Here is a 288,358-nt window from a genome sequence, read left to right on the forward strand (position 1 = left end):
ACATGGGTATCCTGCAACAGGAAAAGGCAGAACAGGATATCAGAATTCTGGCCTTACAGAAGAAGAACCAAGAACATTTGGACTCCCTACTGCAGAGCCAGAAAAAGCTGGAGCAACAGATCAATTTCAACGAGGCATGCACAGACCAGGTAACCACCCTGCAAATCCAACTAGACAGAGAGAATACATTAATCCTGAAAGACCTGGATACCCAGGCAGATTTTGAAAGCTGGCACACTTCAAAGACAGAGGGACGACCTGGCGGCACAGAGGCAGGCTCTTGCTCAGGAAAGGAACACCTTACGCCAAGAAGTCTGCTATTTAAAAGAGAAACTGGAAGAAAATCACCTGGCCCTCCATGGACTGGGTGACCTCCAAAAAGACCATCAAAATATGTTAGAGCAGAGGGGGGCGTGGCCAGCATGCGAGCAGGCAGGACGCGAGTCCATGGAGCTCCAGCGGCCCCCTGACGAAATCCTGTTTAAACATCCTTTTCGGTGGAACATATTTGGCTTCAAACACATCTGTGGTGAAGAGGACAAGGTGCGGCACAGATACACAGAGCTGGAAAGCAGAAAGCCAGCCTCTCACCGAGATATTCGACGACAATGAAACCTGATCGGGCGTAAAAGCGTGAAACCAAGATGGCCGCCGCGACTTAGTGGAGCTGCAGAAGAGAGGTGTAGCATCCATGAAGGGGCTGGGAACGTGGCTGTGCTGTCGCCCGGTTAGTGTGCCCAACACTGAGGAGGCAGGCAATGTGCATGGAGCTGCGGTGCAGGACTGAGGGAGAGATGCTAGGAGCAGCGAGAGTGGCGGGTGATATGCGGAGCGGATGTCACAGCGCTGCGTGTGCCTCCCGGAAAGAAGGTAGGAAGGGACGCTGTTCCGAGAGGGAGCGGACGGATCCTCCCTTCCCCCAGCTGGAGTGCGCGATCCCCCAGACCGGAGAACATCCTTTCGACTCCTCTCCCCTCCCCCCAACCTCGTCAGAGTAACAGCTTGCCGTTGGACTGGCGGTGAGGCTGGGACTCCGCTCTGGGGACGAAGCAAGAGACTCAAGTTGGCGTGAAGCGGCCTCCCCCCGTGAGTGGCACTGGCTTTGCGGCCCGCGGCCGATCCTATCCTCACCCCCCGCCCCTGCGGGGAGAACTGGAGAAAATCTGCAACCCGTGGACTGGGCAGAAAGGCAACAATAGATCCGGAACCGGCGCCTACAGGGACACTCCTGAAAGTACTCAAACACAACTTCTACCTCGGCAGCTAACGAGAAGCGAAACAGGCACAGAATCACACCAGAAAGCATGAATCGTTAAACCCACTTCGCCACAGTCAGGGTGTGCAGGCACAGGGGTAGTGCGGGTGACACCCCCCATTAGGGAGAAGTGGTTACGCAGTGCCTGGACCAGACACTGCCAAGGCGAACTCACAGGAGGCCCCTTGCGGTGGCGCGGCAGCACAGTTCAGCCAGCATAGCAATCGCATATCTAAGTAATACCTGTGAAATCAGTTAAAGAGTTTAATAGAGCAAGCTCCCACACACTATACCGCCACCTCCCATGCTACAGAATGGGGAAAGACAAACTGCGGAAATCGAGCATACAAAGCAGAATGGAACAATATGCTTTCACCACGACATCTCAACTGACGGATCAAGCACCGCTGTCAAACTCTCCAGACGCGGAGGACGCCCACTCTCTGAAAGATGTAATGGTGGCCATTGCGAGTTCCTGCACCTCCATGGAAATGAAAATAGACAGTATAGCGGCGGATGTGTCCTTCCTCCACCATGACCTGCAAAAACTCACTTCCCGCATGGGGGAAGCGGAACAACGCATCTCAGGTACAGAGGACAACATTAGCAACATTAACCAACAATTGTCACAGACATTGCGCCGGTTGAAGACCCTGGAGGCCAGAGTGGATGAGCGAGAGGGCATGTCTCGCCGCAACAACGTGTGTATCCTCGGAATCCCGGAGGGGACGGAGGGACCGAGCATGGAACTATTCCTGGAACAGTGGCTAGCGGACATTTATGACCCACATTCCTTTTCCAAATTCTTCTCAGTAGAACGTACCCACAGGATACCTTCTGGCAAGCCCATCCCAGGAATGCAGCCCAGGACTGTAATTGCTAAGCTCCTTGATTATCGTGATAGGGATGCGCTGTTCCAGATGGCCTGTGCAAAGGGAACGGTCACTTATAATGGCTCCCAGATAGCCTTCTTCCCTGATTACACGAAATAAGTGCAACGCGCTAGACAGTCATTTGAACCACTGAAGCGGCAGCTATCCCTCATGAAAGTAAAATTCGGACTGCTATTTCCAGCTCAGCTCAAGATTTATCATAAAGGTACGACCACACACTTCACTGAACCTCAGGAAGCCTGGAAATGGGCAGAGACCCACATTGAGGGCGACTGGTCGGCGCGACCAAGGAGACAGGAAGGTAGACCCCGGCCCCGCCCAGACCGGGCCCCCCGGGGGAGACCTCCGGCGGACATGGAACCAGTGGCTCTAGAACAAGCAGTGGAGCCCGCTAAGCACCAGCCAGGATGATGCACTCTCACCCCGAGCCACAAATAACATCACGAAAACAACATAGCAATGGTGGCCGCTCAAGGCCACCTCCCAGGAACTTGAACTTAAATTTAGACTGTGACTATGAACAGTCAGTTTGGCAACGGAACAACCAAAGTAAGACAGTTGGAGATTGGTTAAAGCAGAAGCACAGAGACTTGGGTAATGGTTATTAGTTAATGAGTTACCTGTCCGTTTGACAAGGTGTTTGATTGTTGTATTGGACGACAGATGTTTCAGGTTGGGTGGAGTATAGGGTGGGGGTGGGTGTTTGAGAGTTGTTATGTTAAAAGTTGCACCAAGTTCAAGAAGTACATAGCAATAACTCCCTCGCGTATGACCAGCAGGGAACGAAAGAGCAAAGGAGTCCCGACATTGAACCAACAGATGTACGATCCAGCTCAATGCCTGCCCGGGTTGGTGGATCATGGAACACTCTTAGATATACAATATACTGGCACCACACATGCACAAGTTACATGGCGCAGAGCACCAACGTAGATAAAAGCAGAGCCATCCGGGTGATGACATGGAACGTTAACGGGCTCGGAAATAGTATTAAAAACGCCTAGTCCTACAAGCACTGAATCGTCACTCACCAGATATGGCCTTCTTAACAGAGACACATCTGGCAGGCACAAGATGCACACTGTTTAGACGCACAAACTACCGACAAGCCTTTCATGCCGGATTCACCATGGGATCACGTGGGGTATTGATCTTAGTACACAAAAGACTACCCTATAGCCCCACTGCAGTCACCCAGGACTAGGGAGGTAGATATGTACACACGACAGGAACCCTTTGGGAACGCACTATCTCTATGATCGCCGTATATGCACCACCTAACCTCCTAACCCCCCTGACTAACGATATTACACCCCTAATTGTTGACAACACTGAAGGCCTCACGTTGATTGGAGGAGACTTTAACAAAGTCATGAACACAGAGTTGGATAGGACACATGTACGATCCAGAAATCCAGACATATGCACTAAACTCGCCACATTTACCAATGCACTGGGGTTACATGATGCATGGAGATCCCTACATCCCAACACAAGAGAATATTCGGATCACTTCGGTGCACATGCTTCGCTATCCAGCTTGGATTACTTCTTCCTACCAATGTGTAACATACATGAGGCGTGTGATGCACAACTGCTCCCCAGAGGTATTTCAGATCATTCCCCACTCATGTTAACGATTAAGACCAGCAGGCCACTCCCCCCTCCCAGTTGGAGACTGAATGGTTATTACCTGGGATTTCCCGAATTGGTGGAACACATACAAATGGTTACCGAAACATACTTTGAAATAAATACTGACTCTGTGGACAGCCCAACAACGCTATGGGAGGCACTAAAAGCAGTATTAAGGGGTGAAATCATAGCCTGCACTACAGCCCACAAGAAAAAACACCTTGAAGCGATACGTGCAGCTGAAGCCAAGGTACGGAATGCAGAATCTGCTCACCTGGCCCATGACCTACCCGAGACACAACGTGCACTGCAGTTAGCACAGAAACAGCTACAGCACATAGCCTTAGACAATGCAAAACAAGCACATGCAGCAATGCGAGCGAAAATATATGAAACTGGGGACAAGGCGGGAAAAATTCTGGCATGGTTGGAGCGCAGGGACTTAGGCCTCACCCAAGTTAGGAAACTAACAACAGAACAACCAGACCCACTAGTAACAGACCAGGACATAGCAGAGGGATTTGCTAAATATTACACTGAATAGTATAGTGCACCACCTGCACCGCCCCCGACCGATATATATTAGAAGAAATTACCCTTCCTACCCTAGACGAGCAACAAGCGGTCCTACTAGAACAAGAAATCACAGAGGAAGAAGTAACCTGTGCAATGTCAGAACTCCAGTCAGGGAAGACCCCAGGCCTGAACGGTTTTCCTGTCGAAATATGGAATAAAATAGGTGCAAACATAATCTCTGCACAACTACTGCGCCTCTTTCAACACTCGCGCTCGCAGGGTTGCCTCCCCCCAGACCTCAGAAAAGCTACAATAATAGTTTTGCCAAAAACAGATAAGCCACCTGACAAGTCCAGTTCCTACAGACCCATCTCTCTTATAAACTGCGAGGCCAACATACTGGCGAAAGTAGTTGCCAATCGGCTGCAGCGAGTCATACACACACTAGTGCACCCGGACCAATGTGGATTTATGCCACAAAGATCCACCAGGCAAAATATATATAGATTACACACAGCACTAGAAAAAACACCTAAGCTACCAAACCCCCTAGCCCTACTGTCCATAGATTTTGAAAAGGCTTTCGACTCTGTGCACTGGGAGGCAATTTGGGGAATTATGCGACGAATGGGCATAGACCCTTACTTCATGAGTTGGGTTAAACTACTATACCACCTTCCAGTAGCAGTAACAAGAGTGAATGGGTATACTCCCAAACCCTTCCAGCTATGTAAAGGCGCACGACAAGGCTGCCCCCTGTCAGCTATGATTTTTGCATTAGCAATCAAACCTTTAGCAATCCTGTTAAGATCCACGCAAACATGGAGTGGCTTCAGGTGGGCGGACGGCTGGGAAGACAGAGTGTCTTTATACGCGGATGATCTGTTAATTTATTTGGCGGACCCGCGAGTTTCCTGTCCCGTTGTGTCGCATTTACTAGAGAGATATGGTGCGTTCAGCGGACTCCGCGTCAACTGGTCAAAGTCCATACTATTCCCGGTGAAGCATATAGATATTGCAATACCAGACGTGTGCCCCTACCGTATTGAAAAGGAACAATTCAAATACCTTGGTATACAAATCACACACAAACTAACAGACTATGTGGGTTAAAACTTACATCCAGTGGTGACCAGGTTCAAGGATGATGTTCGCCACTGGATGACCCTACCACCCACATTACTGGGACGCGCAGCACTCTTCAAAATGATGGCCCTTCCCCCTTTTCTCTATGTACTACAAAATGCACCACTAACAATAGCACCCAATGAGTTCCATAAGATAGATCAAACACTTAGGAGGTTGTTATGGAAAGGGGGGCACCCACGAATGGCACTTACTACCCTACAAAGATCCATATGGGAGGGCGGGATTGGACTCCCCCGGGTACAGACCTACTACCGGGCCAGTCAAATGGCAATAGTGAATGATAAATTGCATGGGGATACCACTCTATCGCATAACATAATACAGGACACCGACGCACAGGAAAGACCCATCATGAGCCTCCTCTACCGGAAAAAAGAGCGACCCGCTGACCCATCCATGTTGTCGCATATAACCCTAGTCTGGGCGGATACACATAAGTACCTAGGTTGGGATAAAAAACGAACTCTAGCACAACCACTCTGGAACAACAGACATCTCCCGGAGGTGAACAAACTCCCTAAATGGCAAGCATGTGCCCAACTAGGTATTGAGAACATTGGCGATGTGATGAAAGAAAATGTAATAATAGCATTTGCGGATCTAGCTGCCACCTTCGCACTCCCACCCAACGAACAATACCATTATATCCAGCTCAAACATGCGTTGCCGGCTCATCTCCCTGAATTGAGCGACATACCTGATTACTCTCCACTAGAACGTAATGTATTCCCCGAACTGCTTAAACAGAAAGTCACATCGACTATGTACAGTGCTATTAACTCCTGTGCTACGAAAGAGCTGTCGAGCCTGAAAGCCAAGTGGACGAGGGAGGTAGGTGATATACTCCCAGAGGAATGGGTGACTGCGTTGATGTACCCCAGAGAATCAACTATCTCCTCCAGGCTTAGATTAATACAACTGAAGATACTACATAGGATTTATTACCCAAGGGTGGCACTGTTCAAGTGGGGAAAGGCTACAAATCGATACTGTTTGCGATGTAAGAGGGAGGAAGGCTCATATTATCATATTCTGTGGGACTGTGCCATCATTCAACAATACTGGCAACAGTGCTGTGATGAACTGTCAAGGGTAATGGGCAAGAGAATACTTGTAAATCCAAAGCAATTACTGCTGGGGATAGAAGGAGACACTGATCTTATGAGGTATGAGAGAGCGTTCTTATCTACCACCACAGCAATACTTAAAAGCAACATAGCGCAACTTTGGGGCTCTGAGAGGCCACCGAGCCTTGAACAATGGATCACGGATGTGGATATCTGCATCGCGATGGAAAAGAGAGTTTATACTGCCAGGGGGAGCCCAGAAAAAGTGCAAAAAATATGGTAAAGCTGGGAAGAGGCGCACTAAAAGTAACTTATAATACTGTACCGTTACGCTATCCAGAGACTTGCAAACAAACTGGTGGGTGTAATACGAAAGGGACAAAATGTTGAGGGATGTTTTGAAACTCGTTGGTAAGGGACCACAACGGGGAGTTGTTGGCGGGCGGGTATGGGAAGTTTTGTTTACCCTGCTGTATGGGGCTGTATGTTTTGTGTTTCCAAAAACAATAAAATCTTGTATTAAAAAAAAAAATGTTAGAGCACACCAGGAGGGCGGAAGAGGCTCTAGCAAGAAAGGACCAGGCCAGTATGGACAGGACTCAGGAGGTAACCCTCCTGCAGCAAAGACTGTCCCAGTACTCTAAAACAACCCAGGAAGCACAGAGAGCAAATGAGGCTCTCTGTGAGAACAATGGCAGGCTCCACAGGCAGGTATCCATGCAAGAGAGACTGATAGAGACTAGTAAGGCCTTGATTGAGGAACAGAAAGCTCAGGTTCTTGCATGGCAACAGGGAGCAGGGGCTGATAGAGATGAGGTTCCCTGGGAGAGTGAAACACCTGAGTATAACCTCAGGAACCCTAGTACCAGATTCCTTCATCTCTCCCAATCCCTGGACTCTGCCAACCCCATGTCCACTGGCGCACATGAGCCCAAGGCCACGGGAACCCCATGAGAGTAGGCCCATTAAGGGCATCTTGAAAACCTCTGCCCAGCTACGACAGTGGGGGGGTACCCATCAAATCCTGGGAGCAAGGAGGAATCAGAAGACTCCTCTGAGCGCCCAGGACACAGGTGTTGGGTGTTCTGACCTACGTTTGGACTATTATGCTACAACATTTGGTGCTGTGGGTTTAGGAAATCCAAGATGGCCGAAAAAGCCCACATGTGCGCCAGAATCTATGAAAACCACGCAGTTTGTGCGCACACCAAACTGGTCGCCTGACTTGCCACCCCCCGGTGCGGGTGTGCTGGGTCAGAAGAGCCATGAGTGAAATGGGGTGCCAAAGAGAAAAACAGCAGTGCCTGTTCGCTAGAAAGCACTTTAAAAATCACCCTTTGTTTCTCTGAAGGCAAGCTCAGAATGCCCATTTCAAACATTGCAGAATATCCAACAATCTCACTGAACACCAGCAGACATTTGACAGAATAAAGTCTTGTGGGCATACAAAATCTGGAAAGAGGATGAGCCTAAAATAATGTTCATCGCAAAACTGGCTGAGCTGTGGATTTCAGCAGTTTAAGTAAATTTGGACTGAAAGACACTAAAAATCTAAATGTTTAAAAGAAATGAGTGACCTACTTTTGAGTGTCACATAGGTTGCAAGTGTTTAAATGTCATAGTTTTAAACTTAGAATCAGCATTCTAGCTGCATGCGTAAAAATTGGAAGTTTGATTTGGACAGGAAAACTGGCAGCCAAAGAGACATTTAGCTGAGGCCTGGCTTCAAAAGAGAGGGAATTTTGCCCACCAGCTACCCCCGACAGGAGTTGAGACTTGCACAACAGCTGTGTTCCCAGGCCTAGCTGCCTTTTACTGTTCCCACCAAAAGGGATATGACACTTCTCTTATTGAATTACCTGGGCTCTGCAGGAAATTGAACAAAGCCCTGTCCTGACTCAGGCAAATGTTTATTGGGGGGGGTCGTAAAAGTGGCTTCCTCCTGGAAGGAAAGGGGAGGAGCACTGCCTGTGAGAGCAAGCTGGCTTGGCAGAACTGGAAAAACCAGAAATTCAACCTTGTGCTGGGGGAAACCACACCCCTTTGGGGCCAGAACATAAATCTAAAAAGATGGATCATTCATAGAGCGGACTTGTGAAAATTTTATAAGTGATATCATTATTCTTGTGATTTTTCTGTGCACATTTGAAGACGTGTTAGGACCCGCTGGTATGTTCAGGGGGGATTTTAGCGGAAAAGAGGATATTACTCTAAATGTATGTATGTTAAAAATCTGACACTCCACCACCTAATGCCCACATGCTTTGCGAACATTTGTGTAAATGCGGGGACAAATCCAATATTGGTAACCCGACCAAAAAGTGAAATATGTTGCCATTTTTGAACCCAAGCTCCTAGAAACGACAGAATTGGAACAGGGGCTACCATCAGTAAATGTGATGGGTGCATGTAATTTCAAACCACTGTGTATCTATGAAATATGTCTTTAGGTCAAATATATATTGTGTGTAAAGTTGACAGGGGTGGGTTCTCTGTATCATAAACAGACCTCATCATGATGACACTTCATTTCATTCCCCCAATCAAGGGGAAGAGGAGGAAGTGGCCAATGACAAGTGGAGAGGGGTAGGGCCTAGAAAGCTAGCCTCTCCACCCACTTTCAAAACACATAAAAGCAGACAGTCAGGACAGATAGGGACATTCTATTCCATCTGCTGCGGGACGCTCTGCCGGGAAAATCCATACTTTACCTCCATCAACCTCCAGGGAGCCAACACAGAGACTTCAATCTATCCACCTTCAGAGACCAAGACTTTACTTCAGAATTTGTAGCAGAGAGGTCAACTACAAGCTAAATCCCTCTTTAGCAGGCCTCAAATCATTGCCACTATTCACAGCCAGGGGAGCTGTTTGAATTATTTGCAAGAACTCTTGCCATTTGCCAGAGAGCAGTGTTGTATCCAGAGAGAGACCAGCTGAACCGGAGACCACTGTTAGCAGAACCAGAGAGCTGACCCTGATCACTGTGAAGTGCCGAGACCAGACCGGAGTCCTGTCCACAACCTGACCTAATCCGTGGCGAGGCCTAATTCAAAAATATATTGTGAGTACCTAGCAGAACTGTGCAGAACCCAATCTCTTAGTTAAAATAATCTAATGCAAGCTATTTTAACTTGAGTAGAACTGTCTCCTAGAGATCCTTTCACCTGTCATTCTTAAGCTGCGAGCTGTCATATGTAATTCCAAAGTTGCACGCTGTCACTTGTCATTTTGAGTTGTTTTAAATCCGAAAATCTACCTTTACTAAATCGTTCATAACTCCGGAACCGTTTGGGTTAGGAACGAAATTTAACTTTCATCTGGAAGCTGAGATCCTAGGCTACTAGTGCTACTCCTTGTAGTTCCTCTGTAATCGCGCCCGGCGCACTCGGAAAAATCTGCCGCGATTTGACATTTTGACATTTGACATTTTGCCGCAAATTGAAAGGTTAGCTCACGTGTAAAAATCTGCAGCTGCTTGCCTTCCGTTGCAAAAATTCGTTTGCAACCTGACAACCATTCATAGAGCATTGCTAAAGTGATCCTGAACTCATTCAAAGTATCTATCACTCACCCTGAACCTCTAGAGGGAATTAAAAGCATTTTAGCATATTTTTCACTTCCTTGCAAACCACATTCATAGCATTTTGGGCCTGTGTTTAAAACTCCGACCTGTTTTCCTCTAAGCTTGCTGGGGGGGAACTGAATTTCGTATTGTATTGATTGCATTCCTGAGAACTGTGTGCTCTCCTTTCAATCTCCTTATATTGCATAAAGGGGGGAGTGAATTTTCAAAGAAAAGTGATTACATTGTTTTTTGCTGAAACCCTATCAAGTTATTTTCTGTACTGCATTTCATTCCACATTGCATCCATTTGAAACCATAAAAGCATTGTTGCTATCGTATCCATCCTATAACCACTCATCATTGATTATAAAAAAGTGTGCCAGTACCAGACTATCCATTATTGATTACTGCTCAGATTAAGTGTGATATTCAATTATTAATTTATTATAAAGTGTGATATATATATATATATATATATTGTTTAAATTATCAAATAAACCTTTTAACTTGCAAAACAGAACTACTTCTTGGCTCAGTGGGGTCAGGGGGATTCCAAGAGAGGGGTGTTATATAGGGGTAGTCATCCAGAACTCATGAACTGGACATAAAGATATATCAATAAGGGTTTCCATTCAGTATCCCAGACTAGGCATTGACTTAGCTGTAGTGTTGAATTGAATCCTCTTACACAGGAGACTAGGTCCCCACATTCCGCCAGCCATTCCCAGGCTTGTAGAATCCATGAAAACCTAGAAGATCACATGGGCACCTCTGGGAGCAGTGCCTTTGAGCCAGAGGAGTCAGAGGAGGAGTGGACCAGGGTTCCCCGAACCAAGAAGGCCAATAAGGCAAAAAAGGGCCTTGCTTAAGGACCCCTTAAAACAAATCAAGGCGATAAGGAGCGTCATCACGCCTTATCATAAGAACGCCAAATATTTTGTTTGGGAGCACTTAGAGCTCTTTAAGCAGATGATGGAAACTTTCCATTTGAAAGACAGCAGTAGCTGCATTCAGTATGTGAAATGGACCTTCTCACCAGAATACTCCAGTTTCTTTGCGGGGCTGGAGGACCAAAATCATTCTAGATGGTCCACCTACAGGGCGGCCATCTTGAAGCATTTTCTGTTCTCAGAAATCCACAGGAGGATCGCAAGGCAGCCTACAACTTACGATGTGGGGAGGATCAGGCCCCACAAGAATTTGTGCAGGAATTAAAGCGTGCCTTTGCGCTGACTACCAGAAGGGTGCGCACAGACAGCAGAGAATTTGTCAATACTTTTTTCCACGCTCTAACAAAGTACATCATGACCCAGCTAGTGAGAGATTTTCATGAGAAAAGATCACTAGACTGGGTCATTGAACAGGCCACACAAATCTATGAGGTGCAAAAGCCCACAGAAAACAAAATAATGCTAAAAGCCCCAAAACAACCAACACCCCTGCTGCTGCTAAGGTGGCAGAGGTGAAGGTTGCCCCCATTTTAGATTTGGAGATAGGGGGGCCTAGAAACCGCCTGTGCAAAATCAGAGCAATCCCAAGCCCAGAAGGTCCTCGGGCCAGTCCCAGACAGGGAGCCAAGGAGGTAGTCCCACAAATGGGATCTCTCACTCCCCTGACTATATTAGTCCCCGCTACAAGGGGAACAGACCAATCCTGGGTTATGTGTGGACCCCTCCAGCCCAAGGGGGGGGGATCCAACCAAAGAGCACCTAACAAAGGGAACTTCCCTCCTCACTTCCCCCAGGAGGGAAGAAATTCCCCAAATCCTGGGCAGAACCTTTTCCCCAGGTACCCACAAAACATCCAACTCCAGAACAATCCATCCTTCTTTCCCCACTTTCCTGAGCCCAGACAACCTAATCCGGGAGAGGGGAGGCCAAGGGTGGAGGGGTACCCAAATCTTCCAAACCCGGGGTATTATCAGAGAAGGGATAGCTACCCTTCCCGGGATCAGCCCAGGGGAGAAATTAGACCCCTTATCAGCCTGAGCGGGTGTCACAGCTAGAGCGCCAGGTTCAAAACATGGCACAGGATCTGAGTCGCATGCTGAGGTCCCAACAAAACCCTCAGATGAGCATGCTGGCACAGAATGCCCCAAACTCTGGACCTGGTTCTCCAGAGCAATGACAGGGGCAGAACCCCGACAACCCACCGGTTCCCAAGGGAGGCACAAGGGAAAGGGGGGTGGAAAGCCTTGGAGGAAGCTTCCTTCCCCACTTGTAAAAAGCCCCTGGAAACCCAGGAACCAGAACCAAAATCTCCTGCCCCTGAAAGTCTGCCATCCAAGGAGCAGAGATGGGGTAGGAGAAACAAAGAACCCAAACAGACCCATTTTGTGGAGGAGGTACAGATCTTCCAATTTGAAGGAGAGGGGTCCTCGGAGGATCCTGGTAAAAGGATCTTCTCCTTCAGAGATGGGGAACTCCTCCCAAAGAAAATTTGTCCCAAAGGATTCAAATCCAGACTGGGTAGATGTGGGGACTGAGCTAGCGCCGCCCATCATCCAATCCCAGAAACAACCACATGAAAATCCCCTGGTTCAATCCCATCCTGGTGACTGCCTCCAAAAGGGGAGGGGTTGCTCAGAACCAGGGGAACCCAAAGCTTCACCCATATCTAGTTGCCACCTTTTCTTTGCAGATTCCCAAGACTCCCCACAGAATTCTGCCCAAATCACCTCCCTATCAGTGTCCAAAACTAGAAAACTAACCCACCAGTTGTCCAAAAATGTACATTATCTGTACCCCCTTGCGGAGAAGGAGGGAAGATTCTATGCCCCGGTGCAAATACAGGGGCAGAGTACAATTCTGGCACTGGTGGACACTGGATCCCAAGCTACCCTTCTGTCCAAAAAGGCCTTTGATCAACTGAATTCGGTAAGGGGGGAGACTTACCAAATTCCTCTCACCCTTCTTCCTGGACAACTTCAGAACTTTGACAGGAAGGAAATTCCCGTCGAGCGGACTGCGGATTTGGATATCAAAATTGGGCGACACAAGGTGAAGCACCCGGTCATAGTTGTGACTCCAGAGGGCACCCCTTGTTTACTAGGGAAGGAACTCCTGCGAAGGTTGTCACCCCTAATAGATTGCGTAAACAAGGTCCTCTGGACCCAGACTAGCCGACCAATAAAATTAAAACAGAGTGTCAACCATGTTAGTTTAAACGGCACCTGCCACATGTTTGAGCAAAAATCTGACCAAGTAGAATTTCAGTTCCAGAACAACCAAATACCAGACGTGACAGTAATAGCAGTAGGACAACAAACTGGTGATGGGGGGGTCCTCTCTATTTCTGAAAATCAACCTTACTTCCAGTTTAAGGTGGCATTCCACACTGGAAGGAAACACTCTGAAATTCTTTACCAATCCACAATCAGACATTCCCACTCCTATAGTCCAGAAAGATGTGAAATCAGCTCAGAGCCTGGCTGATATTCAGCAAATTGGAGAGCAGTTGTTCATCCCTGTTCAGTTAAATGAAGGGAAGGACTCTGTTTCGCCCGAGTGTGTGTGAACAACGATAAGAGCTTCATCAGCGAAGCCATGTTCCGCCAACTCCCAAAAGATCCAGCCGTTCCCACATTTAGACTCATAGACAAATGGGAAATGGATCTGGAAACACCCAATTCCAAAAATCTCCTGCCAAGCAGGTGTATGCTCAAAATCTCCATAGGCAACAAGAGCATAGTCCACAATTGTTGGGTTGTGTGAGACTTCACTCCCGCCTTTTACTTAGGCAGTGACATTCTCAATCGCATTGCCATTAGTTATTAACCAACTAAAGTGTTGCCATCTACAGCAACTAGAGGAGACTTCTGGGACCTCAGAGGGGGTCACTCCAGCTCCCTAGAACCTAACTATAAAATACTCCATATAGAGTCCATGATTTACCATAGAAAAATGTGTCCTGATTTATCAAAATGTATGTGTCCGCCCCACTTCATTAATAGTGGTGTGGAAATGTTTACAAATATGCTTTTGCTTTGTCATCCTAGGATTGGAAACCATAGTTGATTGGAAACCATGGAGACTAACCAAGGAGGACTACTCGGGGACCGGGAGGAAAGATCTGAGGGGCCCAGAGTATCGCTCCATACTCACATCAGGACTGGGCGAGGAGAACCAATCGATCCACCCCTGATGGAGGAAAAGATGATGAACTTTGCCATTTTGGGAATCAAAAGAGATGAGACTGACATCCCAGTCTTGTGAATTCCCATTGATGGACGATCAACGCCAAATCACAAGAGGGGGGCTTGTGGGATGTTTTAACCCACTAGTCTGTGCCCTGCAACATTACTGTGCGCTGTGTGCATCAGGAACATCAGAATGGCCACCGGAAAGCATTATGCGTGCTAAAAATCACCCAGAAGTGCGCAGGAAACCTGAAAAACAGGCCACCAATCCATGTTGCCTATGTCTATGGTAACACAGGAGACCACTGCCAAAACCTATCATTTGGCTGCCCACAGAGGAAAATGAATCTACTTGAAAAAGTAGCGCTGCATTGCAAGAGAAACACAGAGCTGCTTGAAAATCTGTTTTTCCTTGGCTGTTAAATTTGCAAAAACCATGGTTCCCAAACCTCACAAAAGATCCAACCTCCTTGTTGGGTGTTAATCATCACTTTACTTTAAGTACAATGTCAGCAGAAACATATTTATCAGAAGAAAATCCACATTTAAAGATGCGTGCTTGGAAAAATATGTTAAAAATGGGTGCAGTACTGCTGCTCGTCTGTGTCAGAAGCTGGCAATTACTTAAGCTGTCTTTTAAACTGGTACATTAAAGTCAAAGGGCCTCATTACGACCCAGGCGCTAATGGGTTAACGGCGCCATAAAAGGCTACGGCGCCGTTAACCTATTAGCGCCTAATTACGAGGTCTCTTTGCAGGACCCGACCTTAACGACTGGTGTAGACCAGCCGTTAAAGTAGGGACCCGCAAAGGGACCTTGGTGCTAATTATGGTGCCGCAATTTGCGGCACCGTACTTAGCGCCTTCCCCATTCCCATTGAGCCCTATGGGGAAAAATGGGAATGGTGAAGGGCCATGGAGGAAGGGGGAATTACCGCCCCGCCAACCTTGTAATGGGGTGGTAATTCCCCCTTTCTCCATGGCAGAGTCGGTAATTTACCGGCATGGACCATGGTGCTAATAGCACCTTGGTCTTCCGCCAGGGTCAGTGTGGGGAAAGAAGAGACTTGCCATAAAATGCAATATAGGTTGCCACTATTTAATTTCTATGTTGAAAAAGACTGAAATTGAAGATGTGTTTGCTTGTTTTTAAATTTGTAACTTTAATTTTCACAAAGAACAATGTCACAATTTACTGTAAGGTAACCTGATTCAGCTAAACTTCAAAGAGGTTTCCCCCACTGAGGAACACACCACCCTTCTCCTTCCCACCAAAAGGACACAATCTCTCATTTGGATGCTAATGAGAGGAAGAGGAGATTTGCTTTGCTGCTCTGGTAAAGAGACAATGGGCTTCTTGAGCTGAAAGGGAATGCTAATTTGGGGTGTCAACAGAAACCAGCCCAGGCAGGAACAAGCTCATGTTACTCTCTGGCTCAGCCAAGCCTTGGAGGTGGGGATAGACTGAAAATGTGGATTTGGAACTGAAGAAACTATATGTTTGAGAAAAAGACTTATAGAAAATTGTGCCGAACTGGTAAAAATGTGGAATTTAGAGGTTATTAAAATGAAAATGTCGCTCACAGTTTAAAACTACTCTGGAATCTGTGCAATATTCTGTCAAGAATGGCACTCTGTCAAGAGTGGCACAGGGTACCCAGGTAGGGTTTGGGTGGCTGTGCTGAAGTAAGGTAGCAGATAAGCACACACAGCAGGAAGTTCTACAAGAAAGAAGAGTAGGAAACAGTAGCTGTGAGCCAAAAGGGGCAAAAGATACAAAGGTACAAACAAACTGGATTCCCTCTTGGGGTGTATGCTGAAATGGGAAAGAGTGTTCTACGAACCTTAGGAAACTCCAGCGTTCTGCACAGATTGCTATAACAGAGGCCCACGCTGTATGCTTATGGCTGGGAACAACAGCAGTGGGTGTCTGTAACACTGAAAACGCGACAAAGGAAGGGGCAGAGGTTGCCTGTCGGAAACCAACAGGCAAGCTCTGTACAAAGGGATTACATAAGACACATGAGAAGACAAGAACAGAAATATCCAGCGAAAAGGAAGTCAATGAGCAATCTAGCAGAAGGAAATGAAGGAAAGGCAGTAACTGAAATAGATAACCTAAGGTGGAGTACAAAGGACTCAAGGAAGAGAACAAGGAGCAGCAGTCAGGAAAACAGAAGGGCTGCAAAGTAGGAAGCAGGTCTGCAGTCAAGAGTGGCACTAGGTGCAGGCAAACTGTATTGGACTGCGGAGGACTGTAGTAGGCTGCAAGGCAGGGAGTCCAGAAGAACAGGACAGAGAGAGATTAGTAGTAGGCGACAGACAGAGAGCCCAAAAGAATAGGGCCGCAAGGTAAGGAGCCCAGAGGAGCAGGGCTGTAGGCAGCGGAGGGAGACAGGCTGCAAGGAAGGAGCCCAGAGTCCATGGGCTGAAGGCAGCAGAGGGAGCAGGCTGCAAGGAAGGAGCCCAGAGGACAAGGGCTGTAGGCAGCGAAGAGGTGCAGGCTGCAAGGTAGGGAGCCCAGGGAACAAGGGTTTGGAGACAGCAGAGGGTTGCAAGCTGCACGGTAGGGAGCCCAGAGGACAAGGGCTGTAGGCAGCCGGAGTGAGGCAGGCTGCAGGGCAGGGAGCCCAGAGGACAAGGACTGTAGGCAGCTGGAGAGAGGCAGGCTGCAAGGCGGGCTGCAGAGGCCTAGGACTGTAGGCAGCCGGAGTGAGGCAGGCTGCAGGGCAGGGAGCCCAGAGGACAAGGACTGTAGGCAGCCGGAGTGAGGCAGGCTGCAGGGCAGGGAGCCCAGAGGACAAGGACTGTAGGCAGCCGGAGTGAGGCAGGCTGCAAGGGGGGCTGCAGAGGCCTAGGACTGTAGGCAGCCGGAGTGAGGCAGGCTGCAGGGCAGGGAGCCCAGAGGACAAGGACTGTAGGCAGCCGGAGTGAGGCAGGCTGCAAGGCGGGCTGCAGAGGACTAGGACTGTAGGCAGCCGGAGTGAGGCAGGCTGCAGGGCAGGGAGCCCAGAGGACAGGGACTGTAGGCAGCCGGAGTGAGGAAGGCTGCAGGGCAAGGAGCCCAGAGGAGCAGGGCAGCAAGGAGTGAGCCCAGAGGAGCAGGGCCGCTGACTGTAGAGGGCTGCAGAGGACTGTAATAGCCTGCAAGGCAGGAAGCCCAGAGGACAAGGGCTGTAGGTAGAAGGCAGCGGAGCGTGATCGGCTGCAAGGCAGGGAGCCCGGAAAGGGCACTGGAACAAAACAGGATAAAGCAGCAACAGGACCAGCATAGAAAGTAAAGGGTCAAGGCAAACAGGAGCGGGGAGAACTCAAGATGCAAGACACTGTGCTCCTGCAGGCAGCTGCTTATATACAGCCCTGCCCTGTTCTGAGGCAGGCGAATTGACAGCACCTGGAGCAGCACACCTGAAGACAATCTGCCTCCTCCCTCTCTGGTCCTGAGCAGGTGGAAGCAGCACTGGCCGCTAGGGCTTCTGGGGATTGTGGTCCCAATAACGATGAATGAGAATAGCCAGGAATTGAGGACTGCAGCCAGGTGCATTATGGTAAATGTAGTTAATTGAATAAAATAAGAAAGAACCAAAGTTGAGGAAATGGAAATAAAAGACCAAGGCATGAAAAGGAGTTGTTCAAGGAGTATTAGGAGGATAAATGAGTACCAAGTAGTCCATGATGGTTGCCAATGCGTGCGCCAGCGGCGCGGGCATGACATATTCAGAGACTGAACCACGAAAATGTTGATATTGTAGCTATTGCGATCATGCTAGGAGTATGAAAATTTACAGGAGTATGCCCAGATGTTATGTGCATGTATCTGGAAATAATTGTACAGATCTGACACTGGGCAAACAACCAAAAGCGTGAAAAACTGTCATTTGTGAACCAAAACTCGTAGGAAGTTAAGACTTTGACAGATGCGTGCCTTATTTAATCTGTAATGTAAATATGTATTATTAACAAGTTGTTGATATTGGAAATATTTTTTATATGAAAAACAGATATACTGTACGGAAACGAAGGGGAGGGTTTATCCCTGGATCATAAACATGACACATCATGACACTCTAGTTGCTTCTCAAATCAGGGGAGAGGAAATTCTCTGACCTATCAGCTTCTTAGAGGGTTGGGCATAGTATAATCAGCCTCCCCACCCCCTTGGGCAATACATAAATATGGACTGTTGAGGGCCCAGAGGGACACACACATTCACCCATCAACTGACCTACCGGCGAAGCCCTCTGAAGGAAGAATCCAGATCCAGACTACAGAACTCTGAAGCAGAAGGCCCAATCCAAAAAGCTGAACCCTTCTCAGCTGGCCTTTCAAATCTTGCAACTTGATTTTAACCCCAAACTTCCAAGGGCCACCAACCAATTCAACAGCCTGGATGTGCTGTTTTGGCTGCTTCTTGCCAAGAACCTTTGCTAGAACCCAGAGATCCAAACCAGTAGAGCAGAGCTGTACCCAGAACCAACCCGCCAGATCCATTCCAGGAGGCCGTGCAGACCAGAGTGCCTTGCTGAGAGCAGAACTAAGCACCTGAATCCTGTCTGGTGGCTAGCAGATTCCAGTCCAAAACCCTTGACCAGATCCTGGCGGGCCTATTCCATTCCAAAGCCATAGTTGTGAGTATTTAGCATAGAACTGTCCATAGCCATCTCTTAGTTTTAAGTAATCCCATCCAACCCATTCCAACATATCCAGCTTGTATTGTAGAATCTATTTTGTCTATCCTGAATCCTTCTCTCATCCACATAGTCCTCTGATAATTGTAGTGATAAATCATCTTTGCGCTAAATATATTTGCTGAAGAAAGACAAGTGTCTCGGTGGGCAAAAGTCAGAGCGGAGGCGCCACTGTTCTGGTGGCTGACCGTTGGGTATCTTGCATCTTCATAGCCTCTTAGTGTAAGTCAATCTTTGTTTCTAATCTTCAAAAGTGCATCTTTCATTTGAGATCTTGACTTATTTTGAGAAAAACCGACCTTTACTAAAACCTTCATAACTTCTGAACCATACATGCTAGGAACAAAATTTAAATGTCAAATAGAAGCTAACATCTGCAGCTTCCAATCTAGCACTGCATTCCAACTCCTTATGGTTTTTCTATAATCGTATTTCTCGCGCACTTAAAAGTTTGCCGCAATTCTGCATTTGGCTGAATTTCATTCCATATAAAATAGCTATTTCTTGCATTTAATCTCTGAATTCAGTTTCCCATCTATTAATCATTCAATCATCATTGCTAGGGTCTACCTGAACCTATCCAAAGTGACTCCCGCTAGTTCTGAATCCAATTTAGCAAATTAAAATCATTTAAACATTTTTCCCATTCATTTCAAATCACATTCAAAAGCATTTGACCTGTTTAAAATAATTCCTGTTCTCTCTAAGCTTGCTGGGGGAATTGGGATTGAATTTGCATTTGTTGATTGTACATTCCTGAAACCTGTGTTCCCTCATTCCATCTCTTCATCTTGCATATTATGGGGGGATTGAGTAGTAACCGGGGAAAAGAGTGATTACACTGTCTTTGATTGAATTCTTATCAAGTGTTATTTCTGTGCTGCATTAATTTCATATCATTGCATTTCATTGAACCCATACAAAGTTTATTCTCTGCTACATTATTCTTCTCACCCATACTCCTATTGATTAAAGAGATTGTTGATTATTGTCATATTACCCATTGCCGATCATTGTATAAATATTAATAAGTGTGATATTTAGATATTATTCATATTCATAAAAGTGATATATATATATATTGTTCAATTCATAAAATAAATCTTTTAACTTTGCAAAACAACCTTCTTCTTGGTTCAGTGAGACTGGGCGGATTCAAAGAGAGGGGCGTTATATAAGGGTACATTATCCCTAAATAAAAGAACTTTAGACATAAAAATATATAAATAAGGGTTCCAGCTGGGCATCACACACTAGGAATTGACTTAGGTGGAGTGCTGGGTTGAAATCACTTACAGGGAGCAGTAGTAATAAGATATGTGAAAGGCCAGGAGGAAGAATTCCAAAGAGTCATGCAGCAGAGATTACCCACACATTATTCAGCGCAGGCAGCAAAACTTGTAGCACTCATAGAAACCCTAGAAATATCAGCATATGACAATGTACCCATATACTCTGACTCTGCCTATATGACATTTACAGTACACTCAGGTTTATGAAGATTGAAGAGTAAAGTGTACAGAAAGACAGGTGGGCCACCAGTCCAACAAGCAATTTTGTTAGCCAGACTAATTGAAGCAGTGAAAGATCTCTTACATTAATCCATAGTAAAGTGTGCAGCACACTCTAAAGGGAAAGACCTGGTTTCACGTGGAAATGCAGGCAGTTTATATGCCCTTTCCAGAGGAAAGCCAAATGTCTGTTACAGCAGTTCAACAAGGAAGACTACAGAAGCTTATAGGGCATTATGAAAGGGAAATGTAATCGAATTTCAGAAGAAAGCCCTAGCAGAACAAAAAGTATAATGGGTAAAAGAGGATGTACTCTATCACCCACAGATATCATATGGAGACAAAACTGCACAGGTAAAGAGGTGATGCCAGTAGAGCTTTTAAACAGTGCCTTAGAGCAGCTCCATTGTCCTACGCATGCACCTAAGCAGCACATAGCTATTGCTCCTGACATTAGGGAGGACTGGTTTGTGCCTAATTTGGCCGAACAAGTTGACACATTTGTGGCAAATTATACCACATGCCACAAATGTCATCCTGGACATGCACTGAAGACCCTGAAGGCAACATTGCCCTACACCACAGGGCTGTTCAAGGTACTCCATATCGATTATATCAATATGGTGAACCAATGCAAAACATACAGGCATATACAAGTGGTAGTGTACTCATATTCCCGGTGTATAGAGGAGGTACCTTGTGTTAATGCAGATGCCAAATCTGCTGCCAGGTTTCTCGTGAGGGAGTTACTCCCGAGATGGGGCACATGTGAAACTTTGAGGCACGATAATGGTTACCTGATAATATGAGGATGGCCTTTGTGGGTGATGTCACAGTATATTATTATGCAGCACAAGCAAGTCAGAATCGCTTTCCTCTGCAATGAATGAGGCACAAAATAAAATCGCTTTTTATTTTTACAACCAGATTTTTTTTTAAGGAGGCCTCCAACCCATCTCACACCAACCTCCACAAGCACCATGAGATCAGTAGACCAAGAACTAGGCTGGTGTGTTGTCAATGAATATTTTCTTAATTTGTGATTTAATGGAAGATTTAATGAACAGTTACAATGACCACCAGGGGGAAGCAACACAAGCTTCAGAGTATTCTTAGTTAAATGGCACCCTAAAACAACTCATACATGAATGGCACACAGATTTACTTGACTGATTTCACCACTACTATCAACATTTTAAAACCCCATGAAAATGAAAGCAACCCACAGGAAAGTTCATGCACACACAAAAGACTATTGATTCCCAGAAATCCTCATGCCCCCTAGACCTCCACTAGGCTTGTCAGCTTTGAAAGGAAGGCAGTGTCAAGGACTGGGAACACCAGGTTAAAATGTATTTAAAATTGGGATTTCAGAAACAATATGGGAACAGCAATGAATGGGACAATTTGTTTTCTGCACCAGGTAAAAGGGTTTTTACTTTATTGGGATAACAGCTATGGCCCAGCACATAAGGGCACTTCCTGCTGCTGGCTTTTAGGAGACAAATACGGCTTCAGAACAGACTAGCTAGCACACAATAGGAAACTCGATTTTAGTACATGCAACATATAAAAAAAATAAAAAGCGGATGCAATTGGAACATAATCCTCTTAGATGAGATCGGAAGCACAGAAGAAGAATTGGAGCGAAACCCAACCAAAGGAAAAAAAAAGATTCAAAGAATGGGATCTGATGAAGTCATTGGAAGCAGCATCCAAGAAAAGGCTAACTCTACACCTTCCAACAAATACACAAAAAGTAAATCAGGTAATGGAATACCTGGCTAAATTTCCTAACAGAATGAACCACGTTTTTACGAGTTCGCCTGAACCTTCTAGAGACCAAAGAGATTAAGGCCATAATGGGGAATATCTAGTACAAACAGCTGCAGATACTGTAACAAAAAAGATCAGGTGGAAACAGCTAGACACCTGCTATTGTCTTGTCAAGGAACAACTAAAGCAAGAACAACTTACCTGGGCCATCACTTAACAGCTTCGCAGATTTATGAGGAAAGGGATTGGTGGTCTCGACTGATGAGAGGTGATAAATCAACCTTGGTGATAGCAGTAGCACAATTCTTCCTGAATATTGGTTTGGAATATAAACCAGCTAAGAGTTGACATCTTTTTTATTTTTCCTGAACTTGACAGTGGATCAGTAACTTGGAAGATTGTATAAATGCAATTAAACCAAGAAATAGAAAATACATAACAAAGAATGCAATTGTAAATCCGTTATCAGAATATAATAGGGGAAGAGGGATAGACTAGGAAAAACGGTTTTAAACAGGTTAAGTGAAACTTACAGGAAAACTAAAATGCAAAGGACACTCCTTTTTACCACGGCTGCAAATGACAGACACCCTTTAGGCAATGGGAAACTCACATAGGAAAATTGGTTTTCAGTTAAAATGACAGAGGCACATAACAGTTAGGCTCAGGGCAAAGGGATTACTCACAATAGGAAAACTGTATTGGGTTTAATTTGACAGATGTAAATAGGACTTCACTTTGCAAAACATCATTTAAACAAACAGACAATTCATTTTTTAGCTTGCACTGAATTTAATTCTTTGGGGAACCACTTTATACGTATAATGGCTTAGAAGATACTGAATAGGAATAGTTAGTTTAGAATGCCAACTATTCTGATTTCGCCGTGAAATAATGTGGAAATTAATTGATTTACTCAAAAATAAACTTGCGATCTACACAAGCAACAAGAGATTCTTTCAATGGAAAAGGACAGAAATGCACGTGCAAACAACAGATTTTCAATTGAAAAAATTACTACAATGCACAGACAAGTGAAATATTTTTCAATGGGAACATGGCTGAATTACACAAACACAAAGGATTTTCACTGAGAACAATTACCACAATGCACAGACAAGTGAAATATCTTTCAATCGGAAAATTACTGAATTACACAAACACAAAGAAGATTCGGGCTTTTACCAGGGGGATTCTCTATGGCAATGCTGAATAATATAGGGCTAGTTTAATCTATTGCTGTGGATGTATTTACTTACAAGAGAGGGCTTGATGGACATCAAGGGAGCACCCGGGCCTCACTGCAGGGAGAATCAAGGGGTCATTCAAGGTCTCTCTCTGTCCTCCAAAATAGTCCTGCTCCAGCTACTACAGCTCCTGGCTTCTCTCCAAGAGTTAGGTCCAACGCTGCAAGGATGGTTTCAAATTTGGTCAGCTGCACACCTCAAGAGCTGATAGGGAGAGCCCTGATTGAGGCGGAGTGACTTATTTATAAGGCAAATCACATCATGGATGTGTCATCTTTCTTGCACAATTGATAGGGCAGTGGGCAAGGGTTCCCTCCCATCTGTGGGCCAATAGGTATAAAGAAAGTGGGCGTGTTTTGGGAAGCCAAGGGAGGATACCCCATCTATCATCTACTTAGACAAGGGGTTGGGTCTGGCTTATCTCACTTATGACAAATGCCCTTTCTCATCATATTTTGACACATACATCAGCATTTTTGAATACTCCAAGTTTCAGGGAATCGCATAACCCTAGTATTTTTTTCATTTACGCCAAAACTATATTAGTGATAAATCTGGCACTTGGTGGGCGGAATATGAATAACATTTTACATATTTTTTCTAATTTTCAAGATTCTCACAGTTATACAGAGATCACCACCAAGTTTTCCATCGTAACTTGTGTGGTGTGTTGGTGTCACAAGAAACGGGTCACTGACAGCTTTTCAGAAATCCGAACATGAAACGTGTACGATTAATATTTCCCAAGTTATCCGCTAAACAACATATCTCTCTTTCTGTGCACTGGGTATGAAGCTCCACCTCCACCCATGGAAGAGATCTGGTTTTAGCTCTGACGTCAAGAGGGAGGCTTTTGTTTATAGTAGCCCAGAGCTTCAAAGGACTGATGGGCAGTTTTTATGATGGCGGCCTAAGTGGTTTTAGTCATAAAACTTGGGAGTGGGAAAATTCCTCATCTCGTCCCCCTGACAACGGGGCCTTTGGAATTTAGTTTCACACTTGAAGAACCCACAGCAGAAACAAAACCAAGACTTTGCTTTTCCCCCCAATGCAAGTATTTTAATCTTAAATCCCCTCTTAAAATGACAGAGTTTCAACATATAAGACCATCGCTCAGTTGTTACTTACAAACAGTGCAGACAGAAAGGCAACATAAATATATGTGTCAAAACTTGAGCTGCACCTTTGAATGCTTAAAGTGTTACTGTTCAAGACACAATGGCAATGTTACTGGGGAAAGTTCCATCTGTGAAACCTTTCATTCTGTTGCAGTTTCACATTTCCTTGAAGATTCTTGGAACTTAAAGGATTCTTCTGTGATGAGCTCCTTATGAACAGAACTCCAGTTCATGTGTTGTACCTCTTGCACACATTTTAAGAAGCATATCTTTAATTGAAAGGGAAAAACTGATTTTTATATATAATGATGTTTGTCACAGTGGAAGCTCCTTTCTGCTGCGCAGGTTTGCACACAATCCTATATAACAAAGTGAGCAGGGTGACTAAACTGACATACATTCATCACATCGACCCTACTTGAAGAAAAACATTGCTCTTAATTGGAGTGTGAGCAAAAACAGTATTTTGCCCCAAAGCTTTTAATGCATGAAATGTAATTTTCTAAATCAACTTTTTCAAAGCAGGACACACATTAATAACAAAACTTTGTACATAATACATAGATGTTCAGTCCAGTTAAACTGACTGGAGTTGAATTCAGATAGACATGTATCAACCCTTACAAGATCTAGGGATTTTGGTCTAATGGCTAATGAATTGACCGAAACAGTAGTGTCAACTACATATCTTTGTCTCTAGTGTATATTACTAACACTGTAAATTGTGTACTGTTTTTGTACATCACATACATGTCATTTGTTCGCCGGAATCCCTAGATTGTGTAAGGGATGATACATGTCTATCTGCATTCATCTCCAGTCAGTCTAACTGGACTGAAGATCTATGTATTGCGTGCAAAGTGTTGTTAATGTGTTTCCTGCTTTGAAAAACCTGATTTTGAAAATTATATTTTATGCATTAAAAGCTTTGGTGCAAAATACTGTTTTTGCTCACACTGAAATTAAGAGCAATGTTTTTCTTCATGTAGGGTCGATGTGATGAATGTATGTCAGTTTAGTCATCCTGATCACTTTGCTATTTAGTTTCAAACTTACATGGGTAGATCAGGGCCTAGCCAGGAGCTCTTGTTTTTTCTATTGCAGACAATCCTGACACTTTCATTTACATGATGGACACTGCCATTTCTGCCAATAGGAATTCAGTCATATGAGACTTCTTGCAAACATAGCCTTGTGTCTTTCCCTTTGATGAGGCAATGAACATTTTAAGGCATCTGCAACTTTTGATGCATAATTTTGCTCCTTTTTGCTTTGACATTGCAAGGCCTCATTTTGCACATTAGTATGACTTTCTTGCCAATACGGAATCATGGCTACGTGCAGTAGCAGGCCCTGCCCTCATGCTTGCAGTACCAGACAACTGTACTGTTCTTAGAGCAGATAGAACTTAGACCCATGGAGGAGGCATTGCTATCATAGCCAAATCCAACCTAGCGTTGAGCCTAGTCGCCTCTCCTGATGTCACATCCTGTGAATCCTTCACTGCCAAACTTCCCATCTCTGACTCCCAAACGCTTACCATTCATCTGATTTACAGACCCCCAGACCGATCGGCCCATTAGAGGAGGATATTTACACTATCCTTTCCGACAACCTAAAAAATACCTTGCAGGTACTCTTGCTCGGGGATCTTAACCTGGACCTCAATGACCCAAAGACCAGCAAGCAGCAACAATAGCTAATGTCCTCACTGAACTTGGCTTCACTCAAAGAATGACACTACCACCTCATGACAAAGGTAGAACACTTGACTGGGTGGCAGACTACAATTGCAATACCTCTATTACTGCCATAACCCCTCAGTTATGGACTGACCACCATCTTGTAGCATTTACATTAAATGCTAAAATCCTCTCAACTAAAAATAACCTAATCGCTCCTCCCACCCTATCGAGGAACAAAAAAAAACATATCCGCAGATAAACTCCTACCCTAATACTACCTACTCAACTCACTACCAGATGCTACTGACCCCACTGTCCTAGTTAATGAATATAACAAAACCATGACCAAAACCCTAGACACCATTGCCCCTCTAAAAATTAGAAAAAGCAAACCCAAAGCACATCTGAACTCTTGGTTCACCCCACAACTCAAAACCATGAGAAAGGAAAAAAGAAAAAGTGAAGCTACCTGGAGGCAGATACCCTCCGATATAAATAGAGCCAACCTTATCAATTTCTCAACCATGTACAAAAATGAAATACTGCATACTAAGCATGAAAACGTACAACAATTGGATTGTGCAAGCTAGTTCAAGTACAAAGGAACTGTTTGTTATCCTAAGAGAACTAGAAAACCTGATCCCTGTGCCTGCCAACTATGTAAAGGACAGAACGTGGTGTTCTGACATACAGAAGGCCCTCGCTAACAGAATCAACACTCTCCAGGTTAAAATTGGCAATAAAAAACTAAACATACCCAATATGACAACACAGGTTAGCACTACATTGCCTCCACCCAAACCAGCACAACGCTTTTATTTTGCCAACGTCTCAATCCTGGAGGCCGAAAACATGATTCTCTCCCTCAAACCGTCTAACTGTCAGGGAGATAAATGCCCAGCCCAAATCATTAAAGATGCGGCTAGAGACCTAGCACCCTTCATCTCGAAGTTAATCAATGCCTCATTCTCTACCGGCACCAACCCAAGTAATCTAAAGGAGTCCTGGGTACTTCCACTCCTCAAAAAAACAATCATTAGATCCTACTATACTTACTAACTATAGACCTATTACAACAGTACCATTTCTAAAAAAAATTAGATAGGGTGCCTTACCTCCAAATACAGGATTACCTGGAGCATAACCAGTAACTAGGATCTCGGCAATCAGCATTCAGGCCCCAACATGATACTGAGACAGCGCTGATCGACCTCAAGGCCCAAACTGACGAGCTGAGAGACAAAGGGAAATTAGGCTTACTACTCCTTCTTGATCTCTCGGCAGCGTTCGACTTGGTGGACCACAAGGTCCTATGCAACCACCTCGATTCAGCAACACACTTCTCACAGAAGGCCATAGTCTGGATCCAATCCTTTCTAAGCAACAGGACTATGAGAGTCTTCTCGCCATCAGCAGCAGCAGACCCCATTCCCATTACCTGTGGAGTGCCTCAGGGCTCATGTGTCTCACCCACAATGAAGAATACATTCACTAAGCCCCTTTTCGATGATCTGGATCATCTCGGTATCACCTACACTAATTATGCAGATGATACACAGATTCTCATACCACTTACTGGGGATTATGATAAGGATTTGGCCTTGGTAAATAAAATGTACCTCATCATTCAGGCATGGATGGCAGTCCATGGTCTATGCCTGAATGATGACAAAACGAAACTCATAATTCTGGAAACTACGCCTAATCTCAATAAACTTGATAAAAAATACACCTCCTTCAACATTGATGGCAACACCATCAAGGTCGCCAAAGAGGTAAAAACCTTAGGCTTTTACCTAGACTCTAGCCTTACCTTTGCCAAACATGTAAACTGATTAGAGAGGGCAAACCATTCTTATATAAAAGTAGTTGTACTACTCTGGTCAGACCTCTAATCCTGTCCAAATTGGACTATTGTAACACCCTATATCTGGGCACCAATAAATATATCATCTGAAAAATCCATATTCTACAGAACAACGTTCTTAGAGCAGCACTGGGCATAGCTAGGAAAGACCATATATCTGAGGTAAGGAGACAGAATAAGTGGCTTACCACCAGTAACAGAATCCAGCTGCAAACTGCCTCACTAACTCACAAGTGCCTAAACAACACTGCACCTCACTATATCATAGATAGAATTAATAGAAAATCCTCCAACTGGCCTACCAGAGATGCCAATACCAACTGCTTGTCAGTACCCAGGTTCAAACTGATGAAAGCAGGAGGCAGCTGCTTCCCAATCAAAGCTGCACAGCTGCATAATTCCTTACCTCCCTTTCTGAGGCCGGACCACTCTGCTTACTCTGTATATATATATATATATATATATATATATATATATATATATATATATATATATATATATATATATATATATATCTTGTTGTTGTAATCAAACCTTGACTGTATTATATCTGTGCAACATTGGAACTATGTAACCATAAGCTGAAGATATTCTTGTACCTTTGTGCCCTGATACCCTTGGGTCTGGCGTGCATTACCAATGAATAAACAAACAAACAAACAAACTCCACCACAGGCCCTTCATTTTGGGGAGCCATCATACTGACTTTGGCCTGTAATTTTGGCATTCAGGGCTATTTCACCTCACGTCACAGTGATCCCAACTTGCTAGTTGGCCTCAGGCAGGCTGCCAACCAATCCTGCTACCTCATGCCAGAGTACCTCAGTTCGACCCCCTATTTAAAATAGTGGCCATCTTTACATCCTACCCTTACTTAACTTGTCAACCTACTTAACATTCCCTATAAACTTTCCCCCAACTCCTTACTTCCCCCTACTTAACATTGACCCTATATAACAATACAGAAATAAATATATACATATAACTGTATATACACATATACATTGACTTACAACATAACATGCTTTGTCCCAATAGGGTGACTGCTGCAGTCAGTCACCCCTTCAGAATACCTTGCAGTCTGTCCATTGGGAGCTGGCTCTGTGCAGGCTGCTGGCTGAGGGTAATTCTGGCTCACAGATGGCTGATGGAATTGCTTGCTGGAGACTGGGGCCTGTCCCCCAGAGATGATGTGTGGGCCGTGGCCCCTCTTCTCCCTTCATGGTGGCCCCAACCACCACATGGTGCCACCCACTCACTACACAGCAATGCTCTTGTTTGAAGTCCTGGAAGACCCCTGCATGAGTGGGGGTGCACCCATGCTCCATCGCTTCACTCCACACCCTTTCTTTAACTTCAGGGTGGGTCCCATTGACTGAAGGGCCAGGGGCATCCACCATCGCAGTCCACCGCACCATTTTGTCTTCGGTGGTGTTCCTGTTGCCATTGGGATGCATTCAATGCTGCTCCTGTGGTCATTTTGGGTTGGTCGGCATCCCCATGACAACAGGGGACACCACTGTGCTCACCGGCACACTCCGCGGCTTTTCCTGATATTCAGGGCCATCTGCTTTGCAATGCGTCATAAGACGCAGGGGGCTGGCCACTTACCTTCACCCAGGTTGCACTGGTAGGTGGCCCAGGGCTTTCTTCACCCAGGCAACTCAACGGAGCAGCCCGGGACTTCCTTCCTACACCTCTTCACCCGGAACCCGGGACTTTTGTCTTCACCTCTCCACCCTCTAGGTTGGAGTGGGCTTCTCACTAATTTGCTCCACCTCCCAGGCTGCATCTAACATAAGCAGCCTTGGAGGACTTTATAAAAGGGCCTGCCATGCTGTACACGAGGCAGGCCTTTGGGGGACTGCCAGACAGCCTGGTCTGGTCAGCACCAACATGTGGTCTGGGCCGTGCTGTTCTTTGTGGGCTAAGGCAGCCCTGACACAGTGCCTGGGACATGAATGTCTCTGAGCCCGTCCAGTCTGGCCCTTGAGCAGGCCGACAAGCGCCACAGCCCCCGAAGTGGCCAAGCTGCACCTGGCATAGCAACTCAGCCAACCTGAATCAGTCCCTGTGGTAGGCTCCACACTTGCCGCTTAGCACCATCAGATGAATACAGGCCCCCCACAGGGCTCTGCTTTATCCTCTATGCTTTTTAATATTTAAATCTGGGCTTTAGTGTGCCTTATCTGCTACTTTGATGTCAGATGCTATTCATACGCCAACGACACCCAGATTCTGATCCGTCTTGATCTTGATCTTAATTGGGACACGGTCTCGTCGAGCCTCCATCAATGTCTGGCAGCTGTGGGAGAGTAGATGGGCCGAAATTGGCTACAGTTTAATGGGGACAAAACAGAGATGTTGGTGGTGGATTCTCGCGTCTTATTGGCCTTCTTCTCTGGGTTCTCTTCCTATTCCTATGGCGAAGGTTAAGAATCTGGGAGTAATCATAACGGCCAACCTGTCTATGGATGCTCAGGTATCTTTTGTTGTTCAGACGGGGTTTTTTCACCTGAATATTTTGAAAATAATACTCCACATGATACCATCTTGCCTGTGTCCTGCATTTGTGGCTGCGCTCGTATCCAGTTGGCTGGACTACTACAACTCTCTTTACCTTTCACTGACCAAAGGCCTAATTTCCCGAATACAATGACTACAGAGTTTTTCAGCATGGGTGGCGACTTGTGGGTAATATTGACCCACTCAGTTGTGCTTCACCACATCACTTGAAAACAGCAAAATGGTTGCGCTGTTTCCTGTGCGCACCATGATCTCAAAATTGTGTTTTACAACTACCAAAAAAATTGCTGCATCACCCTGCCAAACACATTTCAGGTGGGGTGAAACAAGGGGACAGAATGCAGGAGCATGACAGTGTGCCTCTGAAACATATACATGGAATTAAGTAAATAGGCAGCATTGCTTTGCAGAAAACCCCAAAATTTCCTATCAAAATGAAAACGTGTTCACTCTTTGTAAAAGCTGCTTTGATGCTAAATCCATCCATTTACTATGAAACTGCTGGGATTGAAAAGGTCCCGCCATGCCCAGGAGAAGTCATGGTATCTTAGCAAAACCGGGCCTAATTCTGAATGGCAGGCCCTGTGAAAAGTAACTTTGGAAAAAGTAACCAAGAACTCTGCTTTTACTCGCACTGGAAAGCATGCGTATTTCTCCACAATGTTTCAAATACCAGCTGTCATCAAAAGAACTTTAAATATCTGAACCTGGTCAGTTTCATATAACAGCGTTCAGATAAAACTCATGCATTCAAAGAAAAATGACTTTTGCTGCAAAGACATTGTGGAAATCTGAGTGAGCTGCCCAAAGCCGAATTAAAGAAAGAAATGTCCGTTTGCACCACATGTGAAAATAGGCTGCTTATAAAATAAGGAAAAACGAATGCCTGTGTTTTAAAACAGTACACTGGTAAATAAAAGTTTTACTTGTCTTTAGAAATAAAATTTAAAGGGGTTTGTTACTGGGGAGAAAAGTAAAAGATGTTAAACCCAGGGTGGCTTGAGCTACCAAGTTGAAAAACAGGTTTTCTGCCAAAAGGGCTATCTCTCCCAGCAGATCCTGCCAAAACACTGATAATCATAAGGCGGAGCAGACTTTCGTCTCTGTTGGAATCCAGGACAATGCACTTCTCAGGGAAGTAAGACGGAGGTGTGAAGGGGCAATAAAACCTTCAAAAAAGACTGGAAAACCCCTTCCCTGGAAGGTAATGACAACTGCTTGCAGTTGAAGGAAGAAAAAAAAACAGGATCAAGTAACAAAGGGACTGCCTTTTGGTGCCAGAGACTAAGTTATTAATAAACTTTAAAGACTCTTATTTCTGTAGCAAGAATTAGCAGAAATGCAAAAGTTTGCAGTGTTCAATATAATATTGTGGGCCATCTTTTAAAATTTGGAAAAACCTCATTGCTGCATGGGGAATAGAAGTTACGAAATATGACAGATTCCCAGGAAAGTATCAATGTGGCAAACATAAGATTTTGTACATACATCAATGGGGATCATTTCCATCTGTGTACAAAGATGGGGAATTTTAGGCCAAATCTTTCATGTTTACAATTACCAAAATGTATCAGAAAAGCGAAACAAGGTCGCACAGACTGGAGGTTTGGACTAATCTGTGCTGCACATCATATGTAACTTGTGTGTATAATTTTCCAAGAGATTGCTAGTAAAGAAATGTAGGTTTTTGGCAAAATTGGATTTTAAGTAAAGTAAATGTGGGAGTTTTGGGAGATTGTAAACTTCACCTCAAAAACCTGACATCATCCCATTCAAAATCCAAACAGCAGAGAGCAAGGCGGAGATTACTAACCTTAGCCAATCCTATTGTTAATGGCGTGTGTAGTAAAGCCTGCCCCTGTCATATACTGTGATGCTGTCACCTGGCATCATAAATAAGAGCCCCTGACAACACACAGGGACACATTGATTCCTGACTGATTCCTGATTTCCTGCCCGGGTTCCTGTCTGTTCCAGTCTTCTTGCAATTATCCATCTAGAATCCAGATCCAAACCAGAAGGCTAAACCTTGCTGATCCTGCTTCAGCTAGGCCTCAAAATAGTAAAGTATCCTAATAACCAAGGGAAGCTGTGGTGTTTTGGGAAATCATCCTGAATTTAACCTGGCTTGCTGCTAACTAAATGCATGCCTGCTGCAAACCTGCCATCCAGCTGATCTGTAGTATCCGGTAACCAGAAGTGCCAGTCCAGTGCCAGTCCAGTGCCCTCCGGTGACCGAACTGCCCAGCTGTCTCGCCAGGAGCTTTGTCTTGTTATGACCAGAACCCTTGACTGTCCAATATCCTAAACTAAAGTGGACTGTGAGTATCAATAGGAACCATGGAAAACCATAGCATACCTTGCCTTGTCTTGTCTTGTCCCATCCCAATCTCTGAACCATCCTACCTTTACCTTAATAACTTGTAAAATTGTCAGACGCATTATTGCAACCCGATCATTGATTTATATTGCTAGCGCCACCTCTGTAATAATTCTATTTTGTGTAAATCCTAAGCTATCAATCCTATTTAAAGTGATCGGACTGGTGCCACCAGGGCAGGCGCTGGGGAACTAAGGTTGAATTCATGAATCAACCCTAGAGTTTACTGTGTCCCTCTTTGGTATTCTAGCCTGAATGCTCTAGCATAGAGTAAAACTGATCTTGTCCACACTGAGTTTCTTGCCTTTTTCATAGTCCAAAAACACACCTCATACTATCTCGCATATCTCCCTCAGTTTAATAGCTAGAGACTTCATTTCACTTCCAGATTGTACATAAGATCCATAGCTGTCCCTGTGCGCAGTCCTAATCAGTGAATTTCACCAGTTTCAATCAAAAACCTTCTGGTTAAATTCAGGCGGGAATTGACATTTTTGCAAAGTTTTACACGTGTTATTTCGATTATAAATTGTTTTAAACCTTCCATTTATTTTCAAATTGCATGATTTTGCTTAATCTATTGCTTATGGTTGCCAGTATCTTTCCAATGTTGCTCCAGTAAAGAATTGTACTTATTTAAGGATCTTTGCACACATTCATTGTTTTATTCAGCCATTTCCGAGTGTCATTTTAACATTGCAAGGGTTTCAAATTCGTTTTTCACTCTCATTTAGGGAGGGAAGGTTGGATTCAAATTGTGTTTCCAATTCCTTATTCCTGATTACCGGCTGCTTCAATATATCCATTCAGATTTGATTATTTGTGGGTTGAGGGAACATTGCAGGGAGAAATCCTAACTTGAGTGCTATCTTTCCAAAAATCAAAAGTGTTTCTATTCTCTGGTGTTTTTCTGTCTGTGTTCCTAAAGGGAACTAAGTGCATTGCTTACATACCTGTTGTTCTTATCACCCTATTGGTGATTGCTGCCCCATATTAAAATTTGTATGGTTTCTTTTGAATTTCTAAATAAATAAATAAATGATACCTTTACCAACCAGCCTGGTTCCTGGTCAAGTGTGACCCAGGGTATTAGAAAATGGGGTGTGATATGAGTGGCGTATCATCTCAATATTGAATCTATTCTAACATAAGCATTTCAATTGCGCACAGCATACTGGGCCGAGACTATGGTGTGCGTCGCCTGATTGAAATCCTTAATTTGGGGGCTCGTCTGGGATTGAGTTTGGTTACCACCCTTGACAGTCTAATACAGCAGACTAACCTGCAGAGTAGTAATAATTTGTGTGGTGTGAATACTGTGTTACACTGTACAAGCGCCCCCCAAAACAAATAATAAATACTCTAAGCGCCAGGCCTGTCTGTAAAAGTAAAATTAAATCATCCCCAAAATAATTAATAAAGAAAGAACGTTGCCAAGATGGCTGTTCCAGAGAAATCAGTATGGCCAGGGAGCACCTCCTGCACAAGCTTTTTGTCAGGGGTGAATGGCCAAAACAGGATGAAAATGTCTGGCTGCAGGAAATCACACAACAGGTCACCGCCATGATCCTGGATACATGGCAGGACAATTGCCTATTACACCAAGTGAATTATACATGGCCTCAAAAATTAAAGAGGAGCAAAGCAAAATTGCCAGACTTGTGGCCTACCTATATCACCACATAGGAGTGATCCGGGAAAAGCATGTTAAAGACACAGTTCTGGCACAGAATCAGATTGAATTATTAGAGAAAATCCAGACTGATCTAGACTCGGAAGAACAAAGGCTACAGAAGAGCCAAGAATTGGAGGCAGAATCTAGAGATTATGTCACCAAATTAAAAGAGGATTTGGCCCTCCTACAGCACAATAATGCAGATCAAGACACCCAATTGCAGGCATAGAAAGAGGAATATAAGGAAAGGATTGACTCTCTGCAAGAGAGTGAACACAAGCTGGCACAACAATTACATTTTAATAGAGCCTGTGCAGAGCTGAAGGTTATCCTTCAAGACCAGATAGACAAATTGAAAGAGGAAAATAATAAATTAATTGTGAAAGACCTCCACTCTCAAGATGAATTTGATCAGGAGCACCAGAAATCTAATATTATCAAAAAACAAAGGGATGACCTGGCAGAGCAGAGGCGCAACCTAAATCAAGAGAAAGATGCCCTAGGCCAGGAAATAAGCAAGTTAAAAACCGAGTTACGGGAAAGTAAGTTGGCCCTCCAGGAGCTAAATGAACTTTGAACAGAGCATGGGAAGCTACTGGAGTATGCCAAACAGGTAGAAGGTGCTCTGACAGAGAACACCCAAGTCAAAGATACACAAACCCAGGAGAAGAATCTCTTTCAACAGAAAATGTCTCAGTATTCCCAAAACATGTAGGAAGTGCAGAGAGACAATGAGGCCCTCTGTGAAAAAAAATGATGGACTCCACCAACAAGTGGCAGCGCAAGAGAGGATTATTGAGACCAGTAAGGCCTTGATAGATGAACAAAAGGCTCAGATCTTTGCTTATTACCAAGAAATAGGGGATGAAAAAGTAAAGCTAGGAAGGTTGGAGAAAGAGGGTGCTATGCTAAATCCTAACTGGAGGGACCCTGAACAGGTAGAGACGGAGAGTGCAACCCCTGATCATAGCATCATGACTTCTGTACTGAGGGACTCAAACCCATTCAATACCATGAACACTGCCAACTTCATGTCTACTGGATCACAACATATGTCAGGGCCACAACAGTAACCAGTGTGGATTTGGTGCATGGGAGGCAGCAGCCTGGACCCAAGAAAGGTTTGTTGTGGCGCAAACTGCCATATTATTGGACTCTGTTGTGCCCTTGTTGCAGGAAATGGACTGGGGGCAGCAGAAAGCACTATCCGGCATCCAGACCAGTAAAAGACTTCAATACCCAGCATGCTCATGTTCGCGAGCCAAAGAACTACACACGGGACAACGCCCAACGTTCTGCTCATGCGCGAGGTGCGTGCAAGGATCCCCGCTTGCGCTAGAGGATATGGAGCAGAGAAGACGTCTCAGCTGAGGGCTCCTACAGGCAGCGACCCGCGGGGCCACACCCCGCCTGTGAAGACTGCAGGCCCCGCGCACCCAGACAGATAAGTGCATTTCTCCTTCACTGTGCATGTTACGAACAAGCGATCGGTCGAGGATTGCTTGCTGTATAATTACTGACAACTCAGAGTGTATTGTCCCTTTGTGGGTAAGGCTCCACTTAGGATCCGGCGTGTCAAAAGAGAAATTATATCGTGCCTCCTATTGCAATAAATATATGTATATTGGCCTACGCCAAGCTGCTCGAAAGTCGCTTGCGAAGGAATCCGTGTTGCAAGGTCCTGACCTTAAATCAATGTAAGCCGCCATTTTAGATCAATCCGCCATTTTAGGATTTGCTTTGTAAAAGTCACCCTGTGAGTTAAAATGGTGGACAATGTCATTCCAAAATACAACATGGCTGTCTTGACCTCTGTACATAGCTAATATGTAACTTGCCTGCATGCCACTTGTTGAGGTCGTGAACTGAGACCTTGTCCTTCGTTGACCTGTGTGTAAAAGGATTACTTGTGCAATGAAACTAATCCACGAGCATATGTTGAAACAATGTACTCAAATACTGAACGTAGAACACTTGTTTAACTACATTGTATTTATGTTTGAGAAGGCCTGCATGGAAAATCTTAGAATACACAGTTATTGCATAGGCTTATTGATACATGTATTAAAGGCAAACCAGTTATATGCGGTTGTTCGAGACTAGGCACGAACCCTAGATCGGTGATGTATTAAGTGGAATATTAACCCAAAGTGGGGCTGGACATCGTGCCCACCAAGTGTATAAAAAGCGAATGTATTCTAATGTACAACGTCTCTCACTGAACACACCGAACCACGCTGGAGTTCGTTTTGTTGTACTGAGGGCCGATAGCTATCTGATTTTTCTCTGTTTTTGTAACTGGATTCAGTATAAAATAAAGTACTTTGTATGTTCCTTTGTAACCCGTGTTCGGTGTATTTCCTTTTGGGGTACTCAGCCTTGATATTTTGATTCTGTTTTCACAGTTGGCACCCGAATAGGGACCCCCAAGATTGATGCTGGATTGTTGAAGGTTGACACACGCTATCGGACCGGGATCGGACGGTGTGACAAAAAGGGGCCCCCTGAACGAGACGCGACATCTCAGCAGCTCTGCACGACCCGATCCCTGGACGATTAGCTTGTGGTCTGAGACGGCATCTTGACGAGGGTCCACTTATCGAGGCGGGCAGATTCGCCGAAATCACCATACACGAAGTAAGATTAGTTAGGTAAGATTCTTTGAAATTCGATTGGACCTCCTTAGGTTTGTTCAGGTGAGTCATGACCCGACTCTTAATTCAACCCTGAAAATTTGAATTTGGTGCGTTGTATCTGCAGACACAATTATTGACCAGGTAACACCAATAATTTGATATGCCTGGGAAATTGGCTCCCTGATTCAGGGCATTGTTCCGGAGCGATAGACAATCTTTGGAATTTAGCCGTCCGGTACCACAGGAGGGGTCGCCGGCATGTACTATCTACTGTAAGCATGGTATTGGAAGTATAGTATTTAATGACATTTGGCACAGACAAACCAGACATGCCTCCGAACTTCAGTGTCCAATCAGTGGTAGTTTCGAAATCCCTCGTATTGAGTATTTAGAGTCAATTCTATTAAGGAAAAAGGCTAGACCTGCAGCATTTGATGTTTTGCAGAATTGGAAAAAAGAAGCGTTGCATCAACTTAAAAGTAGAGAGAAGCATGCGCGCCATCATAAGACGAGCGCCGAAAAGGCATTATTGTATGACCAAGATAAACATTCTGAATCGACTAGAAATATGGACAAGGCTTTCTCACTTGGAATTCAAAAAATATATCCGTCCAAAGACCTCCATGCTTCCGATGAATTTATAAATAAATTATTAAATGAACGAAGGCCTGGTGCCTCTGCACCACCTCCGTATGTTCCTCTTCCTGCTGCTTTGCCTCTTCTTCCTGTTATTCCTGCTCCACCTGCTGTTGTTCCTGTTGTTCTTGCTCCTCCTAATGTTCCCTTTCCTCCAACTCCTCCACCTCTTTTCATTGCACCAGTTACAGTACCTCCATTGAATTTGCCTGCTCCCTCTCTTCCAAGTGGTCCTGAGCCGCTTGTAATCGATCGAGGTGCAGGGTCTAAGGTTGTTATTCGCAATACTGTACCACCGGAGAAGAAACATGAGTTAATTGCATGGGCTAAGCATTGTATGGAGAACAATGATCAAGCTAGTGTTTTTGCCATACTTTGCAATATGGATAATTTTCCTAAAAAAGAAAAATGTATTGAAGGTTTAGGGATTTAGTTACGTATAATGTGGGGAAAATTAAATTATGCGAATCTCCCGCAAGGGTTAAGGGATCTAAATACTCTAGCGTTTTCTAGAGACACTGTGGAGAAAGTAAATGAGCATGTTGAGAGGTTATTTGGGCATAGAAAGGAGTTAGAAAGGTTACAGAATGAGGATGACGAGGAGGAAAATATGTATGGACAGAAACTGTTCCTTCCTTATTGTAAATTGATATCTGAGGAAGCACGAATTTGTACGAAAGATGCACTTAGATGGATTTTGGATATGTCGATAACTCCAGTTGAAATATATGACACGCATAGTCAGTATACGCCAGAAATGCAGAGGAACGTGATGCAGGTAATGATAGAGTACCTACAGGATGATTGTGTAAAAAGAAATATTAGTTGTCCCACAGAGTTATTGAGTATTTACAAGAGATCTTTTTCACTTGACACTTCTTCGACTGCTTTAGCGCTCGATTTAGCTCTGTTGCTTAGTAAGCATTCAGAGTCACCTACTTCTCAGTTGCCTACGAGAGAGGTCCCTCTGACATTTGTCCCAAAGGTTGAGATTACGGCTGACGGTGCGCAGGGTATAGTTGCTGTGAACATTCCTGCACATTATGTATCACAGTTCATTCACGTCCCGTTCTCAAGACAGGAAGTGAATATTATTAGGCAATCCATTCCTGATATTAGGAAAAATCTGACAGGATTCTATAAAGAAATAGAGTCCGTCTTGCACTCCTCAGTGTTCACCTTAGGTGATATTGATTTGTTATTCCCTGTACTCCTGTCCATAGATTTGTGGAAGCAAGTTAGAACTATAGACGATGTACCAGGGTTGGGAGATACATGGGTGAATATAACTAGACTCGATGGAAAAAAGTTCAGCTGGTGAAAGACTGCCTCAGGTGATACTAACTTTGCCTGATAGAATTATTGCAAAATTAAAAACTATTATTCCAGAAAAAAGAATTGTATGGGACAAACTTACGGCCTGTGCCCAAGGAAAGTCTGAGGGTGCTACCGAGTTCTTTAATCAGTTCGAACAGGTATTTTCGGATTTCAGTGGACAAGATTTAGGCACAGAGTCTGGGAAAAAGTTGTTTGTGGACAAATTTGTGCGTGGATTGCTGCCTGACATCCAGTCACAAATTACGTCTTCTGAGAGCTCTTGGCAGGCGAAATCACAATCAGAGGTACTGCACATGGCTCAGTACTACGAGAACCGTGCCAATAATGAAAAAGATAGGGTTGAAAAACGAAAAAGCGATTTGAAAACTAAAGTGCTATTGCAGCAAATTGTTAGAGGCCCAAGAGGGGGTAGTTCTCAGGTTAGAGGTCAGTATGTCCCACAGGGGAATGTGCCCTTTGGTCGTGTGAACATTAACCAGTGTGCCTATTGTTGTCGAGAGGGTCATTGGCGAGCACAATGCCCTGTCCTTCAACAAAGGTCAAATAATACATTAGGAAACATGGGTAGGCGATCCAGAGGTCGCCCGGGTGTAGGGGGCACTGGTAGAGGTCAGTTTGCACAGGACCCTCAGCAACCTTTCTCGCAGGACAGTCAGACTCCGAGTGTGGACACCAGGAACATATTTGATCATCCGTCCGCTGCATATTTATCTGAAGAGCTTCCTTTTGATGACATTCTGTTTCGCTAGGATTGCCCGAAGCAGGGTTTGGAACCTAACCTATTCCCGTCAATCAGAAAGGTCCCTACGTTGCAATGGTGGTGGGAAATAGGAAACATCAGATTTTGATAGACACTGGAGCACAGAAGTGTTCCATTGATCATTCACACATTCCAAACATTCCACTGTCAGGGCAAACAAATGTTTCTGTAGAGTTTTCTGGCACACCAGTTGTTTGTCCGGTTTCTTTGCCGGTACCTATTTCTTTGGGTCCCTTTATGGACCATTGTCCATTTCTGTTGACTTCAGATTGCGGAGAGAACTTGCTGGGGTTGAATTTGTTAAAAGAATTAAATGCAGTGATTTATTGTTCTTCTGATGGAGTGCGCTTGACGATTTCACCACAGCAATTTTCTGTCTCGTAATTTTTGACTAAACCTTTGGCTCCAGAATTCATTAATGTACCAGAGAGCCTATGGGCTGTTGACGACAATGATGTCGGTGTTTTACAGATAGAACCTGTCAAGATAGTTTTGAAACATGGAAGTGAGCTGCCATGCATTCCCCAATATAAGATTTCAGTTGAGGGCGAGCAAGCCTTGAAATTCATTGTTTCCGATTTTGTGCATCGCGGGTGATTGAAGAAATTTCAGGAAGTTTGTATAATAGTCCGATTTTACCCGTGTACAAGAAAGGCGATAATGCAATTCCATTCCGTTTCATAATTGATTTACGTGCTATTAATAAATTTGTGGCTCCACAATTTCCAACTGTGCCTGATGTAATGACAATCCTAAACATGATTCCAGCTACAGCTACTTACTTCAGTGTGGTGGATCTAAAGAATGCTTTCTTTAGTATTCCTATGCACAAGGATAGTAGATACTTGTTCACGTTCACATTTACTCATCCACCTCAAGGGTACACAGAGAGTCCTAGCATTTATAGTAGGGCTTTGAAATAACAACTTGATACCCATGAATGGCCCTCTACCTGTCCTTTGCTTCAGTATGTTGATGATTTGCTTTTAGGTGCTGCTCTGAGAGTGCCTGTAAGGAGGGCACTATGTTATTGCTTATCCATCTAGCCAAGCATGGTCACAAAGCTTTGCTTAAAAAATGTCAATATTGTTGTCAGGAGGTCGCCTATTTAGGCTAACACATTTCTGGCATGTCTGTCCCAAATACACAGAAGGAAATTAGAGCCTTGATAGGTATGGCTCCTTACTGTAGGTCGTGGATCCCAACTTTTTCACTAGTGATCAAACCGATGTTGGCTTTGACGAAGAAGGGCATTTCTTCACCCTTGCCATGGAACGCGGAACACCAGCAATCGTTTGACTTGCTTAAGACTACATTATGCTCTGCACCAGTTTTGGGCACACCAAACTATGAATAGGCCTTTGTGTTGTTTGTGCATGAATGTGATGGATGTGCTTTGGCTGTATTAATGCAGGAACATGGAGGGAAGAATACGCCGTGCGGTTACTTTTCTTCCGCCCTTGATCCTGCAGCATGCGCTTTGTCAAGATATTTGCGAGCTGTCGCTGCTGCTGCTGCGTCTGTAAAACAGAGTGAGGGAATGGTCCTAGGCCATGATCTAACCCTGATGGTGCCTCACTCTGTAGATGTTCTACTGAACCGAACTCAAACACAACATCTCACTTCTGCACGGTTGACAAGATATGAATTGATCTTGTTTGCTCCTAACATTCAAATTAAGAGGTGTTGTGTTCTTAATCTGGCTGAACTCCTACCTTTCCCGCAAGATACTACTTGCGGCGATCGAGTGCCATATGATTGTTTGTATACGTCCGAACAAGAGACAAAGGGTAGAATTGATCTGAAAGATTCTCCTTTGGATAATCCGCAAGGAGAGCTTTTTTGTGATGGCTCCTGCTTTAAACTTCCGGATGGTACATCCACAGCTGCTTATGCGATCACTACATTAAGCACGCTTGTGGAAACTAAGAGAATCACGCATAATTCTGTGCAGGCCGCAGAGATTATAGCATTGACCCGAGCTTGTGAACTTTCCGAAGGGCTTGTGGTAAATATATATACTGATAGTCAGTATGCCTTTCGGGTGGTTCACAACTTTGGAAGACTTTGGTCAGGGAGAGGGTTCCTGACTCACATTGCACCAAAATCCAACATGGCTCCACAATAGTACACCTACTCTCAGCGCTTGCGCTCCCTACTCAGTTAGCAGTTATGAAATGTGCAGCACATCTAAAGATTACAGATGATATAGGGAAAGGGAATGCTTTCGCTGATCAGACAGCTAGACAAACTGCTACCGATCCCCTTACGGAGATGTATGTATCATGGGAGACTGTAAATGCTTATGCGATGGATGAGGGTGTTGGGTCTGTACGGGATATCCAAGCTGATGCCACGTTAGAAGAATCCAAAAGGTGGGCTGAACGCTTGGGGAAACTTGATGATGACGGGTGTTGGGTGGATATAGTGGAAAGGAAATGGCTACTCCCTGATGCGTATGTAATGATGATGGTCATCATGGTCCATGGTCCTACACATGTATGTGCCCAGAAGATGACAAAAATGTTAGAGAAAGTTTGGGTAAATGACAAGATTTCGAAAATTGCCCAGCGCTAAGTCCAGGATTGCATGATTTGCCTACAACATAATGTGGGAAAGGGGACAGTAACTCCAAGGGGAAGTTTTGGGCTACCCTCTGTCCCCTTCGAAGTGATCCACTTTGACTTTATTGAAATGGAACGATGTGATAATAAGAAATATGTGCTGGTGGTTAGGCCTCAACCCATTAGTAAATGGGTTGAGGCTTTCCCTGTTAAAGATGCTACAGCTATGACTACTGCAAAAATCATGTTAAGGGAATACTTCCCGCAGTTTGGGCTACCAAGAGTTATCTGGTCGGACAATGGTCCACATTTTGTCGCTGCTGTAATTCTGCAGATATGTACGGCATTACGAATTGACAAACAGTTCTATTCGGCCAGACATTCTCAGAGCGCCGGACTAGTAGAAAGACACAACGGTATCATTAAGACCAAGCTCGCTAAGGAGTGTGCTGGCACCAAACTAAAATGGCCGGACGCTTTACCGATCGTGTTGTTATCCATGCGTACAACCCCTCAAACTAAGACTGGGCTCTCTCCATTTGAGGTGGTAATGGGAAGACCTGCAAATATTTGGAACATTCCTAAATGTAATTCACTCAGAAATGTTGAAAATGTATTACTTTCAGATTATTGTAGCCAGTTGACTAAAAACCTGTATTTGATTCATCACCAGGTACGAGAATCTTTACCTCTGCAATATGAGGGTCCAGGCCACAGCATACGGCCTGGAAGCTGGGTGCTCGTCAAATCGTGCGAGCGCTCCTCTTGCCTTGCGCCTCGCGGCGTGGGCCATTCCAAGTTCTGTTGGTCACCCAGACAGCGGTGCAGGTTGATGGGAGAAAGAACTGGATCCATGCATCCCACGTCAAGAAACTTCCTCACCATGTGCCACATGTTACCGAAGAAAAAGAACCCCTCGCTGATACTGCAACCAACGATCCCAAAGCAGTAAGTAGCACCGAGAGTGTGTCGGAGAATCTCTCTGAGCCCGTGAGGCTTGGGGAAGCTGCCATTTTGTCTCCACACTCTCCAAAAGTTTTGCATCCGGAAACTGCCATTTCAAATTCGGCACCTTCACTTGCTTCGGACACGTTGCTTCCAGCAGGAAGCGACGACATATTGTTTCCGGATCAATCAGTACTGGGAAAAGTAAGGTAAAATCTATGTCCAAGAAAATAGACTTACGGCACGGTTTTGCTGTGCATTTGAAGAAGAAAAGGATCATTGAGGGCTTGTTTTTGCCCAAAATTTGAGAAAGGGGATTCTGTTGGCTAGGGTTGTGGAAGGACTAAGAAGTCGCTCGACCGGGAGGTCACCAGCAACGAACTTTGGAGTATCCGTTTGAAGACTACAATGCCTGCTACCGCTGCCGCTCGTATGGGACTTGTAAATAAGAGGGTGTAACCGGGACAATGGACAAAATGCCTCGGCCCCGAAATTGTATTGCTGTATCTTTATAATGATATTTGGTTTTTTAATAGTCACTGCCTTAGGATTGTGGTACCTCGAGGAAACTCATTCTTTACAACTTGTGTTGCCTACTGAAAGTACACCTATTGTTCCTACTCCCTTTGTACATTTGCATACTTTATCCCCTAGGGATTCTCAGCACAGACAAAGGTGCCACAATAACACTCTACTGCTTATCATGAATGCTACGCATGCCATTTTTAATAAATCTAACTGTTGGGTCTGCTCACATTTACCGCAACATGGGGATAAGGGGCTAGGTTGGTATATTCATCCTTTACCTTTGACAACTGATTACTATGCTTCTCTTAGAGCATTGTTCTCTGGCCAGTGGAATGATAGCATCTCAGGGAACTTTGATGGCACCAATTTGAATAGTTTTGAGAAACGTGTTTTGACTCCCCTGGGATGCTCGCTTTTTGCAAACAGAAGTAAACCAAATGTTGCTTCTATTAGGCCTTCTGATAAATTGTCTCGTCCTTTCCAATATTTGATTTCCTTTAAGATGGCTCGAATAGGCAATAAGGATGCCATGCCTCCTTCTTACATTGTTAACCATAGCCCCGATTCAGTTTCTTTTTGCATAATGGAACTCAGTCAATGGTAAACGTTGCAAATTTGACTCGGGAAAACAGACCTTTGTATGTCGGCGAACCTGTCTACTTTGTCTGCGATAATGTAGCATTTGCATGGTTGCCCAGGGATTGGCAGGGAACCTGTTATTTAGGGATCCTGTTACCTGGGGTGTTTATAGCTAGTACAAGAGAAGTTTCAAAGGCTCGTCCACGACGGGACAAGAATGGTGACACCCCAGCACAAATCTTGGGAGATATAGCTAAATCAGTTGTGTCATTTTGGGGGCAGATAGCGAATTGAGAAGATATCAGAAAACTAGCAAGAGTACTGGAGAGAACCATCAACCGGACCATGGACATACTCTATAATATGACGTTAGAACAAAAGGCGATAAGATTAGCAGCACTTCAAAACCGAATGGCATTAGATGTCATTCTGGCTGAGCATGGTGGAGTGTGTAAATTAGTGGGGTCCGCTTGCTGTATTTTCGTACCAGATTCCTCCCCAACTATCTTCAAGGCAATACAGAATCTGCATGTCCTTAGTTCCGAAGTGCATGTTCCCGAGGGAAACTGGGATCTAAGTGCTTGGTTCGGGGCTTCTTGCGATCTTGGGGTTGGAAGGTACTTTCGGTCTTGCTAATTATTTTGGGAATCCTGTTGTTTCTTTGTGCTGTATTCAGTGTCTACCTGGTATGTGTTTGATGCTAGGGGGATGTTGCGCACAAGCGATAGGTTTGATAGGACATAAAGTGTATGCCCCGGATAAAACTTCCAAAGAATATGTGTTGAAAGAAATTTTAGCAAACGACCTAATGGCAATAGATATTTCCGACAGTGATTCAGGGTGCATGGACGATGATGCATGGAGTTATTTGCAAGGGGATCCAAAGTAGTTTTTAGCACTTGGCATAGGCCAAAAGGAGTGTTTGTCAAAAGAGAAATTATATTGTGCCTCCTGCAATAAATATATGTATATTGGCCTATGCCAAGCTGCTCGAAAGTCGCTTGCAAAGGAATCCGTGTTGCAAGGTCCTGACCTTAAATCAATGTAAGCCGCCATTTTAGATCAATCCGCCATTTTAGGATTCGCTTTGTAAAAGTCACCCTGTGAGGTAAAATGGTGGACGATGTCATTCCAAAATACAATATGACTTGGGGAACTTTTTGATAGTCACTCTTAGACCTCCGCGACTTGATACAACATAATAGTATTACAGTGTCACACTGATGCGCGCAGAGAACGAAGACACAGAGTTCCCCTACTCCGTTTGTAGTAAGTGAGAAGGTGGTTACTGCACACATCTATTACTGCGCCACAGGAAGTTCAGTATCAACCAACACCAATTTCTCTTAGTTCATCATATATTTATTTATTTGATCGCCCATAAGGATGACACGTGTTTCGGCACCCTACATGTGCCTTTTTCAAATCTGGGCATGGATTGTTTATTAAAATATCGTCGGAGTACAAATAGCTCACTGATGTCGTGTTATCAGAAAGAGTCCCATCAGACTCACAAGTGCTGCATGCACTCAAAATTTTTGGTTTATGCTTCAAGCGTCGGGTTCTACTGTGAGCCTTCTCATTCCAAAATACAACATGGCCGTCTTGACCTCTGTACATAGCTAATATGTAACTTGCCTGCAGGCCATTTGTTGAGGTCGTGAACTGAGACCTTGTCCTTCGTTGACCTGTGTGTAAAAGGATTACTCATGCAATGAAACTAATCCACGAGCATATGTTGAAACAATGTATTCAAATAATGAACATAGAACACTTGTTTAACTACATTGTATTTATGTTTGAGAAGGCCTGCTTGGAAAATCTTAGAATACACAGTTATTGCATAGGCTTATTGATACATGTATTAAAGGCAAACCAGTTATATGCGGTTGTTCGAGACTTGGCACGAACCCTAGATCGGTGATGTATTAAGTGGAATATTAACCCGAAGTGGGGCTGGACATCGTGCCCACCAAGTGTATAAAAAGCGAATGCATTCTAATGTACAACGTCTCTCACTGAACACACTGAACCACGCTGGAGTTCATTGTGTTGTACTGAGGGTCGATAGCTATCTGATTTTGCTCTGTTTTTGTTACTGGATTCAGTATAAAATAAAGTACTTTGTATGTTCCTTTGTAACCCGTGTTCGGTGTATTTCCTTTTGGGGTACTCAGCCTCGATATTTTGATTCTGTTTTCACAGGCGCTTGGTGTATACGCCGGTCAGCTGGCGGAAGCCTTGGCACACTTCATTGTGTAGGAAAGACCAAGTTGCAGATAGTTTACTGGTGTACTTTACTCTGTGTGCAGTAACACGGCATCCTGCTAACTCTGACCGTGTGAAGCAACTTGGCCTTGACAGAAACTCATATTTGTTTTTGGTTCTCTTGTAGCGGCGCACCGCTGTACTGTCAGCAAGAACTTACCTCGTCGCCGTAGTGCTACGGCAAGAACTGGGCAGCTGCCTTGCACGCAACTCAGCAGCATAATACCAAGCTAAGTGTTGTTTGGTTATTCCAACTATTGTGCTTGGAAATAATTGCTGGGTGCTATAGAATGATTTAGTTGTGACTGGGAAAACAACCAAGGAAATGTTTTAAACCAAAGTGTTACAGGAACGCTTCTGCATTAGGTGTCATGTGTAAATACTGATACAATGTCATCGAATTGAGGCCACAGTTTGCATGGGGATGAGAGTGTGTGCAAGTGCGGAGTACCTTCGATCTCAGGATCCCCAGCAGGGCACATCAAGGCGGACCTTCCCCAAAACCCCCTTCCCTATCCATAATCACTCCCTAACCCTTTTCCCGGTTACCCTAATTCCCCTTACCTATCCAATCCATCGGACCCTAACCCTCTTTCCCCGGAGGGTCGCGGTGGCCTTTGTTTTCCACCAAGCCAGGCACCAAGACCCAACGGGGAGGTAGGTGTACGTGCTACCTCTGCGCAAGATTGAGAGTCTGACAACATAATTCAATAAATTTGGTAAGATGGGACTGACAAATCAGTGCCCCCCAGAAATTGATGGACGGGTGTCGCTGTACAGATACCCAGATACCCAAATGTTAGGGCTGATATCTCTGACAATGAAGACTCCTATGAGTGGAGGGTCAGGGAATCAGATCCACTGAAATACTGCCTTCCAATGGACCAGTTGGTTAAATTCGATGGGGACCTAAATGAAGTAAGGCCCAAAAAGCATCCTGAAGACCTCTACCCAGTTAGGGCAGTGGGGGGATACTCTACCAACCCTGGGAGCAGTGGGGAGTCAGAAGACTCTTCTGAGCATCACAGGAGTAGAGAAACTAGGTCCCAACATTCTGTGAGCCCTTCTCAAGATCGCGGAATCCGGGAGTGTCTAGAGGATCAAGAAGGGACCTCCAGTAGCAGCGCCTCTGAGTCTGAGGGCGAGTAAACTCAGGTGACTAAAACAAAGAAGGCAAATAAACCTATAAGAGTTATGAGCAAAGATCCCATTAGGCAGATTAAGGCCATTAGGGGTGTCATAACTCCATATCATAAAAATGCGAAGTATTCTGTTTGGGAACACTTAGAACTATATGAGCAAATGATGGATAGTTTTCGTATGAAGGACAGCCAGAATTGCATTGAATATGTAAAATTGACCTTCTCCCGTGAATACTCCAGTTTCTTTGCGGGACTGGAGGACCAGAACCACTCCAGATGGTCCAACTACAGGGTGGCCATCTTAAAAATGTTTCTACTCACAGAAACCCCCAAGAGGCCCGCAAGGCGGCCTACAATCTGCAGTGCGGGGAAGATCAGGCCCCCCAAGAATTTGTGCAGGAGCTCAAAAGCATCTTTGCACAGACCACCAGGAGGGTACACACAGATAGTCGGGAGTTCATCACCACCTTCTTTCATGCCCTCACGAAATATATAATGACACAGCTGGTGAGGGACTTTCATGAGAAAAGATTGCCTGACTGGGTCATAGAGCAGGCGACCCGCATTCATGAGGTTCAAAAACCTGCAGATAACAAAAATCCAAACAAAAACCCCAAACCAGCCAACACCCCTGTTGCTGCTAAGGTGGCGGAGGTGAAGGTTGCCCCCATTTTAGATCTGGAGATGGGGGGCCTAAAAATATACCTGTACCAAATCAACCCAATCAATGACCCAGAAGGCCTTTGGGCCAATCCCAGACAGGTGGTAGTCAGGGAGGTATTCCCCCAAATGTGACTCCTAACTCCCCTGATTACATCATCCCCGATAGAAGGGTAACAGACCAATACTGGGTTATGTATGGACTCCCCCAGCCCAAGGGGGGGGGGGTCCAACCAGGTAAGTGTTGCCCCAGGAAAATTCCCTCCTAACTTTCCTCAGGAGGGCAGTAATCCCCCAACTGCCGGGCTGAGTTTCTTTTCCTGGTACCCACAAAACCCCAACCAGCAGGACAACCCTCCTTTCTTTCTCTGCTTTCAGGAGCCCGGACAGCCCAATCCAGGAAAGGGGAGGCAAAGGGTGGAGGGTTACTAACATTCTCAATACCCAGGGTACTATGGGATAAGGGATAGTTACCCTTCCCGTGACTCACCTAGGGTTGACCAGAGACCACCCCATACCAGCCAGAACGGGTGTCACAACTGGAGAGCCAAGTCCAGAACCTATCCCAGGATCTGGGTCGCATGGTGAGGGATCAACAGAACCCTCAGATGAACATGGCGGCTCAGAACCCCACCCACCAAGAGTCTGGTACTCCAGAACAATGACGGGGAGAGCACCCTGACATCTCACCGGTTCCAGAGGGGGAGGTACGGGGGAAGGGAGGTGTAAAGCCCTAGAGGAAGCTTCCTTCCTTACCCATGAAAAGCCCCTGGACACACAGGAACCGGAACCTAAATCTTCTGCCCCCGAAAACCTGCCACCCAAGGAACAGAGGGCGGGTAGGAGAAATAAAGAGCCCAAAAAGGGCCATTTTGTGGAGGAGGTTAGAATCCCACAATTTGAAGGAGAGGAATCCTCAGAGGATTCTGGGAAAAAAAATCTTCTCCTTCAGGGATGGGGGAAATCAAGTGATCCAAATGAAGACTTGGTGAATGTGGGGACTGAGTCAGAATTGCCCATCATTGAACCCCAGAATGAGCATCAAAGAAACCACACTGTCTAAACCAAGTCTGGGGACTGCCTCCAAAAAGAAGTGTGGGGGGGTGGCCCAGAATCGGAAAAAGGGGATTCCCCCGCCCCCCAAAGACATTCTGGTGACTGTCTCCAAAAAGGGGGGGAGCCATGAATCGGAAAAGGAGGAGCCCGAGTGCGAAGTTTTCCTTTCAGATTCCCAAACTACCCAACTCGGTTCTGAGGACTGCCTCGTAGCAGGGGTGGATGCCCGGCACCAGCACAAGAGGAACCTCAGACCTCACCAACCATTTCTGTTGACTGCCTCCAAAAAGGGGGGGGCATCCCAGAATCAGAAAAAGGAGAGCCCCGAAACTCCCCAAATAGTGGTACGTCCAAATTTTCTGTCAGATTCCCCAACTCCAAAACTGAATAATGACCAAACTATCCCTGTGTTGGAGTCAAAAATAAGGAAATTGACTACACAACTTGCCCAGAATGCCCATTACCTTTGCCCATTGGAGGAGAAAGAAGGTAGATTCTACGCCTCTGTCCAAGTGCAAGGGCAATGTGAAATTCCAGCACTGGTGGACACTGGATACCAAGCCACTGTTCTGTCAAAGAGGGCCTTTGAGCAGCTAAATTCAGGAAGAGGGTGAGATACAAGATCCCTCTCACCCCACTTCCTGGACATGTCCAGAACTTCGATGGGAAGGAAATTCCTGTCGAGGGATCTGCAGAGCTGGAACTTAAAATGTGTCCACACAAGATGAAGCACCTGGTCATAGTCGTGGCTCCAGAGGGAACCCCCTGTCTATTAGGGAATGACATCCACTGTACATTGTCTCCCCTAACAGACTGTGTGAATAAGGTACTCTGGACCCAGACTCACAGGCCAATCAAATTACAACAGAGTGTCAACCATGTTAGTCTAAATGGCACATGCCACATGGCTGAACAAAAACCAGATCAAATTAAGTTTCATCTTCAGAATAATGAAATACCCGACGTTACAATAATTGCTGTGGGAAAACAAACTGGTGATGAGAAATCAACCTTCCTTCCAGTCTCAAGTGGCAGTCCACACTGGAAGGAAATATTTTAGAAATTTTATACCAATCCACAATCTGAAAATCCCAATTCCACAGCCAAAATTGATGACAATCCAGCACCAAGTGGTGCTGGCCCTCAGAAGAAAGATGAACACATCTTCTTCCCAATTCAGTTAATGACGGGAATCAGTCTGTCCTTGCTTGAGATGATGTCATGATGCCTACCTCCAAGGAGCCAGGTCCGACCCAGCAACCCCAGAGGCAGGCATTATTTCCCCCAGGGAAGTGCCAGCGGGCCCAAGCTGGGGCCCTTTGGACACGGTCCTGGCGCCTTATGCGCCAGGCTTATGTTGGACCCCTGTCCTGGCGCCTTAGGCGCCAGGCTCATAAAGCTAGACATGTGTTCAAGTGTTTTAAGGTGCACTTACCTGATGCAGACCATGCTGCTACATCCAGGCCCTCTTGAGGCCTGAATGGAACTACTTTACCTGTGCACCTACTTTCCCCTGGGTGTGGTCGGGGAAGGATACATACCTGATCGGTGGAAGGATACATACCTGGAACTTCTTCCAAAGCTATTTAAACCACGCCCGATCAGCAACTCACGCTTCGCGTTGTTCTGCTCCTCGCAGCTGGACGCTCACCGTGTCAGCTCCTGCATCTGGCCGTCAGCCACGCCTGTCAGCATCCTGGGTCACCTGCTAAGAGAGAATTGGAGAGAAAGAAGACCTTACCTGCTAAAGCTGCATCACGGAGACTTCACACCGACGATCCTGAAAGGGAAGACATCATTTTAAAAGCATTTTGCTTCGATCGCTGCAGCGCTGCATTTCACTCACCTTTCCTGGGCAACTCCATCCTCAGCAGCGATCATCCGGATCCGCAGCCACTTCCCAGAGCCTAGAGAGAAAAAGACAAGAACACAAGGTGAGAGAAGGAAGGGAATAGGAAAAGCTCAGTTTCCTTCTAAGACTTACCTGTTGGGTCATTCCCATTTCATTTCGGGTCCTGCCGCTTCCTGGCATTCCGGACCCCGGCCCCTATGGGGAAAAAAGACAAGACATTGAATGAGCGAATGCAAAGACATTACCCGAAGGCTCATCCAGAACTTACCTGTCATTTACTGGAACTGCACGTTTCACTTCGGGTCGGCGCCATATCTCCGGCATTCCGAACCCCGGCCCCTAAGGGGAAAAAGACATAAGCGTTAGCGCTTGCTGCAATAAGACAATGAACATTATTATTAAGCTTGAACTTTTGAACTTGCTACAGAACTCTTACAGCGCCTTACCTGAATAGTCAAGCTTATTTGAACTCCCATCAAACCTCAATCCAGTGAAGTAACTGGGTTTCAACGCGCCCCTGCATCAGAAGCAGGATGGAGAACTCATCCTTCCAGACCCTAAGGTGAGACTTCACGGGGAATCGAGGAATGGTATCGTGGAGGGTTGGAAGGGAGTGGGAGGCTTGAGCATTATTCCGTCAGTAGGTAATACTCCCTTTTCACGCACAGGGGAATATTCCTGCGAGCCAGTGAGTCCATATTCAGAGTCCTGCGCTTCACCATAGAAGAAGCATCAGCACTCGAAGCCAGACCTGCGCCTCCGTGGGAATCAGGTGAGCGTGACAGAACGCGAAGCCTACCCACAATTTCCCACCCGGGCACTATGGAGACTTCCGAGACAGATCAGCTGGCCCAGTTTTTGGGGGAATTACGGGCAGAAGTGCACTCAGCCCGCCAGGAGACTACTGCTCTCAAAAGAGAACTGATCCTATCCAAGGAAAGAACAGATGACCTGGCCAAAAGGTTATTGCAGGCCCAGGCAGGGCACACTCCCTTACCTAATTCTGGAGATACTTCCACATCAATGGGTTTGAATAACCCGGTACAAATCAATCTACTTGGACACATGCCTTTGGCCCCGCCTGAACGTTTTGCGGGGGATCCCAAGAAATATGCCGTCTTTATGAACCAATGTCGTTTACACTTTCTATGCAGACCCGGGCCTTCCCTAACGACCAGACCAAGGTAGCCTTTATACTATCTTACCTCAGTGGCAGTGCTGCCGATTGGTCTATTCCATTGGTAAATCAGGATGATCCCATTCTCCAGAATTTTCAGGGTTTCCAGGCCAGCATGGAAAGATTGTTTGCTCGACACTCTCAAGGACAGGCCCTTGATAACGAACTGCTAGCCTTACGACAAGGTAATCAGGATCTTCTGTCCTACATAGCCACCTTTAATAGACTGGTCGTGGAAACTGGATGGCCAGAAAACAAAAGGATCACATTGTTTCATCAAGGCCTGCGCGGAGAGCTTAAGGATGTTCTAGCTCAGATAGTAGATCCACCCCAGGTCTGCACAGACTACATAGACTTGGTGGTTCAACTTGATCACAGACTTCAAAATAGAAAAGCAGATCGGTTCAAGTACGAAACCCGAGTACCGATCAAAACCCACGCTAACTCCAAGAGTACCGACGTATCCGAACTTATGCAAATCGGCGGTGTTAAAGGACCATTAACACAGAAGGAACAAGAGAGAAGGCGGCAAATGCAACTTTGCCTGTATTGCGGGACTTCCGGTCACTTTCTTCGAAATTGTCCGGTTAAACCACCTAAGAAGGTGGTTGGAGCCACTGATAACGATTTATTGACACCTGATTCGGGAAACGACCTAGCCCGACAAGCGTAGGGGTCCGCTTGCCGAGCTTGAAAACAAACTCTTTGACCTCGCATTTTGTCATGCCAATGGTGCTCGTGGACCCAAAACAGCCTCAGCTGTTGCATGCTATAAAAGCATACATCGACAGTGGAGCTATTGGAAATTACATAGACCGTGAATTGGCTTCCAGGATTAAGCTCCCTCTCCGCCCAAAAGTAACCCAAGATGTCATTACTACAGTAGATGGAACCGAAATAGCCTCAGGGCCTGTAACGCATTCCACTGTTGAAATGACACTGGTGGGTCAGGATGGACATCGGGAAGCAATCGAGTTTGATGTGATCAAGGCCCCACGATTTCAAGTAATTCTTGGAATTCCTTGGTTAGAAACACATAATCCCAGAATTGACTTGCGAGCAAAGAAGATAAGTTTTCCTGATTGTGAACCAACTTGTTACCCAAGAAATCCAGTTATGGGTCTAGCCTCAGCAACTTCCACCCCTGTACAGCTACCGTCAGAATACCAAGAATTCCAAGACGTTTTTCAGAAGGAACAGGCTAACACGTTACCTCCCCATCGGTCTTATGATTGGCAAATCGATCTGGTACCCAATGCTCAACTACCTTTGGTTAGGATTTATGCTCTTACGGAACCTGAGAACCTACATTTGCGTCAGTATTTAGATCAGTACCTAGCCAATGGTTTTATTCGCCCGTCCAAGTCTCCTGTCTCCTCAGCTCTGTTCTTCGTGCCGAAAAAAGAGGACGACCTTAGAACATGTATAGACTATCGCGCCCTAAATCAAATAACGATTAAGAATCGTTATCCTCTGCCCCTGATCCCTGAGCTTATCGACCAGGTGAAAGACGCTTGTGTGTACACCAAGTTAGATCTCCGAGGAGCTTATCACCTGGTGCGTATAAAAGAAGGCGACGAATGGAAGACTGCATTCCGCACCAAATTTGGGCTCTTCGAATATCAGGTGATGCCCTTCGGTTTGTGCAATGCACCTGCCGCCTTTCAGTACTTTATGAATGATGTTCTTCGGGAACTTATCGACGTCTGTGTCATTGTTTATATTGACGACATCCTGGTGTACTCCTCTTCAGAATCCGATCACAGAAAACATGTTATGGCAGTTCTTGAGAAATTGCGCCAGCACAGACTATTTGCAAAGCTCGAAAAATGTGTTTTTCATACCACAGAAGTGGAGTTTCTCGGATTCATCCTGACACCTCAAGGAGTCCGAATGGACTCGCGAAAGGTGGACGCCATCCTCAAATGGCCATCTCCTAGCTCGGTGAAGGGGGTTCAGAGCATGCTCGGCTTCGCCAATTTCTATCCAAGATTCATCCCGGAATTTTCCCGAACAGTCCAACCCATCACAGCTCTCCTAAAGAAAAACAAACGCTTTGCATGGACTCTTGAGGCCGAACAAGCCTTTCAAGACCTGAAAACCAAATTCACCTCTGCACCTATATTGAAGCACCCGCACCCTTGATCTCCCTTACATTGTGGAAACCGATGCATCCAGTTCGGCCATGGGAGCTGTCCTGTCGCAAAGAGACCCAGAAACTAACCAACTATACCCTGTGGCCTTTTGGTCCAGGAAATTTTCTCCTCCTGAAATCAACTACGCAATTACCGACAAAGAGTTACTGGCTATTTAATCTGCTTTCAAGGCTTGGCGTCACTACCTTCTCGGGGCAAGACACACCATCACCGTAATTACGGACCACAGAAATTTACAGTATTTAAAGACGGCCAAGGCTCAATCTTCACGACAACTCCGATGGGCTCTATTCTTTGCGGAATTTGATTTTGTAATTACCTATCGCCCTGGCTGCAAGAATGGTAAAGCGGACGCCTTATCCCGGATTGGCATGGAAGAACCCAATTCGAGTTTAGAACCTGTGCCAATCATACCAGAACAAAGAATCTTAGGCCTAACTTCATTGAAAACTATTGAGGACATCCAAACGCAAGTAAAACAACTTCTAGACTCTTCAGCCTTACTGGAATGGAGTCAAAAGGGTCCTCATTGCACCGTTAAGGATGACTTACCCTACTTCCAGGAGTGGTTGTTTCTGCCTAGTAAAGAATTGCAAGAACTTGTTATTGCCCATCATCATGAATCATTAATGGAAGGACACCCTGGTATCGCTAAAACGGAGGAAAAAATCAAACGCCACTTCTGGTGGCCTTCTTGGAGAAAAGACATAAAGGCCCTCATTACGACCCTGGCGGAGGACCATGGTGCAATTTGCACCATGGTCCATGGCGCAAAGCTGCCAACTCCGCCATGGGGGTTGGCGGACTTACCGCCCCATCCCGAGGTTGGCGGGGCGGTAAGTCCCCAATCCCCATTTACCCTTCCCCATTCCCATTTTTGCCCCATAGGGTATAATGGGAGTGGGGAAGGCGTTAATTACGCCACCGTAAATTACGGTGGCGTAATTAACAACGAGTCCCGTAGCGCCATGGATTTTTCCGCCCGGAAAAACCAGGCGAAAAAAGCACCATGGCGCTACGGGAACTCGTAGTAAGGCGGAAAGGTACGCCATGCATTACGCTGGCGTAAACCCCTTTCCGCCAGGGTCGTAATGAGGCCCAAAGTCTTTTGTATTGTCTTGCGGAATTTGCGCCCAAAACAAGGGTCAAAAGAAAAGGCCAGCCGTCCTACTTCAACCCTTGGATATTCCACCGGCACCATGGCACACCTTGTCAATGGACTTTATAACTGACCTGCCTCCTTGTGCTGGTTACAACACTATCCTTGTAATTGTGGATCTATTCTCCAAAATGGCCCACTTTATCCCTTTAAAAGGTTTGCCTTCAGCTTCCACCTTGGCCAAGGAATTTCTGGAGAATATAGTTTGCATACATGGTTTCCCTTCCATATTAGTCTCGGATCGTGGAAGTCAATTTATCTCCCATTTTTGGAAGAAGTGTTGCCAACTAGCACAAATAGATGTGCGGCTATCCACCAGCCACCACCCCCAGACCGACAGACAAACCGAGAGAACCAATCAGACTCTCGAGCAATATCTTCGGTGCATGTTACAGCAATCCGAGTTAAATTGGAAAGACATCCTTTGGATCGCAGAATATGCATACAACAATTCAGTGCATTCTGGAACCGGTCAAACTCCTTTTTATACTTGGTATGGTCACCATCCTCGGACCTCTGATCTAGATCCACCTCTGACCCTGGAAATGCCCGCAGTAAATCATCTGCATTCCACAATAACCCAAGCCTTCAAAGAAGCTGCAACTCATTTACAGCAAGCCAAGAAAAGTATAAAGAAAACGCTGATTTGCACCGAAGTAAAACTCCTCCTTACCAAGTAGGAGATCAGGTATGGCTAGCAACAAAACATTTACCCCTCAAGGGCCCGCAAACCTTCAATCCCAGATTCATAGGACCTTATCCCATCAAGGCTATAATCAATCCCGTGGCCTTTAAACTGGATTTACCGTCTAACATGCGTATTCATCCAGTTTTTCATGCATCACTTTTGAAGCCAGTACAACCAGGGACCCGACTGTCCAAGCCTCCAGACTCCAAGGTGTTAAAGTCCAAACTCTTCTATCTTGTTGACTGAAAGGGATATGGACCTCAGGAGAGATTGTGGGAGCCTAGTAACCATGTTCACGCACCTCGATTAATACAAAGGTTCCACCGGAGATTTCCGAACAAGCCAAAACCCCCGGAGGGAACAACCTTGGGAGGGGCCTTGAGGGGGGTACTGTCATGATGCCTACCTCCAAGGAGCCAGGTACGACCCAGCAACCCCAGAGGCAGGCATCATTTCCCCCAGGGAAGTGCCAGCGGGCCCAAGCTGGGGCCCTTTGGACACGGTCCTGGCGCCTTAGGCGCCAGGCTCATGTTGGACTCCTGTCCTGGCGCCTTAGGCGCCAGGCTCATAAAGCTAGACATGTGTTCAAGTGTTTTAAGGTGCACTTACCTGATGCAGACCATGCTGCTACATCCAGGCCCTCTTGAGGCCTGAATGGAACTACTTTACCTGTGGACCTCCTTTCCCCTGGGTGTGGTCGGGGAAGGATACATACCTGATCGGTGGAAGGATACATACCTGGAACTTCTTCCAAAGCTATTTAAACCACGCCCGATCAGCAACTCACGCTTCGCGTTGTTCTGCTCCTCGCAGCTGGACACTCACCGTGTCAGCTCCTGCATTTGGACTTTGGACTTCAGCCACGCCTGTCAGCATCCTGGGTCACCTGCTAAGAGAGAATTGGAGAGAAAGAAGACCTTACCTGCTAAAGCTGCATCACGGAGACTTCACACCGATGATCCTGAAAGGGAAGACATCATTTTAAAAGCATTTCACTTCGATCGCTGCAGCGCTGCATTTCACTCACCTTTCCTGGGCACCTCCATCCTCAGCAGCGATCATCCGGATCCGCAGCCACTTCCCAGAGCCTAGAGAGAAAAAGACAAGAACACAGGGTGAGAGAAGGAAGGGAATAGGAAAAGCTCAGTTTCCTTCTAAGACTTACCTGTTGGGTCATTCCCATTTCATTTCGGGTCCTGCCGCTTCCTGGCATTCCGGACCCCGGCCCCTATGGGGAAAAAAGACAAGACATTGAATGAGCGAATGCAAAGACATTACCCGAACGCTCATCCAGAACTTACCTGTCATTTACTGGAACTGCACGTTTCACTTCGGGTCGGCGCCATATCTCTGGCATTCCGAACCCCGGCCCCTAAGGGGAAAAAGACATAAGCGTTAGCGCTTGCTGCAATAAGACAATGAACATTATTATTAAGCTTGAACTTTTCAACTTGCTACAGAACTCTTACAGCGCCTTACCTGAATAGTCAAGCTTATTTGAACTCCCATCAAACCTCAATCCAGTGAAGTAACTGGGTTTCAACGCGCCCCTGCATCAGAAGCAGGATGGAGAACTCATCCTTCCAGACCCTAAGGTGAGACTTCACGGGGAATCGAGGAAGGGTATCATGGAGGGTTGGAAGGGAGTGGGAGGCTTGAGCATTATTCCGTCAGTAGGTAATACTCCCTTTTCATGCACAGGGGAATATTCCTGCGAGCCAGTGAGTCCATCTTCAGAGTCCTGCGCTTCACCATAGAAGAAGCATCAGCACTCGAAGCCAGACCTGCGCCTCCGTGGGAATCAGGTGAGCGTGACAGTTGACTTGAATAGCAAAGAAAGCTTCATCAGCGAAGTATTATTCAAGAAACTCCCAAAAGACCAGACCCTACCCGCTGTAGAGTCAGTTTATCAATGGGTATGGTGCCTGGAAATTCCCTGTTCCAAACATCTTCTGCTTAGCAGTTATATGACCAAAGTTTCTAGAGGTGACAAAAGCATAGAACACAATTGTTGGGTTGTGCAATGTGTTCCTTTCGCCTTTTATATGGGCAGTCACATCCTCAACCAACTCGAGATTAATTTGGTTCCCAGTTATTGCCAAGCCTGGTTCCAACTGGAGAGTAAATCTCAGGGCCCTGACAGTCCTAAAGAAAGCCTTCCAGTCAGCCCAAGTGCTACGGTAGGAAAATGAAGTTGAAAAATGAAGAAGAGGTCACCATCCCAGGCCTTGCCTACAGAATCTGCATCCCCAAAGGTGACTTGACAGATGAGAAGTGGGTGCACATCAATCAGCTAAAGAATTGCCACCCCAGGCACACTTTGCAACAAATAGAGGAGTCCTTAGTAAACCCAGTGGGGGATACATCTCAAACATAGGAATAGTTTAATTGTAACTGAATGCCTGTGTATCCCACTGCTGTCAACCCAATTGGTGGGCAGTTAGTGGGAAAATGGTAGTAACTTGCGTATGCTTCATTTCAAGATTTGTATTATTTGCACCGTCATTGCCAAGGAGGACCACCTAGTGGACCCGGAAGGAGAAACCCAAGGAAATCCGGGGTGTCGCTCCACACCAGAAAAGAAAGACACAAGAGAAGGCTAGCGAGTATCGTTCCACATTCCAACCAGAGGCAGGGAGGGGAGCGTGTTGCATCATTCGCTGATGGAAGAAGGACTCGACTGAACCTGCTTTTTCAATGAAGAAATTCCACTTGCCCGACTCCCCCATGACTGGAAGTCCAGAAAAATTCGGGGGTGTGTGGGATATATTAACCCACTCAGCTGTGCTTCACCACATCACTTTGCTGCATTGGTGCAAGAAACAGCAAAATCGCTCCGCTGACTCCTATGTGCGCCAGGATCCCAAAATTGCATTTTGCAACAACCAAAAAAATTGCTGCATCACCCTGCCACACACATTTCAGGTTGGGTGAAACAAGGGGACACACTGCAAGAATGTGCCAGTGTGCCTCTTAAACTTATACATGGAATTAAGTAAATTGGCAGCATTGCTTTGCTGAAAACCCCAAAATGTCTTTTCAAAATTAAATCTTTTTCACTCTTTGTAAAAACTGCTTTGATGCTAAATCCATCCATTTACTATTAAACTGCTGGGATTGAAAAGGTCTGGCCATGCCCAGGAGAAGTCTATGGGCCTGATCAGGACTTCAGCGGTAACCCTTAAATCCGGCGGTAGCGCTAATACCGCCGGATTTAAGGGTCCGCCGAATCAGGGCTTTGGTGGATTTCCCCCCAGCTCTGAGCTGGGGGGAAATCCGCCGAAAATTCGTGCTATTACCGCCGGCGGGAAATCCGCCAGCGGTAAGAGCGCGAAAATTCCCCATTGAGCTCAATGGGGAATGGGGCATTCCCGAAAGGGCTCAATGGGGAATTACTTTACCGCCGAACTCGTGATCCGGCGCCGGGGAGTTCGGCGGTAGGGCTATTACCGCTGGCAGTAATACTGCTGGCGGTAATGGCCAAGTCGTGATCAGGCCCATTGAGTCTTAGCAAAATGCAACTATATGCAATAGGTTTGTACTGCACTCCAGTGGCTTGATCAGTGTGTGGCTAAGGCAAAGGTGTCTCTGAGGAATAATTGGCAAATATGAGCAAGTTAACTCAAAAAAGAGCAAGGCATCCAGTCAGGTATCATGCTATGATTAAGGCCACCAAAGCGACACACCAACATCCTTACTATGGTGCAAGATTCGTGGCAATGATACAGAAACTATAAACAGGTGCAACTGCTAGGGCCAGAATTACCAGACTGCTAACACGGATTCTTCCAATGCATATTGCACGAATGCAATGTGTATCCAAGTCCTATTACTTTGCCCTGATGCAAAAACGGGTTGAAAGAATATATTTTGCGAATTAGGGAAATAATTGCCTTAGTTCTAATTGATCCGGCTCCGGGGCAAATTGTTTAAGGACACATGTCCCCATCTACTCCGCCATAGCTGGTGGCGGCCTAGGCAGTACCTGCAATCGCCTCATTGCAGCACCAGCCCTGATTCTGGTGACCTTAAGCGTTTACTCTGGATCACCATATCCTTGTATGAATCGTTTGTGGACTATGTGCTCTATTCTGTGGCTTCTTTTTATGACAGATAATAGGGTCTAAGTGACATTGTATTTGTGCGCCTGTTTCTTTACCGATAGTGTCACAAATTGCATCTGCATGCTGGACCTGGCATATCCAGATCAAGCACATTAAAATAACCAACAGTGCTCCCACAACACAGAAGATATCTCTATCAGTTTTCACAATTAGATCATACAGTTTTGTTTACAAATAACTACGGTGCAGCTTCTTTAGAACTAACCAACTTGCCCATAACATATAAATTGAAGCAATTTTTTGATAATACATTTCAGAATTAAAACTCTGACATTAGTTAGATCTTCAATTGAAAAAGGTAATGGATTTTTTAATAAGAGCCGGGTCAAGATGTGCCCTTCGATGTTTGTATGTCTAGCCCATTTCTTGTTATATTGGTAGCAGGGTCTTGCATCAGCAGCCAGCTGAGACTGTGCTTCGGTTATGCCCAGTCTCTCATGATCACAGACAATGAGCACGTAACTACCTGAACTGTCGTGCAATTTTAATAGAGCTGTCCAGTCTTTAATGACAGAGGCGGGCTTTGTGCAGGCAGACAACATCTTCTATTCCACAAAAAGCCGAGCAGAGTTTAAAGGGAAACCTGCCAAAATCAGATCTGCTTTTGGTGCTAGAGCCTGTTGTCAGTATGGGTCTAAACTGAGGAGATATGTTTGGTTATATCCTTGCCAGATTACAATGTTGCTAGATAAGCAATATTTGTATAAGTACAATTGTACATAATGATTAAGTAATAATAATTACACTAGGCTTCTATGCTTAAATGTGCTGTCCAAGATCTGCATTGCATGCATTTCAACAGAATTCTAGGCCCGACACTGGAAACTGTGCGTTTTAATGTTTTTCCTGAATGTGTATATTTTTGCAATGGCAATTTTCGGCGCTATTCTCGTGAGCTTGAATCTTTGCATTGCAATTTTTTTTTACTCGACCTTCGCATGTTTGCCACTACACATATTTTGTTTCCTTAGCAATGCTTCGCAGAGACCCTACCAACCCCAGATTGTTTGCACCGTGCTTTAGGCAAATTTGCTCAGCTATTCTAAACAGGAAACAGTTATAAAAAAAACGGTGTTCATTTGGTTGCATTTCAAGGGCATCACAATTGTTGGTGTGCAATCGACAGTGCCCTGCCCCCTAACGTGTCTGTCCAATAATGTGAGCGTTAGGCGGTCTTGTGTGTGGATTGTGTAATAATTTCACAGCACATGCAGCGGCATTTACAACTCTTATTTTTGTGCCATGTTCTGTCTGGTATTGTTGTGCCAGTGACCGAATATTGCCTGCAGGTGCCTGCTGCAGGGATTTCCTGGGAACGGCTCGGCCTTTTAGGGCACGTGCTGCCTGGACCCTCTTTGCTTTATTGCCATTTGCACATTATTGCACGCGGGTGAATACTGCACTCATCCTCTGCTGTCATTTGCCATCACCCACCTCTCCGGCGAAAAATAGCTCTTTTCTCAGGCTACTTATAATTTTTGTGGGATGTCGCAGTGCATTCTATGAGTTACATTCCTTTATTTCTTTTGAAAGTTTCCCTATTATTGCGGCTTCACTTCTTGAGAATGGCACCATGCCACGTGCATCTGTTATTCCATATGGCAGAACACAGGGAAGCCCGGTGCCTTTGGTTGTGCCAACAACAGTTGTAAAACTGCAAAGTGCTTCTCAAAGGTCACGATCATGCCATAAAAAATCAGCAGAATATTGTTATTTGGAATACCTGACCCTCAAGTTTCGAAAGTGTACCAGTAGGACCAAACTGACATGTGCATCCTCAAAACTGCATTGCAGGCCATTCTGGATGGGAAGTATACTGTGCCTTCTCTGGAAAAGATGCCGCCAATGCCCGAATGTTGGCACATCTGGAGCCTATCAGGGACTGTGGCTTCTCAGCAGGCATTTTGCAGCCTGCATGTTCATTTCATAGATATTTTCTTACAACACTTTAAGGATAATGTTTTGTTCTCGAAAATATTAGAATAAAAACAATTATACTATGGTTTTACAGACTTGTCAATTTCTTTAAAAATGTTGGTGCTATTGACTGCATTCCTTTCAGGCTGGTTCCACCAAATTCAAGGGAACACGTGTTTTTCAGCCATAAACACCACAACTCAAAAATCGTCCAAATGCCTTCTGCACTTGAATTCGCAATTACCGATCTGACACACACTTTCTAGGATCAGTTTATGATGCCTAGGTTCTCAAGAGCAGCAGTGCACCTGACACTATGGCTACTCTTCCTCAAGAGAGAGCATGCCTGTTTTGTATCAGTTTGTGGTGAAGGTGTGCAACTCTGTAGGACTGAGAATGTTTTCTGACTGAAGTGCAGATGCAAGGGGGTGATGCTGGCAAATTTCCTGCACAGAACTGGAGTTACAGCAGGATGGACTTTATGATCCGTGGGCCATGCCCTTTCCAGAAATCACATCAAGATGACCTCGAACATTAGAAAGAGGCAGAATTCTTTGTTTCACCCTCTTCTTCATATTCTGGGCCAAGTAGCATGCAACCAAACATGTGGTTTATGTGAAAGCAAGTGTATGCTGAGCATTTTATTTACGCCATTTAGGTACTAAGATGTGACAGTGCCTACCCATTGAGGCGCTCCTCATAACCTATCCTCCACACACAAACTCAGGGAGAAGAAACATACAAATTGGCACATGCCTGGACGCACAATGTTGTTGAACGTCCTTTTGTTTATTGAAAAGTGTGTTTACTGTCAACACACCGCTGGCAACTTGTCTGCCACCTAACTTGATGTATGGAGCCTAAAGGTCTGCACAATTATTTTTATATTTTGGATGCTGCGTAACCCCACAATATGTTCCAACGCCCCTGATGATCCCCACATGCCAATACCTGATAAAACAGGAGAGGAGGATGAATATGAATAAGAAGCTGAACTAGATGGAAGACAGACACATTCTGACCACATTTAAAATTACATTCAATTACACAAGATATTTTGTTGTCAATTCTCAGTAAACAATCTTTTGTTATGATGCCATAAAGAAAGGCCTCATAAACGTTTACATCTGAAGTTCACATAATAACATTTAAAAAAAAAAATTAAATAAAGGTCCTTGCAGGGTCACAGATAAGTTATGTGAACTGAGAGTTACATTTCAAAATGTACCGTTGAACCTGTTTGCACACAAAAAGGATTCAACACAATCTCTGACTTCCAACAATTTGTGGTTGTTACCAGGCAAATCAATCATGCTACAGTAGTAATAACCTACTCTAAGGATTGACCACACGTTGAGTAATAAACACCATAGCCTAACACTTGTTCAGCTTTCCATCAATTAAGGCCACAAGTGTCATAGTTTTACTTTTCTTGCCATTGGCTGGGGTTAGAGGTGCGATCTTGAAGTACTGTTGCATCTTTTTCTGAACCTACTTCTGTGCTTGCACGTTTTCTGAGGTGCTGGTCATGTGATTGTACAGCTGCTTAATACTTTAAATTTGAGCATACCCTGGGGGCATTTCTTAGATGTACCACAATCACACAGGCATGACAGCTTGGTTTAATAGCACACTTTTAAAATGTCCTTCTGATCCTTTGATATTTCTTGCAGCTTTTTAGCACTGGATAATAAACATCAGCTAACAGAGGAGAGGGGTGCATTAGCATCTTAAAAATATCTGAAGAAAGCACCAACACCTGCATTGTGTTACCCTTGATGCATAACAAGTAAACACTCACACTGTCAAGTGTTATTAATACAAATATAACATATTTCATGGAATAAGGCACATTGTGTATGGCCTTCCAACCCTATAATGTTAATGTTAATGTCACAAAATGATGCTTTTCTCAACAAATGTCCGATGCATACAGTGTTGGTTTGTTCAACCATATTACACAAATGAACCATAAATCGCATTCTAATACTCTGTGAGAAAATGGCAAGTCAATGTATACTATGCATGATGCACATTGAGTTACATGTGTTAATAAGGCATGCTTTTTGAAGTTCTTATTAAGTGAAAAGTGCAACACCAGCATTGATCTTTTGCACAAATTATCTTAAAATGGTAAATGAGACTGGACCCTTGTAAATATGTTCAATGCTTTCGGACCTAATTTCTCAAGGAAGAAATCCCATAGGTTAGCTTTGTGGTAAACAAGACACACCAATAATCAATAACTAATCCATTAGCTTAGCTGAATAGGCACAGCGGTGTGTTTTCAGAACATATGCTCTACTCTTATACACACAATTGATGCCCTTTTAGAACAATAAAAAACATTTTTCAGTGGGGTTTTACAGTTTATGAGGATCTCGTGAGGAAATGTTATAAACCTATTTCTTTGTTAAAATATTACTTCAAAAGACCAGATCTCCACACAGTTCTGACCACTTCGACCTATGCACAGCAATAAACCATCATCTATTGTGTGTCTGATTCATGGCCCATGGTCTCAGAACATTTGTCCAGCAAATTTTTCTGTTAATGACTAACTACCATAAATGTGAAATGCACAGCTTTGGAATAATTAAGTAAATGGGGTCAATTTAAAAAATATTTTAAAAAAAACAAATACTGAAATCATGTTGTTGGCTGCAACCTTTTAGACAGTTGTTGGATTTTCAAACCGAAAATAGATTTACTTTATGATTTGAGTCACATAACACTATATTAATATGTTTGCTTTATTAATACATTTACATTTTTTGATAACTTGCTCATATTAACAGCTAATGGAACTTGTAGGATGTGCGCACATTCAAAATTCGCTCAAACTGAAGATGTAGATCTGACTAATGGTCAGGTCCATATGGGAGAGAAATATTAATTCCAATTTCATCATAATTTTGGAGGCGCAGAGAGAAAAATGTTCCCCATGTCACATAACAATATGTATTGGACCAATCAAAATAAAGTGGATGACAACTGGGGGTGTCATTATATGAAAATATCATACCATAACACCAGTACAATCAGCAAATGTGCACTAAACTATTCTGCATGGGTGGAGTTTATCAGGAATTTAAGGCCAAATGAATAGGGAATTGGGAGGGTTATTGGAGAAAACTGCAGAGGCAGGAGGCATGTCCAACAGAGTAAGTGCTGATTGGGGGTTCCACTTGGAAGTATCCAATGGAAACCCTCATTAAAAAGGCCTGTTCCAGAGGAAGCCACATGCAGAAACCTTTCCGAAGACAGAACCAGTGTGTCTGACAGAGACTTTTGAAAACAGTGTACAGACAAGTAACAGAGCTTAGTTGGCAATGCTGCATGGAGCTGTTGGTGTTCCTACCTGGCCTGGGCCTTTAAAAGAAAACCACAAAGTGAGTACAATAACGGTGATGTATTTAAAAATTTGTGCCAACAGCTAGTTAAACTCCAGATAGCAATTGAAAGTCTTTTGGGAAAACCTTTTAAAGCTGTTCCACTAAATAGTGACTGGGCTTTAAGGGAAGAACATTATGGTATATCAGACATAGGAGAGGGTCAGGAGGTCATGTTTGTATCTAGGTACATTTTGTTAAAGGAAATAAGGTATTTCTTGTCTCAGCTTCGGAGGAGTTGGTTTCCTTATTCTACTAATGCAAATAACAAAACAGTGTTCATCAAGATGTCGTAAAATATCAAAATATGTCTTCTGTCCAAACCTTATCTGCCATAGCATTTGACCATACCATTAATACAGATAGGTAACATAGCTCGACTAGAAGGTTCTTTAAGGGATTCTCTCTCAACTCTGTACAGTGTGGCTATTTTCTGACCCCCATCCAAATAGTTATCTGATTACACAGTTCAGAATGTATTAGAAGTTTTCCTCTTTTCATTGTGGTACTTGATCCTGGTCTCCACAAGAATAGCTTCATAATTTCTCCCAGACAGTCTGCCAGGTGGTGCAGCTCATATCTCAGGTTTGTCGTTTCTGTATTATTGTTCTCCTCCTCTGGTATTAGTTCTGTTCCATTGAGTTTGCCTGTAATTTCTCAGTCCTGTACTATATTGTCTTTCACTGTGTCTTGGTGTATCTGTTCCTCCTCCATACTAGGGTGACCTTTTGTTCACACCGTGCCTTGCGGTCCTGCTTCTTGCTCCCTCCTTGGTGTTCAATTTTTCATACCTTGTCTTGGATTCTTGGGGCTTCCCTCCACCCCCAACCCCATTTGGGGTATTCTTTCTCTTTTTGAATTGTGGTCCTGGGGCCTTCGGATTTTTACTGTGCCATGAGATTTCTTCTCCATCACCCTGGTTAGGGGTGACTTGATTCTCACCTTGGCTTGGAGTACTTTTCCACTCACCCTGGCGTGGGGCTGCTTTTCACTTTCCAAGACCTGGGACACTTCTCTCACCACAGCTTGGGTTTGCTTGGTTCTCACCCTGTCATGGGGTATCTTGGTTCTTCACCCAGCTCTGGATACCTGGCTTCAGCCCCTCTTAGGTTATCAATTTTGTCACCCCCTCATGGCGAATCTCTGCTTTCAGACCATATTGGGATATTTTGCTTCTCAGCGTTCCTGGAAGTATTATTTCTCTCACCCCCTTGAGTGACATCTCTAGTCTCAAACCGGTGTGGCAAATGTGGCTTCTCATACCTTCTGGGATTCTTAGTTCTTTCAGTCCCCCTTAGGGTTTCTCAGTTCTTAGCCTGGCCTGCGCTATGTGGCTTTTCACTCCCTCTGGGATTCTCAGTTGTTTCATTCCATTTTGGGGTATGTTGTGGCATTACCTCCCACCACACGTTCCTCAGTCTATACCGCATACCTGGTTCTCGGCAGCAGTGCACGTTGGGGCAGGATGGCTCTCTGGCCAGCATAAATCTGCATATCCCACTTCCGTCTGGTGCTCATTGTCAGGTTTCTTTCATCGGTTCCAACCATCTTCCATTGACCAGACATCAGCATCGGTTATGGAGGACACCGGTATGTTGCTTCTGGGGAGGCCTCACCTCAGTTATCTTCAGTAGCTCTGAACTCCCTGGGCTCCCTGTCTTACTGGAAGCTGCAGTGTTCTACAGTCTTCTGTTTTCTACAGCACAATGCACTGTCTGCATGGTGCTACCTCCTGGATCCTCCTGAGATGGAGACATTCCCTCCTCTGCGCTGCTACACAGGCTTGCCTCTCTCACCCTCTGGCTGGTTCTCCCTCTTGTTTTGGGATCTCTTTAATATTACTCCCTGTAATGAGATGGGAGAATCCATTGATTCCACTTTTTATGCAAGGACGGTGGCAACAACAAAAGGTCAGAAACAAAACCATCCCCTTGCACAGAGCCCTGTACATTACTGCCCTGCCTAATTCTGATATAGCAAACAAACACATGCGATTCTATGAAAGGGAGATGGATATATAACCCCTGGTTAAGGTTTCCTTGTCACATAAGTGGGGATTACCCCAGCGGGATCCTGGTTGCCCTGTCCTTTAGGGGTGTTAATTGTAGCATGCTCACCTCCCTACTACTAATTAAGGAGGTGGCTTCCCCTTGGGGAGAAGGGATGTATATCCTGGATTTGTCTGAATACTTCAACTAGAAAGCCCTAGAATGTAAGATTGCACAGGTCATAACTCTGGCAAGAGCCACATATTAATACATCACCATGTCTTTACAAGGACAGTTTACATTTGGATTTTTGACCTGATGTAAAATATGATTCACTGATGTAAAATATTGACTTCTTGACCTATGAAAGTCAGAGTATACACACAACAAGGAATCTGTAAGAGTTGTATACCCCTTATAGTGGAATAGGAAGGAGGATAGTGTATCCTCTTTATTTCAAAGGAAAAAACGGCAATTTAAATAATGAATGCCTTTTTTACAAATAACATTGCACAGGAACGAAAGGACTGCTTTAAGGGGACTCCTAATGCCAATTAACATGAAGTGTTGATTACTTTTTCTATCGCAAACATATACACTTGTACATGTGTCTCTCTTTAGAATAATCAAGAAATCACGCTCTTCAAAATAAAAGCTTTTTTCCAAAGTCATACAATTCAGGTCAATATGTTTATTTGGATTCAAAATTATCAAACACATACATAAACATAACACAAAATTAGTTACAATCAGTAAAATCCCTTTCCTTACACTTCCACATACATTCAACACAGCAATTCACAAACTACAATATGTCCATGCATTGTTGTCGCTATGAATGTGAACTACCACTTTTTGTGCTTCATGCTTTTCACATCAAAGTACCTCCTAGCATAAAACCAGAAATGGTCATACTTTTAGCTATCTGTACAATAGCATCTGCATAATCCCTAATTAGTGTTCTGTTGGCCTCACAGAGAGAAATCTCCCACAGTGACTATTGTATTGCTGTATACTGTACCCTTCTGTATTTCATATCTTGGGGCCCCTGGAATGGGATCTTTAGTTGTTGCATGAGGCTTACCACAATGTTTTAATTTTTAATACCACTCTGAAAGTGTTTTGCCACACAATATAATTCATGTTGCCTGCACCAATCTATCTCTAATAAAAAGTCTCGGATAGTTTTACATAATGGCTCACATCAAATAGCCATGCATTGCATCTAAATTGTGCTCTGCTGAGTTCACATATATTCATCCCTGAGGGGAGTCTTGAACCACTGTGTCTTGTGTCCTGTTAAGCTCACACTCAGGTACCCCTAGAGTAGTTCACTTAATTGATTCAACTTGTGCGCTATTGTTGTTTCATATCTGGGTGCCCGCCTTAAGGTATAAATGACATATCATATCATAGTATCATACATCAACATGTTTCACACTTTCTTGCTCACACCTTGATACCCCCAATTAAATTGTCTTAAGTACGGTCTCACATCTAAAATCCCTTAAAAAGTGCACTGCACAGTTTCAAAAGTGTACTCTTTTGGGCTCACAAATAGGAATCATTCAAAAAACAGATTGAATTGCTGTGAAATTTTCACTGCTGTCTTCCACATCTGTGTGTCTCTGGGAAGGTGTTTTTAATAGTTCCTTTAGATACTGATGTTTCATATTTGAGTGCTCTGTTTACTCATTGCATTGTATTGTACCAACTTCTAGGTATCTGTTAGAGGGATAATTGTGTTGTTCCATTTTGGATACCATTATGTCTCACAAATGAGAGTCCTTTTGAGTATATTTAAAATGTGGTTTGGGACCCTTCACATTCGCACTAGGTACTTGTAATGGGATTGAGAGTGTAGGCTCTCTAATAATGCATCCGAGATATTAATTTGGAGAGTGTAAGAAGAGTTTATTAGTGTTGCCTACACATGTGTGTTTCAACCATCAGAGGTAATTTTCAAGGCAGAGCAGTTATAATAAGACTACAGCCGCCCAACGAATTCAAACAAGTCAGATCAGGCTCTTCATATACTCAGGACTGTGGATTACACACAATATTGGGACCCTCCACAACTCATGGCAAGAGTTATCTACATGTCTTAATAGAACCGTTCTGCCTTGAAAATGACCTCTGAAGGTCGAAACACCTGTCAGCAACACTAATAAACACTTGTTACACTCTACAAATCAAGATTTCAGGTGCATTGTTAGAGAGTCTTCAGACCACATTTTACATTTTCAGCCTAGGACAGAGGAGCACTGCCCTTAGTGGTCCCAAACTGCATGCAACATGTTACGCAAGGTGTCCAGTCATTTTTTTCGAATAGAAAAGTTTCGAAAGGCAAATATTTGAATATTTTTTTTCAAAATACAAAAGGTTCGAATGACAATTTGATTGAAAAAAATTTGAACGTTTGCCCCTCGAAACTTGGGTTAGGGTTGGTGCTTGGGTTAGGGTTGGGGTGGGAGGGGGTTGTGGGGGTTGTGGGGTTTTGGGGGGCTGAACCCCCCCAACCCCCAATATACACTAAAACTTTGCAACGTTGCATGGAGCTGTCCAGTGCTGAAATTACAGGACTGGACAGGTCCATGTAACGTTTCAAAGATAAAAAAAGGCTTTAAAATGCCAATATACACAAAACACTTTGAAACGTTATATGGAGCTGTCCAGTGCTGTAATTTCAGCCCTGGACAGCTCCATGTAACGTTTCAATGTTACAAACAAAAAGGCAGTGAAATACTACTTTTAACATGTAAAAGTGCATTTCAGTTGAAACCAATCCATGACTATTGTCGATGGATTGGTTTTGAAGGAAATGCACTTTCCATGTTAAATATAGCATGTCGTAGCTTTTGATTTCGAAACTTTTGTTTCGAAACTTTGGTTATTCGAATCTTTTGATTCGAACAAATGACCATAAACCGCTACGCAACAACTCACAATCAAGCATGGCAGTCCTCTGTTTCTAGTGCTCTCAACAACCCTTTCAATAAATTGTCACATACCGTGCTCCTTCTTGCCCAGCAACTCATAACTGAAGGCATTGCATTATTATAAGTATTTAGCTCCATGAACACAGGCACACTGAGGTAAGAGATTGCAGATGTTATTAAAATATTGTAAGCAAACCTAACCCAGCCAAAATTCTGTTGAGCTACAAATACTGCAAACAGATGGAGCAAGTAGAGTCTAATAACTTACTAGATCAGTCACAAATTGGTTTCAGACCTATGAGAGGAATTGAAACAGTATTAGTTTCCATTTGGGAAAATCTCAAAATGACCGCGCATGACATCACCTCAGCACTAGTAATTCTTGACATCTCAATGGCCTTTGACACTGTTAACCACAGCACACTAATTAGAACGCTTGAAGAAACTCGACTCCATAGCACAACTTCCACAGCAAAACTCTACGATGGATGCTATACTTCCTAACAGACAGAACAGAAATCTCCTGCTTCTCCCCTTGTAATTCAAAGCCACAACCAATCACCTGCAGAGTTTCCCTGAGACAAAATGTCTTGTCACTGTTTTTCAATATCCATATGACCCTGTTGATGAACAGCATAACATTTTAAGGGTTCATCTTATGCAGATGACACATAACTCATATACAACATGACAGACGACGGACACTGCAGCACCACCCTCATGTGAATAAGCAAATGAATGACTGGCAATCACCTAATACTGAACACAGACCGAAGGGAAATAATGATAATCTCACCACATCTCACACCGGAAGCCCCTCTAACATTGCCTTTGGAAAGCGGTACTTGCCAGAAACCATCTAAAATGATCAAAAACCATGGCATTTTGATGGATTACGTACTCACGCTGAAACCTAAGACAACACAATAGTAAAGCATTGCTTCTACCATCAATGCTCTAGCAGATTGTGTCCCACGAACACTTCTTCACAGACAGAGCACTGGCCATCATCTCCCTGATTCTTTCAAGAATCGACTGCACAAACAGCATTTAACTAGGTATGCTGGACAACCTCACAAAAAAGTTAAACCGGTCAAAAACACAGCAGCCAAACTGCTGCTCAGACTTAACGGGGGTGAATAAATACCATAGCTCTCAGAATACTCAACTAGCTATGATTCAAAAAATGGATCCAGATAAAGTAATTCTGTATTGCCCAGTGAGCATTTGAAAATCAACGAGTAGAATTCCTCCAAAATATTTTCTCACTCTACCGACAAACCAGAGACCTATGATAAGGAAACCAGAAACTTAGAAACCAGAAGATTTTGGAAGATCTGCCTTTTCCACTACGAGGGCCCAACTCTGGAATGTTCTACCAAGGGAGACATACACAACATTTAGGACCTCATAAAATTCAGAAAAAGTCTAAAAACCTGAGCCTTCAATGTTTAACTTTTGGGATGTTCACCCTACACACATCAAGCAGTGGAAATCACACTCCCCAATAGTTGAAATGTAATGTGCAGGTACAACCTAAGGAGGGGTCTGCAACCTGCAGCTCTCCAGATGTGTTGGGTTAGAACTCCCAGTAGCCCTCAACATTAAATATAATGCATTGTGCTAGTGGGAGTTGCAGTCCAAAACATCTGGCGAGCCAAAGGTAGCAGACCCCAGATATAAGGGAACGCCATACTGGCTCCTGACCGTCCAGCAGAAAAATGGTTGTGAGATGCCATGCAGCTGGCCCATTGTGTGCTGGTAGGTGCCAGTGGCCAGGAAGTGGAGCACAGATACCACCTTCAGCAGATGGGGATGGTAGTGCGAATGTTGATCTGGCTGACCAAGTCTTCATGTATTAATTACACTATGGTGGTGATGGTGTCCCTGTCCAGGCGGTACAGGGTGTGGATCTGTTCTGGGGTTAAGTTGAATGGATTGGCCCTTATACGTGGAATTGGTGGCTGCCTGCGGGGAACAACTGCCTGCACTGGTGGGATTTGCTGGCCCAGTCTCACCCTCCTTCTCCTCCTGCATCTCCTCTGTGTTGCCTGTTGTACTGCCTGATCAAGGAGTAGCAGTGCAGGCATGTCCTCCAGCTCCAGTATGGCGAGTACAAGTGGTATCATTTTGGTCTTGGAAGTGGTGTGGTGTGTGGGTGTACTCCTTTTGTGCAGGGCCTGGCTCCATTGCCTCCACCTGTGCTGATTGTGTGCACCTGTGGCAGTTGGGAACACAGCAGTTTCCTATTAACTGGTGATCCGCGATGCCGGTATTGACGGCATCATGGTGGCCCTTCTTACCGGCATCTGGATGCTGGTATGTGCATGTCCATGTGACTCGTGATGTCCTCTTCTGCGGTATGCCGGTATTACGGGCACAGAGCCCGAGGCACGCACGCATGCCGGTACGGTAGTGCACGGCCATATTGTGTCCTTGTTGATGCCAGTAGAACTGGCATTGTGGGTCGTGATGGGCCAGTCCCACAAACAATGCTGGTAATGCCTTACTGGTATTGTTATTACCGGACCGCCAACCTTGGAATGAGGCCCAATTATATGAGAATCCAGTGTTTTACTCTGATGCCAACACTTGATGGGGTCAGAGAAAATTGTATTGCAAATTGAAAGGTTAATTCATGTTTCTGTGAAATGAGATGATAAACAATCTGGCATAATTTGAATGTTCATATTGAAGATGATTATATATTTGTGCCTTGAATAGTTATTCAACTTGCTTTTCTAGAAATGGATATTTATGTGCATTGTGAACGTAAAACATTAGTGGGATAATAGCAGGCAGGCTGTGTTTCTTTTCTATAGTAGAGCTACCTGTATTTGTGGAGTTTTGTTGGTGGCTTCCCCAGCATTCAAACGTAGGGGATCACTTTTAATTTTAATTTATGTTAAATAAAACAGAATAGTTCCATTTTTTAAAAAACTGTATTTCGTCATCAAAATGTTGGCATTGGACTGTCGTGGTGTGGGGGGGTGCAGGGAAGGGCTTAGATCATGTGTCATTTCTGCATAAAATGAATATTCAAAACGGAGATATATTCCATGGATGAAAATGATACAAAAACCACACCTTCCAAAGTGTACCCACCAGCACATTACACCTTAGTCATCTTCATCATCCACACATTCTACAGCAACACAAACAAGCACACACATAAATACACAAGCATCCTTTCAGCAAAATCTTTCACCCTCCCCTATCATTATGCTCGCCCAAATTTGACTTTCGGCACATGTTCTGTGCTGATTGGGCTTACAAGGACCTTCCAATCATGGATTCCTTGCATCCCACATTTGTGGTGTTAGATTTACAACTTACCAAACTCATCACTATTCAGAACTTCAAAGCATACAATGCAATAAGTGCCAAAACACGTTGCTGAATGAGTGTCATGAATGATTCTAGAAGAGACGATGCCTACTTTTCAAGTCTGCCAGCAACCAACCTCAGTTGAGATTTTCACCTTCTCTTGTTCAACATAAAATTCTGTGAATTTTAACAAAGATTTGATTCCAAGTAACAATCTCTACGACATTGTTGTTGTCTGTGATTTGGAGTTAAAGACCTCATAGGCTGCCACCTCTTCCTTGAGGATGTCAAGTTCCGTCTCTGAACATCTTTTCTTATACTTCCCTCATGCAATGTGAGACTTCCAACTAACGACAAAGCAATAGAAAAGACAGTAGAGGCAAACATAATTAAAAACGATGGCAGGCTTAGGCTTTGCTGGAAAATTGTTCAACCTTTTTTTAAAAACTTTTTCCACGTTTGTACAATACGTGTCTTTCTTTTTCAGCCATTTCTTTCTTCCTTATGCCTTTTTTCTCTATTTTTCTATTCAACTTCTTCCAGCCTTTCACCTTTCCTCCTTTCTCATTCACCTTTCTTTTCAGGCTTTCTCCTTTCTTCCTTTCTCCTTTTCTCAGCAGTTTTCCTTGTCAGCCTATTCCTGCATTCGTCCAGCCATTCCCCCTATGCTCCTTCATTCTTATGTCCAGCCTTTTCAATGTTATGCTGCTTTTCTACCCTTTTGTCCTTTTGCACCTTTTCTTTGTGGAAACATTTGGGGCAATTTCCACATGTACTATGAGTTTTGCCAGTGTAAAGTGTGGCGACTTTTCAAACATGTGAAGGTTATTTCTGTGCAAAAATGTTCGATAATTATTTGTGCAGAGCTTGAGTAGAACTATTTTGCAAAGACGCGGCGCTCATTATGAGTTTCCTGGTATCCTGCCGGTATTACCAACGGGATACCAGAAAATGCACTTACCATCTCTGCTGCCCATTAGTCTGGTATTGTGGGGATATTATAGGTGGTGGAGAGACGTTAAGTTCTCATTCCCATGGGGTCCCATAGAACTCAATGGGATGGGATTTACCAGTGCCAGTGATTCAGGCATTTTCCTGCCGGTGGGGCCTGATCTACCAGCAGGTAAGGCCTACTGGGAGATTATGTGGCCCCCACCAGCAGACTTGTGCTTTGCCGGTCAGGTAAAAATGCCAATGCTGGAATTACTGGCATGTTTTCCAACATTTTTTCTGGACCGGCAAAGTTGTAATGAGGTCCAATTAATCTAATTGCTTACTTATCTATTTCCTCTCCTTTTACAGAATACCATGTGAAGAAGAAGGGGATGCAGTTCTGCAAACACATTGACCCCTGGTGTGGATGGGTACACTGCAAAATGCTTTGGATACAATGACACTCTTCAAGAATTACTGGCCTACTGTGCTAAATTCTGTGCAAAAGAAATCGCTCTGCTCTTTGGGGCGAAATAAGTTGAAATTACACAGGGAATGCAAGTGGAGAAACCTACATTTCGTTGTTGCACTGATTAAAAAAACTGAATTTGTGTGTGCACATGCCTATGTGGATGCATATTCCGTCCTTTGAAACAGCACACCAGCAAAACGCATGGAAGTGTGTGTTGTGGGCTAGACTCCGACACATAACCATCTGCCCCAGTCCATGCACCCAATCCCCTGGGGTTGGTCTCCGCTTTCATGACCCAGATATTTTAGACCCTTGTCCGCATCTTCTTGCCCCATATTAAAATGGAGGGGACAATATAAAAATGTAATTTGAAGTGATGCGTCCATTTGCTGCTTGTCCAGGGCACCCGTTAAGTAGGGACCAAGAATCCAAAGCAGCTCCCATTACACAGCTGAGGGCTCCCCAGCTGCTGCCAGGTGCGAGAGAAGCAGTCCATGGCTGGCGGTGCTGTGGGGGAAGCCAAGTTTTTACCATGACTTAGAACACCCCAGCTCCTCATGCTCAATTGGCATGCACGACCAGAGGTGTTTTCCTTGCCTCTGGTCTATTGGTCATGCTGGCTGAATACTGGAGGCAATAAAGGCTTAGGGGGCTCCTGCACATCCACACCTTGATAACATGCCAGGGGTATTCAATTTCCAGTTCTCAAGCCATGTCGTATGGACCAGGATTCAGAGAGTTGTGCAATTGACACCTGAATCTTGCCTGATGAGTGAGAGTAGTGGGATATTAGGGAGGAGAGAGAGAGAGAGGCTGCACAAGGGCACGTCCAGAGCGTGCAGGTCTGAGCAAGCGCAGGTAAATTAATAAAATGTGTGTGTAACCATATGCAAGGCTGGATTTAAGGGCATGTGTGTTTGTGTTTGTGTGTGTTTGTGTATGTGTACCAGAGGCAACTAGATTAAATCCACAGGAGTTGGTTTCCCCGGAGCTCCCATTAATTCTACCTTTGGAGATATAAATAAAAACTCCCTATTATGGTTATGCTATCAGATGTGCATGGGGGGGGTTGGTGGGTGATCGATGGCTCAGTGGAAGCTGGAGCAAGCGCCGTGTTGAAATTCCGCTGCTGATGGAGATCAGTTTTCCATCTCAACTCACCTCCCCCCCATGCCCCTCAATCCTATGATCTTGCCTATGAAGCCCACTTTCATCCTAGGAGGAACACCTCTCCTTTACTAGTACAGGCTGAAGAGTAGGACAAAGACAGGGGTGATAGGCTTTCTACCACTTCAATATTGTTCCCTATTTCAAATCCTAACTCTCCGGCATCTGTGGAAGGGGCCCGAGGTGTGGACCAAGCTTTCACTGACAAGAGCGTAATTGGAGATAGGAGTGGGAACCTTGGAGCACACTTAACTCAACTTGAAGCTGGTGTGTCATGGGATGTGTTGAATTTTGCTGTAAAAATTCTGCTTAAATTATGTGGAAGTACTCATAATGACATTTTGAAACAGGCGGAGCAAATTTCATTGCTACATGAGGGAGTTGCAAAATGTATGGGGGCCATGCGGATGAAGTAAGACTGACGGGTCCACAAGAGGAATCTAATGGTGTACTGTTAAATGATGACCCCATACCAAATCCCTCACAAAGTTTGGCTCAAGACAATGAATGCTTGGAGTCTTTTATTCAATTCCCTGCAAATTTTCTTAGACATAAGCAGCAACGAGTACTGAATAAGAATAACTGAAGAAAATAACAAAATTCCCAGGAACAAGGGAGTAATGACAAGTGAGCCATCTGAAGCTGACTTATTATCTAACTCTACAGTAATATCAAGCAAGAGCCTACGTAAATTGAAGAAGCGCAAACGAATTGCCCTTGATGAAGAGTGTGATACACTCCAAATGCGTTGGGCCCCCATCGACTTCATCATCATGAATAAAATGAAGATTGGCTCTGTGACCTAAATTGACTGAAAGAGCATTTTTTCCTAATTCCTTTTTTTTCCTAATTGTTTCTTTTCTGAAATTGTTCTTTTTTCCAAAAGATGTGAAATAACTACTTACCTAAAATACTGTGCATTGAATAGACTAATTTTTGGTCTGATATACCAGACATACGGTAGCAGATTTATTGGCCAGATTGTTAGCAGGAGCAGGTTGTCTACCAAAGATTGGTAACATTAGGATCTGAGGCATGTTATATGATTTTTTATCATTTTTGATCATTTGGTGACAGGTCTGAAGGTGATGTATATACAAATGAGTTTAAACTATCGGTTAACCTTAGTAAGACCAAGGGGATGCTGGTGTTCTCCAAGAAAATCTGTAAGGTGAAACTGGGGTCCTCTATGGGGACAATCAAATATGTGGACAGCTACAAGTGTCTAGGGCTGGAGATGACCAGAGCTCAAGGGTATGCTGACATTATTGATGCCATGGTTGTTAAGGCAAGACAGATAACAGGGGTTTGTCGAAAGTTTGTAAGGAACCACTCTGGTTTCTCACTATTGGGTGTGTGAATGCTATACAAACAATGGTTATGCCCGATGGTATTATACGGGATTGAGGCTCTAGCTATGAAAGACCTGAAATGGCTAAATAGAGTAGAAGCTAGATTTTGGAGAACTGCATTACATCTACCCAGGGCAACCTCCGTAGAATACATCCATCTGGAAGTGGAACTTGTTTCTCTTAGAGCCCAGTTAATAATACAAAGAGAATGAAGTTGAATGCAAGAACCTCTCCCACCTGTCCTTTATTAAGTATACTGGCCTCTAGCTATGAGACCATACCGGAGGGAAAGAAGTGTTCTTGTCGTGTTCAGAAGTTGGATGGTTCCCTGATTATGGCCACTGTTCCAACTTTGAAGGGTGAAAAGGTGCCCTCAAGCGAAGGGTCCAGAAACATGATAGGGTACGAAACTATAATCACCTCAGTACCCAAAAAAGCTACTCAAGGGTGGCTCCAGCGATTCATCAATATATTTGAAGCCTGAGAGTTACTTTGAATGATGTCCTGGTCTACTGGCCAGAGATGTTCATCTTCGGCTACGCATTAACCAACTTCTGGTACTGACCATTTGTGGTGCACAGAAAATGATTCCACGAGAAGATAGATTCTGTAGTATCTGTCATATTTCTACCAACCTTGAAACAGCTAGGCATGTCCTGACAGAATGCCCTAGCCTTGGCTCTTTGTATAAGATTGCATTGGGCCATTTAGTTCACAATTTAGACACTATTAAAAGCGAGGTGTTTGTGGTGCTATGTGTTAATATTTCATCAGTAGGTGCTTTTTTTGGCCCTGTATAGGGTCTGGAGATCTATAGAGATGTTACTGGTTTAGACACTGTGAGGATTATGGCAGGAGTCAAGGGTTGGCAAATGTATGTAGCAGGGCCTTTAAGTGATATGTGGGACAAATTGAAAATGACTTGATGTTCCTTTTTTAATGTGATGTTTTAGTATTTTAAGTGAAACATGTTTTCTTTTTAAGTTTTGGTAAATGTTTTATTATGTATGAAATTGGAAAATGATATATGCGCCGAATTGTGTTAAGTATCTGTTAATAAATGTTATTATTGTAAAAGTTCAGTTCCTGAACTATTATACAATTAATATGAATAAAAGTAACACTTTAATAACTTTCTATTCATCAACTTTACATATACATATACGTTAAGTAAATTTGCAAACAAGGTTTTTTAAGAACAGGCTTATTTGGGGGAATGTGGTTGCACAGTTTCTTTTTATTTTACTTTCTGCTTATGATACATTGTTTCATTAGCCCAATTGTCTGCATTTTTAATGTGAATTATGGATCGAATTAAAAAAAAAACCTTACAATTCAAGGAAATAATTTTAGTTGCATATATGTTAAGGTAAACAATACATTGTAACAAAACCTTTGAATTTCAAGGAAAACTTTTAGATGCAATGAAGTTAAAGTGAGATCTTATTGCAACAAAACCCCTTGACATTCAGCTAAAGCCACCTTAGTCTCACTCCCCCTGTTGTGCAGAAGACAAGAGTTGTTAAGAGAGGCTTGGTGGTGTTGAAAGGAAGGAGGTGTCTGATTTTCCAAATATTCTGTAGGCTGATGCTAGCTGCTGATCCAGTTTTGGAGATGAAAGTGGAGAAGGTGTGATAAGGGTCATAGATGACACTGAGGTTTCTAGCTGAAGATGAGGGGAGAGGGTCTGGTGGGAATGGGATAGGCAGAGGAAGAGATGAGAGAAAGCTGTTGGCTGGGATGAAGAGCACCTCTGCTTTGGCAGAGCTTAACATCAGAGAGTGCAAAGCCATCCAATATTTAATAGCAGAGAAACAGTTGGAAATTTTGATTGAGAGATCAGAGGAGAGTTCAGGAAAAGAGAAGAAGATTTGGATGTCGTCCGTGAAGAGTTGACACGAAAGCTCAAAGGAGGAGATGAATGCCCCAAGAGCAGAGGTGTAGATTGCAAAGAGGAGCAGATCCAAGACAGAGCCTTGTGGAACACCAATAGTTAGAGTATTGAGTTGGGAGGAGTGGTTGTTCCAGCAGAGAGAGAATTGGCATGGTGCAAGGTAGGATTCAATCCAGGGAGGGGCTTGATCACAAATCCCAAGAGGAAAGAGAGTATTAAGGTGATCAGAGTGATTGACAGTGTCAATGGCAGAAAACAGGTAAAGGCGAATTAGGATAGAGGATAGGTTGGAGTGCTTAGCAGAGACAATGAAGTTGGACATATTCATTAGAACAGTTTCTGTGGAGTGACAGGAGTGGAAACCTTCTTGTAGGAGATCTCAGAGGTTGTTGAAGAAATTGGTTATACGGTTCTACACAACCCTTTCAAACACTTTAGAGTAGTGGGGAAGGAGAGACACATGGTCAAAGTTAGCAGGTAGTTTCAGGTCAGCCCCTTGTTTTTTTAGGAGAGGGATTACCAGGGCTGTTGTGAAAACAGAGGGAAAGCAAGAAGAGTTAAGGGCAGGTTGAAAATTTCAGCAACGTAAGAAGTCACCATAGGGGCAATAGGCCTGATTAGCTGAGGAGCAAGAGGGTCTGATGGGGCACAAGAGTGGCTAGCCTTCATCAGTAGAGCTAGCACTTAGTCAGTATTAGTGTGAGTAAAGAGGGAGAAAGAGTGAGAGGATGATGGTAGAGTAGACAGAGTGTAAAATGTAGGAGGAGGGAGTGTGAGGAAGGTCAGGAGATGGTCTCTAATTTTGGAAATGTGTGCATCAAAGTATTCAGATAGGACATTAGCTGTGAGATTGGAGTTGATAGTCATAGATTTAGGAGGAGTGAAGAGTGAGTTTAGGGTGTCCTGTAGCCAATGAGGATGGTTGGGGTGAGAGTCAATGAGGGTCATGTATAATTCCCTGTTTGCTCTGTGAAGAGTGGGCTTGAAGAGTTCATGACTGAGTGTGGGGAATGGGTGAGTGTGGGGAATGGCTGAGTGTGGGGAATGGCTGAGTGTGGGGAATGGCTGAGTGTGGGGAATGGCTGAGTGTGGGGAATGGCTGAGTGTGGAGAATGGCTGAGTGTGGAGAATGGCCGAGTGTGGAGAATGGCTGAGTGTTGGGAATTGACTGAGTGTGAGGAGCAGAGCGTACGAGTTGTGCCGATAAGTCGATAAACTAGATGAGTGTGAAGATCCAATGAGCATGCGGATTGACCAAGGGTGTTGACGGGTGTGGATGCGATCGAGTGTCTAGATCAGACGACTGTATGTAGCAGTCGATCGTATGTAGAGCGGACGAGAACATGTGATGCGGATGCCTGTGTGGAGCAGATAGCCGTATGGAGCGGATGCCTGTGTAGAGCAGATGCCTGTGTAGAGCGTATGCCTGCGTGGAGCCGACGCCTGTGTAGAGCAGACCGGATAAGCGTGCAGACCGGATGAACGCATAGACAGACTGGAGTGCATTCGCGGGGACGACGGGAATGCATGCATTTGGAATACATGAGAGCATGCATGAAGCACACTGAAAATGAGGGATTAACTAGAGCACGCAAGACGAACTATGAACGCGCGAGTGTGCTCCTGATCGCATAAATTGCATGACCTACATAATATGCATTGGTGTGCGTAAATTTGAATCAACATATATCATACCACACCCCACGCCTACTCTCCTCTTTACACCACCACTCAAATAGAACACAGGGATACTATGACACCATTCGGTATAACTGTTCTCATATCAACATCTCCCGCTCACTCCCCATCGCTCTAAGTAACCACCGCTGGTTTAACACCCCCAGCCTGGCGTCTCTCCTCGGGCCTAACGCAGCCACTCTGGAACTGGATAAATTCGGCCAGAGCGTACACATTCTCCTGACCTCTCAACCACCACACCTACCGCTAAGAAGCAGCTACCACATTAACCCCGCACCAGCTGCACACATACCTTGTGCGCACACGCACCTTTTGACTCTCTCCACCCTCTCTACTGACTCGAACCTCGGTTCCCAAGGGCGTTCAACCTACCAGCGCCTTCAGACCATACCAATGGTATATAAGGCGCTATATAAATGCAAAATAACAATAACAATAACAATAACAATAACAAAGAGGTAGAGATGCAGGTCCTCGTGCGAGTGCGTACACGTGTATTTGCGCAGCAGCCAATGCATGCCTGAGGGGAGAGAGTTTATGAATGGGGTGACCCATGGTTGAGGATGCTGAGATATAGGGATGAATGTAAGCAGTGGTAAGTGAGAGGAGAATGATTCATATAGAAGGGATTGTGGTGAGGTGGTGAGAAAATGGGATAATAAGGAAAGTGTGGATGTGACGGGAGGCACAAGCAAAGGTGCACTTTTATCCTCAGCTGTTGAAAATCTGGGATGATAAAGAATTGAGAGCATGGGTGCAAATGGGTAAAGAAAAGGCAGTGATAGTAATAATTAAAAGGGGTACAAAGTGAATTGTTGAACTCAACAAAGACAAGTTCAATGGAGTGGGCAAGCAGATAAGAGTGGGCTTGAAGATAAATCTTGACTCGTTCAAGATGGGGCACTATGGCTAACATGTTTATTTGGCGATAGCTGAGGGAGGGGGTAGTGCAAGTAGAGGTGGGACTAAAAAAGCTGGAGTGGATTATGAAGTGGATAGGAAGGGAGGGGTTGAGACAGCAAAGTAGTCCAAAATGGAGTAAAGGAATATCACATCCTTTGGTATGAGTAAGAATATTGTGTATGTTCACCAAGAAGGTGGATCCCAGCTGTAGGTGATGTCCCTGGGTCATATTGTATATACCAAGGTTTCCCCTTATAATGGTGGGGACATCAGCCGGGAGCATTTCAAGTAGCAGATAACAATCAGAAAAAAAGAGGTGCAAGCAAGAATGTGAATGGAGGTGCATTTAAAGGAGGAGGGAGTAGTTAATTTAGAGATGGAAGAGATTCCCATGGTGTATCCTTGGTGATCATAAGAACACCACCACCACCTTCTTTATTTAGAGGAGAAGAGTGGATAGGTTTGGGAAATCAGTGTGGCATCATTCTAGTTGGCAGTGTTGTGGGGGCATAGTAGTAGGTGAACACCTCACACTCTTAGTTATCTGTGGAAACTAGTAGTTTATGTCAACAATATTTTTGGGCTCTCTTTAGGGAAAAGAGAGTTATGTTTAGGATGATTCAAGGTGCAGGGGAGAAAGTTAACAGCCCTGGCATATGGGTTGTACGTATAAATAGAGACAAGTAAGTTCCCACTTTGGGAACTCCCGTCCCCTGCACACTGTTTTATGGCTAAAAAAGCTCAATAGATATACATTTTTATACATTTTTCCTAAATGGAAATTCAGTGTAAGTCTAGTAATCAGATTACATTCTATACAAGTACATGTTATTTAGTAGCATAGTTATTAAAACCAAATGATTTAGGTAAAGCTTCACAATAAGTTTGCTCTCAAAGATGATTTATTTTTCATATGCATTTGCCCAACGCGTTTCGAGATCATTTCTCTTCATCAGGGGCAGTAGTAGTTCATTAAATCATCAAAATATTCGTATTTTCCTTGTTTGGGGGTTGTTGGAGCGATGCTAAACAATTTGGCTCCCACTGAAAAGGGTTTCATAGGTCGTCGTGCCTGGCCAATGTCCGAGTGGACGATAGGTACTCAGTCCTTCTATTGGAAGTAGATAGTTCAAAGGAGCAATAATGCACGCGGCTTGTCATCAGCGACATCTAGTGTCAAGCCGAAGTACGGCTCCATTAACTTCCATATTTCAGCTTGACACTAGATGCCGCTGAAGACAAGCCCTGTGCATTATTGCTCCTTTGAACTACCTACTTCCAATAGAAGGACTGAGTACCTATCTTCCACAGTAATCTTCCGCAGTAATGGTCCGCTAGCCAGAGGCTACGCTTAAAGCCATTACATGGTCATTCATGTTTTAGGCCCCATCACACACCCTGGTGCTGTTTGGAGGAAAAACGTGTCAATGAAAGCATTGGGTCTGCATGGAGTCCCTCTTCCATTTCAATTAGTGCTGGCTGGAGTGGGCAGTGAATCAAAAGTTGCCCTGGGAATGTTTTTTAAAGTGGTCCCATATTACACTGCAAAAAAGCAAACCTACAGTTTCTTGGGCAATACAATTTCGACAAATGATTCAAAATGGTGATTTTTCAAGCACACATACAGGGGAAACAATATAAATAAATATATCAATGAAACTGTCATATAACATTGCTTAAGAGTGAGGAACAACATACTGGAAACTGTATTACAAATTCTTCACAAAAGAGGCCTCTGGTGCAGAGGCCCACTGAGAAATTCCCTGTCGGCTAGTCCAGCACTGGCTGCTGGGTGCACGGCCATAGAAGTAACAGTGTGGTTGGTGGCTGAAGCAAGGAGGAAGTCCAGGGCACAGTAAATTAGAATTGGGTGGTGTTGGGGCAGGTGGGGTAGATGGAGGGGCTGATGAAGGGAATGGATGTGCACGGACAGAAAGCGGCAGGGGGAAGTGGCCAGGCAGCAAAAGGGCGATGCACCAGGAAGGCACCAGCCATCAGGATGCAAAGGTGATTATGCTGACTAATCGAGCACACATTCTACAGCTGCTGATTGGATGGAAACTTGCTGGAGCGTGCTAATTCCCAAAACGTGTGGTTGCACTTAAGGATTTCCTCTAGCTCTATTATATGCTTTAAAGGAATGTAACACAACATACCGTATATCGCACCACAGTGAACATTAGGCACTCCGCCAGAGGTGTTTCCCCTAATCTTTTGAAAGCCTTTAGCTACACGTTGTCACTATGTTATTTCCATTATCATGCCGGTGGAAAAGCCGATTTAAAAATGTGGAGCTCAGTCAAAAATCGTGTGCAATGAGGAACATCTCTGCCAGCACGTTGTCTTCCCTGTGACTTCTACTGTGTGCTCCTGCTCCCCGTCAAAATGTCCTCGTGTGCTGTCAGGTTATAAGAGCAGGGCAACGGGATATACTGAAGTGGTTCTTAATACCATGGAAATCACACACAAATACTACTTTTCCCATGGGCGTGTTCGGGTGCTTTATTTAATTGTAGGTAATGTTTGTTAACGGTATTTTCCGCATTAATCATTGGGCTTTTGTTTGATTGTTTTGTATCTTTCCCCTTAACTTCTTTAGAATAGTTCCTAATGGCTCACGATCACCTTTCCCTTTTGATATGAGAATACAGGTAGGATTTTCTCCACGAAATGGACATCTTGCGCCACAGCTATCACCGTCGTTCCAACTTTTGATGTAGTAATCCCGGTAGGTCCATTACTTTTATGGTATTTAGAATTAGAAGAGAAAGCGGCGTCTTCTAAGATGCCGGATTCCCATTTCTTACGGGGCTAGAGTCACTCTGCACTATTGAAATCAGTAACCACTGCCCATTGAATCACTACATCCTCTGCTCCGCCCAACCCCCACTCGACCCAACATGCGCACTCGCGTTTCTCCTAATCACGAGGTTTGAAATCGTATAGCTGTTGCTTTGCTGACAGCAACCGATTCAATCACCACAACACATGCGGCTGTGAACGTGCCTTTCCGACTTTGTATAAAGTGTATTTATATTCCAGAACACAAGGAAACGGCCTAATTTGGATAAAGAGCACACACACCACTAAACACAACTGGACTATAAACCCACAGAGCACACGCAAAGTTTGACGTTTCCTGGCAATTGTTGAGCTGTGAAAGACAAGACCAGGTGGTTGCACACAAATCCATTAGCAGGCTCTTTTGTTGCTCTTTGCACGTCTAAAATAAGCAAATGTAGCAGGGGCTACTATGGTGTAAAGCTGGAGAGGCAGTTCACCAAGAAACATTTGCCATATCAACATGCACTGGGAAGTTATATTTCAACTTTACTGTCTCACAGAGACTGGTTTCAACATCACACAGTACAAGTCTGTGAGCATGCATATGGGCACAGTTTAATGTATTTCCAAAATGTCTGCCAGAGTAACTGTATTTTGTTTTCTGAACCAGATACAATAACAGTACATATCTCAACTATCACAGCATTTCAAAATTAAAACGAGCAATTAAATTGCAACGTAAACAAAAGCTAACAGTGGATTACCAATCAAAATGATCGTAATTGTTCATAGAGCAAGTTAACAGGCTACCATTTGTCATCTATTTTTCAATAAGGTTTATCCAGTAAAAACATTTATAATTTATCTTGAGTAAACCAACAAGTTTATTTTTTATTGGGCATTTTTATGGTGCCTATACAAAAGTGTTTTCAGGCGCCACAACACAAAAGGGGGGCGGGGGGGAGGACAGAGGAAAAAACAAACTGGTTATAGTGGCCCTGTAACAATCATACCGTGTAAGTGCAAAGAAGAGGTGATAAGTGCTGGGGAGGGTGGGAGTGGGGGGCAGGGATGAGAGGAGGTGAGGAAGTGCAGGAGAGGTGGGCCCAAGGGAGTGAGCAAGTGCTGAGTGGGAAAACGAGGGCAAGTGCCAGGAGAGAAGGTGGAGGGGCAGATAAGTGTGAAGGACAGGATGGACCAAGTTCCACCTATTTTGGGGATGGTTTTCCGAGGGCAAGTGTCAGTAAGGGATACTGGGGGAGACTGGTCGTGGTGGTCTGGCCCCTTGATGACTAAGAAAGGACCAGGAACCAGGCGCATCAGCAGAGGGACCTTAGCAAGCAAGGGGGAGAGGGAAGGAAGAGGAGAAAAGGAAAGTCTTGAGGAGTTTCTGGAACTTAAGAAGATCAGGCTCAATTCTGAGGGGGGGTGAGGAACCTGCTGAGGAAAGGGATCTACTTCCCACTCATTGCTTGTACAAATGCCTGGCCTGCAAAGAGTTGGATCTAGAGTACTGAAGAACTGTAGCTGGGAGGTATTTAGAGAGAGAAAGTTGGATGTAGAGATGTCCCAGGCCCCAGACAGCCTTGTGGATGATTCATAGGGTCTTGAAGTTGATCCTTGTGGTCACCTGAAGTCAGTGGAGAGATTTTAGAGCTGGAGAGATGCAGTCCATGGGCTTGAGGCCAAGGATAATTCTCGCTGCCATATTCTGGATTAGTTGAAGGGGGCAAAGGGGAGAAAGAGGCAGATTGAGGAAGAGGCTGTTGCAGTAGTCCAGGTTAGAGAGAATCAGAGCTCTGGAGATGCTGAGCTTCTGGGGGAAGGTGATGAAGTGGAGCATGCCTCTGAGGAGGTGGAGCTGAAAGCTGGACTTCTAGGCAAGGTCTGTGATGTGTGGAGAGAAGGAAAGAGAGGAGTCAAAGATGACCTCAAGGTTTTTTGCCTCACAGGAGGGTGAGGGGAGTGCGCACACAGAGCATGGCTAGAGAATGGGAGGGAAAGAGGGAGCAGGGGTCCCAATGAGAAGGATCTCTGTCTTACTGGCATTAAGGCAGAGATCATTGGCAGAGAAGCACACCTGAATAGCAGTCAGGAAGTCAGGTATGAGAGAGGAAGGATAGGAGGTAGAGGATGGAAGCTTAAAGGAGAGCTGTGTGTGATCAGCATAACAATGGAAATGAGGAGAGAAGGTGGTGATCAAGTGGTCCAGAGGGGCAAAGTAGATGTTGAAGAGGCATGGCGATAGGATATAGCCCTGAGGGACACCACAGGTAGAGACTGAGGTGGAGGAGAGGAAAGGGCCCTTTTTCACTTGGGAGGGTCGGTTTGAGAGGAAGGAGGTCAACCACACCAGTGTCTGGTCTGAGATGTCAAGGGTATCATGGAGATGATTTATGATGATGGAGTGGTTGACTGTGTCAAAGACAGAAGAAAGATCCAGGAGGATCAGAACAGAGGGAGAGTTTGCATTCAGGTTAGGGAACAGGTGTTTACCGATGTTAAGGAGAGCTGTTTCTGTGACTCTGGATGCTCTGAAACCAGACTGGTGGTAATGGAGGCAGCCAGCCGCTTCAGTGTGGAGGGTCAGTTGGGGGATGACCAGCTACTCCATGAGTTTGCCCAAGAATGGGGTGAAAGAGATAGGGTCGTAGTTAGCCAGACAAGAAGGTTCAGCAGATGACATTTTTAGGAGAGGGTGCACACGAGAGTGTTTGAAGGGTTGTGGGGAGGTGATGTTGTCCTAGATGGTTCTGGAAGAGAAGGGGTGAATTTGTTTAGAGTAGACTTTCAGAGAGCAGACTGACCAGATGTAGGAATTAGGTTTATAGTAAAGCTAATGCAATACTATGTAAATAGTCAGATTTCTGCATGGAGAATCGTTTCAGAGCCGTTCTAATAGATGTTATTGTTAAGATGGATTTCTGAACTCTGACCTGGAGGGGCAGAGGTTCAGAAGGCCAGCCTAGTTTCTTGGTACAGGGTAACCTCTGGACAAGCCAGACCAATCAGGGTAGCGATGGCGGCGATCAAGACTAAGTCTCAAGAGGGGTGAGGGTGACTGAAAGACCTCAATGAGCACACAAAGCAAGGACACTTACAAATTACTCCAGACAGGTGTTATATTAAAAATATATACATATTTATTACAAGGCCTTTGTAAAGTAGACCATAGCAAAGAATCACAGTAATACTAAAGTAAACCAACACATCACAATCAATACAATATATATACAAGACCGAGGGGTCTAAGGAGTTAAAAGCATGAGAAATGGGGACCACCTAGATGGGGACGAAAACAGGCAGTGCAAGTAATATTTAGACCCAGTTCATTATCAGAAATACACCTAACTAAGAGGAAGTCCAAGCCCTACAAAGAGAGGAGCCTTATGCTCAATAGTACCTGCACGCGCTGGTGCCAATGGACAAAATAGGTCTCTTCAAGGGTCTCTGACAGTTCAGGAAGGTGGGTGAGACGATGAAGAACTAGTCTCCACTACTCAAGCAGGACCTCCACTTGCGCAGCGGCAGGTTGAGAGTGGGGGATGGAGTCGCTGTTTCGCAACAGCGGTAGAAAATAAATGGGCTCCTGAGCTAGGGGCTACCGGTTGGGGTATGGACTATTCACCGGTCCCCCGACGCAGGCAGACCCAGACTTTGCCAGTTCAGTTCACGTTGCTGGCAGGTTCGGATGCGACAAGCAGGACGTCTCGACACCGTGTAGATTCCACGGTAGCAGGATTCAGGGTTGAGAGGGGTCACAAATGCAGCGAATGTGCACATGTCGTTACCACAGCAGGGCAACACGGCAACCACGTTTACTCTGGTCCGGGCGCACTCGTCTCACTTCAAACCTTGGAATGCCAAGTGTATGAAATTCGGTGTGAATGTGCCGTGGACACAGAGCTAGCAGTAAGCCAAGTTTCAAGGGCTTCCCAGAAATGGCGGCGGTGACAGATCAAACGTCCTGTGTAAGCTAGACAGCCCACTGGATGGCCCAGGGACACTTCCGAAGAGGCTTACTTGCAGGGTTTGATGAAGGTGCCGAGAATAGTTGGTCCCACTTTTCCAATGGGTTGAAGTTCCTTCACAGACCTTCTAGGATGATCAGATGCAGAGGGGTCTTGCAGGACGACAGCGGCCTCAGGGTGCCAAACCTTCCAGTGGATCACTAGCGGTTCCTCAACTCGACTTCTTGTTGCAGAATACGTCGCTCCTTATCCTTTGTTCAGTGTGAACTCAGGAGATCGACATGGTAGTGGTGTTTTCAGCCTCCTTCCAGCGGATCACTAGCGGTTCCTCAACTCGACTTCTTGTTGCAGAATACTTGGCCCCTTATCCTTTGTTCAGTGTGAACTCAGGAGATCGACATGGTAGTGGTGTTTTCAGCCTCCTCTTATCCAAAGTTCCCTTCACGCCAAAACAGAGAGGACACAATGGGAGATCTGCTCACAAACACTCACTCCATACGTGGACCAATCATGGACCATGGTGGTCCCAGGCATTTAAGAGACTCCAGACTCTCTGGCACCCAGGATGTGTATTGGGAGCAGACATCCCAGCTCACATCCTGGAGGCACACACAAGGCCTGTAGAAGCCAGCGAAAGCATCTGTGTTTCACGGGAAAGTACATGCCCAAATAAGTAAGGCCCCGGGTCGGTTCGACCTGAGGAAGGTGAAGGGAGCAAGACGGTCAGCGGACAGGACAAAGGAGCCTCATGGTCTGGCCATTTTGGGAGCCAGGCCACCATTTTGGGCTAAGCGCGAGAAACACGCTTAAAACGCCAAAAGGAGCTCAAAACACAAGAAACAATCGCTGCCACCATTCCCGTCCGTGATTCACTTGCACCGATCAGTTACAATCCAAAAAGAGTATCTAGGGCCTGTAGAAGGCTAGAGACCAAAGAGAGCAGTAACTTATTTTACAGTGCCCTCTTGTGTCATGTTGCACAAAAGCCGCAACATGATAAAGAAACTACGGAAAACAGCTTTTCCCGGTACTGACTGTCTTAAGGGCATGCCAGTTTCCCCGTAAGAATGGAGCGAAAGCCCAGAGGAGTGCAGCAGAAGGCTGCACTTCTCTGGCAAAGTCTAGATCATGGTGAAAACAACAGCAAAAAGTTCAGGGGTTGCCACATGGAAGGAAAATTACCCACAATTACGAAATCTTTCCTAACACTCGACCTTCCCAGACTATGGACAGGGGGAACTAATCCACCCCTGGATGAGTCTCTTGTTCAGGTCGGTTAAACATTCTGGACAACCCATCAGCATTGCTATGTTGGAAACCTGGCCTATGCTCAATAGTGAAGTCAAAGCCTTGCAGACTTATGAACCACATAAGCAACTTTGGATTCTCTCCCTTCATGTTCATTAGCCACTTTAAGGGCTCATGGTCAGTTTGTACAGTGAAGTGGGTCCCATAGAGGTAGGGCCTGAACTTCCTAAGGGTCCACACAACAGAGACACATTCTTTCTCTACTGTCGACCATCAGAGCTCTCTGTCCTTAAGCTGGTGAATAATGAAGCCAATAGGGTGCCCCTTACCGTTCTCATCTACTTGTTATAGTACAACTCCTATCCCAGTGTCAGAGGCATCTGTCTGCATGATAAAAGGTCTTTGGTAATCAGGGGCCCTGAGAACAGGGGCCTGGCACAAGGAGTCTTTTAAGCCATTGAAGGCCTTCTCACACTCTTCACTCCAAGTTACCTTCTTGGGTTTCTTTGGAGTGGTGAGAGCAGTCAGAGGGGCAGCTATGGTGCCATAGTCTGCCATGAAATTTCTGTAATACCCAGTGAGTCCTAAGAAGGCTCTCACTTGGGTCTGTGTAGTGGGGGTAGGCCAGTCTTGTACGGCTTGTACTTTATTGGGTAGAGGCTGTATATTCCCTCCACCTACTTCATGTCCAAGGTAAACCACTGAGCCTTGTCCAATCTGGCATTTACTGGCCTTTATGGTCAAGTGGGCCTTCTGAAGAGCCTGTAACACAATCCCAAGGTGTTTCACATGGTCTTCCCCGGTGGCACTGGAAACTGCTATATCATCCAGATATGCAAGACAGAATTCATCCAACCCATTCAACACATGATTCACAAGCATCTGGAAAGTGGCAGGTGCATTCTTCAACCCAAAAGACATTACCCTGAACTGGTAAAGACCCTCTGGAGTTGAGAAAGCTGTCTTCTCCTTGGCATGTTCTGCAAGGGCTATTTGCCAATATCCTGCAGTGAGGTCAAACGTGCTGAGGTACTTGGAGGCACCCAAGGTATCCAACAGCTCATCTGTTCGAGGCAAGGGTGTGCATCTGTTTTGGTGACAGCATTCAGAGCCCTGTAATCCACACAGAACCTCAATTCAGAAGTACCTGCTTTTGGAACCAAAACCACAGGGCTGGACCAAGGACTACTAGAGGGTTCAATCACCCCAAGATACAATATTTTGTTGACCTCTTTCTTAATGTACCGTACTTTGTCTGACATTCTGTATCCCCTACTTTTGGTAGGTACACTATCTCCTGTCTATGTTATGTTTGCACCAAGGTGTCAAACCAGGGGAATGTGAAAACAGGGGGGGAAATTGCCTTAGCAAACTTTCCACCTCAGCCTGCTGATCAGAAGTCAGGTGAGGGGCCACTCGGACACCCTCAAAGGATCTATCTGAAGGACTGCTTTGAAAAAGGTCAGGGAGAGGTTCAGACTCCTCCTCCTCAACATCTGAAGCCAATAGCAGTGCTGCGATTTCAACTCTTGGGATGAAAGTCTTCAGCCTATTTACATGGAACACTTTTGGGACCTGTCCAGGCCTTCCAAGGTCCACTAAATAGTTGGCCTCACCCAGGGGCTCCACCACTGTGTAAGGGCCTGACCACTTGTCCTGTAAAGCTCTAGGCCTTATGGGATTCATGATCAGGACTTGCTGACCAGGTGTGAGGTTTATGAGGGAAGCTTTCTGGTCATACCAATGTTTCACCAGAGCTTGTCCTGCCTTCAACTTGTCACTAGCCAGACCCATCAGGAGTACCATCCTTTTTCTCAGCCCTAACACATAGGCCCTCATTACGACCCTGGCGGAAAGCGAAAAACGATGGCGGAAATGCAATACCGCCATCGAATAGCGCTCGGTGCGACTATGACCCGTCACCGTAAAGTACGATGCCATTAGCGACACCGTAGTGAACGCCAACGCTAACTGCACCAAGTACGCGCGCGCGCGCCATGCCAAACCGTAATTAGCACCATGGCGCAAGGGTACGCGAATTCCGACCCTAGCGGACATGTACCTAACGCCATCAAGCACGGCGGAAAGTACCATTCCGCCATGGTGAGAAGTACGGCATCGCGAATCAACCGTAAACGGCCCCACTGAGTGCCTGTACACCGCTCCCTGGCCACATAGTACAACTCCCCGTAGGTGCAACGAAGTCACAATGCAACCAGTGAAATGTACAAGTCACCCATGCATGCCAACGAACAAAAGAATCACAAGAGGGGCCAATGGGAGCTGCAGGGCACAGATGGCACGAATACAGAAGCTATACCAATGGACGTGACCTCAGTCTCCCACCAAGAAACGCACGCAAACACAGGCAGCATAATTCCGATAATCACATCATTCCACCAATCCACCTGGATGACCGGCATCTGTTACACAAAACCTAATCCCCCGCCCCTGAGCATGACATCATCCAAACAGTCATATTGGCAGCCCTCACCCCTGACCTCACTGGGCTTCGTAGGCAAACGCGCCCAGCACAGTACCACTCAACTATACTCCGAAGCTGGAACCCAATGCAGATCTCCTCACAATACATCGCTCCCCAAATAGGAATATGCCACATCACTTGCAAAGAAGAACGCTACACGGCCCATATCAGAATAGAAATTTAATGCACAACAGATTCACCAAGCCCATACAGCCATTAGGCCATGAACTCCAAAACACATTTCACCATTGTGGGCTGCATCCGCAAGAAATGACCAGCTACTTCCTGTGTGACGCCCTGTTCCTTCATGGTACACAGGGGCTACATTCCGTACGAAAAGGCAACATGGAAGCGCCTAGAACCGCAGGGCCGTCCCAATAGGGAGGCACTAGTCCAGCTGAAAGGCCGAAATGTTGCTCCGAGCCACTAGTACTGCGTAAGGGCATGTGGCCCATTGGCGATCGTCCCATAAGATCGTAATGCTGCTCCACTGATTAACACGAAGCAGCAGGTGTCGGGAGTAAAAGCCATCTGCAGGAGTGGCATACAGATGGCAGTGGCAAAAGGGGAGGAGATACCTGTCAACCAAAAGAAAAGAAAAAGAATAGAATGGCCATCAGAACTACATCCGAACAACTCACCTCAATGATCACACTAAATCCACAGCCATATGCATGCAAGCCCACTCCAAAGGATCATCACCACCCCAAAACCACTTGCGACTCATAACTATCATATCGAGGTGAAAACACCATCACAAACGAGTGTACCTGTGCATGCGTCTGTGAAAACAGAATCCATCAGATGGGATTGGTAACGTGCATGGACACAAGTGTCTGAAGGCGCGTCGAGACAGGGAGGGCTCAACAAGGCCAGATAGACGATGGTCCCACTATGGCAGCCCTGCATCACATAGCGCAGGGGAGGCGGACAGATTCTAAGAAGCCCTGTACATGGCAAACACCGTATCAAATCATCTGCCCATGCATCCATTCATCATTCCCTCATCCCGTAATGAGAACGCCTGTTACCATACTCACATAACATATGAGAATTCCATTGAGTCTGTGCGTTATGCAGCCTGCAAAATCCACTGTGCCCCAGCCCGTAATTCCAGTGTTGTGAAGTAACATGTATTTGGGAACGTCCGGCCTCATCATCCACTTCGCTATTGCGCATCCCAAACTATTCATATCAATCATTGCATCCTCGCCATGGCCCCTGTCCCAAGGACACTGAACAATAGAACGTTATATTTGCAGTCAGACCTGTGGGCATCTCCTCGCCGCTAGCTGAAGACCGAAAGCGCCGCCCTTCGAATTCCTCATTTGCAACATCACGTCGAAAAGGCATCTGTGGCCGCTTGAAATCACAAATTAAACCATCTAGTGCGGCTGTGTGTGAAAATGGCAACTGCCTTCACCCACAAATGGGACGCCCCGCCCGTCGGTGCAACTCGGTACAGTGATGCATGAGGGCCCACCGTTACTCGAGTACTACGTTCCACTGACCCTTCACAAGTCTGTTCGCGACTGCAAAGAATGCATGTGAAACAAAGGGACCATAGCCGAATGAACATATCAACCAATGTTACACGGCCATCGGGTACTAATACATGATTGTAATAGCAAGATGCCATTCCTCGAATTGCAGCGTTGTGTGCGGGACGTGCTCGCCCAAAGGGGAGAGCAGCTTGCACAGGTGGAATGAATCACCACAGGTGGAGGCCATACAGCCTGAAAACACATAAATTGCACGCCCAGTCTCCTCCCACAACCACTCCGAAATGCTACCGGCAGGACTCGCGATGTTGGCCCTGGGGGACCTGATAGCACTGCAAGTACTCCAACTCCAAGAAGAAGACGAACACCAACTACAACCGGCCGCACGGAGGAGACGCAGGAGGAGGAGGAGGGCAAGGCAGGGCCAGCAAGGGCTGCCAGCACAGCCACTACCACCACGCAGGCAGCCCGCAATCCCACGCCTCCGAGCACATCCGTTCAACCTCACTGCTGAGCAGATCCACACCCTCTACCGTTTGGACCGGGACACCATCGCCGCCATTGTGGACATGACACAGGCTGACCTTGTCAGCATGATAGATAGCCCAACCGCCATCCCACCCCTACTGAAGGTGGTGTCTGTACTCCACTTCCTGGCCACAGGCACCTACCAGCACACAGTCGGACAGTTGCATGGCATTTCTCAGCCACTGTTCTCATGGACACTATTGCAAGTGCTCGATGCCCTCCTGCAGCACGCAGACGACTACATCTCTCTACCACGCTCGGAGCAGGAAATAACCAACACAATAGTGGGATTCCATGCACTTGGCGGCATACCGGGTTGCATTGGTGCCATCGACTGCACCCATGTGGAATTGGTCGTCCCACATGCCATGGAGGCCCAGTACCGCAACCGAAAACAATTTCATTCACTGAATGTACAAATGGTGTGTGACTCCAACAGGATCATTACACATTGTTGTGCCCGATTCCCTGGATCAACCCATGATCCTATGGTCTTGAGGAACTCTACAATACCACGCTACATGGAGCGACACGCAGGGAACAGATCCTGGCTACTCGGTGAGTCTCATTTCATGCATGATGATGTGGGGTATGTGATGCGGCAATGACCTGGCAGGAAGGGGGGGGGGGTGCGTACGTAGCAATGGCATTCCACATAATTCGTTTATCGTCCACATACAGGTGATGCCGGATATCCACTGAAGAGATGGCTCCTCACACCAGTCCGGAACCCACGGGACCAGCATGAGGAGGACTACAACCATGCCCCCTGACGCAGAACTGCAAGCACCTGAAGATGGTCATGATGAGGGTGGGGATGTGGCAGCACCTCAAGGAGTCTGCGAGGCACAGGAGGGCCGTGAAATTCGTCAGCATCTCATAGATGCATGCTTCTAGCACTCACGCCTGGTGGCTGATACATGGACACGGGACTCGAGGCACTGTGTGTGTCTGGTACATGCACAAAATGGACTGTACGCCTATGATGGCCTAGTACACAAAGATCATTGTCCACACATCTCATTGTTTGATCGTGCATTGTTTATGGCATATGTGATATCATGTTGAACACCCTATCGACCCGCCACCCAAGTGAGCCCAACACACCCCCTCCACCCTCCTACCTCCCCCCCGAACACCAGTGTCCAAAGATGCTCATTGTCAGTGGGCAGTCGCTATTGCAAGCCCCCTCTGCGGGTATCAGGGGCACCCCTGCCTGTGGAGCGCAGGTTCCTCCCAGATCTACGTTGGGGGCTGCCCTGGACGGAACTTGCAACGGATGATGTCTCTGCCTGCTCACGTCCATGCATGTCCCTAAGGGTTTGTGAGAGCTCAGTGAGCACACGGCGCACTGCGGCAAGTTCGGCACATACGTCTTTGGACGTCGCATGCAGTTCCCCCCTGAGGCTCTCGGTGCTTCTCTCCATTTGGACTCTCAGGCTCTCGGTGCTACTCTCCATTTGGACTCTCAGGCTCTCGGTGCTACTCTCGATTTGTGCCCTAAGTGTCTCAGTTGATGTTTCTATGTCTGCCTTAGTGCCCCCACATCCATCGGCATGGTCCTTGAGGAGCGTGGCCAGTTGCTGCTGTTGCACGATTAACTGGTCGAGGGACTGTTGCCTCTGCTGGGCCATGGCCATTTGCGGTGGTGTCACAGAGGGGCTGTTCGCCTCATGTTGCCCTGCCACAGGGCTTGTGGGGGATGGCCAGTCGTCGTCTTGTGGGTTCCCCTGCGTGGTATCCTCATGGTGTACGGGATGGAACAGACAGGGGGATTGGGACAGGTCATGGATGGATCTGACTTCGACATCCCCGTCTTCTGTGTCGGAGCATGCTGCCATTAATGGGGTGTCACCTATGGTGCTGCTGCCACCAGAGGCAGTACCTTCTGTGGCTTCCATTGGGGGGACCTGTGGTGGTGCTGTTGTGGGCATGCTGGCTGCTGGGGTGCCTGTTGATGTTCCCTCCTGTGTGCTGCCACTTGATATGTGCTGCTGCCGTGTCTTGATGCGTGCAGCTGAGGTGGAGGGTCTTTGGCCGTCGGTCTTGGCCCTCTTTGCAGGTGTGCTGGTAGGGGTGTCCTGGAGCTCGTCGTTTGGATCGGACCCTGTGGTGGAGTAAAGGAGGGCGAGCGTTATTAATGGGTCTGTGGGAATTGGAATGGCAATGTATCACATGCATTGGGGTGGTACCTGAGGGTGATTTGGGTCGGGGCCTTGGAGGTGCTTTCATTTGTGTGTGGAGTGAGGGTGCAGTTGTTTGGCAGCCTGCAGTTAGGGTGTGCCTGCTGCACGTGTAGTGGGTGTTTTTTGGGTTTTTAATTATTTATGTATTTATTGTGGTTTTAAAGTGCGCTATCAGGCCAATGTGTGTGGACGTTCTCCTGGCCATGTGTTTCTGTTGCACTATGTGGGCACGTGGTACTTCACATGATTGTACATTGTGGTTTTGGCATTGTTTTATTTGGGCCACCTACCTGATTCTCCGGATGTCTGCACTCCTTTCTCCATCCCTCCGACTCCCTCTATGCTCTCCATTCCAATGGTGGAGGCACAGATTTCTTCCCAGGGGGTCAGCTTGATGGGTGATTCCGACCCTCCCCCGGTGGCTGTGGCAATGTTGCGGTTGGCAGAAAGTATGCTACGGACGCGTATCCGCAGGTCGTCCCACCGCTTCCTGCATTGCTGTGGGTTGCGGGGTGTGGTCCCCACCGCACTTACCCGCTGTGCCACCAGGGCCCATATGGCCTTCTTGTTCGCAAGTGCCGTCCTGGTCATTTGCGTGGAGAAGACGGCGGCGGCATTCTCCTGGAGGGTCTCTGTTAGCACGGTGAGTTCCTCACGGGAGAAGTGGATCTGCCGCTTGCGGTCGCACGCTTTCTTCGCTACTTTTCCCATTTTTCTTGGTTTCCCTAGGGTGGATGACGGGTTGGGATGTGTCTCAGGGTGGTGTTTTTAGTGGTTGTGTGTATTTTGTGGTTTTATAGGTGTACGGGGTGTTGTTTCCCGTTCCGGGCCCATGTTTTTACTTCCGTTTCCGTATATTTACGGTCGCCGTACTTTCCGGTTGGCGCTCACTGCGGTGTCCGCTATGATGGGTGGCGGTATTGCACCTAGGGCGCCGTACGGCGGCGGTGTGGGCCGTTTTGGGGTCATTTCCGCCATCGCGGACTTTGCACTTCCGCCATGGCGTGGTGCTCGTGCCCGATGGGTCGGAATGGGCCGCACTTTGCTCCATCGTGCAATGGCGGAAACGCTATTTACGCTGTGGCGGTCCGGTCAGTCGCTTTCCGCCAGGGTCGTAATGAGGGCCATAGTCTACTACGTTGGTAGTAATAGGGGGAGTGGGCATCTCCGATCCCTCCTTGACTATGGCTAAGGGTCCCCTTACAGGGTGACCAAAAAGAAGTTCAAAGGGGCTGAAGCAAACACCCTCTTGTGGTACCTCTCTGTAGGCAAACAGTAAGCATGGCAATAGAAGATCCCATTTTCTTCTTTGAGGTTCTTCCAGAGCCCCAATCATGCTTTTAACGGTTCTGTTAAACCTTTCCACCAGACCATTGGTCTGGGGGTGGTATGCAGAGGAAAATGTATAGGTGACCCCACATTCTTTCCACATAGCCTGCATATACTTAGACATCAAGTTGCTGCCTCTGTCAGACGCAACTTCTTTAGGGAAGCCAACCCAGTAAAGATGCCCAGTAAAGCTTTTGCAACTGACTTGGCAGTCACAGTTTTCAAAGGGATGGCCTCAGGATATCTGATGGCATGGTCAACCAGCACCAGGATAAACCTATTGCCTGAGGATGTCTGAGGGACAAGGGGACCAACAATGTCAATCCCTACCCTCTCAAATGGTACCCCACAACTGGGAGTGGTACCAATGGAGCTTGGATTGTTGAACCACTCTTACCATATAACTGGCAGGAGGCACAACTCCTGCAGTGACTTTCTACTTGCACCCCCATCTTGGGCCAGTAGAAGTGCATGGATAACCTTTGCTTGGTCCTCTTAATGTCAAGGTGACCAGCCAGGGGCACTTCATGCGCTAGCTTCAGGAGGAAGGGTAATACAGCAAGGGGAACCACCAACCTCCTATGGTTTCCTTCTGTAGACTCTGTGGGCTCACTATACAGGAGTCCACCTTCCCAATAAATCTGATGCTTCCCAGGAGGTTCACCCTCAAGCTGGGAGCAGGCCTGTCTCCTTAGGCCTTCCAGAGATGGGCACTTACATTGGCCTTTACTGAATTCTGCCCTGTCAGGACCACTTTCTACTAACAAATCCTTTAGTTCAAGATGGTCATTGGAGTCAAACACTTCAGGCATCACCACCTCATCATCAGGTCCAGGTGATTGACCAACTACCTCCACCTCAGTGGTAGGTGAGTTAGGGGGAATATTCTCTTTCCCTCTTTTTACTTTTTTGACTCCTTTAGCCTTGGGTTTCCCCTTTGGCTGGGGCAGTGCAATGGTCTTGGCCAGTGCTGCCCTTGTTTGAGAATGTGTGCAGGGTCTGTCAGCTGTATCTCCCACAAGCCCTAAAGCTCTGAGATCCTTTCCCAGCAAGACATTTCCTGGGACACTCCTCTGTATGCTCACTGGAGTCCTGACAGCTGTACCATTGATAGTAAGATTTACAGGTATTACTGGGAACATGAGAGGTGGTCCATCAGCCAACTTCATGGGCATCAGAGTAGCTCTGGCAACTTCCTCTGGGTCTACCAAGGTAGAATCCACTACAGTGTGACTGCACCTACTATCCCTAAGAGCTGGAGTATCTACTCCATTGATCAGCACACTGTCTTTAAAGTAGTGCTTGGTGTTATCTGGAATCCTAGCATAAACCTCTGAGACTTTAGGCTCCCAGGAATCCAGGGAAACTAAAACTACCTCAGCTTCTATCCCACTGGGGACGGAGACTGAGGAGAAGGATGCTCCAGTAATCTCTTCTTCTTCGTAGGAGGAGAAGGCCAGATTAGCAGAGTGGACGCCCAAGGTTTTGACCTTACATCTGGGATCCCCCTTCACATGGTCAGTTGCTCCACAAGCAAAACAAGATCCATTGGGTCTGTTCACATAGGGAGGCTTATTATAACCAGAGTTCGGTTTCTGAGGCTGACCTCCACTACCCTGTGAGGTCTCTTGTGTTTTACCCTTATTTTTCTTTTTTGTGGCCCTTTTGGGAAGAAGATTTATCAGTTTCCCCACCCTCCTTATCTTTGGACTTTTTCCCTTCCTCCTATTTGCCAGGATGAGTCTTGTCCTTATGGGACACTCGATGTGACACCCATAAATCTGCTGCAATGGCTAGCTTCTTAGGATCTATCTCCTTGGAATCTGCCAAATGCTGCTTAAGCTCAGGGAAAGAAGATGCAAAAATATGTTCCAACATGACAAGACTTATCATACCTTCAAACGTAGAAACCTTATAACCTTCGACCCAGCCAGTCAAGTTTTTTAAGGATTCAGTTTCATAAGATACCCAAGTACCACCTTCTTTTTTCTTATACTCTCTGAATCTTTTTAAGTATTGGGCAGGAGTTTTTCCAAACTTTAAGATGAGAGTTTGCTTCAACATTGCAAAATCTGCTCTCTGAGCTTTCAACATTTCCATAATGGCACTGCAGCCAGAATGGGGCAGTCGGCTAAGTAACCAGGCAATTTTATCAGCATTGTCAACTTGTTAAACTTCACATGCATACTCAAATGTCTTCAGCCAGTCCATAATGTCATTCTTTTCCTCATACACACCGAGCAGATTTTTTGGAAACCTTGGATGAGAGGAGGCCCCAGACCCATGTCCAGGACCCTTGGATCCATTGGCAACTTGAAGCTTGGCCAGTTCCAACTGGTGATCCCTGTCTTTCTGTTTTTCTGCCTGCTCTGTTTTTAGTTTGGCCATATTGAACTCAAGCTCCTTCTGCCTAAACAGCAGTTCTTGCTTCTTGAATTCAAGTATGGCCTCCCCATCAGCACTGGCAGAGGAAACATTAGACATTACATCCTCCATGTCCTCATGGTTACTGTGGACCAGTGCAGTGGCAAAACTATCAGTTCTACCAGTGAGAGCAGCCCCACCTCCTTCTGCACTGTCCTCTGAAGCTATGGCACTAAGCTGAGCTTCTTGTCAGGCCATGATTCTTTTGATCATTTCCATTATTGTGCCCTGAGAGGAGACACCTCTCTCAGCACACATCTTTTTCAATGTTTCGGATTTAGAAGCATTTAAAGTTAACAAGGTACGTGTTTCCATACTGTTAGATAGGACTATGGCCTTTAAAAAGTTATGCTACAACAATTCACTATGTGTCCTGTTAGAAATAACTCGAAAAAATGCCTTCGCTCATGCGCAACACTGGATTCCTTCAGTCCTATCCCACCACTGTACACCAATTTGTTAAGATGGATTTCTGAACTCTGACCTGGAGGGGCAGAGGTTCAGAAGGCCAGCCTAGTTTCTTGCACCAGAGTAACCTCTGCACAAGCCAGACCAATCAGGGTAGCGATGGCGGTGGTCAAGACTAAGTCTCAAGAGGGATGATGGTGACTGAAAGACCTCCTTGAGCACACAAAGCAAGGCAACTTACAAATTACTCCAGACAGGTGTTATATTAAAAATATATACACATTTATCACAAGGCCTTTGTAAAGTAGACCATAGCAAAGAATCACAGTAATACTAAAGTAAACCAACACATCACAATCAATACAATATATATACAAGACTGAGGGATCTAAAGAGTTAAAAGCACGAAATATGTGGACCACCTAGATGGCGAGGAAAACAGGCAGTGCAAGTAATCTTTAGACCCAGTTCATCATCAGAAATATACCTAACTAAGAGGCAGTCCAAGCCCTACGAAGAGAGCAGCCTTATGCTCAATAGTACCTGCACACGCTGGTGCCAATGGACAAAATAGGGTCTCTTCAAGGGTCTCTGACAGTTCATGAAGGTGGGTGAGGCAATGAAGAATGAGTCCCCACTACTCAAGCAGGACCTCCACTTGCGGGCAGAGGCAGGTTGAGAGTGGGGGATGGAAATGCTGTTTCACAACAGCGGTAGAAAAGAAATGGGCTCCTGCGCTAGGGGCCACCGGTTGGGGTATGGACTACTCACCGGTGGCCGCCGCAGGCAGACCCAGACTTTGCCAGTTCAGTTCCGGTGCTGGCAGGTTTGGATGCGACAAGCAGGACGTCTCGACACCGTGTAGATTCCGCGGCAGCAGGATTCAGGGTTGAGGGGGGGTCACAAATGCAGCGAACGTGCACAGGTCGTTACCACAGCAGGGAAACACGGCAACCGTGTTACCTCTGGTCCGGGCACACTCGTCTCACTTCAGACCTGGGAATGCCAAGTGTACGTAATTCGGTGTGAGGGTGCCGTGGACACAGAGCTAGCAGTAGGCCACGTTTCGAGGGCTTCCCCGAAACAGCGGCGGTGACAGAGCAAACGTCCCGTGTAAGCTTGTCAGCCCAGTGGATGGCCCAGGGACACTTCCGAAGAGGCTTACTTGCAGGGTTTGATGAAGGTGCCAAGAATAGTTGGTCCCACTATTTCAATGGGTCGAAGCGCCTTCGCAGACCTTCTAGGATGATCAGATGCAGAGGGATCTCGCAGGACGACAGCGGGCTCAGGGTGCCAAACCTTCCAGTGGATCACCAGCGGTTCCTCGACTCGACTTCTTGTTGCAGGATACTTGGCTCCTTATCCTTTGTTCGGTGTGAACTCAGGAGATCGACATGGGAGTGGTGTTTTTAGCCTCCTCTTATCCAAAGTTCCCTTTGCGCCAAAACGGAGAGGACCCAATGGGAGATCTGCTCACAAACACTCACTTCATACGTGGACCAATCATGGACTACGGTGGTCCCAGGCATTCAAGACACTCCAGACTCTCTGACACCCAGGATGAGTATTAGGATCAGACATCCCAGCCCACATCCTGGAGGCACACACACAAGGCATGCAGAAGCCCGCAAAACCTTTGGGTTTTGCGGGAAAGTGCATGACCAAATAAGGACTGACCCGGGTCGACTCGACCTGGGGAAGGTGAAGGAGCAGGATGGCCAAAGGACAGGACAAAGAACCTCATGGCATGACCATTTTGGGAGCCAGGCCACCTTTTTGTGCCAAACGCGGTAAGCGCGGAAAACATGGCAAAAAAGGGTTCAAAACATAAGATAAATGATAGCTCCCACCAGTCCTGTCCTTGACACACCTGCACAGTTCATAACAACTCCAGCAAGAGTTTCTAAAGCCTTTGGAAAGACTAGAGACCCAAGGGTGCGGTAAAGTAAGTTACGTTGGACTCTTGTTACATGTTGCACAAAAGCTGCAACATGAGGATAGGACTAAGGAAAATGAGGTCTCCCAGTACTGACTGTCTTAAAGGCATGTCAGTTTCCCCATAAAAAGTGAGCGAAAGCCCAGAGGAGTGCAGCTGAGGGCTGTGCTTCTCTGGCAAAGTTTAGTTACAGGCATTTAAACAGCAGCAAAAAGTTTGGGGGTTGCCACATGGAGGGAAAATTACATTTAAATATGAAATCTTTCCTAACAGTTATCATGACACAACTTAATGACCTAGAATTAAAGTGCTGATAGGACTCTCCCAGTATTTGAACTTTTGAATTTCAAACGTGTCACTTGTCAGAGGCAACCATTAGTGCAGTAGTGCGCCTGTAGTAGTCCCTTTAGAAATAAGACCTACTTACTGAAGGTAGTATTCTTCAGACAAATCTTTTGGGAATCAAACCTAGCTTGGAGATTGTATTTTTATCACCCACCTGGTAGCTGTTGGCTATATTCCCCAGAAATACCAACAGGATAGCACCACTTTTACCACTCTGCTGAATTAAACCTTAGTGAGAATGGGTTCAAATTCTGCTGGCAGAATTAGCACCGGTGGAATTGGTACTGAAAACCTGTGAATTACACCTGCCAGTAATTCTGACAGCAGAATTAGTACCACACACCAAAAACTGTAATTCCACTTTATTACAAGTAGAAGTACTGCTGAATTGCCATCAAAGATGGGCAGTAATTCTGCTAAAATCACAGTGTAGTTACATCCACCCAGAAGGTGGTGGTAAATGCAAACAGGTGTTGGAAAGGAAGCCACGAGGTCACCCAATGAACTCAGAAAGGGTATGGGAGGCCCACACCTTTCCTAAACACATTTGTCAACACCATACTGCCACTGGCAGTTACAAACATGACCATAGCAGAGCTACTTACCCGGACACAGGATGATCTACAAAGCAGGATGAACATCAGACCAGCAATACCACCACTGCTGAGGCTTGGGCCATTGCTGCACTTTTTAACACAGCAACCATCCAGCACACTGTGTAGATGTTGTATGGCATTTCACAGCATGCATTTTCCATCATGCTTTACCAGGTACTGGATGCACTCATGCATTCCAGCACATCTCCCTGCCCACCACCCGGCACAGCGAAATGCAACAAAATCATGCTTCTACAGAGCGGGCTACTTCCTTAAAGTCATCCCTGCTCTGGACTGCATGCAAGTGACATTGAAGGCCCTACAAGCATTAGAAGAGATGTTCAGCAACAGGAAAAAACAAAATTCCCTTCTTGCACAGGTTATCTGTGATGCAGACTACACCGTGTGACAGACTGCACCCACTTCCAAGGTTCCACCAGTGTTGCCATGGTCCTGCGAAAGAGTACATTGTTTGCATATGTGGAGACCCACAGAGGGCAACAGACCTGGATCCTGGGTAAATACAATCACCAACATAGAACACACAAGTGCTTCTCTAGTGAAAATGGTTCAGATGATGGGGACGGGGCAAACACCTATTTGATGTCAATTCAATACCTTCCCTGTTACAGCCTTGTGCATGATGACCTGCCCTCTAACAGAACACATAAGAAGCACCACCCTAACTGACATGGCCCTGTTGGACAGTGCCATAGCATGATACAGATTCATGGTCCCAAATGCACTACGAAATCTACTAAGAGTGAACTCCAGGTACAACTATGCATGTAGAAATGATAGCTACACAGGCAAGAGCACAGTTCTCCAGTGCACGATGATAGCACAACACCGGTGCTGATGGCATGTACACTTCAAATCATGAATGTAATTTCCCTAGAGCAGGAACACTAACACAAAGTGAACTCGATTAGCAGTACACACATCAGAGCAAATGCATGAGAGCCAAATAGAGGGCTTCTACAGGCAACATGTTCATTGCAAATCCAGTTACAGTGAATGACTGTTACATCTGGTGGTTCAGTGATGTGTGAAATGGGGGATTCTCCAAGTCACATTGCCCATTTACCCCCATAGTACATGATGCATCATTTAATGTAGGGATATACAACCGTAGTGATCCCAAATGTGCCAACAGTACATATAGTAAGAGACATGTTGACCAATATGTCATGACCAGTTGACACACTTGGTCCTATTTCTTTAACCAACACCTATACCGATTTACTCTACAGGTGACTATGGATATCCAAAGCTCCAGTGGCTGATGGTACCCTTGCAGAACCAAAACACAGCAAATGAGGAGGACTTCAATGAGGCACATATAAGGATAAGGCTCTGCATAGGCCGTACATGTGACCTACTGAAGGGACGGATCATATGTCTCAATCAGGCAGCAGGCACCCTCATGTACTAGCTGGATAAGGTAGGCACATTTGCTGTTGTGGTTGCAATGCTGCACAACTAGTGCATCCAGAGACATGCCCCTCTGCTCCCAGATATCAACATGCCTCCACAGGTGGTGATGAGGCACATGCTGGTGACCACTTTCTGCCACACAGTGACCTCGATAAATGCAGGGACTGACATCTTGTTAGGAAGAATTGATTGAGAACTTCTTTTAAGGACAATGGATTTTACTTACCTTGCATATTTGTTTACAATTACAGCGTAAATTTGTCACATCAACAAAAATAATGTTCGAGTGTATATGCGATTTTATTTTTGTAGCAAAAACTCCCATGCCCGCCCTCTTCCTTCCTTCACAACACCTTGCCCCAACACCCTAGTCCTCCCTCATCCCCAACACAAATGCCCTCCTTCCTCCCTTATGCCCAACACGCTTGCCCTCCTTCCTTCTGCATCCTCAAACTACTTTACCTCCCTACTCCCCAAAACACTTGCTCTCCCACCCCCTTTATCCCCATGTCCATTATCAGTCTATATTTCCATGAGTGTTTGCCATGCCAATGCAGGGATGTTGAGGACCACAACAGTACTCGGTGAGAGCGCCTTAAAGGATTGCTTTGGCCAGACCACTCTGTGTGAGTGACAGATATGAAGCTGGCTTAGTACACTCCCTGGATGTGCAGGTGTGTGAGTGTGATGGCTCTGATCACAGTCTCATTGTTTACAGCCATGGCCTCTGCCACCTCATGCACACTCTGTGCAACAAGAGTAGCAACAGCTAACCCATTGCCAATCCTCCTACTCTGCCTCTACACAGCCCTGGCCACCTATGTTATGCCCCTTGAACACCCTCCTTCACTGCCAGAGAATGTGCCAGATGATCCTGTCCATTTTTTTTCCAATTCTTTCCAACACATTCCTTTCCAACACTTGCCTTCCGAACTGCAACCTAGAAGCATCCTGGGCTGGTTGATGCTCATTGAGAAGTTTTAAATTGATTTTAATAAGTTTATGGCCTGTTTCATGTGCTCCTGTCGAGGGGTCTGTATTTTTTTTAAATTGTTTTTTGACTAGTGTTTGCTATTCTGGTGGGTTTATCTTGTGTTTTTTTGTGGCCTTCAAACCCTGGGGTGTAGTCCTTTGTTTGTTGCTGGGTTTATTCCTGTCACCGCCCTCCCCCTTGAAATTGGTTGGAACAGTTAGGTGTCTCTCTGCCTCTGTTCCTGGCAGCCATATCTACTTCCCTTCTGGACTGCAATCTAGAAGCATCCTTTAAGATAAAACACTAGAGGAGCAATCTCAGGTGCTAGTTGATGTTCAGTGGGTAGTTGTACATTGATGTTAATGCGTTTTTGGCCTGTTTCATATGCTCCCGTGTAGGGTTTTGTGTGGTTTTTTCGCTTTTTGACTAGTTTGTGCTACCTGGAGGGTTTATCTTGTGCTTTTTGTTGCCTCCTACTCCATTTACTAAGCTGGCCTAGATCTAGAGGGTGCAGTTCCTGGATGTAGTCCTTTGTTTGTTTCGGGCTTTCTTACATTCCCCACACCCCCCCTTGAAATTGGTTGGGGCACTCAGGTGTCTCTCTGCCTCTGTTTCTGGCAGTCATTTCCACTTACCTCCCAGACTTCAATCTAGATACATCCTTTAAGGAAACCACTAGAGGAACAGTCTTAGGGTCTGGTTGCTGCTCAGTGAGCAGTTGTGCATTGATTTTAATACATTTTTGGCCTGTTTATGTGCTCCTTTGGAGGGGTTTGTGTTTTTTTCAATTGTTTTTTGACTAGTTTGTGCTATTATGGTGGGTTTATCTTGTGCTTTTTGTGGCCTCCCAGCCCATTTTCTGAGCTGGCCTGCATCTAGAGGGTGAAGTCCCTGGGGTGTAGTCCTTTGTTTGTTTCCGGCTTTCTTCCTGTCCCCATCCAATTGCAATTGTTTGGAACAGTCAGGTGTCTCTCTGTCTATGTTCCTGGCAGCCCGTTCCACTGGCCTTCCGGACTGCAATCTAGAAGCATCCTTTAAGGAATCCTCTAGAGGAGCAGTCTTACGGACTGGTTGATGCTAAGTGAGTAGTTGTACATTGATTTTAATCCATTTTTGGTCTATTAAAGGGGAGTCGGATGGTCATGGAGATGAGGGGAGACGCCTTACAAGGAAAAACAACATCGTGCCCTCCCTCTGTACAGTGAACAGTATATGAACCTTTAACATAACATACCACTGGTCTTTTGCAGATATGACTTTCTCACAATACCACTGTTAAATCATCTCTCTCTCTCTCTCTCTCTCTCTCTCTCTCTCTCTCTCTCTCTTTCTCTCTCTTTCTCTCTCTCTCTCTCTCTCTCTCTCTCTCTTTCTCTCTATCTTTCCATTGTTCTTCATGTGCAACTTAGATCTCTGCATTGGTAATTGATTGAGGGTCGGGTGCAGTTCCATTTGTATAGGAAGCAAGGCTATTTGGTATAGAGAAGGGGATGCTTGAAGTAGGATGACACCAAGCAACTATTTCACTTCGCTTAGTATGTTGTTTGGCTGGCTGAGGGGTGCCTTAAACTTCTCTCTAATTTGCTCAGGTACTATGCTCAGTAGTCAGATGGGATTTCTGCCTGTCAGGGCAATGTTTGTTGGTGCAGTGGAACAGTGTTAGTCAGGAAAATAGAACAGGGACCAGAATCTCTTTTTCTTTCTCACAGCAGTCTACCCAGGTGTAACCCACAAGCTTCAAACCCCTGCCACACAGTGCACGCAGTGGGATGCTAAAAATAAATCTTCCCAGCCACTGTGGACACCACTCACCTGGTGCTGAGGGAGTTCCTTTTCTTTGGTTTCAGATTGGTGCTGCAACTCTGTAATAGTTTGCTAAAACCTGACTCTTCCGCTAAAAAGATATAAGGGAACACCCTGACCACTCAATTTATCAGCACAACCAAGAAATGGTGTGGTAACACATTCAATACAGTCCCTTTAATACACTATCAGCCCAGATGTTATTATCTGCACCCAATATCTGGGGACATTGCCTCAGACTTAAAACCCGAATCCTAGTAGCATCTACGTACATGATGGAGTTGAATCATTGTCTTCTTCCATCAGGAATACTATACACTCTGATGTCTACAGATACATATCTCCGATAATCTGGATCGACTGCACTAGACTCGTAACCCAAGCTCTAATTGCACTTATAAGCTTGATAATTGTCCTGCAAATATGCACTACGCTATCAGTCGAGGAATTGCCCATATATGCTAATCTTACTGATATGGAAATTCACAAGCAGAACTTCATACTGAGGACCGTTTAGCACTTCTTTTTTGCTAATCCCATCTATCTGGGAATTAATTTAAAAGATCGACATACTGGGAAATCTATTTAAAAACGGAGGGTGTATCTCTAATGACATGATTTTGGACAGATCTGCTTGGCTTTGCCAAGAAACAACTGACCCAACAAGACACAGGGTGGACCTTAGCCTAACATCCTGAAGCCAAACGGAGATATCATCCCATTGACAGGCACTGGAAGCTCATCAGGGAACAGAGTCACACAAACACTCAAACATACTAATATGCTAACTCTTTCCTCTGCACCAACAAAAAATAGAATGCAGCTTGTTGGGTGTCTTGACCCACGTTCAAGTTATTATGCTGCAACATTTGGTGCTGAGGGCTTAGGAAATCCAAGATGGCGAAAAAGCCCACATTTGCGCCAGAATCCAGGAGAACCGCGCAGTTTTGCGCACATCAAAATGGTCGCCTGACCTGCCACCCACCTGTGCAAAGAAAGAGGGTTCTGTTCAAAATCCGTTTTTATTAATGTCAAAAATTGCTAATATCATGGGCCCGAAACCACCAAACAAAAATCCAACTATGGTTGAGTGTTTTACTTTACTCTACTGCAGATCTACATCAATGCCATGTCAAGCAAGGATCATATACTATCAAGTAAAATCCTTTCTTTTTGAAATGTATTAATTCAAGACAGCTGTCAAAAATAGGTGCAGTACCGGCATTGGACGCTGACCAGCGCTGGCGCTCTATAAATCCTGACAGGAGAGCTGTCTTGCAGAACTGTGCAATGAACAGAAGGGGGTCTTATGTAATTAAAAGTTCGAAAGACTTGCTTTTCCTGAGAACCATTAACACCTCAGAGACACACAACAGCTCAGGATATCAGATGGCCCTGTTGATTGAGAGGGAGGTATTTCTCTTGCAGCCTGCAGGATACAACACAATAGACCCTTTCAATTGAATAGAAATGCACATCAGGGTGTAGCTGGCAACAGCTGCCCTGCCAAGAAGGAGAGGCCTGTGATCTCTGACTCACCAAGCTTCTGGGGGTGGGCCAGACTGGATTGTGGATTCATATTGCGGCAAATATATGTTTAAGTTAAATTGCTTATAAAATCTTGTATTAAGCTCACAGAAATGTATAATTTGGGGATCCTTAATATGGAAAATGGCCTCACGATCTGAGACCAAACTCCACTTTGTGCGGTGTTCTGGGACCGAACCCCGCTATTTATGAATATTGCAGACACTGTGTTTAGGATAGAGACATAGTAATTTCCAGTAATATGCTCAGGGAAGGGGTGCAGGTCTTTGTAAATTTTGAGGAAAAACCAATTTGGCGAAAGTCACTAAAAAGCACAAAAGGTTAACATTTTTTAACCCAGGTTCTGAGGGGGATCAGAGTTGGCCGTGAGTGTATCTTAAATTAATCTGTGAAATATGTATGTAATTTCAACGACGTGTGTATCTGGGAAACCTGTTAGTTATGAAAAATTAATTTTCTAAGTAAAAGCAAAGGGGCGTTTCCTCAATAGACTGTAAGACTCTGACTCACTCTGACACACTATCCCTTCTCAAATCAGGTCACAGAGAATCCTTGACCTATCAAATCATGAGAGGCTTGGGCATGCAGAATGAGCCGACCCACCCACTTTCAAAACACATAAAAAGAGACTGCTTGGACAGGCAAGACATTCATTTTCCATTTTCTTGCAGAGCATTTTGCCAGACCACACAACATCTAGAAGGAACATCCAGAACTTAGACTCCAGATAGACTACAGAACTTAAAGCAAAGGCCTAACCCACAAGCTGAGAACTCTTCTCAGCAGGCCTTCAGAATCCAGCAATCCAACCAAACTATTCTACAGCTGGGCAAGCTGTTGGATTCTTTGCCAAGAACTATTGCCAGAACCGGTAGCAGACCCAGAAAGCAGTGCTGTATCCAGAATCCACTTGATCCAGACCAGCAGAACCACTGACCAGACCGCTGTGAAGTGCTGACAGCAGAACCACAGACCAGACCAGTCCAGAACCAGAGAACCAGTACCAGAAACCGGCCGGAGTCAAGTCCAAACCTGCTGACCAGACCCTGACGACCTATTTCAAATTCATAGTGTGAGTACTCAGCCAGAACTGTGCAAACCAATCTCTTAGTTTAAAATAATCTAATTCAAACTATTTTAACCTATTTAGAACTGCATCATAAGAAATCGTGTGTCCATTCTGCAAAACTGTCATCTGTCATTCTGAGCTTTACTTTTATTTCCGTAATCGCGATCGACGCACTCGGAAAAAAGTGCCGCGAATTGACAGTTTTCTTCATTTCAACCACGTGTAATAATATCTGTCTTTTGCTTCCATTACTGAATCTCGTTTTCACCCTGATAACCATCCCCGAATCATTGGTAGGGCTGACCTGAACTGATTTAAAAGTATCTCTCACTCACCCTGAACCTCTAGAGGGAATTAAAAGCATTTTCAGCATATTTTTCACTTCATTGCCACCACATTTAAAAGGATCTTGCCTGCTTTAAAATCATACCTGTTTTCCTCTAGGCTCGCTGGGGGGAACTGGAAATTTGTATTGCATTTTGTATTCCTGAGAATTGTGTGCTCTACTTCCATCTCCTTATCTTGCATAGGGGGGGAGGGAATTGTTAAAGAAAAAGTGATCATATTATCTTTTGTTGAAGTCATTTCAAGTTTATTTCTGTGCTACATTTTTCCCTCATTGCTTTTCCTTGAAACCATAAAAGTATTTTCTGCTACCTTATCCTTCCTATACTAACTCCTCATTGATTGTAAAGAAGTGTGCTAGTGTCAGATTATCTATTTTTGATCAACATTATATTCATAAGGGTGCTATCAAATATTAATTTATTATAAAAGTGATATATATATATATATATATATATATATATATATGTATATATATATATATATATACATATATATATATATATATATATATATATATATATATATATATATATTGTTTAATTTTTCCAATAAATCTTTTAAATTGCAAAACAAACCTACTTCTTGGCTCAGTGAGATCAGGGGGATTCATAGAGAGGGGTGTTATACAAGGGTTTATCATCCAGGGTATAACTTGCTATAAAAATATATAAATAAGGGCTTCCCTTGAGCAATCCCAGACAAGGCACTGACTTAGTGGGAGTACTTGATTGGAGTCACTTAACAGATTAGGGGCTCGTCCGGGATTCTGGATTAGATCTATCACTTGTGCAGATTAATACAGTGTGCCAGCTGACAGGATACATAATCCGGTTAGATCACCACGCTGTTTTACACTGTGAAAGCACTCCTCAAAGGAACGCTATAAGGAGACGGTCTGTTTTGCAAAATAAAATACAAACTTCTGTAAGTCAGGAAGGAACTCAATTTCCAGAATGACGACACTGGTAGACATCAAAATAGCCAGAGAGAACTTCTTACATAAACTATTTGTGAGAGGTGAATGGGCTCATCAGGACCAGGCGGTCTGGTTGCAGGCAATCGCTCCCCAGATCACTGAAAGAGGGTCAGACATATGGAGAGATCAGGGTCCATTACATGTGGCCCTGAGTGAACTATATATGGCCCCGAAAGCCAAAGAGGAGCACCACAAGATTGTCAGGATAGCAGCATATTTATATTTATATATGGGAGCCATACAGGACAAATGTGCTGAAAGCCAAGATCTGGCAAATAGGCAACTGATGGCATTAGAGAAAGCCCAATCTGACCTGGTCTCTTCTGACCAGAGGAGCCAGGAGTCAGAAAATGATAGTAGGCAGTATATTATTAAAATAAAGGAGGATATGGATATCCTGCAACAGGAAAAGTCTGACCAGGATAACAGATTTCTGGCCTTGCAGAAGGAGTACCAAGAAGGTTTGGACGCCCTACTGCGGAGCCAGAAAAGGATGGAGCAACAACTGGACTTCAATAGGGCATGCGCAGAGCAGGTAGTCACCCTGCAAAGCCGCCACCTAGATAGGGAGAAAACAGAGAGCAATAAACTGATTTTGAAAGACCTGGATACCTAGGCAGAGTTTGATCAAGAACGCCTGAAAGCTGGTGCCTTTCAAAGGCAGAGGGACGACCTGGCGGCACAGATGCAGGCTCTTAGTCAGGAAAGGGACACCTTAGGCCAGGAAGTCTGCCAATTAAAAGAAAAAATTAAAGAAAATCACTTGGCCCTCCAGGGACTGGGTGACCTCCAAAAAGAGCATCAGAACTTGTGAAAGCACACCAGGAGGGTGGAAGATGCTCTGGCAAGAAAGGAACAGGCCAGTAGGGATGGGACTCAGGAGGTAACCCTCCTGCAGCAAAGACTGGCCCAGTATTCCAGGACCAACCAGGAAGCGCAGAGAGAAAATGAGGCTCTCTGTCAGCTCAATGATAGGCTCCAGCAACAGGTAGCCATGCAGGAGAGACAGATAGAGTCTAGTAAGTCCTTAACTGAGGAACTGAAAGCGCAGGCTCTTGCATTGCAACAGGGAGCAGGGGCTGACAGAGATGAAGTTAGCTGGGAAAGGGAAACACCTGAGCATAACCTCAGGAGCCCTAGTACCAGAGGCCTTCATCTCTCACAGTCCTTGGACTCTGCCACCCCCATGTCCTCTGGCGCACATGAGCACAGGGCCACAGGGATGGCAGATTACTATCCAGCCAAAAGTATGGGGTTCATAGGCCAGTACCTCCCAGGAATGGATGGGCAGGCATCCCGGTATGGGCACCCAAACACAGTGCAATTTAGTGGGGAACATCAGGAAAGTAGGCCCACTAAGGGCATCCTAAAAACCTCTGCCCAGTTAGGTCATTGTGGGGTGGTACTCATCAAATCCTGGTAGCAAGGAGGGATCTGAAGACTCCTCTGAGCGGCCCAGGACACAGGAGACTAGGTCCCCACATTCTGCCAGCCATTCCCAGGCTCGCAGAATCCGGGAAAACCTGGAAGATCGGACGGGCACCTCTGGGAGCAGTGCCTCTGAGTCAGAGGATGAGTGGACCAGGGTTACCCGAACCAAAAAGGCCAATAAGGCAAAAAGGGCCTTGCTTAAGGACCGCTTAAAGCAGCTCAAGGCAATAAGGATTGTCATCACCTCTTATCACAAGAACACCAAGTATTCTGTTTGGGAAAACTTGGAGCTTTATGAGCAAATGATGGAGACTTTCCATTTGAAAGACAGCAGTAGCTACATTCAGTATGTAAAATGGACATTCTCCCCAGAATACTCCAGTTTCTTTGCGGGGCTGGAGGACCAAAATCATTCAAGATGGTCCACCTACAGGGCGGCCATCTTGAAACATTTTTCTGTTCACAGAAATACCCAGGAGGCTCGCAAGGCAGCCTACAATTTGCAATGTGGGGAGGATCAGGCCCCACAAGAATTTGAACAGGAGTTAAAGCATGCTTTTGGGCAGACTACAAAAAGGGTACGCACGGACAGTAAAGAATGTGTTAATACGTTTTCCATGCCTTACCCAAATACACCAGCTCGTGAGAGACTTTCACGAGAAAAGATCTTTAGACTGGGTCATTGAGCAAGCCACCCGCATCTATGAGGTGCAGAAACCGGTGGAAAATAAGAATCAGCCCAAAAACCCCAAAACCAACAGCACCCCTGCTGCTGCTAAGGTGGCAGGGGTAAAGGTTGCCCCGTTTTAGATTTGGAGATGGGGGGACCTAAAAACCTGCCGGCACCAAATAATTCTAAGCCCAGAAGGCCCTCGGGCCAGTCAAAGACAGCGAGTCAAGGAGGTAGTACCACCAATGGGGTCCCTCGCTCCCCTGATTCTGTAAGTCCCTGCTATAAGGGAAACAGTCCATGTGTGGACTCCTCCGGCCCAAGGGGGGAGATCCAACCAAGCACCCAACCCAGGGAACTTTCCTTCGCACTTCCCCAAGGAGGGCAGAAATTCACCAAATCCTGGGTAGAACTTGTTCCCCAGGTATCCACCCAACTTCCAGCCCCAAAATCATCCATCCTTCTTTCCCCAATACCCTGAGCCCAGACAACCGAATCCAGGAGAGGGGAGGCCAAGGGTGGAGGGGTACACAAATCTTCCCAACCCAGGGTACTACCAGAGAAGGGATAGCTACCCTTCCCGGGATCAGCCCAGGGGAGAAAATCGAACCCCGTATCAGCCTGAGCGGGTTTCACAGTTAGAGCGCAAGGTTCAAAATATGGCACGGGATCTGGGTCACAAACTGAGGGCTCAACGGAACCCTCAGATGAGCATGCCACCGCAGAATGCCCCAAACTCTGGGCATGGTGCTCCAGAACAATGACGGGGGAAGCAACCCGACAACCCACCGGTTCCCAGGGAGGAGGCACAAGGGGAAGGGGGTGTAAGGCCGTGGAGGAAGCTGCCTTCCCCACTTGTAAACAGCCCCTGGAAGCCCAGGAACCAGAAACAAAATCTCCTACCCCTGAAAGTCTGCCACCCAAGGAGCAGAGAGGAGATAGGAGAAACAAAGGACCCAAACAGACCCATTTTGTGGAGGAGGTACAGGTCTTCCAATTTGAAGGAGAGGGATCCTCAGAGGATCCTGGGAAAAGGATCTTCTCCTTCAGAGATGGGGGAACTCCTCCCAAGGAAAAATGGGTCCCAAGGGATTCCAACCCAGACTGGGTAGATGTGGGGATTGAGCTGTCGCCGCCCATCATTCTATCCCAGAACCAACAATACAGAAAACCCCTGGTTCAAACCCATCCTGGTGACTGCCTCCAAAAAGGGAGGGCGGCCCAGAACCAGAACCAGGGGAACCCAAAACCGCATCCATAGACTGGGTAGATGTGGGGATTGAGCTGTCACCGCCCATCATTCTATCCCAGAACCAACAATACCGAAAACCCCTGGTTCAAACCCATCCTGGTGACTGCCTCCAAAAAGGGGGGGTGGCCCAGAACCGGAACCAGGGGAACCTAAAACCGAATCAATAGACTGGGTAGATGTGGGGATTGAGCTGTCACCGCCCATCATTCTATCCCAGAACCAACAATACCAGAAACCCCTGGTCCAAACCCATCCTGGTGACTGCCTCCAAAAAGGGGGGGGCGGCCCAGAACCGGAACCAGGGGAACCCAAAACCATATCCAGTTGCCAACTTTTTCTTTCAGATACCCGAGACTCTCCACAGAATTTTGCCCAAATCTCTTCTCTCTCAATGTCCAAAACCAGAAAATTAGCCCACCAGTTGTCCAAAAATGTGCATTATCTGTGCCCCCTTGAGGAGAAGGAGGGAAGATACTATGCCCTGGTACAAGTACAGGCGCAGGGTACAATTTTTGCACTGGTGGACACTAGATCCCAAGCTACTCTTCGGTCCAAAAGGGCCTTTGATGAACTAAATGCAGGAAGGGGGGAGAATTACCGCATTCCTCTCACCTCTCTTCCTGGACAACTCCAGAACTTTGACGGGAAGGAAATTCCCGTCGAGGGGACTGCAGATTTGGAAATCAAAATTGGGCGACACAAGGTGAAACACCCGGTCATAGTAGTGACTCCAGAGGGCACCCCTTGTTTACTAGGGAATGACCTCCTGAGAAGGTTGTCACCCCTAATAGATTGTGTAAACAAGGTCCTCTGGACCCAGACTAGCCGACCAATAAAATTAAAGCAGAGAGTCAACCATGTTAGTTTAAACGGCACATGCCACATGGTTGAACAAAAATCTGACCAAGTAGAATCTCACTTCCAGAACAACCAAATTCCAGACGTAACAGTAATAGCAGTAGGACCACAGACTGGTGATGGGGGGTCCTCTCTATTTCTGAAAATCAACCTTCCTTCCAGTTTAAGGTGGTATTCCACACTGGAAGGAAACACTCTGAAATTCTTTACTAATCCACAATTAGACATTTCCACTCCGATAGTCCAGAAAAATGTGAAATCAGCTCAGAGCCTGGCTGATATTCAGCAAATTGGAGAGCAGTTGTTCATCCCTGTTCAGTTAAATGATGGGAAGGACTCTGTGTCATGATCTCTGCTTCCAAAAGATCAGGACTTGCCCGACTCCCTTGGAAGCAGACCCATAATCCCGGTTCCGAGTGCCAGCCAGTCCCAATTGGGACCTTTTGGACCCTGTCCTGGCGCCAGTGGCACCAGGCTCATAAAGATGCCCAGTCCCAGCGCTGGAAGCGCCGGGCTCATAATGCTTGGGTGGACTTACCTGCAGCAGACCATGCTGCTTACTTACCTGCCAGTTGAACCCCTGATCCTCTTCTGTTTGGGACTACTTTTCCTGTTGGGTGGGGCAGGAGCCACTCCCTAGGTTCAGAACACTGGAACTCTTCTGGAAAGCAGGAACTCTTTTCTTACCTAGGCGTGGCTGTGGAAGGAGACACCTAAGCACTACAGCAGGCTATTTAAACCACACCCGATGGATGAATCTTGCTTTGCGTTATTCTGCATTCTCTGCAGCAGAACGCTCATCGTGTCTTCTGCTTCTGATCCTGGGCCTAAGGGAACAAAGGCTTACCATCCTCGAATCCAGTCTTCAGCAGCACCTGTAAAGACAAAGAAAGAACAAGTTAGCACTACGGTCTTCAGTGGCAGCGCATCTCTTACCTGGTCCATCGGCTGTCACCAACGCCTCGCGCTGCAATCCGGCATCTGAAAGACAAAAGCTTACCAGCTCTTCGCACGCTCCGGAGGCCTTCGGCGCTGCATCCCGCATCTGAAAGACAAAAGAAGGTGCGTTTAAAGACATTGGGCAACTTTATTGCTCACGTGCCATTACTCCTTCCCACGCCGAATCCAGTGGGTATTCCAGCACCCTTCAGCTTCTCTAAAGCTCCGAACTTGTACCTGCAAGATAAAAGGGACAGTTAGTGCGCATCGTGAAGCAGGCTATAAGCGCTTACTTACGTGCTTCCAGGCGCTTCTATTCCTCACGCGGGTTCGATCCTCAACTCTCATCAGCCCGCCATCCGCCATCGCCGGGACCCTGCAAAACAAGAGATATCATTATAAAAGACTTTTAAGACATTTGAAGTGCCCAGAACTTACCGTTCGTGCAGTTAACGACCGACAGCAGTCCTCTGAGGTCAAGAGGCCTGCACCCTTATCCAGTGAAGAAACTGGTTACGGCACCCTGCCCCGAGGCAGATGGAGAGCTCGGAGTTCACTTATCTAAGGTGAGGGCGTTAACCTTTGGGGTTCTACAGGAAAAGAGAAAGGGAAGAGGAGAGAGGCACCCAATAACCCCAGTTCATTAATCCCATATTTTCTATCTGCAGACATCTTACTCTTCGAGTCAGACATACAGTGCACAGAGGTCCAGCCCAAAGAGCCAACCGTGTGTTACACATCACCTTTTAAGATACGGCATTCACCCAGTCAAGACCGGCGCCTCTGCGGGAATCAGGTGAGCGTTACACTCTGTTCTCGCCCGAGTGTGTGTGAACAACGGTAAGAGCTTCATCAGCGAAGCCATGTTCTGCCAACTCCCAAAAGATCCAGCCATTCCCACATTCAAACTGATAGACAAATGGGAAATGGATCTGGAAACACCCAATTCGAAACATCTCCTGCCAAGCAGCTGTATGCTCAAAATCTCCATTTGCAACAAGAGCATAGTCCATAATTGTTGGGTCGTGCGAGATGTCACTGCCGCCTTTTACTTAGGCAGTGACATTCTCAATCGCTTTGCCATTGGTTTGGACATAATAAACTTCAAAGCTTGGTCCCGATTAGCGGATAATCCCATGGGCTTTGATGATCCAGAAAAAGCATTTAGGTCAGCTCAATTGCTACCTTATGCAGTTGAAATTCAGATCAAAGAGGAAGTCACCATTCCAGAAAGGACCCGACAATTCTCCCTGGAAGTGAAAGTTAAAAGAGGACAAAAATTGAAAAACCCTGATGCTTATATTCATCTAAATGCTTCTCTCCAACAGCAAGGGTTGGGGGTAAACCCAACACCATTAGTCAACATAGAACATGACACCATTCCAATAGAGGTGGATAACAGCGACTTAAAGAGTGTCACTCTAGCCGCAGGCACCATTATTGGAATGGCGGTTGATGACCGACATTTCTCCATTGATTTAGGAAATGAACTGTTAGGACCAATCCCCAAGGACTGTTTTGACAGTGACAGTGATGACAATACAACACCAGACAGGATCTTTACCCGGCATGGGGGAACTTCCTGGTGTACACTTCCTGCCCTTATGGTAAGGAAGATGTGACTTGTGACTTCAGGAGGGATGAGGTGATTTTCCAGGTCCATGAGGGCTGCCTTTCCCACCTGAAACCTCCAGTCCAAATCAGCACTCTGACCAGGGACTTCTCCACCCAGCTGGAGGAGGCCGCTGAGATAGCAAAACCAGAAGTCTTTCCAGGCTTCAGGCAGATGGTGGAAGAGAGAGTCAACCTAGATGATGCCTGTGTGACTCTGGAACAGAAGCAAAAGTTGAAACAAGTTTTCTTGTATTTCCAAGATCTCTTTGCGGTAGACTCATATGATTGTGGTCGCAGCGACATCCACACAACAACAATTCCCACGGACCCTGCAATGACTCCAGTGTTTGTGAAGCAATATCGCTTGCCTCTCGCATCCATGGAGTCCCTTACTGAAATAATTAAGAACCTTGAGTCCCGGGGAATAATCCGTCCAGTCCACAGCACCTTCAAAAATCTGGTGCTGGGAATATTGAAGGCAAACGGCCAGTGGAGACTCTGTGCCGACCTTAGGGAGCTCAACAAACGGGTCCATAATTCCTGATGGCCTCTGCCCTACATTGACCAAGGGCTGGCCCAGATTCAGGGGTCACAGGTATTCACTGCAATAGACCTGACCAATGGATACTGGACCGTGCCTGTCAGTAGGGAGGACCAATACAAACTGGCTTTTACCTTTGGGGGCCAGCAGTACACATTGACCTGGACTCCCTTCGGATACCTCAACTCCGGCAATGAGTTCAACATTTTCCTACACAAGGCCATGCCCGACCTGGGTGAAAGGGGTAACTTGGCTTATGTAGATGATGTCCTCATCAAAGGTTCATCTGTGGAGGAACATATAGCAGAGATCCGTTATGTTCTGACACAGTTGAGGGCCGCCGGAGCAAAACTTTCCTTTCAGAAAGCACAGTGGTGTAGAACCCGTGTTAATTTCTTGGGGCATGAGATTACTCCTCAGGGTCTCTGTCCCCAGGAAAAGAAAGTGGAAGCACTCCAGAAAATGAAAGACCCCACAACTCTGCGGGAACTAAGGAGCCTCCTTGGACTGACTAATTACAGCAGAAAGTTCATTGAGGGCTACGCAGAGATCACCAGACCCCTGATTCATCTCTTGAAGGGGGGGGTTAAGTGGGAATGGGGTCCAGTACAATCCGAGGCAGTAAGACAGCTCAAAAGAAGCCTCTCACAAGCGCCTTGCCTAGCTTGCCCTGTCAGAAACAAGGAATTTTTCCTGGAGACAGGGTTCTCTAATACGTGCTTGACAGCAATATAATACCAAAAGCATGACAAGGTCAATAAAGTAATCTCCTATCCGAGCAAAACTTTATCCTCTGTGGAGGAAAAATTCAACGATTGTGAGAAGGCCCTCCTGGCAACGGTGTGGGCATTGAAGAATTACTGCCCGTTCATCCAGGGGGAACACATCATAGTGGAGACGCCACGCCAGCCTCTGCAATATCTCCAAAGTGACAGAATCCGGCCCGGAAATTTGAGTAATTCCTGAATTACTTCCTGGATCCTGTCAATGCAAGGCTTTCCTGTGGAGGTCAGATATAGCCAAAACAAGAAGTGTCCCCTCGCGCAAGGTCTGGCTGACTTGCATGATTGTGCCAGAGAAAACTGTCTCGAGGACGAAAGTCTAAAAATCAAGGACAACATGGAGGCATACCTTAATTCCCCACACAAAGTCTTTGAAGAGGACAAGTGTGAGGGAATGCCCACTGTCTATGTGGATGGATGCTCTTACCATGTTGAGAACAACCGGGAAAAAGAATTGGTGGCTGGCGTAGGGAATGCATGGGTGAAGGAGTCCCCAGAACCCTCTGCTGGGTACAAAATTGGTCCCCGAAGTAGTCAGGTGGCAGAATTGATGGCTGTGTATCAAGCCATCCTCACTGCTGTCCAACATCAACTCCACGAACTGGTCATAATCACTTATTCAGATTATGTACGTAATGGGTTCGTGGAGCACCTGGTTTATTGGAAAACCAAAGGCATGTTACGTGCTAATAACACACCCTTGAAACATGGGAAGTTAATTCAAAACATTGATGATCTGGTCACATCGAATGGGATGACCATCTACTGGAAAAAGATCAAGGGTCATTCCAAAGTATAGGGACCAGACAAAACTGTAAATGACTTAGCTGATCAGCTGGCCAAAACCGGGGCCATCCAAGGGGATCCAATAGAGATTCAGTCCCTGTTGGGGGAAATCCTGGTCACTGCTATCACTAGGTCCCAGACAAATGCTCACAATGATCTTTCAACTGCACAATGGAGTAAGGAGACCCCAGATGCTGATTTGATTACGGCTCAAAAAGGGGATCCAATAATTGGTAAGTTTTACCAACACATTGAGGACCCTGAGAACTTTCCCCTGACGGATACCGATTACATTGGGAAAGAGGACCTTAGAGTGTTGATAAAATGTCCAAAAAATGTTCTGAATCCAAGACGGATTGTTGGTAAGGAAATCCCAAGCTGGCCATGATCAGTGGGGGGTCCCTACCTCATTCCAAAGCCTGATGTTAAGTCACGCCCATGATGCCACCACCACCGGTTTTAGGGGGTTTCATCCAACACTTGAGATCTTAAGAGAGGTTGCTTACTGGCCACACATGGGGCAGAACCTCGACCAATACTTGAAGGGGTGTCTTGTGTGTGCACAATTTCAGCCAACATTCCTCACAGACCGTGCGCCTCTCCAAAAGAGGGGGATGACACTGCCATGGTCAGATTTGCAAAACGACTTCATAGGCCCCGTGATTCGCTCCTCTAGGGGAAACAGGTACATGTTGACGGTCACATGCTTGTTTACCAAGTGGGTGGAATGTCTCCCGGCCCCAAACTGCAAGGCAGAAACAGCAGCTGCCCTGATGATCAACCACATCTTTTCGCGTTTTGGTCTACCCCAAAGGATTGAGTCAGACAGAGGTAGCCATTTTACCAGCGAAGTAATGACTAAGATGTGGGAGATAGTGGGGGTTAAAAGGAAGCTACATATTGCTTACCGGCCAGCCTCTTCTGGTGCAGTGAGAGATACAACAGAACCATAGTGAGCACCTTTAAAAAGTTTGTGGCAGATTCTGGGCCAAGTTGGGATATCCGATTACCTCTGGTCCTAATGGCCATCAGATCTACCCCTTCATCTGTAACTAAAATGTCACCGTTTCAGCTGATGACTGGACGCAAGATGGTGTTTCCCCAGCATTTGCTCTACAGGACCCAAGAGCAGACATTGATAAATGCCTCCACAACTCATGAGTATGTGGAGAATTTAAGGAAACACCTTCAACATGCTTTTGCCTATGCGCAGCGGAAACTAGAAAGATCAGCTGATAGCATGAAGACCCATTACGATTTGAAAACCACCATGAAAGAGTACAATGTGGGAGACCGGATTTATCTATACAATTTTCAAAGAAACCAGGCCAAACAGCGAAAATGTTTGCCTACATGGAAGGGACCTTTTCAGATTATAGACACGATCTCCCCAGTTGCCTACAAGATCTGCATCCCCTAAGGTAGTTTGGCAGAAGGGGAAGACAAGTGGGTCCATATAAATCAGTTAAAGTGTTGCCATCCCAGGTACACTCTGCAATACCAGAGGGGGCCGCTCCAGAGTAATTCAGTTCCAACCCTAAAATATCCCACATATAGTCTCTAAAATATTATGATTCTTGAATGAAAATGTCTTCTGATTATATCTTGTTTTTAAAAAAAAATAAGAATGTAAATGTCTATTGATTTATAAAATGTATATGCCACCCCACCCCACTATATCAATAGTGGGGGAGAAATATCTACAAATAGGTATTGTTGCTTTGCTTTGTCATCCTAGGAGAAAGAAAACCTGGAGACTGACCACGGAAGATGACCTGGGGACAGGGAGCAAAGATCCCAGGGGCCCGGGGTACCGCCCAAAACTCCCATCAGGACCGGCGAGGAGAACCGATCGATCCACCCTGATGGAGGAAAAGATGCTGAACTTTGTCATCTGTGGAATCAGAAGAAGATGATGCGGAGATCCCAGCGCGTGGATCAAAATATCCTTTGCACCCGACTCCCCCTCGACCCGAAATCAAAGCGCAGTCGGGCGGGGGGCTTGTTGGGTGTTTTGACCCACGTTCAAGTTATTATGCTGCAACATTTGGTGCTGTGGGCTTAGGAAATCTAAGATGGCGAAAAAGCCCACATTTGCTCCAGGATCCAGGAGAACCGCTCAGTTTTGCGCACACCAAAATGGTCCCCTGACCTGCCACCCACCAGTGCAAAGAAAGATAGTTCTGTTCAAAATCCGTTTTTATTAATGTCAAAAATTGCTAAGATCATGGGCCCGAAACCACCAAACAAAAATCCAACTATGGTTGAGTGTTTTACTTTACTCTACTGCAGATCTACATCAATGCCATGTCAAGCAAGGATGATATACTATCAAGTAAAAAATAGGTGCAGTACCGGCATTGGACGCTGACCAGCGCTGGCGCTCTATAAATCCTGACAGGAGAGCTGTCTTGCAGAACTGTGCAGTGAACAGAAGGGGGTCTTATGTAATTAAAAGTTCGAAAGACTTGCTTTTCCTGAGAACCATTAACACCTCAGAGACACACAGCAGCTCAGGATATCACATGGCCCTGTTGATTGAGAAGGAGGAATTTCTCCTGCAGCCTGCAGGATACAACACAATAGACCCTTTCAATTGAATAGAAATGCACATCAGGGTGTAGCTGGCAACAGCTGCCCTGCCAAGAAGGAGAGGCCTGTGATCTCTGACTCACCAAGCTTCTGGGGGCGGGCCAGACTGGATTGTGGATTCATATTGCAGCAAATATATGTTTAAGTTAAATTGCTTATAAAATCTTGTATTAAGCTCACAGAAATGTACAATTTGGGGGTCCTTAATATGGAAAATGCCCTCACGATCTGAGACCAAACTCCACTTTGTGCGGTGTTCTGGGACCGAACCCCGCTATTTATGAATATTGCAGACACTGTGTTTAGGATAGAGACATAGGGCCTCATTACACGGAAGGCGGTGAACCATGGCACTATTAGCGCCATGGTTCATGCCGGTAAAATACTGGCACCACCTTGGTGGAAAGGGGAATTACTGCCCCATTCCAAGGTTGGTGGGGCGGTAATTCCCCCTTCCACCATTGCCCTTCCCCATTCCCATTTTTGCCCCATAGGGCTCTATGGGAATGGGGAAGGCGCTAATTACGGTACCGCAAATTGCGGTACCGTAATTAGCTCCACTGGTCCATTTTCGGGTTGGTTTTTAATGCCTGCAAAAAGCAGGCGTTAAATTCCCCAACCCGCAAAGGGACCTCGTAGTAAGGCGGTAAGGATTTACTGGTACCGGTAAAATACCGGTACCGGTAAATCCTTACCGCCTACCGTGTAATGAGGCCCATAGTAATTTCCAGTAATATGCTCAGGGAAGGGGTGCAGGTCTGTGTAAATTTTGAGGAAAAACCAATATGGCGAAAGTCACTAAAAAGCACAAAATGTTGCCATTTTTTAACACAGATTCTGAGGGGGATCAGAGTTGGGCGAGAGTGTATCTTAAATTAATCTGTGAAATATGTTTGTTATTTCAACGACAAGTGTATCTGGGAAACCTGTTAGTTATGAAAAATTCATTTTCTAAATAAAAGCAAAGGGGCGTTTCTTCATTAGACTGTAAGACTCTGACTCACTCTGACACACTATCCCTTCTCAAATTAGGTCACAGAGAATCCTTGACCTATCAAATCATGAGAGGGCTGGGCATGCAGAATGAGCAAACCCACCCACTTTCAAAACACATGAAAAGAGACTGCTTGGACAGGCAAGACATTCATTTTCCATTTTCTTGCAGAGCATTTTGCCGGACCACACAACATCTAGAAGGAACATCCAGATCTTAGACTCCAGATAGACTACAGAACTTAAAGCAAAGGCCTAACCCACAAGCTGAGAACTCTTCTCAGCAGGCCTTCAGAATCCAGCAATCCAACCAAACTATTCTACAGCTGGGCGAGCTGTTGGATTCTTTGCCAAGAACTTTTGCCAGAACCGGTAGCAGACCCAGAAAGCAGTGCTGTATCCAGAATCCACTTGATCCAGACCAGCAGAACCACTGACCAGACCGCTGTGAAGTGCCGAGAGCAGAACCACAGACCAGACCAGAACCAGAGAACCAGTACCAGAAACCGCCCGGAATCGAGTCCAAACCTGCTGACCAGACCCTGACGGCCTATTTCAAATTCATAGTGTGTTTCAGCCAGAACTGTGCAAACCAATCTCTTAGTTTAAAAGAATCTGATTCAAACTATTTTAACCTATTTAGAACTGCATCATAAGAAATCGTGTGTCCATTCTGCAAAACTGTCATCTGTCATTCTGAGCTTTACTTTTATTTTGAGAATCTACCTCCATTAAATCGTTCGTATCTTGTGAACCGCGTGTGCTAGGAACGTGGTTTAACTTTCATCTCCATAATCGCGATCGACGCACTCGGAAAAACATGCCGCAAATTGACAGTTTGCTTCTTTTCAACCACGTGTAACAATATCTGTCTTTTGCTTCCATTACTGAATCCCGTTTTCAACCTGATAACCATCCCTGAATCATTGGTAGGGCTGACCTAAACTGATTTAAAATTATCTCTCACCACCCTGAACCTCTAGAGGGAATTAAAAGCATTTTCAGCATATTTTTCACTTCATTGCCACCACATTTAAAAGGATCTTGCCTGCTTTAAAATCATACCTGTTTTCCTCTAGGCTCGCTGGGGGGAACTGGAAATTTGTATTGCATTTTGTATTCCTGAGAATTGTGTGCTCTACTTCCATCTCCTTATCTTGCATAGGGTGGAGGGAATTAAAGAAAAAGTGATCATATTATTTTTTGTTAAAGTCATATCAAATTTATTTCTGTGCTGCATTTTTCCCTCATTGCTTTTCCTTGAAACCATAAAATTATTTTCTGCTACCTTATCCTTCCTATACTAACTCCTCATTGATTGTAAAGAAGTGTGCTAGTGTCAGATTATCTATTGTTGATCAACATTATATTCATATGGGTTCTATCAAATATTAATTTATTATAAAAGTGTGATATATATAGATATATATATATTGTTTAATTTTTCCAATAAATCTTTTAAATTGCAAAACAAACCTACTTCTTTGCTCAGTGAGATCAGGGGGATTCATAGAGAGGGGTGTTACACAAGAGTTTATCATCCAGGGTGTAACTTGCTATATAAATATATAAATAAGGGCTTCCCTTGAGCAATCCCAGACAAGGTACTGACTTAGTGGGAGTGCTTGATTGGAGTCACTTAACAAGCTATACCTCTCGATTAATTTGACCTAGCTGGACACATACCTATAAGACTCCATGATTACCTCAACAGACTTTAGAACACAGCTATGACTCTCGAATATTGTCCTAGCTGCACACATAATCCCATTCACAAACTCCAGCACCACCAGAATCCAGCTACCCAATCCCATTTGGGCTAGCTGCACACATTCAAACGATCTCGCACAACCACCACACCATGCCTAGCACTAGAATGCAGCTACATAACACTAAGTCTGCACTGGCTCCACACATACCGAGTGCACCCTATCACGTTTTACTACATTCCTCTCTCCACTGACCTGGACTACTGTCCCCGAGGGTGTTCAGCCCACAGCACTTTGGAATCATACCAATGGTAAAAAGTGAAATACAAATGCCCAGCAACATAACATAACATAACATAACATAACATAACATAACATAACATAACATAACATAACATAACATAACATATATAGGGCCTCATTACGACCCCGGCGCTAAACCATGGTGCTATTAGCACCATGGTCCATGCCGGAGTCCGCCATGGTGAATGGCGGAATTACCGGCCCATTCCAAGGTTGGCAGGGCGGTAATTCCCCATTCACCATGGGCCCTTCCCCATTCCCATTTTTGCCCCATAGGGCTCAATGGGAATGGGAAAGGCGCTAAGTACGGTGCCACAAATTGTGGCACCGTACTTAGCACCAAGGTCCCTTTGCGGGTCCCTACTTTAACGGCTGGTAAAACCAGCCGTTAAGGTCGGGTCCCGCAAAGGGACCTCGTAATTAGGCGCTAATAGGTTAACGGCACCGCAGCCTTTTACGGCGCCGTTAACTCATTAGCGCCTGGGTCGTAATGAGGCCATAGTGTTGCAATGAGTGTTCTGGTGCATCAGTGTGTGGATTACAGCACGAATGGGGTTCTCTAAGGTGGAAATGGTTGGATGGATTCGGGATGCATCATTGAGTGTTCAGAAGTGGCTGGATGTGGCTGTTGCTTTGGGGCAGCTCCCTATACCATCATCTGGGTTGGTAAGTCTTGCATTTCTTCTATACATCTGAATTATATTTCATGTTACCAATATATAACATGTTTGGCAATATCAATGTACTGTAATAAAACAAATAACCTTTTTAAGGAAACACACATCGTATGCATTCGCTATGAATTTATATTTCTAAGGAGGTAATGCTATTTTAATTGGATGCAGTTTGCAGCTTTAGTTGGAAGTAGTGCGTTTCTTGCCTTGTTAAGTAGACTGTTAAAAGGCGATCGTTTTAGAGTCTTCTTAATTAGAGAAAGAACACCCCATGTGCTGGAAAATCCTTGCAAAGATCAAAGTGTGTCTTGCTTTTATTGGATATTTGAACATGGTGTCCAGCCGTTTATGATTGAAAGACCACAGAGCAAAAGTAAACCTGTAATTAATTAACGAATCTTCTAAGCTGCCACACTAGCCATTGGTTTTATTTCTTTAATAAATGCCATTTCTTGTAGAAAATACAATCGTAGGTTTTGCAAATTTGACTTGCTCAGTCTGCCGCTGCAGTGCGCTATTTTATTACTTAAGACACAGGTTTTGCAGTTGCTGCCCTTAAGCACCTCCTGCCGCTCCCTGACAATCAGAGGCATAATGTGTTCTTCTACTTGACAGCACTGCAAAATTGCCATTGGCTGACTTCAAGTGGTGGCGTCCTATGCACTCTGCATAACACCAATTTCCAGCATAATTATCTCTGCCTGTTCCCTCGCTGCTTCTACTTTATATCACCATACATGTATTTATTTATTTACTTTCCATTTGTAAAGCATGCGCAAGCCCGCAGGCAACTGGACACTAGTTACATGAGGTACAATTGATGAACATGAGGGTAGCAATGTATCAATGAAATGTCAAGTTGCAACGTCAGGGCCTTGTGGCACCATAAATGAGTTAGCGAAGTGTCATGGCAGTGGGGGAATAGTCAGCTGGAAAGCCACATCTTAAGTTCTTTCCTCAAGGATTTGTAAGACGTTTCGGTTCTGAGAGTAAGTTGTAGGGAGTTCCAGTGCAATGGGGTAGTGACTGGGAACCTTGATCCTCCCGCTCTTTTGAAACTGGGTACGACCAGCTTGTGACTGATGCCGGAGCGTGTGGGTCTGATAAGTTTAGTCGAGGCCAGTCTTTATGAGAGGTAGTAAGATGCAGTTTTGGAGAGGCATTGAGGGGTGAAGGCCAGGCTGTTGAATTTAATAGGGTCTCGAATTGGAATCTAGTGGACGTTTTTCCTGTCGGTCGTGATGTGATCGTATCCTGAGAGGTTGAGGGCAACCCTGATGGCATTGTTCTGGATAACCTGTAGTTTTTTTAGGTTTTGTTCAGTGGTGCCGGCAAGAAGAACGTTGCAATAATCCAGTTTTGAGCTGATGAGTGCTCGTGCAATAGCATGGCGGTTGTCAGAAGTGAGGAAGGGTTTGCAGGTGTTCAAGAGTTTTGAGGTGTGGGTAGCAGAAGAGGCTATGGTATTTACATGTTGTGTCATGCTGAGGGTAACGTCGAGGTATACACCTAGTGTTTTGATGACCTGGGATACAATGATAATGTTCCCGTCAATCAGGAATGGGGGGTAGGCTGGGTAAAGTTTGGTGAGGGTGGTGTGACTGCCAATTATCAGGGTATGCATTTTATCATCGTTCAAGCAGAGACTGTGGAATGCCATCCAAGCCTGGATGGTCTCGTAAATTGAGATTGATGGTGTCTTCTATGTAGGTACCAGAGAGGGTTATAAGGATCTAAGTGTCATCTGCATAGCTAGTGTTGGAGATACTCATTGAGCCAGGGGGTGAAAGAGGGGTTTGCTGTAAGTTTTGTAAAGGTTAGGGTGTACACAAGATCCTTGAGGGATACCACAAGAGACAGGAGTCGGGGGGAATCAGAGTTGATGAAGTAGACCCGAGAGGATCTGCTGGCTGGAAAGGGGGTGACCCATTTGGTGGCTGGGGGGAGAAATTAGCGGCTGTGCTGAGGTAATGGCAAAGTGGGTTGTGGTTAACCATTTCAAAGGGAAATAAGAGGTCCAATAGAAGGAGGAGGATGACTTTGCCAGAGTCTTGGAGGTCATTTATCTGGTTTGTGAGATCAAGTAGGGCAGATCCTGAGCAAGGCTAAGGATAAGACGTGTCCAGCGCTGGTGTGAAGCCAAATTTCAGTGATGGCTAGAATAGCAAGATTATTGGAGGTGATAATGTCACAGATGTTGAGGGCATGTGCCAAGAGTGATCAAGGCACAGTTGAGGGCAGAGGAGGAGTAAGGAGGTTTCCATTATAGTGTTGGGGCTGCTATATTTGTCAAGGTTGTTGCAGAGCCCTATGACGGTGTATGCATGTGAGTGTCAGAGTCAGTGTTGCTTTGTATGGCGGGTTCCGTGCAGGCACATCCCTGAGAGTTTCTGGCATGACATGCAGCAGGTGGAATCAGGTTGCAAAATGTCATCAAGCAGGAGGGCCGGAGCATTACATACATGCAAATCTGTCATCAAGAGCTTAGCTGCCACTTTGCATCATCCTAATTTTGCATGCTGTGGTTTCTCCTCCATGAACTCATACTCTTACAATTACAAGTCTACCCTATCAAGATAAAGGACTCTATTTCAGTAATAGTCCGTTCTATATGATTACTCTTGTAAACGGGTTATACTGTGAGGAAGGAGGTATTGCTGGTCCCTGTGTAGCTGTTTCCTTCTTCTCCGAATCTCATGGTAGTGGGAGCCACTCATTCTTGTGGCGTTGTAGGTGTGCAGTCCCATTGCTGGCATCTCCTTTGTCCTGCTGCCTATCCCTGACTCTGACACTGATAGATCGTGATTGGCTGGAAGGATTGTCTGTCCATTTCATCACATTATTGGACCAGACTGCCTCAGATATTATTTTTATACTGTGGGGAGTAAGATGTTGCTGGCCTCTCTCTACTGTTTGCCATCTGTCTTCAATTGAGAAGTAGAGGCAGCCATGTATTCTGCTGGCCTTAGATGCATGCAGCACCCTTGGAGGCATCTCTTTTCTGACACTGACAAACAGCAAGCTTGATTGACTAAAAAGACTGTCTAGGCATCCAATATCATGCCTTCCTATTCCCTGTTACCAAAGCGTCCCTTGGTATCCATGCCCAGGTATACATTTAGATACTTAACGTTTTTTTTTCTTAGTTGTACCTAGCAATTTAATTGCAGTTGGTAAAAATTCTTGTTTTGTTGGATAATAATTATGTCTAGGTGTTGTTTAAAATGCAATATTTTCTGCCACTTAAAGTTTTTTTGTTTGTTGTTGTTGTTGTTGTACCTAGCAATTTAATTGAAGTTGGTAACAATTCCTGTTTTGGTGGATAATAATTATGTCTAGATGTTGTTTAAAATGTAATATTTTCTGCCAGTTTTGCTGTCTAATGAGCCATACATTTTAAGCAATATGACAGGTACTTTAGATAGGCTCAGACTCTGGGCATATATTTACTTTTGTTACATCTACATCTATTGGTTATGACTGAAACGTGGTTTCCATGAGACTGGCATGCTATTGCTAATACTTTATTGCCACCAGGGCTTTCAGATGGCCATAGCAATGGCTTGGGTCAAAGAAGAGGGGTGGGGGCTCTCTCATGTGCTGCCCCCTTGCTTGCTTAGAAATGTTCAATTTACTTACAGTTAAATGCACTGCTTGTAAAGATTGACCACCCCAAAGCAAATGTCGACATCTACAAAACACAACAGCAAACATCAGCATGAGTAGAGTGCACCCAAAAGGAAAAGCATTTACATTAGTTAGATGATGTTAATGATGAATCCTCACTAATCTTCTACACCTTGAGAGGTGTGATGTGTGTCTCACTGGCTATGAGAAACAATTCTGATGTATGCACCTCGTACTCAGGGCTCAAGTCGAGGGTACACGCGGGGGGACCTAGTCCACCCACTTTTTTCAGAGGGTGGACTCAGTTCCCCCCAGCTAAAATGAGAAACATTGAATGTCCTCTTTGAATTTATGAATTAAAGCCGAGCTCGGGGATCGAAAGCAGTTGTCAGGTTGGACACTTCACCACTGCACTATATAACCTGATGAAAAATGACAAACAACCAAAGGTAAAATGTCCCATTTCGGTACTGCAAGTCCCAGGGAAAGGAATACTACTGGATCTTGGAGTTTAAAACATGCACACCTTTTGGAGTTTTCAAAAACACTAATAGAAGAAATGATCCTCTCTTGGTTTTATGTGTGTGTTGATTTTATGAAAGGCAAATGCCATTCCTCCTGTCCAATTTGGGTGGCTATGCAAAGCAAATTTAATGAAATGTGCATATTTCACCTCGATATGCTAATTTCTGGTGACATCACACCCCATTGCGTTTGTTGATGAGTCCCCCACTTTAATTTTTAGGACTTGACCCCTGCTCGTACATTGCTCCCTGCTTGACTTAGATTAAACCTTTAACTGCCAGTTTAGCAGCTTCCGAGGATTCAAGGATTCTTGGAGGAGTGTCATATTGAAAGAGTTCAGACATCAATATTTTCAGTAGAGACGTTTCTGTGCCAGAGTCCTCACCTTAAACATAATACGTGCTGGTTATGGGAATCAATGCAATTTGTTAAAGATCAGAGTGTCCACTCTGTTGGAGGGAGCTTTGGCCACTTATGTATTTGTGTGTAGTTGATTTGTAAGACTGCCTCTTTAGGGTGCCTTAAACATCAACAATAAATACATACATACATACATACATACATACATACATACATAAATAAATATAAATAAATACCATGTATGGGTATTTGGGATGTGGAAAATACCCTTTATGTCTGCAAACTATGTATCCTTTGCGGTAAGGGAACATGGATTGAGACTTTCTAAACTAAGAAATGGCATATTCCAATGAGAAGCCATCCTGGCACTTGTTGATATGTATTGTTCTAAGTTACACTGCGTTATTATGTTGCCCCAACTAAGGAAATATATATCGTACCCTCTATTTGAATTACATATGTATCTGATCCCACTCAGCTTTGTAACATATAAGCCCGGATTAGGGATATTTCCTGTATAATATGTAATGCTCAAGCCACATATTATCTACTTCGGATGGCGATCCGTCCATCATCCGTGAAGTATGTATGATCTAATGCTGATCCTAGAATTAAGTCTCCCATTGGCTAAGGTAGTCGCTTTTGTGTAAAATCTTTGCTAGGGGCCGGCAAAATCATTTGAAATGTTTTACTAAAACCTTATGGGAGCTTGCTGTCCTTTCCATCTTTAAAAACAGGGTTTACTTAATTTTATTTAAAATACCCTATTATTTGATGAACTCTTGAATACCCTTTTCGTTGACCATGTGCTGTGCATAGGTTTCTTTGCAATGATGAGTTTAATGTTGTAATATTTTTCAAATGTAAGTCTTTACAATTTTGCCACTTATAACTGATATCCTGCGAACTTGTAAGAGCTTTATAAAGAATGAAAAACAAACAGAAATAACAATAAATACTAAATGGTAAATAAATGCATATGTCAGTGTCTTACATTGAGGCATTTGTTATGCATAGGTTCCATCTGCAGGTGAGTAAATTTCCCTAGGGAGACCGTGGTAGCAGTATATTATTTAAGGGACAATGTGCCTCATTACAACTGTGCCAGTCAGGAAACACTGGTGCCGGTAAGCCTACCAGCACCAGTGTTTGTGGACCGGCACCATTGTTAACGGTGCTGGTGCTTCCGTGGTCCCCATTCCCATGGAGTCCGATGGGACTCCATGGGAATGGGAACTTACAAAATTACTGGCGCCTGACTTCCCGGCCGCTGGGGTCGGAATACCGCAGTGTTACCGGGAAGTCGGGTGCCAAGTTTCCAGCGGCAATCTACCGGCATGGTTACCGCCAGACCCGTAATGAGGCCGAATACCAGAAAAGATGCTGGGGCAGAATTGTGAGCACCTCAACTGTAATACCAAAAGGCGGTCCTTTGACTGCAAATACTACCATTTTATGTGTGTGCAGAGGCTACTGAATTGATAGGACACCTCCAGATCTGTACAAATGGCAAAAAAATAAAGTGCGTAAATCAGTATTTAAATGAGGGTGAACTTCCAAATCACCTGGGTTTTGGTCAGTTCAACCAAGTAATACAATAGTGAAATTCTATCAGGGTTTGAACAAAGTGGTTTAAGCCTGTTTTGGCTGAATTGATATGAAGAAGGTATATAATTCACATTTGTGAAATGTTTACTATTTCCAAATTAAAATCTATTGATTTTCGTTCAGATAGAGAGAAAGGTAAACACTGGCATGTATTTTGTGGTAAATGGCAGCCATTCTTGTTGCACCATAGTACTATTTTCATTGGCCAACTTTGTGAGCACTCATTCGTAGCTGGAATCTCCAAGGTCTTCCACGCACTACCCATTACCACTCTAGCTACTAGTAAGAGGTTACACACCATGAGGCTCGCCCTTACATACCTTGCCTCCTCACTCTCCAGGCTGTAAAGGACTAAAAGAGGCACGACACACCAGCTATGCAGTCCAGATCACACCCCAAGACAATACCTCACTCCAAAAAAAAGCAGCATCCTTGGGCAGGACTGTAAAGACTGGAGGGGGGGTCTGTACGTCTGCTCTCTATATGGTAGAGGAGAGGCACAGAGGACCCCAGCCAAGATTCTCTATTATTGGTAAACGTGGGAGAGCAATAAAGGCCTAGCTTCTCAGGAGGTGATGCATGCTGGTTCTTAAGTACAGTGTAGTCCCCAAGCCCCCACAAAGGAATGTCCACAACTGTATTAGTTAAAACACAGTCTTTATATAATTAAGTTCAAGGTTATGTACACAATCACAATAACTCACTTTGTGCTTACTTAATCTACAATGGCAATTATATACAGTTCTAAGTGGTACCACAATTATTATTAGATCTCATTCAAGTGTATTAACTGCACTCTGGTTAAATGTCACACACATCACTTAATAAAGGTAACCAACAATAGATATAGGAGGAAAGCAGTTGGTTAGAACAATAGGCAGAATACTTGCCCTGCTACCTAGGCACAGCTCTGTGTGGTGATCCCCCCACCTGGGTCACATGGTGCAGGCACCCAAAACCCTGAAACTGGTGGGGCAATCCCGGACTCTGGCCCCCTTGGGGGCTTATCAGGCCCCAGCCAGGCTCACCTGGACTCAGTCCTGGCACCGCTGGCACCACGCTCATGGAGGTGTTAGTTACATGGTCCATTAACTTGGCTCTGAGAGGCTGAGCCATTCAGTTCAGGGTGTGGCCTGGAACTACTTTACCTGAGAGAAGGGATACGGAGAAGAGGACTCTATTTTCTTGGAACTACTTGCAAGGCTATTTAAACCGCACCCAACAATCTGAACACGCTTCGCATTATTCTGCACTCCTGCAGCGTAACGCTCACCGTGTCAGATCAGTTCTTGCTTCCTTCTGCCACGCCCGTCCAGAGTCTTCCATCCGTCGGCACCTGCGAACAGAAAATAACAGGTTATTTAAGCATCGAAGGCCTTACCTGCAGTACATCCAGATCTCACAAGGATCTTCTATTGTTCTTCCTGGACTCGCGCCGTACCTGGAGGATACTCAGGGCACCTGTCAAATTCAGCATGAAGCTGCCACCAGCCCATATCCTGCTTGGTGGTCCACACACAGGTGCCCAAAAACATACACTAGGGGCACAGGGTTGTACCCCGACCCATGGGTGCCATAAGGGTATCCGATGGGTCTGTTCATCAAACCAAAAACAGGAATAGCTGCACTGCCAGGAGTCCCACATGGACTCCTGGGCAGAAAACAATACAGAACACAAATGAAAATGGACTACAGGACAAGGAAAGGGAGGCCTTGTCCCTCCAATGCAATTACATCATCACAAGGACCACCAAGCATTTCAATTTGTGCCCTGGGCACCACATCCCTTCCAAAAATGTGGTTCCACCCCCGTATACAGTCATGCCAGGTGAGCCAGCAGCAATTGCCATCTCTGGAGTGTCATGATACCATTAAACCTATGTTGAGAAGAATTGGAGATGATCTTCGTGGATCTACACATTAACACCCACATCACCTCTGACAGTTCCACCTCCAGGGCCCTCATTATAGGTTTGCTGGTATCCTGCCAGTAATTCTGGTAGAACACCGAAAAACCTGCCTTACCATCTCTGCCACCTATATCCCAGTATTAGCAGGATATTACGGGCGGTGGAGAGCCGGTAAGGTCCCATTCCCATAGACTGCATGGTATGGTATTGCCGGAATTAGCGGCTCCGGTTGTACCAGTGCTGATGATTCTGGCAATTATGTACCGGTAGGGGCCTGATCTAGCAGCAGGGGGCCCGAAGATCTGTGGCCCCCACGTGCAAACTTGAAGTGTGCTGGTGTGGAAAAAATGCCAGAATGACCAGAATTCTTTCTAGGATATTTTTCCAGACTGCCACACTTGTAATGAGGTGAAAAAACAGCAGGTGTCCACAAACTTATGGAACACTCCCGTCCCCTGCACACCCTAGTATTGAAATAACAATCAAATACTCGTATATTTCTGTAAAATAAAACTTTATATATTGATGATCTAGTCTTTTTGCACAATAATTTTTAAGCAAGAAACATTTCAATCAATTTGTGGCAATACATTTTAAACACCAACTCAATTTCTCATATGATGATTAATTAATGTAGTAACTATTGCTTGATAGTTTGAACAAACTAGTTAAACAAAATTCAAAAAACATATCTCAAGTAGACATTTGCACTTCCCCCAACATAGCCTCCTCAAATCTTTTAATCTTCTTAGCCTTGGCTTCTTCTGCAATCAGCAACCCCATGATGGTTGCTTTAGCCTCCTTCCATACAATCCACAAATCCACCTCCCCTGCATCATTAGTGGAAAAAAAAGTGTCGCAATTTGTCCCTCAGAAAGACACAAAAGAGGCAGTTCTTCAGAAGTGTGTCATTGCATACCCATCTTCCTCCCTGCGGTCAAAACCCCACCCAGGTAATTTCCATCTGACCCTTCTTCAGCTCCATCTGGATTTATTCATGATCGACCAAGCCACCACGACAACTTGCACCCCTTGTGCCAATAAGTATTCTATCCTTGTAGAAGTGGGTGCGAGTAAAAGGTGTAGCCCCCAGGCTCCTTAATCAACTCCTTCCAAATGTCACATCACCCTGAGTTCTCTAACCCCTCCTGCTGTAGATGCTCATCTTTAGTCTGCATCCTTCTCCCTTGCCCTGTCCCGCCATTCCAGTCCAAGGCTGGATCTAGTACCATGTTAAAATCTCCCCCTGAAATGAAGACACCCTCCGCCCAACTCCCGATTGTTGACAGCGCTGCCTCCACACATTTCTAGGACCCTTGATTTGGTGCATATAGTGTAGCTACGGTCAATACTCTCCCCCGGAGCTTGCCCTTTACCATCAAAAGCCTCCTCTTTTTGGTGCCACCATGCATCCTTAAATGACCAGCAATGCATCCAGGCCGGACTCTCCAGCCCCAAGCAGCCCCCTTCAGCTCTTAGGACCCGTCAACTTTCCAAATTTCCAATAGCCCGATATCCTGACCCTCATCCCCATATTACTGATAGCCTTTAGAAATCTGTCCGGCGTCTTCTTTTCCCCCTGCAGTGGGGTGTAAGCCAGACCTGCATTCAGTTCCTCCTGAAGATTCGGGATCTCCACCACAGCTGTTAGCCTGTATGGCACCCCCCCAGAGCTCAACATGGAGAAGGGGAACCGTCACCTGTACCTAATGTCACGTTCGCTAAGCAGTGCCATGATAGGCCTAATAGGCCCTGCGTCAGGAGAGCGTACCCCCCAACAGGTCTTGGAATTCCTGAACCAGGGCACCCTCAAAGGTGATTTGCTTCTACTGCCTAGCCCTTGCCAATATTTACATGTCATCTGGGTAGTTAAGACACTTTGCCAGGGTCGATCTGGGGACCTACCTGGACAATCCAGCTCTGTGAATACCATTGAACTGGATCTTCCTTGGCGTATCCACTCAAGGATATTAGTTATCAGCTGTTCCACTTTCCCCTCTAGCTCTCTCACAGACTCACACTCTCCACCTGGCAGGCCCCAGATCGGAATGTTATTGTGCCTCTCCCTTTCTTCTATATCGTATATCGTCCATTCTGGTCACATTCTTCTTGTCCCTCTCCTCCAGGACCCGCAGGCGAGAGTCCACCTGCACTTCGAGAATGCTGGTTTTGCTCTACTTTCTCTACTCCGGTCTATATCAACACTACCTGACCCTTGATTTCAGACAGGCAAGCATGTAGGTCTGTGTCGAGGGCCTTTATCTCCTGTAGAATCCCCAGTATATCCGCTTTAGTCAGGGCCTTCCCTCCCCCTCATTTGACAACTGTGGAAGCACCTCCATAGATTCCACCATTGATATAACAGACACAGTCCTCTGGGCCCCACACCCACCCAGAGGCATGAAGGAGGCCCACCAAAGCCCTACTTGCCAGATCAGAGGAGCCTAACTTCTGGTGTTCTCTGGAATTCATGATGTCCAAACCTGGGAGTAGGACATCATCCCAGTCCGGGGCTTCATGCCACCTGGCTGCCCCCTCGGGTTTTGTGTATATTGCTCCCAACAAATCACCATTGCCTCCTCTTATGATGGCTCACCAGGGTCCACCTCTCCCACTCTGGGCCATCACACTGCACTTCCCACTCTTTCCTGGCAGCATCTGGCCCCCACACTCACCTTCACCTGGGCCCCCAACATCTCCGGGGCCCAGGATATACTTCCTGCACTACTGTGGCTGCATGTGTCACTGTGGCTTCCCCCAGTCTCTGCCTCTCATGGCCCCGCGTCAGCATGTCTTCCCTTGATGCACCAGTTACCCCTCCCTTCAAAGAGGATATGGCCACCACACTTCCCCTCAGGGGTCTAACCGCTCATCAGCGAGTTGGCCTTGGCTCCCTTGCCAGGATGGGAATCTGCCCCAAGCATGTCACCACTCCCATGGGCCCCAGCTCTCTCACTGGCTGCCTCGATTGTCTGCACCAGGCACTGCCCTAAGCCTCCTCAAAGCGGGTTTACTCCGAGCCCCGAAGCCTCTGGTCTTCTCTGCTCCGTTCTGCCATTTTGGCCACCGGGGAACCAAGGCTCCAACGACAGTGTCCGTTCTTCATTCTCTGTCGGACTGGGTGCTTAATGCTGCCCAACAATGAGGATGATGCGCTCCTGCTCGTCGCAACCCTGGTTTCTTCCGTAGGGAAGACATTCATGTGCTTTCCTTGTAAGGGCAGCCAGAGCATGGCATTCAGGCTCCCATCTTCTCTCTGCTCCCTTATCGACTCCCCAGTTTTATTTTCAGAGAGAGCATCTAGAGGTTGTTAGTGTAATTCAGGGAGGGGTACATAATTGAAATTGAAGTTGAAGGAGAAGTAGAAAGTTGAAATGATCTTAAGATGAAGGAGTGTAAGAAGATTATGATATATTTTAGTTGAGAGAGAGGCAAAACACGTCAAAAGGATTTAATTGAGGGAGAGGCAGCATATTAAAATGTAGTTTGTTTGAGGCAGACGTCGAACATTACAATACAATAGTCCTAGTGATCACCTTGCATAACATAGATGGATATCACATTTCTTGTCTATGACTATGAAGTGAGGAGAAAATGATAGAGCTGTTTTGAGGCTGCCGAAAGATTGCATTCAAAGGCTGTAACTGGGTGTGCCACCTTTTAGAATTGAGACATAATACTAAGCCTAGAGAAAAAAATCCAAAATTGTTTGAGGGCAGGGATTGCATTCAGTGTCTGTAACTGAGTGTTCCATTGTGTGGTCATTCACAAGACTAAATACTGGAATGGACGCAGAAGATTACATTCAGTGGCTATTACTCTGACAACCTTGTTTGACGATATGTGGTGGGATTGCCCACGGAATCAGTTCTTCTGGGTGGAGGTGTTTAGCTGGATGACATATATTATGGGGACCTCTATACAGTTGGAAGCCCTCACACTACACTTGGGAATCCCTCCTATATGCTATGAGACATACAAATTCCCCAGGATGTGGAAGGCACTCTTACATGCTTGTAGTATAGCGGTTTCACAGAAATGGAAGGAATCCGCAATACCCGAAAAAGGTGAATGGTTGCAGAAAGTATGGGAAGTATATCTTATGGAAACCTTGATATATATGGTGCACAAGGACCTGTCTACATTAACAGTGGAATTGGGACAATTTACAATGAAAGATGGATGGAGGATGGGGTCTGACGATTGATTCTGAAGAGTATGAGACTCGTAGAGGTAGACTGAGGCGGAGATTAACTGCAATTTTGAGGAATGTGGCTCGTGTAGTTTGAAACATGATTCAATGATCCCCAATTGGTGCCTTGTTGGAGACTCTGGTGACATGTGCGAACTGATAGAAATAGGCCAGGTTACATGGTCATTGTCCCCATTGTGTCCTGTATTGTTAGCTTATTGTTTTACATCTGAGGAGGGAGAGGAGGTGGACTAGGTGATGCTCACTCAAAAGAAGGGATGGGGGGTCGAGAAAAGATTATGTACCAGTCGCTGTGAGTGTTTGCCCTGGAGGTACTTGGGGGGTATGTACATCTCACAGGCATGATGTCCTGTCAGTGTATAATATTGTGTAGATTATTTGTGCGTTACTGTTCTTCTTTGTATGTGTTGATAATTGGAAAACGAATAAAAACTGAGTTTAAAAAACTAGCTACAGAAAAAAAAAATATCATTGTTTTCAGCCCTGAGATTGCAAGTTAGTGCACCATATATTTTTACTGGACAAGGTACTCGCTGCAAAGACATTCTTAGCATTTTACATTACGTGGCTGTATATGTCAACATATTCCAACCAAGGAGGCAAAATATTACGCTCATGTCCAAGTTCCTAGATATATTTAATATGCTGATAAATGACTCATAACGGGAAACAAAAAATTAAACCACATTCCTCTGATCATAAGGGAACTGCACTGGCTTCTCCTCACATCCAGCATATATGTATATACCTATAAGGCAACCACTGTTCACAGACCTGCCAAAGTAGTCTCACAACTCTATAGCTCAGGCGAGTCACTCTAATCCTGGAGCAAGGCCATCAGTAGGTCTTCTGTTGCTCTTTCCTTGCTAAAAGTAACACCATGCTGGATAATGCCAACACTCTTGATGTTCAGAAAGGTACTCAAGATGTTACTCTTTAGTTACTACAAAGGTGCTATCTAGGTTCCTTGCATTCCAACAACCAACGCCATTGCCAGGACATTCCCTGCCTCATATTGAAACCCCCACCTCGTCTTATATCACATGTTAACCTCAACTATATGCTCTATTCTCTGTTGTTTCTTAACTTGGGTCACACAATATAAACCCCCTAATACAGAATGCTGTGCATCTGCCTTATTATCTTCTACCTCATCCATATGTTGCCTCATCCATCTCGCTGTGTTCCCCTTGTTTCTGGTCCTCCCTCTCTACCTCCTTGTGCTCCACTTCCTTCCCCAGTATTCTCTTCATTCCTTGTTCCACAACAACATCATTGACTTGCTTCACACCATCCTCAGCCTCCACCCCGCTACATCACCTCAATTGCTACTATCGCCTCCTCATTCCTTATAGAAAAATGCCTTCCACCTCCTCCAGTATCACTCGATGGGCCACACCCCCTAACAGCATGCTACTATGTTGTCTCTACATCTTCTCCATTGTCCACTTCAGTTGTCACTGTCCATCATTTGGTGACTCACCACATTTCTCGTCCTCCTAGAAGAGTTCTCAACTTGATCCTCAACAGGCTGTGCATTTATGGCCATATGCATGTCAAATTCCACCACCTCCACGTCATGATGGTATGATATGAAAATATTGCACTTGTCCATTTGCTTTATTCATGTCAATGCACATTTTTCACAATGGGTTTCTTTTGCTGCGGTTGGAAGGAGGAATGCTGAGGAAATTGGATTTTTTTTAAAACACAAACGGTGTTACACATTTTTCACAAAGGGTTTTACAAAGATGTGCTCAAAGGGGGAGTCGCACTTTAAGGAACTTCACAAAACATAAAATAAATAAATGACACAGACAGGTAATGGGATGTGCAAACTACACATCACTATGCTCTCTGATGTTAATAGCAGAAGATCTACTGCTCTCTTCCATTCTGGATCAGAATTTTCTTTTTTTACTATAAATCAAACATAACCCACAGAGAACCACAACGTGTCCTTTGCCTTTTAAATGGTCAACAGGTCTCCCCGGAGACTCAATGGTTTTGATTAACCCGTGAAATTGGTTTGAGTGAATCAGCTGTTCTTATTAGTACAATGAAGTTGGGCATGCATGCACATATTCGTGTGCATGTACCAGTGCAATGTGGAATGCTGATGTATCCTGAAAAATCTAATGGGAAGAATGAATGCTCTACTACTGACTTGTGATTTGTGTTAGGTAGAAATTGCCTAAACCTAGTAAACACTGTAACATCAGCATCACAGGTGCAGCTTTTCCATGACTTCTCAAGTCATCAAGAGGTCTATAAACACTCCTCAACATTGCACACCTGGCTGATAGTACCAGTGAACAACTCATTGTGTGCTTGGCTACATTAATTATAGTGCAGAGGTCACCGTTCTATAGTTAAGGTGTGTACCTAGTACAATAGGAAACCCAAACACTGAATGTGCTACTAACTTTTGACTTGCAGAACAGATTTGGCGAATATAACAAAAGATGTGCCCCCCACCCCCTGCATGATCCCCACATACACACTGGACATTTTGGGAAAGATTTAACAAATTACATTTTTATTAGGAAAAAAAAGAAATGCTGTTTTACACCTACTGCCATTCATTTTCTCTATACAGAAAAAGTCAAAATTTCCCCTCAGCACAGGGCAAAACACACTGGATGGAATTGGACCAAATAAGAAACAACGGTATGCAGTGATTTTAACGAATCGAAAATAACAAATGGAATGTTTTATGAGCCGAAAACAGCTAAAAGAAAATAACATAATTGTTATAAATATATGTGGTTGAGAATGGGAATAGTAGGTTTGGGAGAGGGGGAAAAGTATGAATTAAAGAAACAGGAGGTTTGGGGCGGTGGAACCCTGCAAAAACAACAAAAAATAGTTATTTTCTTTTAGATGTTTTTTGTCCTTTAAAAAATCATTAGTTATTTTGTGATTCGTTAAAATCACATCTAAGCAAAAAAACTTGGAAACAAAAGGTTGACTCGATTTCCAGGAGGGGTCTGGGGTTATGCCATCCAGTAGCTTTTAACATATTTGACGGGGAAGGGTATGTCCCCTTTTTCCCAAAATTATAGCAATATCTCCCATGGTGCTTTGCATAAGTGAGGCTGAGAGGCTTTTCAGAAATGAAAAAGCTGCAATTTTCCCACAAAATTCTATTGCTGATAACATTTAATTTGCTGGGTGGGTTTGGATTAAATGTTTACAACCGAAAAAGGGCATCAAGGCCCTCAAATTGAAAATGTTGGGACAATACTGTAAAAAATAAAATTGTATTAGGAAAACAAAATACCATTGTTTTCATTCCATTCATTTTCCTGTAGAAAAAACGTGCAGTGTTTTAACACTCATAGTGTCAAAACTCTTTACAGATTTGGACCAAATAAAAAAACATGTTGGCATACAGCGTTGTCTTAATTTCCTTGACTGTTTTGGGGTAAATGCATTCAGTACTTTTTAAAATATACATGTTTTCTTCGGGCATGGGTTTAGGTAGTTCTTTCGTCACTTGCTCCTCCTCCTTTTTAAAAGGTTGCACTTAATAAGAAGGGATGAGCTCCTCCAGGTTTCACTGAATTTCACTGGTTTCAAAACGTGCCTTTATACGCCTACTTTGGCAGAAAAGATGATTTGCCAACACCATTCCTACACCATTCATTTAGTTGATAACAATTCTCTATGCAACTAAACATCCTCATACACTTCTATCTGTGTAAAGTACGGCAATGCAGTTCTGATGTAGACATGATGTATACACTTTCTCAATTACGTTCAGGGTAACATATTCCAAAAATGCATAACAACATTTGCAAACTTTATAACTGGCTAAAGTACGTTTAGTGTAAAAACAAATATGCATAGCTGCATTTGCAAATGTTTATTGGCCCATATTGTTCATGAAGCACTTTGAGATCAGCTTGACTACTGCTCTTTCTTGGAGAATGGTGTTTGCCATTTGGCAGCTGGCCTCCATAATGATCTCTGGGAGTGAGGGCATACCCCGCCCAGTAAAAAAGGCATTGTGGGAGAAGGTTTAAGCGAAGATAGCAGACAGTGCTGGCCTCAAACACACCTACAACTGTGCCTGTCACCAGCAGGACAATGTGTTGAAGGCTGTGAAACCCAGGCCAGCATCAGAAGGTGAAAGTAAGGGAGAACAAGTTAATTGCACAATCTGTGTTTAATGTAACTTTTAACTTACCATCAAAAAATAAATGGTCACTTTAAAATGTATGCTTAGTATGTTCGTCTTTATGCTATGTAATAATTGGCCAAGAAACCCTGCAAGCAGTAGTCTCCACAGTTCTCTGTCATTGAAGCACAGTTCCTTAAGGTAAGCGATAACGGGGGTGGAGCATTTTATTTATTTTTATTTATTTATATATTTGTAATGCGCCGAAGCTCGCAAGCATCAGGGCGCGACAGAAACACAAGGACTGAGAGTTCACAGGAGAGTACAAATAAAAAGTGAAGAGGGCTCAAGCGTGAGCGCAGGATGGTGAGTGTGTCATGTTGCATGGATGTTGGTAGGTCTGGAAAATATCTGGTGCCATGCTAAAGTCGGGACTCAGGGCTAGCTAGCCTTTTGGTTGTGCCCCATAGCTTCTATTTGGGGCTACAACCAAAGGACTTGGGGCTATAGACCACCTAAGTACCCCTGTGGGATATGTGGAGCAACACTGTCATAAACCAAAGGAAGCTAAACATAGGATTATAAGGCTCACTTAGGAAATAATACCTATAACCAAGCATCTGAGGCATCAACTAGCACATGATGACTATACTTGATGCTAGGCATATAATGGCAAAAACTGACCATGCAGTACTGTAATGGTGTATGAAGGCATTGCAACCCGTCTATGATGTTTCTGTTTGGTGTGACCCTGGCATGTCATCAGTGAACCCAGTGAATATCAAACGCACCTGTGGTTGGTCGAAAGAAGGAGGAGGACATTCTGAATTTGGTTTAAAATAATAATAATAATAATAATAATAATAATAATAATAATAATAATAATAATAATAATAATAATAATAATAAGGCCTAACTATTCCTATTGCTAGAAGGGTTTCCCTGCCTAAATAAATAACTAAAGGTACTCATCAGTTGTCAGGATCTCCAAACTGAATGATGTCCTGTGTCCAAAAAACTACTCCTACTGACCCTACACTTAATTTAGAATGAGAGAACCTCTCCCCTATTCGAATGTTTTATGGTATGTGAATGTCTCGAATGCACTCTGTAGTTCTCTTATTGGAGATATTTTCAAATAGTTTCTTTCCACCTTTGTGTCCAGATCTTGGAGTTACTTTACAATGTATTTATGCTTGGTCTTCCTTCTTGTGGCAAGTATTCTACAAGACTTGGTACCATTCCGTATTACTGTTTGATTCAGGTGTACATATTCTTTTAACTTCAGTGATTCTTAACTTTTCCTGGGGTCTTATCCCCTGCTGAACACTTGCTTTCTCAGGCTTATTCGTAACTTTTGAGACCAGTCTGTCCCCTTTCCACTTTAGGGCTTCTCCCTTTAATGTTCTCGTATATTTCACTTGGACGAGCTTCTCTTTGTGTCCACTCCTCAATACCCTCCCTTTGGCTGTTATTTGTTATCCCCCTGATTACGTTAATACAGTTCAACTTTAAGGGCTCTGATTCTGATACTTTGTCAATTCACCTGGATGAGTTTCTCTTGTTCAATAACGATGCCCTGATGACCTCCCAATATCCCCTTGCTTCCCTTTACATCTATGTTTAGAGGGGGATACTTTCAGGCTCGGCCTTCACTCTGGTTCTCTTCTTAGTGTCAGTCTCTCATGATTGACCTCCTTGACCTCCATGTCAGTATCTCACACTCGATCTGCTTTCTCCTTGTGACCACGTATGACTGCAGGTTACAGGGCACCTCTCAGACATTGGTACTGGGTGGTTTCAGCATTGTTAAATGGGCGGTCTGCCAACCACAGATTTGTTGTGGCCATGCCACCACTGGTGCACTGTTTCATTTCTCATCTGGTTCCAGCTTCCTCGCTCGCTTTTCGATATGCTACTCAGGACCCCTTTGAAAATCATGGGCTCAGTGGCTCTCTCTGGTTCCACCTCCGCCCGGCGTAATCTCTTCAGGGTCCGTCCCCTGCTTATGCTCTCTCTGCTGGCCCTGCACCTTGACTCAGTGTGTTCTCTTCTCCCAGCCTACTTGTTTCCATTATTTATGTGCCTAGTCTTAAAGAGACAGACTCTTCTTCTGAGGTTAGAGGATAAGGAGTGCCACTTCCAGTGATGTCTTTGGACTCTTACAGCTGCACACAGATCATTTCAAACATATTACATCACAGACTATTTCACTGCCCTTAAATCTCTCTAGTAGTAATATAAACTGCATGGCATTGATCCAGGATCGTCGCATAGAATCGTTCAGGTACAACTGATCTACACAGCAGGAAACCTACCTTACACAATGCATGTTAATCCACTGCGTCTACCCAGGACCTCTCTGACCTAACCCAAGCATTCACTTTAACTACCATTGAACACCAGTTAGCTTTTCCACTTCCAACATGTGTATGTTCATGAGGTCTGTGTTTACTTGTGACTAGGAATTCGAGGGTGTGTTGATATATCTTGATTGGTGCATTTCTCTGGACTATTCAGTAGTCCCAAGTAGTTGACTCCAATAATGCCCTTCACAATATAAAGGCTAAATCTATTTGCCTTTCCAATGCTTGCATTCAACTTCCCTTTGGACTTCTTTCCTCTTGGGAATGAAATAAGACATAAAGAAACCACAGTAGCTTTGGTAATATTGTTTTACTGTGAAGTTTGTCGTTTTCCCTTGTTAGGCCTTTTCATGCTTTGCTATGGCTTTTGATATTGTGATATGCCATGCCATACTGTTATCATGCAGTGCAAGGCCTGTTTATGCCTTGCGATATGTGGCTTGAATGTATGTGTGCCTCGTTACCCTGATCATCATCCTGCATTCTACCTTCTACTATACTGCTGCAAGGTGTCACAATTTGATTATTTCCGTAAGGATGTGCTACCAAGTGTCCCACTGTAATTTTGCTTTATTATGTCCCACTGTAAATGTGCCACTCTGAGGTTTTCTACCTAGTGTCCTTTCATCACATAGGGTCCAAATCAATCACTGTCCTACAGTGTTTTGTTCTTTGATGCCCAATGTACTTAATGTGACTGGGTCCTAGATATTACACATTTACCTTGTTGCATTATAAGTTGTTCTTTTGTACACCCACTAGGATTTTGCCTTCCCTGAGATCCTTTCTCTAAATTATCCCTAACAACTATTCTCACCCATGGTCTACTTTGTACTTGTTGCTGCATGTTTCCAATGTCTTCCACACCTCCATGTGTTTCCAACTCCCATAAAGGAGCAGTTGTTGTTCTCTGCCCACTGACAGAGATACCAGCCCACCTCAAGGTGCCTGGGAACATCTCTTTACAAGTACTTGAACGGCACTACAACCAAGACGTCCCCATAGCTACACCAGTTAGATGCTCTAAGTTTCAATCATGACCCTCCACTACCAGCAGTAACCTTTTGAACTTCTATGCTCAAACACACTATACACATACAGCTAAGTTGCATGCTCACAGCAATCAAATATGCCTACCGATAAAAGACGAAGAACAGAATGTCGTGCCTCTAAAATGTACTTAGATATCACTGCCCTGCCCAATGAACCCTAACACTACAAGCACGCAAGTTTGCCCACTGAACACAAATATCATGATGCGCTCAGCACAGGACAGCTAAAAAAAGGCACACATATGCAGAGGTCAGGGTATTTCCAGTCTGCATACATCAAGGCAACAGCAAAGCTATCTTGCAGTTTCAGCTTTCCCCAAAAACCTATCCTCTTCCTTCTCTCTCGCTCTACCATGCTAACCTAGCTCTCTGTTATTTCCCTGTCTCCCTCCTCTTCTGTACAGCTTGCGACTGGGTGCCTGGTGCACCCCAGAGTCTCACAGCTCCCCGGCACCCCCGTTAGTCTTCTCTCACACTTGCCTCAGGACACCCTACCTACACTGCACTTGAGAAATAAACCAAGAGAGTTGCTCTCTCTGCACTTACCCCAGTATCCACCGATCAGGTGCCCTTTGACCTCCCCCTCCCTGTGACCATCTGTGCACTTGCACAATCCAAATGCATCGTGCCTGAATATCGCCTGTCCTCCCTTGTCCACACCCCTTAATTCCACTGTAAAAACTGCAGAATTGCCATCAGGTCTATTTGCTGTGTCTCAACTGTTAAACTTTTTTTTTTTTACACACTTACTCTGCCTGTGCAGACTATTATTGTCTCAGAATTTGAAGGGCTCTGGGTGACTGATGTTTTTTCCCCATGTTCCCACCTTCCCTGAGCGCTTTGAAACACTTGGCTGTGTATAGGCGCTTTATAAATAAACAATACCATACCATAGACCATGCAAATGGAAGGCTGTAGATGGTACAAATGTATTAGCACCCAAGAAGGGGGTGGGTGGGGGCACGTGGCAGCCTCTCAGTCATTCAGTAGACTCGGACCGTGGTCTTTACCTAAAGGTAAAGACCATGCTCTGAGCCTCCTCAGAAGCAGCAGGTCACCATCTTCCCTGCTGGGAAAGCAGGTAAATCTGTGCTGCGCTCCACTTCCCCTCCTTCCCCCAACCCCTGCCCCAATGTCCACATCCTCATCCAATTTCCACTGTGTAGAGCTTAAAATACCAAAGCACTAATGTTTTAGAGATATGTATACTGTGTTTTCTCTACCCCTATTTCTGCCTTCTAATCAGTGAGGTTGGACACGCGACACCGTGATACAACACTGTGGACCATTCTTTAGTTTATATTTTTTAGGGTGTTCCTAAAGATAGGGGGTGTTTTGGTCCACAGTCTAATCCCCCCACCTCTTTTGTGTACTTTGTTGTTCCAGTACAGCTATTTGGCTGTGAGGTAGATCACTTCATTATAGGATTGGTCTATTTCAAACCGGGCTCTTTGGACCACTTGTCTTCTTCTATCCCTTTTCTATCCTTACCCTACCTTGCTCCCTACATTGTAGTAGTATGGCGTTGGAACGATGCAGAAGCTACAATGATGAGTACGTTACCGAACTCCTCAATAAATCCTCACTATTGGGAGGGACAGCAGATGTAACAGCAAATATCACAAAGTGGGATGAACTTTCCCAGATTAGGAAAAGATTGATCCGTACGGAGCTCCACGGGTCCATTATGCTCGAATATCTCAGAAAGGGTATTTTACCGCAGGGTTTGGTCGTTAGAAATGAACCTCGACTTTTTCTCGATAATAAAAACTTTATACTGCAATGGAGCTATGTTGCCACTAAATGTGGTAGGGATTGGATGATTCTGATCATTGACACGGCTAATGAAATGTCAGAGAAAATCTTGATTGAGCTTTCGACTCTGGAAGAAGAGATCAAAAAAGCAATCCCTCTCGACCTGTATAAAAAACAAGCAGAGTCCCTTCTAGCAGAAATGAATGCTTTCAAGGAGGATACACTTAGGGATCGAGTAAGGAGATTGAACAAAGACATTCAGAATTTCACACATGAAAAAGCGTTTTATTACACAGCTGATGACTACAAACCAGACGACCCTTCCAATCCACCAGGAATGGGCAACAAAAAACGGGTTACCTTTCGAAATACCTCGTTTAGCTCTAGCGATGGAAGTAATTATGGTGACCTTAGCACTACTCGAGGTGGCCAGAAACGAGGACAGAGCAACAGGCGAAATAACTATCGTGGGAGAAACACTGGAAATCGCGGGACTCGCGGTAACAGAGGCAGCAACATCTCGCGAGTTCCTGGTTATGCCTCTTCGTCTTCTTTTTTAGATCTGGGCCAAATGGGCTGGGAACCAGAGGCACGAGTGACAAGAAGTATGCAGGCCTTGTGGTGAACCTCTCCTCCCATCAACTCACAGACGATGAAACGTCAGTGTTAGAGAAAGGTATGGGGTTCGTGTTTACGAACCTGCACAACGAGTTTCTCTTTCGACAAGAATTCTTTGCATTTATGCAGAAAGTTCATTTAAAACAGTACTTTCAAGACAAGCAATTTGAAAGTGATAGTGGAACCACAGGACTTCACATCAAATCTAATTTTTGTGTACCCACTAGTGAGAGGACAGCGGAGGCATTGGTCTTCGAAAGAAGAGTAATGCGTGATTTGAAGAATCTTGAGTCACAAGCAAAGAACAGATCCACTTTTCACAACATCAGTAACCGTGAAAAGAAAGCCACGAGGGATCTATTTGAGAATAAAGCCATCATTATCCGCAAAGCAGATAAGGGGGGCGCAATAGTACTCCAGAATCATGAGTCTTATTTAACAGAATGCTATAGACAACTTCTCGACCTGCAGTGCTATACACCGTTACCAGGTGACCCCACGCTAGAACTACAACAACGGATCCGTCTGAAAGTTATGAAGGCCAAAGAACGTGGGTGGATTACAACAAATGAGTCCGATTTCTTGTGTGCTGTGAAACCGCAGACTGCGCAATTTTACACACTGCCCAAGATCCACAAAAATGTATCACCCCCACCAGGAAGACCGATTGTGTCGGGGGTGAATTCAGTTTTAGAACCTCTTTCTAGGTTCACTGACTTTTTCCTTCAACCCCTTGTACGTAAAATGCAATCTTACGTACAGGACACGATACAAATGATTAACGAGGTGGAAAATCTAGCTTTCGATCCAAGTTGTGAACTACTAGTGGGTCTAGATGTTGAGGCTCTGTATACGAGTATACCTCAACAAGCCTCATTAGAAATGCTGGAAGAACGCCTTTTGTCTGAATACCCTGAATCCGCAGTACCTATGTCATTTGTATTATGGTGCGCCGAAATGGCCCTCACTGAGAGCTATTTCCATTTCAATGGTGAGTACTTTAGGCAGATACAAGGCACAGCAATGGGGGCCAACTTAGCACCGAGTGTGGCGAACCTCTATATGGAGCAGTTTGAAACCCATAAAATCTTATCATCAGCCAATACCTTTAGACATAAGATCAGAACTTGGAAAAGGTATATAGACAATATTTTCGTTATATGGCATGGGACTAGAGAAGAACTAGATGAGTTTTACAAGTGGCTTAATGTACAAGACCGGTTTTTGAAGTTTACTATGTGTCAAAGTAATGAAGAACTCAACTTTTTAGACATCACGATAATATCTAATGCTAATACTAAGTTGCTTAGTGTTAAACCGTTCCATAAGCAAACTGATAAAAACTCCCTTTTACACTATGAGAGTTTTCATCCTAAGCATGTCAAAGACAACCTGCCGCTAGGCCAGTTTCTGCGTTTGAAAAGGAATAGTTCCTCAACATCTAACTTTAAAGAAGAAGCAGAGGGCCTAAGCAAAAGACTAATTGCAAGAGGGTATCCAACTAAATTGACACATTTGGCAAAAAAGCGAGCCTTTAACAACAATAGGCAAGCGCTCTTGGAATACAAAAACAAAGCTAAGACTAAAGATGATGAAAAACTGGTATTCGTCAATACCTTTAGCCATCTCTCTAACCATATTAAAAAGATCCTGTTGAAAAATTGGAATATTTTGGAGTCTGGGGAAAAACCACTTGAAAAACCTATAGTTGCGTTCAAAAGAAGTCGAAACCTAAAGGAACTAATCACACGTAATGACGTGAGTTTGAGGACTATAAAACAAAGTACACTCCCTGAAAAATGGGGTTTTCCCAAACTAGCCGGCCATTCAGCTTGCGGTCACTGTGCTTGTTGCAGTTCTACCTCTAGAAGTACAGAAGTGAATCTGGGACTCAAAACTCCGTGGCGGCAAACACATTTCAGCAATTGTAATTCCATGATGCTCATCTATGCAATTTGGTGTCCGTGTAACCGATTGTATATTGGAAAAACAGAGCGGAAAATCAAAACAAGAATAGGGGAACATAAGAGCTGCATCAGGAATAGGACCCAAAATGCCCCTTTGGTAGACCATTGGGTAGAGTTTATCCATAAAATAGAGGACTTACGGTGGAGTGTCCTTTGGAAAATCAATCCGTCTGGTGATACCAATCGCGATAAATTAAGATTACTACAAAAGGAACAACGCATGATTTTCCTCACAAATAGTTCCCTTACAGGCCTAAATGATAGACTTGATTGGTTAACCTAGGTTGGCTGATAGCATTACGTCTCAATGCAACGATTCAGTGCATGATGTGTCGACATATGTCCGCTTTAGCCCGCCATAGGATACGTTTAAAGGCCCATGTTTACAACATTGGGTAAAGGGTTCAAACCCGTCATTTCCTTGGGACCACCTTGATGAGTTACGCTGCGCCCCTTTGCCAGTATATTTACATTTTGAATTTTTTTAGTTTAAAAGAACAGTGCAATATCATGAAAATCTTGTGCCTTTTCTTTTGGGGCTGTGTGCCTTGTTTGTGGCCGCGTGCCCGTGGTTTTTTGGTGGTTTAAGTTTTTTTCAGTAGAGCAAAGTGTCTGTGAAGGCAATCATGCGTAGTTGTCAGTAAATATTTATAATTCAAGGTAGGACGGCTTTTGGGTTAATACCTATTTAAACTAATCACAATCTTCAACATACGATTGATTATGTGAGCATTATTGTTTCCATTCGTTTAAGTTGATACAGGGAAGGTTTGATATTTAACGTAACTTAACCTCTAGCGCGAAATTGGGACCACAAGTCCCATCATCCCTCGGAATGAAGACGTCCTTGGGAGCGATAGCCATTACAGCTGCCCACAATTAAGTGAGACTTATCGACGCGCCTATTTAAACGAGAGAGCGGAGCACAGATCCTTCGCCTGCCTGAATTTTATAAACGCGACGAGACTCACAAGAAACTGGGCTGCATTTCACCCGATGACACGCCAGTAATTTATTGGCCGCGCTGAAGAGATGTCGACCTCGCAACGGTAATCACTAGAGCAGCTTGTGCTTTGAACCTGACAACTACATCAGTCCCATGGCCTGTCTGTTGATACGTTAGTCAGCCATAACGGGGGAGGGCTGTATATTGCATGCCCCCCTTTGCTTAGAGGGTGTTTATGTTAGTTACTTGCTAATTTGCCTAAAAGGCTGCTTATGCCTGTGCGAAAGACCTTGCCGATGGCTATACCTTACGCTGTTTACCACGAGCACGAGTGCTTATTCTCGGTGCTAAAGGCTGCAGTAACCTAGACTCTGTAGCCGCTACCTCGATTCAGATTTGAGCTTGGTACTGATGGTGCCTCTAAAGTCAGGACGCAGATGTCACGACATGCTATATACTACTGATGCTTAATTAATAAGCATGTTTAGTTTCACTGAATTAGATTCTGTCCACACATATTTATTTATCTATATTTTCTTTACCCATGTAGACATACGTGATTAAGTGGTGCAACACGGCAACATTTTCGCTATGTGCAGTATCGTATTAGAGCTACACATAACGCCATCAACTTAAGGTAAGGCAGAGTGATTTTTCGAATCCATTACTTTTTAGAGTAGAAACAGATTTCGAGATTTTGTCAACAGCACCCTTCATTTTTTCTTTTTCCTTTCTCTTCCTCTCCCCCAATACACGGTCTAATAGATGACTGGAAGCGCTTTTCAGTGGAACCTGTGTAGAGATTTGATAGAGGGCACTTGAATCCGTTCAGCCATCCACCATATACCTTCTTTTGTTGGAGTATTGCGCTAACTACCGTATGGTGAGCTTTGTGATGATCCGACTGTACCCAACTTGGGAAGAATTGTTTTTCTGGCTACTTCTCTCTTTTTTGTTTTCTGTACTTCCGCCTTTGCACTATCTAGTGCATTTTCCAACATCAAATAATGATGTGTTGGTTTATGAGTAATTTGGCCCTTTAGAGAGGGTGCCACTCTTTGTGGTTTTTCATAATGTAGTTTTTGATATTTCTTAACATAAGGAGTCCGGTCCCAGTTTGATCAGCCCTATAATTTGACAAGGTTGGAGCACTTGTTACCTCCTGAGACTGCGTAACTTAACAGCCTCAAGAATGAGGGACTATAGTGATTGGTCTTTTCTCTCCTTGTCTCTTCACAGGTGTCATGTGTCCGTTCCTCGCGAGAGGGCAGTCCGAACTCTACCACAACCACAAGAATCTAACTGTTTTTGTATCGGACGCTATAACAGTTAACTTTTGAAATAATTGCAAATTGTTTGGGTCTAGGTGCCTGTGCTAAAGCCAGTGTTTGCGTGGTTCTTAAACACAGTAGTTGGCAGAATAGCTGTGGCACATTAAAAGTTAATTTTGAACTATTCAGGTTGAGAGGCGGTAACTTTAGTTCCGCCGCGTTAAACGACCTATTGAGACATATCGTGCTTTTAAGTATACCCCCCTGATGAATTTCCCTTGACTGTGTGTGTATGAAATGAGTGAGGAATGAAACATGTCGGGTTAAATGGGAGTGAAGTAGTGTGGAAGTTAGTAGTTATTTGAGTTGTGCTATTTTCCTTTAACCCCATTATTGTGGTTAGACTTAGGAGTAATAAGCTGATTTAATTACATTTTTGTATGTTTATGTTGTAATCCCTGATTTTGTAGTTCCCTAGGATTATATGTGCACTCTTTTTCTCCCGGTGTACTTAAATTGTCACTGATGCGATTTGGTCGTTTCTGTGTTTTTTTGCTTTCTCTTTATTGCCTTTTTTTTCTTCTTTTTATGTACTAAAGTTTTTAAGGATTGTGTTATGATGAATTATGCCATGTTGGCATTTTTATGATGTATATTTACCATTGAAGGTTAAATAAAATTGATAATTGTATAACCGGTCCAATTTCCACTGTGTAGAGCTTAAAATACCAAAGCACTAATGTTTTAGAGATATGTATACTGTGTTTTCTCTACCCCTATTTCTGCCTTCTAATCAGTGAGGTTGGACACGCGACACGGTGATACAACACTGTGGACCATTCTTTAGTTTATATTTTTTAGGGTGTTCCTAAAGATAGGGGGTGTTTTGGTCCACAGTCTAATCCCCCCACCTCTTTTGTGTACTTTGTTGCCACATCCCTCATCTACCATCACCCCTGCTCCACTTTCCTTGTGTTCTCTGCTGCGGCAATGCCCAACATGGAAAATGAGAAGGGTCTATGGGTAGTTCCCTTCTCCCTAATCCATGACAGCCATCTTGGTTTTTAGTTTTTTTTTTTTTGGAGAAACGGCAACTGTGCCATTTATCGACTTAAAAAAAAATCTATTAGCAGCCCGGTAAGCATTCTGGGATGCTAATAGCAATATTTACTTAAAAATATATATATACCAGCTAGGCAAGAAATAATGTAATGCATTATTAAGATTAGACCAACATTTGTGATGTTAAATGATAAGATCTTGTGTTGCAGCGATTTCAACAAAACTACCAAGCAAACACGTGAAACCACAATTTACTTGTGCGAAGGTGCAATCTTCGAAGACGAAACGCTCATTACAGCATCGATGAGACAGCCTTGATGTAGCAACACTTTGATGGTGATTGTATGATGATTTGCTTATCAGCTACTAGTAGATATTCAGGATCTCATTAGCTAGGTACGATGTACACCAAACACAGAAAAGTGGGGTCAGCAGCATGCCCTCCCGCAGTTAAAACCACTGCTGATTTCTAATTAAGCGAGCTAACATTTATCGCACATCAATGTCTACACTGGATCTCTAAAAGAGTATTTTTAACCATGTGTGCGTTTTAATGCAAAGAAGAAATAGAAAAAAAGAATGCATCAACTGAAAGTTTTTATTTTCAAGTCTTCTGCTGAGTCCAGGAATGCAGTCAGACTTCGATAGCCTAATGCATGTTTTCCAAACATCGAACACCATGTTTAATGACTTGCTACCTAAAATGAATATAACAGCAAGTGTTCCCCATCCTGCAATGGTGTCTGAGTCTTAGTGTGAGCATAGTCTCTTAGCTGCTGTTAGTCAAATTAAAATGTACCTTACAACCTCCACATCCTACTACTCATTGCAGGCTCGGACTGGCTTGCAGGCAATATGACAATACGCAAACCAAAAATGTCAAATGCCAGTGTGGGCCAGTTTTTTTGGTCAAAGTGGACCACTTTTTTGGCCATTTTGGGCCAGTTTGATGAGTTATTTCACTATGCCGCTAGTAGTTCTGACCATTGTTGCTGATTAAATATGCTTTAAATTGCACAATTCGCATTACATTTTATCAACAAAAAAAAAAACCTTTCGTACTGTTCAAACAGTCTGTCACAAAAGAAATGAATTGCATTTTGCAACTGTGGGTCACTTTTCATTTTTCACTGGTGTCCGAGACAATTTTATGCCACAGTCCAACCCTGATTATTTGTAATTTCAAAAACAAGCAACATCTTAAATATTCCCTTGTACCTAAAAATGCAAAGGGGATCCTTCATGGCACAAGTTTACACATTATAAATAAACAATACAATAACAATAAACAAAAAACATGAACAATTATCTGGCTGAGTAAACCCTCGCACCCCACTTTTAAAAAATAATCCAATTAGGCAAATGAGGTAAATACAGGGTTTTTAGTTTTCAGATTTATTTAGTTTTGATACCTCCAAATAAGAGCATTCTCACATGGCGTTCTTGCAATATTAGCATGCACATGCAGAATACATTACACTCTTAGACACACTTATGTAAGCTGTGTTATTGAAATGTTTAGAGACAAAGGGCCTGATTTACAAAGCGTTTTTCAATGGAACCACAAACAATATGTCTATTGTCGTCTACACAGCCTCTGGAACTGAACCCCAGTATCGGCTCAGAATGCTCCCACAATTCTGCAATTTGGCAAAGCTCTCAAAATAAGGCCTTTACAGCAATACCTGACTATGGACTAATCCCACCCGATACACAAACCACAACTCACAGTAGTGTGTTACTGTTAAAATAAGCCAGCCCAATCACTGGCCAACCACATCCTGTACAGTGCTCTGTGGATCTTAAGCTAGTTCTGAAATTTAAACAATATAATAAAAATAAAATAAATAAAAAATTGCATTATTGAAGGCGTTGTGCAGTACCAGATAAGTGGAGAGTACAGTAGCTGGAGCTTCTGGTGAGTTGCAAAGCACAAAGGTTAATTGTATAGTCATCATCAAAACAAATTCCTTTAAAGTACTAACATGAGGATGGGGCCACAAGGCACAACAAATTCAGTATTTTTATTGCTTAATCGAATTTCATGTTATGCACAATCATCAACACTTTGGGTCTCATTACAAAGTTGGTGGTAACCCGCCAGACCCAACAAAACAGTAAAACCATTACCAGCACTTGGAATGCCAGAATTACTGGCATATTTCAAGTGCCAGCAATGGCGGTCATTCCCCTTTCTGACTCCATGGGGGAATTGCCGGCATTACCGCCATCAGTAGTACCGTTGTCGGTAAAAACAACAGGAGCTTCTGATAATTCCGGCACCCCACCACCAAACTCGGAGTCTGCCGGTCTGGAAAACATACCGGCATACTCATAATGAGGCCCTTTGTGCCTTAATCAGGACCTTGCATTTTCGGTAGACTGACATTTTGAACCAAAATTAAGTGAATACCTTTCAAGAAGCAAGAGTCAGTGCATTGCACTCTGCATAATTATTAGCCAGGGAATAAAGGGGAAGCAACAAAAAAGACCTACAGCTCCCGAACCTTGAACTTTTTTTCAAAATGAGTATTTAAATCTGACTACAACTTACAGTATTCTGTGATGTGATGAATCTGACAATGTCATCTCTTCTTTCCCAGGGGTGTCCTCTCGCCAAGTGGCCAGGGGACGGCAGCTGCTACCTGATCCTGACCCTGGGAGCAGCTATATGAGGGAAGACCACATGGGGGAGGCAACCCTCAGGGGGATGACACGGCATTGTCAGGTGAAAGCACATACCCCCCTTTCCCTTTTAGGAAAGTCCCCTCCATAACTCAAACCTTTATGCTTACTGCGATTGTTCTCCTCAAATCTCCACCACATCTACTTATTACAGTTTTCAGTATTCAATGAATAAGCCTCCAAGTACTACCTATTAATCCCCTATGCACAGAAATACTGGGACCAGGAGGCTGGATGAGGTAATGAAGGTCAATGATTCCGAGAAGCATTTCAGAGGCTCTAGCTTTTGCAAAACTGTGATAGGTGCCGGGACATTTAAAAATCGAAAAGGCATTCCGAGGGTTACCACTAGATCCAGAAGTATTTTTTGATAGTTTCGGGAGGGATCCCACAGGTTTGCAAGAGCGTGGTTGGGGTTCCGGTGACTTTGGGGGCCCAACACCCTCCCCAGAATGAACAGAGGTACAAACTTCAGTTTATAAAACCAAGAGGGATCAATACAAGAAAACAGGAAAACATCTCAGCTTTCCATGGCGTGCACCATGGTTTTGTATGACTCTGGAATCATCACTTGGGCCCTTCCCCCAAAAACTATCAGCACGAGGGATAGGGTACTGAGAGCATCACTACTTATAGGGGACCCTATAGGTGTTATTCTACTGGTCCTTGCATGTCACATGGCTGGCCTATCCCATCCCCAAGAAACTATCTATTACATTGTTGCAGAATAGTGGGTTTACCATTGGTTCAGGCCCCTTGCCATCCACCCCTGTTTTTTTAAACTGTGATTGGTTAGAGCTGATCTACCCAGGCCTGGGACTCGATCGAGTTCTCAGCTCGCTGTGCACCTCTTCAAGGTGATGTGAACGATTATGTGTCTGTATTGTAACTTATGCATACCACCTGTGCCTATGAGACTATGCACCTCATGTTACAACACTTGTTGCAGTTTGCGTCTGGTTTGCTGGGATAGGCTCCCCTTTCCCACCAAGGATGACTGTCCATTGTCTCGTTTGGCTGTATTACATGTTTAGAGACCACACATTTTAGCTCATCAGCACTCATTTATGAGGATTTATTCTGTTTTTTCTGCAGCTGGTCCCCTCATTGTCTGTAGATTAGAATGTGTCCTCGTATCTCTGACCTTGGCTGTGAGTCTGTCTTGCACGTCTTGCTCCCGGTGCAGCCTGAATCAGCTTTTGCTCAGTGGCTTGAGGCCTAATGTAACTTTCCTAACCTTTATAATGCGTTTTTCTACATTTCAATGTTATACTATGTTACCTATATGTTAGTACTGCGTGGCTCGTTCAGGCTCCATATATACTCCTGTATGTGCACTCGATCATGGCTATAAGCAACTGCACCCTTGCTCAGGATCTCTTATGCCTTGTGGTTCTGACTTACTGCATTTGGCTAATGAAAAAATAATAAAAGCAATGAAAGTATGTATATGTATCTGTCCACTGGCTATAGAACTGGGTATGCATATTCTTCATGTATACAAATGTGTGTTTGTGTAATGTAGTGCAGAATTGCGAGTGTGCTTCATATCTAATGCTGCTACATTGTGGTGTCACTGGTGACGTCAGCATCGTGGCATCTTGGTGCTTCAGTCGAGACTGTCAATATAGGTGTCTCTGTCCACGATCGCCGGTTCTTCCTCTACGCTTGCATTGTATTCGTTCTGTATTCCTGGCTGAGAGGACACCTTTCAGTGGATTTATCAATCATTGGTGTACTCAGGATTCATCCGAAATAAGGTAGGTGGCTGAGAGCATTTCTGGCTCTTTGTTGTGACATTAATCTCAGGGTGATGAGAGGTATTCTTGGGACCCTCTCTTCAATGGAGTTATTGTTCTGTTAACATGCCTTCGCAGACTAGTAGGTGAAATATTGAGACTACCGACTCATTTTTGTTAAGCTCAGAAATTCTTTTGGAGGGTCAAGATGGACACATAATTCCCATAATCCTAGAAGCAGCAGCAGTAAGAGAAGAAAGGATGGTCTTCCATGGGACAGATGATGAGGAAAGAGGATGGAGAGCAGTGATAGCCCTCGGTGAAGGATATAGACAGACAGACTTGACAGATAAGCAGTTGTTCAGAGATGATTCTCACTTATTAGATTAAAATAGAGAGTAGAGAATTTCCACAGAGAATGGCATTAGGGAAAAAGAAACTGTATTTTTTTCAGGAAGGCTTAGGGAAGGTGCCAAACATACTGTGGACTAGTAGTCCTTATGATGTAGGTCTAATGAGTGGAGTAGGAGCAGTTACAATTAAGCTCAAGCCTGGAGCTATTTTGCCATGAGCAAAGCACTACCCCATGTCTAGAGAAGCGGATAAAGGCATATTTTAAACAATTTCTGCTATAATGCAGCAAAGAATATTGGTGCCATCAGAATCTCCATGTTCACCAGTACAATTTTTCCCCCTTTGTCAACCATCATTGTAATAATAAAAAATAGAACCAAATAGAATCAAAATTGAGCAAGTATGCAGAAATCTGAAATGTTTAATAATACCACACATTTAATATCATTTAATGCCCCCATAACTCTCTCCCGGCGATTGGCCTAGGATATTTACTGGTGATCCCACGCATTGCGCGCGCATTGCAAGTGGCATTGGGAAGTGGCTGTTAGGCTGGACGGACGCTGCCTAGCTTTGCTCCGGCTTCTTCTACGACTGTGAAAATGCTTCTGTTTGCTGTCGCCGTCGGCAAGAGCAAGCCCTCCAGAGTGTTTCTTCTCCGTAACACTCCAAATACCACAACACAAGTAATGGACTAACTCATGGACTGCTTTCCTTTTTGTTATTGTGTTTACCTTGTGTTTACCTTGTGTTTACCTTGTGCATTTGTGCATTCACCGCTTACTGCGGTGCAAGTCTTTTCAACTTGGTTCTGACGATAGCCCTTTCGTTTCTTTTCCTGCAGCGCGCACCTTGGCCACGCCCCCATAACTCTCTCCTGGCAATTGGCCTAGGATATTTACTGGTGATCCCGCGCATTGCGCGCGCATTGCAAGTGGCATTGGGAAGTGGCTGTTAGGCTGTTTGGATGTGTGGCTGTGCGTCTTCCTTAAGGTATAACTCAGTGACTGCAAGGTAATAGATATTTATTTTTGTGGCGATTACGGGTTAAAGCTTGGAAAGAGTCCAGGATCTGGTCTAACGTAAATTTTAGGTAGGAGTTCTATTTGACCACTCTGTGGATTAAATTTCTAATTGACAGGATAGAGTGGAGTACCTCTATCCTCTGGGCAAGTGTAAAAGAATTAAAATGGTGAAAAAATTACGTAACGGTAAAAGGTGTCTGAATAGATCCCGCGGGGCTGCATATGAGGGTAGTCTCTCAGAAGAAGAAGATATTGATGTTCAGGCGAATCAGGCAAAAAATAAAAGTTGCAATATGTATAGCACGCTTGCTAGCAGTGACTTAAATGCCCATGAGTGCTTTCCAGCGGCTTACAATTTAGCTAACCACACACATGTGGCTAGCATTGTAAAGCCCATTGACTTAGAGAAGGACAGTTGCACGGAACTTTCTGATGGTATTATATATCCAAAAAATGTGGTTACTAATGTACCTATTAATGACAACTCAATGTTGGGTGTTGTTGGAGACGAGGACTCCTTGCCGCCATTAGATACCTTCCTAGTCGCTCCGGTGGTGTTGGCGGAATTACACAGTCGAACCAGACTGTCAAATGGGCCTTCTACGCCAGCCGCGAGCTCTCATCAATTTAGAGAACAAGTTCATTTTCATGCTGCCATTGAAGCAAATTTGAAACAGCTTAAAAAGGACATGAAAATAAATGATACATCTAATGCTAACACCATGAGGAAGGTCAGCTTGCCTGCACATGAGTTACCTCAAATGTATAATGAATCAAGTAATTCACAATCCCCTGTTTTGGGCATAGACTGAACCCAACTAAAAGAGAGAAATGAAAGTCCACGCTTACCAAACTCGTCTTTTCCTCTCTACCCACTTGAGGATACCCTAATTGACCTGAACAATCAAGAACTCCAAAATTTTCCTGTGCTTGCAAGAATTTTGAACTTGCTTGATAAAGGTCATGAGTATACACATGGAGCGCTGCATGCATTAATTAACTCTAACGCAGAAATTATGAAAAACCTAAGTAGAATCGAAGGATTTATGATGTCACAGGAAAAATGTAATAACTTCTGGGCTTCACAACTGGACACTGTGAGGCAATTGGAACACCCTTTAGTTAGGCCTCCATCTTGTGATCAGGCTACTCAAACTGAGGGGATCTACGTAGAAAAAAGAGAGGCATCTGAGTCACAATTGCAGCCTGTAACTAAGGACAAGCCTATACCTGTCTCTGAATATCTTGAAATTGCAAAATTACAACATGACAGGATACTGGTCCTTGAAAACAACGTAGTAGCAGCGAACTTAGTTCCCCCAGAGTTAATGGAAAAAGATGGTGTTAATCTCCCGATAGCAGTGAACATGGTCCTGGAAAAATCAGATAGTCCTTCAGCTATCACGGATCTGATTGACCTAAATATGGCCAATCTTTCAGTGACAGAAATTCCCTCATCGATAGAGGCAGAGGAAACTGAGCCACCCCAATCTATGTTTTTTATGTCAAGAAAGGCAAAAAAACAATATGCGAAAGCTCAACAAAGAAAGGGACGAGTTACAGTCTCCTCACTGCCCCTAGCTATTACGGAAAAAAAAAAGAAAAATTCAAGAAAGTCTAAAACAATAGCCACCCCCTTGTCCACCAAAATGGGTGTTGCGCAAAGGCAATTGGATGATATGGGCATTGACATTACACAACCGAATAAGGAGAGTCGGGTGTTCTTGGAGGAGAGTAAACTGCTTGCTGAGACCAAGTTGCCTCCCGCAAGTACCTCCTCTGAAAATACATCCGAGAACTCTCCTATGCTAATACAAACACAATTACAGAGGTTTTTTGAGAAGATTGATAAAAAAATTACATCCATGTCGGTAACTGTGATAAATGACTCTTCTGAATGTGTGGGGAATGATACGGAGAAACAAGCAGGAAATGAAATTGTCATCCAAAAAAGTAATATAACAAGTGGGTATCAGCCCACCCCGTCGCAAGTCTGTACAAATGTGAAGGGGTCTTTAGATCCAGTCTTGTCCTATACAGATAATGTAGAGAAAGTGGGTAGGGTAGTCCAAAGGGAAGAAATACCATTAGAAATTAAACCTATAATAGGATGGTGGGCCGATTATAACTTGATTGATAAACCCAGTCTAAATCGAGCAGCGATAATGAAAATCTTCCATCAGATTCCAGCTTTACGAAATTTGGTCTCAAACGACATTGACTGGGTCAAATTACCATTCACATACAATCACCGAATGATTTGCAAACTACAATCTCCCATAATTGCATCTTTAATTTGGGCTCACTATAGAGACCTAGAGTTTTTGGGTTATAAGATATTTGACTTCCACTCAATAGAGGATGCGTCTGCCTTCATAGACTATCAAGATGTAGAGGAAAAATTAAATCAAAAAATTGAGCCAAGGGACACTCAACTGTCTATGTTACATGAAAAAGTAAGCTCACAGGCTGAAGCTGTTGATCAAATAATAAAAAGCCTTGCATGGTTAGAGCCCCTAATGAAATCGATGATTAAAGAAAATCCTGTGGTTGACAACTCATAAAAAATGTATTTATTATAAAATCTTGGAACTGTTGTGGTTATAAGAACTTAATGAGTTGGTCGAGGACTAATTTATGTCTAAACAGGCCTGCGATTATTATTCTGCAGGAAACTATGACCATTGCAGATATGCCCGTCGAAGGTTTTTCTTGCTTCTTTAGCCACGCACAAAAGGGACTCCTGGGGCGGCCAAGAGGGGGCCTTGCAATTCCAGTCTCATTGATTTTTGATGTGGTTATAAAGAAATTGTATGTTTCTGAAGAAATCTTGGCCATTGTCATATTGTCTCATAACTCCCAGAATACTCTGCTAGTAGTCTTATCTCTGTACTGGAACCCGATGAGGTCTACAGTTGATGGAATATTAGAAAAATTAAAATTGAATGCTCTGTTAGAGGTGATTATGAATGAAATGCCGAATGCTGAAATTATTCTGGGTGGGGATTTTAACTCTTCCTTGTTGTACTGCCATGTTGAGTATGAACACTCAAATAATCAACTTGCTTTATCGTCTCATGAAAGAGGTCAATTGTGGGGTCATTTTTTTGATGACTGGAACATGCAAGTTATTCCGTTTGCAACAGATGGTCCTCAAACGACCTGGAAAAGAGGCCGCTATAAGTCTTCTATTGATTACATTGTTGTATCAACCTCTTTAGTCACGTCTCATGTGCATTGCGCAATTGAAGAATCAGCTCTTAGTGATCACTCTTGCTTGAGCTGTGCGTTAGCGTGTACCTTAGATGAACACAAATTGTATGGTCCGTTAAAATTGCCTGTAATTGACAGAAATATGTTTTCCATAAGATGGAATTTAAACTCGTGTCGCAAGTTGAAGTCTTGTGAATCTTGACCTGCTTACATTTGATCCGAAAATGTTGTCAATGGCAGAATGTAGGTGGTTGGACTTATGGAATGGGAAAATGATTTGTAAACACCTGAATGATATATCCTCCACTTTCAAGCCTGCGCAGATTGTGGAAGGAGGTGGTATATTTGACTTGGCGATTGCAAAGAGAAAAACACAAAAAAATCAAGAAATAAGGGTCTTGAAAAGGGCATATAATCTCTCGTCTGCCCAAGTAAACAACAGAAAAAAGGAAATTACGGCAAAATACAAAAATGATATTATATCTTTAAAATACATTATACATATGAAAAAGAATCAACAATTGATTAACATGATGCTTGGTCGAAAAACCAGAGAGATTTGGGGAATATTAAGAGACCCATTGAACAGAAGCCAGATTCAGAAATTCTCTACAGTAAGCGGGGAAGATTGGGTTGTATTCTTCCGGAACAAATATGAGATGCCTGAAAAATATGAGTCGATTAAATATGAGGTATGCTTAGCAGATTTACCTAGCAGTTGTCCATGGGAGGTGGAGGCAATTGAGTTGGTAATAACGAATCTTAAACAGTCAAAAGCAGCTGGCCCAGACGGAATTCCACCGTGTGTATTGAAAGATGATCCAAAATTCTGGGCCTCTTATTTACATCGCTGCTTTGAGCTTATATTTAAAACAAAAAAATTGCCCCCCTCTTGGACCTCTGCCTTAGTTATCCCCTTACACAAAAAAGGAGACACAGCTGATCCTGCCAATTTTAGACCTATCACTCTGATCGATATCTCGGCAAAAGTGTTTGCTGCATTAATTCTAAAATAACTAAATTCCTTTATAACTGTGTCTCAGACCTTTTCTCGTTATCAAGTTGGTTTCAGAAAGGGGCTAGGGACACAATTAAATGCAACTATTCTTGCACACTTATTAAAGAGCGTAAGACAGGATCAAAAAGGTACAATATATATGGCATTTGTCGATTTATCATCTGCATTCGACTGCGTCATTAGAGAAATTTTATGGGTGAAGATGAAATTGCTTCAGATTCCGGATCACTTAATAGCAATGATTGTTATGCTTCACCCTAACACCAGCTATAGGGTGAGAATCGATTGTTTTGGTCGTTTGACTGATCCTATACGAACCTTCATTGGGGTCAAACAAGGGCGTAATCTAGCGGCAACCCTATTTAATTTATACCTTGCCGACATAGATGAGCGCTGGAATCAGATGGTTTCTTTTCCAGCGAAATTGGGTGATCTATGCAGAAATTGGATGGCATTTGCCGATGATATAATTCTTCTAGATTGGGTTACAACATAAACTTCAATGGTTTTTTAACTTCTGTGAAACCCAGAATTTGTCAGTAAATCCAAGCAAATCAAAGATACTTATCTTTAGTATCAAAAGAAAGGCGGTACTATTTAAATGGTCCATAAACAGCAATGAGATTCCTTGGGTGCCAGGACTCATTTATCTGGGATATAATCTGTCAAACGCCGACTCAATATCTAAATGGCAGGCGGCAATCTCAATAAAAGCAATGCCATTGATTGGTCAGATGAAGATTATTCACAGTGAGTTATGCACATTTTTGCTTATTCCACTTATTGAGTTTTATCTACTTAAAGTTGAATCAATCATCTTATATGGGTTAGACCTATGCTTACTTTCAATTGGGCCGATACTAAATGCACTGCAGGGGTTGATCTGGAAGAAGGTGCTACATTTGCCCCTTTCTATGCCTAATTCGATCATCATTCATGAGCTAGGACTCAATTCTCTGGCATCTAAACTCTTGTGGGGGAGACTTGCTAATTTTGGAAAAATGTTAGATCCTGTTAAAAACTCACTATATGAAGATCTAGAATCCATGGTGACAAAAGGTATTCCTATATCCTTGCAGAAGGCAAATGCCAAATTACTTAATGCCCTGTCTATGATTGCACAGAACCTATCAGATTTGGTCCGATATCCTCAAATTGTAAAAAAAAAAACTTTACATGTGTGATTGGTCCAACACCGCTGATAAGATTGGACAATATAGCAATCATACGGAATATGCGAAATTCCGCCATAAACAGCAACCTCTTCTTTAATATCTTACACAAGTTCCCAGTAAATTGGTGAGAATTTCTTTTATGCGATTTAGATTTAACCTTCTATTGACTAAAGATCGCATGAAAAGTTGGAAGAAAAACATTGAACAAATAGACATGAATTGCAGATTATGCATGACAGGTGCTCAGGAAACCCTGAAACATCTTGTATCATATTGTACAGCCTTGGAATCAGAGAGGGTGAAACTTCTTGGAAAATATATATTTTCAGCTACTGGCGTTGCCTATGAATCCTTGTTGGCTCAATGTATGTGGGGATTTAGGGTGCCGGTTGTACTTGCTCTGGTACGTCTGCTTCAAATTATAGAAAAAAGATTAGGCACGGTAAATGTTGACTGAAAAAGAAGAAATGAAAATATGGTTGTAAAGATATCTAGTTATAGCCTCTAGTTTGAAAAGGGAATATAATGTTCCTCTTAATCACTATCATAACTTTTAATATCAAATGTGTGATAATTTATTTGGAAGCCTAAACTTGAATTGTGAAAATTGAATTTTCTTTTATATTGGACATGTCTGTCTGATTCTTTTATTGATTTTTATATCCCATATGTGTTGTTTTAGTATTGTATCGTTGAAAAAGATGTTTTGTAAAGTTTGAAGTGTTTTCATTTATTGTTTTGTTTAAATTATATGTTGTAAAGATGTTCCATCAAACACAACAATAATAATAAAATATATATATATATATATCTTTTCCTAACAAACCTTTAGGCCAGAAAATACATTTTTTGCCAGTGTTTTACTAAAAAAATGAAAGATGGCCACTTCACGCATTGGCATGATGACATCATTGCGCTTATAAAGGTGAGCGTAATGACGTCACCACGCAGAAACTCAAAACAATATAAAAAGACCACCAAAGTGATCCTAGATGCGAGTCCAGGATCGGTGGCTCGTAGAGGAGGACAATCGCATCCTCATTCTTTAAAAAAAGGTAAGAATTAACGATTGCATGTACATTATAGCTTTCTAATACCTGCATCCCTAAAAAATAATAACAAAACCTGATAACAAAGTACCTTAAGAATGAAATGAAAAGCAATTTATTTTATTTTTATATTCCTTTTTTCTCTTTGTTATCTCTTTGAATCAGCACAAAAAGCTTCCATTTGCTAAGAGTAAGGAAGAAAATATCTATTTTAACAGGTGGAATAAAAGAAAAAGAGCAATATAAGGGTCAACCTTGGACCTCTAATTATGATAAATAAAGCAACACATTGACATCAAGAAAGGGTGAATGGACAACCCAATTTTGTTATAAAGGATGGCATCACAATTTATGAATGTAATACATTTTTTATATTAATGATATAATTTATTTTGGTACAAACATAGAATTCTCTCCTGATGAGCCTCTATAAATAAAAGGGGTGAACCACATGTAGAAAGAGGAAAATAAGTTTAATACTGATGTGCAAGAAGTACAATGAAAGTGTGAAATAAAATATTGGTGAACTTTGGAACAGTACCAAGTGTGGACGAATCATTTTTGGTAGAGAAAGCAATTTGAAAGGTTTATTTAAAAAATCTAGTTGCCAGAAAAGGAAAGTACCTAAATCATATCCATTGAAACTATTGGACAGTCAAAATAGGGATATATACCTATGCAGATCACTGGAAAGCAAAATTCACAGGAAGACTCACCTATTGATAGCAAATTGACTGGATATCTTTGCACCACCATAGGAGGAAAACATGTTGGCTTTTTTTCTATAAAAGGCTGGTTAACATGATCCACATGGATCAAGCAAAATATGATGTGAATGTTGATGTGTTTTAAATAAACACTTAAACTTATCATATTGTTGAATTATTATCTTATACAGGAATATTGAGTATGAAATGATGATTTTTTTTCACTTACATTTTTTTTAAAGATACAATAGTATATGTTGTCTGCAATCTATAAACCGCACAGTGCATCCGTCACTGTCAATGAACAGATGGGGGTTGCAGCTTTAACCCCAAATTTGTTTACACTGTTTGGAGCTGTGGTGGCTGGGGTTAAGAGTGGGTGTGGTGCTGCCCACCCCCATGTGTCACGGAAATTCTAGAAAATATTTGGCCCATGGCACTTATCAAATTAAGCAGTGTGGCGGTTGATTAGGCTATATTTGGGGGGCACTCTGCAGGCACTGCTATGGAGTCCATGGCCTATTGGGATGTACCTTGGCTGGGAGATGTTAAGGGAGTTGTCCTAAAGTCTACCTGTGTCAAAACATTTTAAAACTATCCCTTGGCATACAGGCCCCAACTTCTAGTATATGTCAGCACTACTAAGGGCTTGGTAGTATGGCAGAGCAGCCAGACTTATTTTAGGAGGGAGTTGTGAGGCGTAGATAAGTACAATGAACTCAGTAAATACATAGGCCCAAAGAAACTCTTCCACACTTTGTAGTTATAGTACAACAGAAATTGATGTTATATACACAAGGATAGGTTAGGTTAGTCAGGTAAATAAATACTATTATAACTAGTCAACACAATAGAAAACAAATGCAATACTTTAGGTGAGTAAACCATAAGAAAATAATTATACAACTCATGAACACAGTGCAAAATAAATAAAATCAATTATGATAGCAACTCGAAATATGTTCTGTTGTAGGAATAAAAGGGTTAAACGAAACCAACAAAGCAGGACAATATCTTAAGAGACTTGTATTACTTTTCAGAGGCCTTCAGTCCCGACCAGTCCATCCCTATCTAGGTATGAGTTCTTCAGTTGTGGAACCGGTCTCATGTCCCTTGGTCATTGTGAAGAAAGGATGGACCCTGGAAGGGATTTTGCAGCAGCAGTCAGGAGATGTGACTCACAGCAAAGGATTCTTCATGCTCCAACATCGGTCTGCAGTTTTGGTACCTTTTCACAGGCTCCAAGGATCAAAGTTTACCACCCTGTCAATTCACCTTGATTCTCTGGTCCTGCACTAAGGTGATGGGACTTTGAGGAGCAAGGTCTTATCTCTGGCTGTACAACTGGAGCTCACAAAAGTTCTAGAAGGATTTGTTCATGGGAAAATGATGCACTGAAATAGGTTAGAGGTTCATGGTACTGGCGGTTTTCAGCCCAGGAAGGTCACAGCATATCATGGGATGGCTCATCTTGCAGGTGGTCTTATGATTAGTTGGTCCCACCAGACAAAGGGAAGGAGTCATCCACTTCAGAGCTCCTCTGTTGATTTGAAAATGGGGTCAGGATACCAGAAGAAAAAGGATAGCAGAGTTTCGGGATCCTCCCCAGTTTCCTGTCCTCGCAGACACACTATAGTCTCAGTGGGCTACAAAAAGGGTTTGCATCAAAGATAAAATTCAAACCAGGGCTTCTCCCACCCCAAATGGTAGAAGAAGAATCAGGACAGGACAAGCACACAAGAAATGGTGATAAAAGAACAAGCCGCCATTTTCGGATAATGGTGACACTTCTGTGTATAACCACAGCTGTGGAGACAGCCTGCAGGTAAAAATTACACAAAAGTTGGTAGAACACAGCCACTGTCACCAGCCATAACTGTATGCCTGCCACTGTAACAGATGTTTTACAGGAGCCGTGAGAAAGTGGATATGAGATAACCCTTTGGGGCTCCACATAGGGTGGTATGTGCTGATCTCATAAAAGGAAAATATAAGAAGGATAAAAACTATCACCCTAGTCTTGAGAACAGTAGTTCTTAAGGAAAATAAAATAATATATAAACGAGCACCCAAAGGGCTCCAAGCAACACTGTACAAAAGGTGCTGTGTGCTGCAAAAGTAAAACACAGATGCCTTTAAAAAGTGAACCGGAAAAGCAAGATTCCATAAAACAGAGTAAAAACAAAAATGAAAAGGGTTCCAATGGTCAGAGAAGAAATAATGAATGATGGGAGAAAGGCTCCCCTCATTCAGGAGAACAAGAACATGTCCAGAAGTCAAGCAAAACACACTGGGGGTCTCACAGCTAGAGGAGATTTGGCATTACAGTGAACACTAACACTCGTCAACTCCAGACTAAGGGACAGGAGGATCCAAACCACTCCTGAATGCATCTCTGGTTTTAGTTGGTCATACTTTCTGAAGAAACTATGTGCCTTCTTATTTTGGGTACCTGACCGATGCTATGTGGCGAAGTCAAAACCCTGAATGTTAATGAACCAACTGATCAATTTTGTATTTTACCCCTTCATCTGCACTAACTATCTCAAGGGTTGCTAGTCTGTTTCATTTCTGAAGTAGATCCATGCAAGTATGCACTAAACTTCTTCAATGCCAACACAGTGGAAAATCACTTACACTCAATTGTTGCCTACCTTGTTTCTCTATCTTTAAATTTCCTACCGATAAAGCAGATGTGGTGCTCCCTGCCCTTGTTATCCATTTGGCTCAGAACTGACCGAATTCCTGCATTGGATGCATCAATCTGCACTAAGAAGGCCTGAGTGTAATCCAGCGCTGACAGCAAAGGAGCTTTACAGAGGGCATCTTTCAGCCCCAAACATGTTTCTCACAGTGTTCATTCCACTTCACTCTCTTGGGGTATTTTGGCAAAGATATGGTATTCAAAGGAGAATCTATGGTCCCATAGTTCTCTGTGAAATTCCTTAGTACCTGTGAGGCCTAAGGAGTCCTCTACCTGTGTCTGATTAAAAGGGGATGGCCCAGTCTTGTACAACCTCTACTTTGCTGCGTCAGGGCTTTATTTCACCCCCTCCTACCTCATGCCCAAGGTAGACCACTTTACTCTGACCAACTTACCATCTGCGTGCCTTTATGTCCAGATTGGCCTGTTGGATAGCCTGCAAAACTTGTTACGTACGGAAAAGGTGTTCTTCCCAACTGGGGCTGAACACTGCTATGTCATCCAAGTATGCCATGCAAAAGTTCTCTAGCCCATTCAGAACATGATTTACCATTCTCTGAAAAGCGTCAAGGGGATTTTTTAGTCTAAAAGGCATGACCTTAAATTGATACAGGCCATCTGGTGCTGAAAAATCATTTTTTTTCTTTGGCATGGTCTGTTATGGCTATCTGCTGATAACCAGATATCAAGGCAAATGTACTGAGGAACTTAGCTGATCCAAGTATATCCACCAGTTCATCTGTCCTTGGCAATGGATGGGCATCAGTCTTGGTGACTGAATAAATTCAAGGCCCTGTAGTCCATGTAGAACTTTTCTTTATTTGGTCCTTGCTTTTGGCACCAGTTCAACTGTACTAGCCCATGGACTTGTTGAGTGTACAATAACTCCATGGTCAAGCATTTTGATGACCTCTTCCTTGATGTGATTGCTCACATGGCATGGTCTGGCATTCTGTAGCCCCTGCTTTTGACAGGGACACTGTCACTAGTATCAATATCATGCTGATCCCTAAGGGTCAGGCCTGGTGTCAGTGAGAACAGAGGGTCAAACTGACTTAACTGCAAATGGAGGAAGAGCTGTGACTGTGTTGCCGACACCGAGGCTGAGTTTGTGGTCCTTGCTGGCAGTGTTGGTGTCAGTTCCCCTGTAGAACCAATCGTAGCTGCTGACGTTTGAGGATAGGCATTGTACATCTTTCGAAGAACTGTCTCTGTGAAGGAACACTTTCATCTACGTGCAGAGAAAGCAGACAGCACAACTCTCTAGTGATTGTCGGCCCGCCTGTCAGCGTTTAAGCCTGGGAGAATTTTTCACACGTTTCTCAGGTGAACTGGAAACAGCTGACTCTTGGTGTGAAACTGAAGTTGTTTGGAAATACCTGTCCTCTGCTCGTGTGTAGCAGAGTGTGAAGCTGATGCGAAGTGCATGACACTCTTTAGCAGCGCTTTTCCAGTGATTCGCTCATTCGGAAAAAGCGCAGTTGTGGAGCAGTTCGGGAGCTGGAGGGGCTGAGAGGTTACTTTTTATGAGGCCATAAAGGAGCAGGAAACTACCGGGCACATCTCAAAGCTGGTGAATTGCATTACTTTGACTCATGAAGTGATCCAGCATTGTTTAGGCAGAGTTTGTTAACGAGACGCTGCTGCTTTAATCATTGAACTTACCAGCTGATGCCAAACAATGTGATACGGAAGAGTATTTAAAGATCATTTCGGAGCAGAGGTGTGTGCAAGTGTTCAGCGGTGGTGGCATAGGAGCCGCAATGGTATGTGATTATCTCTACAAAGTTAATACTCAATATTTGGATTTTAATAGCTGTACTGAGACTGATGAACTAAGACGCCCTCTCTGAACCAAGCGGCACATCCTGTATTGCAATAACTAATATATTTGTTTCTTTGACTTTGCAACTGCTTGCGGAGTATAATATCATGTGTGATTCACTTTTAGTCCGCTTTTTAAAAATCATTTACAATTCGCTGCCCGGTATCGCTCTATTGACTGCACTGCATTCGAAGGGATGTCTATTTAGTCTCATTTTGAACTAAGTCGCTCTTCCCTCTCAGTGACTGTGGGGTGACTTAAACCCTTTGACTTGAGGGTGTGAAGGGAGTAGTTTATCCTCTCTTTGTTGAATGCTGAATTGAACTTCATCTTTTTCCACTCAGTGACTGCGGGGTACTTGTACCCTTTGAGCTTAGTGCTTGCTTCTGTGTTCTTTGCTTCTGTGCTCCTGTGTGCTTGCAGCGACTGTGGGGTGTTTAAACACTTTGAGCTGCTTTACATTTTTTTTTTTCATACTAAGCACCTTGGAGCAAATTCATAAACTGTTCAATAGCAATGCGACTGCAAAGGCAGACATGGGCTTCCATACTTGATTCTTCTTTATTTAGAATAATACTGATATCGAGAGGAATCCATTCGATATCAATAATAACGTGACAGGTCAAACTCAAGATGGCCACCCTCATAAGGAAGCTGAACTTGTGGCCGCATTGACGCATAACCTTGGTGATTTCTGGCCATGTAACCAGGGATCTTCAAATGAGCTTGAAACACAGGCTATGCAAGATGTGTGTACTGTAGCCCATTCTAAACTGGGCAGAAAATTAATTAAAGACACTCATTTGTTACAGGGGAACAGTTCACCTCCACATCCAACCCTGCACCCTATTGCAGGTCAGACTATTATGCACTTGTTTAAGGTAACAGATGTTAACTCTATCACTAAGACTGCTACTGTTAGAGGAATTGCATCCCTGGACTGTACTCATAGGAATGTCTTAATTGATTTTAGGCTGATAGAGCATGCAGACTCCATGGCTATTGAAGACACCAGACGCAATTATAATGGTGTGGTACACCATACATGTCATCCATCTTTTATGGGTTCTCCAACAAACCGTACCAATATCATTGAAAATGGCACTGATGCTAATCCTTTGAGGGAGGATGATTTCCATGTTGTAGATGATATCATCATACAACAAGGGAGGTGGATGATCGTATTCACCTCACATCTCAAACTGTATATGCTCTTAATATGGTTTTAAGATTGTTCTTAAATCTGTATGATAACATTTGGGAGAAGGTGAAAGCCCATTCCTTGATGCTTAGTCATATTCATTTCAAATTGGAAGCGGTATATGCATTCAAATGTGCACCTATTCATACATGTCCTGTTTGTATTTCTGATGTACCTATTGTTATGGGGTGGAATGTTTTAAAACCCATCCCAATCATTATTTCGGAATCTGAAGAGGAATGTTTAAACCCAATAGTATGATTGATACAGAAATGGGGGCAATGGCGTTTGATGTGATTGTCTGTAATGCCAACTCTCAACCGGTGTATGATAGCCAGGATAGGCACCCAATACACTGCAAGAAGGGCAGGAGGGTGTTGTTAAGTGAATCGATTGGCGGGACCTCACAAATAAAGACATCCAAAAATCAGAGGATGCTAAAAAAGAAAAATGCTTCCTCTTGGAAATACATGAGGAACTTAACTATAATGGAGTCCAGGGGTGTTGCTAAGTTTGGAAAAGACCCGGGACTACGCTAATGTCGGGACTGTTAGGACGGACTCAGGGCTAGCTAGCCTTTTGGTTGTAGCCCCTTACCTTCTATCCGGGGCTACAACCAAAAGACCCAGGGCTATACCCCCATAATCCCCCCTTGCAACGCCTCTGATTGAGGTTGAAGGCTCAATATTGGGCCACTTTACTCTATTGATTGACGAAAAAGTAATAGATTTTTTATCAAAATGAAGGTCCTATTGTTGACAATGTTTCTCCTTTAGACATAACTAGTGGAGGCCGGGTTTCTTCTGCTGTTCAAGTTGACTTAATGCATATTAATGAGGGATCTCATGTTGCCAGGTATATTGCCCCAGAGGCAGTGAATGGTCTAAAAAAATGCTTCCACTCAGTCTTATGGTGAAGGATTTACTAATAATCAAAGATTGGAGAATTTTGGGAAAAAAGAATGCAATATGAACACTGCTACACAGACTGGCATTAGTAATGAATGGTGACCACTTAAATCTGGTGCCTAAAGGGCAAACCTCTACAGGTGGTCGAGGTGGATGTTGGATTAATGTCCCCATGCAGATGAGTCTGGGCCCTACAGTGAATCATGGCAAATGTGACGTGGATGCCAAATGTTCATATGTTTGGGGAAATGATTTGCCACAAATCGTAAGTAGAAGCTTTTCTATTGGTCAGAATGAATGTAGCACTAATTTTAACTAATTAGTGGATCCTGGGTTTGCACTGAAATATGTACAGGTTGATTCAGCGCAGAACATTAACCTGCCTAGAGGCAGTGATTCTTTGCTACGCCCCAATATAAGTTCAACAACCAGAGATGTGTTACAACGCATGTATAGGCCACCTGCAGAAGAGAGAAATAATCATAAAACTGTGATACAAGCTTTGAACCGGCCATCTAACTGTCTGTATAGGAAAAAACACAATCTGTCGGGACCCAACAATCCAGTCTCTAACAGTGGTGATATACAAGGTATAAATGATAAACAGGAAACTGTACAAATTAACAGACCATTTAGTATATACTGAGACATGCAAAAAGTACTGATCAAAATGACGGGGTGGAGTATAAGTAGCCACTATCGATTTCTACCAAAAGTCATAACTTGGGGAGCCTTACCCTAAATAATCAAGCAAAGGGAAATAAACAGGTACTTACCAGTATTCTGGGGGGTGACAATAAAGTGTGTCTTAATAGAAGTATTGTTCTGTGGATGTTTCCTGAAATCCACTTCCTAAGGGCTTTGCCTACAGTTTATTTGGAGAGAGTGGACTGTCCTGTAAGAATGAACAGGAATACATGCATTCTACACTTTGGTTCTAGATTGTACAGGAATTGGTCCACTCTGAAATACAAACATTAAAAAAAACTTGGCTTCTCTATTGACTATCTGGAGCCCTTGAATGCTGACGGAGAAAGTTGCAGAAGTGGTAATGAATACAGGGTTCATATGCTCTCTGATAGAGAAGACAATACAGAGGCAGTTAAACTAGTACCACAGCCATCAGTAAATAAAATCGACTGGCCCGCAATCACATCTACTTTATGGTGAAAAAATTATTAGTGATACAGATAGCAAAGTTGGGCTACCTGTTGAAGAATAAGAAATAACTAGTTAAGCAGGGTTAGTTGGTGAAAAGAGTGATAATGTAACTAATATCATGTAATTCCCGATAAAATCTTAAAATACTAAAGAATCCTGAGGTTATGGTTAATATCAGGGATATTATGTGCATTATACTGCAAGAAATATGGTTATTTTCTCCCCCTATCTTGAATGGCTTCCAGGTATTTGTTCAAGCTGCAAAACCCTGTAGAGGGGGCTGATCTGCAGGGTGTCTGATTACAGCTATTCGCTATGGTACAGGTTCGGTTGCTGAGATGATCCCAGATCTCCCCTAAGGTATGGTAGTAGTTGTATTATCAAGGCCTTCTGCTCAAATTCATTTTTTTGTGATTAATTTACACTGGCATAGAAAACTCGAGAATTTAAATGAGTTTCAGAGTATCATCACAGATTGTATAATGGATTGGCGAATCAGGGAACCGAATGGTTAAATCCTACTTGCGGGGGACTTGAATGCAACCTGTATTCCTCCATATTTAATACTGGCAGGGCAAAAGTAGTTTACATTTTTGGCTTTGTTTGTTTCACATTTATTGAATGGGCAGGTTCAAGGAGACATTAAGGGTCATTATACATCGCATCAGTGTTATAGTAAATCCGTTTTGGATTAGCTTTGTTTGGATCACAGCTTACTTGAATCCTGTACAGAACTAAAAATCATGAAACATAATTGAAGTGATCATAGTATCTTAAAGGCTTTTTTGTTATTTTGCTCTATTTGCACATATAAAAGGTGGTCCAACCAGATTCCAAGTAAAAATGGAGGAGACATCATATTCAATGAACGCTACATAATATTGGGATCTTGAATGATGGCTTAGAGAACCTTATGTGTAAGTCTACTATGGAATGGAAATTGGAACAATTCAATGTGGACTATCTTGACTCTTCTGTGGACTCTCTAATGAGTACATTGGAATGAACTGCTGGTGTCAAATTAGGTCATGTGAGAAAACAGCATGAACATATCTATGATGATGATCTAGCTACACGAAAATGCAATATGAGGAAGCAGGTTAGAGACTCTTGGCATTCCAATAAGGGCATTGAAGCAAAACCTTACACATGTAAGAAGATCAAGCAGTCATGAAGGGATTTTTGCAAAACTAGCCATGCCCTTTTTGGTCCAAAGATATGCAGAACATAGGAGAACAAGAAAAAGGACCAGAAGTCATGCAAAAAGGGTTAGGGCCCTCACAGGTAGAGGGGATGTAAAAATATCCCTCACAGATTATATGCTTCTCAAGGCCTCACACTTGTCTAAGAAGCATTATATATCACCAATGTTATTGTAAACCACTAACTGCTCTTGTCCTCTACTGTACTCGATAGGCTTTTAAATTGCATAAAAGAAAGCTTGTGTGCTGTGCTATCGAATTTTGATTATTCCTAGAGTGGGCTACATTGACCCACTGAAAATAATTTCTCCAAAACCAAGCTGCATTTCAGCAGAAACAGCAACATGGTTGTGCTGGCATTTTGCAGTGACAAAAAGATGGCTGCACCATCTTGCCAAGCACATATTGGGCAGGATGGAATAGGGGGGCACACTGAGGAAGCGTGCCAGTGTGTTCTTACATGTACAAATGAAATTGAGTGAAAAGGCAACACTGGTTTGCTGAAAGCCCAAAGTCCCCATTGAAAAAAATACTATTTTCATCTGTTCCTCCTCAAACTAATGTATTAATAAAGCCCTGTCTCTCCATTCATATCCCCATTGTGCTTCAGCAAAACCAAGCATGACCCCTGAATGACAGGCTCTGTCAAACCAAATCTGAGAGAATCAACAAAGAAACCCCACTTTTACCCGTACGGAAAGCGCGTTCATTTTTTTTACAAAGTATAAAAAATCAATAGTTCAAAGAAACTCCAGCTATCTGGGCTATGCCAATTTCAGTGCATCTGTACTTCAAATAAACTACTGCCCACAAATTACTATGGTTGCAAAACAGTGAGGGAATCCGGATGGAAAGTCAAAAACCAAATTTAAGAAGCAAAGTGCTAGCAGCTTGCACCACATGTATAAAATGGACTTTGCCAACTAAAGAAAAAAAATGCCCGTTTTAAAGAAATGTAAAATGTTGAATTAATGCTTGTCTGCAACTAGCGATGAGAAGGGGTTGGTTGCTGGGAAACACATATGGGCTGTCTATTCAACAGGCTTGTTTTTTTGATTCAGGACCAAATAAAAGAAAATAAATGTTTTAAACTGACTTGGCTAGATTGTGCAAGCTTCCAAAAACAGGTTATTCCAGTTGGCAGAGCTAAGGCTTTCCCCAAGAAAGGGATCCACCATAAACTCTCAGTAGATACTAACAGCTCCATGATAATTACTAGGTTGGACATAATCTGGTCTGGGCTGAATCCTCTGACAATGGAACTCCAGGACAAGGAAGTGTGAAGTGGGAAAGGGGAAATAAACCTTCAATTAAGCTGGGAAACCCCCACCTTGGTCTGGAGGAAATGACAGTTGGGGGCAGCTGAAGAAAAAAATCTTCCAGTGATAGACAAAGGACTGCCATTTGCTTCCAAAGACTCTTTATTAATAAAAATGTAAAGACTTTTATCTCTGCAGCAGGACTTTGTAAAAACTTGAAAACCTTGCAGATGATTTTGTGGTGTATAATTTGAGACATTGCAGAATTCACTGACACCTTGAGAACAGAAATGGCATAGAATTGGGGATAATAAGGAAGGTATCCATGGTGTCATTGCGATTTTTAATGCTTACCTCCCTGATAATCCACACACGTGTATAAAGTTACAGAATTTTAGGCTGAATCTTTCATACTCAAAATTACTAAAAAGAATTACCATCCAGTGACCCGAATTGCCTGGCTGTTCGCTACCCGGTGTCCAGACCTTGCCCAGCTGTCTTTTGCCCAGCTGTGTTTTGCCAGGCGTGCCAGCCATGTGGTGACACAACCCTGTTGACTGTCCAAAAATCCCAAAACTAGAAAGTGGACTGTGAGTATAATCCCTACCTCTTAGAAATTAATAGCCTATCTAGTCTTGCCTTTGTTCTTATCCCACTCCCTAAGCAATCCTATCTTACCCCAATAACTTGTTGAAACTGTTAGATTTACCCACGCATCCAGTCCCTAATTTTTAAGTGCTAGTGCCATCTCTTTTCAATTTTGTCTTGTGTAATCCTAAACCATTAGATATATTTCGAGTGATCGGACTGGTTTACACCAAGGTTGGGTCCTGGGGTGACAGGGTTGAACTCTCGAATCAACCTTGGATCTTACTGTGTCCATCTTTGGTGGTCTAGTCCGTATACTCTAGTTTAAAGTAAAACTGTTCTTTTCCCATCTTGGCGTGCAGGTAAGCACTTCCTAGTGGTGCCTCTGCCCTTCTCAGAGCATGTTTGCATTTTTATTATTTTTTTTCTCTCTCTTTCACCCATGGCGGCCCCGCGGTCCGAGATTCCCCATTGTTGCCTCCTATTCCCGCCTCCCGTGCCCTCCCACCGGCCCTATTGACCAAATCCCTCTGTTTGCCTGTGAGGGCCTACCCCTCGGCAAACGTGCTTCCTGCGCCATTTCCCATCTTGGCATGCAGGCAAGCACTTCTTCGTGGTGCCTCTGCCCCTCTCAGAGCATGTTTGCATTTTTATAATTTTTTTTTCTCTCTCTTTCACCCATGGCGGCCCGCGGTCCGAGATTCCCCAATGCTGCCTCCTCTTCCCACCTCCCATGCCCTCCCACAAGCCATATTGGCCAAATCCCTCTGTTTGCCTGTGAGGGCCTACCCCTCGGCAAACATGCTTCCTGCGCCATTTCCCATCTTGGCGTGCAGGTAAGCACTTCTTCGTGGTGCCTCTGCCCCTCTCAGAGCATGTTTTCATTTTTATTTTTTTATTTTTCTCTCTCTTTCACCATGGCGGCCCGCGGTCCAAGAGTCCCCAATGCTGCCTCCCATTCCTGCGTCCCGTGCCCTCCCACCAGCCCTATTGGCCAAATCCCTCTGTTTGCCTGTGAGGGCCTACCCCTCGGCAAACATGCTTCCTGTGCCATTTCCCATCTTGGCGTGCAGGTAAGCACTTCTTCGTGGTGCCTCTGCCCCTCTCAGAGCATGTTTGCATTTTTATAATTTTTTTTTCTCTCTCTTTCACCCATGGGGGCCCCGCGGTCCGAGATTCCCCAATGCTGCCTCCTATTCCCGCCTCCCGTGCCCTCCCACTGGCCCTATTGGGCAAATCCCTCTGTTTGCCTGTGAGGGCCTACACCTCGGCAAATGTGCTTCCTGCGCCATTTCCCATCTTGGCGTGCAGGTAAGCACTTCTTCGTGGTGCCTCTGCCCCTCTCAGAGCATGTTTGCATTGTTATTATTTTTTTTCTCTCTCTATCACCCATGGCGGCCCGCGGTCCGAGATTCCCCAATGCTGCCTCCTATTCCCGCCTCCCGTGCCCTCCCACCGGCCCCTATTGGCCAATTCCACCTTTATCTCCGGCCTATTTTGGGCAGCCCACTGCCCAGCAGCCTCCTCGGTTAAGGGCCTCAAGGCAAAGGGCGGCTCCTGCATTGGCGGCTCCAGGATGTGTCTGCAGGTGTCCGCAGGGGAAGCCAGTGAAAACAGCAGTCAACAGACACCAACAAAAACTGTGAGTGTGGCATGGGTGGGGAGTAGAGCAATCACTCTGCTCCAGAAAACCACTGCCACTCTAATATTAGCATGTCCACACTTAGCTAGAATTGTGAATATTAGCATGTCCACACCTAGCTAGAATTGTGAATATTAGCATGTCCACACCTAGCTAGAATTGTGAAAATTAGCATGTCCACACTTAGATAGAATTGTGAACATTGGACTGTGTTGCGTCTGGATAGAGTTGTGAATGCTAGCATGTCCACACTTGGATAGAATTGTGAACACTAGACTGTGTCGCGTCTGGATAGAGTTGTGAATGCTAGCATGTCCACACTTGGATAGAACTGTGAATATTGGCATGTCCACACCTAGCTAGAATTGTGAATATTAGCATGTCCACACCTAGCTAGAATTGTGAATATTAGCATGTCCACACTTAGATAGAATTGTGAACATTGGACAGTGTTGCATCTGGATAGAGTTGTGAATGCCAGCATGTCCACACTTGGATAGAATTGTGAATATTGGCATGTCCACACCTAGCTAGAATTGTGAATATTAGCATGTCCACACTTGGATAGCATCGTAAATATTAGCATGTCCACACTTAGATAGATTTGTGAATATTAGCATGTCCACACCTAGCTAGAATTGTGAATATTAGCATGTCCACACTTAGCTAGAATTGTGAATATTAGCATCTCCACACCTAGCTAGAACTGTGAATATTAGCATGTCCACACCTAGCTAGAATTGTGAATATTAGCATGTCCACACCTAGCTAGAATTGTGAATATTAGCATGTCCACACTTAGATAGAATTGTGAACATTGGACTGTGTCACGTCTGGATAGAGTTGTGAATGCTAGCATGTCCACACTTGGATAGAATTGTGAATATTGGCATGTCCACACCTAGCTAGAATTGTGAATATTAGCATGTCCACACTTGGATAGCATCGTAAATATTAGCATGTCCACACTTAGACTTAGATAGATTTGTGAATATTAGCATGTCCACACCTAGCTAGAATTGTGAATATTAGCATGTCCACACTTAGCTAGATGTGAATATTAGCATGTCCACACCTAGCTAGAACTGTGAATGATAGCATGTACACACTTAGATAGAATTGTGAACATTGGACTGCGTCGCGTCTGGATAGAGTTGTGAATGCTAGCATGTCCACACTTAGATAGATTTGTGAATATTATCATGTCCACACCTAGCTAGAATTGTGAATATTAGCATGTCCACACTTGGATGGAGTTGTGAACATTGGACTGTGTCGCGTCTGGATAGAGTTGTGAATGCTAGCATGTCCACACTTGGATAGAATTGTGAATGTCGGCATGTCCACGCTTGGATAGAACTGTGAATGTCGGCATGTCCACGCTTGGATAGAATGGGAACATTAGCCTGCGTCGAATCTAGATAGGTTTTGATTGAAGGATAGCATGCCCGCGCCTAGATGAAACTCGAATGTTAGCATGTGCCACACTTAGAACTGTGAACACCAGCCTGCACCACTCCTAGATAACATTATGAATGTTAGCATGCCCACACCTAGATAGAACTGTGAACATTGGCCTGCGCCGCTTCTAGATAGGACTGTGATCACTTAGAGAAAACTGTGAATATTAGCATGCTAAAGGTCAGGTAACCCACTAACCAATATAACCTCAAACTCTGCATACTTATCTCACTCAAAATTCACACAACCATCTCTCGCACCACAAGGCGCACGCACTTCACAACACTGCAACAACACATAAGCCGGAGAAACAGCACACGCGGACTGACACCGATCCAATACCTGCACCAAAGCTCAGTATCTGGTGTATACCGAGCTGAAGCTGCCAACAGAACACCACTCCTCTCACTATCCTACTCCCTCTTCACCTTACTAACCCATCCCACCTTATCATTTACAGATCCACCAGAGCGCCTGGGGACCAATTCCGTTGGTGACGGTGCACGGTACAAATACCTTTAACATTTAAAATTTAACATTTTCACAAATTATTTCCTTTCCTATTTCATGGCTTCATTTTACTCAAAGCACACTTTTTATATCTTGCATAACTCATCCAGTTTCATACCTAAACACCTATGTTCAACTCTATAGTGTCCCTGTGATATATATCTATCCCCTAAATCAGAGTATTTCACCCGTTTTTCTGACGTGTCATTTGGCTGCAGCATGCTCTAAATTTTCCACTTGTTTTCGAATTGTATGCCTTTTGCTGATTCACTGCCTTGTGATTGCCAGTGATATAACGTACATGCTATTGTGATAACACCTATGTACATTATAATTTAACCTCACATTAATTAATTATTTGCCATTTCCGAGTGTTATTTTAAGCTGTTATTAAGGGGTTAAAGTCCCTCTTATTCTGTGAGGGAAGGTCAGATTTTTACTCTGTCTTCTGCCTCTTATCCCTGACTACCTGCTGCTACTTTCTATCCACTCAGAATTCGATTATTTGTGTGTTGAGTGAGCATTGCAGGGGGAAACTGTTTAATGTATCCACCCTGCATTCCTTTGTAACAAGCAATGTATGTCTGTAACAGCACCACGATGCCCCCAGGCTGATGTGTGCTTTAAAAATACGAATACATAAATAAATACAAAAATAAATAATCTTTCCTAAAATAAAAAAAGTTCTCCTATTCAATCGTTCTGTGCATATGTTCTATGAGAAGGGTAACCACATGTCTTGATTCCAATGTCATTGTAATTATCACCCTATTGGTGATTGCTTCCCCATATTAAAGTTTTATGATTTCTTTTGAATTTTAAAAAAATAAATAAATATTGTATTTTCACCAACCAGCCTAGTTCATGGTTCATTGTGACCCGGGGTATTTGAAAAAGGGGGTGTGATATGAGTTGTGTACTATCTCAAATTGAATCTGCATAAAATAAGGAGAAAGGCATATCAATTGGGTGCTACACCCTAGGCTGAGTCCAAGGTGTGTGTCGCCTGATTGAAATCCTTAACACTAGTAAAACACACTGATGATTGGTGAATGGAATTGGATTCAAATAAGAGGTTTATGAGAGGCGTGTTCTTTTCTTTTTGTTCTTCTTGATGCATAGTACTTGCTTCCTTGCCCATAAAAGAATCTCGACTCTCCGTTGCAACTTTTATGAACGATAATCAACATTCTAATTAATCAGCAGGATTCGTATTTTAATCAGTTTTCCTGCAATTTGATAATCCATTTCATAATGCTGAAGTAAATTCATTAGCTTCTCTTGTTTGATGAGATGTTAACTAGAAAAAAACATTAAACTAAATATTATTAGCACACAGGCTGGGTGAAGCAGCCAATCAGGTTTCTCAGAACCCTGGCTTTATTTACAGATTAGTGTCACCACTCTACGCAATCTGTGCACTGTGCGACCTCCCTCTCTCACATGCAGGGCTTTAAGTGGGCCGGGGCCTGCCGGGGCAGGGCCCCGGCATGCTCCGAAATTTCGTTTTGAGGCGGGGCCCTGCCGGGGCCCACTATTCTCCCCTGGCAGCCCCGACCGCTACACGAAAGGCATTTTTTTCTACAGCCTGAAGCTCTCGCTCGTGTGCGAGAGCTTCAGGCTTCAGAAAAAAATGCCTTTGAACCATAATGGTGGCGCCGCACCTACGCGGCATCCCTTTAATCAAGTGATGCCCGTGGGCGGCGCCACCATTATGGAGAAAACGTGAGGCCGCTGGAAGCAGAGGCCTTGCTTTCTAAATACTGAAGCTCCTGCGGATTCGCGGGAGTTTCAGTCTTTCGGAAAAAGGCCTCTGCTTCCAGTGGCCTCACCCTTTCAGCCTTAATGGTGACGCTGCCCCTCCCCAGCTGGCGAGGGGCAGCGCCACCATTAAGGCTGAATAGGCGAGGCACTGACCCCTGCCAGGCAAGCCTATACAAAATAAAAGCTGAGATCAGCACCCTCTCCCCCATAGGGGGATCTCTACAAAAGGCTCCCTGGCAGGGGTGCCAGTAGCCCATTATACACTGTTGTCTCCCTCATCCTCTTCCTCCTGGTTCAGACTCCATCCTGCCTCTAACTCCCTTAGTGCTACTATCACAAAGCACCATATGTACGTGCCTCTAGTTCCTCCACGCTAAAGCTGACCATCTCCTGCTCCAGCTGATCCAGCTTCCCACTCTTCCAGCATCATCCTGCACAGACCATGGAAAATGGCAGACGGACAATGCATTAAGCCCCAAGCTGTGTTTGCCAGGAGGTAGTAACGTCCCGCCTGTGTTAAAGCCTCTTGTGGTTATAGCATAGGAAATCTGGTAGCCGCTTGTAAGAAATGTGTCAGCAGAGGCCCTTAACCACGGTTTTCTTTTGTTGTCCACCTCTGTTTGTGATTTCACCCTGTTATAATGGCATAACAAAACAGGGGAAGGATAGTAAATCGTGTTATGGCCCCTGACCCTTTTAAGGAGCCATTAGCTTCGCCTCATGTCAATAATTTGATTAGGAGTCCATAACGCCTGTTGCAGCCCTACCCGAGCTTCTTCTTCTTCTTGCTGAAAGATTTTATCCATCAAGGGTGATTTTTGCATACTGAGGCTTCAGCCTCATTACTCCATCTTCTTGGGTTGAGTGTATAGTCATGGGTTAGGATTCTTCTTGGTCTGTGTGGACTTGTCACAGTAGGGCTGGTTTCACAGGGTCTTCACCGTGGCAGCCCTACCCATTGGCTGTAGTGTCATTTATACTAACGTCTATGTGTTCATCCTAAATATAGGCACGTAAAGCATCCATGTTTGAAATGGCGCTGATACAATACGTTATGTGTAATTATGTCAATTGCTCCTTGTACCTAGGTTGTCAATGCATAACCCAGCCCCCATAGGCACCCGCTGACCAACGCTCCAAAAAAGTTTAAGATTTCCAAAATTGACTTTTGCATTTTTGAACTGCTGCAAAGTGCGACATACACTCAGAAGAAAATCATTTATCTGGTAACAATGGTGTTCTTAAGCTTGTAAATGTGATAATTCTCCTAAAAGAGTAACAATCACCAGGGCAGGAACGCAAAGGCAGAACAATTATTGAAACATCTGTTGCAGTTGAATGCCTGCGCGAGAGCCCTTGTTCCTGCAGTAATTCACCCTTTACATAATAATTGGAAAACAAAACTAACGCACACATTTTTCTGGCAACGTGTCAGCACTTGCACGCTGCAAATCTCCAGTGTGTTCACGTAGGAGAGACCGAGCTTGCTTGTGATGTGAGCACTACCGCTGTCCACTCGGATTAGGATTCTAAAATGATGTCAACAGCATGACTGACATCTAGTGGCTGAAGGCCAGATCTGCTGTTAAAACATCTCTTCACAAGTCTGGGTCTTGGCAAGCAACCGCAGTTGGCATTTTCACAGTCAAATTTGATATATACAATATGACTGATTAAATATTTTGTGGAAATTCACCCTCTTAAGTGTCACTGCCTCATAAAAATGATGTCAGTAAACATGTCAGGAAACATGCACCATATTGTTCACACAAAAGGCCGTTCATGATTTTGGGCATGCTGACGATTAATCTCAGCGACCACACGAAGATTAGCACCAATAGAATGACTTTAATCCTACGACATTGTCTACCATTGCTTCTTCTGTTGGCAGATTTTCTGATAGGATTTCAACTCAAAACTGCATAGCATAACCTTTTTTGATGGTTGTAAATAATGCAAATCTCCAACGTTTCCTTTCTGGGACTTAAGAATCTGCAAAATGTACTAGTTATTTATAAATGCCATTACTGTCCTGTGAATGAAGTCACCCCAGGGTGTAGGAAATGTGTAAAGCGGATCTCTAAAGACTGTCCTCTAAACATATGCTGATTCTGAACAAATATTTTAAAGTTTATTTGATTGTTACATATTTTGCCCTTTTTAAAGCATGTGTATTTAAAAATTGATGATAAATAAATAAATATTTATAACTGAAACTTTGAGTATAAGTGTTACTTGGCTACTTGTATTTGCAATGTTCATTGCTACAGCTCTACAACTCACATTTACCCCTCTTGAGATGCTGGCTGCTCAGTCACAATACCAACATGTGTATTACGGCCCTATGCCAAAAGGTGGGTTACCTAATACCAACTAGACAAGGGTTGTGTAGTCTCACAATGTGTTACTACATCAATTCTTGCCTAACACCTACACACAGGGATGGACTGGCCTATAGGGAACTCTGGAGATTTCCCGGTAGGCCTCTGCACCCTTGATCCCTTATTGTGCCAACATGTTCAACGTTTAAGTTTTGAATTTATACACATACATTCTAATTTCCACTGGCTACAATATTTATTTCCATGCAAAACAAAAATACACTTATTGACTGTGACATAAGGGTTACTTGCTTATCTATCTCCTCAGTATCTTTACCATTCCATAAAAAGCATTCTCCTAGATTGTCAAAGAATTGACTCTACCCAAAGTACAGCCATTTACTGTAAATTCCTCATCTTACTATTTTTTAAAGACAAAAAATCATTATTATCACATTCCTTTCCATCGTGAAAAGCACACATTCATCAATCTGTGTCTGAATAGAGTAAGGGGTCATAGCAATGAGGATCACATTGTCTGTATGCATTATACTTTATCCTTCTCATACAAAATCATGGAATATCAGTCATTTCCTCTTCTAACAATTTCTATAAATCGTCGGTATGAACATTAAACAGCATTGATGTCAGTGCACATCCCTGGTGCAATCCGTTGTGGGTTTTAAAAGTCTCCAAACTTCTATGCTATAAATTATACCTAACGGCTGATTCCGGATATTTGTGGAGGACAATCATTTTAAATCTCTGTGGAATTCCAATATCACACAATAATGCCACAGTTAGCAGCGATTGTCTAAGCTTACAGTCATTCATTACACATTCAAAATGTCACCAAATTAAGCATTTCAGAACCATACTTTCTGTTGGAGTGTGTGAGTTAGTAACACAAGTGATCAGACTTATAGTTCCAAAGGCAAGAACTATAAGTATGTCCAAAAGGACATATGTACATGTTTTGTCATAAAGAAAATGTATATGGTGATTATTATTCCACAGTGCCAAATACACAGAATAGTACTATTTGGATTGTTAGCGTGCACAATCAGACATAATTAACTGCATATACGTGCAGGTGTTGACAACACGTTGTAAACTGAGTAGGAATAGTTGAGAGAAAAGGAATAAATGACGTCAGAGGAAGAGGTAAGTCTTCAGAACTTTATGAAAAGGGAGAAGAGCATCAATTGAGCATAAATAAATCGGAAGCAAGTTCCAGAGACGAGGACCCAGAGCAGAAAAACATCTGACTTCCCATGACACACCGCCAATAGATACTGGTGAGCAGAGCGAAGAGGACAAGGTGGTTGATACTCAAAAATTAGTTGTGAGAGGTAAGGTAGCCATCCAAGCATTTGAACACTAGGCAAAACATTTGATAATCTATCCTCTGTTAACCCTGTAGCCCGTACAAAGATCTGCGCAGTTCAGTGATCGATGTATATTTGGGTAGGTGGAAAACTACTGACTGCAGTGTTTTGTGCAGCTTGCAGGTGAAACGACTGTTGCTGCTGGATTCTGGCAAGGATTATATTAGCATAGACCAGTTTGGAGTTAATCAATTCTCCAACAACAGTTGAGTGATCAGTTGTGGAGATATAAGGCAAAACAGCTTGTAATAGGCATAGGGCCTCATTACGACCCAGGCGGTAAGGGGTTAACGGCAGCGTTAACAGCGCCGACCCTTACCGCCTGAGTACGAGGTCCCTTAGCGCCATGGCGCTTTTAACACCTGCTTTTAGCAGGTGTTAAAATCCATGGCGCTAAGGGACCATGGAGTTAATTACGCCACCGTAATTTACGGTGGCGTAATTAACGCCTTCCCCACTCCCATTATGCCCTATGGGGCAAAAATGGGAATGGGGAAGGGTAAATGGGGATTGGGGACTTACCGCCCCGCCAAGGTCGGAATGGGGCGGTAAGTCCGCCAACCACCATGGCGTAAACGTAGTTTACGCCATGGTGGTAAAGTCACGGCCCAGGCGGTAATTTACCGCCTGGGTCGTAATGAGGCCCATAGTCTATAAAAAAACAGAGTTGACTAGATTTCTAACCTAAGCTTCACAGCTTAGATTAAATTGCCAATAGCAACCAAGATTCCTAACTTTAGTGGCAAAGCAGGTTGGAATTCCAAAAAGAGGAGGTGGAAACAGTCATCTACGTGGATTAATAAGAATAGGTTTAGGCCCAAAAAAAAATAGATTCCGGTTTTGATGGATTGAGTTGGAGTCGATTGAGGGCCATCCAGCAACTAACTTCATACATACAGTCCAGATGTTTTGAATAGTCTGGGGCATTATTGACATGAAGATACATCTGTGTTTCATCTGAATATGAATGATAATGAAGATCAAAGCTAGAAAAGGGGGACATCTGAGGATGAATATGTATATGAAAAAGCAGCAGCAACAAAGAGGAGCCCTGGAGCTGACCACAATGAACAGGAAGACGGTCAGATAAACAACCACCAACATTAACTCATTTGGTGCGATCCTTCAGAAATGAATGAAAACCATGCCAAGGCCTGTTGAGATACACCAACAATTTCTGATAATCTAAACATGTCATGTTCAACAGTATCGAACACTCCTGACAGATCTAACATAAAGAGCAGTGAGCAGGTGCCCTCATCTGCACATTTCAGAATGCTGTCACATACTGCTAATAAGACTATTGCAGTCCCATGTGCTGGATGGAAGCTGGACTGATACAAATCAAATAAACAATGTTCCACACCATGGTTCTATGATTGTAATGTGACTGCCTTCTCAAGGCCTTTTGCAGGCCAAGTTAAACCAGGTATTGTCCACAAATACTGTAATGAAGTCAGCTAAGTAAGAGGCATGTCTTTGAGCTATGCAAGCTGGTATAGGGTCAAAGAGGCAGTAAGTGGGTTTCAGAGCTTTAAGAAGTGAAATGATAGAACTTAAGGAAACAGGAAAACAATCAGAACTGGGAGCATTGGGCATCAGGACAGAGGAACGGTAGATAAGCAAGGGTGCAGGTTCAATATTGTTCAGTTCAATCTGAATGGATTTTATTTTATCAATAGAAAAAATGATAAAATGTGTTAGCCAGCTCAGTTGAGGGTTCCATAGTTCTTTTCATAGACATAGGATTGCAAAATCTACTGATAACTCTGAACAACTCTTGTGGTCTATTAAATACAATATCAATCTGGTTTTAAAAAAAGGTAGATGTTCAAAAATTGCCTTTTTATAGCAATGTAATGCTAGATTGGCAGCAGAGAGAGTCAACGTGTCCCGATGTATCGTCCTGTTTTTTCAAGTCTGAAAGGCTCTTGTTGCAAAGTTTTAAGTACGCTTGGATTGTCTTACTTGAAGATGGAGATGGCAATTACAGACTTTCTAAAGATTACCTTCATTAGAGGAGAGAAAAATTTCACACTGTAATTCATGAGTGAGGGGTGTCAATGTAGAGCACAGGTCATGCCCGTTAATTGTAGAGAGATCTTTAACTCTGTGAGACAAACATTGATTTGATGAACAAACTGTGCACACCACTGAATGCTGCTTGCAATCAAATGTAAGCATCCAAGCAAAGTGATGGTGAATGGCAGTGTATTAGGATATTCTACACCAGTGCCACTACAGAGGATTAGGTCAAAACAGTGTCCTAACCAATGAGAAGAGGAAGTCAATAGAGATAGAATACTGTGGTCCTTGGGTATCTTGCCCAATTTTTGGAGTGCAGTTATCTAATATATTATGCCAAATAACAAAGTCGCTGATTAGAAGCATTCTAGGGTGCATATGGATCTTTGTACCAAAAAATGCAATCAGGTTAACCAGAAAGTCATGTGCAGAGCTAAGTGGTGGAAAGCATAGAAGAATCTTAAAGGAGCGGCCTGGCCTGGCCTGGCAAAAAGCAAAAAGCAAAGGCAAAAAGCAAAGAGTGAACACATACCTTTCAGATAAGGACACCCAAGAGAAGATGTCAAACTCTGTAAGCTTTGTGCAAGAAAGAAAGAAAGAAAGAAGAAACTCCTTCACCAGTCACCCGATTAACCCACTTGATGGAAATGTTAGGAGCCAGTTTTTCTAATCACATGGCCCATACAGCATTGCCCTATCTATAATATCTGCAACTGCAACATTATTACACGTGTTGCTCCATCTATCAAACCTAACTAGGAACCATACATGTGTCTTTTACCAAGCCAAACTTACTCTACTTATACGATGATGTGTGCTAATAGGCTTTTTCTCAGTCTGTCTGGAACGCTGTACATGCATCCCACATTCCCCCTTTAGTTAATACTCCATTAACTAACTTTTCTGCCTCCTTCCTTCTATAGTCATCATCTTTGAGTATCCAAGCTCTAGACACGGGCATAAACTCCCCCCTCTTTGGGCATATTCTTCCGGGGTACCCCCTGTAAAGACTGGTAGGGGGTGTCTGTACTTCCGCTCTCTATATGGTAGAGGAGAGGCACAGAGGACCCCAGCCAAGATTCTTTATTATTGGTAACGTAGTCGAGCAATGAAGGCCTAGCTTCTCAGGAGGTGATGCGGGCTGGTTCTTAAGTACAGTGTAGTCCCCGAACCCCCACAAAGGAATGTCCACACACTGTATTACTGAAAACACAGTCTTTATATAATTAATATTCAAAGGTATGTACACAATCACAATAACGCACTTTGTACTCGGAAGTCAATAATGATAAATATATACAATTCTAAAGTGGTACCACCAATGTTATCAAATCTCATTAAAGTGCATCAACTGTACGGTTAAAATGTCACACAGATTAATAACGAGGAAACCAGCAATAGAGAAAGGAAGGAAGGATATGGAAGGAAGGATATGTTCAATAGTCTCACTTCTTCCTATAAGGTTTTACCCCCCCAATGTACCTGGTGGAGTAGAGGTCTCCGACGATGCGTCGACCGATTCTTCTTGAGTGACTCCCTTTAAGGCAGGAGCCACGGATCGTCAAAAAGTGTCGGGGAACTCAGCGTTCGGTGTCGGGGAATCGACGGCCCTTCTTGAGTGCCCTCCCTTTAAGGCGGGAGTCAAGGGTCGTTGAACGTCCGACGGTGAACAGGTTGAACTATGGCCATGAAGTGGCAGCTTCGTTCCTAGCGGTGCTCGTCGACGACAGAGCGTTGGCGTCCTGCAAGGAAGAGGCGTGCGGGACACCTCGGTGACGATAGTTCTGGACCGCAAAGAGATGATGAAGAACTGTGGCCCAGCAAGGGCATCGAGTCGGCGGCATCTCTGTGGTCATTAGGTGGCGGGAAACCCACCGGTGGATGCTCCTCGGCGCGTCGACGGTCGGGCCTTCTCCAGCGGGAGACAAGCGGGTGACGATGCAGACGAGAGTGTCCGATGACCAAGTGAAGTTCTTAGGCAAACGGGAGCACGGCGGCTCCGGTCGGCGACGGCGGTCGTCGACAGTGGTGGACAACAGTCCGGGTGCTTCTCTTTGAGATTCCGCGGCAGTCCCCGTCTCGGGTCGGCAGCCTGTCGTAGGTCTGTCTACCAGGGAGCTTTGGCAAAGATCAGCTATGCACGATGGTCCCTCGTAGCTCGAGAAGAGGGCGCCTTACCAGGTCCTCTCTGGGTCAGTCCTTGGAGGCACAGCAGCTTTCAGATTGTGAAGGAGAGCAACAGCAATTCTTCTCGTCCAGCAGGGCTTCAAGGTCAAGCGTCAGTTACTCCAGTTACTCATCGTAGTGGACTTCAGCTTCTGAACACGATTCCTAGCAGTGAGAGGTCCCCACATGTACTGTTGATCTCCCATTCATTCCGCTGGGTCACACTCAAGCATCCAATCACGACTACGGGCATTCATGCAGGCAGGCAGCCAATCAGGCACACGAGGTATTCAGGCCATTCACTTCTCTCCAGACACTCACAACAAGTTATGTGTATTGGGACAAGTACCGAGCCTTTAAACACTCCAAGCTGCATTCATACCGGTTTCGGGCAGGGCTGTCTCAGTCATTGTGTCAACCACCATGTACTAGACATCCACAACACAGAATGCATATTCGTTACACACTCTATTCACCCGGGTCCCCCCCACAGGAGGTACCCACAACATACATCACCGGGAAGGCTCCAGCTAGTCTGGCCGGGCCTTCACAACAACACCATATATGGCATTTCCACCCAACAGCCAGTCAGGGGCAAGGGACAGAGTCAGGGCTTCCAAGGACTTTGGGAAAACAAGGTAATGGGTAATAGAAAGCAAGAGGCCACAGGGGCCATCTTGTTTTCCATCAGGAATCAACTGATCCCAATGGCAGGGCCAGGGTATCCCAAAATGGAGGATACTCTGCGCACCTGTCAAATTCAGCATGGAGCTGCCACCAGCCCATACCCTGCTCTGCGGGCCATCCACAGGTGCCCAAAAACATACACTAGGGGCACAGGGTTGTACCCCCACCCATGGGTGCCATAAGGGTATCCCACGGGTCCGTCCACCAAACCAACAGAAAGAGAGCTGCACCGCCAGGAGTCCTACATGAACTCCTGCGCAGAAAACAAGACAGAACCCACAATAAAAAGCAGTAAAGGACAAGGATACGGAGGCCCTGTCCCTCCGATGCATTTCCAGCATCACACCCCCCATATAGCAACACCCTCCATCTCCTGCTAAATCAACCCAGTGCTCTACATAGTTCTCTGGGTCTGGTGGGGGTGGGGTCAAGGCACCAGTGGGCCCAAAAGCCTGCTCTGTTTTCACCATCCTGAGTCTTACAACCCCATCCCATCTAGCAATCTGGGTGCACTTGTGTTTTGTGAGAGGAGGATCTCTACATGCTGTTATTGACCCCATCATCATTGCTCTCTTCTGCAGGGTCTTTGTACAGCATCTCTGGATCATCTGACACGAGCAAAACAGCAAGAGCAGAAAAACCACAATGGGAACCAGCAATTTTACTGTTATATCTAACCACAACGGGACCCACGAAAACATTGAATCAAACCAGTTGTCAGCATTAACTCCATCTTCTTTTTCCATGCTATCGTCATATTGTTAAAGGTCCATATTGCATGGGTCAAGGACACATTGTCTGCATCATTTGGGGGATATATGTGCAGGAAGACTGAATACATTTCTTGCACACACACCCTGCCTACTTAGCTGTCAGCAAATCAAGACTGTGGGCCTCATTAGGACCCTGGCGCTAAGTGTTTACCGGCGCCGTAAAAGGCTGCAGCGCATTTAAACACTTAGCGCCTTACTACGAGGTCCCTTTGCGGGACCCGACTTGAACGGCTGGTCTAGACCAGCATTTAAAGTAGGGACCCTCAAAGGGACCTTGGTGCTAAGTACGGTACCGCAATTTGCGGTACTGTACTTAGCGCCTTCCCCATTCCCATTGAGCCCTATGGGGCGAAAATGGGAATGGGGAAGGGCCATGGTTCAATGGGGAATTACCGCCCCGCCAACCTTGGAATGGGGTGGTAATTCCCCATTGAACCATGGCGGACCCGTTACAACACTGGCACCAACCATGGTGCTAATAGCGCCATGGTTTAGCACCAGTGTTGTAATGAGGGCCAGTATCGGTTCTGGAGGGCCAAAAGCCTGATCACCTGGAATTCAGTCTTAATTTAATTTAGACTCTGGTTCTCTAACAGAAGCATTTCCCATCAGGTTATCTGCAGCCACTTAGCGTTTGCTGCAGTCTGGATGCCTGGCACCAAGAGGGAGATGGATAAGGTTTCAGTCTTTGTAAAGAGTATATATTGATCTGGGATCAACTAAGTCTTTAGATAGGTAATTCAATCTTTTCTGACAACAAAGGCAGACAAGCTTGGTAGGTGGGGGTGCATTTGCTACTGAGGTTGGCGCATTTATAACAGTCAAATGGGCATCAGGAACTAGCAAAACGTGGAGTGCATGGTGGTCAGTGAACATACAGCCTTCTCTGATGGCAGAAGGTGCAGGTATGTATGCGTATTGTCCCTATATCCAATATACATACATTAACACTGCTGTGACTTTGGTCAGGTAAGGGATGAACAGTATCTTATTACAACAAATGTTTGTTCCTGCAGGTATGGGACCATTTCCTCAGAAACACAACACATGTTCTATTGGTCTTTGTACCTTTGCTGTGATTTCATTCAACTCAATCCATGTCAATTTTGACACGCAATTTCCCTATGTCCTGTCACAGTTCTGATTGACATCTTATGAGAACCCCAGTAGGCCCCCCACTGCACAGCTTACTACTCCTGCCACACATCTATCATTGCAAAATAGTGCTCCTTCCATTTTCAATAATGGTTTTATTTTACATCGGGCTTGTTCTTTCTTCTTGGCACATTCTTCATCATCTCTGTCCATTTTTACTGATTGGATGCCCTTGGAAAAGACTTTGTACTCTACACAGTGGCAGGTGTACCAACCACTGGGCTATAAGAGTTTCTTGAGGTATAAAGAATTTTAGTGTGCCTGTCATATGAGGTATCAAAGAGATATTACTTCGCACATGTGATTATACCACATGTTGTCCGATTCGGGGTGGTGCATATGAGCAACAGTGTCTAATGTCCCCATGTATTTTGATTATTGTCTGTCGTGTGTCATGCCCAAGGATACAGCTGTGTCTATATTTGCTTAATTTCGACTTCCATCTCCACACCCCCTTCATATACTCCACCATATGAAATAACTACACAGAAACAATATCTAAACTGCAAAGAGAAACCAAAATATACAACATAACATATATATTACACAATGCTTGTAGTGTTGAACCTGCATAGGGATTGAAAAACCAGCAACATATGCAAACAAATCTATACTTGTCATCATGGTGTAACAATTAACTGTAATATCATAACAAGACATGCTGAAAAGTATACTTTAATATCACTCAGTCAGTTGCTGTGTGCTTTTCAAACATCGGATAAGTGGACCCAGTAATGCAACTCCTTCATACAGAATGCTAATGGTGTTGCAAAGCAAACATATAGAGCCACTGGAACCTCTGCTGTGCTCATTCCAGTGGCGGATGAGATCCTGAATGTAAACCTGATCACTGGAGTACAGTTGTAGAGCTTGTAAATTTAGTAGATCCGCCATCGATACTTCAGCTGTATCTTCTCTTCTGGAGCAAATTGCTGAGACAAAACCTTTATACTCTTTCTTAGTTCCCTCAAATACCCCTGAAATGACTCCGCCAAAACTCCTGCTGCCCTGTGAGCATCTGATGTTGTGCGTTTAACTGTAAGAGTTGTGTGCATTTTTTTTCTTCATCACTATGTTGTGTAGGGGCAAGTGGTGGTCTTTACTGGGCTGTGTCCTCAGGCAAAACAAAGCCAGAGGGAGACAGTGCATTTTGTTCCTCCCTAACATAGCACATATCTTAGACAATTCACTATTTAGCAGTGTGTTCAGTTCAGTTCAGTATTCAGGCTTGAGGGTGGTAAATTGAGCACAGATTGTGCCATATACCTCATACAGAGGCAATCTTCTTAACCTGTTTGTTACAAAAGTGAGTTCCGTTAACATATTTTAGGACTTCACAAATCCCCCAGTGAAGAAAATTCTTGCATACAAGAAATGTTGCCACTGATTTAGTATCAGGTTGTGCACAAGGACCAGCTTCAATCCAACGGGAGAACAGGCACACTTCAACAATAAGGCAATGGTAATTACTGCAACTGTTAAGCATGCCCACATAGCCGATGTGGAGTTACCAGAAGGACCCAGTTAGATGGGGCAATGCACAGCGCAAAGTCCCCAGAGTCTGGCCAGTGCTGTAAAGATGACACGTTGTGCAATTTGCCACAAGTGTGTTGTTGTATTCGAGTAGGTTGGGGACTAACCTCTCCTCCTGGATATCTGCATAAATGTGCTGTTTGGAAAGATACACTGGATAATGCAGTTGCTCAAACGAAACTGTAAACAATTCCTGTGGCATTACTACTTTACCTGTAACATTTTGTCTACATATCAAATAAGTTGGCGACTGTGATGACCCCTTTTTAACCCATACCTATTTTTCTTCCTGAGTGCCTGACCTTGTAGCTCGATTATTTCTGTGAGTGGTACTGCAGTGTATGGAATTGCTATCTGCAACTGTTGAATTGCCACTTCAGTGTATGCATGACATCTGCTGCATCATTGCCAGGGGAAACAGGTTCTGTATTCTGGGTGTGGGAGGCACATTTAACCACTGCTACTGATGTTGGGTGGGGCAAGGCATAAATCAATCTCTCTAATAGCGCTGCATGCTGCACAGGCGTGCTGTCTGACCTATGAAACCACAAACGTTTCCATCTGCACAACCCTAAATGTATGGTGGGGGTCAGATAGGTGGAGTCAGAATATATGCTCACAAGACTTTTTTTGGGATGCCTCTAATGCTTCAATTTGAACTACATCCTCATTTTCCCCATTTACAAGGCACACTGCTGCTGCACCTCTGTGGCTCTGGACACTCTCCTGATCAATCGTCAGTGACCCATCAATAAAGAGGACCTCCACTTCCTCAAGTGCATCCTCCTTTGCTCATATTAAATCATCTTCAGGACCCTCGTATGTAATGCAATCATACACACCCTCGCCTTCCTCAACAGGTATTACAATAAATGTGGCATGGTTTACTGTGTGGCACCTCACAATGTGAATGGACTGGCTCAACAACATAATTTTATATGAAGAGGCCCTCTGTATGGTCAGAGTGGATTTAGTTTGCTCAAGAATTGGGAACACTGGGCCTCATTCCGAGTATGGCGGTAAGGGATACCGGTCACCGTTAACGAGACCGGTGCCGGTAATCCCTTACCGCCACATTCCGAGTTCCCTTTGCGCCCTCGTCCTTAACGCCTGCTTCTAGCAGGCATTAGGGACGAGGGCGCAAAGGGGCTTTTAAGCCAATAACGGTGACCGTAAAGTACGGTCACCGTTATTTGCAATTTCCCCATTCCCATTGAGCCCTATGGGGGCTCATTTGGGAATGGGGAAGAGCCCTGGGGAATGGGAAATTACCGCCCTGGTCAACTCGGAATAGGGCGGTAATTTCCCATTCCACCAGGGCGGTGCCGGTACGGGTCCGGCGCCGACCAAGGCGCTAATAGCGCCATTGGTTAGCACCAGACTCGGAATGAGGCCCACTGTGTGCTCTACATATAATGTCACTGAGCAACCCGTAGTGATTGTTGATGATTTTTCAATGACAAAGGCCACAGCGGCCAATGTTTGCTCACAAAGAAATTGTCCCAGCATTACTGAATGTAATATACCACTGTAGTATGCCAGTGGCTTTTGTCCTAAAGATGTGTGCTGAGCCTACGCTGCAGTCATGACCTGACCAATGGAATGTCAAAACAAATAACATTCTTCCGTGTAATCCAGAGTTGCAAATACTGGTGCATAACTGGTGGCATTGTTTAGCTCCTGGAAACATGTTATCATTTCTCCTGTCCATGTGAGTATCCCTTTGCTTTTCTGTACCTCTTTTAGCCCATGCTGTAGAGGTTTTGTGTAACAAGAATAGTCAAAAATGCATGCTCTACAATAGTTACATAAACCCAAAAACGGTTGCATTTCTTTAACTGTGGTTGGCGATGGTGTGTTCTGTACTTCAGCTGCTCTTTCTGGGGTTACTCTTTTCCCTACAGATGATATTATCATTCCCAAATACACCACCTCATTCTGACAGTATTGCATTTTCTATTTATCTACTTTGTATATTTTGTCCGCAAGCAATGTTACCAGTGTAATTGAATCTGCTCTACATAGGTCCTCTGTTGTGCTGCACCCTTGAAGGTCATCTACATACTGAATAATACACCTTGTACATGTATGGTACCCTAATCCATATAGAGCACTATGTTGAAAATGCTAGGAAGCTCACAGTACCCCTGAATTATTCTGGTGTGTTAGAACCTTTGTCCGCAATAGGTAAACATAGTCAGATATTGAGTATCTGGGTGCAATGGGATGGAAAAGAATGCATTTTTCAAATCAATAACAGTAAAATGTGTAGTCTAAGTAGAAATAATTACAAAAGATTGCGGGAAGTGGAACTATTTGGAACTTAGCCTCCATAATACTATACAAAGGCATAAATCCAATATCATCCTCCAACTTGACCCTTTGCTTTTGTGACAGGGTATATCATTGTGTTACACAGAGACTATGAGGGCACTATGATGCCCTGCTGCCATAACACCACAATTGTCTCATGTATTTCCTCATCTGCTTCTCTCGACAATGCATACTGTCACACTCTGGGTAACACTGTTCCAGGTTTCAACTTTATGCATACTGCTCCTATGCTCTTTAAGGGCCCTATAACATCCGGATTGTCTGTTTAAAAGGTGTTGGGAACCTTCATCAAATCCTCCTGTAAATACCGGGCATGGACCTGGTAATGAGTATGGGACATGGTACATTCCTGTAGTGAATCACACCGTCATTTTCAGCATCTTCAAACAGATGCCCATCCGATACCCCACTCAGTGATTGAGCCAGGTCAATACACATAATGGTATGCCACTCATCTGCCTCTTAGTCATTCTCTATTATTAGCATTTTGTAGTCAGCAATCAGCACCCCCTCCAAATCTAGTGTGATGATAGTACAGGGAGCATGGTTTTAGAACTGCTTTCCTAAAACAAAAATTCTGATGGTACCCTCCATGGTTTATTTCTAATCCCTGTCAGCCAACTCAACAACACAGTTACACCATACATACATAAACAAATCTGGATGCAAAGGTATTCCTCTATTAACACTATCACTGTACAATGCTTTTGTTATCACCAGGACCTAGGCATAATAAACTCCTGGTGTGGAATACACTAACCCTTCTTATGTAAATGAAATGGTCATATTTAGCTTGCTTAACAGATCCCTGCCTAGCAAATTCAATGGTGGTGCAGTTGAAAACAATTGCGGGGCTAACACCTCTTGGTTACCTACCATGATGGGTAGGCCTTCTGTAAATGGAACTGAATTTATTGGCCCAGAAAACCCCTGTGTGCCCATTACCTTAAATGATAAGCAGAAGCTCCCTTCTTTTGTGCATGATTTTGTTGAACCCTTGTCAACCATAAAAACAAATTATTTGTGGCCTGTCTCCACACGTACCAGGGGTTCTTCTTCCAGGTTGGCAGTGACTGACAGGCTTCTGCACGTCAGGGCTCTCTGTGGGCTGACCCTGTGAATATGAAAGGGTTACCGGCCACCACACATGCCCCTGTATATTGTGTCACTGTGCCGTGCGGCAAAGCATTTGTGCTCCTCAATTGAGGTGCTGATTGATGTTTTCATAAAGTGGTGTATTATTGGGTGCTGGGGGTTGCATCTGTTGCTGTACTGGCACCTGATATTGATACTGGGGCTGTTGTGCCTGCTGCGGCACCTGTGCAGACACTGCACTTGGAGGCATCATGCTGTACTGCTGTTGATATGTTATGTGGGCTGTCGGTCCACTGGGATATGTGCAGGGATAATATGCATACACTTGCCTGCTTCTGCACTCTCGCACAAAATTACCCAGTCTCCTCCATGACCAACATGGTTCTGGTCCACCAAATCTCAGTCCCATCCTTCCAAATACTCCTGCTCTACCTCTTCATCATTCTTGGAACCCCCCCTCAACCTCCTTCCTTGTGGGTACCCTCACTGATAACCTCCTTGGTACCCTCGATTGTCTGGATAACCTTGGTACCCTTCTGTCCACTCCGGTGCCACTCTTGTTTCTAACAAGGCCATTCTCGGGTTCTGCCTGCCCTAGAGGGTGCTAATTCCCATTTTATTTCATGACATACTTTAATATATTTCTACCTCTTCCTTTTAACTTATATGAAATCCCTGGGGTTAGTTTGATCCACCCCCAGCTCCTCCCACAAGCAAAGCTTTCCCAGCTTCTTTACATGAAGCATAAACCAGCCCTTTCCACCCAACCACTTCTTAGAATTCTCCTAGAATATTTCATAGCCATAGCCTTTGTTAATTGCTCCTAGCTGGTTGAAATCATAGGACAAACTTCCTCTAAAAGACAATCCAGAAAGAAAGGAAGTATGTCAATGATGAAATGACTTCTGCTTTGCAGGAGTACAAGGGTGAGTATTACATATTTACAAACCAACAGTGATACCAATCATAAAGCTAAACCAGGCAAAGCTTAGAGATATATCTCCTTCTACATGTGTGGCAACATGGGCCGAGGACAGGCTGTATTCTCAGAAGGAGTATGAATTTGATCCATCAGCAGCCCATACAGCAAAAGTACAACAACCCAAAATAAAGGATTGTCCAAACAAGGATCTACACACATATATATTTTAATTAAACACAGCAATGTAGAATGAACTATTAAATACTATCAAAAGCCTACCCCTTAAATGGAAGACAGAGAAATGCTGAATGTAAAAATTCAAGCATTCTGTACACTTAGGAGAGTGAAAAAAGGCAATAAAGTTCAACAATGTTCAAAAAGGGATATGCTTCTTGTTTCAAAAGTGACTTAACCATTCTATAAGGTCCCAACAAATGGATCAGAGGAACTGGTGCTTTACCGTACTATGTTAATCAGTTATTGTTGGTTCGTCTGCATTGAACATGGCTTCTTATCATTGTGCGAGTTTGTCAAACCAGGTATGGTTGTGGCTAGTTGTGTAGATCCAAGTGACAAGTTGGTGTCACTTTGGTTTGAGCAGTTTGAAGGTAGCATTTAAGCGATGCAGTTGGAGCACACACAAGCGTCGGTTTGAAGATTGGCTGGCTTGAGATGCGGTAATGGCTGGTTAGGATTGGCGAGTGACACTCCAGTGGGTTGAATGGAAGGCTGGTGATGGTTCGAAGCAATGATCCTAATGGCCCGATGTATGGTTCAATGTGTTCCATGAGGATTCAGACAGCTTGAGTCGAGGCGTGGCAATGAGCTGGTGGTTTGAGCTAAACAGGTGATAGCCTGGCTTGGTACTAAATGGTGTCAAGAAGGTATGGAAGTACTAGCAGCAGTTTAAAGGTTGTGAAAGTGCTAAAAGTAGCACTGGCATGTCCCCTTGGTTTGATGGTTGCCGAGCATGGCTTGAAGAATGAGTGAAAAAGCACACCTCCAGTTAGTGAAATGAAATTAATAATAGATTATTTGCCCATCAGGGGTTTGGGAAAACAATGAAATGCCCAGATGGGACTGGAGGTTTTTTTGTTGCAGGACATAAGAGAAAAAACATTATTTTAACCCCAGCATGATGTCATCTTGTGCCTCTAGCCCTAGTGTTATTTTGTCATTTTCCTTTGAACTTCTAGTAGATGTTGGTTCGGGTGACCCTTGCCCCTATTTACTGAAGGCAATGCTTGCATGTCATGAACTGGACTGTGCATTGGCACCTGATCTGCTGAGTACAAATTGTATGTCTTGCCTAGGTTAGTGGCATAAGGTAATTGAACTGAAGCCAATGGATCATGCTAGTTCAAATCAGTGAAAACTATGGACCTCTTCTTAACATCAGAAGCTGCCATGGGGACACAGGCATACGCTCCTCACCTGAGGAAGGCAAGAGGTGAAGTGTAAATGAGCAGCCATCTTTACCCAGAACTACTACACTTTGTGGTATCTCTCACTATGAACACAAATGAAGGGCCAATGTTTATTATCAATGAAGGATGTTTTTTTTTTATTCAGGCAAGAGGAGATAATAGAATTCCGAGTAGGATTAAAGATGTAGATCTGGAGGGCGAGGACAGATAGTTGGTACGGAATGGGTTAAGACTGGGATGCTGCCTATTTTTCTAGCAAGCAAACCAGTAAACCCTTTTTGCTTCATTTATTTTCCGAAATCTAAAACAATTAATTTTGATGTTCACAATGGCTTGAAGCAATTTAATGGCATAAAACAGGGATCCTGGGTATTCTGGCTCTCAAAATAGTTTGTGTCCTGATACAGAGTCTCAGGGACACAATATGCTCCTCGTTCTCCTCAGTCTCCCAACACAGGGATGGTAGGAAACAACTTCAGTGTTCTCTCACCTTCAGTGAGACCCTGGGTACTGGTTTAGCTGCCAGATAGACAGGTGTTGCTTCAATAGAAGGTCACCCCAATGTGCCCTGGGAGTGGTTAGGGAGCTGATCCTGCTTCTGCCTTGAAACACTCACTCTTCTCCTCACTGGCTGAGGGCTATGGACAGATAATCTTGTGCAAAAGAGGTCAAGATTAATTCTTCCATGAGGCTTTGATGGTCCAAAAGTGAATCAGAGAAGGGGATTGGATTAAAGCAAGCCATATTTATGGGGATCCATCCCTGCCCTTGTGATAAGTGGTCCTTACCTGCTTGCATCATGCCCAAAGTGATTTGTGTCAAAGGAAGTGCAGGAGCCTGGAAGGAAGGAGAGGTACAAAGTGAAATGATTGGGGGACGTTTCCCCAACTGTGCTGAATTTCCTCTTCCTGAACTAACCTCAGCTTCTTCTGAGACCCATAGCATCAAAGGTCCATTGTATGCCACACCCTGGTGTGAGGCTAGTTCCTTTGCTTAGGACCATCTGAGGGACTGTCCTGCTGAAGAGAGTTGTTACATGAACACACAAAGGATCAAAATCGAGGCTTAGTATGTCCGTCTCTTTTTCCTGCTGACTGGCAGAGACTAGAATGTACACAACCCTTCCACAATGACCTGGGATCACAGTGATGCCATGTGTGTGATTCAAATCAGGTGTTGCTTCTGATTATTATGTGAAACACCAGTCACCATACCCCAACTTCAGCTATGGATCATGTTTGAAGATTAAGCTGTCAGCAGGATGATAATCCCTCATTTATGTGTGTTTTGAACAGAGGTACAGATTTGAAATTCTGTCTCTTTATTGCAGTGACTTGGTTGTCACATCAGCTCTCAAAAGATCACATGTGACATTTGACACTGCTCTGTGCCACCGGGGAGCAGGTGCTGTAGACCACGAAACTGATGTAGCAGGGCACATGTGCCGCTATGATTTTGGCATGTAACTTAATGGAAGCTTAATGAAAGAGGGTCTGGTTAGCGAGCCACCCTTATGAGATGGAATTACCCACATCATTTAATAACTTAATGAAAAGAAAAACCTAGTAACACGCTTGTCAGGTGGTATTTCCTCAGAATGTTGCATAAAACAACTGCTTCTATCTTTTTTATTAAAACATTCCCGTCAAATTTGCCTGCTATTGGAGCTAAAATCACCCTTCAAAAAGTGATTATTTTTAAGGGAATCAAAACTACCCATAAAGTGGTTAAAGGCTAAGGGCAACAACGAACAGGAATGACAGGGGATACCAGGATTATCTCGATTCTATGATCTAACCTGGACAGAACCGTTGTATTTGCTTCAGCATAAAAGATCATTGAACAAGTCATTCTGTGTGGTGAGCTCTGAAACAGTACATGCATCTATATAACCAATATCTCACAGCAACACACCATGAGGAGATAGGGTGTCCATCTGTATCAAACTAGTGAGGTGAAAGCATTCAATTCACTTCACTGGACATGTTGAAATATTAACATTTTTTATTCATGTATAGAAAAAACATCACAATAAAATGATCTTATTTTTCTAAGAAATCATCAAAAGTGCCAATATCAGTGCACTTCTAAACCAGTGAGAAGAACAAATGACCTATCTGATTTGACCCAAAATTATCATATTATCCTCAAAAACATACACCAGACATATATCATTCACACTCAATCAGACAACCTAACATCACAATTATTTCATTAAATCATAGGAATTACATCTCAAATATAAAACAACACTCTAAAATACAATCTCTGTTCATTACGAATAGGAACAGAAAGATCCTCACAGAGAAGCGACCAACAAATGTATAATGTAATAACAATAACGCAATATACTGTGATTAACAATGCTGCCAACAACAGCATCAGATATCTAAGGGCTAACAGCTTCTAGTCCCTCTTCAATTGAGGTACAGCACACATATCTTTAATTAGGAACCAGTGATTTGCTAATACTATAAAATAATAACATGATATGATATGATATGGCATTTATAGCGCACTTGTGCACAAGTGTTTCTAGGCATGACAAGATAAGGAGGGGGAAACAAAGGAAGACAAAATAACAATCTTACTAGGCCTTGCGTCATTTAGGTTGTGCAAATGCGGGGAAGAGGAAAGGGGAAAAGTGCCAGGGGGGAGGAGAACTTCCAAGTGCAGCCAGCGGGTGGCTCATAAGTGCAGAGAGAAGGGACTGAAGGGTTGCAGAATACTGACCCTTACATGATGGGGAGCCCAGAGGCAGTGCAATGGCAACTGGATATGCAGGAGCCTGGGCCCAAGTCTAGAGGGTGACCAGTGCATGGAGCAGGCAGGTGCATCAGTAGGGGAGAGGAAGAGAGAAAGCAGAAGTGAAAAGGAAGGTCTTGAGGTGCTTACAGAACCAGAGGTGGTTCTGCTTAAGTTTGAGAAAGGCAAGCAGGCTGTTCCAGTGGGAGGTCCCAGCCAAGGGGATAGATCTTCCCCAAATTCTCTGCTTGGAGAAGCATCTAACAATCAGAGAGATGGAGGTGGATGAGTGGAGAGCTCGAGAATGAAGATGTTTTGGAAGACAAAGTTGGAGGTAGAGTAGTCCCAGGCCCCAGAAAGCTTTGTGGGCAATGCAGAGGGTCTAGAAGTTGATCCGAGCAGCCACAGGGAGCCAGTGAAGAGATTTCAGAGCAGGAGAGATACGATCCATGGGCTTGAGGCCAAGGACAAGTATCGCAGTCCTGTTCTGGATCAGTTGTGAAGGTTGAAGAGTAGAGGCAGGAAGATTTAGAAAGATGCTGTTGCAATAGTCCAACCTAGAGAGGACCAGAGCTCTGGAGAATGTGATCTTCTGGGGGAAAGTGAGAAAAGGAAGAATACCTCTGAAGAGGTGCAGCTGGTAGTTTTACTTCTTAGAGACCTCAGAGATGTGAGGCGAGAACGAGAGAGTGGAGTCGGAGATGACACCAAGGTTCTTTGCCTCACAGGAAGGAACAGGAAGAGGGCCCAGAGTGGGCAGGCAGAGAGAGCGAGGAAAGGAGGGAGTGGGTTTCCCAATGAGGAGGATCTCAGTTTTACTGGCATTAAGGCAGAGATCATTGGTGGTACGTCATTCGTGAATTGCAGCCAGCCAGTCTGGTATGAGAGAAGAGCAGAGGTGGCTGAGGGGAGCTGGAAAGAGAGCTGCGTGGCATCTGCACGACATTGAAAATTGGAGCAGAAAGTAGAGATACGGTGGCCAAAAGGTGCCAGGTAGTGGTTGAAGAGCCAGGGAGAGAGGTTAGACCTCTGGGGAACACCACAAGTAGAGAGAGAGATAGAAGAAAGGAAAGACTGCAGTTGGACCTGGGAGGGTCGGTCGGTGAGAAAGGAGGTCAACCAGGCCATGGCATGATCAGTAATACCAAAGTTGTCCTGGAGATGATTGAGCAGGATGGCATGGTTGACTGTGTCAAAACTAGAGGATAGATCTAGGATAATGAGGACAGAAGGAAGATAAGAGTCAAGATTGGAGAGTAAGTCTTCTCAGGTGTTCAGGAGAGCAGTTTTTGCGCTTCTGGCAGCTCTGAAGCCAGATTGGTGGTCATGGAGGCAACCAACAGATTCAGTATGTAGATTAAGCTGGGAGATGGACAGCTTGTTCAAGAGTTTGCCGAGGAAAGGAGTGATGGAGATTGGGCGATAGTTAGCCAGAGAGGAAGGATTGGCCTAGGACTTCTTTAGAAGGGGGTTTACAAGAGATTGCTGATGGGGGAAGGGAAAGTTCCAGTGGCAAAGGAGAGATTGCAGAAATCGCCCAAGGCTGAAGCATGGGTTTCGATGTGGTCCTTGATAGTTCTGGATGAGCAGGAAATCAGAACCTGATTTTATGAGACGTTCATAGATCGGACTTGTCTAGAAACATTGTCAGGGGTGAACAAGATAAAGGAGGAGGAGAGACAACGTCAGACGGGCCAGGAGTGGTAGAGGAGGAGACAGTGGACAGGATGTCCTGAGTTTTAGTAGTGAAATTTGAGGCCAAGGACATGCAGAGGGCCTGGGAGGGAACAGGAGAGGTTGATACTGCAGCTGGATTGGCCAGCTGCTTGCAGATTTTGAGATGTTCATACAAGTTGTTAGATGCTGCAGAGATGCAGGCCTGGATGTATTCTCTCTTCTTAGAGAGGACAGAGAGTCCTTATTGCCTTTGGTGCAGGCAGCAGACCAGTTTGTCCGGGGGTGCACCCGAGGCCCTCCACTTCCTCTCTGCCACCCTACACTTGCATTTAAGGATGTCGAGTTCGGAATCATACCCAGCATTGCACTTGGATTTAGGCTTCAAGCGGTCCTCATGATAGGGGCAAGGACATCCAGAGTGTTAGAGATAGAGAGTTGTAGGTTAGAGAGGGCTGTGTCAGGGTGTGAGTCAGCCAAAGGTGCAGAAGGAGGAGAGAAAGTAGTGGCAAAATCCTCAACTGACACATGCTTCATGGGTCAGATGACGGAGAAGGTAGGTGGCAGTGCTGGAGTCAGCTTTACCTGCAGGGAAGAGAGAGAGAGAGAGGTGGGAAGAAAGGAGAACATGATCACTTCAAGAGAGAGGAGTGGAGAGAGGGTTAGGGAAGGGGAGGTCTGAGGAGATCAGAACATCATGGGTGTACCCTGCAGAGTGAGTCTGGCCAGAGGGAAGACAAGAGAGAGAATTGCAGATGTTGCGAAAGAGTCCTGAAGAAGAGCTAGTAGCATCCATGTGGATGTTCAAGTCAACAAGTAGGAGAAGTTGGGAGGTAGACTCAAGGAGTGAGGAGGAGAGGTCAGACCACTCAGAGAGGTAGAGGGTGACCTGGCCATGCAGCCTGTAGACAGTGCCCACAGTGAGAGAGAGAGGCCAGGAGAGATAGAGAGCCTGCAGACCGGGCATTCAAAGGAGGAGTAGTGCAGCATTGGAATGATAGAAGCAGGGATCCACTCGGGGAAAATCAAGGCTACACCCCACTGGAATGGTTGGTTCTGGGTTCGGAGAGGATCTTGTTGCCATTGGGAAGGTGAGTGTCGAAACTTGTGACAGAGCTGGCCATGAATCAAGTCTCGGTGAGACTGAGTACATCCAAATCAAGCTCTTCCAGGAGATGTCAGATGTCAGAGGAGTGTTTGAGAGCTGAAAGAGAGTTGATAATAGCGATCTGGAGCAGGTTGCCACATTTGGAGGACTTCCAGGGAGGGGTACAGGCCAGAGGTACTCCCCATGGCCCTCAAAGGTCTCCCTTCCAAGAAGATCAGATGTTGCCTTCCATTTAATGCTTTTAGCACCATCTCTGAAAGAAAGATATTGAAAATGTATCTTTTGGGCAACCACTTCTTTTCATTGACTCAGCAGGGGCCACTCCCCACATCAGATCCTCTTCTATATCAAGCATAGCTAATGAAAACCTGTACCCAATTTTAAATTTAGATCCTGACCAAAAAGTACTATGGGGTTAATTTCAAAGTCTACACATCAGACCACAAACTAAGGAAGAAAGAGAGGAAGCAGGAGTTAATGAAAATATTGATACATGAATGCAAATGAACGGGAAATAAATGTGTCTCTATTAGCCAGGTTATCCAATATTATTAATGTTTCCATAGATCTAGAATTCTAGCCAAAGGTGCAGCCAGCTGAGTCACGGGAGCATGTTTTCCTTCAACAGCTTTTCAATGAATTACTCATTATGAAACTAAAGTAGGATGAACCCAAAACCCTGTGAGCCTGGGATGCTAAATGATCAGAAATAAATTGACTCACAGTTTGCCACTTGAAAAATGTTTATAACGACACCAGGAATAAGTATCTGAAAAATGTAATTATGAAAAACAATGTACTTAATCATGCAAGCAGTGTGCTGTTGTCACTGTTGAAGCCCCAAGTCTCTTCTGACTACAATTGTTGATAATAGATGAAGTACAAGTGCAAGGTAACGTACACACACCAGACGTTCCTTCCCTACAGCATAAAAAAAGTATTCCTGGGCAAATAGAAAAATCAGGTAAAGATGTGACCTCTGATGAGAATACAGATAAAATAGTGATGTATTCAGATGAAGATTTGGTTACGCACACAGATGTGTTGCAGAGAGGGCAGGCAATAGCCAAACTGCTGGTGGGCTTGCAGATTTAAAAAATAAATAAAGAAGAGTAGAGGACTGGGGATGACATGGTAGAAAATGGGGCTAACATAAATCTTAAACGCCCTTATGTTTAACATGTGATCAAGTTAGCCTAAGGAAGGTCAGTCTCAAAAGCATGAACAAGTCACACTTCTTTGCACCCCTAGGAATGTGAAGATCAATATTATGCCCCTATCATGATGGAGGGACAATGCAATGTGTTCACAGTCTTGGACACAGGGGCACAAGCTCCTCCTATAGACTGCTAGACAACAGAAATAATGGAGAAAGCAAACAGCCAATAGAGGGTCTACCTCTAAAAGTTGCTTCTGAGATTCATATTAAGGTAGGAAAGAACAAACTAAAACATAAAGTTGTGGTAACCATTATCGAGGAAACACCATTGTTGTTTGGTAAAGATTGTTAGAAGCACCTGTCACCACTAATTGATGAGGTTAACAGCATTCTCTAGTCTATCACCAAAACACCAATGAAGCCTCAACATGCGAAAAACCAAAACAACAATACTAAAGAATGTCATACCATAACCAAGTCCAAAAATGTAATTGAGTTGTATCTTCATAATGGGTGCGTCCCTAGCATTACTGTCATAATAACGCGTAAGGATAGATCAAGGGATAAAGATTTAGAACAAACACTGGCGATTCTTTTAGACACAGAGAAGAATGGACAGACAGGGCTAGACAAAAACAGATTTAATTTACATGAGGAAAGTGCAGCACCCTATGATGAAACCATTAACATGCAGGAAAAATACATATGGCCTATTGCTGAGATCCTAATGAGTAGTGATCACCTATACATGCGTGTGCTCAGAGATGGGCATCTGGTGAATATTGAAGCAGAGTTATCCCTAGAAGAAGAAAGGAGTTTAATGAGAGGGTGATTAAATAAGCACTGAACAGGAAACATATTTTCTCCCTCTCAGAAATAAGCACACATTCAGGTTAGATCTATTGAAAATAGATATAGGACCTAAAAGCATTCACCATAATGTGTAAATAGCAAGTGGGACTGAGGCCGAATTCTGTATGGGAAATTATTTCATGCAGAGGATGAGCCTGGTGCAGATTGGGTGGAAGCCCACAAGAAATTGAGAACACAAGACAGTTGTTTTGTCATGCACATTTAATGCCATATGCAATTAAACTACAGGTGAAGAAGGATGATTGTATTCTTGTGTTCACAAGGCAATTCACGGGAAGAGGCAGAAGCTTATAAAACCTGACGCATCTGTGTATCAGTGATGTCATGATGTAATAAAATAACAAGGAATAGAATGTGAAAATAACCTTTTTTTTATTGGGAGAAATCGTAGACAATGCCATAAAGATGTGTATAGATAACAAGTAGTGTCAGGAGATTCATTTACAAGACAGTACACCAAATATGGTTTGAAAAGAATCACATCAGACTGCAGATCTAAACAACCTAATCATTGGCAATATTATTGAAGGTTATGTCACCATGGGAGCTGAACTGCCTGAATTTGTTGACACAAGACCAAAAGGGCTTAAGGGTGCAATCTGTCTATCTATGAAACATAGGACATGATTTGTCATCCACAGGATGAATGCATTTTGTTTTTGTTGGATGATGGGGTTCAAGATGAAGGGCAGCCATACAAGGTGGCTTCTGAAATACCACAGTATTTTATAGTAGCTACAATTCCAAAAGACACTGCCACAGTTACAAGAAACCATAGAAATTCACCCTGTGGAAGACTTTCCAGAGTTCTCTACACTTATAGAGGAACACATTCAGGATGCATATGTCTGTACAAATAATTTAGAGAGAGACCGATTGAGGAAGATATATTTAGAATTCAAAGAGGCATTTGCCCAAGATGCATACGATTGTTGGCATCAAGATCTTCATGTCACTACATTACTGGAAGGTTATGACATGAAACCTGTTGTTGTGCAACAATACAGGTTAGCATTTGTCTTTTTGAAGTTGTTGGCAGAGATCATTAAACAACTAGAGTCAAGTCAATAGGAATAATTAGGCCTATTAACAGCCCATCAAACACTCCTTTATACATTAGGGCTATTAAACCCAGTGGTTATTGGAGATTGTGTGCCGACTTAAGGGAATACAGCAGAAAACTTCCTGTTTCAAGATTGCTGCTACCATTCATTTACCAAGGCATTGCATAAATAAAGGGGTCAAAAGTTTTCACTGTGTTCGTGTTGGAAACGCTGGGGAGGTGATCCTTACAGGACACCTGTTTTTGCAAATAATAACCACATGAGAGGGACCTGACTGAACACAGAAGAGGATAGTGTTTGGAGGTGATTCCTTACAGGACACCTATGTCCATATTATTCCCATGAGAGGGACTTGACATACGTAGATGTAGTTTTTGGAAGTGATTCCTTACAGGACGCTTCAAGTATCAAATCTGTTAACGCATCAGGAGTGTAATAGTCTTGAAAAAGACATTGGCCCTCATTACAAGTCAGGCGTTAAGGGTTTAACGGCGCTGTCGGCGCCGTTAACCCTTAACGCCTGATTCACACTTTAACGCCTGCTTTTTGCAGGCGTTAAAGTCCAAGGCGCTAAGCGACCTTGGTGCTAATTACGGCACCGTAATTTACGGTTCCGTAATTAGCGCCTTCCGCATCCACATTATGCCCTATGGGGCAAAAATGGGAATGGGGAAGGGCAAATGGTGAATGGGGAATTACCGCCCCACTCACCTTGGAACGGGGCGGTAATTCCGCCATCCACCATGGCGGAAACCGGCATGGACCATGGTGCTAATAGCACCATGGTCCACTCCTGACTTGTAATGAGGGCCATTATGTCAAAACACGTGTTGGCTGGTCTTCTGCACAAGAAAATCAACTGGACTTAACAAGCCCACTTAAGACTATAGGGGCCTCATTACAACTCTGGCAGTAGCCGTGCCCTTATTAAGGGTGTGGCTGGTGCCGGAGTTGCATTTTTTCCAGCACCTGCAAATGGGCAAGAACCGGGTCATGCCAAGGAAAAACCTGGCGGGTGAACCGCGAGCAGAGCATGTAGTATGGCGGTCCGGGAACTACGGTACCAGCATGCTTACCGGTACCGTAGTTCCCGGACCACAATGCTTGTAATGAGGCCGTAGGACTTTTAACTCAAACATTACTAAAACCAAATAGTTTTATGTCAACACATTGTAGAGATGCATGTACCAAGCACAACGTTTTCTTTTTTCCGTGCATGGATAAGGGTTCTGATTGGTTTTATTAATAACGGGAGCAGATTTGGAATCTTGCTGCATAAACCAATGACAGATGCAGCAGAAAGAGGGAAATAGTTTATGCAGGTGACATCCTGATTAAGAGTGAGGACCTACAAATGTATTTGAATGACATAAGACATGTAGCCTGTAAGTTACAAAAGGCTTTGGCAAATATGTCATTGCAGAATGCCCAGTGGTGTAAAAAAAGTGGAAGTATCTTGGGACAAGAAATCACACAGGATGATTTCAACCCCAGAAGAAAACGCCACCAATTTGAGGAGTTTGAAAACTCTGTTTGGTATAACAAGCTACAATAGATGTTTTTTTTGTTGATGACTTTGAAGATATAACAAAACTTTAACTATACCACCACAAATACCTTGGAAATGTGGACAGGAACAACATGAGGCTGTAGCTAAGTTAAATGTCCATCTGGCCAGGACCCATGCTTAGCTTACACAAGGAGGGATCAAGATTTCTTCCTACAAATTGCCTTTACATATGTATGTAAGTTGGCAGATTTATACCAGAAGCATGATTCAAATAGCAAGATCAGTGTTTATGCCAGCAAGGCACTATCTCAGGTTTAAACAAAGCTTAATGAATGTGAAAAGACACTATTGAACACAGTGTGGGCATTATTACAACACTTCGACCCATTATTCAGGCAAATATGTTGGTTATTGAAACTGCACATCAGGCTTTGCTAATTCTTGTAAAGTAAAAGGAAGCCTGTCCAATCAAGGTTTACCTTATGGGCATTAGCAGTACATGGATTCCCTTTGGAGGTCAGAAATTGACAAAATAAGAAAAATCCCATGGCCCAGGATTACATGATTTCACATTCTTGGGAACATATGAAAATACTAAATTTGAGAATAACGTGAATTAATATGAACAGTCTCCACACAAAGCTTGTGGAGATGGAAAAATGTCAAAATCTACCAACTGTGTTTTTGGATGGCTGTGCATATCATGTGAATAATGACCCGGATACTGAATTATTGGCAGGGATTGAAAATGTATGGGCAAGAAATGATGATATTCCTTTGTTAATTCTTCAGATAGGTCCAAGAAGTAGTCAAATAGCAGAGCTTGCTGCCATTTACAAGGCAACATCCAAGGAAGAAGAAAACAAATTGAAAGACACAGCAAATGTCATAGACTATGCCAGAAATGGCATTCTGGGGTATTTACAGGGTGAAACATACGATGGGGGGATGGTAACTTAATAAAATGTCACTGATACATGGGAAGCTGATTATGATATGTTATGATGTGGCATTTATAACACACCTGTACACAAGTGTTTCTAGGTGCAACAAGAAAAGGGAGGGGGCACAAAGGGAGGACAAAATAATGATCTTAGTTTATTAGGCATTGTGTAATTCAGATTGCACAATTGTAGGGAAGAGGGAATGGGAGAAGTGCCAGGGGAGAGCGGATGAGGGAAGTGCAGTTAACTCACAAGTGCAACCAGTGGGTGGCTCATAAGTGCAGAGAGAAGGGACTGTAGGGCTGCAGAAACAGACCTTTAAGTGCTGGGGGCCACAGAGGCAGAGCGCAAGCAACTGGCCATGCAGGAGCCTGGGCCTGAGTTCAGAGGGCGACTAGGTGACCAGTCCGCGGGGCAGTCAGGTGCATCAGCAGGGGAGAGGAAGAGAGAAAGCAGAAGTGAAAAGAAAGGTCTTGAGTTGCTTATGGAGTCAGAGGTGGTTCTGCTCAAGTTTGAGAGAGGCAGGGAGGATGTTCCGGAGGGAGACCACAGAAGAGGAGATAGATCTGCCCCCAACTCCCTGCTTGGAGAAGCGTGTGACCCTCAGAAAGTTAGAGGTGGATGAGTGGAGAGCTTGAGAAGGAGGATGATTTGGAAAAGAAAGTTGGAGGTAGAGCGGTCCCAGGTACCAGAAAGCCTTGTGGACAATGCAGAGGGTCTTGAACTTGATACATGCATCCCATTGACAATCTGGTTATGAAATTGATATGAGTGTCCCCTGGTAAAAGATCTGGGTACCTTCTAAAGTATCAGTGAAGATAAGGAAGGGAATTACAAGGCTGAACAACTGGCCAAATTTGGAGCAGTCATTGGGAGGTTATTTCCCATAGAGCACTTGATATGTGAGATAGAGGTACACATGGTGACACGTTCTAAATCTCATAGCCGAGGCGATCAACCAGGTGTTAAGCCTTGATACCCTGAACAGGACATAATTTGTGCATAAAACGAAGACCCTATGGCAGGTACATTCTACGAGGACCTTGTACATTCAGAGAAGAACCCCATTAGAGAGGAGGACTGCAAGAGATAAAAGATATTGTGGGTGCTAATGAAAGGTAAACAGTTCCACTTGCAAAACAGATTATTGATCCACAACTCAATTTCAGGCCACATTCAGTGGGTGATTGGCTAGTTCCTGTTTCCTTCCGTCAGCTTATGTTGAATTTTGAGAGAATGTGCTTATTGGCCACGTATGTCCCAATATGTGGAACTATACCAAGGGTGTTTAGTGTGCTCCGAATTCCATCCCATTTCACCAACTCTTGAAGCCTCTGTGGTGGACTTTAAGGCCTAGCTCAGAGATCAGTCCTTTGGAATAGGTACACAGTTACATGCTGCAGTGATATGTTTAATGTTGCAAACTGTAGAATCTATTCCCTGTTCATGATTGCAGCACACAAACTCCTGCTACATTAATGGTGAATCAGATATTTTCCAGAAGTGAGTTACCCTAGAGAATAAAGCCTGAATTTGGAGGCCATTTTTCAAGTGGAGTAATATCCAAAATGTGTCGTATGTAAGGGAAAAAAAGGAAGCTTCATACTGCATGCAGGCCAGCCCCCAGTGGCAATGTTGAAGAGTCCAATACAACTATTATCCTTAAGAAATGTGTGGCTGAAGCAGGACCTAGCTGGAACTTGCGACTTCCATTAGTGCTCCTGGCCATAAGGGTGACACCCAAAAAAGCTACAAACCTCAGTCCAAATGAATTGATCACGAGTAGTAAAATAGTTCTGCCCCAATACCTAATAGGCAAGATGAGTACAAATATCTTAGTTAATGCTTTCACAATCCATAGTACCATTGTGCCACCAAATATATGCCTACTGCCTTGTGGAGCCAGACAGCTAGCATGAATCTGGTTACGTGGTATATCAGGTTACAAACAGACTGACTTTCAAAAAGATACATAAATGAAAGCTGGGAGCATCTCAAGTATATAGCCTATTGAATCAAGAAAATCAGTACATGTTGTCTCAGACAAGATGCTTAATGTTGATGTCAACTACAGGAATAGTCAGTCGCCTTCATGGCTTGCATTAGAATCCACCTGCTATGGGAGTGGATGCAGTTTTAAAGATCACTTCAGTCAGTCAAGTCACTTGAGTTGAGATGTGCTCATTTATCGTGTTGAACATAAGGACCAAAACATATGGTGAGTTCCCATGTGGGTATTGTGACCACGCTCATGTAGTGATAGGACATTATAACCTACTCCTCAATACATGTGGCAAACAGCAGGTCTTCGAGCCACTTTTTATTTTCATTACATTTCACGTTGGCATAGTCTAGTACAAATGAGAACATAAGTCTTAACAGTCACTCAAAAGATGTGACCTGGACACATAGGGCCTCATTACACGGAAGGCGGTAAGCATTAACGGTCACCGGTAATGGTACCGGTGACCGTTAATCCTTACCGCCTTACTACGAGGTCCCTTTGCGGGTAGGTACTTTAACGCCTGCTGTTTAGCAGGCGTTAAAAACCAACCCGCAAAGGGACCAGGGTGCTAATTAGGGTAGCGCAATTTGCGGCACCGTAATTAGCGCCTTCCCCATTCCCATAGAGCCCTATGGGGCAAAAATGGGAATGGGGAAGGGCAATGGGGGAAAGGGGAATTACCGCCCCACCAACCTTGGAATAGGGCGGTAATTCCCCTTTCCACCAAGGCGCTGCCGGTATTTTACCGGCATGGACCAAGGTGCTAATAGCACCTTGGTCCTCCGCCTACCGTGTAATGAGGCCCATAGTCTTGTTGTGGAAAGTGCAAGTACACTTTGCCTAAAGTGTCTATCAAAAACACTAAAAAGAAAGATAAGAGGTACGTTTTTTTGTTTTCTTCATTGTTCTGGTGAGCGGATGTGTTTGGTCAGTTCTCTCTTCAGTGCTGTTTCATGGGTTCCATGTCTTAAAATTGCGGCAAAAATGGCTGTGAATACAAAATATTGCGGCAAAAATGCTGTGTTATTTTGCACTACAATCATGTAAAGGATGCAGGGTACACCCCCGCAACCTCTGGACCCATTATACCATTTAAGGGTAGCGGGGGACACCTCCCCTTAAATGGTATACTAGGAACGCCTTTACAGGGTCAAACCACAATTTATTTTATTGGCAACATTTTTGCTGTGATTTTATTACCTGATACCGTTTCATGGTAGCTGGTAGCATTATTCACCCAGTAAAAACATCTTGGATTTCAATGAACACAGTTTATTATAAAGGTCTGTATTTGCGAGCAGTTAAAATGCTGGCAATTATATGCATAACTTATACATTTCTTAATGCAGAACTTAGAAATTATATAGTTATCAGAATATACAGAGTTGTCAGCACTAAGACTTTTAGACATATATGGGTGTAACTGGTGTGTGTGTGTTTGTGTGTGTGCACACGTGCCGGCGATATGGTGGGAAGGCAGTAGGCAAAAGGTTGCTTTGATTCTGAGTAACAGTTACCTGGAGCAACCTAGGAAGTTGCTTGCTCAATTCCCTGTGTAGTCATATCCAGACCCATAAGATATCTATGATGCTTCCCTATTGCGCACAGGGTCAGCCTCAATGAACTTTCTACCATTCATTGAAAACAAATGAAACCGAGACCTTCACACCTTGGCTCCCACAAAAGCAAACTCCTGGACCTCCCATGTTAAAGAGAGTGACAGAGTGGCAGCAACCTAACAGTGGTGGGATCTATGAACAGGAGTATACTTGTCATATTCAGGCCGGAAGTCAGAAACAGGCTTGAAAACATGGCCGTTTATACAAGCCTCCAAGGTCGGATGATCCCTCAGGCTCAAGCTTTGCTGGTGCCCTAAGGGGGCCAGCCCTGAGATGCATCACTTCAATCTGAACCCCTTCAGAGTCGAGAACGCGCCTTGCCCTGCACTAAGTGTGGCCAGTGCTGCCCCTCCCCCCCACTTTTTGTCTGCACTGTTCACAGAGCAGCGACTCTACATCCCCCTTTTTTGTACTTACATTTAATGAAATGTTGTGTACTCTGTTTGATTGTTAAGAGATGTTAACTAGGAATGTAGGATGTACATGCTCATCATACGTCCCCTTCCTTCTGTCACACTACTCTCCCTTTACAGCTGCTCTTGCAACTTCGAAGTGCCAATTGCAACCTGGCGCATCATAAAACTACACAGCAAATAAATAAAGCAAAGCACAACTGTCAGGATGCTACGCCTGTAATTTCGACTGGACAGTACTTTGTGCACGAGTGAGATAGACTGGAAGGCACCTCTATAATGTTAAGGCCTGGCCAGAAGCAGTTGTCCGTATTTCACTTTAGATATGTGCTGATGTAGACATTGCAAGAGCATGCCGAAGCAATGTTCCTCACATAATAGCCGAAGCTATTGGGTATCTGTTCACATATTGTTCCTGTCTTTTTATAGCCTTGTCTGCTTGTTCTTCGCAGTGTGTTCCGTTGTACAGTATTTCCTCAGCTTACATCAAGAACAACTGGTAAGCCATCTGAGTGCCTATTTCTGTGCGTGGAAACCTAGCCAGGTGTTCCAGGCATTGAAGTCTTGTGCAAGGCTAAAGTTGAAGCATATAACACCCTAGAAGATGACACCTTATTCTGATTCCTCAGCAATTCTAACCATCCAAAGTGCCCCGCACTCGGTTTATTAACACAGATGTCATTTTAATGGGAGTGGGGCTGAAATGGCAGGACGTTGACCTGTGGCTGAACCCACGAGCAGGTGAGGCCTGTCAGTTTCTAATTTGAAACCGGTGTCGGTCCTGAAAAATGACCGCTCTAATCATATTTGTAACAGATATCTTGCAAACACTACAATGTCCACCGGCAGGGGATCAATGGTGTTGTGGCTCCAACGAAATTAGGAAACTGAAACCAAAATGACATGGTAAGTGACTGCAGTGTCTGTCCCGTGAACGGCTGGGAAAATGACCTTATATACTTATCCCAAAATAATTTTGAGAACGATGTATTTTTTAATAGGGTCTTATGATACCACATTCAATGTCAAGTACTATACATGTTACTGAGAGAGTTTACGTTGGATGATGCACGGGAACAAAATTGCAAACAATTCAACATTCATGGGCAATTACAACGCCAGCTAAACCCAATGCTCAGAGAACACTGGCAGCACAGGGACGTCATTTAGGGGTTTGCCGGGGGTCTCCCTTGCAACCCCTAAAAAGTAAAAATATTGTTTTTACATTTTTTTTTATAATATTGAAGCTCCTGGGCTGTGGCCAGTGCCATGTTGCTCTTTGTTTCCAGAGTGGCTGGCGTTCTTGTTCTTAAAAAAAAAAACAAGGGGATTCCACAAGTGTAACACTTTGAGCAGTGGTCCTAAATAAGAAAGAAAAGGAATAACAGATTTGTCTTTCCAGAATTCTATACAATAATTGCTAGACTCATTCAATTTTTATTTCAGGCAGACTTCCGGGGGTGAGTCACTGATTTAGTCTGTTCTTAAACACTGCAAATTCGCAAGGCAGAGAAAAAAACGTTCAAACAGCATTTAGAGTAGAATAAGCATCCATTTCGGACTATGTATTTTGCTTTTCGCAGATTGCAGTTATCTGATTTTTTTTTCTGCATTGTCTCTGTTATGATCATCACAAGGCATTCCATCTCGGTGTCCTCAGTCACTTAACACAATCTTTGAGCCTGAAAGCTTGTGTACAGTGTAGAAATGTTTGACCATCAAGTGGCCCTTGATTTACCTTGTGCCTCAATTCATGCTTTGTTGTAATGTGTCTATCTCTCCTATCTCCATGGCATGCTGTTCAGGATGTTTGTTTGCATCTATGAGGTAATGAGTGCCCACAGTACGGGATGCTGTGTGAGTGTGCTGCTTTCCCTGCGCTACTCAAAATTATTTAATACACAGTTATGAACCCTCCCAATGGTACAATGGTATGTATTTTACCAACCTCTGAAGCCTGAAAAGCAGATGAACTGGCCTGCTTTGAAATCTCAGTTACAGTTTAATGGTATCCACTACAGGGTGCAATTTGCTTTTTGACTTTGAGCACATTCAGACATGTAATTGCCTGTTTTACTATAACGGCTAAAATAGCTCTAGCCGGTAATATAGCTCAGTGGGTTGAGTGCTCGCTGCTGCAATGTGTGTGTTATCTGCAGGTTCCTGGTCCGAATCCCGGCAAAGTCAACTCAGCCTTTCTTCTTTCTGAGGTTGATCAGTGGGTACCAACACAGGTTGGGTGATGTTGTATGTATATTTGTTCTATATAAAGCGCATAGGCATAAGTGCTATATAATATCAAATCATTATCAGTGGGCCTTGGATGTTTGCCTTGCATTCACTGTAGTTTGGTAATATGGGCTTATACACACTGATATTAACAATACATATCGTGATTCACTCTTGTATGGAATGTATATCACATTACAGTGATATTGTGTACCATATTTTTCGTAATGTACTTAGGAATAATGCTATGTGATTCCACTTCCTGGTTTTTCAAGGGGTAAAAGGTTGTGTTCCATCGCTTCCTGTGATGTCACTTCGGGTGGGGTCAAATGACATCACTTCATGTAATGTCATCAGAGGTCAAGGACCGTGTGATGTCACTTCTGCTACCCCTGACATTTTGGTGAAATGCCGTCCCTGTGGCAGGATCTATTTTTAAACTATATGGAGTTCATTAGGCGTTTCCAGGCATTTCTGCTTAAACTGCTATATATTATGATGACGTTTGCCTTGTGTGGAATTCTCATTTGAAAATACCATTGGGTGCCAGATTACAGAATTCTGCACCCCCCAAAATTACAAAGTTGCACGGTATTAGCACTAGAGCAAAGTTTGCCCTATTTCTAAAAACACTGGGACATATTAGAAAACCATTTCACCATGACAAGTGCAGTTTGGCATGGTGTAAGCACCGGGGTGAAAATTGCCCTCTGTTTTTAGAAATAGGGCAAACTGCCCTACTGCTAATACTGTGCAATGTTACACTTGCACTGGTCCAACGTTTCTGTAATCTGGCCCTAGATGTTCCCAGGAATAGAATTCAGGTTTTATAAAAAAAATTAATCAAAACCAAATGTGGTTTCCTCACCTTATGTTGGGGAAGTCACCAACAGTGTTATACAATCACAGGCAGCTTGTCTAAAGAAAATTAACCTGCCTTTAAGAATTTTGCTAACATGCAACACACATATACCTATTCATATGAATCAAATCTATATAATAGTTTGGTGTTAAACTGAGTATTGTGTTCAATAGAAATCCCGAAAAATGAATTGCTAATAACACTTGAACCTTATAACAGATTTCACAGAAAGTTTGCAAACAAAATTGTACTCATGGGCATCCCATAGGCTGGACATTTTGGGAAAGATCTGTTAAAAAATAAAAATGTTATTAAGACAGTAAAAAACACTGTTTTTGCCTAGTCCCCATTAATCTTTCCATAGAGAAAATGTCAAATGTTTGGTCCAGTGCACTGCCAAAATCGTGGGACAGAATTGGACCAGGTGTGAAACAACTTGGGCACAAAGTGTTGACTCGATTTTTTGGCAGGGGTCTGGGGATATTGCGTCAAATAGATTTGAAAAGGTTTGAAGGAGAAGCTGACAGGATTTTCAGAAATGAAAAAGCAGCAATTTTTTCTCTAAATTCTATTGCTAATAACCTTGGATTTGCTGGATGGATTTGGATGACATTTTCTAAACAAAAGGTTTGCCAAGGACCCCCCCGCCCAAACTCCACATTTTGAGAACAATACATTATAAAAAGAAAAAGTTATTAAGAACACAAAACCACAGTGTCACAGTTTTCAGCCCATTCATTTACAATAGAGAAAAAGTGCAGTACTGCACGAAGACCGCTAGGCAGATTTGGACCAAATATGAAGCAACTTGGGCACAAAGCATTGACTTAAATGTCTTGACTGGTTTTCAGTAAATTCATCCTGTAGTTTGAAAAATATTTGACAGAGAAAGGGGTGCCTCCTGATCCTTAAAATCTTTATATTAGCCTTGGTGTTTTTTACAGAATAGAAGCTGAGCGAGGCTTATACCGTTTGACTTGCTGTATGAATTTAGATGACATGTTCCAAACAAACAGTTTATCAAGAGCCCAACTAAACTAGAAATCTCTAACTATTCATTAGAAAATGAAAACGCTATTAAGAAAATATAGAATTGATGTTTTCAGCCTACTTGCATTCATCTTCCCATTGAGAAAAGTACAGTTTTTGAACAGCCGTAGCATGAAAACCACTTGACAGATTTGGCTCAAATAAAAAAAAAACAATTTGGGCACAAAGTGTTGACTTAATTTCCTTGACTTGTTTGGGGTAAATCTTTACAGTAGTTCCTAAAACAGTTGACAGACAATGGGGTGACCCCTGCGCCTCACTTTCTGGAGGCTTTGGATGACAGTTTCTAAACCAAGGAATTTAAATGGCCCCCTAAACCGGACATTTTGGGAACAATTCATCAAAAAGGAAATGTTATTAAGAATGGTGTGAATAGTGTACAGTAGCCACAGCATGTATAGTGGCCAGGGCTGAAGGTCATGGCCTCCTAGTGTGTCCATAAGAAACCTACTGGAGGAATGTGTACTGTGGACATAGTCGACGGCCAGGGCCAGTCGCCCGGCAGCCTTTTAAAATATACAGTGGGCACGTGCGAAGGCCCTGGCTAGTGGGGCCAAAAGACATTTATAGTGGCCCCAGCCAAAGGACGTGGCCACCTAGAGAGTAAAAAAGAAGCATATTGGGGGAGCATATACAGTGGACACAGCCGAAGACCACGGCTAGTGGCCCATGGAAAACTATGGCATAACAAAACCCTTGAAATTCAGTGAAAAAACTTTAGTTAAAGTGCAGTTAATTTGTCCAGATTTAACACAACAAAATCCTTGACATTTTGTGGATGTGGGAAGTCATGACCAGTTTAACTCAGTGAGTTCCCATTGCAAAGCCCATAAGCACATACATATTATAAGAGAAGGGATTCACAGTGACATACAAACTAGCTTTATGGGGACATGGCATAATGGAGTGCATCAACAGGAGCGTGCAAAGTTAAGCTGGTCATAACTTCCCAAATCTGCTGAATTTCAAAGATTTTGTTGAGTTAAATCTGGTCAACTTAACTGCACTTAAACTAAAGTGTTTTAAGTTAATATTCATATATTCCCAATCAACAATATGCAATCCTCCTGAAACATTACCACTTTTCAGGCAGATTTCCATTAGCATTAGCAGTTTAAAATGGCTTTGCTTCTGTTGAATGGCAGATTACTTAAAGTACGTTATGCCCTCTGACATCATCGACAAGTGTTGCTATCAGAGGAAGCCAACATCAACTATCTATTTATATATATACAACAATGTTGTGTTTGTTTGTAGGTTTGTGAGTTTGTATGTGGCATTCTTGGGCACGTAACTCCTCATGAACGGTGAGGTCTGGTGTCATGAAATTTGCATTTAATATTCTTTATTCCATTACTGGCACGATAGGTCATCCCATGCCCGGAATAATTCATCTTTTTTGGTTTTCGGCTTTGTTTTTCAGCATTTTGTTTTGTGATGTAAGACTGCCATCTACACATCATTTGTAGAAAGTGCTCATCATTGTGCATCTAAGCTAACACATGATGAACACATGATTCATTTCTATTATAAAAGTTTGTAATGGACAGGTGCTTCACCTTCATGACATCAAATAGAGTTTTTGAAGATGACATTATCCCACCGGAATCACAACAAAATATCGAGAGCTGAAACATGATCAACATTCTGAAGAAGGAACATCTCAAGACCATGAAGCTGAAGAATTCAACATGCTTTGAGACAGAACAATTAAAGTGCTGAAGAACCTGAAGCTAGACTAACTAATCAGAGAATTTTAGACGCTAAAAACTGAAACATGACTTGCTGTTAAGAAAATTAGTGCTGCTGAACAACAAAGGAATGAAACTGCTGAAGAAACTCAAGCAAGACTTACCGATCAGAGATTTAAAAATGTGAGAATTGAAATCCCGGACAAAGCCAAGTAGTTAAGCTAATATACATATAGCTTTAAAACACATTTCTACATTTGTATAGTATTCTCATGTAGGTGTTTGGTGCTTTTGTCTCCTAGCGTATGCATTTATGTAAAATACAATCTGTGGTGAGTTGCATTAAGAATCTATAGGCTTGGGTTAATTGCAGAGCACACTGAATATTGGTTCATCTTTGGACATTTATGTTATGTTTTTATCTCATTCTAAATCACAATTCAGATCTATTTACTACAAGGGCCTGTCCTTTCTGTGTAGTGTCATTTGAGAGCTCAGTCAAATGCAAGCGGTTATTTTAAATGGCATCATTATCTCTAAATGGAAATAAACAATCTCCCTCTCGTCCCGCTATGATGTGGCTTTTCTCTGTGTTTTTCATTTCAAATGACTTCCACAGCTCAAAAGTTGAAAAAACCTGTCTAAAGTAAGAAGCGTGTACACAGGTTCAGAATTCCAATTTCAAAATACAGAATGCACTGGGCCTCATTATAAGTTTGCCGGTCCAAGAACTACGGTACCGGTCAGCTTGACTGACCGTAGTTCCCGGACTGGCAAACTATGAGTTGTGCTCGCGGGTGCCTTTCTGTCCACGAGCAAAGCATGTTGGATGCACCAGCACCGTTATAAACGGTGCTGGTACATCCGACCTCCCCATTCCCATTCGGCCCTATCGGGCCAAATGGGAATGGGGAGCATCTTTTTTTCCGGTGCCTGCAAATGGGAAAATACCGGGTCCAGCGTGGCCGGAATGCCCTGTTAAATTGCCCATTCATGGGCGGCGGACATTTTTGATAGTTTGGCGGCAGCCTGCTGGTTTTACCGGCAAGGCTACCACCAAACTTATAATGAGGACCACTGAGTGTCATGTATTCGGTCACTGTCAAAAGACCAGGCACAACTTGTGGAATTGTGCAGAATATGCTATCATAATTAGATTTCAAATTAAGTCCCCAAAGCAAAGTGCATTTTCCTGCTGAAAAATGCTACAGCATTCTAGTTTACATCAGTCCCCCTGTGACTCCCCTTTCAGTCCTATCCCTCCCCAGTTCAGTGGGTGTACTGGCAAAGAATTGTTGAGGAGATATATCTATTAGATTGGGCTTCTACAATAACTTTTAGGTTTTTACTTTAAGGCACAGAACTGACATGGCATCTCACAGCTCATGCAGCTTTCATCCATTCAGCTATGATCACCAGTCTCTGCCCAAGCATTCTCATGGAATCAGGTCCTATTTAGGTAAAGTCTGATTCAGGCATCCACTGGAGAGGCCATAGGGAGTCCTCCCATCATCTGAAGGTAAAATTCCACTCCACCATTTGTTTATTCAGGCCGGGTTTCCCTGACTACAGACTTTCCAGAATTCCAAAGCTCTCTTTACTTTCTGTGGGTTTGCACATAAAATAGAGTCAACATTTTCCTACACTGTGTAATCTGAGATCATCGTTTATGATTGCTATTGATAGGAACATATCCCGTTATTATTATTTAAATTTTCAGAATCTCCAAACAAACCCGGTCTCTGGCATTTGTAATGTTTCCCCATGGCAAAAAAGACAAGTTTATTACAATTATTCCATTGATTAAGTATAGATATATATTAATATGTCATAGTTAGCCTCATTTCATGGGGCATGCTCTCCCAATTACAAAAACATTTTTGTTCTTTCAAAGTATCCAACCATTGCAAAGTTGTAGAGAAAATGATTAATTGAATTATGTGCATTTAAAAATGTACACCTTATTCTATGCATTGGAGCTCAAAGTTTTAATCATTAAGTGAAATGGGGCTTGCTCATGTGTCTTGGGAATCAACCATCCATTAAGAATTTGACAGATGATATTTTATTGCCAAGCTAAAAGTCAAAGATCAACATCTAAGTGGAAATTTAGTTTCAGAAAACAGGCCTTACCAACGTGTGACCAACTCCCAGCCATAAGGTGGATACAAGGGTTGTGCAAATGTACTTTTCAAAATCTATATTGTCCCTAGTTTTCTGAATTTTCAAGTTGGAGCAAGTAACTATATTGATGCAGGTCATGTTAATGTGTTTATTTGAAACTTGATAGTGGCCTGGCTTTTACAGAGAGCTGACTCGTGACAAGGCCTGGACCTCCCAAGATACTTGTTTTGTAATACAATTCCAAACTCAGGTAGCACTGCAAGGCACTCACTGCAGAGAAACCTGGGAAAAATGTATTTAAGCACCAGAAATATTTGTAATTCAAGTAAATATAATGTATGAATCATTAATAACCTTCTAAAATACAGTTGTATATTCCTAGCGCAGTTAGAACATACAGGTCCTAACATATGCAGCATAACATGTTCTATAATGCCACATTTACACAGATGCAGATTACAGTGCATGCTGGTTTATGGAAACAGGCATGTGTTACTTCACTTGATTGTCACATGTTTTTAGAAAGGTAAGAATGTTGTCAATTAAATCTGAGTTTTCTTTAATGCACCTGGCAGAATGTCTTCATATGTGTAGAATCATGATACCACGACCTTGTCTTATATATCCTTGTGTTTATAACACATGGATTCGATGAGTCAGAAATAAATGTTGTGGGTAGGTTCCACACTATTTGCATGGCATTGGGAAAAACACTCTACACAATACAGTTAGGCGCCATCCCAAGTTTTAGTCCAGCACTTAAATTCTGTTTTGATTACATTTACCCACATCTATTCCCACAACCATGGGAAGAGAACTTTTCTACATTACGACATCGTCTTCCTCTGAGATGTTAACCTCCCCTCGCTCCTCCACCTCACCCTCAAAAACACAGGGCCATGCCCCCTTTATACCTTCAGCTAAAATAGCAATGCAAGTCACCTTTTTAGGACAGCAAATTGATTCACAGAAGACTTGCACTGGGAATTGTAAAGGGACCAAAAAAGAAAGGTAATGTTTAGGTGAAAAAGAGAAATAATGACTACCTGAATCTAAAGTGAGAGGCACTGGAATAATGCTCACCTGAGGGATAGCCCTGACTCTTTATCTGTATTTTGCCACACACCAGAAATATTCAGTAAGGAATTTTCCTGAATTGTAAGGCAAACATAAGAGAAACCTCCTTTCCCAAATAAAAAACATTCTGCTTCCTGCTATACATGAAGGACTCTGTCTGAGTTAGAATTGTTGTTTGTTAAGCACAGAGTAAAACTTAGTTGCATTATTGAAGGACACTGCACATGTAAATGCACTTGTCTAGCAAACCCTTATGTCATTATACAAGCTTAAATTATGTTTTTCAAAAGGAGCATCTCTATGTATAAATATGAAGACATGGAAAAAATGACAGTGTTTAAATGGCAAAGTGAATCCTATTCAGCATATATTGAAAAAAAGGAGAGATATCACTGTAAAGTTTTCATGAAGAATGGTTTATGTCCATCAATACAATAGAAGTAAACAGATGTTTAATGTATTCAGAATCATGTGATGTTCTGGGTTGGCTTCGCCAATGCTGTTTTCTCGCTGATTCTCCATTACACCTTACAACAAGTTAATTTCACATATTGATGATAGTTTAGAAGACTTAAACATTTGGCGATTATCATGCTTGTTTATCTTTCATCACACAAATCCATTAAGTTCTGCAAAACAAAGAGTCATCTGTGATAAGGCCTCTGGATAATGGGATGATCCCAACCACATTCAGTAGAATTCTTTTCATAAATAAATTCAAACAAATTCACTCAAAGGCACAGACACAGTGTTCCAAACTGATAGGAATCATTACTGATCAAAGGATATGAGCCCTAGAAATCAAACTCTCAAACCTCAGAGGAACGTTATTGCACTTAAGAAGCAAATTTTATTTAAAACCCGTCCAGCTAGATTTTATGAAAAGCTTTGCAAACGAAATAAGCGATTGTCAGAGATCCAGGCCAAACATTAACTTCAGGAAAGCCCAAACATGCTTCACCTACCCAATTCGAAGGCAGAAATGCAAATGTATTATTGCACTATGATTTAAGATTCAAAACAGTAAACTTGACATAACATCATAACAATCTGACTTACAATAAAAAGGAACATTTTGAAACTGTGAGATCCTCCTGAACAAAATTAGTCCAAATCTATATCCCAGAATATGTGGGGAGTACGGGAACACACAAATGTGTATTTCATCAATGTGCCATGTTGGTATGAGGAAATATGGAATGCAATATGATTTTGAATTCAAAGTTGTCCACAGCATACAGCTCCCTCATGTCACATGTTTAGAAATATGATAGGCCTTTGAAAATTAAGAGGTGTATGATATGGGTGTGTCTGCATTTTAAGCGAGCCAATGGAAAGAATTGACCAATCAAAAAGGGTGAGGTCACAAAAACATAGTGTGGGAATAAGTCCAATTATTAATGTAGAGACACACAGGGAACATGAAGCCCTGAGATTGTAAAAGCTTGCAAGCAGGGGAACACTTGTCCTATATGGATATGGGAGAAAGAGACCTGGAGGTGACAGCTAACTGTGAATTCCTTGGAAATAATTGAGGGTCTTTCCATTCTGTGTCACTTAAATACATATTCAAAATTGAGATTGAAGGTCCCCCATTGTAATTGGACATAGACTCTCTAGAGCCATTTCTCTGCTAAGTCTTAGGAGTTGGTGAACTGGGAGGGATTTCCATTAAGGGAGCCCATTGCAAATACAATGCATGAGTATGTGAAATGGGAACTGCACTTTGATTTCTCACTGTCTTGAAAAGCAAGCTCAAATTGTTTTACATGGGAAAATATAGCATTTGTGCCAAATAAAGTGCAGCTCTTTGTGAATCCAAAACAAATGAAATGACACCCTGCATATGCTCATCGGTGAACTCTGGTACCAGATTTGTGGAAGAGTGCACATTACCACATCTCCTGAATCGATTGATAATTTGTGATGTGTGAAAATCATACATATTTAAGACACCAGATTGGGGATGAAAGGGTGCCCAGCTGTATCTTTTCAGTTCCATAGATACCAAAGAAAATTAGATTAACTTCTCACTTATACTATCATATAGTAGTGGCAGGACCCTGCATCAGTGGGACCCGATCTGTGAAGTAAAGTTGGAGGGATATTTATTCCTCTTTTAGAAAATCCTAAAAAATTTTTTTACAATGTTCAGTGTCCGTAAACACATTGCGAAAGAGTCTGATGCAAGACATTATGGTTTGCCTTCAACTTCAATGTATATGAAAGAAATTGATAGCCCCACATTTGCATATAGACGTTCATGTAAATATGTTTTCCGTTGATGTAATTTTTCTATGCCATCATTCTTTGATATGTATAAATGCTATTGATAGTGGAAAGAATACAATGTTTTAATATCCAATGTGAAGTACTTGAATGCACTGCCAGATAAGAGTCACTTTGATTATGGATTTGTATTGTATTGTTTAGGAATTACCTTTTCCTATTATAATAAGATTTAGAAATACATTTGATTGGTCTATTTTGTGAATTTGTCTGTGAATGGTTCATTAGTGAGAATTGCACAAGCAGATCAATTCTTGTTTCTGTAAACCACCAGCAATGAGCCAGCAGGCGAAGCCGGGGCCTGCCACCAAAGCCTGCTTTGTGGACCCCAACACTGCGCACACACGATGCAGAAAAAGGACTTTGATTTGCCTTGCTATTCAGGTAACGCACCTAATGTACCTTTCAAGATGGCCAACACAGAATCCAGCCAGCTCCAGTAGGCTGCAACCCTTGGGGACTCCTGTTTATTGATTTCTGCTGATGCAGCCTCAGATTGGTCAACAGCAGCAATATTCTGCCCACCAGCAATGAGCCAGCAGGTGAAGCCGGGTCCTCCCATTAAAGTCATCCACACATCCACAAACAGCATAGGTCCCTGACTTATGGACCCCAACACTGCCGCACCTGTGATCCAGATGAATTCCTTTGATTTGCCTTCTATTCAGGTACCATACATAATGTACCTTTAAAAAAGGCCCGTGAGGAATCTAGTCTGCTTCTGCAGGCTGCAACCCTTGAAGACTCCTGTTTATTGATTGCTGCCTCTATTGCTACTGATGTGGCCTCCGATTGGGCAAAAGCAGCAATGTCCCACCCACCAAAGGCCGCCACACGAGGCCAGTGCTTGCCTGACCCTGTTCGGCCCGCACAGGCCCAAGCCCAGATGGAATTCAAGGGTACATGCTCCTGTACTGCCCCTGCTATAAAGCAACCCCTTTATTGCCACCACCTATACCACTCCTGGACTGTGTTAGGTCTTCTGCCCTCCTCCCTGATCTACATACTCAAAACCTCACCTTAGAGCTGTTCCACTCTCCCATCCACTGCTCCAATTGCTGCCTCCTCCAGCCCCCTCATAGCTGCGCTGCTTGCCCACCCACTGCATTGGCCAACATGTGGTAGGCATGAGCAGTGGCACATGCCCCACTTTGCTGACTCCTCCAGTCCCCTCAGAGCTGCGCTGCTCACCCACCCACCAAAATCACCAATATGCAGTAGGCGTCTGCAATGATCTAGATTTTACAACATCACCTACTACGTTGTCCAAGTGATGACTGTGCCTCAGAACAAGAACCACTTTCCAGCTGCTCACCTCCCCAACGCCCATGCAGACTAGGATTGCCTGCCTCAGTAATCACACCTTGAGATTACACTTCTGCAAGTCCCAGCACAGGCAGCTCAAGCCACCTACTCACACGGAGCAAATATTACCCCAGCACAGCTCCATCAAGGTCAAGACATCCCCAACTGCCTAACACAAGACCAGTCACCCTCCAGCACACCAACATTGAGACCTGCCCCTGGTTTTTCTTGCTTACCCCTGCCTGCCTCTGCACTTCACACAGCTCAAGCCACAATGATCTGGCCATACATTTCAACCTAATGGAGCCCTATACACTCCCCTGCAGCCTCCATCAAACAGCTTTCAAGAGACATAACACCCCAGAAGAATATCACAGTGAGTAGCTCCCTCTCGAAATCACCACCCTACACCACAGCCCTGTCCAGCAAAGGCTACTGTGACACCCTACTACTCCACCACTACTACCATCCCTATCAAGGACCACCAAGTACTAAACCGTGCACTAGTCAATGCTAGATCTATCCAGGTTCACCCTCTCAACATCCATTACTTCATCACCACTGACAAACTGGATATACTCACCTTTGCTGAAACTTGGTTCCACGCTACCTCTGGCCCTTGCCTCTCCATTGCAATTGCCCCCTACTACACCATCTCACGTTGTGACAGACCCAACAACAAGGGATGGGCGGATCACCCTGATAGCAAGAGACACCCTATCCATACGACAATTCACCATCACACTGCCCGAACACTGTAACATACTCTCACTTAAAATTCCCCTATCCCATACAGAGACTAACACTATGCATTTCATATACCATCCCCCAGGTCCACTGAAATCCTTCAAGGAACATCTACTCCACCTGCTGAGCAGCAATATCAAACCAAACTCCAAAACTATTCTTCTTGGTGACCCCAATTTAGACCTCAATCACTCCAATGATCTGAATGCTGCCTCTGTAGCGAACACCCTCAATGCACTAGGCTTTAATCAATGCATCTCAGCACCAACACACCAAAAAGGCTGCATCCTGGATTGGCTCACTGTCCTCAACCGCCAGATCTCCATCATGCCCAACCGCCCATTCCCCTGTACCGACCACCACATCATCACCTTCAACATTACCCTTTACAGGCCACCAGACCACAACACCATCCTGATGCCACCAACCCTCACTCGCAGCTCACGTAAACTCACTAAAGGCAGGATCCTTAACCTGCTTGCACAATTACATCTGGCACACCTTGCCAACCTTGACCTAGACAAGCTTGCAGACCTATATGCCAGCACACTGCTGCAAGCAGTTGACACCATTGCTCTCCTCGTTCCACACATTGCTAAACCTACTACCCACCACAACTCTTGGTTTACTCCTGTTCTCCTGGCATGTCGTGCTAAGAAATGAGAAGCAGAGGCCAATTGGAAAAGGTCCCCCTCCGACATTCTCAAATCCACTTTCACCTCCACAGCCCAAACCTACAAGGCAGCCATCCTTGCAGCAAAACCATCAACCTTCAACACTGGGATCACCAATGCCAAATCTAACCCCCGAGAAATCTTCACCGTTCTTAGAGAATTGGAAACACACTCTCCTCAAACACTCAACTTCTCAAAAGATGACAATGGGTGCACTAAGGTGCAAAAGACCCTCCTGGACAAAATCGCAATTTTACACAAAAAATACTACAGAATCAAGCCCCACTAACCCTAACAGTCTTCCGGTTCAGATACCCTCCATTCCCACAGTCCTACAAGACCACCCACATTCCGTTTCAACACAATCTCTGAGCTCAATGTCACGGCCTTGCTGAAAGGCATACAACGCACCAGATGCAAAGGAGATGCCTGCCCTGCTGCAATCATTAAAGACTGTGCTGAAGCTCTCACCCCCTTCATCACAACATTTATAAACTTCTCCGTCAATGCCTGTCATGTCCCTACAAACTTGAAAGAAGCCTGGGTTCTCCACTTGCTAAAGAATCCCTCACTGGAACCCTCCATCCCCACAAACGACCGATTATCACAACTGTCTCGTTCCTGTTGAAAATATTGGACAGAGCAGCTTATAACCAAATCCAGCATTACCTGGAGTCTAATAACATACTAGGAACCAGACAATCAGGCTTCCACCCTGATCAAAAGAATCAGCTACACAAAATCCAGGACACATGGAAATCAGCCCTCCTACAATAGTATTGCTGGACCTCTCGGCAGCATTGGACATAATAGATCAGAACATTTCCTGCCAGTTTGAGTGAAAGAATGGCAAATATATAACCTCTATGTGGCACAACATGATACTTAAATTCAGTAATACATGCAGACAGTTTTAAGGCATGTGAATTCTTAAGAGATTTATAACAGCATAGATTTTGGAAGAAAGGCAGGTTAGTTATGTACAGTGGCAAAATGCTCTCTTTAGGTTAGATACTCAATTCTGTGTGAGGATCACCCACCCGGGCAACCTGTAATGTAAATGTTAGGGAGTAACTTATCTTTTCTTTTACAGCTCAGTCCAATAATGTTCAATAACCCTCATTTTAAAGGTTCTACCACTACACCAAGAACCTGAGAGGCCACAGGAGAACAGAATCCAAGAAGAATCTGGGACCCCTGAATGACTCCGGGTGCTAGAAGATGCTCTTCCTTGTCATTGTACCTTTGGTGCCTTGGCAGGCAAAGTGGTGAGTTTCTCAGTTTCACTCGACACTTCCCTCTGAGGATGGAACCCCCTTGGCAGAAGCAGGCAAAGGGATGCTAAGTCCAAGTAGAAAAGTGGACCCAAAGTCTTTCGGAAATTCAGTAGTTTGGCTCTTTGTGGTGCTCTCTGTTGGTCGATGATTTCTTTGACTGCAGAAGTCCTGGGAAGATGAAACTTGTTGTGGGCTCCTTAAAGGCTTGGCAGATGAGAATATTACCCCTGGGTACCTTCATTGACTTCTTCCAGCGATGGATGCAGCGGTAACATTTGGTGTCGGGTTTCGGGATTATGCGGTTTTCTGACTTTTGGTTCCTCTGTGCTGCAGCTGCAAAAATGATGTCTGGATGAATTCTGGTGACCTGGACTCACCCACTGGAGTGCACCACAGACCCTCACCAAGTCTGGACCATCGGCACATCTTTGTTAGATTTTGGTGGAGGGAAAACCACTGGTGGACCTTCCTCTGCACTGAGCAATCCTGGACCTCTCTGTTATGAAAAAGTGGTCAGTGATGATGGCAAGGATGTCCGTCAAAGTATTCTTCAGCTGTTTGGAACTTTCACAGCTCCATATATCAATCAGCACTATCCCAGGGCACCCACTCTTCTGGATGGTAGGTAGCAATGGTGTTCCAGCAGTCCCAAAGACTCCTCCGGAACCTGGGTGACACAAATCGATTTCTTAGACTCAAGATGTCCAGGCACTCCTCTTCAGGATTTACAAAGAACCCTCTTCTGAACGGCAGGCACAGGACGGCCTTCCAGGGTACTTGGGATGAAGAGCAGCAGGTTGCACAATGGTCCCTCAAGCTTCTCTTCCAGTTGGGCTTCAAGGAACAGCTTCTTCTTCCTCCAACTTTGACTTCAGCTTCTGAAAAAATTGGTGAGTGAGAGGTCTGCTGTTTTACACATTTGGTCCCCATCCACTCAGGCTGAGCCAGGCTCATTCAACCAATCATGCAGCTGGGCATTCATGCAGGCAGGTAGGCAGCCAATCAGGCTCAAAGGCATTTAGGCCATTCACTCCACCCAGACACCCACACCAAAGAATGTGGATTGGGGTAAGCACCCAGCCTTTCAGCACACTACACTGCATTCATGTCAGTTTCAGTCAGTGCTGTCTCGGGCACTGTGTCACACACAGAACCCAGACAGGAATAACACAGAATGTGATTTAACTTCAGACTCCTTCATACAGGTCCCTCCCCAAGGGTGTACCCACAACACACAGCCCCTGTGGAGTATCCAGTCAGTTTGAAAGGAGGCAGCCCCAGAACCAAATTTGGTTTTCCCACCTAACAGCCAGTCAGGAGGAATGGACAAAGTATGGGCTTCCCAGGACTTTGGTAAACAAGGTAAAAGGCAATAGAAACCAAGAGGCCACAGTGGCACTCAGAACCACTACCAAGTCAGCATCTAGCTTCCACCTGCCCATACACTGCTATGTGGGCAACAAACAGGTGCACAAAAACACACATGAGGAGTTCAAGGGTTTACCACACCCATGGCTGCTGTTCACCAAAAGGAAAAAATGCAGAGCTGCACTGCCAGAGGTCCAGGCTGGACATCTTTCGCAGGAAACATAGATGGAACACACACAGAGAAGTGGTAGGTAAAGGACTAGGAGGCCCTGTCTTTCCAAAAGTCATTTCCAGCATCACACGCTGTCTAGCAACAATCGTTCTGTCTGTTATTATTTGTTTTAATATTTCTCCCACGCAAACTGTGCCTTAATGTTCATGGGTTAAGTGAGTAATACAAAAGTAAAACATAAATAAATAAACCAGTTACAAATGTATGAATATTTTATCTTGTTGACTTTCCTTACCATCACATTAGAGGACCACTTTCCAAGTGATTTTATTTGAATAAAAGGAAAATTTGATTCCAAATGAAGCCTGCTTGTGTGCCGGAATTGGGGTGTGGGATTGTATATCAGAGGGCAATCAATTGGGGGATGCACCTTAGTGATATATCTAATTGAATCTACAAAGGTTTCAACAGTGACTATAACAGGCAGTATTCCCAGGTTCATACTGAAAATGCGGAAACCGTTTTTTCTTTAACGCTTCAGAGATGAGGGTGAATACAAATGGGAGCAGTTGGTCCTATTCTATTTTATTTTTTGGGTATAATTAAAGGAGTGATGAACAAATGTAAGAAGTAACACAAAGACTAATAGGGCAAACGTGCAATCAAATGTAAGTGGTCAAACAAGAGGTGTGCACATTTATGTTTTGTGGTAGAAAGAAGGAATCGGGGAGGGGGCATTTATAAGAGCGCAAATACAGGAGAAAACTAAAGATGACAACGCGGGCCACCAAACTTCACAGAGGCCTTCTAAAACCTCTCTAAAACTCAATTTGTGTACCAGCACTGCACACCTCTAATCATAGAGAAAACTATCTGAGTAAAGCAACAGTGAATATTAGATTACCGTTGTAGCCCCCAAATCACTCAGAGACAACTAAACCTTCCTTGCGAGGATACTCTCTGGCTCTGGTTGGTCTGCTGAAGTAAAACCTCTGTGCAGTTTCATGATCTGATGTGGGTTGCTGATACATCCCCTGAGGTCACACATGTTCAATAACCTCTGCCCACAGAATATGGTTTACCCCTCTTCATGGGAGTTTACCTAGTATTGAAAGAGACACCCATGCCATTATTTACTTCCACCATATCGACACAAAACACATGTGAACCCTTGATAGGAGACTTGCATCAACTTCATGGGAGCTGACTCTATCAGTCTGACTTGCTACAAAAATACACATTAGATTTGAATATCCTGCAATCCCTATTTCGCTATTGCATTGTGTATGTGTGCGATTATCACTTAAAAAATAAATAATACTCATCGTTTCTGGTCCATGTCAACGTTGTAAAATGCAGAACATTTGTTTTCTTTTAGATTTCCTCCTAGTGCTGCGCAAAAAGGACATTGTAGCTGCTGTGTAAGTGACTGGTGGCTTAATATGACTTTAGTATGTGTGACAATGTCAAATACTATGAAATAAGACAAAAGCATTTTGTTTGAAGGTGGAATTTTGGGTTAACTTTTCCTAGATAATAGGTAAACAAGGAAATGGACATATGAAAAAAAGATGAAGTGACAATAATGTCTGTAAAATGCTGCATTCCTAATACCTCAAATTGTATTGAGGAAAGTGGGGGTTAATGGTTGAGCAAGTGGGTGTTTCTGTCAAAAAAGATCTATTAGTGGTTCTGATAACTGTGTGTGCCAAAGCATAATCTTAGAAAAGCAGAGCAAAATGTAATAACATGAACAATGACAAATGTGTGATGTTTCCTCTACCAGAAGAAACAATGCATGTTATTACTGCTGTTCATAGGATGCGTGCATGTTTCTAATATAGGAGGAGGCTCTGATTTGGTTTTAAGGGCTAGGCATGACTAAGATCCCTGGGATGAAAGGAAGTGGGTGATCATCTGTATCTAAACTAGTGATATATATGAATGTGGAGAAGCTAAGAGATTTGTTGCAACAGGGTTTCTGTCACTATACATCAATGCTGATGACGCTCAGATTTAATTGAGGGTGTTTTCAGAACACAATGGGGCCGATTCATGGAACAAATGTGCGCCGGGCCGATTCATGGAACAAATGTGCGCCGAAATGTGTGGCGCAAGCTGGCGCAAGCATGAAAAAGCAAGCGCACGCACATGTGTGCGATTCATGTAAGGCCCTGCGCTTGTTTTCCCAGGGATGTGCTCCGAATCTGTGGGTGGCGCACACGGGCGCACACGTCACTTCAATATCCCGAACGCCATGCGCGATGCACACAGCGAAAGCGCACAATGTGTAGCGCACACACCAAAAAGGGGTCGGAACACGCAGAATGGGGAACAACGCGTGGAAATGAAGGCGTAACTGGGGAAGTACTGCTGGGAAATAGACGGAACGCCCACACGAGCGCAAACAACACGTATTCAAGGATTTGAATACAGGAAACCTGCGCACGCCAGAATACACACACAGGCGTAAACACGTCCGCCACAAGAAGGGAGGCGAAAGCATCCCTGCGCAGTATAAAAGTGCACGCAAACAACAAACACGTATATACAGCTACGATGAATGTCCCATTTCTCGCATCACTGATCGTGAGACACCGCAGGAGGAGGAGAATAGCCAAGCCCCGCATTTTTTTGCCCAGGACCAGCCTTTTTGGGATGCCTGATGACCAGGTCTATGGCAGGTATAGGTTTCCACCTCGTATCATCCTAGACCTGGTCACTGAGTGGGATGATGACCTCACATCACCCACCTTGTGCTCCCAAGCACTGAGCCGCTTGGAAAAGGTGCTCAATGTCCTGTATTTTTTGGCCACTGGGTCATTTCAGTGGACAACTGCCATAGTTGGGGGTGTCTCACAGGCCACGCAGTCACGTTGCCTACACCAGATGTTGGCAATCATGACTGTGCGCCCCTAAGTGCACAGGCACATACACATGCCCAGAACACCCGCAGAAAGACAGGCCGTGGCCCAGGACTTTTACAGGGAGGCACACTTCCCCAAAGTGCTCAGTGCCGTAGATTGCACCCATGTGGCCCTACGTCCACCTAGGGACAATGAGCACATCTATCGAAACTGCAAGCACTGGCATTCCATCAAAGTACAGGTTGTATGTGATGCCCATGGAATCACCACCTCTGTCTATGCAAACTATCATGGGTCTACCCATGACAGTTTCATATACAGGATGTCCGCCCTGAGCCGGGACCTGGAAGATAGGAAGCATGGTGACACATGACTCATTGGTGAGTACAAATATCTGTGCACATGCATGCATGTCAACACAGACAAATACAAAAACTCAACTAATGACAACCATCCTCACCTCCCCAGGGGACAGTGCCTACCCTCTGAGCAACCACATGATGACGCCGATACAGAACGCCACCACACCACCCCAGGTAAGATACAACGCTGCCCATATTACAACCAGGGGCATAGTGGAGTGCACATTTGGAGTGCTCAAGTCATGCTTCCGCTCCCTTGACCGCTCTGGCGGGCAGCCACTATATACACCCCCAGTAGTGTGCAGGATCATTGTGGCAGCATGTGTCCTTCACAATGTTGCAACACTGCGGGGCGTTCCGGTGGACATGGTGGTGCCCCCACACCCCCAACCACAGGCACAGGTGCTACCCATGGGAGGGGATAGGGCACGTAGCGAGGCAGCCCGGACCCAACTTGTGGCCACATTTTTCACCTAAACTCCCACCCCTGCGGAGTGTACACAGGCCTGGCACATACCAGGTGACAATCGATGATGACAAAGAGACAGTCAACCTTACCACCCTGAGAATGTTGCCATGGAAGTGCTACATTGTGTGCATCCCTAGCTACTTAAACATAACCAATCCTGTGTGACCGAAAGGAACACATGCAAGGTGTATATCTCACCACCCCCCTGCAAAACAGGCTATGACAATCACTGATATGTCACCCAAACCCTCCAAACCCGCATTACCCTTGTCCGCCACACCATGACATGGCATGCAACAGCAAAAGAGCACATCAGAAGCACAACACATGACCGATTAGATACGAAGTGACACGTGATAAATGGAAAGAGGCCTGACACAATCACACCTTACACAGAGTCAGATGTTATGACTGACCAACAACCTCCTACACATACGAAGTCATACACAAATGCATGCCACCAGTGGTACCATCAACAAAAGACAGAATGTCTGTTGGCATGCACATTGGCCAAGTCAAATCCGCAAATCCCTAACCTGTGTGCTGTGTGTGTCTCCTGCAACGCACTGCTCAGCACACAGCACAGTGAGCAGCCATTGTGTTGGGGATTCACCTTGAGCATCATATAATAAGGACAAGCAACAAAAACAACCTATTGACGCATGTACACGATCCCCAAATGGTAAGTGAGCATGCACTGCAGGGACACAGCATGCAAGAGAAGGCAATCTGTGTGCACGTGTGGGCATGGAAGGGTGGTTGTATGTGTGGTGGAGCATTGTGTAAGTGTGTGTGTCAGTAGGGACATGCACTCAATACATGCATGTGAAATCATGTGACCCTCAGTGTCCTGTACACAACAATCCCTTGACACCTGAAAAGTAAACACAACACAGGAACAGCATTGACCAGCGGAACACATCATGTACATAGTACCCCACAATGACAATGTCAGAGAGTGCCCAAACACTGTAGCCCAAGGGTACTGTCCGACAACAAAAGGCCCTCCCTCATTTACTCATCACCATGACCTTCAGAAGAACTGTTTCTGGGGTCAGTTGGCGTCTCCCTTCTAGTCTACCGGTCTTCAAGATCCCCCTACCCCTTGGTTTCCTTGTTCCACCTTTCGTGTAAATAGGGTCCAGCCCCCTCAGAGGCCACCTTGACTGGTAAAAATACCAAATCGCAGCGAACTCCAAGGAGCCAAACTCCCAAACCTGGGAAAAAGCCTGTAGGCAAATAAAAACCTGGAAGAGTTTCCAGTAGATGACTTGAAGTTGCTGAATATGGCCAAGCACATGTCCAGCACAGTTGAACAATGGTACAACAGTATGGGGAGCTATTTCAGTACTGAACAATTAATGAGGATGCAACATCTGATGGGCAGTGTCACAGCTCCGGTGTCCAGGTGCAGGAGTGGCATGAACCAACCACACCCTCTGCAGTCTGGGTGCCTGCAAGGTAAAACTTACACAGGCCTCCGAGACCCCAGCGGCAAAAGAGGGTTAGGGATCTGTTGGTTGGATAGGCATCAGTATTTAGGATAACCGGAAAGAGGGTCAGGTGAGGGGAGGTGGATGGGCAAGGGAAAGTAGTGAAAATACAAAATACAACAATTACACATACTCAAGCACAGAAACCATGTACTTCATGCACATTGTATTTCAATCTTAGGGCACCTGGCTAGGTCCTGATTTACCCAGGTGGGTATGCGTAGTATAAACAAAATAATCGGGATGGGGAGATCCAAAACAACGACACAGAAGTGCTAAGTGTGTGGGTTTATTATGTCTTCACACGGGACGTGGTAGATAACTTCACAATTTAATGTACATTACTTCTGATAAGCACGAAAGTTTAGTTGGAAAAGACGGACAGGGTTGGTTTATGCAGTAGTGACACAGATGGGTGTAGGCCTCTGAAGTATAGAGGTCGGCACTACACTGGGATACATGTTGCCTCATAAATCGAGGGGGTATAGGAACCCGCAGTTACACAAAACAAAAAGTGCACACAACAATCTTTGAATTTTAACGGGTGCAAGTAATGATACAGTTGTGATGGGAAGTTCGACACAGGGAGTGACACAAGGTGTGTTTCGGCCAAAGAAAGTGGCTTGGTAGTAGCCGTCTTTGTGCTGGCCTTTGTCAGGAAAAGGGGGCACCAGTGGTGGTGCTGTCCGTGCTGTCTGTGGGTAAAACAGAGCTATTAGGATCTCGAATAGTTGTACGTTAAGTACTATAAGTATTAAATACGGGCCTAATTGTTGCCCACGTTGTACACCATGTGGTGTGTCTAAAAGACAGCTTACCTGCCGTGCAGGGAATCAGGTGGGTGCTGTCAGGGAAACCGCGAAAAGTGCGGAACTTCCGGTGCTGGGATTAGCACTTGGTGAAAGGCTTTAGTTTCCTAGGGGCTGGCGTGGTTCAAAGACTCACGAGGCCGGAGTTGGGCGTAATTGGACCCAAGTCTGAAATGAAAATTAAAAACCGGTATAAGTAACCTGTGAAGGTCAAGTGCGCCGGGGAGTATGTCCGCGTAGGTGTCAAGGGGAACTTACTGTTGTCTGGTAGGTGCGCTGCCGTGCTGGACGTAGACTGCTGGGAGCCGGATGAGTCGGACAGCGAGGGAGCCGTGTTGGACTGTATAAAGGCAGCCAGTGGCTGGGGACAGGCGAATGGGAACCCGCGATTCAAGGGCGACACCCAGCTTGGGCCAATAGGATAGCTGTGCGCCGTGTCCCAATGAAAAGGCGGTACTCCGTGTGTGATGTTGGGTAATGTAGTCCGGTGCGGTGTATGGGAACTCCTGCTCTTGGATACTTGCACAACATAACAGGCAGGATACATTGTTGTAAACATCAGTCATTTACGTGCGCCATGTGGATGGGCGAAAGCCGACCACCACTACAGATGGTTAAACAAAATAGACTCTCGTATACAATAGTGTTCACAAGGTGGAGGAGTTAGTGCCAGTATAATAATGTTCACAAGGTGAACAACATTGGTTTCTAATGTGTGTCAGGACACAAGTTCATTCTAAACGGCCGAGCGTGGAGGCCACTACGAGGAGTACTCTAGAAGTGTTTCCATTCGACGGTGACATTTAGGCCGTCTTGCACAGAGTTCAATTTGTGGACCCATTTTTGTTCGAGTTTAGTGAGGGCAATATTTATGTCACCTCCTCGTCTTTGTGGCTGGAGTTGTTGGACCATGGTCCATGTGAATTGTTCGTGGGTATGCTTCTTCTTAGTGAAGTGTTCGACCAAGGGTTTGTCCTCGACTTGGTTTTTGATGCATGATCTGTGTTCGTTAATCCTTTGTTTGACAGGTCTAATGGTTTTGCCAATATAAATCAGATCACAGGGACACTTAATGGCGTAGATCACGTGTTTGCTCTCGCAGTTGGTGTGGCTGTTCTGTTTCCATACCAAGTTCTTGTGGATGAAAGTTTTGCTGTTCGTAGTAAAACGGCAAGCTACGCATTTACCACAGCTGAAGTGGCCAACTACTGGTGGAAGGTTCCATAGTGTGGTGGCTGGTTTGGTAGGTTCTAGGAAGGTGTGGACTAGGGAATCTCTTAGATTTCTGTTCTTTTTGAAGGCAAACAGTGGTTTCTTGGCGAGGGTACCTTCATTTTTTATCAGATGCCAGTGTTTGTTGATGGTATTTTTGATAAGGTTGCTGACTGGATTGTATGTGGTGACGCACACAGTTCTATTGTTCGGGTCTCTTTCTTTGGTCGTTAGGCAAATCGAGCGGTCGGTGTTGGCCGCTCTTTTCTTGGCTGTCTTGATGGACTTCCTGGGGTAGCCTCTCTCTCCAAGACGTGTTTGTAGTAGTTGTGCATGGTGGTTGAATTTTTCTCTATCTGAACAGTTTCTCCGGATACGAAGAAACTGACCATATGGGAGATTGTATTTTAATCCTTGTGGATGGTAACTGGTGAAGTGGAGAAGGGTGTTCCTGTCGGTGGGTTTGCTGAAGAGTTCCATCTTCAGTGTCTCTCCGGACCGATAGATGTGTAGGTCGAGGAAATTGATCTTTTGATGGTCCCATTCAATGGTGAACTTGATGTGTTCGTTCCGTGCATTGAGCCATTGGTGGAAGGCTAGTAATCCTTCAGTGCTTCCTTCCCAAATGAGTAATACGTCATCGATGTATCGACGCCAGACTTTGATGTGTGGTCTGTATGGGTTATCATCGTGGTAGATATGATCTTCTTCATATTGTGCCATGTAGAGATTGGCGACGTCTGGGGCGAACGTAGCGCCCATACTGACGCCTTTAATTTGCTGGTATATCTGTTGGCCGAATAGAAAGAAATTCTCGCCCATGGCAATCCGGATACACTCGACCAGAAAGTTGGTGGGTATGGTGGAGGTGTTGGCTCGTTTTTCAAGGCATGCGGCCAAAGCCTGTAGGCCCTCTGCCTGGGGGATGGAGGTATACAGTGCCTCAACGTCCATGGTGACCAAAATGGATTCATCAGTCAGATGTATGGAGTCTAAGATCTTGATGGTGTCTGTGCTATCTCTTAGGTAAGAGGCCATCTTACCCACGAAAGGCTTCATGAAAAAGTCTGTGTACAAGGAGAGGGGTTCCAACAGTGAATCACAAGCGGAAACAATGGGTCTGCCCGGGGGTTTCGTGGGGTGCTTGTGGATTTTAGGTAGAATGTAGAATGCCGGAGTCCTCGGGTGTGTTTTGTTGAGGAAGATCCTTTCTTCTTGACAGATCCACCCTTGTTCTTCGGCATGCTTCGTAAGGTTGATGATCTCTTCTTGTAGCCGTGGTGTCGGGTCTCTGTTCAACATCTTGTATGAGGTTTTGTCACTGAGGAGTCGCAAGCATTCCTGGTTGTAATCTGTGGTGTTCATGATAACAATGCCGCCTCCTTTGTCTGCTGGTTTTATGGTAATAGTAGTGTCCAGATTGAGGTCCTTAAGGGATTGTCTCTCCGTTGGTAGTAGGTTGTCTTGGTAGAAGTTTTTTTGTTTAATTCCGTCGGTGATTGTTTTCATCACGATTTTTTCAAATGTCTCAAATTCACTCGGGATCGTGTGGGGAGGGGGCACGAAGGTGGATTTGGGTTTGAAACCTGTGATGTTCTCTTTGCTCCTCTCTAGTCCCTGGTTGGCTGAATCTTGTTGGCTGGGTATGTATACTTCGAAAAAGTATTTTAGCCTCAAAGTGCGGAAAAACCGTCGAAGTTCTGCTTCCGTATTGAAGGGGTCTGCTTTGGTAGCTGGAACAAAGGACAGGCCCCTCTCGAGCAGTGTTTGTTCGGCTTGGGCTAATGGCCTGGAGGACAAATTAAAGATGGGAATGGTTTCTAGGGCTGGTTCGAGTACCACTGGCGCGTCCTCATATATTGTCCGGATTGTTGAGTGCGCCTTCTCCGGCGGCCCCGTTGGCCCCCTCTCTGAAAAAACGGATGTTGTGGTGGTTGGTTCTGATTTCTGCCTTTTCCGGGGGAGCCTGGAGTACTCTCGCTCGATGTGTCTGAACTGCCTGAGAAATTGACTATCCGATTACGCCTGTTGTAGTTCGTTTTCTGTTGTTGCTGGAGTTCCTCGTAATAGGTTTCTTTTAGGTAGGGATATGTTTTCTCCTCTACGTAATTGTTAAGATCTTTTCTGAATTTTTGTACCTTACGCTCTACTGTGAGTTGGTTAAACTTGGTAACCTCTTCTTCTAGTTTTTCTAGTTTGTGTTTGGCGTCATTGATGGTTTTGTCATCTAAGAATTTCTTTTCCAGGGTCGCGAGATCATCTCCCTGTTTTTTGCATTCTTCCTTTTGCGATCTTAACAATTACGTAGAGGAGAAAACATATCCCTACCTAAAAGAAACCTATTACGAGGAACTCCAGCAACAACAGAAAACGAACTACAACAGGCGTAATCGGATAGTCAATTTCTCAGGCAGTTCAGACACATCGAGCGAGAGTACTCCAGGCTCCCCCGGAAAAGGCAGAAATCAGAACCAACCACCACAACATCCGTTTTTTCAGAGAGGGGGCCAACGGGGCCGCCCGAGAATGCGCACTCAACAATCCGGACAATATATGAGGACGCGCCAGTGGTACTCGAACCAGCCCTAGAAACCATTCCCATCTTTAATTTGTCCTCCAGGCCATTAGCCCAAGCCGAACAAACACTGCTCGAGAGGGGCCTGTCCTTTGTTCCAGCTACCAAAGCAGACCCCTTCAATACGGAAGCAGAACTTCGACGGTTTTTCCGCACTTTGAGGCTAAAATACTTTTTCGAAGTATACATACCCAGCCAACAAGATTCAGCCAACCAGGGACTAGAGAGGAGCAAAGAGAACATCACAGGTTTCAAACCCAAATCCACCTTCGTGCCCCCTCCCCACACGATCCCGAGTGAATTTGAGACATTTGAAAAAATCGTGATGAAAACAATCACCGACGGAATTAAACAAAAAAACTTCTACCAAGACAACCTACTACCAACGGAGAGACAATCCCTTAAGGACCTCAATCTGGACACTACTATTACCATAAAACCAGCAGACAAAGGAGGCGGCATTGTTATCATGAACACCACAGATTACAACCAGGAATGCTTGCGACTCCTCAGTGACAAAACCTCATACAAGATGTTGAACAGAGACCCGACACCACGGCTACAAGAAGAGATCATCAACCTTACGAAGCATGCCGAAGAACAAGGGTGGATCTGTCAAGAAGAAAGGATCTTCCTCAACAAAACACACCCGAGGACTCCGGCATTCTACATTCTACCTAAAATCCACAAGCACCCCACGAAACCCCCGGGCAGACCCATTGTTTCCGCTTGTGATTCACTGTTGGAACCCCTCTCCTTGTACACAGACTTTTTCATGAAGCCTTTCGTGGGTAAGATGGCCTCTTACCTAAGAGATAGCACAGACACCATCAAGATCTTAGACTCCATACATCTGACTGATGAATCCATTTTGGTCACCATGGACGTTGAGGCACTGTATACCTCCATCCCCCAGGCAGAGGGCCTACAGGCTTTGGCCGCATGCCTTGAAAAACGAGCCAACACCTCCACCATACCCACCAACTTTCTGGTCGAGTGTATCCGGATTGCCATGGGCGAGAATTTCTTTCTATTCGGCCAACAGATATACCAGCAAATTAAAGGCGTCAGTATGGGCGCTACGTTCGCCCCAGACGTCGCCAATCTCTACATGGCACAATATGAAGAAGATCATATCTACCACGATGATAACCCATACAGACCACACATCAAAGTCTGGCGTCGATACATCGATGACGTATTACTCATTTGGGAAGGAAGCGCTGAAGGATTACTAGCCTTCCACCAATGGCTCAATGCACGGAACGAACACATCAAGTTCACCATTGAATGGGACCATCAAAAGATCAATTTCCTCGACCTACACATCTATCGGTCCGGAGAGACACTGAAGACGGAACTCTTCAGCAAACCCACCGACAGGAACACCCTTCTCCACTTCACCAGTTACCATCCACAAGGATTAAAATACAATCTCCCATATGGTCAGTTTCTTCGTATCCGGAGAAACTGTTCAGATAGAGAAAAATTCAACCACCATGCACAACTACTACAAACACGTCTTGGAGAGAGAGGCTACCCCAGGAAGTCCATCAAGACAGCCAAGAAAAGAGCGGCCAACACCGACCGCTCGATTTGCCTAACGACCAAAGAAAGAGACCCGAACAATAGAACTGTGTGCGTCACCACATACAATCCAGTCAGCAACCTTATCAAAAATACCATCAACAAACACTGGCATCTGATAAAAAATGAAGGTACCCTCGCCAAGAAACCACTGTTTGCCTTCAAAAAGAACAGAAATCTAAGAGATTCCCTAGTCCACACCTTCCTAGAACCTACCAAACCAGCCACCACACTATGGAACCTTCCACCAGTAGTTGGCCACTTCAGCTGTGGTAAATGCGTAGCTTGCCGTTTTACTACGAACAGCAAAACTTTCATCCACAAGAACTTGGTATGGAAACAGAACAGCCACACCAACTGCGAGAGCAAACACGTGATCTACGCCATTAAGTGTCCCTGTGATCTGATTTATATTGGCAAAACCATTAGACCTGTCAAACAAAGGATTAACGAACACAGATCATGCATCAAAAACCAAGTCGAGGACAAACCCTTGGTCGAACACTTCACTAAGAAGAAGCATACCCACGAACAATTCACATGGACCGTGGTCCAACAACTCCAGCCACAAAGACGAGGAGGTGACATAAATATTGCCCTCACTAAACTCGAACAAAAATGGGTCCACAAATTGAACTCTGTGCAAGACGGCCTAAATGTCACCGTCGAATGGAAACACTTCTAGAGTACTCCTCCTAGTGGCCTCCACGCTCGGCCGTTTAGAATGAACTTGTGTCCTGACACACATTAGAAACCAATGTTGTTCACCTTGTGAACATTATTATACTGGCACTAACTCCTCCACCTTGTGAACACTATTGTATACGAGAGTCTATTTTGTTTAACCATCTGTAGTGGTGGTCGGCTTTCGCCCATCCACATGGCGCACGTAAATGACTGATGTTTACAACAATGTATCCTGCCTGTTATGTTGTGCAAGTATCCAAGAGCAGGAGTTCCCATACACCGCACCGGACTACATTACCCAACATCACACACGGAGTACCGCCTTTTCATTGGGACACGGCGCACAGCTATCCTATTGGCCCAAGCTGGGTGTCGCCCTTGAATCGCGGGTTCCCATTCGCCTGTCCCCAGCCACTGGCTGCCTTTATACAGTCCAACACGGCTCCCTTGCTGTCCGACTCATCCGGCTCCCAGCAGTCTACGTCCAGCACGGCAGCGCACCTACCAGACAACAGTAAGTTCCCCTTGACACCTACGCGGACATACTCCCCGGCGCACTTGACCTTCACAGGTTACTTATACCGGTTTTTAATTTTCATTTCAGACTTGGGTCCAATTACGCCCAACTCCGGCCTCGTGAGTCTTTGAACCACGCCAGCCCCTAGGAAACTAAAGCCTTTCACCAAGTGCTAATCCCAGCACCGGACGTTCCGCACTTTTCGCGGTTTCCCTGACAGCACCCACCTGATTCCCTGCACGGCAGGTAAGCTGTCTTTTAGACACACCACATGGTGTACAACGTGGGCAACAATTAGGCCCGTATTTAATACTTATAGTACTTAACGTACAACTATTCGAGATCCTAATAGCTCTGTTTTACCCACAGACAGCACGGACAGCACCACCACTGGTGCCCCCTTTTCCTGACGAAGGCCAGCACAAAGACGGCTACTACCAAGCCACTTTCTTTGGCCGAAACACACCTTGTGTCACTCCCTGTGTCGAACTTCCCATCACAACTGTATCATTACTTGCACCCGTTAAAATTCAAAGATTGTTGTGTGCACTTTTTGTTTTGTGTAACTGCGGGTTCCTATACCCCCTCGATTTATGAGGCAACATGTATCCCAGTGTAGTGCCGACCTCTATACTTCAGAGGCCTACACCCATCTGTGTCACTACTGCATAAACCAACCCTGTCCGTCTTTTCCAACTAAACTTTCGTGCTTATCGGAAGTAATGTACATTAAATTGTGAAGTTATCTACCACGTCCCGTGTGAAGACATAATAAACCCACACACTTAGCACTTCTGTGTCGTTGTTTTGGATCTCCCCTTCATGCACATTGTACAAAATGGCTCAAATGCGAGCCAAAGAGAGACTTATTTCTGGGGTGAGTTCTGGCCTCCTGCCTGGGCACTCTCAGGTTCAGTAACAGGAGCAGTTCAAAGCTGCAAAGAGAGTGTGAGTTACTATTCTGTGTGTGTCTTCCCCACACACACATAACACTATTCATGCCTCAAACTTTTTGACTCCTCCCCAAACAAGCACTCTTCTCTGCTGCTTTGTTCATATACTTTTGCTAGTCCCCTTGATGATTCAGACACTGTTAATGCGGTAAGGCAGCTGCACGTGGCCCCGTGGTAAATGGAAGAAGAAACACACATGATAGAATGGGACTTGTGTGAGCTGCTAGACGTGAGTGGCGAGGTGCGACTTCAGTACAAGTCACGTTCTGCCAGCCGCATATGCTAATGATATGCACTGCACTCGAGTTTGTGCGTCTTTCGGTGCCCCCATCTTGCGCTGTATCCGTTTGTGGCTAGGAACGCTACTGCGCTAATAACTTAGCTTCTATGGAGCAGGGTGGACTCCAAGATATGGGCGACGCCCCCTGCATGTGCCCCTGACAACTTGGAAAGCTGCTTGGCATGTTCTGCTCAGCATGGCTTAGCTGTACTTTGCACATCTTTCCCAACGCCTGGCTCAGCTCCCCAGCACTGGTGCTACTTAGCTTGCATGTGTGAGGGGCCTGGAGGAAGGTCGGCTGGGGTGTGGCCCCTCATACTGCTCACCTTGCTTGAAGATCCTGGAAACATGTCTGCTTCTGTCGGACGTCTGAGCACAAGCCCCATGCTTCAGCTCGCGCACGCATGCACACGTGTGCTCCACCCAACGTGGCAAGGGTTTTGTTGTTCTTGGCCCGGTGTCTGCTTGGAAAGGTAGCCTGGAGGTTCCTTTTCCTGCAGAAAGGTCATAAAAGCCTTTAATAAGGCACAAACGTTTTCTGTGTGTGTGTCTTCATGCTGCTTCTTACTGGGCCATGTCTGAGACCTACATCTGACCTCCTCCCACACAACCCCAGGTTCTGTACCCTGACAGGTAGAGCAGGAACTTGAGTAGAAAATAACCAAGGAGGCTGGCACAACTGGATGGTTGAGCTGAAACACAATCAATCCTTGATAGCATGAAGAAAGAAAGGCAGAGACAGCACAAGTCTGGAAAGGCACAGAGAATGCGAGATAGCCGGAAACAGCTGACAGCAAGTTAAGAGCCACAACAGTTGAATAGCATTGGTAAAAGCCAACAGTCAACATAAAAGCATGGTTGTAATATATGAAAGACAGGAGGAGCGACATAGAGATGCAGTTGAAAAGAAGTGTACTGAGGCAAACCGAGGCAGTTTAAGAGTACATGGAAATAACTGCCCGAGAGATGGGCGGACAGATCTGCAACAAGGACAGTAGCATGTAGAAGAACAGGGACTAAAAGCACCAGAGTGTCAAAAACAAGTAAAAGAGCCGTAGTCCAGTAGGTAAACTGTGCCATCAGGCAGCATCAAAGTCATAGAGGGAAGACAGACACAACGTGCCGTCCAAACAGAATGGAGTGTATTAGTAGTATAGGCGGAAATCTCAGGTGAGGACTGGACCGTGAGTTGTGCCTCTTGGGTCACATTCCTAATGCATCCTCCTTTGCCACAATCCCCAGGGGCGGTACTCAACATGTATCAACTTCACATTGTCACCACCCGGCCCCCTCTCACCATCATTGTGACTTTGACAGCAAAAGGGTGCAGGCTACCGTCTACAGCATGAAGTGCATCAAGCATGTATACAGGCAAGAAATGAACATACATCCCAATCAACATCAATAAATCGATAGTTCAATAATGTACTCACCGAAATTGATTGCAGACATGCCGTGGAGAAAACATCCATAACCCCCACTAGGGGTGTTAACACAAGTAGTACAGCAGCAGACAGGCCACAGATATGACGAAAGTCCAATGCGCTTGTGTAAATGGTTGTCACACCGAACCATCCTTGCGGGCCCATGGATAGGGGAAGCAGGAGTGGCATATGTGAGTCTGGACCCTAAGCTGCAAATACATATGCGAGACAAGCTTGAATGGGCCCAGTTGGAACAGAAAGTGGATGCTTTCAAAAGCCACAAAGCACCACACCATCACATGAATGCACAATAGACAAAAAATTTTAAACTATATTAACTAATTAAACTAACTATAAAAATAAAACATGGCCACATACGACCCGGGGGGAGGCACCCAGGAAGGGGGAGGTACAGGGTGCACCTCAACACCCACATGCGATGATGTTGAGATAAAAAAAAAAACGCAATGGGCTCAATGCCTGGACTGCCCTACCTGTGTGGGAGATAAGTCGTCGTCCGAGTCACCCTTTGGATGGAAAGCAGAAGGTGGACGTGGCAAAGTACCCTGACCATGCCTATGCACAGCTTGCCCCTTGTCGGCAGGAAGTCTGCAGGACTGGTAAGCCTGGTCCTGTGCGGCAATGACACGTAGGTCAGCATGCAGCACCTCACGTGATACGCGTGCTTCCTCTTGCAAGGTAGCACATGTAACACAGAGTTCTTCCTGCATGGCCTGGCATGACATATGGAAAACCTCCCAGCAAGCACGTAGCTCAGCCGAGATGGTATTCTCAAGCTGCTCCAACCTCTCCTCTGTCTGCTGCCTCTGGACATGTTGAGCACACCCAGAGTAGATCTGAGGGATTTATGGTCATCCCTCAGGGCCTCCCTTTGTACCTCTGCATGAGCAGCAAGTGCTTGACGCAGAGACACCATTTCAGCCCAGCGTGCCCAGTCTGCGGCCGCCATGCCCAGCCTGAGTGAGTGGGCCATGTACTGTGCTGCCCGCTACTGGAGATCCACCTGCCTAGCAGGGGGGAGCACGGATTGGGCCACACGTTCCGTGCTCTGAGCGATCTTATCAATTGCTGCCCTCTGTTGTTCGTAATTGGCAACCATGGCTTGCTCCCACTCAGTATACCCCATTAGCACACGGCCACCGCTTTGCTGGGCTTGACACCCATGGGGCCCAAGGAGCCGCGGTCCTCGTTAGGTTGGCACCGCCCGCAGCTGCAGGACTAAATCCCTCCATTGACGTGATGCCCCAGGCACATCAGCAACTGGTGTGGAGTGTGACCCTGCATCCCGATCCACCACAGGCAGAGGTTCCAACACCGTCTGGCCCCTCAGTCCAGGTGTCGTGGACATGGGATCATCCACATCAGAATCACTCACCGTCGACGAATGGACATGACGTGCATCCAACTCAACATTGTTGTCAGAGAGATCATCCGAGTTAGACCCATTGCCAGCCCCGGACACGATGGTCTGACGCACAAGTAGGTTCTCGTGGCCTACCACCCCACGACCCCCACTTGTGCCGGGTTGCTGATGCAATAGCAACTCCGTGTCAGGATTGACATCACCATTCTCTGGCTCCATTGCGTCATCATCTGTAATGTTGAAAAAATAAACATGAGTACACATGTCAGATGCACATAACGCACACACACATAGACATCACATCGACAGCCAACACATGAAGCAGACATGTTACACACAAATGAAATTCTAGCATGCATTCAGCGGCATTGATATGCAAACACATCCCAAAAGTAGAAATGGATGTGTGTAAATAGCAAAGCCTACACATGTACTGAATGTAGTATATCACCTCCATCACACACCACCTCTGTCAGGCACATGTCACAGGCAGAAATGACAGATGGCAACAAAGAGATGGCACATACCATAAGCATGTCTGAACTGCCAAATGGCCACAGCTGCAAGTGAATCCAAACACACCATGACTCACGTAATATGCATGTACACATGCATCACTATATCATCATCACCAATATTGCTTCATCCATCTGCAGCTTGACCCGTACCGGGTGTCATGGGCCACGTAGACATAGTGAATGTCCCGAGCAAAGCGAGGGCCTGCAAACAGGCATGAGGGACCATGACGCCCAGTACGGTCCGAGCTGCCAGCCATGAAGCCTCCAGTGCTATGAACGTGCCCCAAAAACCATTATTCAGTGTGTCAAATCATCACGGCCAGGCCCCACCAGATTCGCTAAGTGGGCCCGGGCGTACACATCCTGCACAACAGTGCACCTTCAGGATTGTGCCAGTTGAATCTAACGGGCGCAAAGCTGAAATCTCACCAGCATTAACGTCAATCAACTACATATTAGTCAGTCAACAAAAAAGCTGCAGAAGACACATGTGTAAATACTTTCACACACACATAAGTAGCCACAATGTTGCACTACACAACGTTGAAGCTGCTTGCATATGTACATGTAAAGTGTTCAAAAACACCTGTTTCCCTATATACCCGTATTGTGAACATTAACAGCAACCAATACAGCAAAGCAAGCAGCTACAACACTGCTTGCTTTGATGTATGTGAAAGTGTACACATACACACGTGCAGGCAGCTCCACACTCATTACAACCCGATTGTCACGCTACAGTCAATCTGCGGCCTATACCGGTTAGTATAGGCTGCAGATTGACCTATCGACTTTGCTAAACACCCACTAGGGTGTTCCAATACTGAATACATGTGTCACAGGATGCACCTGTGCCTGTGCCTTTCATGACAGTGAAGGGATAACAATCTGACCATAAATGCCAGGTCAATTTGACATTGAATTAGTGAGTAGGCATGTAGAATGGTGTAACATAGCTCAGAGGTGGGTTGGTGCAGTGCAGAGCATGTGCACTTACCGACTATCTACATCAACAATTTCATTATGATGTCTAACAATAAACAAGAATGCAGTGTAAGTGCAATGCCAGGCATCAAGTTTAATGTGTATGCAATGGGTTGCATGGATACAGCACCCCCCCCCTTAGTGAAAATGCAGGGAGGCATTGCATGGCAGTGAAAGGTTGACCAGATAACTGTGTATTGGCAGACAGTGTTGAGTAGCGTCAATTGCATCATCTGAGTCAACTGACAACACAGCCGCTGAGTATGGGACAGTGAGCAGGACACATGAACCCACTGTAGTACACCCATTTGTGCAGAAGGCACTACACCAATTTGACAGAGTCAGGGGGCCTGAGACAGGGGGCGGCCTGTGCCCCACACAGACTATGACACCCTAAACATGTGCGTGATGCCGGACTGAGCCACAGTGAGCATGTAATGGATGATGAAATGCCATTAAATGTATGTCATCCTGGACATGTACTACAATGATCATCCTGGAAAGGACACATAGGGGCATGCATGGGCACTCATGTCCCTGTAGAGCATCTGCCATCTGCACAGTCCGAGTGAGACACCCTGCATCAAGGACATAGGATGTACGCCCCAGTATGTGTCTGGCAGGTTGGCAGGGGGAAGTGTGAATGTACACATGAGCCTTGAACAGGCCATTGCAGTAGTCCAACATGTTACCCACCAGTGCAATGGTGTAATAGTGGTGCAGGGGGTGGAGTGGCAAGGGAGCATGCCTACGTGGAGTACCAGCATGCAGGCAGAAGACACATGCATGTCAGTCAGGTGATGTCATAGTCCGAGTGCTGAGTGGAAAGACACCCCAGAATACAAGCAGAAGGGCCAGTGAGCCGGAACATGGACCGGAGGGGCAGCCGGGTGACTAGTATGTGAGTAGGGTGCAGGTGTCATGATGAGGACAGTCCTGTCTGCACTACATGTCCAGCATGCTGCACAGCAGGCACGTATTAGTAAAGCATTGCATGACTCGCATATGAGAACCATGTACACATAGAATGTATTGGCAGTCAAGCACAACACATCGCACAAGCAAACCACACATGGCCTGGACAAACATTCAAAAACACTCACTGGACGGGGCATCAAAATCCAGCATCTCTCCCACTCCTTCGACCAATTCTGCCGGTATGAACTCTGCAGCAATCAACTCATGCGGAGTGAGTTCTTCCTCCTGAGGTGGTGGCCCACCGCCAGTTACCACAGTCATGGCATAATTGGAGGCACGCTTTAGTTTAGCACAGCGTCGGAGGTCATCCCAAAGCTTATTGCACTCCTGATCTGTGCGCACCTCATGTCTGAATGCACTAACACTTTCCGCAACATGCTTCCAGTGGTCCCAACACTGGGCAGCCGTAGTGTGACAATTTGGGCCCACTAGCATATCACGTTCGTGTTCCGACACATAGCCCACAAGGAAGTCCAGTTCCTGCTTGCCGAAAGGCTTCTTCTTTGAAGTGCCGGAGGCTGTAGCCGTGAGTGGGGTCCCAGCCTCTTGTGCAGGTGCAACCTTCCTCCTCTTGGCCAGTGATCCGGACCCTGACTGGCAAATGCCGCCCTGATCAGTAGGGGCAGTGGCGCTGGTGGATTGAACCGAGGAAGCGGCAGGTGGAACTGGGACGGAAGCCCTGACTTGCATCAGTAGCTTCTGGGTGCCCTTGACTGGACCATGCGCAGCAACATCTGCTGTGCCAAGGTCATTGACCGGGACTGTCCTGGATGGTAGACTCACTGCTGGGGTGGTGTCGGCTGCATTTACCCATGCACTTGCCAACACCCAGTTGCTTGGGGCAGCAGATGACAATACTGCCCCAGGGACATGTGCCTCGGTCAGGGCTTCCCTGCATGCACTTACCACGTGCCTCCTGACCTCCTGGAAATCATCCTGGGACTCTTCATGTGCCAACACAACATGTGCTGGCTAACCCTGATCCTGGGTGGTGGTGGACACATCTGCACCTGCAGCTACCACTACCCTTGGGCATGTGGCAGTCGATGAAATGGACTGCCGGGTCACATGGGCACCAGTGCCAGATGCAAGAGCTACATCTCCAAGAACTACACAGGGTGGTTGCATGACTGCACCAACACATGGCAGAAAATCCTGCCGAAGTGGCACACCCCTGCCACTTCCCCCTCTGCAGCCACTCTGGACACCCTAGAGTCCCCCTACTCCCTGGTCACCCCGGGCACGTCCCTGACCACGCCCGCTACATGGAGGATGCCGAGCTAAGGTGCCCCTCACCTTTCATGGCCTCCCAACCATGGCACAGATGTAGTAGTGCCGGCACACATGTAGTAGTAGTGCCAATGCGAGGTGTACATGACAATTGTCCTGGGCAATTGGGGTGAAGGGGGTGGGGTACTAGATGTTAACAGCACCCCTGTGTGCCTGCAAGGCTGCATGTGACCCCGGTGATGAAGTGACAGGCCACACAACACTCAGGCACCCCAAAACTGCAGTAAAACAATGCACACAACCCCCGGTAGCCCAGGTGTGTGGGAATTAACCTCCTGCAGTACGCGGTGGCCCACAGGGACATGAAAAACACGTATGCGTGGGACATGCAGGCTACTATGACATCGAAAACAGGTACGCGATACACAGGGGGACCCGCAGTGGGAAAAATAGCATGCGCGACTCACCGTCTGACTAGCGTGGCAATGAAAAACATGCATAGCCAATACCCCCGCCAAAAGAAGAGATATGTTTTCATCCGGTGTGAAGTAGTGATGGCGCGTCAAATAACCAGAAGTAGCAACACACGCGTCGGTATCCACGAAAAGAACGTACAGTGAACTGCTGGCCCTGCTCCCCTTTAACCCGTGCCAAGAGAAATGCCCGCGCGCATCACCTCACTTACGCGCTTAGGCCCCTTCCTCGAATTACACGCATTAACACGCAAATGTGCAGTTTTTTCACTTGCTGAATCATTGTGCACCCGTGGGAGGGAAATGCCCACGAGCATTATGTCATATACGCGCTTATGCGCTAAGGGTCTTTCCTCGAAATACACGCTGACGTGCTGTTTTTTCACATGCCAAATCACTCATTATCAAGCTGGCCATGCGACAACACACGGAAGACCACGCTCCTGCCCAGAAGGTCATTTTCCTGCCCCCCCAGAGCCCTGATCTGACTCCCACGAGCCATCTGCTGCTGCCTGCCTGCCTGCTGGCCACCTGCCCTGCTATTTGGTGCCTGCGCGTCAGCCATCTGCAGGGGTCCTGTTGCTGTGACCAACCCTGCTGGAACAGAAGACTCCTGACTGTAGTTCCATCACTCCACAGCCCAGCACCAGGACCCAGTTGCCCACCCACACCTGCCTCGGGGGTTGCCATGTCGGGGGCTGCCATGTCGGGGGCAACACCATTAGAGATCAGAGACCACTGGCAACCCCCAGCCAGAGAGGCACAGGGCTGCCAGCTTCACAGAAGGAGAGATTGGCACCCTGGTGGAGCAAGTCCTGGTGCATTATGATGCGCTCTTCGGAAGAACACGTGCTGACAAGGATGGACGGAGAAGGATCTGGATGGACATTGTGGTTGCCATAAACACAGAGTGGGTGGCAACCCGCAACCTACCACACGTCTGTAAGCGCTGGGAGGACTTCAGGTCCAGGACCCTCAGGAAAGCACCTCTTGGACGCAGCGGATGCAGAGGGGTGCCGGGTCCGCCTTACCGACGACCAGATGAGGGTCCTGGAACGCATAGGCCCAGCGCTTCACCTCCAGGTTCTTGAGAGGCAGACCCATCCGGAGTCGAGCGGTAAGTGTCCATGTGTACTGATTGGACGCAGTGCATGTTGAGGTGTGCCAGGAGTGTGCAGCATGGACATATGTGTGGATGTGTATGCGCAGGGACATGAGCCTGCCGCATGTGAGTCCAGTCATGTGTGATGCACATCAATGGTTTATGTGTTCCAAAGCATGATGCAAAAATGCATGTGGATGCACACACATGTTAGCATTTCTGTGTATGTACTATGCCAGGTTGGGGTGTGACACATGAATGCTGGTTCCACCTTCATGCACGTGCATGGTGTATATGTGCATTTGTGTGGTTGACATGTGTGCGACTGTGATACTCCATGGATGCATGTGACACAGACATGTAGTGAGCCTATTGGCAGATGTGACATAGTTGCCGGTGATTGCAATGTGACAGGTGGTGGAGATGTACAGATGCATGTCTGTATGGTGGCGTGTGAGCATGTGTTTGGCACCCCCATGTTGCTTGCGACTTCAGGCTGACCTTTGGATGTTCAAGCTGTTGTGTGTGTATGGATGCTGCTGCCTGATGCACCATTCCTGTCAATTTGTTCATGTGTGTGGGTTCAAATGATATGTGTGTTGGGGAGTGTTATGCCATCTGTGAAGTTTGACACTGCCACACATGTGCAACTGTCATGTGTGTGTATGACCATTGTACAGTGCCCTGATGCCTGTGTTCTGTCTCTCCCTGTCTGCAGCGTCAACTGATGAAGAGGGCGGAGACGGTGCTGTGGAGCACAGCAGCAGGGATCCCACCGCCAGCTGGAGATGCAGGGCCCAGCTCCCCTCCTGAGTAGTCATCTCTTCGGGGGAGTGAGGAGTCTGGTGCCGCGTCCGTCTCGGCAGCAGTAAGGGCAGCTGAGCCCCCACAGGGGCCTATGGAGGAAGATGGCACAAAGTCATCCAGGTTGGTGGGGGGTTCGGTTGAGGAGGAGGCCGTGGAAGACCCATGCATGGGGCCTGGAGAGGGGGATTCCACTGGTGCTAGTGGTGCAGTCCAGGGACAGGGACAGGAGGCAGCACAGGTCGCCGTGGAGGTGCCTGTGTGTAATCGTGTCCCCGATCCTGTGACTGCATCATCCGCACCAGCAGGGGTGCCTCCGTCCAGACCCAGTTCCAGGGAGGGGTTGCACGTACAACAACTGGCCTTCCTCTCCCTGCGGATGTTGCAATCTGTGACCGTATTGAGCCTGTCCTAGTTGGGATGGTGTTGCGCCAACGTGGGATTCGGGATGATGTGCAGGGTTCTCGTCAGGACAATACACATCATTTCGGATCCCTCATTGGCCGCCTTGACCTACTAGGACAGGTCATCGGCACTGGGTTCATCTGTGTGCTGGAACTCCTCACGACCCCCTCTTCAACTGAACCCCCTATGCACCAGTCATCTTCCGTGCCATCTTCCCGACTAAGTATCACCTGGGCCCCCTGTGGAGCTGCCCCAGAGCCAGCGGCCAGGCTGGTGGAGGACACATCCCTGCTACAGTCGAGAGTCGGAGGTCCAGCTGTGGTGGCCACCCCACCAACTGGACCCCAGCAGATGGAGGATGTACAGGCATCATCAAGCAGGGCACGTGCACGGCGGCCACTGAGGATTCCATCAGCCTGGAGGCCGTCGTGGTGCCAGAGGCATTTGCATTGGAGGCAGCAGCAGGCTCAGCGTGGGAGTGATCATGGCTCGGGCCTTCAATATCCCAGGGGCAGGTATCGGCCGGAGAGCAGGGGGACCCAGGATTGGGAGTGTCTTCCATGTGGCAGCGGTTGGGCCAGCAGATAGATGCAGAGCGGCAGCGGGCAGAGGAGGCATGGCTCACAATGGTCAGGGCAGAGAACTCCATGCGCCGGGCGTTGAGGCGGGCTGAGTGCCTCGAGGCAACTCGCAGGGATTTGGAGGAGGCCACGGCTGCATCCCTGCGAGACCTCGAGGCCAGGGAAGAGGCCCGCCTCCGGAACATCGATGTGAAGTTCGATGATGCCCTGGGCCGGAACATGAAAAAGTGAGCTTTTGGACTAGCCCGCCGCCTTTGTACATAGTTCTTTAGGCTTAGGTTTCCTTTGTTTTATATTTATTTTTGGACTTCATAGACTTTGCACCACTTTATGTATATAGTTTTTTTATTGATAGGATTTTTTTTTAGGTTACCTTTTGTTTTGGGATCATGGACCCTTTGGACTCGCATTTTAAATAGTTCAAGACTTACTTTCGTTATTTCAACTTCCCATGGATCAATGGTTTTTATTTTATTTTTTGTATTTCCTTTATATGGACATTGGCGATGGACCACTTTTCAGTTTTCATGTCGTGGATTTTTGTTTTTAATTGGATTTTCCTTTTTTTTGGTATTGCTTTCATTATTTCTTAATTTGCAAGTTTGATTTTCATTATGTTATTTCATTATGTGTTTTAATGCATTTAATATATCTTCATTATTGGTGTTGTGTACTCTCATTGGTTTTGTGCATGTCTCTATGAGCATTGTCTCAGTCATTTGTGGCCACTGTGTGGCTCTGTTGTACATGGATGCATGGCCATGCTGGTTCTTTTGAGACTCTCATGGCATGGGTAATTTGGGAGTGGGTGCAGTGGATGATTGCATGCTTGTACTGGGGGGCAGGGGGATCTGGGTTGGCATTAGGGCCATGGGTTTATTTTGTTATGACCTGGTGTTTGGTGGGCCATGAGTCAGGGGCCTGCTGGCAGATTGCCTGTAAATGGGGGGTGGGTGGGTGGGTGGGTATAGGGACATGAGTCGGGGCCTGCTAGCAGGTGCCCGTCAATGGAGGGTGGGTGTGAGAGTGGGGGGACATGAGTCGGGGCCTGCTGGCAGGTGACTGTCAATGGGGTTTGAGTGGTTGATTGGGGGGACATGAGTCGGTGTCTGCTGGCAGGTGCCTGTCAATGGGGGGTGGGGGGGTGGGGGGACATGAGTCGGGCCTGCTGGCAGGTGCCCGTCAATGGGGGGTTGGTGGTTGGGGGGACATGAGTCGGGGCCTGCGGGCAGGTGCCCGTCAATGGGGGGTGGGTGGTTGGGTAGGGGGACCTGAGTCGGGGCCTGCTGGCAGGTGCACATCAATAGAGGTGAGTGGGGGGGTGGAGGGACATGTGTCGGGGCCTGCTAGCAGGTGCCTGTAAATTGGGGGGGGTAGGTGGGTGTAGGGACATGAGTCTGGGCCTGCCGGCAGGTGCTTGTCAATGGTGGGAGGGTGGGTGGTGTGGGGGATATGAGTCAGGGCATGCTGGCAGGTGCCCATAAATGGGGGGTGGGTGAGGGGACATGAGTCAGGGCCTGCTGGCAGATGCCCGTCAATGGCGGGTGGGTGGACGGGTGGGGGGACAAGCGTTGGGGATCCCAAGTGCAAGGTGACATGTCGCCTGCCTGCGGGGCATGCCCAGAGTGATGCGCTGCCTGCGGGGCATGCTCAGGGGTGATGGGCTGCCTGCGGGCCATGGGGAGAGGGGAGGGCCACACCCGGGAGAGCCCACACTGCCCAATCACATGTAAAACATCCCACGCACCCCTCAGAATAAGCGTACACCGCTCACACCAGTGAAATCACATGGAAAACACATTGCGCACCCCTCGGAATAGGCGTACCCCACTCGCGCCAGCGAAATCACATGGAAAACACCCCTTGGAATATGTGTAACCCACTCGCGCCAGCGAAAACACGCGGAAAACTCAGCGCAAACCCATCTGAAAACACGTAACCCACTCCTGCCAGCGAAATCGCATGTAAAACTCACCACGCTCCGCTCAGAATACACATTCCCTGCTTGCGCCAGCGGAATCGTGTGTAAAACTCCTTGCACACCCCAAGTATACACGCAAGCAGACCATCCACCCTCCCCATGCCCTGCAGGCAGCCCATCCACCCTGGGCATGCCCTGCAGGCAGCCCTTCACCCCTGGGCATGCTCCGCAGGCAACCCTTCGGCCATGGGCATGCCCCATATGCTGCCCATCACCCCTGGGCATGTCCTGCAGGCAGCCCATCCACCCACACCATGTCCTGCAGGCAGCCCATCCACCTGGTGCATGCCCTGCAGGCAGCCCTTCACCCCTGTGCATGCCCCGCAGGCAGCCCTTCACCCCTTGGCATGCCCCGGAGGCAGCCCTTTGCCCCTGGGCATGTCCTGCAGGCAGTCCATCACCCATGGGCATACCCCGCAGGCAGCCCATCCAACCTGACCATGCCCCACAGGCAGCCCTTCACCCTGGGCATGCCCCGCAGGCAGCCCATCACCCCTGAGCATGACCCACAGGCAGTCCATCACCCCTGGGCATGCCCCGCAGGTAGCCCTTCACCCCTGGGTATGCCCCGCAGGCAGCCCATCACCCCGGGCATGTCCCACAGGCAGCCCATCCACCCCGACCATGCCCTTCAGGCAGCCCATCCACAATGACCATGCCCCACAGGCAGGCCTTTACCCCTGAGCATGCCCCATTTGCAGCCCTTCGCCCATGGTCATGCGCCGCAGGCAGCCCATCACCCCTGGGCATGCCCCACAGGCAGCCCTTCACCCCTGGGCATGCCCCGCAGGCAGCCCTTTGCCCCTGGGCATGCCCTGCAGGCAGTCCATCACCCCTGGGCATGCCCCGACATGCCCCACAGGAAGCCCTTCACCCCTGGGCATGCCCCGCAGGCAGCCCATCACCCCTGGGCATGCCCCACAGGCAGTCCATCACCCCTGGGCATGTCCCGCAGGCAGCCCTTCACCCCTGGGTATGCCCCACAGGCAACCCATCACCCCTGGGCATGCCCCACAGGCAGCCCATCCACCCTGACCATGCCCTGCAGGCGGCCCTTCGCCCCTGGGCATGCCCCGCAGGCAGCTCTTCACCCCTGGGCATGCTCCGCAGGCAGCCTACACCACATAGGGGACTTTTTCCACACATTTTCACTGGCGTGAGCAGGGTACGTGCTTTCCGAGGGATGTGCAGGGTGTTTTCAATGCGATTTCAGCGGCGTGAGAGGGGTACGCATATTCAGAGGGGTGCGCAGGGATTTTTCCACGGGTTTTCACTGGCACGAGCGTGGTATGCGTATTCCGAGGGGTGTGCAGGGTGTTTTGCACACGATTTCGCTGGTGCGAGCGGTGTACGTGTATTCCGAGGGGTGCGCTGGGAGTTTTCCATGCGCTTTCGCTGGCGCGAGCAGGTTATGCGTATTCCGAAGGGGGCGTGGGGTGTTTTCCATATGATTTTGCTGGTGCGAGCGGGCTATGCATATTCAGAGGGGTGCGCTGGAGTTTTCCACGCGTTTTCACTGGCGCGAGCGGGGTATGCGTATTCCGAGGGGTGCGCGGGTTGTTTTCGATGCAATTTCACTGGCGAGAGAAGGGTACGCATATTCAGAGGGGTGCACAGGGAGTTTTCCACACGTTTTCCTGGTTGGGGGGCTGAATGCTGGTCCACGGGCCTTTGCGCCATGTACTGTATTTGTGCAATGGTTTTGGCGCACGGGGCGGGGTTGGGGGCGTAACTGGCGCTGCTGCAGGGTCACTGTGTCACTCTGCACCACAGCTGATTATGGATGTTAGTATCCATGAATACACTGTGCACCAAAATGGGTTTTGACACACGCAGCTGGCGCAGACTGGCGCACGCTCCCTTTGTGCACCAGCCTCGTGCACCACTTCTGCACTTAATTCTATGAATTACCCCCAATGTCTGTTGTCATAAGAAATGCTTGGCAATCATTGAGAAATTGGTCAATGCTCCAAATATAATAGTCTTATGCTGTGCCTCTCCATGAAGGAAGTATGCTATCCTTGCTTGAATATCTATTTTGACAAAATATGTCATCACCCCATGTGACTCTCAGTCTCATACTCTTCAGAGCTTTAGCTGGATGGGGAAATGAGTATGATAGATTGATGGCAGGGGTTACACGTGTGACCAGAACTTCCCTTTTGGGCATGGATTGCACAAGCCATGCTTCGAGCCCAAGATGCAGTTTATTTAAGATGTCGTATTTTGCCTTTAAAGTTGTGGTCTTGGAAAATCCACCATATATTGCACATAAGACTCAGTCAGCTGGGTGAACCCGCTCCATGTGATGAAAACTAATACCTAGGATGCCGATTACCTGGTGAAAGAAAATATTCACTGCCAATATAACCGTCTTGGTTGCCGTCTTAATTTCAGGAACTCTCCAAAACATACTGCTATGATCCTCCATAACCACATTGTTGCACGAACTAAAAACCTATTTCCTTTACCAGGCACCCTTTTTGTGAGGGAGGGCCAGAGAATGTATGTGGTTTCTGAGCTTTTGCCTTTTGTAGTTGTGATTATACTGGTTGTTGGTGGTCTGGGTCTATGCTTAATTAAATGTTCCAAATAAAAGAAATGTAAACAACCACAAGACCTTCTGCTAAAACGTAAATAACATAGGTGGACTGTTGTTATTTAAAAAACACTTTTTAATGTCAATCATAATTTTTAATATCATCAATCATCCCAATTCCATATGAGCAATATAAAGACAAGAAGCACTTCATGAATATGTTAATAATAGTAATGAAAGTAATGAATTTAGAAACAAACAATAAAAAGATCTACATAGACACATTTCATTATTAGAGAGAGTAAAAGACATAACAGAGGTATTAAATCATCCACTGTACCCAACTGTGATCGGAACAGAAATGTCTAGTACCAAATATAAGAAAAGTGATTATATACCCAGGCTCATAAATAGTCCATCTTTATTCAAACAGAAAAACGGCCCTACATGTTTTGGTCCCTCAAAAAAGCATTTTGGACTTTCTTCAGGGGAGGAAAGATGCACGGATCACTTACTGCTTTTTGTATAGTAACATCTTTTTTTTAACAAACCTGTATTTTGACACATAGACATATTACAATAACCATCTGTAAAGTCCCATTAATTTTTCAAAACACATTCAATATTCAATATATCTATCACATCATACTATACTGCACTCAGCCCATCTAACTTAGGAAAGAGACCCACATTTCCAAAGTAATCATTATCTTTCTAGTTACAGTTTTTTCACAATAAATTGTTAATCTATATTTTCTCAAAATGAATAAGTCAATATCTCCATTAACACTGTTTAATTCGTGTCTTAATAAATAATTGTATACTTCTCCCAAAAGAATAATTCTGTCAGTGACAACGTGCAGCAGTTCACCTATAAGCAAAAACAAAACATTGCAAAAGACACACTATGTAAATTATTATTTTACCTTTCATATGGGAAATACAGCCACGAATGATGAATTAATCAATCGTGCTTCTTATAATTTGGAAACATGTAATACAACAGAAACAGAATTACAAATGCACGCCAAAGATCAGGACAGTTCCACAACACCATTTGAGTTTAATTTTGCACCTCTTATCAGAGGTCAGGTCGTAGATAAATTACCACACGTCCTCTCTACAAAAGTATTGTTCTTCCTTAATGGCCCCTCTGTCCCCACTTCGGATGCACTGAAATATTGGTTTATTAATTTTCTCTACACTCTCAATATCGTTTAATACTCTTTTTTCAAATACCAAAGATATTAGGTTGAATACAGGCGAGGTCTGCATAAACATAGGATTTCTTAATCCTGTACCATTTTCTGTTTCACTTTCATCTTTATCTGCATGAAATGCCAGAATCCCAAAAAAAGGCCCTTATGAAGAACAGCATTTTCATTGTCAGTTCGTGGTCAGAAAGATTCAATACCAGGCTTTTGTATATTTATTTATTTCATTTGTAAAGCGCACATACAACTCGGAGGCATTGAGGCGCTGTTGCAGGTACATGTTGTGAACATATTTTGTCATACGATTGCGGTTTTTAGTGCATTAAAGCACAAAATAGCCTAGGTCCCAGTTACAGTTGTATCACAATTACACGATTGAGTGCATTACCAAGCAACAATAAGGCTAGCATAGGGACCGTAACGGGTATAGCATAAAACATAATTGAGAAAATGTAGCCTAGGCACATTTACAGTTGCGGAAACAAATACATGAAGCAGACAAAACTAAACAAAAACCAAGGTAACATAGGTGCCAATAGAGATGTAACACAATTATCTAATTGGAAGGCAATACCAAGTATGTTTATGGTCTGGTGTGGGAGCGAAGGCAATCCTGTTAGACAAGTGGGGGCAGTGTGTCGGTGGTGATTGCGAGTTTAAGTGAACAGCTGAGTTTTGAGAGCTTTCCGGAAGATCCAGTAGGGTTTATCGGCCCTCAGGGTAGGTGGGAGGTAATTCCAGAGTTTGGCTGCAAGGCAGGGAAAGCTTGAGCCTCCGGCTTTGCATCTCTTAACTTTGGGAACAAGTGGGTCGTGAAGTGTGAGCGTTGGTGATTGTTCAGCTGAGGTATTGTGGCGCTGTATTGGAGAGGCACTTGTGGGTAATGGAGAGAGTTTTAAAGAAGATGCACTCTTTGATGGGGAGCCAGTGAGCTTATCTTCTAGCTTTGGAGATGTTCCTTTTCGGGATGTGAAGGGCAGCTCTCAAGGCATTGTTTTGGACCACTTGCAGTTTCTGGATATTTCCAGAAGAGGTATCTATGAGTTGTTACAACAGTCAACCTTGAAGCCGATGATGGCACAGGCAATTGTGAGGCAGTTAATTTTGGTAAAAAAAGGTCTAGCTGCGTTGAAACCTTAGTGGCGTAGGCTGCCGATGCGCTTATGCACTTACATGTCTAGACATAGTGAATGAAGCGTTGAGGTAAACTCCAAGCGTCTTTACAGAGGTAGAGACTGGAATTTTGCAATTGCCAATCTGGAAGACAGTATAACTATTGTTAAGAGATTTGATGGTGTTTGGTGAACTGACAATTAGTATTTCTGTCTTGTCACTATTCAGGCACAGGTGATTAGCTGCCATCCAGGCCTGTATAGTTGAGTAAATATTGTTAAGCACGGCAGAATCATCCTCATAGTTGCCTGAGAGCGGGATCAGGATTTGAGTATCATCGGCATAGTTGGTGTAGGCTATGCTGAGGGAATTGAGGATGTTAAGAGAGGCCTGGTAAAGAAGTTATAAAGAGTAGGGGTGATGCAAGACCCTTGAGGAACTCCACAGGAGATGGTCGAGGTTGAGGCGTTAGCCGTCTCTGAAAAGACCCTTATGACCCTGCTTTCCAAGAAGGAAGCGATCCAGGCAGTGGCAGGTGGAGAGAAGTTAGCATGCATGGTGAGATGGTGGCAGAGGATTTGGTGGTCCACATTGGGTCTGATGTGGTTGATTTGATTTGTCAGCGTCACCGGGCCTCTTCCTGAAAAAGACTAATTCCAAGTCCCTCTATTATGACTCTTTCCACACCTTCACTGTCTTAAGGTTCCTCTTTGAACACATTCTTGTTGCCCATGTGCCCTCATATTATTGCTACTCTAGGGCACTCATTAGTGCTGGTTGAACATTTACCAAACTGGTTGGTGGTATTTTTTGGACCAATTTACAGTGTTTCAAAGTAGTTTGCAACTCGAATGTGGGTTGTTCTATGGGTTGAAAGTTCGAATTTTAAAAAGACCAAAAACAGTTCAAATCAATAGCAAAAAAGTAATAGTTTGAGAATGAAACAATATCAAATCAGCAAATGACCGGTTCTAGTTACATCTACCACAAGGGTCCCTTCACTGTCTCTTAAGAAACAAGCACAAGGTGCGCTAAGGGATTCTCTGCTTCTCTTTGCACCCGTGCATCTCAGTTAAAGACAGGCAGCTTGATTCCCAAAAGATTTTTGGACTCAAATGAGCTAATGCACTAGTGCATCTCCACGACTGTGCCAAAAAAAGGAGCATCCCATATAACAAAGAGGATCTAAATTAGCCCATCATTTAGAAGCCATTTTCCCCTCTTTTTGCATTTGCATAAATAACAGTGCATTTCTCGACATGTGCATACTGAATTCACAAACATGGTGCAACATTAAATGCCCTCCAATAGGGGTATCCCCCAGTGCCTTTCGAAACAGGTGAAGGGGGAGGCATACATTTGTTGCTATCAGTCTGTTTTTCCAAATGATAAACAGACTACTAGCAACACTTCTTCAAAATTGTTCCTTTTCTGCAAAAATATTGTGACTGTTTTTGTCTTTAAATTATACTTGTAACCTAAAAACAAAATACACACACCTATGTGTTCTACAAAAATTTGTTTTTGGTTTATTATTGATATTTACAAACAGAACTAACTATTTCGAGGTTATAGTAGTTGGTTTAGCCAACACACAATAGTGTGCAGGGGACGGGAGGGTTCAAAGCTTGAACCTTCTCCTTCTTTTGTTTTGTTATTTGTGGAGGTCTTGTGCCAGGATCTCAGTTCCTCCCCCGCACCTTAAATTATATTGACAATTGTCCTTGAATAATTTCGTAAAAAGTCTACCGTACTAGGAGTGCACCAATTTTGGTACCTTATTTGACTAGTGGGTGAGACACCTTCTGGTTTCTCACTCACCAAATGTCTACAACGGATGTCACTCTTGAGCAGTTGCACAGTTGACACAATTCAAGATATGGATGGTCACTGATAGTTACTCTCAGTCTCTCTGGATGTCTGCAAGTTTCTCATATCCCAAGTGTCATGTCGCTATCACTAAACAAAACAATTTTAGCTGCTCTAAGCTATTCCCTGCTACTCTCTGCACCCGATTGGCACAAGTGCACCTACACTGTTACCTCAGTTTAATAGATGTTATTGTCTGTTGTCAATCCGTAAATGTCTGCACCCAAGTGGTGCCCATGGGCACCTGTGCAGTTCACTCAATTCAAGAGATTCAAAGTCATTAATATTTATCTCCTGACTTCCTGGATTTTGGTAACTTTCACCCACCCCAAGTGTCAAGTCACTGTTCTCAATAGCACATGCTGCCTTAAGGGGTTATTTCCTCATCCCTGAACCCATGTTCACCCTAGGGCATGTGAGCTGCAGTGGAGTAACAAAAAATATGGGTGCCCTCTTGTGAGACATGCTTATGGGTGCCCCCACCACAAAAGCATGCCACATTCTGTGCTGGCCTGGACCACCATGCATGCACAATGCACACAATGTTAATGCTGCTGCAGTTGCACGCTGCACAGTGCTTTAGGTGAAAGATGTAACTATGTGTTTTACTCAAACCTTACATCTTTCCTGGGACTGTGCCTGGCACCTGAGTTCTGACACCCAAATATACCAGTCAACTATGTGTGTGGCCGGTTACATTATGTACAGTAATGATACCATAATAAAACATGTTCATGCTGGGTCTGTCAGTAAATGCCAGTATCTTCAAACATGATTATTCATTTGTTACTTAATGCCAGTAAAAATCTCCTGCCATCGGAAGATAACCTACTATTACTGCTGCACAAATGCTTGTCCAGCCCCCGCACCACGATGTAAGAATACTTTACAAGTTAAAATTGCCCTTTACGCCAGAGAAAGATAAGTGTTGTCAATCTACACCTTAACATCTCCCTGTCTGACACCGGGGAGACTCACCTACCACAACCCACACCAGAAAGACCCTTTGTGTTAGATAATCTTGACGTTCAGGTCACTTGATAGTCCTGCACCTAGTCAGTCATCTGGACCACTGCTTGGACCCCAAAGAGACTACCTATTGAAGGTAGAGAGAACCATCATTTTTTATTTTATTATTTTTCTATTTTATACAGCTAATTGCAAACTTTTAAAATATTATACATGCATACTTTCCATTAAATTAGCCAATTTGAGTGTCCATTAAGGCTACAATTCATATACTTTTTCACCTTCTTGGTCATCAGTACCTGGAAAGCAGTCCATCAGTAAGTTTGCCTGCGCCTTGCATATCACAAATTAAGTTTCTTGTGTCTGTAGCAATCAGGGCACTCCGATCTTCTTGTCACTCACGTTAGTTTCTAGTTCAACAAGGTAGAATATTAGCACAATGTTAGCTTTTTATCTGTTCCTTCAGCCATCAAATTCCACCAATCTTCTCCACTCAAATGTGGTCTTTTTGTAATTTCAGGTCCCAGATGTATGGATCGAAGTTCTTTTAGGTTCTTACAGTATATCACCAAATGTTTCAATGATTGCTTTTTTAACCCATAGAACCTACAGCAATCATCAGCATTAGTCTCACTGCTTCTCAGGTTCACAACCGCTTTTGTTTGGAACAGGTTTAGTCGAAACTTCATAAAAGTTTTCCTCTTCTTAAAACACAGGAATATTTCTGGATACTTAGGTTGTGTATTCCTAGATCTCGATTTAACAGCTACCTGGGCTATCCATCTGTGCTGAGCTCTCTGATCTGAGTTTTCATACCAATCCTATTCCCACAGCTTTATCTTTGTTGCATTCGGGTTTTGAATCAAATTTTCCTGTTCACTTGCAATACAATAAGGAGGGTTCCACACATTTGCTTCCACTTAGGGTAGATTCACTTGATTCTTGCAAGCTCAAGATTTGGTATTGCAGGAGATCATCAGTGCAAATCACTTTTCTGTATATTGAGTGCATGTTCCACATAACCTTTACATTTATCTAGGTCAATCCTAGCTCACATCTAATGCAGGCAACTGGTGTTCCTCTAGGTAGCTGCAGCATTGTGCCCCAATATGTATTTTCGCACCATGACCCTATTGAGTATGGACATCCCAGCATTGCCTCACCACCAAATATCAGAGATGGTATAACCTTAGATTTATAAAACTCTATTGCTGGTTTCAAGGTACATTTACCATACTTTTTTCTTATAGCTGCTCCCTGCGCAGGCACATATTTACATTTTCTTTTGATTTTCTGCTCCATTGGCTCATCATTTATGTGTGAATTTATTATATGAGGTATTGTGCCTCAGCTGTAAGTTTTATTGGCTCTTTGCCAATCAACCACTTGAATTTTTTCCTGGTTTTGTTTTTGGGTCCTGTTAGGTTTTACAGGACAAGTATCTCAGTATTTGCTGGGTTGATCACCAAGCGTTGTTTTTTTTGTCGACGTACAGCATGTAGCTCAATCTATTCCCATTGATCTTTGGCACAAATGCTCTTATTTCGTCAATCAAGATCCCCACATCCAAGATGAACAAATTAAAAAGGGTGGGTCCCAATGGGCAACCCTGTTTGACGCCTATCGATGTTTTTATCGCTGAGGAAAGGGTTCCCTTTTGCTCAAGTCTGACTTTTATTTCATTGTTCAAATAGAGCTCTTTAATTGCACAGAGCAGACTTGTTGGGCATTCCAGCTGTTCCATCTTTGTCCACAGCAGCTCACGATTGATGCTGTCGAAGGCGTGAGCCAAATCAATAAAGGCTAAGTATATTTTAGTTCTTTTCCTAATAGTTTCCATTTTCAATAAGTTAGTTAAGTATAGATTCAGCCCACAGCCAACCACTCTGATGAAGCCTGTTCGGTGAATATCGGCGGCCTTGCTTTGATTTATCCATTTTGTTAGTTGTTTCAGCAATTGTGTTTCAAAGATGTTAGCCACCACGTCCAAAAGTGCTATAGGCCTATAATTTCTAGGATCCGATCTTACTCCTTTTTTAAATATTGGGACAATTATAGCACTTTTCCATGATGCTGGTAGCCTTTTTTCTTTCACAATATTCTGGAAAGGATTGACACAGAACTCAGACCACTCTTCTGGGTGTTGTTTCAATATTTGGTTTGTCAGACCATCGGCCCCCGGGGCCCTTGAGGTGCTGAGTCTTTGGATATTTTCTAGAATGTCATCCTTAGGGATACTAATTTCCCATGGGTCTGGTGATTCAAGATGATGGAATTCAATCTCAGTGTTCTTTTTAAACAATTTGTATAGTGGGCTATCCATTGAGCTTCTGACACCATATTATTTTGAATTGCTTGTTGGGGAGTCTCAAAGTTATTGATGATTTCCCAGAAGACTCTAGGATTTTTCAGTGTCAAAATCTTCAAAACATTTTCTGCATCTCTCTCCAACATGATGTTTTTATGATATCGTAGCCAATTCTCATATCTAGCTTTGGCGATTTTTTGCTTTTTCATACCGTCACACTCCTGGTTATTCCTCAACCCTCTGATCGTTTTCCTTAGTTCCCGTTTTTTGGCTACAATATCAACATCATAGACATGTTTATTTTTGGGATTACTTGAATCACATTCTTTTTTTGTTTGACTATAAAGCTGTAGTAATACAGTGTATTCAATCCGATCTGTTGTTTCGTTACTTCTAATTCCAAACTATGACTTTGTTAGTTTTGTGATTTTATTACGATCTAATCTGAGTCTATTTCTCCCTGGTATTAGGTTGATGGTATGATTCCATTTGTCTTTGGGGGTCAAGTTTAAGCCATGTAGATTTATTTGGACTAAGGTATGATCGCTCTGTGGCATAGTTATAACATTAAGTTCATGGATATTTCCCACCAAATGCTCAGAGGCATAACAATAATCCAGAATTGATTTGGCCTTATCTCTTCCCTATGTGGGTTTTGGGGGTATGTCTCCCCTGATATTTTGATTCAGTAATAACATTCCCCTGACATCCATCTCTTCTTTCCATGCTGCTTTTATTTGATCCTGATGTTTATTCGACTTTACACTTGTTTTGTCATTGATGTTAGTCAACGTTATACATTCCATATTAAGATCCCCACATAGTATTATATTGGTGTTTTTTTAATTGGCCAGAATGGAGTCAATCAGTTTGCATATTAGATCAAGGAACTACCACTCATCTGTTGATTTATGCTGCCAGTAAAGATTCATAATATAAATTTTCACGTTTTTCTTGCAATTTTGCCCTGGTATTTAAATGGTCAATTGTTCCATGTAGGTTGAGGGATTTATTGCATTCACTATACGTAAACCATGTTCTATTTTAACCAGCGTTATCAATCCAGACATTGGGCAACCTTTGGCCTGCTTAATGGCAGGATTTAGAGCAATTTCAAAGCCTTCAGCCGATGGGCAGGCTGCAATCCAGGTTTCCTGGAGGCATATCATGTCTAAGGCTTCTATAGATCCTGGGTTATTGTTAAGTAGATGGACAAAGCCTCTTGTATTCCATGATCCCATCTGCAGGATTACATCCTCAATGGTTTTTTGACATTAACTATCACTTTGGGTTTGCGGGGTGTCCCCGGCATCCTTTACATGTATTGCAGTTGCAAAACCACAGTCTTTTTGCCGCTATTTTGTGTGTAAACGGCCATTTTTGCTGCGATTTTAACACATGGAACCGTTTGAATTGCCTGTAATCCAACTCCAGTTTCCTTGGTCATTCTCGGTGCTCATCGCGTTACCCTCAGTACCAGATGTTTTTGTGATCCTCTATTTACACTTAACTGTGATTTTAGTTTGTTTTTTCACTTCTGTCATCAGTTCTTCCGGCCGAACAAATTCGAGGGCTCCCTCATCTGTATTCACTGCAGTCGTTAGCTGAGTTTTAGCTGTATTATCTCTAATTGTTTGAGTAATGATGCAGTCCTTTCCAGTGGTCTGATAGACATCTTTCTGATACTTCGTTTTTTGCATAGCCGTTAGAGATGAATCATCCTCTTGTAGTTCCTTCATATTGAAACCTAAGGAGTTAAGATCAATGATGTTAGATAAAATGATATCTCGTATAGCTTTAGAATAGATATGTAGTTGAACTCGGTCTGTCGTGATTTCTTTTACAAATTCCACATTCGATGAGATGATCTTAAATGAGGGATGGAATTGAATAATTGTAAGACATTATATCTATTCAGAATTAGCCCAACATCAGATTGAAAAATTCGTTCTAACAAGAGGGAATAGTTTGAGGGTAGAGAGAACCATAATGGAAAAATGGGACAGGACACAAACTTTCATTTTGTAAAAGGTTCAGCTTAAGCCAGTAGAAGCGTGAATGACCCAGTAGGGACCATGGAGGACAATAGGGTCAGGGGTGGAATCAAATGAGTCTGGACCAGTTCCCACTTAAGGATTTAAATCCATCCTGACAATTTTCTTTGGGAAGACCCTCTTTTTTAATTTACGCATTTCAAGGTGGCCAATGATGAATATTTTCCCTTAAAAAATGTTTTATGAACAGGCGTTCAAAGCCTAGGTGTCTTCCTTGATCCTGTGTGTCTGACATGAAAAGAGATTTATTTTTTATCAGCAGGTGGGGTTGTAGGAAACCTTGATGTAAAGTAGACGTAGACTGAGCCAACTGGTTATTCACTTCAATGGGACTTTTGCTTTGAGTAGTCTGGCTGCATACAACTATCATCATTGGAACATTGCTCTTGTTTTGGACTTTACAAGGATTTTCTAAATGACTGAATTCATAGCACCTTTTCTGAAATCCCTGTATCGACACTTCAAATGATGACAGGGCTTAATTGAAATGAAATTATAGTGCTTTCCCCCATTCATGTTCTTGTGTTGGGAGAATTGTTGATTAGTAAATGAACCATTCTTATTGATTTGCTGCCTGATTATGAGCTAATTGTGTGCCAATAGATTTGCATAATTGCTTAAGGGCCTTTTAAATAGATTTGCAAGGTTCCTTGAAGGAGGATAATTTGGCTTAGGACTCATGTCATTTGTGGCATGGTTTGCCTGTTACTGGGGTGAGCAAATACATTGGGCCTCATCACGAGTTGGGCGGTAATGCCGGCGCTAATAGCGCTGGTGTTATTAGCCCTACCGGCAAACCCACCGGCGCTATTAGCGCCGGATCACGGGTTTGGCAGAACGGGTATTGCCCATTCCCCATTGTGCCCATTCGGGAATTCCCCATTCCCAATTGGGCTCAATGGGGAAATTTCATGCTTTTACCGCCGGCGGTAAACGCACCGAAAATCTGTAAATTCTCTGCGGATTTCCCCCCAGCTCAGAGCTGGGGGGGAAATCAGCCGAAGCTGTGATTTGGCGGACCCTTAAATGCAGCAGTAACAGCACTACCGCCGCATTTAAGGGCTAACAACAAACTCTTGATGAGGCCGATTGGATTGAAGAGATTCCATTTTTAAGTAGTTGTGGCTGCTCTGGATATTGTGGGTCATTATGAGTTGGGCGGTAAGGGATTACCGGAACAGGTAAGGAGACCGGTGCCGGTAATCCCTTACCGCCCAATTCCGAGGTCCCTTACGAGTCCCGCTAAGGGACCAGGGCACTAATAATGGGCTTGCTAGTCGCAAGCCCGTTATTAGCGCCCTCCCCATTCCCATTGAGCCCTATGAGGGCTCAAATGGGAATGGGGAATGGTTTGTTCAATGGGGATTTACCAGTCCCTCCAGGGTCGGAATGTACTGTTAAGTCCCCATTGAAAAAGACGGGTGCCGGACCCAGTATTGGAGGCAGCCATGGTGCAAATAGCACCATGGCTACCTCCAATCTCGGAATGAGGCCCATTGTCTCAAGGAGTTGGATTCATGAAGTGCAGTGAAACTGAGATTAACACTGAAGATAAAGGAGACTTAAAGAGACACCTGGCTCTGGGATAGTGTTAACTTACTCTGCGTATTGGCTTCTATTTCTTTTTTGGAAATCTTCTATCAATTGCATTCTCTATTTGTTCGAGTCATGGGTGGGGTGGGAACCAAAAGTGGCCCTGGAAATGTTTTTGGAAGTGGCCCCATAGTACACAGTGTCAGAAAGCCCAGTCACTTTAAGAAGGGGTTGGGATGTTCTGCCATAAGAGAATTTGAAAAAGAAATGTGTAATGACACTAAAGAGAACCATAGTGCAGAAACCCAGCGGGATATCTCCAGAGTTCCCTGTAGGCCAGTCCACCCCTGGTTTTAATAAATATGTCATTTTTGTTAAACTTCTCCCTTAAAACTAGGCTTGTTTGAATGCATTGCACCTTATCATTGCTGAGTTTTTAATCAGATTGCAGTTCTGGTTTCAATAATGTAAGTTGGTAAACAGTTTGTGCAAAATGTTACCAAAGAAAAGAGTCATTGTGCAACAGCGAAAAGGGGAAAGATAATCACAGCACGGTAGGGGAATATGTAAATATGGGAACACCTATTCAGCACATCAAACTTACACGAAAATACAACCTGCCGAAACCCCTCTAAATAAGACACAGAAGAGAAGCGAAAAACAAATAAACAACCTTATTTAGGGACAGGCATCACATGTAGGCCCAACAGAAAATGACAGCTACATATTAATTTAGATAAAACAAATGTAATCTTTTATAGGCAAGCATACATGTGCTTTGACCCAGCATATTAGCAGTTTTCATCAGCTTAAGAAATATAGAAAAGGGTGTTTAGAGTTATAAAATACAGGAGTGCTGCCAGTTCACACTGATTAAACAGGTTTATAGTGATTTTTTCGACAGTCAAAGTTTCTAAATACAAAAGTTTCGACACAAAAGCATTGAAAAAAATGTTTTGAATGCATTTTTTGTTTTTTAAATGGAGCAGTTTTCCCCCAGTCCCTCATTTTCTGTTTAAAACAAACTTTTTTTTCTATACGAAACTAAAATAAAACCTGTAACATGAAAAAAAAATGCATTCAATTTTTTTTTTAAACGTTGTATTTGAAATTTTAGTATTTAGAAACTCTTTTTTCGAAAATATAACTGGATAGGGATTAAACACATTGCATGAGAGTTCCACGTTTAAACAGCTTTTCTCTCTCACTCTGAGCATGAAATAGCAGGCAGGCTCTTATGGACACACACACACATTACAAACATTATATGTTACAATATAGGGAGGCAATAGCTGCCCTATAGTTAAGGTGAGTCAGACTCCCATTGGAACTCCTCAGAATTCTACCGTTAATAACTTGATGTGAGTATCGCTGGATGAATTTCGACCAGGTACGAAACAACTTGTGCACTTGGGTGTTGACTCACGATCCATGTGTGGTTTGGGGTTATTGCGTGCAGTAGTTTTTTAAAATATTTGATGGAGAGGGGGCTGCCCTCTTCCCAAAATTAGATAGAGATATCTTGGGGATTTACCCAAAACCGTTAAAAAAGAAATGAGTACAAACTTGTTTTTCTCTAGATGTGAGAGATATCCGCAACTATAGCCGAGGATATGGAAAAATGAAACGCGGGTCACAAAACATGCAAATGCCATTAGGCTAGAAGTGGATAAGGTGGGGTTAGCTAGAGAGCACCACATGAAATTTGGGAGTTGGAGGGGGCCTCAGCACTGAGTTTGCAACACAAAGCTTTCTGGAGCCTCGCCATAGCCTCGAATAGCCAACATCTCAAAGCAAACTGCGTCACAGAAACAGCGTGTGTTGTGGGAGGAAAAGGATATTGATATTGATATTTTATTTGTATCACGCTGGGTACACAAGTGTTTCAGAGCACGAAAAAGCAAGGGAGGAGAAATAGCGTGTACAAAAACAACGATCTTACTAGGCCCAGTGACATTGAGAATGTGCAAGTGCATGGGAGAGGGAAAGGGAAAAAGTGCCTGGAAGGGGAGAGAGGTGGAAAGTGCTGAGCAAAGGAAAGCAGATAAATAATAAATAAATAAATAATGAAAAAGCAACAAACAGTGCTAGTGCAGCCAGCAAGTGGCAAGTGCTTTGTTTAAGGCAACATACAGGCTGTGTCTGGTAAGTGCAGGAAAAAAGGGGGTGCCTGTATGGATACAGATACAGACCCCAGTGCAAGGGATTGCTAGGAGGCAGTGCGGGTGGGTGGCAGAGTGAGCAGGTACCTGGGCCCCGAAGTCAGAGGGTAGGCCAGGTGCATGCTGCCGAGAGAGAGCTGATCAACAGGGGAGAGCAGGGGTGTAGGCAGAAGCAAAGAAGAAAGTCTTGAAGTGCTTCCAGAACCAGAGATGGTTCTCCTCAGTTTCAGAGTGGCAGGGAGGCTGTTCCAGAGGGAGGCCCCAGCCAAGACAAAGATCTATCCCCAGCTCATTTCTTTGATAAATGACTAACTCTGAGGGTGTTGGAGGTAGAGAAGCAAAGAGCTCCAGAGAGGAGGTATTTACAGAGCGACAGCTGAAGGTATTTTGGACCCAGGCACCAGAAAGCCTTGTGGACAATGCAAAGGGTTTTGAATGCAATCCTTGCATCCACTGGGAGCCAGTGGAGAGATTTCAGGGCTGGAGAGATATGATCCCAGTGCTTGAGACCAAGGACAAGTCTTGCAGTACTGTTCTGGATGAGTTGCAAAGGGCAGAGAGTAGAGAAAGGTAGTTTTAGAAAAAGGCTGTTAAAATAGTCCACTTTAGAGAGAACCATGCTCGGGAGACAGTGAGCTTCTGGGGGAAGGGGAGGAAAGGCAGAGTACCTCTGAGGAGTTGCAGGAGGAAGTCTGAATTTTTAGAGGCGTTAGATATGTGGGCAGAGAAGGAAAGCATGAATCAAAGATGACCCTGAGGTTCTTAGCCTCGCATTAGGGGGGTAGGAGGAGGACTAAGGGAGGCCGGGCAGAGAGTGAGGGGAAAGGAGGCTGAAGGCGTGCCGATGAGGAGGATCTCCATCTTACTGGCATTCAGGCAGAGATTGTTGTAAGTCATGAGCATTTGCCAACAATGTGGCAATAGAGTTTGCAGTCCAAGACACTGGTCCAGTTATTTACCCCTGATTGTGGCTGATTTTCATGGCAACAGTAAATGACAATTGTCGGTGTACACAACCCATTGTTTTTTTTTTTTTGAGGTTTGCAAGCTTGCTCAAGTATTTGGCTACAAAGCCCTTCCACGAATGATTGGGTGGATTACAACTATGGTAAGTACTGCAAAGGATTACTCAACAATACTCATGCAGCCTCATTATAAGGTTGCCGGTCTGGGAACTACAGTACCGGTAAGCATGCTGGTACCGTAGTTCCCGGACATGCAAACTCCGAGTTCTGGCACCCACGAGAAAAGCACGTCGGATGCACCAGCACCGTTTAGAACGGTGCCGGTGCATCTGGCTCCCCCATTCCCTATGGGGCTCAAATGGGAATGGGGAAGAATATTTTCTTGCGCCCAGGAATGGGCAATTACCCAGTCTGGCAAGGCCATAATGACCTGGTAACTGCCCATTCCTGGAGGCCAAAAAAGAAAATACTGGTGGCAGCCTCGTAATGATGCCCACTGTCAGGAAACTTCAAATAATGTATTCAAAAAGAAGCAAACAATGGTAGTATCAAAAACAGATATCATACATTTAACATATAGACTACACAATGAGCAATAATGCATCACAACAGCCACGGGAGATGGCTGTACTAAGAAACCTATTTGATGGGCATAGAGAACATTGTATATATGCCCTGTGTCTACGTGGGGTTAGTAACAGTGTGACAAACGTTACACTAAACAGGTTGACACATTGTGTTTCTGATTAGAAGGGAAGACTGTGTCTTGCATCAGTCCAGGGTTTTAATGTGTCTCTCCAAGCCTTCCTCAGGACACCCAGCTCAAGGCAATGTCAAAATATCTAGTTCCCCGGTTATGGAGAACAACTCCAGATGACCACTACAAACAAAAACTGACCATGGGAGGTTCCATTGTATCTACAACCTGTATGCCGAAGCTGACCACCCACCTTCCATTTCTTCTGCGTGTCTTAGGCCACTTGCTTATGCACATATCAATAATGTGTGTGTGTTCAGTGTTTTATTACTATGAGACAAAAAGGGGTTGGAGAAGAGAAAACCTGGTTATCCTCATCGTTATGTAACCTTTAATAACAAGCTAACTCAAGGTAGCTACCAAGGGAATAGCTTCAAATTGACTTTATGGTGTTAAAACATTATCACATAATACAGCCTTGTTATGAATATTGACCTAATCTCATTCGCACTACACAGAAAACCACATTCATAATGTTCCGCTTTTCGATCGATGTCACCGCCATTTTAAGAATCGTCCGCCATTTTGATTTCCACTCTTGTTTCTGTGTTCTGAAATGGTGGACTATGTTTTCAACTTGCAGCCAAGCTGAATGACCGTTGAGTTCTGTTAATGTTTAAGTTGACCGAGAGCAGACTGTTTGACCAATGTAAAGAATCCTTGTGACTCGAATGAACTGTCATCCAAGTGTTGTCTGTGCTCACAAGTATCATCCTTATATAACAATGATACAATGGAGAACAAACGCAGATCGAGTGTTCTTGCTGAACTGCATTGTTGTGATTCTTGGAACAAGGCTTACCGTGGATCAGAGAACCAACAAGCATCATTGTAACTTCATGGACATGCACAATATTGTAATATTTGACATGTGAACTGGGCACAAACTGTAGCACGTGAATTATTGGCTTGGAGAGAGGCTGGACAATGTTTCAAAAATGGTATAAATATGTCTGTGTTTAGATGTCCAGCACTCCCACCCGTCACTGTGTCCGCTGGTACACACTGCGAGGTGTTGGGAGCCAGATAGCTATCTGTTTTGCTTTGACTGTACAGAAATAAAAGATAATTGTATCTTTTCAACCCATGATTGGAGTATTTCCTTTGAGGTACTAATTTCTTTGATCTTTCAATGGTTGATGCCACCGGTGCTTTGCCCCTCATTAGTGGGTTGCTTCTGGCTAACACTCGATCTAATAGCAAATCAAGTGGGGTAAATTGTCAATATCATTTCATGACGAGGACCTTTTTCATGGTTTATCTATCCAAAAATGAAAGACATCTGTATTATTAATTTGTTTATCCATTGTAATCCACTGATCACAGGTAATCCGATACATGAAGTGCAAAGCCCTAGCGGAAGGATTGCCTGCGGTAACAATAACACACAACAATTGGTGCGCTAGCTAGAAGCTGCCTATTCTGCATCAAGGAGTAAGGAGTAAACATACTGGCCCTCATTACGACCCTGGCGGAGATCGCGGTGCAAAATGCACCATGGAGCACGGCGGAAAGCTGCCGATACCGCCATGGGGGTTGGCGGATTTACCGCCCCATTCCGACCTTGGCGGGGCGGTAAATCCCCATTCCCCACTTTACCCTTCCCCATTCCCATTTTTGCCCCATAGGGTATAATGGGAGTGGGGAAGGCGTTAATTACGCCACCGTAAAATACGGTGGTGTAATTAACAACAAGGTCCCGTAGCGCCATGGATTTCTCTGCCCGGAAAAACCAGGCGGAAAACGGCTCCATGGCGCTACGGGAACTCGTAGTAGGGCGGACGGGTCCGCCGCGAATACCGCTGGCGTAAACCCACTCCGCCAGGGTCGTAATGAGGCCCACTGTCTTCATTTATGTCAAATTACTATATTCCGAGTTGAGTTCCAATCGGACGGCAACCTGAACTGCTGTTGTTGAGGCCCGCTGGGAATAGCATGTTTCTATGCTTGTTCCAAAAGTAATCATTCTTGCTATACACACTGCTCCCTTACCTTCTAAAGAACAGAGCAGCAGTCTGCATTCATCTGGCTTGCTTCCCTGGTCCAAGAAAACTGAGTGGGCTTCTGTGTTGTTTATGTTGTTACATGTTTTTACGCACCAGTTATACACAGAGCCATATTGGATGTGGACGCCTCCTGTATATTTCTCTATTGACTAAGCCTACAGGCGGCCAAAGCGAGGGGACCAGGATGTCCCGGGAAATTAATGTATTGCGTTTATAAGGGAGCCTTAATAAAGCTCTCATGCAAAAACATACGAAAAGTGTTTTCAGAAAACACAGTCTCACACTAATGCCACAACCATGCCATCACTCAATGAATGACTTCATCATACAACTAGTGTGGATAAAGTAAAGGGAAAACCAAAACCCTGAAGAACGGCGCGCTGTTATGATAACAACAAAATCTTCCACTGAGATGTGTTCATTAAAGGGGCTCATTGTCACAAGTATGAAGATTTGGGCATCTTGTCCATAGTGTTAAAACGGATCATGTGTAGGGAATCACATTTGTATTATTAACATATTGGAGAGCCACTGTTTGACCACTCTTCAATGCAAGAATAGATTCCACTCAACTGAAGTTTAGACCCTTATTAACTGAGTCCAATTTAAAAATCAATTTTTGCTCCTTTTGTCTCAGTATCAAGTCCCGGTCTCCGCCTCGGGTCGGGCATTTTATTGTCTATATGACAAACCATGATAAATCAGTGTGTTTATGTTATTTGGCTTTAAAGTGGTCCATCATGGGTTTGTCTGCGACCTGGTTCTTAATACAAGACTGATGTTCACAGATCAATTGTCAGATCTCTCTTTTTGTTTTCCCAATATAGGTCAGTCCACATGGTCATTTGATGCTAAAGATTGCCCATTTTCTAAGACAGTTAGTGAATGTGTTGAATTTCTAGGTTAACCCATAGAGATCTATCGCCTTCCTGTCTTTTGTCAGTGTGCACACCGAACATTTGCCACACCTGAAGTGACCTATTACTGGTGGCAATGACCATAAGGTGGCTTGAGACAGAAGTTTATTCCTATGTTCCTCATACATGTGTATGAGTCTGTTTTAGAGATTTTTTGTCTGTTTAAACGCGAAACAGGGTTTGTCCAAATTGAAATTCTCCATTTTTAAAAGGTTCCAATTTTGGAGAATAGCCTGTCTCAAATTTTGACTAATCGGTGAAGGTGGTCACGCAGGTTATTTGGCCACCTTATGCTTCTCTTGTCTGTAAAGACATAGCTTCCTGTCTGTATTACATGCCCTTTTCCGAGCCCTTCGTATGACTTGTAAGGGATATCGACCTTGTTGTAGTCTGATGCTGAGATTTTTGCTATTGGCATCGAAAACCACCATAGTACTACAATCACTTTTTCATTTCTTTTTTTTTCACATAGTCTGTTACCTCACGAGACAGGCCCTCGGTAACAAAAAAGAGGGAATTACCCAGATTATTCAAGATCAAGTATTTGGCTACCAGGATTTTACTTGGGTTGTCATGTTCCCAGTGCAGACACTACCTCAAAAGCCCACAAACACTTGTTTCGTAGTGGGATTTTGTTTTCCAGGGAATATTTCGTGACAGATTGCTGGGTTTAAAAGGTGAGCATCTTTTACACTTTGGCAGCATATTTATTGGAACATTTACTCTCGCAGGATATTTTTCTGGTGTTCATTACTATTTTGAAAAGTCCAATGCTATTTTGTGTTGCGCACTTTCGTCTATGGAGTAGGTCTATTAAATTACATTTGTATGTGTCTCTTTAAGATATTCATGGGTGCCAGCTTTTGATTTTTGGTTATGGGGGCAAAAGTACCTGGGCAATTGTTATTTTTGCAGCTGGTCATATTTTTCCCTTTTACATGCTGGTTAAATGTGGTTAGTTGTGGTTGTGCGATGTATGACACGAGTCACCAAGAGATAGGCCATAAAAAAAGGGGCTTGTAGCACACTGCTTAACTAAAGGATGTGATTCTCTTGTGGGATATTTCAAACCATGCCAATGCACCCTACTACATCCCTTTGCCAATGGGGGAAAGAAACTGCCAAAAATGGAGACATTAACCCCTGTGCGCACCAAATCTGTAAAACTGCACGTGGTTCATAAATCACAAGAAGGCTGCACCACCTTGCGACACACAGGCAAAGTTGATATCAAAACAAGAACTTTCTGCTGGAGAATGCCAGTGGGTGCTTTTACCTGTCACGTGAATCAAGACCACAAAAGTTGGCTAAAATCCGAGAATGTCTGTAAATACAGCTTCCCAATCAATGGCAACCTTCAAAGTGCTGTTTTGGCGCTAAATTCAGTCATTTTCCCAGTGAATTTTTCAAAGGAAAAGTGTGCTGAAATCGTAGATTCTCCAGGCAGTCAGAGGAATCCAGGCCTCACTGACTGACAGCTGCATAAGAAAATTAGATGTCAAACCCAGTTTAAGGATGTTTCTGTTCATGAAGAAATTGCTAAATTATCCTCTGTAAGCATGTTGTGAAGGGCTTAATTCTTTTAAATGTCCAGATCCCTTATAAACTGTGCTTATTTTTATATGTGTTAAAGAAAATACTTTATTGTGAGTTTTAAAGCAGCCCAGTGTTGGAGTTAAGTAACTGCTTAATTCTGATTGGACAATGGCCAGCCTGGGAAAGTTTGACACTTCAGTTTGACAGCCCATTGCTATAGGAAGGCTAATGGCTGGGGAGGTTCCCACATATTGACAACAAGGAGCACAATGAGACCTCATTAAACATTTGTCTGGGGCTGAGGAATGAAGAATGGCAAGCTACCCAACTGATCTCTACAGGGGAGCTGCCCTCTCCAGGAAGGGGACACACCTCCCTGATCAAAGGACTGTGATAGCTGCTACCTGGGAAGGGGAAGTTACAAAGGAGACCTTTGATGTTTAAATCCTTATTTGTGGTTAAGTTTAAAACTCTTTAACTGTGCAACCAGAAGAAGGATAAGTCTGAAAATTGGTAGATGTTAACCTAATTTTAGGCTTTTGCTGTGAAGACATTGATGAAACCTGTATCACTTAAGGAACCAAAGTTATGAAAAAAACTCTCATTGTAGCAGAACTATTAATGTTGCAAGCCTAAGATTGTATGTACATGAACCACTGATAAGCACCCACAGATGTACCAAATTAGAAATTATTAATCCAAACTGTTATGATTAAAATTGAGGAAATTCTATAGAATGAGAAAGACAGCTCACACAGAGATGGTGATTGAAGGTGAATTTAGCCCATCAAACATGAAATGTATATGTCCGATTTTATTAGCTAACAGAATGCTAGAAATGTACATTTGGGCAAAAGTTAAGTTTTGGTCAAAATCAATGTGGAAGTTCCTAAATTCCATCATAAACATGACAGCTCTGTTCAGACTGCCAATCAAAACAAGACAAGTGCCTGTGGCCACTCAGAGCCGTGGGTGTGTGTTTTTGAAATTCTGCCCACACCATAAACTGGGTGATGTCATTTGACAGTATAAATATAGGAACTTCACAACACACACACAGACACTGATTCCAGAACACATTCAGAATTCAGCGCAGCACCTTGTTCCAGAACTCTTCACCTTGTAGCTGACTCCAGACTTGTTTGAAGATCCAGATTTCTTTGCAGAATCCAGACTTTAGCATCGCTGAGCTCTTTCTAGCTAGACCCAATTTCAAACATCCCAAACTTGGAAGGATTTAATACTGATCCAGCTTGGCTTGCTACCACTAAGGCTTGCCCAATGAAACTTGTATCCTGTAATCTACCGTGTCCAGTGACCCAAAGGGCCGATCCAAATCCCATCTGAGGTGCAGTCCAAATTGACCAGAACCTCACAGTTTACCGTTCCCTCCAGAAGTGCCTTGCACCCGGTAGACCTGACCCGATCCAATGACCAGAACTTTGACGGTCCATTTTAATTACAAGGGACTGTAAGTATTAATAGGAAAAACAGTGGCCCATAGTATATTTGCCTTGTCTTATCCCAATCTCAACCCATCCCATCTTTAACTTCAGAAACCTAATATTGTCAGAACCATTCTTGCGCCGATTTTTCCCATCTGTTTCATTAAACATTCATTAAGTAAAGTAATTCCCGTACAAAACGGAAACTATAATATCACACGTGAAGCGTTACGAGCGGCCGTAACTGATTCATGTGTGCCATTCTCTTTTTCATAGTCATTAATGTAGTGTAATGAAATCAATCTGTCCTTTTTAAAATTGAATTTCTGCTTTTCGCGCCTATTTTTCAAAATGCCTCTTACTAAAACGTCTATAACTTTTTCACTTTTAAAGGTAGAAATGAAATTTCAACTCTCACTGTTACCTAAGACCCTTAGCTACATCCACAACAAATAACTGCATCGTGGAAGAGTGTATTTTACCCGTTTATCTCCAATACCGCATAGTGAAATTCTGCAGTGAATTTGCAGTTTTCTGAAGTTTACACGTGTCTTTTTCCCATGCAAAGTGTTGTTCGAATACTATAGTGATCTAAAGTGTGTACTGTTGTTCATATTGTAGCTCATGTGTTTTAGGACCTGTTTAGTGTTGCTTTCCTAAGAATGTGTATCCATTTAAGCATTTCTGACCATTTTGCAGTACTTTACATAGCCATTTTCACCTGCCATTTCAAAAGTGTCAAGTTCCAAAAACGGTTTTCTCTCTTGTTTGAGAAGGGAAGATTGCATTTAAGTCTAGACATTATCTTTCATTCCTGAATACCTGCTGATTATGGGCATCTGTGTAGGATTGCTCAATTGTGTCTTAAAGAACTGTGCAGGGGGAAATATTAACATAAACGCTATCTGCTCACAACCCAAAACTGTTCTTTTCCCTGTGTTTTGCCTTCTGCATTAATATCAGTGAACTCAATTGCTTTGCTTATTTTCTGAATTGTATTGTCACTGTTAGGTGATTGCTGCCCCATATATATATATATATATATATATATATATATATATATATATATATATATATATATATATATATATATATTCAGTGAAAAAACTTTGTTAAAGGGATGTTATGGTTCCAAGTAAAACCGAAAAACCCTTGAAATTCCAGTATAAAAAAAACAGTATACTAAGGTGCTCATGTAGAAACATAGGCATTGTGTGCAGCACACATGATGGAGGTGCAATATTCATAAACTTGCCATGTTGAATAGTGAAATGATAACAGTTTTCTTATTAGACTTTTGCATACTATGAAACATGTGATAAGTAGATAATAAACCCCACTTACTACATAATTGCATTATTATAGACAAAACACAAAGAGACAACACCACATACAAATATGAGTATATACAAGGAAATTGAAGTAAGAAAAAAAACAGCAGTAGTAGCAAAAAGTGTTCATAACCTAACTGATTACCTTTATGCAGAGAAATGATTGCTCTGTTTCAAACCTGCTACTTAGCCTATGTATATATATATATATATATATATATATATATATATATATATCACATGATGTGCCTGGACTCTAAGGAAAGTAGTGTGAATACAAGATATAAAAATAGGGACATATACAGGGAAAGTACAGTAATAAAAAACAACAGAACTATCAGAAAGTGCTGACAACTCTACTGATTATTTTAATGCACAGAAAGGATTGCTGTCTTTTAAGCTTGTGTCTTCCCCTATGTATATGTTTCATATGATATGACTGGACCCTAAGGGAATTATTGTAAGAACATACTTGAAGGATAAGTCTACAAATATACTACCTTTTCCAATTTTAATTCCTGACTGTTACTGAAGAAAACCATGTGGCCTAGATATGTCAGTAAAGGAAAAATGGGGGAGCCAGACATGTGATGTCATCGGTGATGTCATCAATGACATTTGTGATGTCATCTTTGATGTCCTGGGTGTTAGTCTTAGCAGTGCACGGTGGTGGTGCGAGTTATGGTTGTTTAGCTTACCATAACTGGCGAATTTCAAGGGTTTTTCGGTTTTACTTGGAACCATAACGTCCCTTTAACAAAGTTTTTTCACTGAATTTCATAGGTTTTTAGTAGCACAACTTAACCATAACGTCCCTTTAACAAAGATTTTTTCACCGAATTTCATAGGTTTTTAGTAGCACAACTTAACCATAACGTCCCTTTAACAAAGTTTTTTCATTGAATTTCATAGGTTTTTAGTAGCAAAGCTTAACAATAGTAACTTTGACTTTATGTACATGTAATATGGAACATACTGAACCACTTCTACTGAATGTAATGTCCGCGAACATTTTTGATGTCCACGGACATATTCGGACAACAGTACCACTACCTAAAATGTCTGGGGTGGGGGGGTATGTTTAATTGTTATATTACAACATGATAACATTTAAAAAATTCACAAAGTAGTACACATACATATTATATGTAGTAATACATAAGAAATGTAACCCATATATGTACCGCACTAACCATTCATTTAAATACAATATATTCTAAAATGGAATATACCAAGAGAAGATAAATAGGCTTCCAACATAATTACCTCACAGACAACTAAGACCAAGACCAGACCTACAGAGTACTCAGGACATATTTTACCTGAAATAGTAAGTGTACATCATTTTACTCATATCTTTATAAACTTTCTGTATTAGATTAAAAAAAAATATGATATATTTTTTTTTTCTCACAGAAATGTATAGTAGTCTGGAATGGCTAGAGGAGCACTTCCCACATGACGAAATGTCAGAAAAGAGTGAAGCTAATGGTACACACTTTACAATATAAGCCATTTAATTGTTATTATTTTATATATATTTAACATATATATTTCTTTTTGTACAGAGCATACCAAATTAGAAAATATGTCTGAAGAAACTGTTATGGAAAACACGCTTGACAGCTTTAAAGAAAAAATGGATTTATTATTGAGCAATTTTAATCATTTGAAAACTTTTGTTGAGGATCATTTTAAAACAGAAACCTCATAACATTGTCCCACGTGTACTTGTCCCCCCTCACCATATCCCAATCAATTATCCCCAAACCCTCTCCATAATCCAAAACGTTTTGATGAGACTTCCATCCGTTCTTCACCTGATACCAATCATGTTGAAACCCCTAATTCTCCTGTTTTTGTTTCTGTTTCTGCCTCACCTTCTCTGTCATAAGTTATTAATATATGTGAAATAAAGTAAAATTTTTATATTGTGTTGTAATTACTTCCCATTTTTTATTTTTTTAAAAACAATGTAGATGTTCGTGGACAGTGTGGGTGTTCTGAAATGTTTGTAAATAAACGAAAATGGAGGTGTCCTGAAGAACACTATACCTGTCCGTACTGTTCGCAAGAAAGTTGAAACTGTTCTAAGAACACAAGCGGTGTCCTGAAATGTTCGTAATTAAACGAAAATGGAGGTGTCGTAAAGAACACTATACCTGTCTGTACTGTTCGCTAGCAAGTTCAAACTGTTCTAAGAACCCAATTGGTGTCCTGAAATGTTCGTAATTAAATGAAAATGGAGGTGTCCTAAAGAACACTATACCTGTCTGTACTGTTCGCTAGCAAGTTCAAACTGTTCTAAGAACCCAATTGGTGTCCTGAAATGTTCGTAATTAAACGAAAATGGAGGTGTCCTAAAGAACACTATACCTGTCCGTACTGTTCGCTAGCAAGTTGAAACTGTTCTAAGAACACAAGCAGTGTCCTGAAATGTTCGTAATTAAACGAAAATGGAGGTGTCCTAAAGAACACTATAACTGTCCGTACTGTTCGCTAGCAAGTTCAAACTGTTCTAAGAACTCAATTGGTGTCCTGAAATGTTCGTAATTAAACGAAAATTGAGGTGTCCTAAAGAACACTATACCTGTCCGTAATGTTCGTTAGCAAGTTAAACTGTTCTAAGAACACAATTGATGTCCCGAAAAGTTCGTAATCAAATGAAAATGGAAGTGTCCTAAAGAACACTATATCTGTCCGTAGTGCTCGCGGGCAAGTTTAAACTGTTCTAGAACATACGCGATGTCCAGAAATGTTCGTTTGATGTGTGACGCACTTTTAATTAATTCAGGACCCGAACACTGTCCGTAGAACATCAACGCGCATGCGCAAACCAATGTCCGTGCATTTGGTGTCCTGCGGACAGGAGCTTCCTTCGCGGACCTGTTTGAGAAGGGATCATGTGACCGCACACATGCTGATCGCGTGTTCTGAATGCTGACACAGTTTGTGTCCCCGAACAATCTAAAAGTACATTTTCGAGTAATCCACAATATTTTTCCATAAAAACTCATCATGGCACAAGTCCCACATAGTAATCTTGAGTTTCTACATATCTTTTGAAACTTTTTGAACCCTTTTTTGTGTTTGATCTGTCTGCGGACAGGGCGCATGTCCTCGAACCGGGTACAAGCACCCCTATAAAAGACTACGCCCTAGAGCTTATTCTCATTGTGTTTCTGGCTATTCTTCAGAGCACAGCTATTTCTCCAGCAACTTGCTGATTCCACCATCGAGATGGCATCCCTGGCTGCAGAACTGCCACCTGGTGCTGCACCTGCTTCAGCACCACCCCCACCCCCTCCACCACCACCACCTTCCCAAGGGCCTGAAGAGGGGAACAGGAGTGAGGATGCAGAGGAGGAAGAAGAGGATGACGAGAATGAGGTAGAGGAAATCCCTACTACCCGCACTAGACGTGAGTCTTGGGTGTGGCGGTTATTTTACATTTATGGGAATGGTCCTAAGGCTCGTGCGAACTGTGTTATCTGCAATGAGTGCAAAATGATACTCAGTCACGGGAAGCACGTTCGTACACTTTGGGACCACGACCATGAAGCGACACCTGAGGTAATTTCAC

This window comes from Ambystoma mexicanum, chromosome 12, assembly GCF_040938575.1.
Source record: "Ambystoma mexicanum isolate Mex_15411 chromosome 12, UKY_AmexF1_1, whole genome shotgun sequence".
NCBI lineage: Eukaryota > Metazoa > Chordata > Amphibia > Caudata > Ambystomatidae > Ambystoma > Ambystoma mexicanum.